Source organism: Hermetia illucens, chromosome 3, assembly GCF_905115235.1.
Source record: "Hermetia illucens chromosome 3, iHerIll2.2.curated.20191125, whole genome shotgun sequence".
Classification (NCBI taxonomy): domain Eukaryota; kingdom Metazoa; phylum Arthropoda; class Insecta; order Diptera; family Stratiomyidae; genus Hermetia; species Hermetia illucens.
Window position 1 is genome coordinate 29386562 of NC_051851.1, and position 237625 is coordinate 29624186.

The 237625-nt window shown below is 41.5% G+C and overlaps 3 protein-coding genes across 5 annotated transcripts; 1 reads left to right on the plus strand and 2 right to left on the minus strand.

Moving 5' to 3' along the window:
• Window positions 1–71625: 71625 nt before the first annotated feature.
• On the plus strand, window positions 71626–232854 carry LOC119652610 (homeotic protein proboscipedia). Of its 3 annotated transcripts, none has more exons than XM_038056845.1 (8): window positions 71626–72707; window positions 90759–91237; window positions 169129–169134; window positions 214373–214530; window positions 214861–214981; window positions 215152–215283; window positions 215983–216149; window positions 231098–232854. In XM_038056845.1, the coding sequence occupies exons 2-8, from the start codon at window positions 90883–90885 to the stop codon at window positions 232100–232102; spliced, it is 1944 nt and encodes a 647-aa protein (XP_037912773.1). In that variant the 5' UTR covers window positions 71626–72707; window positions 90759–90882; the 3' UTR covers window positions 232103–232854. The 3 variants fall into 3 exon arrangements, with proteins under 3 accessions (XP_037912773.1, XP_037912775.1, XP_037912774.1); XM_038056847.1 differs by having other exon boundaries at window positions 214861–214954; XM_038056846.1 differs by having other exon boundaries at window positions 214388–214530.
• Window positions 174901–175544, minus strand: LOC119652611 (pupal cuticle protein Edg-78E-like). Its single transcript, XM_038056848.1, has 2 exons — window positions 175424–175544; window positions 174901–175357 (listed from the first exon to the last, which is right to left on the minus strand). The coding sequence occupies exons 1-2, from the start codon at window positions 175433–175435 to the stop codon at window positions 174989–174991; spliced, it is 381 nt and encodes a 126-aa protein (XP_037912776.1). The 5' UTR covers window positions 175436–175544; the 3' UTR covers window positions 174901–174988.
• Window positions 223722–225318, minus strand: LOC119652612 (aldo-keto reductase family 1 member B1-like). The gene is made up of 6 exons (XM_038056849.1): window positions 225244–225318; window positions 224877–225044; window positions 224647–224819; window positions 224433–224577; window positions 224125–224322; window positions 223722–224005 (listed from the first exon to the last, which is right to left on the minus strand). The coding sequence occupies exons 1-6, from the start codon at window positions 225313–225315 to the stop codon at window positions 223826–223828; spliced, it is 936 nt and encodes a 311-aa protein (XP_037912777.1). The 5' UTR covers window positions 225316–225318; the 3' UTR covers window positions 223722–223825.
• Window positions 232855–237625: the final 4771 nt, after the last annotated feature.

Sequence of the window (237625 nt, forward strand, 5' to 3'; positions counted from 1 at the left end):
GGAAACAGTGAACTGCTACGCTAAAACCATTATATTAAATCTAGGGAATGCTTGGCAAGCTGCTGTCCTTGCAGAAATGTGTAGTTTGATTAGATGAATAACTATACTATCATATGTATTTATATAGTATAATATCATCATCATCAACGGCGCAACAACCGATATCCGGGCTAGGCCTGTCTTAATAAGGAACTCCAGACATCCCGGTTTTGCACCGAGGTCCACCAATTCGATATTCCTAAAAGCTGTCTGGCATCCTGACCTACGCCATCGCTCCATCTTAGGCAGGGTCTGCCTCGTCTTCTTTTTCTACCATAGATATTGCCCTTATAGACTTTCCGGGTGGGATCATCCTCATCCATACGGATTAAGTGACCCGCCCACCGTAACCTATTGGGCGGGATTTTATCCACAACTTGACGGTCATGGTATCGCTCATAGATTTCGTCATTGTGTAGGCTACGGAATCGTCCATCCTCATGTAGGGCGCCAAAAATTCTTCGGAGGATTCTTCTCTCGAACGCGGCCAAGAGTTCGCAATTTTTGTTGCTAAGAACCCAAGATTCCGAGGAATACATGAGGACTGACAAGATCATAGTCTTGTACATTAAGAGCTTTGACCCTATGGACAGACGCTTCGAGCGGAACTTCATTGATGTGCAGCCCAAGATCTCGCGCCAATCACCGCCTGCTCGATCTGGATGAAGGCAGTTTGTACGTCTCAGGTGGTTCTTCCCATGATGTCGATATCATCAGCATAGGCCAGTAGTTGGGTGGACTTAAAGAGGATCGTACCTCTTGCATTTACCTCAGCATCACGGATCACTTTCTCGAGGGCAAGGTTAAAGAGGGCGCATGATAGGGCATCCCCTTGTCGTAGACCGTTGTTGATGTCGAATGGTCTTGAGAGTGATCCTGCTGCTTTTATCTGGCCTCGCACATTTGTCAGGGTCAGCCTATTATTATTATTCTGTTAAGGGAAAGTCGCACCACGTCCTTGAAGAACTATTGTGCCCCTTTTACTGGTTATAGTGTGCCTGTTGGCCTGTTGATCATAGTATCTCAAGCAGGCCTGTAACCGTTAGGAACTTTTGATGTTCCCCACTTCCAGATGTTTCAGCTTTGCATCTGGTATTAAGTGTTCTCCCAGATGTATCGCCCTACTTTGCACAAGTGCCGGACACTGTCCCAGACGTGCATAGAGGTTTCGTCCTCCTCCTCACAAAATCTGCAGGCAGTGTCCGTAGATATCCCTAGCTTCCCTAGGTGATAGTTCCGCCGACAATGACCAGTGAGAATTCCCACTATGATTCGGAGGTTCTTTTTGGTGAGGTTTAAGTAATCCTTTGTACGCATGGGTTCGTATCCCCCAATAAGCACCCTGGACTGCTCCATCCCTGGTAGGCCCGCCCAATATAGTTCCTTCAACCGTTTCTCTTCGTTTCTTAGATTCATAGCGACGAAACCGTTTCCGATTCCACAGAAGGGTTCTGGCCCGGGTAAAGGCATCTCTGCTCCCTTCTTGGCTGGTTCATCCGCTGCCTCATTGCCTTCCAACCCAGCATGGCCTGGAACCCAAAGTATCCTGACCTTGTTGGACGAGCCGAGTGTATTCAGTCTCTCAAGGCATTCCCATACCAGTTTAGAGTTCACCTGGTTGGACCTAAGTGCCTTGATCGCTGCTTGCCTATCGGTGAGAATAGATATGTTCTGCCCCCTGTAGTTCCTTTGCAGATTAAAGGAGGCACATTTGTCAGGGTCAGTCTAGTCAGTCTTATTAATTTCGTCGGGATACCGAATTCTCTCATGGCCGTGTACAGTATAATATGGTCTTGGTCAATCGTAGTATGAACTTAATTTTGGTTCGTAGTTCTGGATAAGCAAGCATTGCAATATTGAAAGAAAATTGTATTTCTGCTCAGTTATAAGAATTTAGCTGGTGATCTTCCTCTCGTTTATCCTTTATTCCGTTTAGAAGCAGGGTCGGCACGTTTGGTTCGAGCGCACTATTTTGCTTCGTCGTGGGCCTGATCTGGACTGAGTCGAGAGGCTCTCAAATAACCATTTAGTGGACCAAGCCATCATTACTTCGGTCGGTGCTTAAGTCGTTTCCCATTATTTTCGATACTTAGATCCATTCTGGCAAGTGAGTTTCCGCCAAGGCAACTTATATGTCCATACCTTCGATGGGCAACCCCATATCCATCGTGGATGTCCCTATTTCGAATGTAACTATGGCGTCATTACCTCCTACTCAGATTATTCCCTTGTCATCCACAAAGGGAGCCAGGCAGCTCAAAACACTAGATTTCATAGCTTCTCCGTGTTTGCTTAGTTGTTTCAATACTTCCTTGAAATCCGAAATTTGCATTTCCTTGACTATTACCATTAATGCATCATCCAGTTCCAGTGGTGTAAGTGATAGTTAAGTTGGACGTGGGTAACCAGGACATTTCGTGTGATTGATGAATCGAAGTGAATAAGCAATTATGCGTTGTAACGTCTTAAAGGAGTTTCCATGATTAACCTTATATGCAAGGCCTTCTGCTTCAAGTCCTGTTACTACTACCGCCACTTGTTGTTTTTCTTCTAAGTTTGCAGTGCCTAGTGTAGAAAGATCCTTCGAAAATGGAGCTGGCTATATACGCTCATTTCCATGCAAGAAAAAAGGTCCAAAAAACCACAAGTTTCATGATGCTAAATTCCTTGGAGACAGCCCTCTAGATACAATATCTGCTGAATTATCGGTTCATCTTACATGCCTCCATTGTTCAGTAAGTGATAACTCCTGAATTTTTGCCACTCTGTTGGCAACAAAGGTTCGAAACGATGATGACGAGGAATTGATCCAGGACAACACTATCTTACTATCAGTCGAGAAGAACATAATTCCAGCCGTGGCGCTGGTTGTTTTTTAAGTGGTGCTACTCGAGATTTTACACAAAGCAATCTAACTATGACCTTCCCGTCAAGCATAATAATAATTATTGTACAAATATTTTCGCTGTCATAACGACGGGAAATAATATCCCTAGAGGATCAAATATTCGCGCCAAGTCCGAATTAACCGTTCTTTTTGTTATTGTTTCAGCAATCTTCACATTGGTCTTGACTCAAAATTGATCAGTCTTTGGCACCCATGTCAACCCTAGAGCCTTTGCTGATTTTGAAAGTTTATTGTTAAGCTCAAGATTTACTTCGTCATCCCCGGCTGGAATACTGTTAAGTAATTGCGAATGGTTCGCACACTACTTCTGCAACTTGAACCCAGCTGATCCTAGAACCGTGGATAATTGGCATTGTATTTCCATAGCCGTTAGTATGAAATTTGATCCCGTCAAGCAGTCGTCTACATCAAAATTGTCTCGAAGATATTTTTCTCTCTATTACCGCGAGGCGCCGTTCGTTGTCTTTGATAGTCGATCAGCATTCAAAACCATAGAGACGTTCCTCACAAAAAACGCTAGTTGTGGAACCTTCATCCAAGCTTCACGTATAAGGTGAAACAGTTTCGTCACGCAGTTCACATTCATAAATTAATCAATAACAGTACGGTACATTAGCGACATGGTGTGCCTTTTTGCTGGTTTAACAAGTTTAAGATTGTTAACCAAGGAATTTTAAGATCTTTGATTACTAACAATCTGAGGTTTATCGCAACATATTTTGATCCGTCAAATCACATCATTTGCTCGGGTCAATACAAAGGTTTAATGCAGCAGTACATGATCAAGTATGAAGAAATCACCAGTTCCTTGCAGACTATGTTGTAGGGAAAGAGGACTATACAGTAAGGGTCCCAACAAGACGAGAGAACTAAAAAGCAAGGAAAATACAGCCAAACTGGAGAGGATCAACATCCCGATATTCAGTGTCTATTACACTCAGTGAGCTATTTTTTACGACTTATTTAAGGACAAGATGACCACCATAAAAAGTTAGGCGGTGTACCAAAGTTACAGTATCTGCATGCATCGGTTACTAGCGAGGCTGAAGAATTAACTGGATATCGCAGCCTCACTGAAACAAAGTATATAGCAGCTTGGGATCCTGACCAGGTATGATAACAAAAGCGCAATTCGAAACGCCAACATGAAGAGCATATCGGATTGGTCAAACTACTGACCAGTGAGTATGGCATGTATCAAAGATGCACTGGACACTATCAATTAATTTCATGCCACAAGCAACTCATTGAGAGCGAACTTAGTTAACTTGATCTTGGTCTACATTATACAGCAGAATTAGATATGGACAGTAACTCTGAGTTGCAGTGATCCACTACGGTATGCAGAATTGGAAACAGTACAAATAACACAGGCGGTCAAAAGGTAGCATAGGCCCCAGGGCAAAATGTGGATTGGTAACCACGATGGAGCATAAGACCTGGGAAACACCTGCTGAACCAACATCTACAGCTCTACTACCAAACCCTATCTCCACCTCCACGTGGTGACCGCTAGAAGCTTTTTCTTCATGAAAAACTGCAGACGGAGAAGGATGAAGGCGAGTCTTCCGCGCCTAAAAACGGGACAAATTGTTCCAACTGGCCCTCCAGGTTGGGGGCTGGGTAGGGCTGACAACCCTACACGGAAAACCGATGTCACGAAGCTACAGAAGGCGCCTAGGACAGGATGGAATTTAAATCGACGAACCCGGTAACGTCAACGGAACGTGCGCTTTCTGTGCAGACCAAATGCTGCTAAGCAGCTAACCAATACCATGCCCCAATATAACGCTGAGGTAACAGCGTTGCAAGAGATGCACTAGACAGGGACCGGTTTCCTAGAGAAGAGTCACTATGCCATATATTATAGCGGCCATCCAATAAACCATGTGTTCGGAGTAAGCTTCTTAGTCAGCCAGAGAATGGAAATTGCTGTTATCGGCTTTGAAAATATATGCGAACGACTAGGCACTCTGCGCTTGCGAGACAAATATAGAAATACAAGTCCCATAAACGTTCAGCCCCTACAGAGGAGGCTGCAGAATCGGAGAAGGATTCCTTCTCGAGGCAGTTGAGCGGATCTTCGAAGCCTATCCCTAGTATGATATCAAAATCGTACTTGGAGATTTCAACGGTCAAGTAGGAACGGAGCCCGTATTCAAGCCATACGTTGGTTCTAATGGTTTACACAGGGATACCAATGATAACGGACTGTCGATTATTCATTTAGCAGTATCACACGAAATGATTGTTGGAAGTACCTGGTTTGTGCGGAACGCGGTCCATGAACATACATGGGCCTCTCCAGACGGGACTACTTTTAACCAAATTGACCATGTAAGAACATATAGGAGGACCAATATAGACTCGCATCGCTATCTCGTTGGCATAGGGCTCCGAGCTCGAATTACAACATCACCTACAATCTTCTCTGAGCACAGTCCTCCGTAACATCTATAAAGGGGAAATGGATGCCGCAATATCCGCAGCTAACAGATGCCTTGCAGATGAACCATCGGCAAATGATTTTCACAACCACCTGAAGGGCGTTATCATTGATACGGCCACAAACATACTTGGCCCAAGCCGCTAGAAAATATGAAACGTAAGCTAGCAACAGAAGAGAAGAATGCTGCATACCGCGTAATGTCGTATTCTGAAAGAACGCGGGCACGCACAGACAGCAAAAACCATAAGTCGCCAGGAGCCGATGGAATTGCAACCAAATTGGGTAAAGATGGGAGTGACCAACTACACCAACCAGTTCATCAACTGATGCTCAAAGTGTGGGACAGCGAATCAATACCTAACGATTGGCAAAGAGGCATTATTTGTCCCATACATAAAAAGGAGGATATCACACAATACTAGGCGGGATAGCCCCATATGCCCAGAACATCACTGGCCCATACCAAAGAGGCTTCACTCCAGGTAAATCAGCAACAGATCAAATTTTCTCTCTGCGGTAAGTGATGGAAAAGCTGAAATATGGACATCACGGACGCAACAACCGGTATCCCGTCTAGGCCTGCCTTAATAAGAAACTCCAGCCACCCCGGTTTTGCGCCAAAGTCCACCAATTCGACACCCTTAAAAGCTATCTGACATCCTGACCGACGCCACCGCACCACCTCAGGCGGTGTCTGCCTCGTATTCTTTCCCTACCATAGATATTTCCCTTATAGACTTTCCGGGCTGGATTATCCTCATCCATACGGATTAGGTAACACGCCCACCGCAACCTGTTGAGCCGGATTTTATCCACTACCAGACGGTTGTGGTATCCCTCATAGGTTCCGTCGTTATGTAAGCTACGAAATCGTCCATCCTCATGTAGAGGGCCAAAAATTCTTCGGAGGATTCTTTTCTCGAATGCGGCCAAGGGTTCGGAGTTTTTTTTTACTAAGAGCCGAGGTCTCCGAGAAATACATAAGGACTGACAATATCATAGTCCTATACAGTAAGAGCTTTGACCCTATGGTGAGACGTTTCGAGCGGAACAGTTTTTTTAAGCTGAAATAGGCTCTGTTGGCAGCCAACAACCGTGCGCGGATTTCATCGTCATTTGTGATTTTCGACCCTAGATGGAAAAAATTTTCAGCGGTCTCAAAGTTGTAGTCTCCTATCTTCATTGTTTTCGTTTGACCAGTGCGATTCGATGTTGTCCATTCTTTGGTTTTTGGTGTTGACGTTGCCACCAAGTACTTCGTCTTGCCTTAATTAATGCGCAGTCCGAAATCTCGCGCCAATCGCTGCCTGCTCGATCTGGATGAAGTTAGACTGTACATATCCGGTTGTTCTTCTCATCATGTCAATATCGTCAGCGTAGCGCAGTAGTTGGGAGGACTTGAAGAAGCTGGTGCCTGTCACATTTATCTATGCATTTCGAATCACTTTCTGCAGGGCCAGTTTAAAGAGGACGCATGATAGGTCATCCCTGTTTGGACAGTTGTTGATGTGGAATGGTATCTAGAGTGATCTTGCTGCTTTTATCTGACAGTAGCAAAATGGCGCACACCGAGAGTTTGTATCCACCACTTCGAAGGCAATGTATTGCTGGTCGCTTGCCGAGAAATCTTGCAGAACTCGCCACGTATCCACCAGCGGCACCAGGGATTTCGACGCGAAGGTTACATCTGGAATGCTTCCGGTGTTTAGAACTACTGGTCACCTTATCGCCGCCATTTCCAGAATTCGTTTCCCTCTGGAGTCTGTGTGAGGCATGCCCCATTCAAGTGCCCTAGCATTGAAGTCACCCCCGCCAAGGATCCGCGTAAGATAGTGGCCTCCAAAGCATCAAGCCTCCGGCGAAATTCCAGCATCGTTTCATTCGGCGTACAATAGCCACTGTAGTTCATATAGGTAAGTCGTAGAGCGCTAGCCCTCGATTCGAGGAGTGTGCGGTTCGAAGCACACTCGTTGCATACGATTGGAATTGTGACGGGCTTCAAGTCGACTCAGCTGTAAATGAGTACCTGGGTGCAAACCTGGGCGATGAATTGGTACACACACACATATTCAGAATCGGCCAGCTGCTTGGCAACTAGCTCCTGAGACCGCACATTCCATGAGAAAATGCGCAAATCGTTAGTCCGTTGTCGTGGTTTTAGAATCCATTCTGTCCGAGACTCCGGTTGTGGCTTCGTAGCTTCGGTTGCCAGCTCTACCCAACCCCCAACTTGGAGGACCAGTTGGTACAATTTGTCCCGTTTTTAGGGGGCGAGAGACTCGCCTTCACCCTTTTCCGTCTGCAGCTTTTCTCTCAGAAAGAGCTCCCAGCGGTCAGTAGTAGCAGTAGTAGAGCTGTTGGTGTTACTTCAGCAGGCGTTTCCCAGGTTTTATGCTTCATCATGGATACCAATCCACGTTTCGCTACTACTTTTTGACCACCACTTCCGATATGTTGGATCGCGATGACACCTATTCCTGGAAGCTAATTGCTCACCACTGGACAATGGCCGGAATATCCCAAATATTATTATGTAGTATTGTTGTATCATACAAATTAAGTTAGGTATTGAAATAGAAAACAGTCCGCTCCACTTGTCCCAGCAATGAGCTGCTCTACGCTTGTCAACGAGTGGCTTTGTCTGCGTGTCTTCCTGTATGTCGTACGGTCTCGACCGACGCCATGCAGGTATTGTTGGGTGTTCCTCCTCTTGATCTGAAGGTAGTCCGGCGTGCCACGGCCTACAGGATTAGGAGGGGCGTACCTTTGCTGCATACTGATTCAGTAGCTGTTGATCAGGTGGAGGGATTAGGACCGCTTGCGGTCAAAAGGTTGTTAGACGAGAGTGTAACATCTAAGTGGCAGTTTAGATGGGATGAATGTGGGAAAAGTCGGGTCACGTATAAGTACGTTAGGAATGTGTCTGCCAGAGCAAGTTCCGTCGTGGACTTTGGGCTTGAGATGGGCTTCCTCCTGACTGGGCATGGTAGCTTGAATGAGTTCCTCTTCAAGCGCAACCTTGCCTCCCGTCAGAGCTGTGTTTTATGTGGGGCTGACTCGGAGGATTGCTTACATGTTCTCTGTGTCTGTCCAGCGTACAGTGACATCCGCAATCTAGACGACATGGGCGTTCACGTATTGAATGTAAACATTTTGGAATGACTAACAACTTGAGGATTGTTATCAACAGTTTAGCATTTATCTAAAAGGGGATATATACATAGCTACCACAGATTCAGTTATAATGGCCAAAGCTCCATACATATTTTTATGAACATGAAAACTTACTCAATTTTTGACCAAAAACCTGATATCCAACAATATTTCACCTGAATGCTTCCCAACGAAATAAACGACTAACGAAGAAAATGCATTTGAAAAGGAAGTGCACATTGCCCTCGCTCAAGTCCTTCAAAGCAAATGAAGCAATCTCAAAAGAGAATGTTCTTTCAAAATGTTCAAAATGTTATCAAAGTTAAGCGTGAATGGTCCCGGAACGTTTTTCATTTTTTATAAGTATTAGCACTCATTGGAAGCGTCATTACCGGTTTTCATAGAGATGATAACCGAAATATTAACAGGTACACCAAACATTTACACGAGTAATGAAAGCGTCTTAGGAGACGATAAAATTGGAATAGCGGTGGGAAGCAGGGGATGAATAATACCTCGGAGGGGGCGAGAGTATGAAATAAAAGTGGATTTTTTCTTAAATATTATTCTTTGGTTTAGAGATACATAAAAATAAATTGCATTCGGAAAAGATAAAATTCAATGAGCAGTCGTCCTTGCTGGTGGTTGGTTGTCCTTCACGTCTATTTGTTTTTTATCGGGTGGAATTTACATTGGAATGGACGTATTAAAATGTGTAATATATCTTTGGAGGGCTTTCACTCCATTTACTTGAAAAGAATTCACTAAATTTATGAAAAGTGTTTTGAGAACTGTTGAGGAAGTAGGAATTGATAAGCTTTATATATATATATTCCCGCTTGTAAATTAGTAGCACATTGAAATTCGCTTGGCTGCTCTAATGTGCCAAATGGATGAGCGGCGAAAATAGACTACACTTTTTAAAGCTAATTTTCATTTTTTGAAGTTAGTTGATATTTGTAGGCCCATCCTTGGTTTTGGGTGACATCTGCGGAAAAACTCGGAAATGTTTATATGCCTATTGTCTAGAATCTAGTTGCGGTTCGAAATTTTGATTATAAAAAAATATCGCTTTTAAAGTTGTTCATTCAAACATTTTAAACATATTAAAGAAAAAGTAGTAGCTTATCTTTTAAATTCACATTATAACATCAAATAAATTCTGGGTTTCTACAAAACTTGGGGAAGCACAATATTTTTCAAATTTCTTGGATTGTTTTCGATGCCAACTATTGCCTATCTGGGACTTCGTGGTTTCCGGGGTTTCCGATCATTTAATTCTCGTGGGCCTACAACGAGCTGACAAGAAAATCCATTTGCTTGTATGCACGATTTTCCCTCCAGTCTGCCTTCCCTCCATCCCTAATTCCCATCCCGACTTCATTTTATATCAAATATTAACGTACCTTCAATCTTAATTCATAAATGATCATTTAAATTTCGTTTTGAAATTTCTATCGCAAAATCTGCTTATTATTCAATTTCTCGGAACCTTACAATCTCATCAGAGTAATAGCTTGGAACCGTTTGACACATTAATTCGGGTTAGCCGTCCTTTTCTCCTGAGCCTGGCCATCTTCCAGCGACAAGGGAAAATGCCCTCCTTCAAGCAAGCATTAAAAGCCCCAAGCAGCAAGTCTGGCCGTTGGCGGAATACCAAATGGCAAACTTCCACTGGAATACCATCAGGACCAGGCGCCTTCTTGTTTTTCATATCGAGAACCGATTCTTCGAGCTCTGACATTGTGAAAACTGGGCAATCATCGACGCTTTCCGCGCTATTGACATCAACCCGTACAGGATGTCTGGTGAATAATGCCCGTACAATGCAGTCAATCTGTCCGATACTTAGTATGCAGCGAGCTTTTATTTATCGTGCTGCGGAGTCTCCTTTTGTCTGATTTATGACGCATGACTCCTCTTTGGAACGGCGGAGCTTATGACACTCCCTCCGTACGTCGGCAATTTCTTCCGTCCACCAGTATATAGAAGGCTTGTCACAGCTCGTGCTCGAAACGACCTCCAGAGTATCAAACCGGCGCCGAAAGTCCAGCATCGTCTCATTCGGCATCAAGTAAACGCGAAAAAACGTTGTCTATAAACATCGAATCAAGACAAACCCATTCCCTTGGCCTTTGGCAAGAACACGAAGTCGAACGTCGTCCCGAACCCAGATGGCAGCGGTGCCCGATAAGTCGAGATGGCATGAAGACGGGTCCCTGTTTAGGTATTGCTCGCTGATTAGCTCTAGATCAGTATCTACCTCCGCAGTGAACTGTGCTAGCAGCTGGTGAGCGGTTGCACTTCGATGCATGTTCATTTGTAAAATGCAGATCATGCTAATCGCGCCCTATGCTAATAGAGCCTGCAGTGTGTGCGACGCTCTCGCCTGACGCGCCACGATCCCTATATTCATTGCAGGCCTTGGCTTGGTGACCTACCTGGTCGATCTCTGGCATGCTGTCCTCCTGTCCGGTTTCTTACAAGTTGCTGACGTGTGTCGATAGTGCAGACACCTATAGCACTTGGTGGGGACTATCCGCATTCCTACTCTGCATACTACCCACCTACTTTTGATTTTCACATTGCTAAGGAGTTTCTTCGCATATAGCTCGAGGACTTCCACCACGGCGAGTTTTTGGCCTCACATTTACATAGGTGATACTTACCCTTTTTCTGTAAGTCAGACAGAATTTCAAGAGAGCACATAGGCTCTAGACTAGAAACAAAAGCGTTTTCTCCCCAATAACGCTAGACCGCTTCGCAGAACGTACTCTTTCTAGTCGCACTCAGGCCCAGTTCGACGAGGACTCCGCCACACCTCGTTGTCTTGCCTTTCGTCGGCCTAATGAGCAGAGCCGATTTGACGGTCTAGTCCTTCTTCGTTTCCTTGTCTTTTCTGCTACTGGCCTTTGGTTTGCAGTCTCCTTGTGTTTGGACAGACGGGTCTCTGGCGGCGTAGTCAGTTGTTTATCCTTTTATCCTTCTTCACTTTCTTTTTTTTGGGCCCTGAAAACTACTTTGGTGAAGTCTCCTTCAAGAACGTAGTCCTCTTTCCGCTTTTTCCCCAGTTCGCTTTGCAGTGGGCTATCTGCGGTCCGTTTGACGTAAGCAGCGTTCTCAGCGGGGATTGCGGCTGTTTCTGCTTTCCAATCGTCTCTAGCTGCTCTCCACGTTTGCCTGTAGAAGAAGATTCGATCCAATAGTTCCTCCAGTTCCATCAGCCCGTTTTTGACGCCTTTGCGGACGTTCCTCTGAAGGAACATTGCACTTCCACTCGGTTCAAGTCCGAGTTCACCTACTCAGGGCTCGCGATTCCCACTGGGCTCTTTTTTCGGAACAGGCACACTACAGGGTATTGGAGTTACCGTCCGCGCACCGTCAGTCACATCACTTGGTAAGTCTTCCTCTTTATTTGGACGTCCCGGTATCACATTGAGTATGCCCGTACTCGCTGCCTCTTTCGCTGAACGCTGCGGTGGAGACGCATTTTTGTGCTGCGCCCAAACACACTCAGCTCTTCCTTCTTCTCTGCTATTTCGTCGATTTTTTTGTTGGTTTAGGTTTATCTTCCATGGAAAATTTACCAGCACATCGTGCGCAAGGAAACGGCCGCAACAGTCAGGAACGGGTGTAACCTCGGAGACACAGCCCCTATCCCAGTTCCCCGAGGCCTGACCTACATTTAGCTGATCCCGGAATTCACGGACGAATCAGTGCCTGCTCGGGGCAACGCGGTGTACTAACACCGGTTCAATGCAAACTACCTGACCAGGGTCCCGAAGGGCTGGCTCCTGATACACGCCACAATCGCCACCTAGGCAGAGTGAGGACGAGGAAGCTTCTTTGAAGTGTGGCTAGGCCAATCCACAGAGGCAGGCCGTCCCATGGAGAGAGCTCTCCATTTCGCACAATGCATTGCGAAGGCGTCACATAGGCGTCCATGTTTATGAGGTGTTCATTCCCCAATAGAAGACCCAGCTACTGGTGGAATAGTGAAATGGCTAGCCTTCGATCAGCCTGCCATCGAGCCAGACAAACGGCTCGGAGAGCGGTGTGTAGGAGTGATCAAGAACAAGGAGCATGTTTACAAGGTAGCCCGCAAAAACCTCAAGCTTGCCATTCAGCGGAGCAAGAGAGAATGCTTTAAGGAGCTCGGCCCGGAAGCGGAGATAAATCCATGGGGAGCGCCTATAGAATTGTGACCAATTGGAACCTTATACGAAAGTACCTGGCCACGATTGGTGTTCCCACCTATTTCACTAAAATAGTGATGATCCCAAGAAGTACGTTGTCTCCGCGGGTGTCCCACAAGGCTCCGTACTGGACCCACAACTGCGAGCATCATGCACAATCATGTACTTAACCTTTCGGTTCAAGAGGAGGTCACGGTGGTGGGTTAAGCCGATGATATAGCATTGGCCTGGTTAAAGAGTGTTGTACTGGCACTCCCGGGGGAAAAAAGGAGCACAATGCACCGGAAGCGAAATTGCGCCCGAATTAGAATCGGCAATCACATCACTATTTCCAAACCGAACATGAAACACTTGCGAGTGGTAAAAGATACGAAGTTAAGTTTTAAACAACTTGTGCAATATGCTTGTGACAAGGGATCTACGGCGAGTATGGTGCTGGCAAGGATAATGCTGAACGTGGGAGGGCCACGGTATACTTGTAGGCTAGTTATTGCCAGGGCGGTGAGCTGAATCTTGCTTTATGCCTTCCCTCCTTCCCCCCAATTTGGACCCTAAGCCAAGGTGTAACAGCATACGCCGAGGGCTGCGTGGCCAATGGGGAGCTTGGTCTTTAGTATGCGAACTCTGAATACCTTGGGCACCTTCAGTTTCAAATAAGACCCTTACCCTGGTGGCCGGGCCAGCCAGGGTGGACATTCTTCCCAGACTACTCGTGGGACCAAGACATGGACTCAATTAATAAAAAAACCAAAACGACGATAGAAGAGGAGGCGATGATGCCAGGCGCATCATCGGAGGACGAGCTGCTGGCCTCCAGCCAGGAGACAGTGGCCGTCGAGAGCAGTACACTCGGTACCAGCCGTAGCACCGTTATGCTGAAACTAACCGCAGGGAGGAAATTGTACAGCAACCGTCAGCCGGCGGGCCACGTACTGCGAAGCCCTTCAGCGATGTGGCCAGGAGTCACTTACGGGTGGCGCTGGCGGATGGCAATTCTGCTAGCGGCAAACTAACGCTGGAGGTGTGGACCAGTGTTGAGGCTAGGCTGTCGGGCATGGTCTATGAACATCTCGTGGAAGCCGGAGGCAAACACCCGGGACTCACTCCCCACTTTGATTCATCTCAGGTGGTCCGTGGGTTCCACGTAATAGCTTGCATGGACCAGTTCTCTAGGACTTTCTCGGCTCGTGCGTCGCTAAGATCAGCGTTAAGCTCAAGATTATCCCTTACGACGAGATTCCCAGGAGACCGGTCGCTCGCATTTGGTTGCCGAAGATCCGCATGGAGAAGGACAAGCTGGTCCATTTCCTGCGCCTTCACAACCCCGGGATTCCCATGGACGACCGGGTTGTTATAAAGGAGGAGGAACCTCAGATAAACAGCCAGCCCGTACTACTCCGCATAAACGAGGAGTGCCTGGAGGCACTGAAAAAGGCCGATTACAAAGTGTGGTTCGGAGTAAGGAATGCCAAAGTAAAAGTGTTCCGCTCTGCAAAACCGGACGACGACCTTAACCCAATCGACGCCGCCAACGAGCTGCTGGAGGAGATGACGATCGACGGTCCGACAGGGGCTGACGAACCCCCCACGCAGGCAGATCATGCTGAGGGTAACGCAGATAAATCTGCAGCACTCGAAGTGTGCCTCGGCTAATCTGCTCGTCTTCCTCTTAGAGGAACACATCGACATCGCATTAATACAGGAGCCCTGGGTCGGAAGCGACCAAACCATCAAAGGGCTCCAAAGCAAATATTTTAATTTATTCCACAGCACAGGAGACGCTGATCAGGCTAAACCTAGAGCATGTATTCTTGCGAGGAAGAGTCTGCACGCTTTCCTGTACCCGGACCTGAGTTCCAGTGACCTAGTTGTGGTCAAGCTGGAGCAGGTGGGGGCAGAGAACGTGTATATTTCCTCGGCGTACATGGCTCACGACTGATCAGCTCCGCCAGAAGAACTTCAACATCTGACGAACACCATAACACCAAAGAAAGCCAACCTGCTGATAGGCTGCGACGCAAATGCAAGGCATACGCTTTGGGGCAGCTCTGAAATCAACGAAAGAGGTGAGTCATTCTTTGATTTTATTATTACTTCAAATCTATCGGTATGTAACAGGGGCAGTACACCAACCTTTCATTTCCCGTGCTCGGAGAACTGTGACGGTTGGGAGGAGGTCCTTGATATCACCCTAATAACCGACAACGGGATTCTTAGAGTGGAGGACTGGAGAGTGTCTGACCAGAGATTCTTCTCTGACCACAGTTGGATACTCTTCAGTCTAGATCTCGCCGCAGAGGTCTCCAAGCCCTTTAGAGACCCCAGGAGGATCGACTGGAGAAAGTTTGGTCAGGTAATTAAGCACAAACTCTCCGGTGCGCAAATTGGTAGGATTGGCACGACAGACGAACTGGAGTCAAAGGTCGGGGCTCTGGAGAAGGCTTTTGATACCGCCTTCAAAGTCTCGTGCCCTGCTAAGTACAGCAAAAAGACCCTGCCACCGTGGTGGAACGAAGATCTCTCTAGTCTCAGGAAGCTGACCAGAGAAATCTTCAACATCTGCTACAGGCAAAAATACTGGCAGCCATACAAGGACTGCCTAAAGAAGTACAAGTCGGCCATCAGGACCGCTAAGAGGCGGTCTTGGCTAGACTATTGTCAGAACATTGAAAGCATTAGTGAATCCGCGAGGCTCAATAAGATTCTGTCCAAGGAACATAAGAGTCCATCCTTCCTTAAAAAGTCGGAAGGCTCCTGGACGGAATCTTCTAGTGAAACCTTGGAGCTGCTGGTGCAAACGCACTTTCCCTCCAGCGAGGAGGACTGTGAGTCAGAACCTCGCTTGGAGGGTTTGCGGCAACCCCAGCTGTGCGATACTATCAAATCGGTAATTACCGGGGATAGGATCGGCTGGGCTATAAACAGCTTCTCCGCATACAAATCTCCAGGCCCAGATGGCATAATGCCAGTCATGCTACAGAAGCAGCAGCAAAAGGTTGTGCCGTGGCTTGTTGAGATTTACCGCAGCTGCATCACTTTAGTATACGTACCGCAGCCCTGGAGGCGCGCACGGTGGTTTTCATACCGAAAGCGGGCAGGCGCGGTCATGAGTCCGCGAAGGACTTTCGGCCAATCAGCCTGACCTCTTTCGTACTGAAGACCCTAGAACGCGTCCTGGACATTCACTTAAGGACGATTATGGAGAGAACGCCTTTCTCTAAGTCCCAGCATGCCTACCTCAAAGGAAAATCCACAGAAACCGCCCTCCACGAGGTAATTGGCACGGTTGAGCGGTACACGCTGCAGTACAAGCAGTATACCCTTGCTGCCTTCTTGGATATAGAAGGAGCTTTCAACAACGTCAGTACCAACGCCATCAAGGAAGCCTTGACCGGTATTGGATTGGAGGGGTATCTCACGCATTGGATTATATCCATGCTGAGTACCAGGATAATCCAGTCCGATCTGGGAGGTAACCACTTGACCAGAGCTGTGAACAGAGGCACGCCCCAGGGTGGTGCTATCTCACCGGTGCTCTGGTTAATAGTAATGGACAAAATTTTACGTACTTTAGACAGCAGCGGGGTGAAGGTGGTGGCGTATGCCGACGACTTGGTGATACTAGTATCTGGGATGTTTCTGTCCATTATGAGCGACATCATGGAAGGAGCGTTGCGAAAGGTGTGCCTGTGGGCCGCAAGATGCGGACTGAGCATAAACCCAACCAAAACGCAACTGATACTATTCACCACCAAGACAAGGATACCTGAATTCCATCTACCACGGCTGAATGAACAAAGATTGGTTCTTTCCTCTAATGTGAAGTATTTGGGTGTAATCCTGGATCCTAAGCTAAATTGGAGGTTGAACATAGAACTGAGGGTTAAGAAGGCCTGTATAGCCTTCTATGCCTGTAAGAGAACCTTTGCCAAGAAATGGGGTCTCCAGCCGAGGATGGTTCTCTGGATGTACACCGCTGTAGTGCGTCCGATCCTGACGTACGGATCTATTGTATGGTGGCAGGCTTTGAAGAAGAAATACAATAGAACGAAGCTTAATAGGATTCAAAGAACCGCGTGTGCAGGTGCTACGGGGGCTCTGCAGTCTTGCCCGGCAGATGCTCTCAATGTACTCCTGCATCTCCTCCCCCTTGACCTCCACATCAAATATGTTGCAGCGTGCAGTGCCGTAAGACTGCGTGAGTCCGGATGCTGGGCAGCGAAGTCCTACGGCCACAGCAACATTCTAGATGAAATACCTCGAGAAATCTGGGCATCCCCCACGGACTATGTCACACGCAAGCTGAACTTCACGAGAAACTTTGCTGTGGACCTTTCAACCAGGGCAAAGTGGAAGACCGGCGGCGTGTTGCAAGACTATGACACGGTATTCTTTACGGACGGATCAAAGATGGCCTATGGAGTCGGCGCGGGGGTTTTCTCGAATACACACGGTGTATCCAAGTCGTATGGTCTCCCAGGTTTCACTAGTGTATTCCAGGCGGAAGTACTGGCGATATTGGAAGTCTGTCGATGGCTGGAGCGTGATTCGAGCCCCAAGCGTAACATAGCCATTCTGACCGACAGCCAAGCGGCCATCAAGGCCTTGTACTCAACGACGACATCTTCCCGGTTGGTGGGGCAGTGCAGAGACACGCTCAACCATCTGGGCGGCACGCTCAAGATCACTCTCCTCTGGGTTCCTGGGCATAGGAACATAGAAGGAAATGAGCGGGCTGACGGATTGGCCAGGCAAGGCTCTGCTCTTGGCAGTCCCTCGGGGAACACAGTCGGTGTTCCGCTGGCGACTGTCGGGGACCGAGTCTACTCGCACTACCTAGCAGCCGCGGGCCTGAGATGGCGAAGGCTTACAAGCTGTGCCAAACCAAGGAGAATTTGGCCCGCTTATAACATAGCCCGATCACGAGAGCTCCTGTGCCAGACGCGTGCAAATGCATTCAAGATTACGGCGGTCTGCACGGGGCACTGGCCCATAGGGGACCATGCCGCTAGGCTCGGCTTACCCTACAACTCGCATTGCCGAAGCTGCGGAGAAGGAAGGGAAACCCTCATGCACTTTCTCTGCGATTGCCCGGCTCTGGCCCGAGTCAGGCTGCGGACACTGGGTAAACCATTCTTTGGGGACCTCAGTGAGATTTCTAGTTACAGGGTCGGAGAGCTGATTTCCTTCGTGAATGCTACGGGCTGGCTCTGAAGATCCGAGCCAGCTGGACTCCGCTTCCCTGTTTCTATAACAACAGTCACGGTCTTAAAAGCGCTAATTGGGCTCCTCGGAGCGGCCACTGATACCTACCTACCCCTACCATGCCTTCCCTCCTTCCCCCCAATTTGGGAAAAGGCATTTCGCATATCATGTAATGCCCATAAACAAAGTGCGGTCTATAGGAGGACAGCCCGAAGGATGCGTTCTGTCTTCAGAATCGCCTCAGATAGGACAGCATTCGTCATCTCTGGAATGATGCCAATTGAGATTTTGCAGATGAGATAACGAGTACATACAATCTGGAGTCCATCTTTCCTTTGTTGCAGACGAAGAACGCCGAAGGGGAGAGATCTGTAAATAGATGGCAGTAGCGTTTGGACCACTCGGGAAAGGGCCAGTGGACACACAGGCTGATTACTACCATCAAGGAGTGGCTGAGGGGACAATATGAGGAGAGTAATTATAAATTCACCCAGTTTCTGGCGGGGCATGGGGGGTATCGTCAGTATCTACAGGTTCAAATAGAACAATTCGCCAAATTATACAAACTGCGAGGGAGCCCCCGAGGAGCCAGAGCACATATTCTTCAACTGTTCGAAATTCAGGGACGAGAGGAGAACCCTAGAGGAATCTTTAGGTAAAGCGCTAATACTGGAAAATGAGGTAAGGAGAATGCTAACATCACAGGAAGATTGGGATGTGATCCACTCAGTGATCGAATCAATCCGGGGCAAACTGCGAAAAGCGAAAAAGGTGATGAAGGCACGATTATGGACATCACGGATGGGAAATAGGAATAATCACCACCTTACGGTGGTTTCACGGGGCAGGAGACAGTCGGGAGTGGTTTTAGTGAGTAAAAACCCTACCTGGACAAGCCTTTAATAAGGTTTTGTTTCACATAAAACCTTAAAAAAGAGTTTAACACCGTGACTCGCGGCAGGTACAAAAATCGGATCGGCGGTCGAAAATTCAAACACGAAAGGGTTCTTCCCTCATCCGTCACTCCCTTTGCTGCGTTCAAGGGCGCTCACTTAATTCCACTAGCTACTTTCAGCTTCCCGCTTCAATCTCCGACATTTGCTCTCCAATCTGGTGATTTCAGCATCAACAATACTTAGTTTCCATTGACATGCAACACAATGATTGTAGGCTGCCGCATACATTCAACTATTTTGTATATGTATAGGAAATAAACATTTCACAAAAGCCTCTACTGATCCGTGAGGCATAAATGCATTCGCTAGCACGTCAGTACGGGCACTCGCATGGCAGGCAATGCAATTTATTGAAAAAAGGGGTTAATGATCATTTTTTGCTCGAATATATATGTAATTGGGTAATTGGAGTTCGTTGGATGTTTAAGTGATTGAGTTTTGCTGTAAACTTTTAAAGAGAAATGAAAATTACGGTCTAGAAGTGACTATTTCAAATACGTCAACGTTTTTGTTCAATGTGCAGTGGAAATGGGATTTAAGAATTTTAAAAGAGAATAATTAAGATGCCAAAGGATGGTAGGTAGTAGAAAGAGAAAAAATGTTGGGTTCAAGCAAAAGGATCTTTCGTTAGTTCGAGATAGAACAATAGCGGGACAAAATGATCTGCATGATGTGGAACCACGGATAATAAAAAGCATATTTCTCACCTCGGGGCTGGTTACTGGAATGATTATATATTTTTTAAGGATAGTGGACTGCATTATAAGAGGAGAACCGCATGTCCTTACTCATGAAATACTACAATAGCTGACGGTTTCGCCCACGATATTTAATTCTCCCCACCCTTCAGATTTACTACCCACCTTTTGATAATTTATGAAAGAATTGACAATAATTTCCATAGAACCGAAACCTATACTCTTCGCTCCCTGTAAGGCGAGCCAACCAATTTCTAGTTACTCCCTTAAGTGACGACAAATTACCTATGTAACCTTAAATAGAAGAAGGATGTTAGAATTTTCCTAGTTAGAACATTTCCTAACTTTTAAAATGATTGGATTTCGTTATTATTCTTTCTTCCCTAATTTCCTAAATTATAAAGGACTGTGAGTCGTGAAAAATCGAAAATCAACCAATTTCCCTTTTATTATATCCACGAAATAGAACTTTTTTTATACTAGCCTAAATGGGGAAATCAGGAAATTTAATTGAGGTGGGTCGAATTGATGAGAGAGATGTTTGGAAACATTTAAATCATTTCAAAATCCCAGCATATAACTCAGGAATTTTACAAAAAGATTTGGATAAATATGTTGAACTGCAATGGTATATAGAAACTTTTCAGAGTTTCAGAGTTGGAGCAAACAACTCTACGCATTTACGAACAAATCACGGGCGATCGCATTCTGTACAAGTAATCGCTCAATTATCAAAGAATCCTGGGCCAAAAGGAAAATTGGCACCAGAGGCAATTCAAGTATGCAGCAGCGACCCAGCTCTGTGAATAAGAAACCAACACTAAGTGCAACTAATGTTCATATTCCTTCTGACGGAACTTCAATATGTGTCCTCTGCGACGTATCCGAATTACGAATCGGTTGTGATACGATATATCTGCTGCCGTCATCTAAGAAACCTGCTATTTGACATCATTAATCATTCTCCGGATGAACAGGATGTTTTTCAAATTTTTGTATTTTCTGTATTGTGAAAGACGCATCATGGGTTGAAATCTGAACAACACATTGCGATTCAGTTTTTTGTGTTTTCCTTATAAGATATACCGTTTCAAAATAAAAGATACTTATATGTATTCTCAAAAAGATGAAAGATGAGTTTAGTCCGTGGTCTCGTTTCAATTTCAAAATATAAAATTATTTCATTTGAAATTGGAAAGGTCAATGGATTGAGTGAAAAATTCCACATATTTTAAGGTCATTGTTTAAAAACTATCTATTATTTGCAAGTAGATATCGTATCAAGAATGTAAGGATTTACGATATAATTCGTGATGCATGGAATGTACGGTTAGGATCGTAAGAAGTAAAAAGCAGGCCCAGGGTGAAAATATGGCGACATCCGAAAATTCGCGTATTTAATTTAGGGAATGCCCTTCCTCCCTTGGTGACAGGCGTCCAAAATATGACACTTTTCTCAGGTTCCAATGCCTTAAGGAGTAACATTTGGAACGCAATTTTTCACTGGAATGTCCCAGTTATTAGATCACCAGTGTTCAATAAATAGTGTTTGCATGTCACAAGTCACCATCAGGTCCCCGTATTCAAACTAGGAAGCTATATTTTACATGCTAACAGTCATCTTCCTTTGAAAGTAACAACCAATACCCATAAATAACAATTGTAAATATTAGAGTCACTTTACAAAAGCTAAAGGATATATTCTTTCAAGTACATTTAAGTGATTCAAAAAATCACACAGATGCAACTAATGGTTGTGAACACCAAAAGAATTAGATGGTCTGCAGTTCTTGAACCGTTCAATCCGGGCTAAATGGTCCCATAACTACAGCGGAATCACCCCAACAGCAGCCAGCATCCTTCTTTCCCAACGATAGGAAGTCGAGGGTAACGTTAGAGGTAAATCGAATCAATTTATTGCCCTACATTTATTCAAGATTGTATACTTGCCACCGAGCTGCGATGGACATAAGAAAGTGCCATAGGAAAACTCCAAGACAAGGGATGGTAACCACGAAATGTTCTCTGAGGCGACAAATGGAAGAGCGCGAGGGAATGTATTGGATATACCTAATTAAGATGCTGCAGCTAAATTGTGCTTTAATTTCAGTGGAATATTTAATTTAATTAAGTCGCGCGATGTCTAGCGTTTATTATGTTCTGTGGTTTTTTGGGATTCTGGTTTAAATATTGGTTTTCGTGTGTACGTATGCGAATAATGGTTAAGTCTTGCTGGAATAAGTAAAGCAGCCATCAGTCATGAGGAGATCAAGAACTGTGTCTTCCAGGTAGAAAGAATTTCTAATTCAGTTTTTAAAATTATCGACGGAGCAGCATTTGAATCTGATGTTATTGATTGGGAAGATCCCCGCCATTAATTCTATAATTTTTTAAATGCAAAATCATGCAGAAGGGAGCTGAAGGACTCTACAATTAAATTGGAGTTTACAAGTTAATAATTAGAAATTTACCAACAGCAGTAAATTAGGGATAATATCGATAATAATTCATAGTCATATAAAGTTATTCTTGGAAAGATCCTTTTTCGATTTTTTGCAGGGTCTTTTTGAGGAGTCAGATGGGGGGATAGGAGGAGCAGGGAGATTAAAAAGTGTACATTCGACTCAATAACCTATTGGCATACATTTGGTGGGGGCTTTGCAGTTGCGAACCCACATGCATGTAATGATTGAAATCGTGTTATGTTGACTGTAAGGGGGGCTCCTTCGACGATTACATACCCTGCCGTGGTAAAGGAGCTGGATAAGGAGAATCCTCTAATGAATCAGAGATGAATCTGAAGTTGTAACTACTATGCCATGGGCTGAACGGTCACAGAGGTTATAATGTGGGCACAAAAGGGGAATTCTGGGTGTCAGCCGACCCTTAAGTTCAAGTAGTCTTGTCTCAGTAAGAAGAGGCTCTGCTGAGATTCACTAACTTTCTCCGGTAAAATGAAGGTCATGTCAGTCGATCAAGAAAACAACTAACTTTAAGTAATCAAAATTAAAATTAAATTTCGATCGTTTAACTCTGAGTGACGGGTCAAACCTGAGCTATTGATAGACAACCTGAATTTAGACTCAAATTCTCTACTTATTATTTTAAGAACCATACCAACTAAGACCCAGTCCTTAATGGACGAGTCGAAGCAGACCCCTTCTGTCAGTATTTCTGGCCTGACTCCAGTGAAAGGTATCTGCTAAGTTCAAGGTCTTACCCAAAGAGAAGCATTGCCTCCGGCCAAATCGACTTCGAGTAAACTGCCCCCGGACAAACCATAACCACCAGGTTATACAAGCGTTGAAGGAAACGGGTCGTCTAAGAGATCTGTGAGTGAGAGCAAGCTTAAGCAGCAGCGGCGTTTTGTGAGACGATACGAATCCATTCGTTTACAATAGTAAGCGGTTCTGTAAAGACTGCAGCCTTGCAAGGCATCAGGCCTTGCTTTGAATTTGTAGGTGTATACCATACCTTTGCCTGCGAAAACACTAACAATTGACTTAGACAGTGTTGTTCCTTACTCAATAATGTTTGGGAATGTCCACGACTGACGCTGAAGAGCGTCTCTTAGCCATTCATTAACAAATGCTTGTGTGTGTTTGTGGTGGTGGAGAAGCTATAGCCCCTAAGTACTCAGGGCGTGGTGGTTCACTAACGGAATATCCTGGATTCGTTAATGTATCGCAGGATTTCTGTTAGTGGATGTGATGTTACCCGCTGCAGTTGTAATTCATCAGAATCAAAAAACTGATGTCTGAAGCGTCCGTGGATTCCGCTTCCTCATTACAGCAGGGACATGTATCATTTTGAATGATTCTTATTCTGAACATAGGTCCAGCTAGTGAATGTCAGAATGCCCACAATACTCGACAGAATAAACTTGGCGGTATGCATGTTTGGTTCTGACAGGAAAAGTTTGGTGTGTTTAGCAGCATTTAGGCTCTATCATTGTGGAAAGCTTCTTCCCAGTTTTTGAAAACAGCCTTAGTCAATGCTACTGATAATCCAATTGCTGATTCCGATCCTAGCATGGAGGAGATTGAATCCTCTTTTGCTAAAGCATCTAAAACTTAATTTACTTGTACACCATAATGACCAGGTAGAGTAGTTCCACCGTATTGAAACTAGAGATAAAATTTCTGCGTTCCTGAACGATTTTCGACTTGATCAAAGGAGTACTTAACGCCCTAAGTGAAATCTGCCTATCACTGCAAATTGCGATGCGCCTGCCCTTCAACCGCTCGTCAATCACCCAGTTTGCCGCCCTTAAGAGCGCATATACTTCGGCTTGAAAAACCGTCGCATATTGTCCCAAAGGTAAAACCCAATTGTAGTTTTTATTCGAGAGGTAAACTCAGGCTCCAGAACCCTGTTTTGTTGTTGAGCCATCAGTGCAGAAGACTGCCGTATACCCCGCGCGTGTTCGACTGGGAATTCCCAGTTCTCTTCACGTTTCAGGATAACTTCATATCTTCTACCCGAGAATCGGAAGGCATATGGGAACTAGATTCAGTGCTCCCAATAACTCTTCCAATGCTCTGTGCTCCCTCCACCCCCCCCCCCCCCCCCCCCGTCCGTTGTTTTCCCATAGATCTAATCGAATTAATCTATGAGCTGCTCTCATTGCAGTGCTTTGAATAAATGTATCTAGGGCCTGCAAATTGAGTAATGCATTTAGAGCTGCCGATGTCGAGCTCACCAGTAATACCCAGACACACAGTCTTTGTAGTGCGGTTAGTTTACGGGGAAAACGTTTTTGTCTCACCTTAACCCACTGTGAGAGCTCGTTTGATCTTTACCAAAGAAGCTTTTCATCTAGAGTGGCTCTCAGATATTTCACTTCTTCAGTGAGTTGAAGGGCTGTACCTTTCATTTCTGGAAGCAAACTCTATCTAGTTTTCTCCTTTTTGTAAATAATACCATTGTGGTTTTATTCGAATCAACTGAAAATCCATGCCTGAGGCACCAGTTGCCTATCAAATCAACGGCACGTTGTATATTTCTTCACACCGTTCCAAGATCCCGATCAACAGCAAACACAGCCACGTCATTAACATATGCTTCATCGTGATTTGGCAAATTCTGCAGTTCGCATAGTAGTGAGTAGATCAGCATACTCTACAGAAGTGGCGGTAGCGCACCACATTGGAGCAACGTTTCGTTGCTTCTGCTGTTAATTAGCGATCGGCACCCAGTTCAACACACAGCAATCTCTGCTTTAGCATAGCATAGGCCCACTTAATCAAAGTATGGCACACAGCTTTTGTAGGGGCGCACAGTCAAACGCCCTTCAATGTCCACGAAAACTCCCATCGTGTACTCACCCTTCAGACTTGCATCCTCTATCTTTGAAACCAAGGAGTGAGTAGCAGACTCACTGTCTGAAATTCTTTGGATTGGAATAGTCCTTTTTCCCAGGCATCGGTATGAAGACTACCGTAACCTTCTGGCAAGAGGTAGACTTATAGCCCAAAGCAAGACATGCTAGAAAAATATTTCTCAGCAATCGCTCTAAGTGCACCATACCCTTCCTTTAGCATTGCTGGATAGATGCCATCCCTGCCAGGTGCATTGAAGTGTTTAAAGGACAGTATGGCAGCTCTCAGCAGAGCAGGAGACAGCCAGGAATAAATTGGCTGCCGGCTCTACTACGGGCTTCGGATCTTCACATTACAAGTGTCGGCTCCTGAAGACAGATAAAGTACAATATTCCCAATTAAACTTGCAGCATTGTAAAGCCGCTAGTGTATAGTGTTATGTACCCCATCCATGAGTTGTTGATAGGAAAATCTGAATCCACAAGTTCCGAAATGCTGACCTGTTGTATGCCAACAGAAGTGCTAGATACCACTCTCGCATGGTGGTCCCAATAGACCTCCAAGCTTTCTTAGTTAATGACCTATGTATGTTTTGCTGCCAGCACAACCGCCGAACTAATTATAAAAAGCCAACAAGGATATGCACGGATTCTCTGGTGCTTTTACGTGGAGAACAAAGTTCCCAGTGGAACATTCATTAGAGCTATCTAATATGTCAAGGGTAAAGGCATGAGGGTAATAGCAGGATATGGGGAAGTTTTAAAATTAGAAGAGGGAAAGAGAGAAGAACATCTGGTAGAAACCGAACTGAACACCCTCAACGCGGATAATTAATACATTTTCTTCAACGCTGTTAGGCGAGAGGTCATCGTCACCACCACGGTATCCCCTGACAAGGCGGTTATTGTTCGGAGAGTGGGGAATATCAAAAGATATCACGTTCTCTGGTCGCAACTACACCAAGTAATTCATGAACTGATGTTCAAAGTGTCAAAGCGAATCAATGGCTGACGACTGGCAACGGGGCTTTATCTGTCTCATACATAAAAAGGGGGATATCATGCAGTGAAGAAATTATAGAGGTATCAAGTTGCTGAGTACAATCTGTAAGATATTTTCCGCTATCTTGCTAGGTCGGATAGTCAGATAGTCCAAAAAGACTTCACTCCAGGCAAATCAGCAACAGATCAAATTTTCTCTGTGCGGCAAGCGATGGAAAAACCGTTGAAGTATGGAGTCGCCTATGATAACATTTTTTTTTTTTTTTGGGGGGTAGGGTAGGTGAATGCATTTACGCACACAGTGTTGGACTCCCGATTCGGTACGTCGTCGGACTACCAACTAAACACCTCCCCATCATCAGAGAGCTAGCCTAGAACCCTTTGTCACATTACTTCGGACTCGTCTTCGAACTCTCCCGCCTTGCGGGGCCTTGAAATCAGGGAATTCCTTTCACCAACGGGAGGGGAGAGGAGGAAGGGAACTGTCAGTTCAAGGAGCCCCCTGCCATCCGGCTCCTCCACCGGTCGAGTTCTATCTTCTTAGCAACGAGAAGGGCCCGAACGTAATGGGCAACACGGTTCCACCTGTCAACAGTCCTCAGCATCTCTTCCACAATGTTGTTTGGAGAGAGATCCCCTGTGTTTAAATAGAGCTGCTGACGAACCCCATCCCACCTTCCACAAGAAAAAAAAGTGTGGTGGGCATCGTCCACAATTCCATTGTAAAACACACAATCCGGAGAACGCGCCTTTCCAATCTTGCGCAGGTAAGACTGAAAACTTCCGTGCCCACTTAAAAATTGGGTAAGGAAATAGTCAGTCTCACCATGCTTCCGATTCAGCCACGCACCTAAGTTGCCGATGAGCCGCGCAGTCCATCTGCCTCTAGTTTCATTTTGCCAACAGAGCTGCCACTCGTCTAGAGTGTGTTGCCGTTCTTCGCGAGCAACCACCTCCCTTGGCTCATCTCCCTTGCGCTTGTACATGGCCTGACGGTCCCTAGCAAGAAGGGCAACGGGGATAACTCCCGCAATCACCATCACGGCCGGTTCAGAGACTGTGCGGTACGCAGACGCCATCCGTAAAGCTCCCCGTCTCTGTACTTGCGCGAGGCGTCTACGATATACCTCCTTATTAAGAACGCCAGCCCATACCTCTGCGCCGAAGAGCAGGACAGACTGCGTTGAGCTCATCAGGAGACGTCGCCTACTAGACGTAGGACCCCCAATGTTTGCCATTAGCTTACTTAACGCCGAAACTCCAGCCGCAGTCTTGTTCGCTGCTGCTTGGATTTGCTCAGAAAAGCTCATCTTTGAGTCAAAAGTCAACCCGAGGTACTTTACCGCTGATTTTGACTCGATTATCGACTCGCCGAACGATATGGGACGCAGGGTCGGAATTCTCTTTTTAGTCAGGATGACTACTTCGGTTTTTTCCAGTGCAAGGTTGAAACCATGAGTAGTCATCCATCCGCTTACCCGTCGCATCAATATGCCGAGTCTGCTTTGCGCCTGTTCGACAGTGCGTCCAGCAACAAGCGCTGCGACATCATCAGCCTATGATAGCATAGCCAGGATAAAACTGTACACGGCCATGAGAAAATTCCGTATCCTAACGAAATTAACAAGACTGACTAGGTTGACTCTGGCCAATGTGTGAACTCCGATGAAAGCAGTAGAATCACTCTCGAGACCATTCAATATCAACAACGGTCTAAGAAAAGGGAATGCCCTATCATGCGTCGTCTTCAACCTGGCTCTGAAGAAAGTTATTCGCGATGCAAACGTAAATGCGAGAGACACCATCCTTTTCAAGTCCACCCAACTACTGGCCTACGTTGACGATGTTGACATTATGGGAAGAACATCCTGAGATGTACAGTCTACCTACGCGCAGTCTTGGGCTACACATTAATGAAACGAAAACAATGAAGGTAGGAGACTACAACTTTGAGACCGTTGAAAATTTCTCCTATCTAGGATCGAACATCACAGCCGATAACAACTATGACAATGAAATCCGCGCATGATTGTTGGCTGCCAACAGAGCCTTTTTCAACTTACGAAAACTGTTTCGCTCGAAATGTCGGAACGTTGCCTACATAACGACGAAATCTATGAGCGATACCATAATCGTCTGGTTGTGGATAAAATCCGGCTCAATAGGTTACGGTGGGCGGCTCACTTAATCCGTATGGATGAGGATGATCCAGCCCGGAAAGCCAATAAGGGCAATATCTATGGTAGAAAAAGAAGACGAGGCAAACCTTGCTTGAGATGGAGCGATAGCGTAGGTCAGGCCGCCAGACAGCTTTTAGGGATATCGAATTGGTGGACCTTGGCGCAAAACCGGGATGCCTGGAGTTCCTTATTAAGGCAGGTCTAGATCGTATACGGGTTCTTGCGCCGTTGATGATGATGATGCGCGGATTTTTGGAGCAGGGTCAATCATCAGCAAGCGGTGATCTCAGAAAGAACCTTGCGCGGATATTGGTTCAAATCCGCACAGGGGTAATACCAAGAAGCTGGGGAAACGATCACCACCATTGTTCGCACCTTGATCTCAACATAGAAAGAGCGCCTCCTGTGGAAAATGATGCGCAATGGGGTTTTCACTCCTATGCCGCGAAGGAATGCCCATGAGATCATTTGTCTGTGGCTGACGTCGTCAAACAACCTGAAAATAAATAAATAAAACGAAGGAAGATGTACTTGAAAAGCTAACGATATGGAAAAACGGCAAGATAAGAGTCGCTGGATGGTTCCTGGACATGGAGACTATTTCCACGTATTGAATGGTATATTTAGCGAAGCATCTGGACTGATTCAGATTCAATGATTCTCGTTTTCGTACTAAATGTGTTTACATGCTTGAAGACTCAAAGTATGCCATGTTCTCCTGCCTGCGATTTTGCTCATAGAGGAGGAGGGTGAAGGATTCTGGAAGTCAGTAGTTGTGTAAACTTCATAATAAGAAAGATTTAGACGTAGTTTGGTGTGGCAAGGTGTGGAAGGGAATTGTGAAGAATGGAAGCATGACTGCTTAAAGCGCGAGGAAGAAGAAAGGAGAGAGTGAATCCCACACACACAACATAAAAAAAGTTTTGACAAAAGTAAACCGCTACTATTTTTAAAGCTTACTGGTAATTTTTTTAAAAAAGATACATCAGTTAATCCTCATGTCCTCTGAGATACAATTTTTTATTCACAACAGAATCCATAGTCAACTTATTACTTAATGACAGATGGCGTATTTTATGTTCGATGTCACTTACTATGCACACAATATAACTAAAGATACAAGATATTTACATACACAGAATGCGAATGCTGAAATACCTATATTTAACATCAAAGGGGGTGATGAGAAGTAGATGGTATCGATTTCATAAAATTTCTGTTTTCTATTTTTGACATCCACTCACAGGATATTGAATGGATTCGTATTGGAAATAATTGAATTATGTTCTGTTCAGGATCATACGAGAAATGAAATCTTAATAAACTTTCCTATTATATTCAATATTCTAATTTAATTTTTTCATGCTAGTTTTCAGGAACGTTGTATTATTTAGAACTGGACCTACAATAGACTTAACAAACTAAAGATACAATAAAAAATCTCCTAACACTTCCTACGCAGTAAAGATCAATTGAAAGTCAATCGAATTAGTTCAGTTCCGTAAAAAAACTAATTTTCAATTGAATTCCTGCCCCAAAATTGTATTAAAGTAGGTCGTGATGAAACAATTCCTTGGGGATTATTCGAATCATTAATGACTTCAAAACAATAAATTCAATTCGGCGCCAACGAACAATTAATATTGGAAGACTTGACCAATTGAAGGAATATACTTCCAGCAATATCAATGAGTCATGGAGCTTATCTAAAGTCGTATTGTGACTCTTATAATCCTTTCATTTGATGTGAGTTGAATAGATGGATATCAGGATAATCAGCCAGCGACAATGATACCGAAAAAGCTACAATGGGAATCTCCCTTTGTTTTCCTTCCTCATGGATAGTAGTAATCTATCATTTCGTGGGTGTATACGTGTGCGCTATATTCACCCACCATAAAAAAATAATAATCCACTATATTGGGCCATTCTTGGAATTATATATTTTACGAATTTGTTGTCAATCGCTGTGATGTCGTTTCAAACATGTTACCGAGCATAGGACAATTTTGCGCACATCAAATGTCGTCATCCATTTCCCCCGACAAAAAATTCATTCAGAAAACGTTTAAAGGACAGCAAGATGGTGAACTATGCTTCTTTCCTGCTTTTGTCCTGGGGTTGATGTGTTCCTTTCGTTCATTGTAAGGGAAATTTAAAATTCAAATCTGAGATTCATATGAGTGGCAAATTTTATACATAAGGGGGTGTTGTGACCTCGACATACGGTACCGCTCAACGGTATGGCTTTTACATGTATTTAAGTTGGAGGAGTAAATACACTGAAGGATATGCAAAAATAGCCCTCTGAAATTTTTGGAAAAATGTGTGGTAAGTTTAGAGGAAGATTATCATTAAAATCTGGTAAAGAACATTTATTACTAAGGATAATATTGCAGCTTCATTTTTTTTCAGGCAAGGTAAATACAAAGACATTACCTTGACAATATTTTATAGAATGCAAATTTAATCAGCCGAGCTGTTTCACATACAGTGATCATCCTTTAAAATAAAGAGGTGGCTTTGCTCCTGCATTCTTTGATTTGGTTCCCAAGCACGAATAAGCATTTTATCTAGCGATAAACTGCTAAGACCGTAAGTGCTCTAAAGAAGTCAAGGGGAGCAGAATCTACCCGGCTCAGATTTTCTGCGACAGCCCCTATCGTTTACGAGGGAGAACAGCTCTTCACCGTACAATCAGAGGCAGCCTGGCTCTAGTTACAGCTGGGCAACCGCAAAGGAGGGTTTCCCCCTTTTCTCTTCTCGGACAATGTGTCATGTAAAAGAACCAGATCCTCCTTAACTTAACGCAAATTGGGAGCCTTCGCCATCTGAAGTCAGGGGCTGTTAATTATTGTGAACAGATTTCACCGTTGACAGCCGTCAGTAGGACGCTGACTACGAACCGATCAGCCCACTCCTCTCTATGTTCCTACGATCAGAAACCCAGAAAGGGGTGACTTTAAGCGTGCCGCCGATACTGTTCAGCGCATACCCGCACCACCCCACCATCCCGGACGATGTTGCCACTGAGTACAAAACTCTGAATACTATGACGTAACCTTATAACACGTCGCCGGTCTCCCACGCTGTCCAGATTGAAAAGCCCACCGAAAAATCCCTCTGAGGAAGCTTCGCTGTCTAACATCAGGACTCATATAATCTGACAGCACTGCACAATACGCGGTACTACATCTAGGTTTCGCTATCCAGCATAATGGCCCACATAGGCTTACAGCACTCCACGATAAAGCGTATTTAGAATGAACGCTTAAAGAAACGAAGTGTAAGAGAACATTCCGGCCATCTGCCGGGTAGGATTACAAAGTCCAAGTAGCACCTGTATGTGGTTCCTTGGATCCTATTAATCTTGGCTCTATTGTATTTCAGCGTCAGTTAACACACGGGAGAACCTTCCGATAAGATGGGACGAACTACGGCTGTGTACATCCAAAGAGACATCTTTGACCGGAATGCGAAGATCTTCCTGCAAACGTTCTTAACCAGAAGTTCTAGAATCACAACAATACTTTACATAGTATGAAAGTGTTTTATCCATTTAGCAGCGAGGGATGGAATGCGGGCTCATCTCCTTAGAGGTCCGCTCCATTTTGGGTGGATTTATACCGAGTTGCTAATGGAGACAATTATCCCAAAAACACCAATAAAAGCAATTCCCACCTTTACCCTGCTCCTGCCCAGTATTCGAAAAATTTCATCCATTACTATTTAACAGCGTTTCTGTACTCACAGCTCTGGTCGCTACACCCTAACTTAAATTGGATTATCGTGGTCTTTAATATAGATACTACCTATACGTATAATACCTCTTCAATCCTATTTTGGTTACATGGCTGTAACTCTATGCCTCATGGCTTTGGTACTCTCATTGTGCTCCCTCTATATCCAGAACGGTAGCCAAGTTATATTTCTGACCCCTCAACCGTGTTAATTACCTGGTGAAGAGTAGTCTTTGTGAGTTGGTCGTGCTGGAAAGGGGAAGAGTGACCTCCACATGATCGCCCTCAAGTGGATGTCTAGGACGCACTCTAAGGTGTTCAATACGAACGAGATGAGATGATTGGTCAAAGTTTCCTGGTACAGACTAGGTGCTGCGAAGCGAAGCGAGCAACGCGTATTATGAGAAGTATTGCGGGATTTAATATTCTGGAAGGAAGAGCAATCTGTCAAGCAATTATTGAGCTTGAATCAAGTAAAATTTGGGTTTGATGTAGGTGAGAACGGTTGGAAGTAAGGAGGTCAGAAGAGTAGCTCACATGTGGAAAGTTTTTTTTAAAGAAGAAGGATCGGGTAAAATTGCGTTGTACAGCATCAAGAGCGAGACAGTTACCATTGCGAGTGGAGGGTCAAATCACAAAGTAATATTAAAAGAACCTCGTAACAAAGATGCTGAAAAGCATCAAGAAGGGGTGTATTGATGTAAAGGTAGAAGTGGAGCTCAGAATAAAGCTAGACATTACAGACATACTATTAAACGACTTAGTGCGAATTGAAACGGAGCTTTTGATCGAAGTTATCCCCCATCATATCTGAACGCAAACATGATAGAGATGTTCACTCAAAAAATAGAGAGAGCACAACCCACTCAAAAAGTAGAGAGAGCACAAGCCACCAAGGTTTCTAAGTTGGATTGCAAAGAAGCGCAGTCCTGGGGAACGAAACAGGGGCGAACAATTTAAGATCATCTGCGCAGAGCGAGCAGATACAGAAAGAGGTAGGACATTAATACCATAACATAGGTGGCTGGGTCGAAAAACTATTATTAAAAGATACTCTCCAAGATTGGTTAGAAAGGCAAGATAACTGATTAGGGAATTGAGTGAAACGAATTTGGAAAGGAGAATCTTGTAGACGGAACGGACGGAAGCATTAAGATATTTAGCGACAAAGTTGGTAAAGTTGAGAGGCAACTCATCAGACGCTGCCTGACCTCTGCCCCGGGAGCAGCGTAACCGTGGCAACAGGTGGGAAACGCTCCTATATGAAATCGCAAAAAACATGACAAAAGTGTGAACTATATCCAAGTTTAAACCGCCAATAGTTTGGCCCTAAGCTAAGCTAAAACTAGATTTTTGTTTGGGATATAAGCGCTTTCCACCTGTTGCCACTTTCGCTCACGTTGTTCCCAGGGTAGAGCGGGCATCCGATGAGTTGCCTCTACCCTGGACGAAACTGTTAATCTTTCTTCATATACTGACGTTAAACTTATAAATGGTGAACTCAACCAAGAAAATAGTAAGGAGAGGGTAAAGAAATAAAGACGATGGGAATTAAGAGCAAAGTAACTCACAGGATAGCTATGAGGAATTGGCAGGCAGCAAAATTGACCCAAGTGAGAGGGAGATTATGAAAATTGTGAGTCTTGCACCAAAATGGTTCGGCGTTCTGGAGAATTTTGGGGAACACTGAACCTTGTAATGAGCCAAATAACTATCATTTCTGGAAGAAGGAAACTTCTTTGGTAATGCATATTTTAGACGAATATTTCTATGTATCCTTATGGTGAGCTAAGCTCGATATAAAAGGAGTGTAATCGCTTAATAGAATGCGGAGTGACCAAAAGACCGAGTTAGCCAGCTATTCCAAAAACCTAATGAATTGGCAGCGAAGGTCCTTCCACCGCCACTGAAAGTTGGCAACAGGCTGGTGCTTTTGACACTTCAGTTCTTTTCACATCATTATCAAAGTTCCTTTATGTCGATGCGTGAAAGCGTACCAGAGCCTGGAATACAAAAAGTGATATGACGCGAAACGAAATATCGGCTGGACATAGTGGATGGAACCGGAAACTCGAGACGCACGCGCCGCGGTTAAGAAGAAAGGTCTATAGCGAATCATATCCTCAGTCCATGTCTCTGTAGCCTTAGATTTTTAGGAGGGGCGGCCTTTAGGGGTTGCGTCCCTCCGTTGGCATCCTCAGTGTATATCTGAGACAGAAAAGACATCTACTGAAGTTGTAACTTGTCGTGGATCTTCCGTCTTGAACCTGGTACTTGGAGCTGGAGTTTCCCGGCTCAACACAGGCAGTTGAGCCTGTATTTTTTTAATTTTCCATTTTCTGTGCTTCGCGTCCGTTGTCGTTTTTGCATTACGCGATATCCTACGATTATATTTTAGATGCTGGTGCGGACTTATGCATCATATTGAAGTACATGCAAAAACAAAGTAACTGACATAAGAGGGACCGAAGTATCAGGAAACCCCCCCCCCCCACCTTGACTCAAGGAATAGTATATGCTAACTTGTAGACAAACAACCATTTTCTTGTGAAGACCACTGGTTCGAGCAGGTGAAATACATGAAGACAAGAGCGGCCTACCACGAAAGCCCTTGTTTCATCAAAAGCGTCCCAATATTAAAGAGTTGGACTGCTAAGCTGCATGTTGCGAACTATTGCTGGTTCTTGGTATACCCCCAGTAGCAAGCTATACAGCCGTAGACGATGCCAGAGGAATCATCTGATGTGAAATTGCTGGAAGTAATTGCTCCTGCTTTGGATGCGTTTGAAGTGAACTTTGTATAGATATTCAAGAAAATGTTACCAACATTTTCCAGAATAACCGTCATTTTTGAAAATATATCACCAAACATTGCAGGTGGGAGAGCCACACTTGAATGGATATAAACGGGGGGCAACGAAAATTGCAGACAAAATAGTAATCAGGGTTAACGTCGAAAATAGCTAGCACACTGACTTCACGATTATTCAAAAGGTCAATAGCAGTAATGAATCCTTATTTACTGATATCAGGTCATAAATGCTCCATTAGGTTTATCTTAAGTATATGCATATGCTTCGCTAGAAATGTCTCATTATAGGATCAAAGCTCCTACTATACTGTACAAGACCATGATATTTTCAGTGCGCATGTATCCTTCGGAGACCTGTTTTTTTAGCAAGAAAAGTTGTAAGCCGCGTTCGAGAAAAGACCACGCCAAAAAATTTTGACTCCTTATAGGAAGGACGATTCTTTGGGTCAGGCCGTGTGTAAAATGCGGCTTAATAAGTTGGTGTGAACAAATTACCTAACTCACATGGGTGGTGATGATCCAGGTTAGAAATCTGTAAGGACGATACCTATGGTAGAAAAAGGAGAAATGGCAGACAATCAAAAATCAACTTTTGTTTGACTTACCTATTTTGTCTCTGCACAAGCATCTATCCTCCAATCGGAAAGTCAGCTTTTTACCCATTAACCTTATGATGTTTGAATTTTATTTGTTATTTCATTTCACGTATCTAGCATAGTCTGCCACTTCCTCCTCAGATTCCAAAGTCATTTTTTTCTAGCTTCCCTGCTGGCATTTTATGATGTTTCTTGTAGTTCCATGGTGCCTTCTCCTTTTACAATCAGACCCTTCGCTTTCAAAAATGAAGTTTGGAACTAAACTCAGCAATTTTACAACTAGATGAAACTTAGCGTACAGGTCACGACTCACGCTGTTACAGTTAAGGGCCAAGAGATATGTAACTGGTGTCAGGGTCCATATTCTCCTTATCAGTAAGTGTCGATTCTGTATGCCACTTTGTATTTGTCTACTGATATCTTGTGTATGACATCTCTTCTTCGGATTGCTTCCGACGGCTACTTTACAACCCCCAAAATGCGGTTTTGCAATATTCTGAATGATACCATCGCCTAACTTTATACTTCCCACCTCTGGCAGTTTTGGAACTTCTTGAATGGTTTTCTTCTACCATTGTAACCTCTGCTGTTGGCTTATTTCTTGGTACATTGCATTTTCATTCTGTCCATTTATAACTTCCTGCATGACCTTTCTCTGCTGCTTTGCATTTTATGCTTGCAATTTCCCATCTTTTCGTAGGGCGTCCCTTCCTTTGACACTTGAACGATTTTTTTGACCGTTTTACAATTTTATCATTGTGTAAAGTATGCTATCAAATTGTGTTCACTTATCACAGTTGCCACTCTCGGTGATTCTTCATAAGTGTCAACAGCCAAGGTACAATCACTCTAGAAGTCCCTGTCTGATTCACTGATCCTTAGTAACTCGAGAAAGGTCACACAGTAAGGAAGTATGACCACTCCGTTTCTAGCTAAGCCATGCATGAGATTCCACTATCCTTAGTAGCCCAAGGAGCACATGGCGCAGAACAGTAGAGTAGACGTGTAGACTTCCCAGGAAACCCCGGAGAGAGCTGAAATAGATTTAGACCAGCCAGTAACGATTGCGTGTAGATATAATGGACGTACTTTTCCCCTTCTGGAGAATATTGCCAACCATATATGGAGATAGTATTCATTCTGCTTCCTATGTTTCCCTGTATGACAATTTGGACTACAGTCTCCTATACATCACTCTCTTACAATAATTTTAATAAACTACACACTACCACGCTCTTTGCAGAAAACGCTGGTGCTTAAAAATGCAGAACTATATCTGACCATTATTTGATCTAGAGGTTGTTCAGTCAAAATCTGGAGAATCACCAATGATGCAATAGACTCTTGGCGTATTCGCTTGTCGTTTATCTTTTGTAAAATAAAACGTTATTAAAATCGTTCAATGTCTGTCTGTCTGTCACACGCACTTGTCTCAAAAATGACTATACCGATTAGCTCGAGATTTAGTGAACAGGAGCAACCCATCATTACAAGATGTGTTGAATTCTTCAGCATTAAGTCTGATAATGGCATAGCCAAATATCGAATGTGACGAAATATCCAACATCGACCTTGCAAAACCAGAGCCCTAGAGAGGAAATCCGAGCCCGAGGTGAAAATTGTGGGAAAAAATCGGCCGCGGGGTGAAAATGATATGGGTCTGGGGTAAAAATTTTGCGGGTCCCATATTATCCCTTTTTTCATAGAAATTTGCATTTCGGATCCCAGGCTCAGGGGGGATCCCCCTCCCCTTCCGCCTCCTTCTCGTCAGACCTGTGCGAAACTAATGTTAATCCCAAAAAATATGAAAGTGAAATCTGTAGACTTTCACTTCTCCCCCAGTGTGTCCCCATAGCACCACCTAAGGAAGCAAGGCAATGCTCAAAGTGAAATCCGGAATTCGTACCCATAAAGAAATGCGTGTGTCAAATTAGATAAATCGGTGCCATCATATCATAAAGTCATTTTTGAATATTGAAACGCTTTTCAGCAAAGTTGGAGCTTTCCAGGACCCAATAAGTATTTATTTCGTTTTTGACGAGGAATATATGTGTGTGTTCCTGTACAGTTTTTGTATTTATTGAGAGTTTCAATGTGATCCTGAGGAGACAACAGACTGTTGGCAGTCGATAGTAAACGGAACGTAGACAGGATATTTGACTAGCATAAATATAATCGTCGACGTTAATCGAATGTCAAGTGGACTCGGAATAGGGTTGATATGTATTTTTAAAAGGGTTAGATTAAATTTCAAATAATGTTTACATTTGACAGGATTATTGAAGAGGATGTGAGTATGTCCGCAATTGAGTTGTTTTTTATAGAATTTACCTTCATCATAAGATTGAATAAAGTAATATGTAATTCAAATGATTTATTATTATTATTCACCATCTTTAAGTATCAGATGTGCTTTTATCTAGCTTTTGAATGTAAATCAACAGAAAAATTAATGGCGGAAATAAATGGTTTCCGAAAATAAAAGGATTGACTGGGTATAATGTCAACCAAAACAAACTTTGGGTCAAGATAATTATGATGTTGTTACTCATTATAATAGCAACTGAGAATCAAAAGGGAGATAAACTGTTAAGAATTGACTCAGAAGTCAAAAAAAATTTGAAGTCTCCAAGAAAGATTGGTGACGTCAGCCTTCAAATCTCGCTGCTCTGGGTTCGCCTTGTATTTGTCTGCGCTGAGCTTATCACTTGCACAGCGTTAAGTGTGATGATAGTGAAACTGAAGCACAATCTGACTATGTGGATGTCCTATAGTCCACCAAAGAGTAACCACGAAACACTAAAGAAAGATTGCAATTCCCATAATATTGCCAGCTCCATGTATTTTGTCGCATCCCTTACAATTATTAAAACACACAAAAGAACGTTATTCTGTATATTTGTATGATGTTGCAGCGATTTCTGGCGACAACCTGCTACCCCCTAAAAGTGATCCAAATGTTTAAAAAAGTGGTTAGTGAAAAGAGTAATTCGTATAATTTTTGGACCGTTATTTTGGATATATGAGGTCACGCGTTGCCATAAAGCAGTATCACTTTATGTCTGTTGAGTAATCTAGACCGTTGAATGCGCACTTTCCCAGCCATTTCACGGCCTCGTGTATTTCAAAAAGAAAGTGGATAGCTTCAGCCATAGACCATGAAGCAGCCACCAGTACCTGCTGTAGGAAGGGAAAAGTGAACAAAATCCAGCTGGCTCAGATCTTCAGTGAAGGAAAGAAATCCCCCACCTGCAACCAGATGACTCTGGCTGGAATTGGACAAGGGTGCCTTCTAGCTCTTCGCAACTTCGACAATGCGAATTACAGTAGATCGTTGTGAATTAATGATGTTGGTTGTCCACGTGGCCCACTTTCAAGGAGCATATTACCTGACTAAAATTTTTCGAATCATATCTGTACATTCCATTCATTTATGGTGTCTACTCCAGATGTTCTGCAAATGTCTAACTTTCTAGCACATAAAATCTATAGATAGCCCCTCAGTGAGGACTAGTATGTCAACAGCGCTTACGTTTTCTGTGGCAATGTGCTTCAACTTTCGCAAGAAGTCTCGGAAAAAGTTCCAATTTTCGGTTATTGTCAACTCCCGAGGATCTAGGACGACCTATTCGTTGGTCCTGTTGGGGATAACGATTACCACTGCATAAGTTAACAAAATGTGATTCATTCACTCCATAAGATCATCCTGGGGCTCTCGCGGAAATATTGACTGTAACCTTGACTGGAAGTCAACAAAGTATTTTTTGCTTGTCGTAAAAGGTCAACGACGCCTCGGATAGGAAGTGGCTTCAATGTGCGCCCATTCCTCGACAACGATACTGACAGACTTACACTTGGAATACTCGCTTTTTCCAGCTTAAGTAAGAATTCCGACAATACAGTATGCTTTTTGTACCTTTGCACTCTAAGAAGCCAAGAAGTAGCAGACACGAATCCGGCAGAATTTGACACAATCTTCACTACATGATTCAGGTTCTAGTTAAGGAGCATCACAACCATACAGTGATATGTACCAACATAGATTTTCGACATAGAGACAAAGGATGCTCTCTATGAGGAATTACAAGCAGTTGAAGAGAATAGCATTGACAACACCCTTTTCGCTCATGTTATGGCGAGGTATGGTCTTAATAACAACAGTGAAAGGTTTGTAGACTTCTACGATTTTTACCGACTCCTTATCGACCTACCGCAATGGCGCATTGTTTGAGCACAGAGGGTGTCAGAGGGTGAGTAAAATTTCAGTTGATCGCAACAAACATCAAATCAAAGTGACGCATATCACGATCAGCAGATTTAGGAGTTGTCTTCTGAATGTGCGTAATAAAAGAAGTGCTGACATCGACCTCGAAAGGGACCATGACCTAGTTGTCGCATATCGTTATTTGGTCTGCTTGCAGGGAGAAAAGAAGGAAATTTTTACTGTCATTAACGCACTCTAATGATGTGAAGCTGCCGGTCTTGGCGCTCTCCCTACGGAACTTTTCAACGATAACTCGTTGATGTGGTGGTATTTACGGCAAACATACATATAATACGTACGATAATATCAGAGTGGTTCATCACACAAATAAATATCCTGAAAAGAATTCATATGTCATGACTTGGACTTGATGTAGGTAAGGAAGATTGACGATATAGAATCCGGAAGAGAAGCCCTGATAACAAAGTTTTTTAAAGCGGAAGTATTGGGTGAATATACGGTGAATAGCTTCAGCGGCAGTCAAAATTGCGAAAGGGACGTCAAGTCATAGAAAAATAATCCACAACATCAAAAATATGAATGAAGGCTTGACGAAGGAAGTGTGAACAGAAGCGCGTATTTTGGTTGCATGATCGACGACCGAATTCGGTATCCCGACGAAATTGATAACACTGACTAAGCTGACCCTGACCAATGTGCGAGGCCAGATAAAAGCAGGAGGATCACTCTCAAGACCATTCGACATCAACAACGGTCTAAGACAAGGGGCAAGAGGCCCTGGAAAATGTGATCCGTGATGCTAAGGTAACTGGGAGGGGCACGATCCTCTTCAAACCCACACAACGGTGACGATAGCGACATTACCGGAAGAACGACCAGAGACGTACAAACTGCATTGATCCAGATCGAGCAGGCGGCGCGAGATTTTGGGCTGCACATCAATGAAGGCAAGACAAAACATATGATGGCAACGTCAACACCAAAAGCCAACCAACCAACAACTTCAAATCGTACTGGTCAAACGGGAAGAAAAAAGAGAGGACACTACAACTTTGTGACCATTGATAGTTTCTCCTATCTAGGGTTGAAAATCACAACCGATAACAGCTATGACGGTGGAATCCGCGGTTTAGTGTACAAGGCAATGATCTTGCCAGTCCTCATGTATTCCTCGGAGACTTGGATTCCTAGCTACAAAAATTGCGAACTCTTGGCTGCGTTCGAGAGAAGAATCCTCCGAAGAATTTTTGGCCCCCTACATGAGGATGAACGATTCCGTAGACTACATAACGACGAAATCTATGAGCGATACCAAGACCGTCAGGTTGTGGATAAAATCCGGCTCAATAGGTTACGGTGGACGGGTTACTTAATTCGTATCGATGAGGATGATCCAACCCGGAAAGTCTATAAGGGCAATATCCATAGTAGAAAAAGAAAACGAGGCAGACCCTGCCTGAGATGGAATGATGGCGTAGGTCAGGACGCCAGACAGATTTTAGGGAATTTTAGGGGATTTTAGGCGCAAAACCGGAATGTCTAGAGTTCCTTATTAAGCAGGACTAGACCGGAAACCGGTTGTTGGGACGATGATGGTGATGATTGACGACAACGGCAAGTTGGGAATCGAAACGGGACGTTGAAAAGTTAAACTCAGGTTTGAAGTGAGCTCAGATATGAAAGAGATGGTCTACCAAAAGATTAGTAGAACGGATAAGTTCTTTAAAGTTGAAGTGGCCAGACGTATCATTACAGTATCCATTGATTGGCTCAAGCCTGCTTACGGAATGGACGACGATATCGAAGAGAACTCCCGAGAGACACTTTCAGACACTTGTCTGGAATTAGAACTTTTAACTGCCTTTCTTTTTTTACCGAAGTGATCTACTCTCTAAAAGTTGGCTAATTGTTAGAGTGTCAAGTAGAGCAGTTACTTGGTAGAAGAGCCAGTCTACAGAAAATTCACACATTGTGAAAACCACAATGAGATGCAGGTCAGATGTACTTATGTAAATAAATATCTTAAACTTATACAAAAGGGCTTTTCATTCAACTGCTGCTATTTTCCTATCCTGGCAATTCCCAAACCAGATTCAGCTTTGAAAAGCCACACTCCATTGTAATCGCCGAAAGAGAAGGCTGGCCGATTAATGGCCACGAGTTTACTCTTAGACATAGTACTCTTCACCGACGAGTCAGTCATCAAAGACGAATCGGGCGCTGAGGTATTCTCGGGAAATCCAAACATGAAACTGGCCCGACCTTTCAGAAAAATGGCGACCAAATTCCAGGCGGAGATATATCTATTTTATTTCTTTGGTAGAGGAGAATAAACAGCAACGACATATCAAACCAGTTGGTGCTGCTGAAACTTGGCCGGCTGAACGAGACACTCCTGATGCGGGTGGCAGATCATTCAAACCTCGCTAGTAATGAGGAAGCTGATAGCCTGGTTCGCCAAGAGTCTGTATTCACAATGGTGTTGCCAGGACCAGCCTTTGGCATCCAACCGTCCACCGTCAAACCGAATTTGAAAGGAGAAATCGCAAGGATTCAAGCAATCGAATGAAGAAAATTGAATATCTGTTGGCAGTTGAAAATCTTTTTGAAAGAACCCGGGGACGCTAGGTGAGCTATTTTTTATTCCTTAAGAGCCCTAGTATTGCATTGACGGGACACGGGTTCTTAAACTACCACATAGAAAAAATTAGAGTGTTGGTCTCGGCTATATGTGGCCAATATGAAGAGGAGGAAGAGACATATGTATCCGCCCGGACCGTTCAGACCTCAGCCGAAGATACTTTCATAACGTTTTCATCAACGAAGAGTTTACGCATTCTCTATCTGTCTGTCTGAAGAATTTTCTCAGGTTTGCGAAAGTCTGCTAGCGCCGTAGGCGAGATTTCCGGGGACACAATAGGCCTGAGTGCTCAGAGCTGCGGCTCCCCCCACTAAATTACTACTGCTGCTGTGAATACTGGAAAATCTCCTGGATCAATTGTATGAACTTGCCAGTCATCTCAGTCCTCTTTTCACAAGTTGCTTTGTGTTGCTGAAAATCATCAAGTCAGCACTGGAAATTGCAATCGTTTGGATAGCCAAATGCATCAGTTTTGAGGGCTGTGAAGCAAGGTCTACTGTGTCCATTGATTCAGAAGCAGTATTAGAAATTTATGTTGGCACAACCTCCCTAAATTTATCACACAAAGGCGAAGGCTACTGGAGAATGAGGCTATAAGCAGTCCACTGTAATGAATGAATTAATAATGCTGAGTAATGATTGTTCAAGGGAAGAATCCTCCGAAGAATTTTTGGCCCCCTACATGAGGATGGACAATTCCGTAGCCTACATAACGACGAAATTTCTGAGCAATACCATGACCGCCCGGTTGTGGATAAAATCCGGCTCAATAGGTTACGGTGGGCGGGTCACTTAATCCGTATGGATGAGGATAATCCCACCCGAAAAGTCTATAAGGGCGATATCTATGGTAGAAAAAGAAGACGAAGCAGACCCTGTCTGAGATGGAGCGGTGGCGTAGGTCAAGACGCCAGACAGCTTTTAGGGATATCGAATTGATGGACCTCGGCGCAAAACCGGGATGTCTGGAGTTCCTTCTTTAGGCAGGCCTAGACCGGATACCGGTTGTTGCGCCGTTGATGATGATGATGAATGATTTTTCGTATTTCTACCATCGAAACAACCGCTGCCCATTATCTCCAGATAAAAAAATACTTCGTTCCTCCATTTCTTCTGACTTCCTTGCTACAATTGAAAAATACGAATTTCACCTTTGCACTAGATACAATTCCACAATTTCTATGCACGGAAGCTCCTTCCATAACTTACATTATTCTAGTTTGTCATGGTTGTGATTTTTTTTCGCCCACCTATTATTTTGCATATTTTTTCAATTTAACTATTCCGAATAACTTATCTGTTGAACTCGTTTCATATGCGCGACATGAATACTTCATACCTCCACAGGTGCTACCAAACGTTGTGACATGTCGTAACGTTTAAACGTGATAAAAATCCAAAAGGTGTTCAAGGAAACACACAAAGTATGTATATACATATGTGCTTATTTTTTCACGCCTATATACATATACACCCTTTTTCGAAACTATATGCTTATAGAAGTGTAAAAATAGTAGCGCAAGTATTATCCATTCTGTGAGTTTACCTTGGCCATTTCCAAGCTTTTGGAATGGGGGAAAACTGCTTTTGAAAAATAACTTCCGGCACCCGAACGATTCCAGGCATACATATCTATGCACAACATATGTGGAGTTTTCTCATTTTATTCCCATCAACATACCTACGTAAATACACTGAGGGTAATGTAAAGTTGGTGGATATTTCGATACACATATGCGTGGAAGCAGCCTGCAGGTCACATGCAGGAGCTATTCAGCAACTGTATTATTATGACCCCAGGAATTATTGGAGTATTTTTGCATGCATTTTTAAGACTTTGTGTGCCACAAACAGGAGCTTAGATACTAAAAGAGGATACTCCGCTAATAAAAATATAAAAAATTCCCATGGTCCCAGGGATCTCGCCTGGGAAAAAATCTAGAGATGCAATTAAACCTGTTAACATTCGATTCAACTTTAGATCGATATGCTGACAAACTCAACTGAAATTTCGAGCCAAAAAGACTAAAACGAAAACTCCACTGGAGTTTTTGCTAGTATCAAAAATTAACAAAGATGATGATGTGAAAGGTTTGACTGCGAAAAAAAAGATTCGGGATTGCTTCCACTAATTCTAGCACCAGATGCTAGATCCAGAATATTTTGTGTGGAATCCCATACGTTAAATATCATAATAACATGAAACATCGCGGCTACATTCGACAGTAAGGCGGTATTTGATTTAATGTTGATTACAGATTACAGAAAACACTTGAGGCCAACCGATACTGTCTTCCCGCTCCTTTGTAATTCGTCAACGTCATTCACACATAAGTGTGTGTTCGAGAAAATCAACTCAACTACACTACGTGCATCTTTAATCGTGCGCGGTCTATCATTAGACCTCATTAAATTTTATTGACTATAATTGGCCCGACAATCGATTTTTTCTCACATCGTCTCTAGAATAATCTGTATAATGCTGCAGAAAATGCACATTCGTAAGCGCAGTTATTACTTTATAATACATTTTCATTACACTGCAAGCAAATGCATTCAGCTGTCAACCGAGTTAATAATTAATTGTGGCCACATACCGGATTTGAAGTGCTGCAAATAGGGGTTTTCCTGGTATTTGTTTGCTGTAAGTGGATAATATGGTACAAAAATAATATCTATTTTAATATTTTTTGTTCCAATTGAAAAACAATGAAGAAAATTTAAGTGCTGAAGATATGTGCACTTGTGCGGCAGAATATAATATGACACATATGGTGAACTTCTAATTTTGACATATATTATAATAATAATAACTTCGCCCTAGCCCGTCCCAAGCCCGGCTGTGAAGGGAGGAGGGATGCATAGCTTCAGTTTGAATGGCTGTACTTCGCCGCAGCGTCTCAGGGGGTAGGAGAAAAAAGTGCAGAATTTTTGCAGTCTTGCAGATTACTCACCTCGGAAGGTATCACCACAGCTGGCAGTTAGGTATAAAATGGAAACCCATTTATGAAAAGAAGAAGAAATTTAAGGTCCGGTATGGTCTGACTTGGTGACTGGGACGGGCTCCCGTGATGGACAGCACGGCGTCGAAACCGCTAGTCGTGGGGCGATTCAACGTCTATGCTCCTCCTGCTGAAACTGTTTGGTCACAATCTGTGGCGACCACTTCCGCAAGTTCGCGTAAGCAGCGGATGAAGTGGACTGAGGAAATGAACCACTTCATCATCCGCTCCTACTACGAAATAACGGTGGGGCGGGTACAACACCTTACCGCTCCTTGTCGCACTAGAGATTCGTCGAGCGTTTCCCTCAAATTCACGCACGTGACTGTGCAGACCAGTACCGCTTTCTAACTCGCAGTGACACAATTCCGGCCATCATCAGGGAGTGTGTTTGACTTGAGGTCATCGGGGAGAGTGGTAACCGAGAGTCGATGGGGGCAGGGGCGGCGGCATCAACAACACCACGCCGCACTGCAGGCAAAAGTTTCAGTACTCGCCAAACAACTCTGCTTAGGTTTCCGCCGTAGTTCGGGACGAATTCTAAAGAGCGTATATAGAATTTTTGGATATGGATCCTTTGCATAGACCAAGTATTACCAAGCTCTATGCATCTCCAGCAACTCCGAGAATTCTATCCCAAATCAACGATGAGCTTGTATCTCGACTGTGTGCTGATATGTCGCTGCTGCAGCTACAATCACTTGTGTATTGTGATGCAATTACGGCTGTTAGATTGCACGGTCAGAAGATTCGCTTTCGCGTTATGGGTTTGAGTGACCGAAGAGATCCGCCATGAGAAATTAGTCCGGAACGTCGGCGGGACTCACTAAGCCAGGATATTGCTAGGTTGACTCAACTCAGCTCTGGCAATGCCAGCAGACGGGTGAAGAATAAAGTACAGAGGGTTTACCGGAACCATACCATCCCCAGTGAAATACCCGTAGTTGAAATTCTGCACACTAAGAAGAAGATTTCTGTTGTATGGAGTCGGTTATGACGGTGTGGCGAATGTCACTGCAGACGTGTCCAAAGTGTAACATACGCGAGAAACCAGCGGGACTTTTTCAGATCTCTCAACGAATCCCAACAGAGTGTCCAGACAGTGCAGTTTTCGGTGACATAAGATAAAGAGTATTGGGGTGGACTTTGGGGGTTACCCGTCCAGCATGCTGAGTAGATCACGGCCATGCCAATACGCCTGGCATGAATTCTGCGGATGTTACCGAAGAGGACGTTCGATGGCCCATAAACAGCTCGAAGAACTGGAGGGGCCCAGGTCTGGATCGGGTGCAGAATTTCTAGTATAAGAAATTTACCAGGGAACACAGTCATCATCATCATCAACGGCGCAATAACCGGTATCCGGTCTAGGCCTGCCTTAATAAGGAACTCCAGACATCCCGGTTGGGTGCCCGGGGATCGTGGAAATTTTCAATTTTCTTCAATTTTCTGCGTGGCTTGCAGGCGGGGTACTAGCTCCCCGGCCTCGTAGGGTTGAAATTCTTGCATTTCCTGAATCTGGGTCGCCTGCCCTTTCGAACAAGGTATTGCCCGCAGAAATCCGGAGATTTTGCATTTTTGGCCATTTTCCCTACTTGGGGGTCGTGGAAATTTTCAACTTTCTTGGGTCTTCTGAGAGCCTTCCAGGCGGGGTGCTATCCACGATATCTCGGCTCCCCGGCCTCGTAGGGTTGAAATTCTTGCATTTCCTGAATCTGGGCCGCCTCCCCTTTCGAACAAGGTATTACCCGCAGAAATCCGAGGATTTTCCGTTTTTGGCCATTTTTCCCACCCGGGGTCGTGGAAATATTCAATTTTCTTGGGTTTCCCGAGAGCCTTCTAGGCGGGGTACTATCCATGATATCTCGGCTCCCCGGCCTTGTAGGGTCGAGATTCTCGCATTTCCTGAATCTGGGCTGCCTCCCCTTTCGAACGAAGTATTGCCCACAGAAATCCGAAGATTTTGCGTTTTTGGTAATTTTTCCTACCCGGGGGTCGTGGAAATTTTCAATTTTCTTGGGTCTTCTGAGCGCCTTGCAAAAGGAGTACTATCCACGATATCTCGTTTCCCCGGCCTTGTAGGCTTGAAATTCTTGCATTTCCTGAATCTGGGCCGCCTCCCCTTTCGAACAAGGTATTGCCCGCAGAAATCCGAAGATTTTGCGTTTTTGGTCACTTTTCCTACCCGGGGGTCGTGGAAATTTTCAATTTTCTTAGGTTTTCTGAGAGCCTTCCAGACAGGGTACTATCGACGATATCTCGGCTCCCCGGCCTCGTAGGCTTGAAATTCTTGCATTACCTGAGTTTGGGTCGCCTCCCCTTTCGAACAAAGTATTACCTGCAGAAATCCGATGATTTTGCATTTTTGGCCATTTTTTCTACCCGGGGGTCGTGGAGATTTTCAATTTTTTAGGGTTTTCTGAGAGATCTTATAGATGGTACTCAGTAACGTGATACCTCTATAATTGCTGCACTGTGTGATATCTCCCTTTTTATGTATGAGACTGGTAATGCCTCTTTGCCTGTCGTCAGGCATTGATTCGCTGTCCCATACCTTCAGCACAAGTTGATGCACCACTTGGTGTAGTTGGTCCATCGACTGCTCGCGACTTATGCCAATGAATTGCACGGACTGTTTCTTCTGTACTTGGTGATAGCAGTATTTGTCCTTCGTCTTCAGTTGGCTGCACCTCCACCTCGCCGATGTTCTGGTTGTTCATCAAAGTACTCAGGCCATTGCTCCAACATGCCCATTCTTTCGGAAATCAGATTTCCCTCTTTGCGCTGATTTTGTTGTAGTTTTTGTAGTCCCTAGTATCCAACACCAAGCCGTCTAGTATCTCCTCAAATTGCGCTTATGTTGCACTGGGAAAAGCTTAAAAGCTGTATATATGGACGCAATTTTGGTAAGGTTCACATATTACCGCGACGTGTACATGGTTTGCGACAGCAAGGCTTGAGCTGCCTCGTAGTGGTTGAGGTTAATTTGTATCAACCTCATTTAACCTTACGATTCAGCTCCCTCCTGTATGTCGGGCACCTGCAACGTGCCGATCGTCCACTACTTTTTTCCCCTTTGCACAACATCCGTAACCGATCTCCAGCGCAGTTTTTAATAAGATGGCCCTCTTCTCCAACCCTCTACTCCCTCTTCTTGCACCTTTTCGTCCTATCGTGCTCACTAGTATATGCTGCTGCAAAGTGACCGAAATCGAGCCATCTGAAGCATCTCTCAAGAGATATTTGTTCCCTATATCGGTACACGACCCAGTCTATTTTACCTTACCCGCGGTAATCAGTTTAATGCCGGCAAGCTGATAATAGCGATCTGTGTACCTCCATACGTCATCTTCATTCTCTTTATCGCGGTTTCTTCTATTCCGGTAGGGTTGAATTGTTCCCTTAGTGCAGCACAGATACCCTCTCGTGAAGTGACTTCATCCAGGTCTTTACACTCGATTACCATTTGTTGTTTTCGAGCTTTTACTTCAGTCTACTCACCTAGCACCCTCTCCACCTAGCCGCGAAAACTATCCGCTAACTATAGCTATCTTCTCGTTGGATTTGTTTAGCTCCAGCATCAGATCGCCCTTGTGTGTACGCCTAATACGTCTCATACTGCCGACCGGCTCTGTCAATTTCAGATGACGGCTTTGACTTTCCCGAAGGATATCGAGGTAAGGCATACTCGTATCTCCTTTCTTGATTTGTATCAATCTAATTTGCTTGTGGGGTTCAGCTCCCTATTATATGCCGAACATCTGCTGCGTCCCGCAACATGCCGGTCATCCAACGCCTCTTTCCCACTCCACAGCATAAACCGCTCCGGTCTGAAGCATCTCTTTAGAGATATTTGCTCCCTGAGCCTGCACACTACCCAACCTATTCTTACCTTGCCCGCGGTAATCAACTTAATAGCTGATTCCGCCGGCAAACTAATAATAGCGGTCTGTGTGCCGCTATATGCCTTCTTCATCCTTTTTATTGCACTCTGGTCTATATCGCTAAGAATTGTTGCTTTAGCGTAGCACAAATGTCCTCCCGTGAGTTGACCTCATCTAGGTCCTTGCATTCAGCCACTATCTCCTGCTTCCGACCTCTTACCTCAGTTTCCTCTCCTAATACCTTTTCCACCTTGCCGCGGAAGTTATCGGCCGACTTGTTGGCGGATCTACTTAGTTCCAGCATCAGATCTCCTCTCTGCATTCGCCTGATACGACTTACACTATCTCGGAAATCCATAAATTCCGGATCTGATTTCACTTTTCGGAGGATGTCGGCATAGGACATATTTCCCTTCTTGGAAATAATTATCATTTCCGGGCGGAGCTTCTTTTTGTCCTTTTTCCTCTTGTTGCTCACCTTTATCCATTGTTTGGACCTCCGAGCGTTGGTTTCTTTCACTTTTGCAGGTGTTGTGGCTGCAATCGTGAAATTACCGACTTTCGCGGGTACTCTCGCCGGCTCCGCCTTCTTTGATGAGGCTTTTTTTCTTCTTCGGGACTTGCTGCGGTCCTAGAAGCTCACTTATACCGTCTCTAGTCCGTTTCCCCGTTTTCCCGCCTGCCTTATCTTGGGGAGGCGCCACCTTTCCCTTGTGACTTCGCCACCTGGCGCTTGGGAATTCTTTTCTTTGAGTGCCTTGATAATTTAATGCCTCTTATCAAGGCTCGAATATTTTGATGGATATTCCGGCACTCTTTGATGAACTCACACAGTTCATTTATTCGCTCTCCGAGTGTAACGAACGCCATGTTCCCGTTTACTCTCGCGCCTTGCACCACAAGGAACGATGTCGATCGGCGAATCTCGACTACCAAAGGGAACCATTATCATCGGTGGTGATCTCCCAAGTTTTGAACTCCTCCTAAAAGGATCCGGTGTGAACCTAATTTCCACCATTATCTCTTGTAGCATTAGATGCCACAGTAGCCAAGTTTCCCACTACTGAGGCACTGCGGTCGTTGAATATCGACGGCCGGGAGCCCGCTTGCTCACTGCCAAAAACCGCTGGATTGGGTTTCCGAAGCCCTGCACCGTACATATGTCTTATTACGTTTAGTTAGGATAAGACTCCGGCAGGCCAAATATAAGCTTCATGCATTAGCCTTGATAAACTTAGTCAGTTTAATCAGTATTGTTGAGACGTTAGCTACCTCATGACCATGTAAAGTTTGTCTTTAACATAGGCCAGTATTGTTCAATGAAGGCTTCCCACTGAGCCAAAATAGGCGAATCATTTTATGATGCTTAAGGATCAAAAAAATTTGCAAACTACCTACAGTTCTGTACGTCAGCTTTCGGACTTGATTCTAATTTTATTCTACAACTGTATTTTGACGTATCAAGTTAACAATAACCGTTAAGTCGGTCTTGTCCTCACTTCTCCAGAACTATCTTGAATATTCTTCAACTGCCCTAAATTTCGCATAATCAATGGTTTTTATTGTTAGATGTTGAATATCTTTCACTTCTGCTAGGAAGACATTACAGCACAGACGTCAGGAACAACCGTCGATGGCAGCACATCTTTGAAATCTGCTTTTTAGATAAGATTCCTACTTAAGATAGAACGGGGATGCGTCGTGTATTAGGTTAGCATGTTGCTGAGAAAAAACACAAATTCTTTTTTGCTTGCAGTCTTATTACGTATCACAAGGCTTTTATACAAAGCTGATACTCCTTCTTCTCTAGGATATTCTGCAGAGTACATCTGAATGGAATACTGTTACATATTTTGAATATCAGAACTCAGTGGCGTTGCGGTCGAGTGTTCTCAAGTCCTCGAAGTTGATCCTGTAAATGGAAAACCCTTCGTATGAAATGCACAGAATCATCTAAAGCGGGAGACGTGGCCCTACAATACCGTCCTCATCCTGCACACGCCACTGAGCTGTCAGTCGGAAAACGGGAGAAGAAGATTGATGACCGCCATGGAAATTACTGTAGGGTGGGATTACCCGTGCTATGTCTGTTTTGTTGTTGTGCATGTCCTGGCAGCAGTGTGTTTTGTCTCCCTTTACATTTCGCAGGGTATTTTTTTCCGTTTATTCTTTCACTTCATATCATATCAGCAGCACTACAGCGCGTTGCTACACCGTCTTTGCTGTTGCTCTCTGAGTAAGTAGGTATGTGTGGGACAACTTCGATATGTAGATATGTTTCTCCACAGCTGTGGATGTGTACATGCCGTATTGAATATATTTTTTTTATTCGTTCTGGGGACTTGCATATTTCAATTTCCATACCGCGGTATCGTCATCACTTCAATTCAGGGCTTCGAGGTCCTGAAAGGAACGTCTGAGTGATAGCTAGACGGGTATGAGTTGGGTGAACTACCGAAAACAAACTTTGTTTCGGCGGAAGTTGGTTTTTCTTTTTCCATGGAAAAGTTTAAAAACTTAAATCGAGTAACACTTAGAGTAAATAAAAATATGGAAAACCTGAATAAGTTTTTGTTATGGGAAATTTATTCAAATAAAACTTTTTATTATCGCAGGTGCAGGATGTATAATATGCCATTGGTTTTGGGCCTACTTTTATTTAACGATACCCATAGATCTTTCATTAGTATTTTAAATTAGGGAAGCAGCAATGCATTTTCAAATGAACCAAAACTTCAAGAGGAAATAAGGTGTTGGGTGAAACAAATTCCTATTAGCTTGCTTACCAGCCACTTACTAGGAAAGATCAAAACCGATTGTCAAAAGATTTGGAGAAGGAGAATGGGGGTGAACCTTTGCCTGTAGTGAGTTGCATAATTTTCCCTTTAAACCTTAAGAAAATTGACACATTCACTGACGTTTTAACTACTGGTGAACTACAGTAATGATTTTGAGAGTGACTTTAAATCTAAATCAAATTTATGATGTCACCGTTTTTCCTTCAAAAAGCATAGAAAACCCCAGCTCCAGTATTGGTGGAGATGTAACGAAGGGGAAAAGAGGAGGACGGGTATGCGGCACGAAAAGGAATCTACCCTTCTTATTGAAGAATTGTAGCTCTCACTCGTTAAAAAAGTATGGGGCTACTAAACTGCGCTATTTCTATATAAATAAGCTGAAGGTCGCCCCCCTAAAAAACTTTTTGCGGGTCAAATAGGAGGACATCTTCATTGTGTATTTCAACTAAATCAATTCCTATGGGGAAGGGTTGGGGAAGTTATGCATAAGGAAGAGGAGGGATAGCCCTCTCTAGCCTTTTGATCATCGACAATATCCTGGACTGAGCTCTCTATAGCAACTCGATGTTAGATGTGCACGCTGAACCCCAGAGCTAAATTCCATGAGTCCATATTGGCATTATGACGGCTTTGTAGAGCAGACGTTGTAGTCGTGGTCTACCTTAGAGTTTTTGTTTAGAACCCAATAATACTTCTCAGGTTCGTATAAATACGGTAGAGTGAGGGATTCCAGGTTGAATGTTGTACTCGCGAAATGTGAAGCTTTTGTATTTCACCCTGAATTTGCACTCCAAAAGAAAACATTTTTTATTTTAAAGATCAGATTTTCGTGCCACACTTTGTGTAAGGCTTGCGCCACGTGCCAAAAGAGCGCTGAACAATACTTTCTATCTTCCAGCCAATTCCTTATCACAGAGACGATCCTGTGGACTTGTTCAATTGTATCATGCTTCTCTCGAAAGCCAAAGTGGTACCGAGAAATTACTTTGTTTTCCACTAGATGTGTTGAGATTTTTTAAATTAGTACTTTTTCGAACACCTTTGAGAGGATGGGTAGCAGACTTATAGGCCTGTAGGATGCAATATGCGTTTGGTCCTTCCCACATTTGGGAGTCTTTATAGCTTCTGAAACCTTTCAAGAGAAACGGGCGAGACGCAGAATGGCCATATATATGTGAGTTACGTGGAAGTTCCTTCAATATTTTTCCCGTGATTTGGTTATCTCCTGGAGCTTTGTTTGGATCCACTTGTCCTTTAAAGACTCGAGCAACTTGTTTGGCTCCAAATGAGGAGTTTTCTTTCGGCTTAGGCATGGATATTTTTGGAAGTTTTAGCCTGGGAGTGATCTTTTTTAGGTAGTTTGCTCCATTTTCGGCATCACTTTTTGCCCAGCTGCCGTCTGCTGCGTCTCAGTGGCGATTAGTGTTAAGCAGCTCCCTTCAGCTTTCTTATAGGTTTCCACAGGGAAAGATCAGTTGATGCAGTAAGCGATAATTCTCCTATGTAATTTTACAACTCCTGTTCCCGTGGATTCCTAAGGGATTTACTTGGACCAGCTGTAGTATACTACACAATTCTTGTGCAAGTCTTCCTGATTTTCGACAGGATAAACTTTACCATATGTTTGTTTGGCTTTGACAGGAAAAGGCAGGCATTAAAGCTCAGTCACCTGTCATCAAAGCAAGGCATCCTCGAAAAATATTTCTTAGAAGTTGTTCTAAGTGGGGATGCCATCCATGCCAGGTGCTTTGGCTCCTTCCATTTCTGAGACCTGTGCTCCCGGGTGGTGTACTTCCAAGAAAGTCAGTATAGATAGCTGAGTTCGTAAAAGTACCATCAGGGTTTCTAGGAGAGCCCAACTTGACCGACTCACCCTTATTAAGGACACTGCACAGCCTGGAAGTCTCCCTTTCACTTTCCAGTTCCTCACAGTATACTCTAAAAGAGTCCCGTTTCGAACGTTTTACAAGCCTCTTATATTCACGCTGTGAGTTCCGAAAGTTCAACCAGTCTCCATTGTTATTGATTTTGCAAACATACTTTAAAAGTCATCTAGCTGATTTTCTGAGTTCGCACTTCTCGGTTCCATCATGAAACCGTTTTACCACGTCGGCCTCGGGAAATAGAACAAGCCTCTTCAAAACACTCTAAATGTGTGTGAGTTCATCGGCAAAGGAGTCTGTGTTCTCCGAGGGAACTCCACATTGCCCCCAAAAAGTTTATTGAACTTTGCCCAATCCGTTTTCCCAGGATTCAGTCTTTGCATTACAGACTGTTGGCGTGCAATAGTCTACTACTAGACTAAATTCTAAGTAACGGTGATCTGACAGTGAGATTTCATCTAATATTCGCCAGTCTCTAATCGACTTTAACAACTCTGAAGTGCAGATTGTTAGGTCACTTCACTTCACTTCTTCTTGGTCCCACACCCTACGTTCGCGGTCATCAGACCAACTGAAGTGATAAAATCAAACAGCTTCTTCTCTCCTCTAGGATTACATTTACTACTGCCGCATCAAATATGCTGATCATTGCCATCACAGTCCATTAAGAGTTCAAGGCCACTTGGTGTTGCGTACACAACCAGATCCTTTAGTTCTTGCGTCGGCGGAGGACACAAGGAATCATAGGGTAAGTAAGCAGAGGCAACTGTGACGTTTCTCCTCTTACCATTAACCTGGTATTGTAAATTGACCGCAACAAGGTAATCGGAAGAAAATTGTCTCAGCATGGTTACCTCTAACAATTTTAACAGAAGAACACAGGCCCTCGGTCTCGAATATCCCCCATCCAGGAAGATCATATTCCCTTTGGCTGATCCAACATCACAGATTTTCTTAAAACAAACCCGCGGCTTATGTCAGAAATATGTAAGGACAGTCCTGCAACTTTGCCAGCCTTACTGCCAGTAGATAAGAAGAGACTTTGGCATGCTGCAGGTTCATTTATGTAACTCTTATGTTTGCTGTGAGTGTAGTCTAATATAAAAACCGCCTCTAAATCAAAAGTATGCTGCATTCAGTGTGGATCTCACCGGGCGTACCAGCTTGTCCTCACCTTTCGCCGAAAGTTCCACTTTATTACGCCCGATTTTTTCGGATATCGCGATATATTCCGCATTGCCTTCCATTGTCATCGGCCGGGAGCCCTCCCACGTTTACGGTGTCTGGACTACATAGATCTGTTTCCACATACCGGAATTAGACTGGTGGTGCCGACATCACCAGCTTCCCTTCCTTCCGCTTTTCCTGATAGAAACGGAGGAGAAAGTTCTGACAGGCAAGCCTGCAGCCCCTTCTTCTTTGCGGCTGAAGTTTCCTTCTGCCGTTCCTTCATTTCTCGTTTTTTAGAAGAGTAAGGCAACAGTATTACCGACATGCCGGCCGTAGTTTGGTTTCCAGTTCCTCTCATTAAGGGAGTTGCTATACAATCCTTTCTGACTGATCACACCGTAGACGGCGGGTACAGGTTTTCCACTGAAGTCGAAGGCCTGTCTTCCACAAATGTCTCCGTGGGGTAACTTGAATTTGGTGAGGACGCCAAAATTCGCGCCACAGCCACGACCTGATTTCTCAAATTCCTTTAAGGTAGGCATGTTGGGACTTAGAGAAAGCCTTAGAGAAAGCCTTCCATAAACGTCCAGGACACGCTCTAGAGTCTTCAACATGAAAGAGGTCAGGCTGGTTGGTCGAAAGTCTTTGGCGGACTGCGCCTGCCAGCTCTCGGTATGAAAACCACACGTGCGCGTCTCCAGAACTGTGGTACGAATCCTAAAGAGATGCAGCTCCGGTAAATCTCAACAAGCCACGCACAATCCTTTCTTGCTTCTTATAGCCCAGCCGATCTTATCATTGGTAATTACCGATTTGATAGTCTCGCGCAGCTGCGGTGGCCGCAAACCCTCCAAGCAAGGTTCTGACTCACAGTCCTCCTCGCTGGCGGATAAGTGCGATTGAACCAGCACATCCAAGGTTTCACTAGAAGATTCCGTCAAGAAGCCTTGCGACATTTTAAGAAAGGATGGGCTCTTATGTTCCTTGGATAGAATCGTACTGAGCCTCGCGGATTCAGTGGTATTTTCGATGTTCTGGCAATAGACCAACCAAGACCGGCTCTTGGAGGTGCTGACGGCTAACTTCTACTTCAGGCAGTCCTTGTATGGCTACAAATATTTATGTCTGTAGCAGATGTTGAAGATTTCTCTGGTCAGTTTCCTAAGGATGGAGAGATCTTCATTCCACCACGGTGGTAATGCCTTTTTGCTAATACGGCACGAAACTTTAAATGCGGTATCGAATGCCTTTTCCAGAGCGCCGACCTTTGACTCCAGTTCGGCTGTCGTGCCAATCTTACCAATTTGCGCACCGGAGAGTTTGTTCTTAATTACTGAAAAGTATCCAACTGTGATCTGAGAAAGATCTCTGATCAGACACTCTCCAGTCCTCCACCCTAAGAATCCCATTTTTGGTTATCAAAGACCTTTTCCCAACCGTTTCAGTTCTCCGGGCAAGGGGAAATGGAAGGTTAGTGTAGTCTGCCCTGTTACACATCGATTGGTTTGAAATAATAATAAAATCTAAGAATGACTCACCTCTCTCGGTGATTTCCAAGCTACCCCAAGGCGTATGTGTGGCATTGGCGTAGCAGCCTATCAACATGTTGGCTTTCTTTGTTGCTATGATCGGTCGTGAGCCATGTAAGTCGTTCCCGTCGGGCCGTCGATCGTCATCTCCTCCAACAGCTCATTGGCGGCGTCGATTAGATCTAGGTCATCGTTCGGTTTTGCAGAGCACTTTAATCTTTGCTTTCCTGACTCCGAACCACCCTTTATAGTCGACCCTTTTCAGTGCCTCCAGGTACTCTTCGTTTATACGGAGGTTCTTGCTCCATGATAACAACCCAGTCGTCCATGGGAACCCTGGGGTTTTAAAGGCGCAGGTATTGGATCAGCTTGGCCTTATCCATGCTATCTTCAGTAACCAGATGCGAGCGACCGGTCTCCTGGGAATCTCGTCATAAGGGATAACCCTCGTTATAAGGGATAAGCACGAACCGAGAAAGTCCCTACAGAATTGGTCCTCGCAAGCTATAACCTGAGAGGAATCAAAGCAGGGATGGATCCCGTATGTTTGCTTTTGGCATCCAAGAGATACTCAATGACTATCTCCGAGAGCGGGGTCTCAGCACTGGTCCGCACCTCCGGCGCTAGTTTGCTGCTGGCGGAATTGCCATCCGCCAACGTCACACATAAGTGGCTCCCGACCACGTCGCCGAAGGGTTTCGCAGTTCGTGGCCCGTCGGCTGTCTATTCCTTCGCACTTTTCTTCGGATCTTGCTTAGCGTCTGAGCGATTGCGATTGCGTATCAGAGCGATGGGCTTCACCTTCTGCTTGTCTGCCAGGCGTTTGCTATTGTATTCCTCAACAATCGGTTGGTATTTAGCGAGGTATTTTTCATCCCGCTCGTCGACAGTACCGGCCTCCTTTGCAATCTTGCTGAGAATATGCATGGCCTTCTGGTACTGGCTCTTGAGCAGGACACCAGTGAACCTTCGCTTCTTAGTCGGTTTCCGGCGACCGACTTTCTTGCCGGTTTTTACTTTCGAGGGATCCCCCGACGTCGAGAGTTTCGGGTTAGGAGTACTATGTCTGGTACTCGCTACACCCAGTTTGACGGCAGTGGATTCCTGGCTGGGAGCCACTAGTCCGTCTGCACCTTGCTCCGGGAGGTCCCTGCGGTTGGTTTCAGCACAGCGGTGCTACGGCTGGCACCGAGTGTACTGCTCTCGACGGCTACTGTCTCCTGGCTGGATACTAACAGCTCATCCTCCGATGATGCGCCTGGCATCACCCCCTTTTCTTCTATTGTCGTTTTTTTTGCTTTCTTTTAAATTGAGTCCATGTCTTGGTTCCGCGAGTAGTCCGGGAAGAATGTTTTTATTTGAAACTGAAGGTGCCCAAGGTATTCAGAGTTCGCATACTAAAGACCAAGCTCCCCATTGGCGACGCAACCCTCGGCATATGCTGTTCCACCTTGGCTTGGGGTCTTAGTACCATCTCCAGTGCAGGGAAGACGATCCCCGAGCTGTTGCTTCGGTCTATCCTCCCGCCAGACCTACTTGCCCCTAACACATGACCAGTGGACAAGCAGATCCTCGTCAGTTGGATAAGCCTACTCCCAGTCCGGCCCTACACACTCTTGGCCCGTCCGAAAACGGTTTCTATGGTGACATTAAAGAATCTGCTTCACACAGTGTTCAAATTATCATAAGGAAACCCGGCAAAAAAATGATCCAGGATGATTTCCGAACGTGTGCGCAAGGGTAGTAAGTGACATGCGATAAGTCTTACAACAGATGAAAACGGAACCTTGAGGACTGTACTGAGAAAAGTACATAGCGCTCATTTCTACAGTGAGAGTACCAGAGAATGACATACTCTCATCCATAAGGGCCGCTTTATCAGATGATAATAAAGTCTGACATTAGAAGAATTGTTGGCATTCTAACTTACTGCTGAGGCCCATACTAGTTTTCCTAATTGTCTGTTTAGAATTTATTGCCAAAAGTGACAACAAATACTTCCAACCAAAAATGGGATAACTTGATATTCGCGTATTTACAGATATACGACTTCCAACCATGAGGGGACTTTTTTACTTAATCACATTTCGAGTGAATCGAACAGCAGCGGCGAAAAAACTTTATTACAAGACCCATCGTGAACTGATTCTTCTTAGCTTGTCCCCTTCAACAACATCCTGATAAATGTTCGTTTCCCAAGAACGCATTTATAATTTCTAAATAACCAATCGCAAATACCCGCAATTACTTAATAAAGTATGCGTGCCGGAATTCCGTTCTTTCATGATTTTTTTATCGAAATCTTTTCCGCTTGGCCCATTCACATTTACTCACAGCCATTTTTCCGGATTTCGATTCGTTACTCGTTCATTTTCTTTCTTTTTCCGAACGCAGAACCAGAGAAAAAACCTCCTGTAATCCACATAATGAACACCAATCACGCAACACGGTCTCGTGTACTAAAACACTTCTTTGCCGAAATAACAATTGGGTCTGCGTATAAACTTAGCCCTTTTGTTTGGAGCCGAAAACTTCGCCGGAGACCTGAAATTTCGTTCAGATTCGAAAATAATGCAACACCGAGACAAACTCACCTCTCCTCGGAAACCAAAGCAATTCCAGCGAAAAGTTTTTAGGCTCCTCCGTGACTGAATCCACTTGAATTTATCGGTAAAATGTATACCTGTTCGTACTACGTTCCGCCTCCAAACTCCAGAGAGACATCCGCTGCACAGGTCATGCAAGGTGGCAAGAGGCAAGAAATCGATTTTCTCCATATTTTTTCTATTGTTTATGGTAGGAAACCTTTTAACTCGTGGTTCCTCTCGTTTTCGAGGCCAATATCTAATTGCCGAGTGTGCACGTTCTTTAGATACTTTCCACACTACTTTTCCAATCATTGACTTACCTACTCATCAGCGATTTGTGCCCCGTTTTCCTAGGAAATTTTTTGACTCAGATAATTATTTTCCAGAACAAGGTTGATTTTCCAGTCTCTAGATAGGTACGGCATTAAGCCAAAGACCAGTCAGTGATTGGGGCCGAAAGATAAAAATGACTCAGTTCTAGGTAACACATATGCCTAGAATTTGAGGTCCGGTTTTAAGCGTCAAATTTATATCACTCATCAACCCATCTCCGAATATCTTTTGAGCATGCAAAAATATGCATTAATGATCATTTGACTTGAGGAATCAGTTTGTCTCTGGAATCTACGAGTGGGTTACTTGGAATTATAACCTCTGTAAGGTGCAGCATGTTTCTTACATACTTGCCCTTATATTTGCGCATTATAGTTCTAATATTGAACCCATTGTGGATTTTTGGGTATCCAACCTAGCACAGAACGATGCAGCGCTTTCAGCAATAATCTATCTTCTATATCATCATCATCAACGGCGCATCCTGTCTAGGGCTGCCTTAATAAGGAACTCCAAACATCCCGGTTTTGCGCCGAGGTCCACCAATTCAATATCCCCAAAAGCTGTCTGGCGTCCTGACCTACGCCATCGCTCCATCTTAGGCAGGGTCTGCTTCGTCTTCTTTTTCTACCATAGATATTGCTCTTATGGACTTTCCGGGCTGAATCATCCTCATCAATACGGATTAAGTGAACCTATTGAGCTGGATTTTATCCACAATTTGACAGTCATGGTATCGCTCATAGATCTCGGCGATATGTAGGCTACGAAATCGTCCATCCTCATGTAGGGGGCCAAAAATTCTTCGGAGGATTCTTCTCTCGAACGCGGCCAAGAGTTCGCAATTCTTCTTGCTAAGAACCCAAGTCTTCGAGGAATACATGAGGACTGGCAAGATCATTGTTTTGTACAGTAAGAGCTTTGACCCTATGGTGTTTTTGTTTTTGTAAGCTGAAATAGGCTCTGTTGACTGACAACAATTGTGTGCGGATTTCACCATCGTAGCTGTTATCGGTTGTGATTTTCGACCCTAGATAAGAGAAATTGTCAACAGTCTCAAAGTGGTATTCTCCTATCCTTATTCTTCCTGTTTGGCCAGTGCGGTTTGATGTTGTTGGCTGGTTGGTTTTCGGTGCTGATGTTGCCATCATATATTTTGTCTTGCCTTCATTGATGTGCAGTCCAAGATCTCGCGCCGCCTGCTCGATCTGGATGAAGGCAGTTTGTACGTCTCGGGTGGTTCTTCCCATGATATCGACATCGTCAGCAGAGGCCAGTAGTTGGGTGGACTTGAAGAGAATCGTACCTCTTGCATTTACCTCAGCATCATGGATCACTCTCGAGGGCCAGGTTAAAGAGGACGCATGATAGAGCATCCCAGTGTCGTAGACCGTTGTTGATGTCGAATGGTCTTGAGAGTGATCCTGCTGCTTTTATTTGGCCTCACACATTGGTCAGGGTCAGCCTAGTCAGTCTTATTAATTTCGTCGGGATACCGAATTCTCTCATGGCCGTGTACAGTTTTACCCTGGCTATGCTATCATAGGCGGCTTTAAAGTCGATGAATAGATGGTGCAACTGTTGTCCATATTCCAACAGTTGTTCCATCGCTTGCCGCAGACAGAAAATCTGATCTTTTGCCGATTTGCGTGGAGTGAAGCCTCTTTGGTATGGGCCAAATGATGTTCTGGGCGTATGGGGCTATCCGGCCTAGCAAGATAGCGGAGAATATCTTATAGATGGTACTCAGCAACGTGATACCTCTATAATTCTCGGACTGTGTGATATCTCCCTTTTTATGTATGAGACAGATAATGCCTCGTTGCCAATCGTCAGGCATTGATTCGCTGTCCCATACCTTGAGCGCAAGTTGATGAACCACTTAGTGTAACTGGTCGCCTCCATATTTAACCAATTCGGCTGTAATTCCATCGGCTCCAGGAAACTTATGATTTTTTAGCCGATGAATTGCACGGACTGTTTCTGCTAAACTTGGTGGTGGCAGTATTTGTCCGTCGTCTTCAGTTGGCGGGACCTCCAACTCACCGAAGTTCTGGTTGTTCAGTAGCTCATCAAAGTACTCAACCCATCGCTCCAATACGCCCATTCTGTCGGAAATCAGATTTCCCTCTTTGTCTCGGCAGGATGAGCATCGAGGTGTGTAAGACTTCATCCTGCTGACTTGTTGGTAAAAGTTCCACGTCTGGTACAGTTGCTCCCTGTACTTTTCTAGTTCACAGACTTGTTGGTTCTCCCAGGCTTCCTTTTCCCGTCTGTGAAGTCGCTTCTCCGCTGAACGGAGTTCGTGATAAGTTTCTGCGTGCCCGCGTTCTTTGAGAATGCAACATTACTCGGTATGCGGCATTCTTCCGTTCCGTTGCTAGCTTACATTGATCGTCAAACCAGCCGTTCCGACTCCTTTTGCGGCTGGGGCCAAGTATGTTTGTGGCCGTATCCATGGTAACGTTCTTCAGGTGGTTGTGAAGATCATTTGTTGATGCTTCATCTCCAGGTGCTCTGTTGACTGCGGTTATTGCGGCATCCATTTCCCTCTTATAGAGGTCGTGGAGGGCTGTGTTATGGATGGCTTCCGTGTCAACTCCCACCTGATTGTCAGAGGGGATTCTAGGTGGTGTTGTTATTCGAGCTCGGAGCACCATGCCGCCGAGATAGTGATCCGAGTCTATATTAGCCCCCTACATGTTCTGGCATTTATCAAGGGTGAGAGGTGGCGACGTTCGATCAACACGTGGTCAATTTGGTTGAAAGTGGTTTCGTCTGGAGAGGCCCACCTATGTTTGTGGACCGCTTTCCACGCAACCAGGAACTTCCAACAACTATTTCGTGTGACCCTGCTAATTGAATAATCCGCAGTCCGTTATCATTTGTATTTTCGTGTAAGCTATGGGAGCCAGCGTTTCGCCTGAGTACGGGCTCCATCCCTATATGGCTGTTAAAATCCCCAAGTATGATTTTGAGATCATATCTGGGACAGGCTTCGAGGGTTCGATCTACTAACTCGTAGAAGGTATCGTTCTTCGACTTATATCCCTAAATTTGCCTCAGAAGGGCAGAGTGCATAGCCATTCGCTTATGTTTTCAAAGCCGATAACAGCAGGTTTCATTGGTTTGGCTGACTAAGTGTCCGGATAGCTGAGTGATTAGAGCACAAGGCTATAGTACGGAAGGTCGCCGTTCAAATCTCACTGGCGGCAGTGGAATTTGTATCGTGATTTGACGTTGGATACCAGTCAACTCAGCTGTGAATGAGTTCTTGAGTCAAATCAGGGTAATAATCTCGGGCGAGCGCAATGCTGACCACATTGCCTCCTACAGTATACTGTAGTGTACCGTTTCGGTCTTGAATGAAGTGCTCTTACACACTTTAAGGCCCTGATCCAACGATTATTATCATAAGAAACCTACTCCGAGCACATGGTTTACTGGATGGCCACTATAATATATGGTGTAGTGGCTCTTCTCCAGGAAACCGGTCCCTGTCCAACGCATCTCCTGTAACGCTGTTACATCAGCCCTATATTGGCAAAAGGTATCGGCTAGCTGCTTATCAGCTTCATCTGTGTACAGGGAGCGCCCCTTCCATGAGAAAATGAGCAAATCGTTATTTCGTTGTCGTTGCCGGGTTCGTCGTTGTATAATCGGTCCAGTCCGAGGCTCCTGTTGTGGCTTCGTAACAAGTTGTTTTCCGTGTAGGGTTGTTAGCCCCACCCAACCCCCAACTTGGAGGACCAGTTGGTACAATTTGTCCCGTTTTTAGGCGCGGGAGACTCGCCTTCATCCTTCTCCGTCTGCAACTTTTCGTTAAGAAAGAGCTCTCAGCGGTCACCACGTGGAGGTGGAGATAGGGTTTGGTAGTAGAGCTGTTAGTGTTGGTTCAGCAGGCATTTCCCAGGTTTTATGCTCCATCGTGGGTACCAATCCACGTTTCGCCCTAGGGCCTATACCCCTATACCCTTTGACCACCCTGTCGGCCAAACCAAAACCAAGTGGCCGAGAAGAATCTCCATAGTGGTGGCACCGGGAAACTCTGTATTCACTTTGAATTGCTATGAAAAAACTGAGCCATACACTCAGTATAGACTGATACCGTTGTACTTGCCTCAGCGGGGCTCTGATTGTGGTCACAAAATCAGTCTGTGTCAAAAGGAAACCGTAAAGTTAAGTCTACGAGACAGGTATTCACGTTAAACCACGGAGGAATAACTGTCAGTGCAACTGAAGTCGTAGTAGTATGAATGAATGAAATCGGAGAAAGCAAGAGGACCTGACGACTTCGCATCTGAACTTTAGAAAGCGGAGTGGTGGGACCCAACACTGTGAGTCAATGCATTCTTCATTCGGGTTATTTAGGAAAGTAGAACAGCATCTGACCGACAAGAAAGTACCACCGTTCCAATATGCGAAAAGAAAGGTAGCCCAGCAGAATGTTCAAATTACTGTCCAATCCGGTGGTTGTCCCATACCATGAACGTTTTTGAACGCATTCTTAACAATCGTATTCGCAAAATCGTCCAAATAACCGTGAATCAAGAAGGGTTTGTCAAGAACTGTGATACTACTAATGTAATACACGCTGCGCTGTTATTCATTGGGAAACACCATGAAGAGCATCGCCCTCTTAATATTGGATTTCTGGATCTAGAAAACTGACTAACGTTTGACACAAGAACACATCTGGCATGCTTTCCGGCAACACCTAGTACCAGAACAATTTGTAAGCTGGGTTAAATTGCTCCACCCCGATCCAAAAAGTTAGAAGTGTGAAGGGTGTATCAAAACCGCTTCTTGCTTTCATCGGCTCTCATTAAGGAAGCGGTCTCTTACCACTCCTGTTTATTCTTATTATGGGCACTGTCACACGGGACATCCAACAAGCAGCGCACTATACACCGGTTTAGACACATGATGTTTTCCTAGCGGCTAATCGCAAAAATGATCATGAGCAACTTGTCCAAAAATAGAATGATTGCCTCATGCAACACGGTTTCAGATTGAATCTGAATAAAACTGAATTTTTGACGACCGATCCACATGAAACAGGCACAATCACTATCAATCAGTAACCAGACGGTCATGGTACCGCTCAGAGATTTCGTCGTTATGTAGGCTACGGAATCGTCCATTCTGATGTAGGGGGCCAAAAATTCCTCGGAGGATTCTTCCCTCGAACGCGATCAAGAATTCGCAATTTTTTTTTGTTAAGAACCTAGGTATCCGAGGAATACATAAGGACTGGCAATATCATTGCCTTTGCGGTCTTGGTATAAGTCCCAGCGCGAAACGTGGAATGGTACCCACGATGGAGCATAACACCTGGGAAACGCCTGCTGAACCAATATCAACAGCTCCGCTACCGAACCGTATCTCCACTTGGTGGTGGCAATATATGTCCGTCACCTTCAGTTGGCAGGACCTCTAACTAGCCGATGTTCTAGTTGTTGAGCAGTTCATCAAAATACTCAACCCATCGGGATGTCGGAAATCAGATTTCCCTCTTTGTCTCGGCAGGACGAGCATCGAGGTGTAGAAAGCTTCATCCTGCTGACCTGTTGGTAAAAATTGCACGCCTGGTGCGGTTGCTCAATGTACTTTTCAAGTTCGCAGAGCTGTTTCTACTCCCAGGCTTCCTTTTTCGGTCTGTGATGTCTTCCCCCCGCGTTCTTTGAGAATGCAGCATTACTCGGTAAGCAGCATTCTTCCATTCCGTAGCTAGCTTACATTCATCGTCGAACCAGTTGTTCCCGCTTTTTTTGCGACTGGGGACATGTATGTTTCTGGCCGTATCAATGATAACGTCCTTTAGGTGGTTGTGAAAGTCATTCGTTGATGTTTCATCTTCAAGATTTCTGTTGACTGCGGTTATTGAGGCATCCATTTCATCCTTGTAAGTGTTACGGAGGGCTGCGCTGTAGATTGCTTCAATGTAAACTCTCCCCTGATTGTCAGAGGAGATTCTAGGTAGTCTTGTTATTGAAGACCGGAGCCCCATCCCAACGAGATAGTGATCCAAGGCATTTCTGATGCATTATGGGAATTGACATCAGCGGATCTGCACCTCAGCTTAATGAATAGCATCCACAAACTCCATGATTACATCCTGAACTTGTTTGCTATAAAATCGAACACTTGGGGATAAGTTCCCAACAGTGCATATCGCTTCCGCAGGTCCACTCCTCATGATCTTTTCGAGCATTTTCCCAACTGCATCAAGCATATAGAATGATCGGCATATAGACGGCAGTTAAGGGTGTTCTTTGCCTTAGCTGGAGGAATATTGCCCACTGCAGTAGGTCACATCGATCGTGAAAGGTGTGTTTGTGCAGCTTTATCGGGGTACTCTCGGGTCCTCGCTACTTACTTTTTATAGAGAGGGCTGTCTCTTGCGGGTGAAAAGCTCGCAATCCTCGGCGCTTTTCACGCTCTTGTTATCAACTTATCAACTGGAAAAGTTTCATTTGTTCGACAGAGCTTAGATCTTTCTGGTAATCAGTTTACATTTGAGTCTCCACGGTTCTTCATTCACCCTGTCGACTAGCTCGTGTCCAGTATTGAGCTTTGCTTTTGTTTATCACGCTACGGAGTCTCCCTTTAGCTGGTCCGTACCTTATCATTGTGGTGCGTGTCACCTCCCACTCGTCTAAATGTTGTGCCAAGTGGCGAAAATAATGACGCTCTTTCTGCAGGTGCTTCAGGGCATAGAGGCTTCGTAGACTACGTTACGAGGTTTATAATTGAGTTTACGATGGGGTCTACTGTAAGGATACCACCTCCATCTCGGTTCTGCCTTTTCTAAGAGATTTTTCTATGTTCATCTTTGCCACGTGCAGGAAGAATGCCGGACTTGTTGAAGTCGGGAGATAGCGTTAATCACTTTAAACACGATGTATTGATGTCATTCGCCCGGAAGTCTTCCAGAACCCGTCACCCTTCCACTGATGACACCACCCAATCAGACGCGAAGTCAGGAAATTTTTCTTGCATAGTCGCTGAAAAGCGTTATCCTTAAACACAAAATCTAGAAGTCAGGTACGGTCCCGAAACTAGCCGTAGCGGTTCGGAATGCAGACCAATACCATCTGGCTGGGTCCGGGGTGTTCCGGTACTATTCGCTGACTAGCATTAGATCCGCTTTTATCTCCGCAGCGAACTGGGCTAGCATTGAAGAAAGTTACATTGCATTTCTGGATCTAAGGAAAGCGTTTGACTGTGTGCCACACGAACTCATCTGGTATGCTTTACGATAACACTTACTGCCAGAAGAACTCCTTCGCTGGGTTCAGTTGCTCTGCCACGATCCGAAAAGTAGAGTTCGAAGTATGGCGGGTGTATCAAAACCGCTTCGTGTCTCTGTTGGTGTTCATCGAGGAAGCGCTCTCTCACCACTCCTCTTTGTTCTTGTTATGGACACCGTCACACGGGATATCCAACGTCCAGCGCCCTACACACTGCTTTATGCAGATTATGTTTTCCTAGCATCTGATAACAAAAATAATCTCAAGCAACTTGTCTAAAAATAGAATGATCGCCTCATGCAACACGGTCTCAGATTGAATCTGAATAAAATTGAATTTTCGAGGACCGATCCCTATGAAGCGGCAGTAACCTGCCTAGAACTGGGTGATTTAAATATCTCGCTTTCACAGCCTTGTGCTCTAACCACTCAGCTATTAGTCCAACGCAACATCTTCGTCTCCACTACCGCAAGACGCCAGTCATTGCCTTTTATATTCGGTTAACATTCAGATGCATAAAAGACGGCAGGGCGAACGACACTGCGGTAAATTTTAGATTTGAATCGCCGATCACAAAGAACACCAGTTCATCCAGGTTGTGTTAATGCATGAAAAAATTTTATAATGCAGTTCTCCCTCGCTCAGTTCTGGGAAGGTCACCGCTACTGACAGTGATTGTCTCTGCTTCATGGGGATCGATCGTCAAAAATTTAATTCTATTCAGATTGAATCTGAGAACATGGTGCATGAGGCGACCCAAATTGCACGAGATCATTTTGCTATTGGCCGTGTATAGGGCGCTGGACTATTGATGTCCCGTGTGGCAGTGTTCATAACAAGAACAAAGAGGAGTGGTGGAAGAGCGCTTCTTTGATGAACACGAAAGTGGACACGAAGTGGTTTTGATACCCCCGCCACCCTTCGAATTTTACTTTTCGGATCGTGCTAGAGCATTTGAATCTAGCCCACGAGTTCTTCTGGCACTAAGTGTTGTTGTATTATAGAACATACCAGATGAGTTCATGTTTGCACACGGTCAAACACTTGCTCCAAGTACAGAAATGCAATGTAAAGAGGGTAATCCTTCTCACAGTGTTCCTCCATGAGTAACCGCGTAGCGTGAATTGCGTCAGTAGTTCCAGACAAATCTGGCCTGATTCACGATTATTTGAACGATTTCACGAATAGGGATGTCTAGAATGCGTTCAAAAATCTTCATGGTTTGGGATAGTAACTGGATCGGACAGTGATTTGGACATTCTGCTGGACAACCTTCCTTTATCCATGTTGGAACTGTGGTACTTTTTTGCCAGTCAGATGGTGTTCTATAATACCTTCCTCAACAGCTAGATTGAAGAATTCACTGACTAACATTGTTGGATTCTAGCTCTTTGCTTACCTTGTTCCTTCTCCCGATTTCATTCATTTTATTGCTTCCTTGATTTCTGTTGCGCTGACAGTTAAGTCCTTGAGGGTTTTACGTGAGCACCTGTCTGGAAGACTTAATCCCACGGTCTTCTTAGGACATGGATTGATTTTGTGACCACAATCAAAGCCCCGCTGAGACAAGCAACAACGGTACCAGTCTATACCAAGTGCATGGCTTAGCATTCATACTGGTGGATGGATGGCATACCTAAATCTCTATCGAACTAAGGAGTACGGCACCCGTGTGGAAACGCAACACCACCTCGAGGCCCGAAGGTCTCTTCTCGCTTGAGCATAACCACAACCCGCACGAAACTCCCACTAGGGGGCCAACCGCAAACAACCGAGCTGTACTCACATACAACAGGAATTCACCCGAAGTATGTGAGTCCAGGGGCTTTCCCGGTTCCCATGATACCAGTATACCCCTGGTAAGGTTTCGTGACTAATTTGCCACTTCAGATGAGTCCGCGTGCAGATTCGGGTCTGATCGCCCTGATTAGTCCTATGGAGCATTCGCCTACTGCATCACGGCTAGCAAGCCAATGCGATACAGCGTCTCCCGGTGCCACCACTATGGAGTTTCTCCTCGGCCACTTGGTTTTGGTTTGGCCGACAGGGTTGCTGCCCCATCTTCCTGACCACCACCTCTAAGCACCTGTTGCGCTGACAGGTGGAACTGCTCCAAATGTTGGGAATGACTGTGAAAGTGGAGGATGAACAAATTTTTCAGTTGAAACCTGCTCGAAATATTCTCGCTATCTATCCGTCGCGGCTGGAGGGTCGGTAAGCAAAGCACGGTTTTTGTCATGAACGCAACGCTTTGTTTCCCGATTGGCATTTTTATAAATTTGCCAATTGGCGAGCGTTTTATTGTCAAGGAATTTGTGGTAGAGTTTTTCTCGGGTTTTTATTTCAACATAGCAAAGCCAAGTATCTCGGTTGATGTACGACTTGCCTAGCTTGGTAATCCCGAGGGTTGCATAGGCCGCTTTGCGGATCGTGTCTTTAATTTGGTTCCACGATTCTTCCACATTCGTAATGGTTGGTAATCGCGTAAGTGAGATCATTTTACGAAATCGTTATCATTTATTTAATGCGCGGCGTCTCAGTGCGTTCCTCACGCTGTTTTATCGGTGGATGGATTCGCAAGATGACAATCAACGGTCGATGTTGATATGCAATGATCTTATAAGGAACGGCTTTGTAATCAGTGTGTCCGGATGGCTCAAGTGGTTAGAGCGCTGGGCTGTCGTAGCGGAAGGTCGCGGTTCAAATCTCGCTGGGGGCAGAGGAATTTGTTATCGTGATTGGATGTCGGACACCAGTCGACTCAGCTGTGAATGAGTACCTGAGTCAAATCAGGGTAATAATCTCGAGCGAGCGCAATGCTGACCACATTGCCTCCCACAGTGTACTGTGGTGTACCGTTACGGTCTTGAATGAAGTGCTCTAACACACTTCAAGGCCCTGATCCAATATGGATTGTTGTGCCAAAGATTATTATTATTATTATTTGTAATCAGTGACGGTGGCAAAATGTCGTCGTATGAGATTATAGTCGATTTGCGTTTTAACGATAAACTATAAAATGTAGGAAGATGAGACGGTTTGATGAACCATGTATTCATACTTATAAGTTCATGGGTGTCCGCAAAATCAATTATACGCTCAGCATCCCCATAGCGCGCTCCAAACCCCTTTCCCCATGGCACGTGTTACCGTCTGCCTTTTCACCCATATGACCATTAAGGTCGCCTGCAATGATGATATCGTTAGCAGGCACGTTGCATTTCTTTTCATCGAGAAGTTGGGAGAAGGCATCTTTCTCGGCATCAGATCGACCTATTTATGTAAATAGTGTGATTAGCTGATATAAAATGGTGAGCTTCATCAACCGGTCATCAAATCGTTCAACTTCTTTAATGGCGTCACAGAAGCTCTCTAAGATGGCAATGCCAGCACTGTATTGAGTGTGTGGACTACCAAAATAGAGAAGTTTGTAGCCATTTTTACTACGTTCGCGTTCTATGTTGCAGCTTTTGGCACCAGACCATCGGGTTTCTTGTAGACCGCAGATATCAATGCGCCTTTTTCGAAGGGCTCTTGCGAGTTCCTCGGTTTTTCCAGTTAGGGTGCCAACATTTAGGGTCAGACACGTATTTGTTTTGTTCGGACTAACTTGCTTACGTCCTGACGCCGTGCATGCGTCAAGAACCCTTGCCATTTCTCGACAGGACCTGGGTCCGTCCTGCCACGTCGACTGAGGTGGACACCTTAGCGTTTCTGCAAGGCTCCCTGTTACTCAATCGGATTATTTTGTTTTTAACGACATTGGATGCATTTTCTTCTTCTTCTTTCTTCTTCGGCAAGGATTTTGGTTCATATGTCAAATGTTAGGGACAAAGTCGTAAGCTTGCCTGCAAAAGCTAGTAAAAGGCAATCTAAAGCAAATAATTTCTTCACTTCCTAATATCATTATTTTACGTTATAAATACATACATATAAACACTTAATTCATTTTATATGGAATTCTTTTCAAAATTTAGTCGCAAATCTTTATTTTTGCCATTATTAAAAACGCTTGGAAATTGGGATTAGCTAAATATTATACTTTTCGGGCGAATCCTGTATTCTTAAATTGTTCTATTTACGCGGTGTTAATATCTTTTTGAACCCCAAGCCTGGCAAGCTGAAATGACCAACAGTTGATCTAGAAAAACAATACAGAATCTGTCTATAACCTACCCTTGAAGGTATTTGTGAATCAAATTAAATTATATCTATGTCTGTGCGTAGATAATTATTCACGTACTTAATTGAAGCGCACACTGGAAAAATATTGCGCCATCCATGACCTTGACGCACCGCCAATCTCGCCCACAAGAATGTGAGTAGAATTGCCCAGCGTGGCGTAAAATCGGTTTTAATCGAATTCGACCGTAAAGCGCAACCGAAGAAGTCAAAAGTTCAAACTTTCGGCCAAATCGCTGAGCACCGCGCATCGGGAGCCGACACCTCCGCGAGACGCCACGCTTTTGCCGCCAAACAAACCTTCTAATGGCAGCGATAATGACGCCGCAATGAGCGAACCGCCGCCACCCGGCAGGCAACCTTGTGTGCAGTGCAACAGAGCGAAGCCAGTGCCCCGTGAAATCGCTGGTCGTTTTGTCTCGCGGATTTTCTGAAATTTTTCACCAAAGTACCGCTAATCTGAAAGTGGCCAAAAGTCACCGTTCCAGCTTTCCGCCATCTGTCCATCAAGAAAAAACGCTCACCTTCTGACTTTCAGCAGGAAATGGAAATGCTGGCAGGAAGTCTTTTTCTTGAAAACTATTCTGCCCTGCATTCGGCAAAAAACAAGTCCAGTGGCCAGCGGACGACCAATGGCGGCTGCGGAATTTGTGGAGAGATTCGTTGGGCTGCGTGAAGGTGCCATGGGAAGGCATTCCCATGCATGAACGATTCGAACAGCTGACGGACGCCCGCTGTGCGGGAACCGAGCCGAAGCCCCGCCTCCTTGACGCGCAAGCCCGGCTCAGAGCCATTTTGTCCCGCCCCCGGAGAGACATGCTCCTGATAGCAGTCGTCGAACTGGTTTCAGTTCGCGCCGCGCCATTGGTCGGACTAGGTTGGAGCAGAAATCGAGCAAGACGAGCAGTTCGAGCGCCACAAGGCCTTGAATGGACGTTTGCGTGTAAACTTTGCATTGCGCCGGACGGACGCCAACGGCGACGCGCTCGCGGGCCGTCGAGCCCCAATGTTCCTTTAGAAAAAGCCGGCACCGTGTGTGTTCCCACACGAGAGGCACGCACACGAGCGCCGCTCAGCGCGCACACCATTGCACCGCGGGGAGGCGTGATGAGTGAAGTGTCCGACTTGAATGCGGCGACACTGGCCAAAAAAAATATTCCGACCAGGAGCGCTTGCAAGGCGACGAGTCCGAGTTGAGGGCGACATCAAAAAACACATGCCAGCGGAGAACAACGCCGCCGTCATCTTGACAACGGTTCCGCTGCACGGCGCAAACAAGAAAGCAGCCGAGCAAAAAGCAAAAAGAACTCGGCCAAGCGCAAAAAGTAGGAAGCATTGGCTGCAGGAAGACAACAAAAAGTTTGTGTTCTTGTTGGAATGTTTCTCGTCGGCGCGGAGCGCGGCCTGGTCGAGGCCCGTCCCCCGCCCCTTCCGTGACGCGGACTTCAAAGCACAGCCAACGATCGCGGGCTCCGCGGACCGGCCGTCAGCGCCACCTTTGATCGTCTTCTTAGTGTGTAGTCTCCAGTGCAAGAAGTGATGACATGATGGCGGCGTCCGAGTCAGACTAGTGTTACTGGGGGATTTCGCTAGAACTCTCAGTCGCCGTCTCGGGGCAATTCCTGGACCAGTGCGTTGGGATTTCGGCACGAAAGACAAACGGTTGGAGTGAAAAGTGACAACAGGAATTCGGTGCAAGTGCTTGGCAGCGCGACAATACTTTGATTGATTCGCCTCGAATCGGTGATGTGACAGTGTCCGAGTGGAACGGTTGCGAGATAATTGCCCGGTGAAAGATAAATTCGGCTGCGAAGTGTGGTGCGTACTGCTGGGTGTGCTCAAGGATGACGCAAAGTGTCAATTATAGTTCTAAGAAGTGGCTCCGGGGATATTTTTAACGGTCAGGCTCAGTGCGCTACAGTTTGCATAGTGTAGAGAGATTCAAGATACTTTCATGATGCTTTGGTGAGTTCCTGGTTGAATGCTAAATTGATGTTCATCACTCGCTTGTAGGATGAACTACTTTTTGTTATCAGCTGCATATATGAGTTGACCGTCCCTTCCTGGACCATTGTTCGCTATTCAGTTTGGTAAGGGTTCATCCCCAACTACCTATGCATTGCGTGCATCAAACGCGCTAGTTCCAATTAACTTACCCAATCCACAGCTGAGACAACACAATTCTACTCAATTCAAAATGAATTCATCCTATCTTGGTGCTTTTATTGTCAAAAGGAACAGGAGACTATGGATTTTTTGGATACTTTTTTTGGACGTACGTGCAGGCTCCCTACTATATTGCTATATTGCTAACAGGAAAAATAATAAAACTGGAACAAATCAACAACAAAAGATAAAAAAAAAAACATTAAGGACAGATACATTTGGATGTTCTTTAGTATAGAAGTATTGATTTAAGGATTTTAGGGTCAAACTGAATTTTACAGAAATATTACAAATTAAACAAGTCGGGAAACCGGAAGCTGGACGCTTCAGGTATGAAAGGTTTTGTGTATTTTTTTTATAAAGACATTTGAGTGTGAACTTGTTCCATTAGTACGTCACACGTAATATACGCATATATTATGTGAGAATATCCACTTTCGGGTGATATTGACATTCAGTCTTGAATTTGCAAAGAAGTGACAAATTTGACCTATTATAACTTTGTTAGTAATAGTGCGAATCCCACTAAACTTGGTAGGATCAAGTTCTATATTATAGCCAACGTTGTTGCTTTCGTGATGTTAGGATGAACTTAAGGGGGGTTCTGCAGCCAATTACTGAAAATTGTAATAATATACTATTATTAACGAGACAAAGGCTGAATAAAAAGATTAACTTTATTTGAAGGGAAGCCCTCATATAGTGGCAGCCACTTAATTTTTTTTCAGATTTTTCGGTTGGGAAGTTTGAGAGAATGGCCCCGTTAAATAAATGATCGCTTTCGCCCCCCGAACTCCCTGCCTTCCAAACAAATGTCAAAACAGCTTCGGAAAGTATTAATCGAAACCTTTCATTTGATACCCTACATGACTATATTTGGTGAAAAAAAATTTACAGCCCCTCTTTGCAATGTATGGGGAACTCCTCTTGAATTCGATCTAATTCCCATCTTTTCAGCAAATTTGGTGTGAATCGCTGCTACAGTCTCCGAGAAAATTGGTGTGACGGACAGGCAGACAGACAGACAGTAAACCGATTTTAATAAGGTTTTCTTTTATACAAATCTTAATCGATCTCAGTGAAGGTTGCTAAAGGCGGACATGTTTTTCTATTCTACATATATCGATGTTTCGGGGACGGGGGTGTTTTGCAATTAGATGATCACATTTATTTCGATTAGATGATCCAATTTTTTTAATAAACTTTCTTAAGGTTTTGTGTAAAACGAAACCTTTTTAAAATCAGTTCATTGTCAGTCCGTCTGTCTTTTTCCTTTCGTTTTTTTTTCATTGTGGGAAAACCTACCGCTGGCCTCTGTCATACATCCTTTTGACAGTTTTACTTAATAAAACCACTCCTTCATCGTTCATTTACCATTCGCGACCGCTATTTCGGTATTACGTCGCAAAGTAGGGTCAGGTATTATGCGCCTGATTTTGTTCTTTATTATCGTCCTTCACAGCTTCTCTTTCCCCAGAATATGTGGATCACTTTCATGAGTTTTTCGTCTGTTTCACAGTTTCAAACGTCATTAATTTGATTTTGTTACCCCAGGATCGAATCCCGGACCGTCATGGATATTTGTGTTCATCTTTGTATTGCTCTGTGTTCTAGGCTTGCACTTACACAGCTAAGTAAGATGATAATGGAACTGAAGTTCAATCTCATTCATCTTTTTCCTCAGTCTTTGTCTCATTCACAAGCGGGATCGGCTCGTCGTGATTGCTTTCGCCATTTGTTGCTGTCAAAATCTTGATCTGGATGCAATCGCGAGCCTTTCAAATCTCCATCCACCGTATCAAGCCACCGTTGTTTCGGCCGACCTTTTGGTCGCTTACCATCGACTTAATGTTCAGACCAATTTTGGCAAGTGAATTCTCGTTACCGCGAATCACGTGACCATACTATCGAAGATGTCTCTCACAATTTTTCCACGATGCAACTCCTTATCGATCGCGGATATCCTCATTTCGGATATGATCAAAAGGTGCTACGCCGCTAATCAAAAATAGAAAAAAATAACAATGTGAAAAAAGCCGTAGATGGTTTATATTCAGGGCCGTGGAGTGACACTTTACCCCTCTAGCTTTACCTATTTGGTTGTGTCCTTCCACTCCGAAACCCTGAAAAAAATTTTGATCCTCCTCTCTCTTATCTCCTCCATTGAAACAATCTGAAATACTAGGTATATTAAAAAGTTCCAGGAATGGAATTGGAAAAGTTCATTGCATAAAAATTACTTTATTTTTCTGTATAATCTCCCCTCCATTAATTTGAGTATGTCATCCCTATTGTGATTTTCTGGGATATCTGCAAAATACCCGTTCACAGCAGCTATTACCTCTTCATTTGATGGAAATTGATATCCACATCCGAATTTTTGGAGGTTTGGGAACAGCTAGAAGTCAAAAGGAACTAAATCTGAGAGTGGATGTTGCAACAAGTCTTATTATAGGACTAAGCTTCGTGTAAATTTCCTGCCTCGTCGAACTTAAATGATTCTGACAACTTTACATTGTTTTATCAAAATGTAAGGAGTCTAAGGACCAAGCTGTCGAATTTCAAGCTGTCTGCCCTAGAATTCCAACATCACGTCATCTGCATTTTTGAAACCTGGTAAGATGACGGGTTTATAGATTCCAAGCTCCAGGAAGGTTACTCTGTCTTTCGTTGTGACAGAAACTGCACTGCGCTTGGCAAGACAACTAACGAAGATTCCCTGATAGCTGTTAAGTCCTGTCTCCGTGCCGAAATCATCAAATCAATCAATCATATCATCCTCTTTCTTCATCTACGATTCTGTCACTATACGAGTCATTCCGCCAAACGTAGGCCCCTTTATGATATCGGGTGCCTGCCTCAGCTCATCTTCTCTATACGAGGATTTCTTCGACAGATTATCAAAGGTCCCAACCGTTGTGTTACACTCACTTCCTTTCATCGTCTGTGACGACTTTAATCTTCCCATGCTCTCCTGGCCCATTACTCCTGGCGTTCTCCCCTTCCTAATAACTCCACCCACCCTTCGTTTCCTCTATCCACTTTCATGTACACCTGTGCCATCCTTCAGTTTAACCTTTCTAGAAACCACTTAGATCGCACTCTTGACCTTGTCCTCGCTAACCTGTTTGTACGTTGCCTTTCCCAATCCCCTCATGCTCCGTCTTTCGTTGCCCCTGACGCCCATCATCCTGCTCTCGAGTTCGATGCTCAGATATCCCGACTCCACTCTCTTGCCGCGCGCAAGCCTATCAAGGTCAACTTTCGTCGGGCTAACTCTGAAGATCTGAAACCAGTCCTGACGGCAATCAACTGGGTTTCCCTCCTCTATCCAACTTGTGAGCAAGCATTCAACACCGTCTATACTATTTTATCGGATCTTCTTCCTTGTTATGTCCCCTCTTCTCCTAAGAGCTTACGCTTTTATCCTGTCTGGTTTACCACTGAAGCCCACAAAAAACTTTGCCAAAAACACACTGCGAGGAAGAAGCTCCTGTTTTCTAGAACCCATGATGACTTAGTTTTTTTTTCAAATCTCTACGTTCCACGATCAAATCTTTAATAAGTAAGTCCAGAAACGAATATTTGTCCAGTGTTGAAGACTCATTAAAACGCGGAAACGTCAAACTTTTCTGGTCGCACATTCGCAACTCCCGCTGTCCTGCCAAGCTATCCCCTCTGGCCATGAAATTCTCTGGTTCCTCAGCTAACTACCTGCAACTATCTTGTGATTTACTCTGCCGCTACTTTTCCTCAGTCTATGTTCCCCCTCCTTCCTCCGAAACCCTCCCGCTAGTGGATGTAGTCTGCCCCGCATCGATTACCATTTTTACCCCTCTCCTTGTCCATGTCCAATGTCGGACCTGGCTACGATGGTCTTCCAAACCTCTTTTCGCTCAAAACTGGTAAGTTTCCCTTCCCCTATCTCTTATTTTCAAGAAAAGCCTCGAAGAGAATCGTTTTTCCGGCTTGTGGAAAGAGGCTCTCATCATCCCCATTCACAAAAGTGGCAATCATACGCTTGCCGAAAATTACCGCCCTATTTCCCTCTTCTCCTTCTTGGAAAATATATCAGGGACTGGTTGTCCGCCCACTTTGTCGACCACATAGTGAAAGAGCAAAACGACTTTCTTAAGCGTAGGTCCACTGCCTCCAAACCTGCTTGACTTTACCAACTTTGTCGCCAAATGTCTAAATTCACGACAAGAAGTACATACCATTTACACTGATTTGGCTAAAGCCTTCGACACTGTAAATCACAAGATACTTCTATCCAAACTCTCGTCTCTAAGCGTTCTCATACCACTTGTTTTATGGCTTGCCGCTTACCTTTCCAACCGATCCTGCCGCATCTTTTTTCACAGCTGCAGTTCCCGCTTCTTCTCCTCCTCCTAGGCGTCCCAAAGAGATCTATTCTGGGTTCTTTGTTATTTTTATTTTTTAACAATGACCTTCTCCTCTCTTTGCTTGTCCTGTTTGCTCGATGTCGACGATCTTAAGCTGTTTCCGTTATATCGTCGCCTATGGACTGTGTTTCCCTTCAATTTAACCTAGACACTCTGGTTCGTTGGTGTTCGATTAATGGTTTAGCGCTAAACGTCAGAAAGTGCCACTTTACGTGCTACTCCATACAATCCTCACCCATTTTTTTCTTCTACCCTCTTAACGGACATTCCTTATCCTCCTTAAATTCTACTCAAGACCTCGGAGTCACTTTCGACAATAAGCTCCGCTTTGACACCCACTGCCTCGAAGTCACCAATCGAACATTTTACAACTCAGTTGCTATTTCCATTCGAATTGTGGCATATGGGTTACTTTTGGCTCCTACTAAGGAACAGCAGCAATTTCATGGTTGACTTATTGTGGTACTTATCGTACACATCACAGATGCCAAGCTTTTTCAATTCAGATTTCAATTTGCAATGGCCTCTTTGGCTTTTTTGTCAGTGCAGATGTAAAATATATTTCTTTCAAGGATACAAGAAGACTGACCGAGGTGAACAAGTGGTCAAAATTCAGATTGTAGTTTTTTAACTTTGGGACATAGGGTCCAAATATAAGACGTTTTTACATCATATGACTTGGATTACATGAGGGGCAAGTTCTGTCATCAAATGACGAAGCTGTCGCGTAAACAGTTTCATTCCCTTTTACAGACATGATTGCTTGAATGGTGGTCTTTCTAAAAATTTTACATGCAGAGCGTCCAGAAACATACCTTTTTAACATCACGAAAACTCGCGTTCTTGTTGATGTAGACTGCTTATCTTTCAGCGTAGATAAAATTGAACGTATTTTGTAGCAGAATTTAGGATAAGATTTTTACGGTCGCTTGGATTTTTCAGAGAAATGGAGAAAATCCTAATTTTTCAAATTTATTGTATCATCATCATCATCAACGGCGCAACAACCGGTATTCGGTCTAGGCCTGCCTTAATAAGGAACTCCAGACATCCCGGTTTTGCGCCGAGGTCCACCAATTCGATATCGCTAAAAGCTGTCTGGCGTCCTGACCTACGCCATCGCTCCATCTTAGGCAGGGTCTGCCTCGTCTTCTTTTTCTACCATAGATATTGCCCTTATAGACTTTCCGGGTGGGATCATCCTCATCCATACGGATTAAGTGACCCGCCCAACGTAACCTATTCAGCCGGATTTTATCCACAAGCGGACGGTCATGGTATCGCTCATTGATTTCGTCATTGTGTAGGCTACGGAATCATCCATCCTCATGTAGGGGGCCAAAAATTCTTCGGAGGATTCTTTTCTCGAACGCGGCCAAGAGTTCGCAATTTTTCTTGCTAAGAACCCAAGTTTCCGAGGAATACATGAGGACTGGCAAGATCATAGTCTTGTACAGTAAGAGCTTTGACCCTATGGTGAGACGTTTCGAGCGGAACAGTGTTTGTAAGCTGAAATAGGCTCTGTTGGCTTACAACAACCGTGCGCGGATTTCATCATCGTAGCTGTTATCGGTTGTGATTTTCGACCTTAGATAGGAGAAATTGTCAACGGTCTCAAAGTTGTATTCTCCTATCCTTATTCTTCTTCGTGTTTGACCAGTGCGGTTTGATGTTGTTGGTTGATTCGTCTTCGTCTTTATTGTATATCAGGGAATTAGGTGTTGTAGTCAACTTTAGCTCTTAGGACCATGTCATTTTGTCATTTAGAAGCTGAATCACACTCAAATATTTTTTTTCTTCAGTCTATTTTTATAGTTATACCCAAATTCTTGAAGTGCATTTAAGTTGGACTCTTTTACAATCAATTGTTCCATTGCAATGTAGGCAATTCCACCCTCTCAGCAAGAAAACGTTCCTCCGAGTCAAACTGCAGAATGGCTTCTATATTCGCTTCACAAAGTACTCTATTTGGTTTGCTCGTGATATTTCGGGAACCATTTGTTCCCTTCACCTAACGCTACGCGTCTGCTCATAATCGGTTTTATTAAAAACATATATACTATTCTAAATCTATAATGCTATTCTAATTAATCTAATTACGTTACCATATTACTTTTTAAGTTTTTGAGTAAGACAAAATTTTATTAAAATCGGCTTACTGTCTGTCTGTCTCAGACTCTTTTTTCAAAAATGGTTGAACCAATTGACCCCAAATTTGATGGGAAAGTAGGAACTGTGAACGCCCATGCATGCAGACATCGTTCTATGTGGGACTTAAGAGGTGTCTCCATACATGCAGAAGGCGGCTGTACATTTTTTCACGACATATAGGCATGTGGGGTACCAAATAAAAGGTTTCAATTAGTACTTTTCAATGCTGTTCTGACATTTAACGCAAAAGGGAGAAGGCGGGGCTGGAAAGTAGTCATTTCTTCCAAGGACCCATTCTCAGAACTTACCCAACCGAAAAATCTAAAAAAATCACGAAGCTGCCACTATAACAATGTTAACTAATTTTACTATAATTTTAATGTAATTAATTGTGAAACTCCTCTTAAGTTTATCCTATAAACACGAAATCAGGACTTAATTTTTTAGATTCCCTCATCCCCTCTCGATTTCCTTGATATATTTCGCCACGAAAGCCATAGTTGAGAACCAATTCCTAGGGAACTTCGTAGGTTCTCCGATAATTGTATAATGATACGTACTAGATATTTAGGAGCGTCTAATTTCAATTGGTTTACTCCATTTCGCAAAATTAATTAATTGTTCTTCTTTGCTGCCTGCACAATTCTTTTACCATAATGATCGCATTGGCAGTATGTAGATCTCGCCCTTCGGAACCCGAATTGCCTGTCTGAGATTGTTACAAGCGTATTTGAAATGATCTGTTCGAACAGTTGCCGATGCTCTTTGAAAGGACAATTCTAGCGCAATTTCCCAAAAATTTACCCAATTGGTTTATTTAAATTAAGGTAAGGCTGGCTGCAGCTTTCTTCTATTTCTGAAGTTACTCAGAAATTGGCTATTCATTTTTTGGATACAATGCGGCGTGGTGTAGAAGCGTGACAAACTCTGTGCATTTTTCAACAATCTGTGATACCTTTTATTCTGCGTTTGTCAGATGCAACTGAATTGGAAAAAGCGTTACTTGGAAAAAGATCACCAGGTGACTATATATTCCTTGCTAACATGCCTTCAAGGACAATGTGTCACAAACAAAGATAAGGCCTGTTACTAAACTCATATCCTGCCTTGGAAATTCGCCTTTGCTCCGCTGGTGTGTGTCAGAACTACATTCAGATGTGAAAATGCCTCAGTCCAAGCGTCAAAAAGGAAACTAGTCTCTCTACCACCGACACAAATTTATGTGGTGCAAGCGTGACAGCTAAAATATGTAGATGTCATCTACCTCAGTTTGCATGAATTCACCCTTTTAGCCACTTCGTATTATCGAAGGCCCGCTTTCCATTGGACAATACTGCAACTTTGCCACTCACTTAAATCAAGAGTCCATTCTTATAATGTTTTTAGCAGCATAATGTTGGCACTGTATTTTGATAATAATAAGAATGCGGTACAACAATCCAGACCGTAACGGTACACTACAGGGTTACAGAACCCTATAGGAGGCAATGTGGTCAGCATTGCGATCGCCCGAAATTATTACCCTGATTTGTCTCAGGTATTCATTGACAGTCGACCGGTATCCGACGTCAAATGATGATATGAATTCCACGGTCACCAGTGAGATTTGCACCGCGACCTTCCGTGTGACAGTCATGTACTCTAACTACTCAGTTATCGGGACACTACTCTATTTTATACTGATATAAATATTCATATGTAAGTTATTTAAAGAAAAATTAAAAAAAAAAAAATATAAACAAATAATAAAAAATTATTTATAAAAGATTAGAGAACCCATTCTCAATGGGTACTTGTGGTAATTGACCTCTCTTGAACCCCCGTGTTCCTCCCCTTAGCAATCAATGTCAAAACTAACATCTGCCTCGAAAGGCAATAAGCGAGACCTTTCGGGACCACACGTGGCTATATTTGGTGAAAGAAAATTTTGAGCCCAACTTTAATGTGTGTTTAACGTGCACTGCACATTCCCCTTCACAGTTCCAACCCTTCTATCAAATATAACCGTTTCTGAGGAAAGCTCGTATGACAGACAGACAAACAGACAGTGAAGCGGTTTTAATAAGGACTTGTTCCCAAATGTTTCAAATGTCAGGGAAAAATTCTTCTTCTTCTTTTTCTTCAGCCTTTGTCCAGTTCAGAATCAGGAGTGGCTCGTCGTGATCGGTTTCGCCATTTTATTTTATCAAATGTCTGATCCGGATGCAATCGCGAAGCATTTAATCACCATCCAGCGTATCAACCCTCCACTGTTTCGGCCGGTCTTTTGGTCGCTTAGCATCGACCATATTAGTGAAAAATTATTATCTGGAAAAACGTTCGCCGTCGAAACGTGTTCGTGTCGAAAGGTTTGGCGTCGAAACGTGCTGTGTGTGGTGTCAGTACAACCTGCTTCGGAAATACTGGAATGAAATATTTCCTTCCTTTAAGAACATTGCTTATTTTTGATACAATCGAGCGAACTGGCTCTATTGTATTATGTTGCTTTCTTCATCCAAATTGGTATGATCTGCCTGCTCTCTGCCAGGATTCGCAATAGTTTCCAAAATAGAAGCTTTTCGAATATTTTCGACATGTGAGCTTAGTAGTCTGTACTATTTCATTTGAATGGCAACCTTTCCCGGTTTTGCAATCGCTGTCACAATTGTATTGTGCCTAAAGTAGAGGAAATATCCGATTCTTAGGATTGCGCTGAAAATATAGGAATTTTAGGTATTTTACTGGTAGATCTAGCAACATGGAAGAAGTGACTATCTTAGGGTTGACTTCGTCCATAAAGAAATTTTAACTTTTGTTTTACAAAGATACTAGCATCTGACTTAAGGTCGTGTTGTTTGCTTATTTGGGTAGTTTGAGTAGCATCTGGGACTCGAATGGTCGAAGCCTGGAATAATCTGGGTTTGTCCTCATTAGTTTTGACCCAATGCTTTGTGATACTTCTTAAGAACTTTATGAATGTCAGATTTGCTTTACAATTGGATATCCAGTAAAATATTATTGTTGCTTCCCTTTTCGTTAGTTCGGCAATTTGTTCGTCATTCTATTTTAGGAAATATAATACTGTGGTTGAATATGTACCGTAATGATTATAGGAAACTCCTTTCAGGATAGTTAGCATACTGTTTGCGCAATTATACATTCACACGGTTTTGAAACACAAAGTCGACGAAATGTGATTTTGATGTAAGTGGGCAGTTAGACTTAATGATATGCTGTCTAAGACTGTTTCATGTAGCTCCTTATCTTTCGGGGAGAATTCATTTGATCTCCAGTGGATATGCTTCCCGGCGCAATGAATTAGTTTTCTAAGTTGTTGACGAACTGGGTAGATTGCTCCCATGTTATCTTACGTCTTGACGGCATCGTTGATATAGTACGTTCACCTCTCTTGAGAAGTCCTTATTCGTCAATCCCAGGGGGTAAGGTTTGAGCCCACATGTAATCCAAGGTGAGGGGCGAATGGCTGACATTCCATCAATTCAATCATTTCGGCGTCAAACCTAGAACCTGATCCAAAATATAGTTATCTATTCCCTGGTTGCAATCATTTAACTCGATTCAACTTACAGTTAGAGTTTGTCTGATTTTGATTGGATAAAGTACTGTAGTTTAAACCAGGTGGTGATGATACTTATACCCCGAATTCGTTAATGGATTTGTACATGTTTTAAATTTGGTTTGTAGACAATATTTATATCCAAATTTAAGTACAAGTTAGCGCTACTAGCGATCCAATTCTTAGTTAATCTCCTACAAATTCTTGGTTCATAGTTCTGGAGAAACTCCAAACATCCAAAAGTTCAGACCTAGAATTTTAGATTTTTTTTTACAAATTAGGGCTTTACCTTTGAGCTTTCTCTTCCCCTCCTCGTTTTTAACTTTGATATGAAGTTTCTGAATAACATTTCCCACTAGATGAAACCTTGGAGACTCCCTGCCATTGTCAGTTCGTGGTCTTTCAGGATTGACTATTGTTTGAGACCATGTTTGTATGTATACAGTAAGTATATCATGAACAATGAGGCTTCACCAAATACCCCGACAGTTTCCCACTCAGAAGTACTTCCATGTTTCGTGTGTACATGCTAATAGGGGGTAGGGATATTAATTTGAAATTGGGGTACACGGCACCGTGCACCAAATACTACATATTGTAATCGAGTTAACAAATTGGACTGAGTTTATTGACACAATGGCGAAGAAATTACAAAGATCAATCGTTATTCACCGACGCCAAATTTTATAGACCCGTGAAAGGCTTTCTCACTTCGGATAAAAAGCTATCTGATCTAAAAAACTATCTTTTGTTTTTGATAGCATTATAAATTAAAGAAATGAACGGTGTTAGTTTTCACGACTAATCGATTTGGTACTGGTTAAACTACAGCCAAATTGATTGCAATAATTTTGTTAATTTGACACGTGTGGAAAAATTGTGTGTCCAATTGATTTCATTTACCTTATTTTATTGTCTTCATAATAAGTGAAATTTCATAATTATTTGTAAAATGCTTGTGAGATAAAAAAATTCTAAAAATTAAATATTTCTTATTTTTCTGAAATGAATTTCTATGCCAGGTTTTCGCTGGATTGAATTAAAGCTTACTAAAGTCGAGGTTCGGATAACTTTCTATTTGAAGGTTTCTTTTGTTATTTTCTCTGTGGTGCAATAGAGCGATGGGAGAGCATATAAATGGTATCCTCTTGGTCAGCATGAACATTGTGCTTGAGATTGGAATTCCATCAAGGTCGAAAAAATGTATTTGTAGCATTGAATTAAAGAGATTTAGGGGTGATTTGTCAGGATAATTGAAGGAATGCGTTAAGGAAATCTGTAATACAATAGATTCTAGATACATAGAATAACTTTAAAATAGGTAGCGTATAGTCCTTCTAGTAACGAATAAGTTGCACGATGCAGATTTGGAAAAACTAGGCCAGTGGGAGTAGAGATCAAGGACAGTGATTTTTCGATTATTGGCCGTTCATGTAAAATTAAAGACTTGTTTTGATTTGATGATATGTTCATGTGCAAACATTTTCGCTTTAGCCACGATCAAACATTTTATTGTCAGTTCTAAATGGACTTAAGGGGTTATTCTAGTGTTAAACGCCTAAAACAGAGTATCATTTTAAAACTGTTATAAAAAGAAAACTATAAAAACAATCGACATTTTATTATGTCCTTAAAATTCAAATTGCATGATAACAAAAAATTAAAAAACAAGATGGCAGCCGCAGAATCCAGACATTGCAGGGTGGAACGCGAGCTCGGGGTAGTACGCAGGTTTTCCAAGTGACCGCTAATCAATTCAATAAAAATATTTCTTCAGTATTTATGAAAATCTGCTGCACGCACTTAAATTTGGTCATACATTTTGAATTTTGGCAATATTTTGAACATAGCATTCTCGATTTTTGTCGTTTTCTTATTGGGAAGAGTGTTCCCGAATTTTCAAAATTTAATAGTTGTGTCTAATTTTAGGTGCGTGTAGTCATTAATTATGCCATCAGTTTGTAAAAAAAATTGAATTAAATGGGCTCATTCGACTTTTTACTGTGCTACTCCGGGCACCAAAAAAAAGTGTTTTGAAGAAAATTTACTTCTGATTTCCACTGTATGGAAACCGTTCGGCGCGCGCTCTGGAATATGCTCATAGAACTAAAACTAAAGTAGATATCAACGTAATATTTGACCCATTCAACGTATTATTTATTAAAATATGCAGCAAGGGAAAACTCGAAAATAGAAATTAATACCAGAATAACCTCTTCTGTAACATATCTTTCCAGGTGGGAATTTCTCCCCAAGAACCAATAAGTCTGTCTACATCGGGAATTAAATCTGTCTTTTTTTTGGAATTTGTCTTTTCTAGCTGAGTTCAACATCGGATATTTATTGATTTGAGCTTTCTTGACTGTATTCTTACTATCCAGTGGTAAGGCTAGCAGTATCATCCATAAATGTCACTATTTTAGCTTCGCCACTGGAAGGTTTATCGATGGGATACAAAAGAAATAGATCGAACTCCAAACACTGCTCTGTGGTGCACTAGCAGCAGTGGTTTTTTTATTCAGAGTATATATTTCGCTTTAAATAGCCAAAAGATTGCATATCCTGATGTAAAACCTCATCGAACCCCTGAGCAATACTGACAAAAGCTAAGCTAAGTTAAGCTAAGCATACTTGCTTATTTTTTATTGTATTTTGGATCAGAACCGTGGTCCGTGATTCACGGTTTGTGATTTGAGATTTTCTCGAAAACCAAGTTTTTGAACTGATCAAAGGGCCTATTATCATTTCGACCACTTTCCATCGTTTAATTTAGTCTAAATGCTACTGTACTACTGATCAGGTCGTTTTCGGACGAATGATTTATGATATTTTCGTCTTCACTTCAAACTGCTTAAGTTTGTTAGAAATTTGTTTGTTTGTTATTTCTATTTCGTCAAGTCTATCTGAAACAGTTTTGAGTATTTGGGTACCCTCGTCATTATTTTTGGTTAGTGTGCATTGTTTTCTTACCTGTCAGTATTCCATTTTGATCCTCCTCCTTAACCGTACAGACAATATTTTTGTCTCGCTTAAGTTGTTTTTTTTCCGGGAACTGTTATTTGCAGCGGCGGCGTTCTTTTTGTCTTAGCTTTATATAATTCCTTTCCTACTGCACGGTATTTGCCAGGTGTTACTTATTATCGTTCATATATTATACTTTAAGGCAAAACTTTCTCGTTGGGCATTTTGATGATTGATGGCCACCAGCTAATTTCACATTACTTGAATTCTGCCAAACTTTCCAAAAAAAACTTTACCATGCAACCAAAATGTCCTTCATGAACGGGGATATGCTCCACACGTTAAAATGACGTTTTTTTTTTAAATAAAGCAGAACCTTATTAAAATTGTTTCAATATCTGTCGGTCTGCCCGTCTGTCTGTTTGTCAAATCCACTTTTCTCAGAGATGTCTATACCAATTGGCAGGCACGGTAATTTGGTGAGTAGCTAGTAACTGTGAACGCCTAAACATGCAGTGAGTAAAATCTTTCTATGTTGAGATTAAGGGGGGAAGCTCTTTATACATGCAAAAGGGGGGTGTCAATTTTTTTTTCATCGAATATAGTCATGTTGAGCATCAAATGAAAGGTTCTGATTAGTACTTTCCGATGCCGGTCTTAGTTTCGAAATTCGTTGGAAAGACGAGGAGTGGGACCCCGGACAAAAATTCTAATATAACTAACAAAGTTACAGTAGCTCTTTACCATGTAACTTTATTGCAATCCAAAATACGAAATATCAATATCATGATAAAGTGAGTAGTCTGACATGCTAAATGCATATACATTCCGGGCTACGTACAAATATAATATTTCTACACTCAAATATGCTTACAGAAGACAAAAACAAAACCTTTCATACCTGAAGCGCCGAGCTTCCGGTTTCCCGACTCGTTTTTTTTTAAGATGAGTAGAGCGACCTCTATGTGGCACCCGAAATACGTTTTTCTTTGGAGATGGGTGGATAACTTCCCGCGTATTTTTGCTCAAGCTATTAATGGATACATGGTGAGAAAATCGCGTTTGTATCTTTATTTAATTCTTCAAAAAAAAAAAATCCCAAAAAAGACCCTCTACACGGGATGACCCCTTAAGTTGTATTATACATTTTATTTGTTTATGCTTACGTCAGACAACAGTGAAGAGTCTGACAGAAGCATAAACAGGAATCATCGCTAGTTGATTACTGCTTCGCCTTTTTCGCTAGAAATGCTTCGCCTTCGATCTTTTTGATACATTAGGTGGAATCCTTTACATATGTACAACCTCGAGGGGTTATACTATGTGTCCGTTGCCGCTTTCTTCATTTATTAGGTCTCTTTTTTGTAAATCATGCTTCGCTTAATCCATTTTTTAAACCCTTATGAGCTACAATGGTTGAGCTGATTTTGTATTCAATGATTCTATCATCGTGACGTTTCTATTTGGTTAAAACCATTGAAAATGATGTCAACTGTTGGTCCAAAATCACTTGGGAAATTGGGTACTATTTGTCACCGCTACACAAATGCAAAAATATTAGTAGTGGCATAGTATCAATAGCATCGGTGGTCACTCCTTAATTGTGTCATTTAAATTAGAAAGTGTTACATCAAGCTATTCATTGAACAGTCGGAATACCGGAAGTTGGACAGTCGGGTATTGTGTTCATCCTGCATGAGAAATTTGATATGCACGTTCTTCTTACTACATTGTTTCTTATCATGGTACTTCTAGGATTAACTTAAGGGTGTTTTCCGGTAAATTTCTAAAATAAGGTAATATGCTATTATTAAATTTATTTGAGCTGATGTCGGAATGGGTATTTTGTATTTTGCGGCTTAGATTTCGTACAGCTGTACCATCCTAATTCTTTTCCAGAGTTTTCGATTAGGTTCTAAGAAGGAGGCCTGTTACCCTTTTCGGCGTACATATTTTGAGTCCTCACTCCTTTAAGGGGGTCATCCCGTGTGTCGGATCCGAGGAATGGATTTTCTTTTTGGTGTCAATTTTATCTAGATATGGTGTAGAATATATAGGCAAAGTGTTTTTTAATATTCGGAGTCTTTCAGAAATTACAGTGTTAAACAGATAAAAAGTCACATGCCAGGTTTATGTCGATCGACGTAATAAAGCGCGCATTTATCGGTCCGAATGACGTTCGAATGACTTCGCTAAAATCATAAGAATTGAAGTCAAGGCTTTACATGTATTTCTTCGAGAAACCTAAGATTTATGGACTAGGTATAGCATATTAATGGTCAGTTAAGATTTTATGATGAAAAATCTCATTCTACTTTTTTAATGCGTTTTTCTTGAAACCGCATGTTGAAAATCTGCTGCCACCATAGCCCAAAATCATTGAAATTTTCAGAACTTATTCAGAACATATATTTATAGTCCTCAAACTGGGATTATTGCCATTCATTCAGTAGTTTTTTTATTCATTATAGAAGCCTTGAAAGAACACCAGAATTTACAAAAAAAAGTTTAACAAGGCACCAACAATTTAGCTTTCAATATTTTTTAAATAATCCTAGTTTGCGGACTGTGGTTAAGTCCGCACGTTAAAATTCCGTTTACATTTTTTCTTTAGAATGATCTCAGCGCACTCAATCGTGGTAGCAGAAAAACACCTATTTTTCGAGATGGTTGTATAAGTTGCTCTGTATTTCACAAATGAACTATGCTATTGGGCTAGAAAAATTACTACGCATGGCCAAGATATTAATAATTATATGGTGGAAAATTCATATTTGTACCTTTATCCAGTTTTTTAAAAAAAAAATTCTAAAAAAACCGAAAAAAAACGGCCTTCACGCGGGATGACCCCTTTAAGTTCCACCCAGTGTATCAGAAAGAACACCAGTTTCGTAAAGTACTAATTGAGCTCTTTCATTTGGTATCAAATATGAACATTTTCTATGGAAACAAATGTACACCCCCCTTTCACTAACAGTGCACAAATTAAGGCTAGCCGCACTTACATTTTCCAAAATTTTGAGAAAAAAACAAAAGATTTTGATGTTTTCTTTGTTTTATAATTTTATTAGAGACTATTTCAATTCATATTACAAAAATATTTGTTCAAAAAAAATTCTAGGCGTTGATTTTTTGCAGGTTTTTTGATTTTTTGCATGCTGCAAGTACGAACTAAAGTTAGCCGCACTTACTGTTTTGGATGAAAAAAATTAATTTTCGTATTGGTTTTCAATCAATACTTGGTCCATTTGCCTCTGGCATCATGTAAAGCGATGATTCGGCGCGGAAGACTGTCATATAGTGATCGGATTTTGTCATGAGGGATGTTTTCCCAGGCCACGTTGATAGCTTCTTTGAGTTTATCTTTATTGCTGTATTGCCGGCCATTTTCATAAATTTTTCGTGCGAAAATTAACCAGCAACCACCTTGCTCAAAATAAGCCAAAGTTGATCTGGCCACATATATTGGTGCATTGTTTTGCTGAGATTGCCAGTTCAGATCAGCACATTCGAAGCCACACGCTGGGAAATGAGGTCCAATCATCTACTGATAATGCACAGTATTCATTCTGGTCGAAATGAATGACAGAGGCATGTTTTTTAAATAGCCAAAAGCACCGCATACCATTACTGAGCCACCGCCGGATTGACGCTTACTAAAAATGTCTTCAGTGCGTAAATCGTGCCAATAATAAGCAAAACCATCTGGGCCATCCAAATTGAACTTGTTTTCGTCCGAAAAAACAATATTCTGCTATTCTTTTGTCCAATAAATGTGATCCTGGGCGAACTTCTTACGGCCTTCAATATTGTTTGAGGTTAACATAGGCTTGCGCATCTTTTTTTTTTGTATTTCAAGTAGCTGCAACCATTTAAAATCTTTTGTGTACGTCGAACACCAATGGGTAAATTATTTTCCAACTTGATATCACGAGCAGACTTGCTGCTGTTGGCTGCAGATCGTATCAAATGTAGTTTTAGTGCTGGAGATATCGTCGATGGCCGGCCTGTCAAGTAATTTTTGTCGTAATTTTCACGATTTACCAGAAAATTTCGAACAACTTTTTCACTCCGATTAATTTCTTTTGCAATTTTCCAGTTTGACATGTTCATGTAGTCTTTAAGTGTCGCAATTTTCGTTTTTTCTAATCACAGCACACAGCATTGTTTATTTTGCTCCAAACAGTGAGTACGGCTAACCTTAGTTCGCACTTACAGCATGTAAAAAATTGCAAAAAATCAACACCTAGAATTTTTTTTGAACAAACCTTTTTGTAATATTAATTGAACTGGTCTCTAACAAAATTTTAAAAAAATAAAACATAAAAATCTTTTGTTTTTTTTCTCAAAATCTTAGAAAATGTAAATGCGGTAAACCTTAGCTCGTGCACTGTATATGGGTAGCCCCCTCCCCCCAGAATCAACACAAAATAGCGCCACTTGTTGTATTTAAAGGGATTCACAGACCACATATTCCCATCAAGTTTTGTGACAATAGCCTTAGCGATTTCGGAATAAATCCGGTATGACAGAATCGATTCAAATAAGGTTTTGTTTCACGAAAAACCTTAAAAGGGAAAATATATATGTGAAAACTTTGCTAAGTCTCGTAAAATGGGAAAATTTTCCCCAAAATAGAAAAAAATTTACATCTTCGGGATTCAAAGGCTTTCCAAATTTGAAATAGTTCCTCTTAGATGCATCTGCTTTTTCACTTCCTTCTTTACACTATATTTCATGAAATCCGACTTCTCACCATTTATCTTTCTTTTTCAGATTTTTGCAAAAGTATCTACCCAAAATTTGGCAGATGTGTAATTAGTCAGTGTTTGCAATTATTTGGGATTTCGCTGAAGCAGATGTAAAACAAACATAAAAAGTGTATCATACAAAAATAATTATGCAAGAAGTGTGTAGTAGTATAGATCCGGCCCAAATGGGCCAACAAATCAAATCAGAATCTCCTCTTAACCCTTTACAAGTGCAATCGAATCAAGCGGTTAATTCGCATCCCGGCAAAATGGGACCCAACTGTGATAAACGTGCAGATACTGCCTACTGGATGACCACTGAGAGTGGCTTCATCAACTCGCAGCCATCGATGGCTGAGTTTCTGAATCACCTAAGTCCGGAAAGTCCGAAAATCGGCACAACACCCGGATATCCGGTTCCAGTGGCAGCAGATGGAATGGATTCGGTGCCAGAGTATCCTTGGATGAAGGAGAAAAAGACATCGCGGAAGAACAGCAATCAAGGTGAGTTTGACGAACCATTTTTTACTTGAAGTAGTTCTGGTGGAGTGAGAAACTTTCAAAATTTTCAAAAAATTCTTGAATCAAATCGAATCGTCTCTGTGTGGACCTCTCGGCGGGATCGATTAATCAACATGTCCTGGCGCCGTTCTTTGATAATATAATTTGCCGCACATTTGTAACATTTGTAACCACACAAGAAAAACACAGGTTTCGCTTTTACTTGCCGGATAGATCTATGACTCCTCGACTCGTTCTGCAGCCAACCGACAACCGAAATACTTAGATCCCATATCCCAGATATATTATTTGCGATCATTTGTAACAATCTTTTCGGATGGTTTCGTACGCGATGTGCGATGGCGTTGATGGACAGCCGTCTGGAATCTCATTTGTATTCATACGAAGGAACATATCTCAAAGTGATGTAACAAATGACGCGGCCAACTATCGCGACCGATGTGGTAAAAGGTAACCTGTTATTTGGATTCATTTGTCAAAAGTGCAGTCGATTTCCGCTGGGCCGCTACGGTATGAGGGTACGTACTCCTGGTTGTGGTAAACAGTGGGCTGGAGGGTGAGCATTCGGGAAACGGATCGATTGCCAGAGGTTTTTGTGCGTTAGTTTGGATATACTTCTTAGTTTCCAAGGTAAACTACACCTCTTCGGAACTTTTTTTTTCCTTTGTTGAGGTCACTTGAAAATACTATGGTTAGGTTGATTATGATGCGGTACTCGAACAATACCTACCAATTTATCCAAATACTAAAGTGCTTCGACGGAGTTGTTGCTCTCGTTTCATGCACGTTGTTTGCAGTAATGCCCAGCTCATTTACTATTACAATAATATGAATACCATGAATTATTTAAATTATGAAATTTTGCCAGGAAAAATGTCGTAGTTTTGAATGTAAACCTGCTAAGATAATCGATGGTTGTATGGCAGAAATTTTCTGAGTTCGAGTGCAATTCATTTATATGGCTGGGCTCAGTATCCATCAAGTGGCAACTCTTCTTGTCCTCCTCAGTTTCTTAGAAGTGTATCTAAACTCCATTCACAATTGCTCAAATTGTGCGGTAAACACTCGTATGATATACGGTTCAAATCGATGCTCAGGTAGGAGTAAATCATATTTGAGCAATTAATCTTTAGCGTTTCGGTGATTAGAATAGACACCACTTCAGCTAGAACTTCTGCATATTCGTATGAGTGTTTATCTTCTGTTCTCTGAACCGCGGGCAATTTTTCGATGGTTTTCTGTTTTTCCTTCATCTGACTATCGCTCCCCGAGTTTATGATGCTCAAATTAGTACAATAGTAAAATAGACGAGAAACCATCAAATTGATTAGATATAATTGGATGTGGCAATTGTCTTTGATTTCTGTGAATAGGTGAAGTTTTCTGTACATAGTTTTTCATCGCGGGCCGTGGCCAACCTCTTCATTAAGATGGAATATACAATTCTTTTCGGTATTATTTATATAATCGTTCAGAGAATTTGATGAGTTAATTTGAATACTTGAGGTGTTGTATGTCGAGACCATTTATCTTGAATGAAAGTGATGATATGTAATTTGTTCATTGAACCTTTGAACTAACGGTTGCTGATTGCTACGGCAACATCATAACACCAGTATTCACTAGCATATATAGAAATGGTAAACGTATCAAATAAAAATACAAGACACTTATGTAGAAGGCGTTCAATCTTTATCAAGTGCGTTTCAATAGACATTAATCTTGAAAGTAATTGTTGGTATTTGTCTTAATATTGCTCTATTGGTTGCACTAACAATTTATATATGCATTTCGGTTATGAGTGGAGTAAGTTCCACAAATTTTAGATGGTTATCTTCATTCATGTGCAACGAAAGTTTACTGTATAAGGCAATAAGTACGCTCCCTGGATTTAGAAAAAACCTGTCAGCTTGGTAAATATGTTATGTAAAGAAACCTAGCATGATGGAAATAGGTAAATAACCTAAGTTCTCGAACGAAATTTTTTTTCTGGTGGCGCCAGATTTTTCCATTAGGTCCCCCATCTATGTACTAACAATCCACAACAGAGCTTAACTTCGGTGATCGGACGAAGGGTGGCTTTTTGTCATTTAGTCACTTTTTGAGTTGAGCTGTTCGGTTGTTTTTCAGTAAGTGTTGAAGTTGTATTATTTCATGTAGCAATACATCCATGTACGTAAGTGATAAAACACTGATAGCTAATGGTAAATGAATTTCACTTGAGCGAGTCTGCAGGGTGATTGCTTAGGACAGATTTACTGCCACCAATCATAAATGCCAATATTATGTAAAAATATCCAGAATATTTTATTGTAAATAGTAGTAAATTCACACGGCGAAACTAACAAGTATTACACATAAAATAAACATGGTAAAACAGGGTCGCTGAAAAATGTTTTCTTCAAAAATTTTGACGGCGTAGAAATACGTAACAGATAACAAATTCGGTATTAGCACTGGTGAAGGAGGCACGTGGTCCCCGAAACAATTGTATGCTAAAAAAAATAAAAAAAATACAGAATAAGGAAAAAATCTAGTTCTTTTTTTAATCCAACAAATTCGCAAAATTAAAAACCAACAAATATACAAAAGGCTCCAGAGACGATGAATTTCATAGCGTTAATAGGAAAAGGGGGTGGTTGTAATATTGCAAAGAAATGGCTTTTCGAAAAAGAAACAACATTTCTGGTATGGAAGACCATTTCTATATTTTGGTAAGTCCTTCAACTATCTCGCAAGGGGAAGATCTTATGGAGTTTCATGGACGCACTGATATTTTTAGAATTCACCTTACCGACATAATCCTTCATTGATATTTTTAGAATTCACCTTACCGACATAATCCTTCATTCAATCTATGCTTACCTCTATTTCAAATGATGTGGAGTCCGGTGGTGTCGCTGTTAGTGACAGTAAACTTGATGTACGCCAGATATACTTTTAATGACTGTCCAAATTCCATCGATATTCGTTAGCGGAATATTAACAAAACATATCGTTTCATCATCAAGGTCTCTCGCAGATCGGTTTTGGGTTTGGTTACGAGATAAAATTTGGAGAAAGCTGAGATTTTAGATATCATAATAATTGAGACCCAGCCTGAAAATTATCAGAAATAGATACCTAGCACTTAAACGCAGTTCCTCCTTAATGTTGTGAGCAACCCCCCACTTGCGCTTAGTCCAACTCAAATTAATAAGGTTAAACAGTAAAATACCATATCCAAACATGAGTAGTCCGTAGAGGCTCTTAAGATGAACATCCGGGTTAGCTATTGTCAACAGTGAAGACAAAAGCGAGGAAACTGACTATTCAAATTCTTCGACGAATAATTATAGGAAAGGTCCTATCATTGATTTTACATCTTTTTGCTATCTAAACAATTATCACGTCAGATACGCGACGATCCTACTGGAAAACGCAAAAGCACACACTATCTGCCTAGAAATTCAACTGCAATCTAAACGAGTCAAGCCTCAATAGCCACTGGCCTTAGAGGTGCTACCTAGCGGCCTATGGTACTCTGCCTTGCGGCTTTCTGCGCTATTCTTAGGTTTCCTGTTCACTCAGGTGAATTATGAGTCACCAACTCGGAAAGTGAAAGAAATTTGGTAACTCAGGAAGGTAGCTGCAATTTCCAAGATATTGTTAGCTACAGGTACTTGTTGTGCCAGATTTGAAGATAGTTTCCCAAGATGTCCTAGGATTCTCGCAGAGTCATACACACCATCAAACCTTCCCTAGTCGACGATAATTTAAAGGCAATTTGAATTGCATTTCCTCCTGAATGGTGAATTATCCGCATTATTACTAACAAAGCCCTTTCGAGGATGAGGCAAATAATTAAACGAAATTACAAAAATATTTCCCTCTTCCACCACATGTGGAAGTAAAGCTGAGATTCCCTTTCAGAAGGTGGATATCAGGAGTCTTTCGCCAAAAATAAAATATGTTTGCTAGGATCCATAAAAACAGCGTTTCATTTAGCGTTTGCGCTACGCCTCGAAGTCGGTTCCATTTAATGACCGGACTTCGTTCAATAGGAAACATGGTTCGTCGTAGTTGTTGCTGTCTTCTCAGTGGAAAATAATCTGCGCTATGTGTTTCTGGAAGAGACAAAATCATAGAGGTGACTGTAATTTTCCAGAATCTCATCACAAAATTTCCTGCTGCAATTAATAGAGTTCGCTAAAAACATGCCATGACAGTTCAGCCCGAAGTGCCAAGTGAATCAAAAAGCCGAAAATCAAAAGGAGCAGCGATCATCGCGCTCGGGGGCGTTTACATCGCGAGTGTTAAATGAAACGTAAAAGAATATAACCTCAAAAAATAGAATTCTTTTGACAGACCTATTGTATATAGTTTGTGTCCTCACTGACATTATAGATAGACTTGACAGTGTTAATAAATTTGATCCGATATTTTGTTTTCAAAGTTTTGTCTGAAGCGGAACTCCATTAAAAATGTCTGATTATCTACCCCTATCTATCGGTTTGCCTTTTTAAGGAAGGGGAAATCCCAAACTTTGCTTGCTTGGGTAAGACAATGTGTGAGATTTGACTAACTAAAACCTCCAACTTTCTCTCTCGGCCTCGTGGAATTAACAAAAGATGTGACATCACGGGGAGGAGCTAAAAACTCTATCTAGATTTCATTTTTTCAATACGGTACATACATATATTGTTTTCGACATAACAAATCATCACATTTCTTCGGTTTTGTGTGTCGTTTTTTCCGCTTATTTTATAATGAAAAAAAGACAAATTTTATTTTTTAAATGAAAAAATGGTGAGTTTTTTTTTTATTTCTCATTTACCGCTATTTCGAGGACCTGCTGTCCTCGGACAACTGGCTTTTAAGACAAAAACTCACTGAGGAAGACGACAACTCGTCCACGAAATACCATAGTTTCTTCTACAAGTTGTCTGTCTCTCTGTCTGCTCGTTTCTCCGTTTATCACTTCATATCAATGTCTGTCTACTTCACGCAATTTGTTTCGAAACAGTTACACCTATCGATAAAAAGATTGGTGGGGACGTGTGTGTGAACTTTAGCGAATTCAGTAAATGGCGTACCTTTAACCCCCTTAAAGGTACGCCATTCATCATGTAGCCGTCATGTATGCATGTATGTTTTTGGAATTTGACTGGTACGCGGTTTTTCCTTGTAATTTTTGAATAATATAGGCATTAAATGTCCGGATAGCTAAGTGGTTAGAGCACAAGGCTGTCACACGGAAGGTCGCGGTTCAAATTTCAGAAGTGGCAGTGGATTTTGTACCGTGATTTGACGTCGGATACCAGACGACTCAGCTGTGAATGAGTACCTGAGTCAAATCAGGGTAATAATCTCGGGCTGACCACATTGCCTTCTACAGGATACTGAAATCCTAGAGTGTACGATTACGGCCTTGAATAATTTTGACGCCTAGATACTCTGTGACTAACTGATCCCTTTCGGAACCCCGCACTCTTTCCTTTTGCAACTAATATCGATTTCGGAAAGTACCAATCGAGACCTTGTATTTGATATCCCTAATGACTATATTCGGTGAAAATTGGATATATAGGATCCTGCCGATTTGTTCTAACAAATACGGAAATGTGTTCGTTTTTAATTAGTCGAAATCTGCTAGATAGTTAGATAGTTTCTTAAAACAATTGCTTATACTATTTTTCAACATGATGTTTTCCATTAATAGCTTTTGGTTATTTGATTCGGGTTCACTTTTATTCGGTCGTCTATGTAAATTATCTGGTATTTAATGAAAAGTTTTTAAAATCGAATGTCCACGCTCGTGCTGTCTATTGCTTCTTCGAGCTTCTGCATGTAACTAAATTCCAATGCGGGGGATTGGGACCAGTTATCCTTTTCTTCATAAAGGGCAAGCTGGACAGGGAGTTAGGGTAAGATTCACTGAGGAAGAGAATAATTGGTGAATTAAATATCGATATTCTATGAATGAAAGAATATATATGTAGTTTCTGCAACAATGCAAAAATTAGTCGTTGTCCTAACTAGTATTTAAATTTGTGAAGTAAAGTGCGTCTGTTAATCGAAGTTGCTTTGAACAAATGTCCCCCCGTTTTATACCTTAAAAGCACCATTAACTGGTCATATTCCCGTTTCTTTAAGTAGAGTAAGTGAAAATGCTTCACTGAGTTTTGGACCTCCACAATCGCAAACAGTCATCCAAATAAATTCCGCTAAACTCCCCGTCATTAAAAAACTAACGTTTGACATATTACTTTGGGTTAGCGTTACCATTCTCCCGACTTAGCATACCTTCAAATCAGAAAATTGTTTGCACTGAAGTACAGGGAGCGGTGGAGTTGAAAAAAACCCTGCCGCTTAGTCCATCTGCTGACTAAAGTCCATCCTCTTTGCGGGAATAAGAACTCGAACGTAATGTGTAAAACGGCTCAATTTGTCAGTGTTCCTATCGTTCTCAAAATGCTCTCCAGAGAGAGCTCCCTTGTATCTGTGCAGAGTTGCTGACGAATCGCATTCCACTTTCCACAAGCAAAAAATTGTCATCGGTGTCGTTCGTCGTTGCAAAACACACAGTCACGGAATCGTGCCTTCGTGTAACACTGAAAATCTCTATGTCCGTTTAGAAACTAGGTAAGGACACAATCTCATCATATTTTCAGAACTGCCACCGACCTGAATTATCGTTAAGCCGTGCAGTCCGTCTGCTTCTTGACTCGTTTTTCCAAGAGAGTTGTTATTTATTTATGTTGTCATATGTTTGTGTTGTCGTTTTTTATGACCAACCTCACTTGAGTCCTCTTGCTCCCTTCTGCTTCTGGATGATCTTGTATTCCTTAGTAGGGAGGGCAATCGGGATCTCTCCAGCGATCAATATCATTGCCGGGGCTAAGACAGCGCAGCAGGCAGACGACACCCATAAGGCTCCAGTTCTTTGTATCTGCACAAGACGCTTACGATAAACACGGGACGTAGGGTCAGCATTCTCTTTTTAATCAACAGTGCTACTTTGTTTTTTTTCCTACGCAAGACTTGAACGCATGAATAGGTCAAGTCTGCTTTGCACTTGTGTAACAGTACGTCCGGCAACAAATGCCGCAACATCATCTGCATAACCGAAAATGCGCGTCTCTTCTGGCATGTCCAATTTTATTAGAATATCGTTAGATGAATTTGATAGGACCGGCCCTAGGATAGCTCCCTGTGACAGTGTAATCTCTATCTTTTTTGGGTCGTCCAGTGCTTCAAAGAGAAGGGAGCGGTCTCTCAGATAATCCTGCCATGTCCGCAAGTTGTATCCAGGCACATGGAATTCATTCTTTAATGTGCCTAGCACATCTGCAGTCTTACACATTCTGGCATGAGCGGTTACGATCAGCACTATTCGTCGAGATCAGTGCTGAGTGTTTCATCTCGATTAACATCATCCACTGTGGATGTCCGTGCTTATAAACCGGACTGTTTTGGGGATAAGTTCCCGGCAGCACGTATCGCTTCGGCAAGTCTACTCTTAATGAGCTTTTTGAACATTTTCATGCATTTGCACGAGCTCCTAGCGACAAGTAAAAATGCCTCCTTTTAGGTAAGCATTGAATGTGCCGAAAAATACGTCCGTCTGATGGTCCAACACCGGGATACCATGAGGTTCTAGCGCCTCATTATTTTTTATTGCGCGGTTTGTCTCTTTTTGCTCTTTTATAGTGAAAAGTGGAAAATACCCAGCGCTTTCAATGCTTTTGTCATCAACCTAAACAGGATCCATAGGGAATAATATCTTCACAGTCTGGCCCATCTGTTCAGCATTAAGGGAACATGATTTCTGCATAGCCTCGGTTTTTCGAACTTATAATAAAGTGTGCACAAATCCTCCCGCCAGTAAAGAAGCGTTGCTTTTTGTTTATCGCACAGGGAAGTTTTCTTTTTGCCTGCATGTTGTGCTAAACGGCGGAGGTTATGGAACTCCACAGGTCGACAATTCTGCTGTCAAGTCAACTTTGCGGAATGGAAGTCGAATAGGTTGTCGTTGTCATGGTTATAACTGAATTAGCGACAGGACCAGTTTCAGTGAAGTGTCGACGACAATGATGGTAACTTTCTCGACATTTACGGCATAGAGAGAGCGCCGCGCTGGGACATGCCACAAGGCAGCATCAATAATTTCGAACACGATGTATTGATGGAAGGTCACCGAGAGGTCTTTCAGAACTGGCAACCCATCAATCACCTCCTTCGCAGTCTGGGCATCTGAACGTTGGTGTGGATCCGATGTTTAAAATTTTGACCCCAGTTTTAGCGGTTTTTTGGTTGGATTTAGGATTGTTTCTGGCGTAGTTTACAAATAATGAAAGGTAAAATATACTCCCATTGCACCTAGAATATGTAAGATATTTAGTCCTTGCAATAATCGATTGCCTTTTTCCGTATCAATGCACACATGCATGAAGCTTAATCACCTAATTCAATAAAACTTAAACTGATATCATTCCAAATCGGATAACCGATCAACTAACAATTGATTACCTCCACAAAGGCCAATCATTTCTACATCAACAGTTGGCTCAAAAGGTGTTCTTATTACTCATTCGAACTATTATCGAAACGCTCAAACATCCATTTCTCAAATAATGCTGCCATTCAAATGTCTATAGGCCGTGGATACAATTTATCCAAAAACCTACAAATTATTCCTTCTTTTGGGGAGGAAACCCTCCAACCCCACATCGTGTATGTCGAGTTGTGTGTGCTTTATTTCATACGTTAGCCTCACATTAGTTACATATGACCGAAATGTTGAATTTCCCATATTAAATATTTACAATTGGAAATCTAAGGGCGGACGTTTGCATTCTCCCCAACGAGGCCAAGGGAGTCGTTCCTCAACACAATACACAAACCTTTCGACGATTAATGCATTGTATCGTACGCAGCGATTTATTGACAAATTTCCTTGACAAATATTGGGGTTGGGGCCATGTTACGCAATGAGTTGAAGCTAAGCCAACTGGGCTTGGTGGATTGCTTGTATGGTTTGCTGAATAAATCTTTTAGCTGGCGAATGAGCCTGTTGATTCCCGCCTCCAGGTTTACAGGCTACACAAAAGATGTAGACTCATACGGGTTCGTGTGTAAACCCTACAGTTCTCGGGTAGCCTCTGCTCTGGGAAAGTATTATCCAAGTCATATAAATAAAAGGCTGTCAGGAGCAATTTGTACACGTTCCTTTTGTTTCACTGCAAAGGCTCTTGTAACTGTATTAAGTGGTACTTTGTAGGAAGTAAGTTGCTTCTTAATGGTGTGCTTAACAGGGGTCGGAATAGCATCATAGAATCTTGTTTCTCATACCCTCGGGAGAAAAATTATGCATGTTCACACGTATCCTTTTTTGTCATACTTGAACTTGAAATTAGAAGTGAGTTTTGACTAGTCCAGACGCATTCGAACTTCAAAACAGACCATGACAGGCTGTAACCTTGTGTATCAGAAAGTATGATGGGTAACGATGTCAGTTTACTGGGGTCGTCTAGCTTCATTGCAGGATTCAAAATCTTACACACTCGAGATATACCTATTACAGCAACTCTTAGTCCTAATTTTCATATTAGATATTACGTCATCTGTCTTTTCAAAATTTTTGAAAAAACTTTCTTCCTTAGCAAATAGAGTGCCTCATGCTTTCCTGACTTTGATGATCCTTATAAAGTTCGACAATTGTGTCTTCAGATCTTCAAAACATTTAGTTAGCCTTCCTTTCTATAATCCATGAATAATCGACCAAATACTTCCCTAGATCTCAGTACCAAAGGTATACTCATCTTGCGGTGAAGAGTGTCCTAGGCGTAGTGTGTATCATTTGTCTTTATCACAATGGGAGGTCGGTAACAAAACGGAAGATATATGAACTCGGCATGATACAGTGAATGTCGTCGAAAAACGGCCTGGTAATAACTGTGGCAGGCTGGCGCTTAAACGCTCTATTAGCCGGGGCAAATCGAGATACAAAAAGCGCATAGACAACATATCCAGGGACTAGGAATCGAGGGTGAAAAATTAGTTCACCTCATTTATCATTGCACTGATAGCGACTTAATCTGGGAAATCTTCAAGCTGAAGGCGATTTGACGGGCAGCGTGAAAAACCTCACATTAAAGGTGAATGCTTTTATTTTCATACATTTATTCGTTGATTCGTTGAACAAGTGGAAACAGAATAGAATGGAAGTCAGTGTGAAGTCTATTAAAAAATTCAATTAGGCTCGGCTTGGTGTAGAAATAATTAAAATTATCACATTTTCTATGGATAAGGTCGAATGTTTGGAAATATTCATTTGTTATAGGGGCTGTGTTATGTTAATGGAGTACACTCTGGAAAATTCATTTCCGTATATAGAATTCCATTAGGTTTATGGCACTTATTGCAATTGAAGCTAATGATATTCTTTTTTAGTTCAATTATTCAATACAATGTAATTACATTTTGTGTATGTATGCAGAAATAAAAGATAACCCATCGAAATCCTTGTAGCCTTTTCGTCTATGAGAGGCTTACGTAGTCGATCATTAAAAGTTACGTCTAATTTCTCTAAAACGAAGAAAAAATAAAGCGGTATCTTGTTGGGTATTTGCAGATTATCTGATCATCATTATTGTCTTAGTTTCCTAGAGCAAATTGAAGTAAAGATTGTGCTCTTCCAGATTTGGAAAAATAAGGGCTTTAGCGAAACATAGGACTTGAAGCAACAATATCGATGGCCGAGTTGGCTAAGCATGACTCTCTCTACCTCGTAGCCTGGGACATAGAAGTCTGCATTTGCCAGTTGCCAGATTTCCCATCAGGCGACTTTTGGGAGTGAGCAAGCGGGCTCCCGGCTGTCGATATCCTTCGACCGCAGTGCCTCGGTGGTGGATAACTTGGCCACCGTGCCATTTAATACTACAAGTGTTTTAGATTTGGAGAAGGAGGTGTTCAAACGAAGCACAACTCTGCCAAGAACACCAATTGCAAAGGCAAATAATGATGGGCTAAAAGCAGATAGCTGGCCAAAAAAGGCGATTTCGACATCCATCGAATTTGATCAAGGGGTGCTCCAGCAGCAGCAAATAGATTCATTCAGGAAAAGCTCATCAATTTTATGATCGCCTCCGACACCAAAGTCGGCAAAAGAGAAAGCTCATGGGAGCCTAGCAATTGAAAAAGGTGAAGGAGTCAGTAAAAGGAGTAATCTGGCCAAGACTGAGCGAGAACAGAGTCCTGACCCAGAAGAACTAACTTTTATGCAGCTTGGGACTAAAATAGTTGCGCTGTCCGAATTCATCCAGGATAAGCACAACGTGCACCAAGCCATTAAGAACATGGTGAGAGCCATCAAGGTGTCTTAGAATAGGTCCCAGGAAGAAGTAAGGAAGCCTAAGCCGGACATCCCAGCCCCAACAGTGTTACAGGCGACCCAAGTGACACCAAAGCACAAGGTCGTCGACGTTCGATCAAGTAAGCGAGTGCGAGGCAAAGAGGGGGAAGCTTGGGGGAATCAACAGGTCCAAAAAAGGAAAAAAGGGGTCTTGACCAGTCCAACAAACGGAACTAAAAGTTCAGAAGGGCCCAAAGTGCCCAAAGTAGAAATGCCGTCTAGCGAAGCGAAACTGAAAGAAAATAAGAATGATGTTTGGACTAAGGTCGTGAATAAAAAAAGAAACAAGAAACCAAAGGTGCGAATTCGCCCAGAGGCCATTTTAATCTCTAGCAGAGGACATCTAACGTATGCGGAGATACTGAAAAAGGTGAAATCTGACCCTGACCAAAAAGAGCTAGGCGGAAATGTCAGCAAAATCTGGAGGACCCAGAAAGGGGATCTTATGCTTGAGCTGAAAAAATCCAGCTTGGGGAAAACTGACGGCTTTCGTAACCAAGTTATAAACTCACTTGGGGAGAATGTCATGGTTTGTTCCTAAAAACATGAGATCTATATCCAGTGCAAGGATCTCGATAAGGTAACATCCAGAGAAGAGATCTGCACTGCCTGGAAGTAAATATTCAAGTTGAAGGAAGTCAGCGAAGAATCTATCGTGGACATAAGAAAAGTTTACGGCCGTACTCAATCGGCCACAATGCGACTGCCAGTGGAGTCAGCGCAGAATTTGTTGGCCGTGGGGAAAGTTCGGATTGGATGGGTTGTTTGCCGACTAAGGGAACAGATCTCTTTAAAGAGGTCCTTCAAATGCCTAATGTTTGAACACTTTGCAAAGGCATACACTAGTGGCTTCGATCGGTGCGATCGATGTCGAAGGTGTGGGAAGAAAGGACATATTACCAAAGGGTGCAATAGAGACCCTAAATGCATGTTGTGCGAAGGAAAGGAGGAACAGGATAACCGACATATTGCCGGAAGTGGTAAATGCCCGGAATTTAGGAAGGCGTTAACTGCAGTGAAAAAATGAGGTTAATACAAATAGATCTCAATCATTGCAGGGTCGCACAAGATTTGCTTGTGCCGACCACTTACGAATTCGCGATGGAGATTGCTATCATTAGTGAACCGTACAGAGATCTTGACGGTGGTGTATGGGTCACAGATTCGATTGGCGCGGCGATATGGGCGTGCGGTCGTCAAATCATACAATATAGCATGGGTCAGGCGGCTAGTGGCTTTGTGTGGGCAAAAATAACCGGTATATTCCTGCACAGCTACTACGCCCTACCGAGCCTCACACTGCTTGAGTTTGAAGACCTCTTAGATGATCTTGTTCACGAAGTAAGGGGACAAGGTCCAAAGGTGATATCCGGTGACTTTAATGAGTGGGCTATCGAGTGGGGCAGTAAAGAGACTAATGCAGGGGGGCGGTGCTTATTAGATGCGTTTACCTAGTTGGATGTAGTTCTGGCCAACGGAGGCCACAAAGCATCTCTAAAGCATGTGACTCGTCGATGCCTAGGAGATGCTCATTCCCCACTAGAAGACCCAATTATTGGTGGAATAGTGAACTTGCCAGCTTTCGATCAATTTGCCATAGAGCCAGACGAACGGCTCAGAGAGCAATAGGTAGAATCGATCAAGGGCAAAAGGAGCATGCCTATAGGGAAGCTCGCAAGACCCTCAAGATCGCCATTCAGCGGAGTAACAGGGAATGTTCTATGGAGCTCTGTTTGGAAGCGGACATAAATTCGTGGGGTAGCGCCTATAAAATCGTGACAGGACGATTCAGAGGCCGATCATCTCCGGAAATCATGTACCTTATGCTCTTGTTGAAAATAATCCAAGGGTTATTTCCTCAGCAAGAGATGGGGTACTAACACCTTTCAGCGACCCCTGAATGTGACGCCGATTCCACCAGCCACCAGGGACGCGCTGCTTGAGATCTGCAGTCGAATAGGCGACAACAAAGCCCCGAGTCTGGACGGCATACCGAATAAGGCCCTCAAACTTGCCGTCAAATGTTCGCGGAGCTGTTCGAAACGTGCATGTCTGAGGGTATCCTTCCTGCACCATGCTGCTGCTGCTGCTGGCAAACCTCCAGGGGAACCGTCCTCTTATAGACCCACATGCCTTCTAGACACTATGGGGAAATGTTGGAGCGGGTTATTTATAATAGGTTACTCCCAGTCGTCGAGAGCCAAGGGGGCCTTTCAGATAGGCAGTATGGGTTCCGTAAAGCCAAATCAACCGTTGATGCCATCAAAGTGGTTACTGGCTTGGCCGAAAATGCAATTCACGGAAGGGGTTGTACCAGTAAATATTGTGTGGTGGTGACCTTAGATGTGAGGAATGCATTCAACTCGGCCAATTGGAACCTTATACGAAAGCCTCTGCTGACGATTCATCGCCGCTATTATCGATAGCTAATTGCAAGACCGGACACTCTGGTATACTACCGATGATGGACCCAAGGAGTACGTTGTCTCCACGGGTGTCCCACCAGTAAATATTGTATTTTGAACTTGACTACCCTCAGTTTTGCAAAGGTCTTCGAGGTCCTTTTGCCACGAAATAATGCTTTAAATAGTGCGTTAAAGTCGGTTTTTCAACTGACTGACTTGTAATTCGATTAAATTCCTTAACAATTTTGTAATATGTACAGTCCAAAATTACGACACTGAGGTGCCAACATTAAGTTTCTTTAATCTTTTGTTTTAATGTAAACGTTGAAGGCCGCCAGAAAATCGCTTGCTGGTATGGGACGGCTTACGTCTAAGATGAAGAACTTCCTCTATACTGCACGGTTAGTTCCTATAGAAACCTTTAAAGGCTTCGTGGGGTACGTATTTACCGTTCTGTAGTAGCTGGTAGTATGGTATTTGAACGATAAAGGCTTCTTCCAGCTTGGTCCGCACTTTGAAGGGAATTACGCAGCCAACGGCTCTTGCGTCCATCAAAGAATGTTGCGCAGTGGACTCTCATAAATTTGCAGACGATTTGTATGAATGGCATAAGGTTCCTGCGCACCGTTTTCTGACGACTAACGATAAAAACGGGGTGAGAGGAAATGTTTTGCTGTGTGCCAAATGTTTTGGAGTAAACATAGATCTTTTCGATCTTCCGAAGCGTTAATTTTGGGGTGACATTTGGTATTTGGATTTCTACCAGCTATAATTCGTGAATTAGTTTGCCAGTTTCTTGAACGTCAAAAGGAGGCGAGTTTTAAGTGCCATCTGGCGAGATGACCGAGATGTCCAACTAGGCAACGACTCTTTCGAATTGCATATGCATGCAGTGAGATCGGAATTCGACCCCGTGGGGAACTATCCACAGAGTTCTCAGTTCTTTCGGTTTATTGATCCTTTTCCACGTTTCCGCAGTCAGAAAGATTGTCCTTTTTGGACTTGGGCAAGAATTTCCGCATCAGAGGCAAAGGCATTTTTAATGGCGGTCTAGCGTTCATCAATAATTTCGTGCGAGTTGGAAAGGGTTTGTGCAGCGAGAATGTGAGATTGCTCGTATTGAGTTTGAAAGACTGGCGCTATGTTCTCATTGGAGCAGATAGAGTAGGGATATGCAAGATAAGGAAAGTGACCATCAGATGATAGACCGTTTGAAGACCGATGTCAGCACCTATTTGGTTATTTGGATTCGGAAGACAGCTCCTAAATGCATTGCTAATTGCGATATGGTCAATCTGATAAGATGTTCTCTGCGGTAAGTCGAAATAAAACTGATTTTGTGACAGGCCCTGCAGTCGAATAGTATGCTGCGGACGACGGGGTATTAAAAATTGCAAAGGTTTCCCAACATTTTACCGTTGTTGCTTTAATCGTGAACACCATGTATTCCCGTCACATGTGCGAGGAAGGAGTTTTCATAGCCCACCATGACACTCATCACCATCACTTCTCTCCTGAACTGCGTGTATTTGAGCATTGAAAGCATCTTTCTCAACTATAAAGGAAACCTCCTTTTGGCGCTTTTCGCCAGTTGTGATGCTCCTAACCTAAACTGGAATCCCAGGGTGAAAATTCTGTCAGAAACCGGCTCCCAAGTTAACAGAGTGCTTTGTCCGGTAGATATCAGCAACAGTCCGACACTGGAAAAAGTATTACAAGAGAGATAGGAATACTCTTTAGATCTTCAGCATCTCACTTCGCTTAGTCCTAGAATGTACAGACTATATATCTCCAAAACTCTCAATAAAGGTAGAAGAAGCAAGCATTCTGGAGTGCCTCGATATCGTTATTGAGGAGTATTCGCACATTTTAGAAATACATCATAAACCATTTTCGATTGTCAAAGCCCATAGCTGTCAGGTTAGTCGCCGAAGTCAGTTTCATCATTGCATGACAGCAATGAGTTGAGAGTCTGGGTCCCTTCTTTTTGTCTGCCTCTGAAGTTTTTGACTGAGCAGATATGTAATAATCCTTCATTTAGTAAGATCCCCAATACCAATACCATGGTCATTTGGGATGTCTGGCAGTGTGATATTGTTTGTTTTTTCCTTCCATTGCACATATCGTCTTGCTCAAAATGTCCTTACTTTCACTTGACAAAATATCCCTTAAATATTTCTCATAACAAGTGCGTTATGACATGGACCGCAGCTTCCCTTAAAAAATTAGTAATCCATTGCTGTTTTGCCAAACTGGTCCATTCCTTCGTTATTGCCTCTCTGGATCACCCACTGCCACAAGCAGGCCTATTATTTTTCCCTTTGCTGAGTCCTTACGTCTCCCTAAATCGGTTAAACTCTCGAATTTAAAGAAAAATGTTATGCACTTTGTACGCGTTTGTCTGCTTCCACCGAATTAAGTCTGCTAACATTTGGTTTTCAGATAAAAATAAAGACTAGAGGGATATGGTCGTTTCGTTGTGTTTGCACAGAGCCAAGTTAAAGACCCCATTAATTATTCAATACCTTAAAGAGCAATTTACTCATAAATGCTTGGGAATTAAAGCTGAATACCCTCTTGTGACCCACAATAAGGAACCATTTCTCATATGAACCACCCTCAAACTACGCAAAAACACAACGTATCATTCGTTCACATTCAAACACCACAAAGTTTCAACACATCGACTTATAATTACCTAAAAACATAAGGCCTAGCATACCGTACGCAGTGTAAAAAGTATCACGACACCCTTTCCAGGACAGCATTGTATCTATTTCCCAAAACCCGGCTGTAGACCTCAATATTAAATCGAATCATTATCTGAAGGATGTTCCGGATAGCAGTGAACACATGACGCCCGTGGAGAACACTATACACGTAATGGTCCGTCCTCCCCAAAAAACATTTTGTTAGTGTGCTGCTCCGATTGTCCACACCTCCTGTCAATCAACGTTCTTTCACAGAGGGGTATATTTTGCTATTCCTGAACGCTGTTGGGCTGAATGAACGCCTTCATAGTGGCATTTTTCTATTGTTCGTAAAAGGAGGGCAGTTTAGGAGTATCGGATCAATATTCCGGAGGACCTCATTTTTTAAAATTTCTTTTACCAATCTAGAAAATTCACTTCCTTCCGGAGACATTTTGAAGGGATGATAGGAGCGGTCGTAGAAGCAAAAACAACTTCCGCCCTTCGTGAAACATGACCAAAAATACTTTAAAGTTTCAAGTCATGTCGAGATGGTTATGAAGTTCCAGGAATGTTATGAAAGTTGTGTAGTTCTTAAGATACTCAGTGGAGGTTTCAGGATAATGTTCAGAGTGGACACACGAGTGGATTCACTTCTGAATTTTCTAAAGTTTCTTCTGCCAAGTGTGGTTTCATTAACCAAAGTTTGGACATAAAGGGTGGACTTTAGTGGAGAATGTTTAGTTTTAGGAGCAAAAACAAGGCCAGTTTTTGCGAATGAGGAATCTATTCAAGGAGTGGAATTCATACATGTAGTATACATGCGACTAGTGCTAGAGAAGCCTTAAAAGATGGACGATTTATTGATATATGGACACACAAAAAGCATGGAAACCACATATCTCCTTAAACATTTCTATTAGGGATAACCGCAAACGCTTTTCGATTGTAATATCAGCAAAAATATCAACAATCATGCCGGAGAATCGAATTGCTGAAATACCGCCAGCCCGAATGATATGGCAACATGCAGAGCACATGAAAGCATCACGTCATCATTGAATAATGTATTTTGATGATTCGAAAATGACTTTCAATTTTTCGGCAACCAAAACAAATCAATATTATATTACAGACGGGGTCGATGGGGAATAGACTATGGTTTTTGCTTCCGGCTCCGTACCTTGCAAGTTTCAAATAGACAGAAGCTTTCCAAACCATATCGTGATGAGCCCCAAGTTATAGTCCTTCTTTACAACTCGTTTCAGAACACCTCTAGGTGAAACTTAAAGTCACCTGACCAACGCTGAGCAGTATCTGCGGTTGAGAAACGTACTTAATCTCCTAATTAGCCGCAATTTATAACAAGATCCAAGGATAATAAACCAACTTGTGAGCACATTTTCTTTAAGTCTGAAAAAAATATCGCCCTATGGACGACATTCCACCGAAAAAAGTATGTTTTCAATAAGATAAGAACTTTTTACGGCGATTAAATGGTCTTAGGAACTTTTTTCCGCGAACAGATTGAGGGCTACCCATATATCCTTAGGGTAAACGCGAAGTTTTTTTTCGTCCCCCTGCAAACTAAAGGAAATCTCAAAAAGAGGCTGAGTATTTCACCTCGCTCTCGCAAAAGATACAGTCTAACGAACTGTAAATCTTGTGAAACCCTCGGCTTGCATGAGAGAGGGTGGCATTTAAAATCCGTTTTTATGAGTTCCGCTACAGAGTGTAACATCGCGTCGCCAAAATACGCCAACACATGGCTTGATGTCAAGCCAACGGTGAATCCTATTCCGCTGCGGATTTACATATGTATGTGAAGACTAAAAGGTATCCTTTTAACCTCAAAATGTTCGTTTCTCATTCCCCACATAGTCATGTATCATTCCAGAACGGAAACAATATTTGGAGGGTGAATCGCGTGGTTGACACGTGATTCCACCATCATAAATTATCTTGTAAATACTAACAGTTACACGGTGAATACGCACGCGGGTGGATGAAGACATAAACTTAAAGTTACCAATCCTTGTCCTGAGTGCTTTTGCTGGCTGAGTTACCCGTGACAGGTTCCGAAAGGATGGATTTAGGAACATGCATGCAAATATGGCTAGGAACATGCCATTCATTCATTCATTGTGCTTGCGGTACTCAAAATCAGATTGTGAATCTCAACTTGTTATCACTTTGTTGAAATGTAACGCTTGAACGTGTGTATGATTCAGCGATTTTGGGCTGTTGAAATTTAGATGTCTATTCAAAAATGATATGCTGATAAAATTCAGGGTGGGGGTAAGATGTTTGTTATTCTAAATTAGATTTATGGGTTGGCTGATTTGTATAGTCTTATGAAAATGTTAAACGACTTTATGGGAGTAACAAAGAAGGGTAGGTATGTTATTTGCAAATATTTATCTTGAATAGAGTTAACGGTTGCATAGCTTGAGTTAGTTCACTTTTTAACTTTTGCGCTCCATTGTCAGCACCGTCAAGGACTCAAAAACAGCTTTTACAGACACAGATTCCGTTCCTGTCATTGCTTTCCGAGTCAACGGACCGGTTAGCGAGTGGAATCAGATTTGGTAGCTTGGTCGTCTAATCTAATCGCACTATTCCCAGCCAAAAGGTTGGTCCAGGTGGAGTAACTTAGATAAAGAGGCCAATATTAGCGTTATTATCAGCGATATGACATGATCACACAAAGGGTTCTTCGACTATGGTTGCAACGCTATATCGATCGCCAACATCCCGATTTCGATAGGAATTGTAGAAAGTTACACTATTAATCCAGTGGGAGATCTTGGTTTCCATAGCCGCAAGGTGCCGTTTGTTGCCTTCGTTGGCTGCCTAGCACTTGAAACCGCAGAGCAATTTAGGGCGTTCGTTGATGAATCGGTCGCAAAGGATGCCAGTTATAAAGCGTTACTTCATTTAATTAGCGTTGCTAAGTGAAGAAATTTCTAAGTGAAATTTACTAATGGCTGAGACCATCGAACAGAGATAATCGAATCGATCAGTTCTGCTCGAGCCACTGCCACTGTCAGTAATCGTGATGATCGCTAGAAACTCCCTTAAGTTTTAGTCGGAGACTTACTGCAGAAGGTGATCATTCTAAGTTTGGACGAGTTGACACACTTTGGAAAATATCGTAGCGTTGGATGTCCTGCGTGGTAATGACCATAACAATAACGAAGCGAATTAGCAAGGGAATTTTCTTGATAAACATCATCATAGACATGGAGTGGTTTTCATATATGCATGTATCTACAATATTTAGCATTGCTGATATTCTGGTTAGAACATTTAAACCACACTGGTTTCTCTCTCTCTCTCATCTACTAAAACCACCCCCACTTCTCTGCTCATATCCTCGCGGGCCCACCGTCAAATAATACTTCGGGAAGAGGGCTCTGGTTTATACCTACAAAAATAAGTCACGTGTCTGTCGCGCTCTTCGGGCTCGTTCTAGTTCCTGCAGCTTTTCGTATACCGCATAGCTATTGTTGCGTTTATCATACTCCAATTTGTTGCGAACCCTTGGCATCTCCTCCACGAAATTATGGGGCCCGATAAGTGCGTTGAGTGCATTGTTTAACCTCCCTTTTTGGAAAATAACGTGCTTCGGGACCTCGAATGTAGCGGCGCATTCGGGACGGTCTGGAGACTTATCCAATCTGAAGCGATGCAAGTACTTCCGGTATCCACCGAGGAACTGCGTTAGGTGGTAATTTAATTTTCCCTGTTCGCGTTCGACCCATCTCTCAATACACGGGTTCAGTGTATGGGTCCAGCGCCTTTTTCGGAATTATCCCACCGTTGCTGCCATCCCCTATACAGTTCCTTCCTAGTGGCTTTTTAGGAGGTCCGCAGTCACTTCGGCCGGATTAACTCTCCTTCTCCGGTAGAGACAGTGTGCCTCATTCGCCAGAAGATCTAAGGGAATCATTCCCGCGATGACATGCACTGCCTCACTTGATACCGTATTATATACACTGCATACCCTCAGCGCGATTAGCCGGTATGCCGAACTTACCCTTCCCTGGTTCACTGTGTTATCCATTGTGTACACCCCTGCGATAAGCAGCCGGTGACTAGATTTTGGCCCTTCAATATTTGGTATCAACCTTGCTAGAGATGAATTAGCCTGCCTTTTCGTGCGCATAGTCCATAGTTGTACTTTGCTTTAGTCAGATAGGTTTCACTGGTGTATCCTTTTAGGAATTTATAAGTGGCTAGAAAAGTACAGCCTCTACTATTGAAGTATTCGATTAAGGAAACATTTCAAGTGCTTTCCGGCCAAAGGGACTCAGTATCGTGACAGTGATTAGATTGACTGACATCTAGAATAACACTCCATTAATAATTTCACCCCTAGGACTAGGACACTTACAAATACCTATTTCGTGTGATTCGTCTTTATTAGATACCGACAGATGTATCTAATAAGCCTATAGCATCCAGGATAGATACTCTTGTCCGGTAAATTCTAAGGGGCATGTATATTTTAAGGCCTGTTATCGATTCTATGCTGAGCACGATGAACACAGCTCCTGTGGGAGAATCTCGGCGACATCGTAGTGACATTTCCCCCTTTGTATTAATGCTGTTATTAAGGTCTAGTGCTTAGTATTGCAGAAGCCTTATAGAAACCTTATCTTACTCTTTTCTCCTTATTTTACTTCGTAGGTTAACAAAAATGACTCCTAGAACTTTTACAGGAAACTCAAGGTGGCACTTATTATATAAAAACGAAAGTTGTTTTTATCTACAAGAGTTTGTGATCGACAGATTCCGAAACCATTCAACCGATCCCCATGAAAATTGGCACAGATATGTATTCTTTTAATGGAAAAGGTTTATACGCTATCTACGTTGTTGTCATTCCTCCCTAGATGGCGCTGGAAAGGATCAACTTTTGGTGTATATATGTATTTTTCCACAGAGAATGTTTTGGTCTGGTCCACATTGTTGTACCCGATTGCTATAAAACTTGGCAGAGGTTAAATTTTCCCTCTATTCTCGTAGGGGTTTATGCCGGGGAGAGGGGCGGCTCTTTTTCATTTATATGTGTTTCTTCCATATCTTTTTTGAATTTTAACTTTCTAGCTCTGATTTGAGTTCTATGTTATATATCCTGTGCACAATTAAAATCTCGCCGTTTGGAGCCATCTAATAGACTCCAGCGGCAAGTGCTGGTCTACTTTGAGATATCTAAAAGTCATGATCCCAGCCGGATATGTGGCAAATAAGCAGCGTTGACACATTGATGATTTTATTATGGCGTCATATATTTCTGGTTGTATAAAAATCTCTGATTTTGCAGGAACAGCTTGGTTCGGTATTAGGAGTGACCCGTCAAACCATTTCTAAGCGACTTCAAGCGTTAGCAATGATTAGAAAGCAAGGATCTTGGGTTCTTTATGATTTGAAGCCAAGGAACGTTGAGTGTCATTTGAATGTGACAAGTGATGAAAAATAAATTCATTACGGTAGCCCAAAAAAAAAAGAAAGTCATCGGGGTTGCCCGGTCAGGTTTCTACGTCGTCGAAGCTGAATATAGACTTATTACTGGGGAAGGCTATTAACTACAATTAATGCGACTGAACCAAGCACTGCGCGAAGAACGGCCACAATACTAGCAGAGGCATGAAGAAGTGATTGTACTGCATGACAATGCTCGGCTTCATGTTGCCAAACCAATTAAAACCTACATAGAAACGCTTAAATAGGCCTACCCCACACGCTACACTTCCCACACATTGCGTCGATCGGTTACTACTTGTTCCGTTTGATGGCATATGGTCTGGCTGATCAGTAGTTCATATGGAGATATAGAAAAATAGTTTGATTCCTAGATAGCCTCAAGCGGTGAACACTTTTATCATGACAAACAGATATCAGTATGGGGAGTATTTTGAGCCCTAGATACCGTATAGTGGCAGCTTTTTTCTGAATTGTTGGTCGGGTAGTTTCTGAGAATGGTTTAAATAAATGCTCACTTTTCAAACCCCTACCCCACCCACCCGGTCTTTCACAACTAATGTCAAAGCTAACGCCGGCTTTGGGAATTACTAATCGAGACCCTTCATTCGATAACTTACATGACTATATTCGGTGAAAAATTTGCACCCCCCTTTTGCATATATGGGGACCCCCCCCCCCCTCAAATTTAATGTAATGGTACTTACTGCATGTGTGAGCGTTCACCGTTTCCATCTCCTCACCAAATTTCGTGTCAATTGGTACAACTGTTTCTGAAAAAAAATTGCGCAGAACAGGCAATCAGATGGACCGATGAATAAGGTTTTGTCCTGCACAAGAAGTATGAAGACCCGTTGTGGGAGTTATAATCAAACCCTATCTTTTTTAACTGAAAGTATCTTAATTGGATTAAAAAGCTATTATATGAATTTATTACCTTTACATATGTGAGGAAAAATTAATAATAGAATTGAAACGGAAGACCATCTCCCCCGATTTTCCGGGAACCACTTGTTCCCTTCTTCAGTGTCGGGGGTCTTTCTAGGTAGATGGTGCTATGTTTTAATTCATTAACGTGAACACACATTGACTAAATATTAGGTTGTTGCACATGGAATGGGCGATTTGGCAATCAAGTGAAATTAGTTACGATTTTGCTGTATCAAACCACCACCAGTTAGCGCTATTGGTGTCGGATAATGAAGTATAAATACTCCTACATTTAATCAAGGAGTCATTTCAGTTTTGATCATTGTGGTGGTAACAGTGAATGAAAAGGAGAAAAGGATGGAAAAAAACCAAGAACATATACTTTTTCTGCATGAGTTCAAACTCGGTCATAAAGCAGCGGAGGTGACCAGGACCATTAATAACGCATTTGGAGCTGATACGGTAAGTGAACGAACCCCACGGCGGTGGTTCGAAAAATTCCGGTCAGGCGACGTATACCACCAATGTGATCCACGTTGACATCCAGGACCATCGATTGACAACGACGAGTTACGTTTGCTAGTCGAATCCGACATACGTCAGTCTGTGAGAGACATTGCAGAGAAACTTGGCGTACACTATTTGACAGTTTCCCGGCACTTGCAACAACTTGGAGAGGTGAAAAAGCTGGACAAATGGGTTCCGCATGCCCTTACGGAGCAAAACATAGCGCTTCGCATGGAAATTTGCAGTTCTTTACTCTCCCGTAACAGAAGCAATCCCTTTTTGCACAGGATAGTGACATGAGATGAAAAGTGGATATTATACGACAACCGTCGCCGATCAGCACAATGGCTAGATGCTGATGAGCCACCGAAGCATATGCCGAAACCGAGTCTCCATCCGAAAGAGGTAATGGTGACCGTTTGGTGATGTACAGCTGAAGTTATCCACTATTATTTTTTGGCACCAGGAAAAACGACAAATGCGCAGAAATACTGTGCCTAAATCGAGGAAATGCATCAAAAATTGAGTATTCAACGGCCGAGATTAGTCAAAAGAGATGGTGTGATACTCCTTTACGACAATACAGGACCCCATATATCCAGAACAACGGTTCAAAAGTTGAACGAATTGCAGTATGAGACTCTGCTTCATCGCCCATATTCACCGGACCTTTCGCCAATCGATTACCAGTTTTTTAAGCATTTGGAGGATTTTTTGGCGGAAAAACAATTTAGGAACTAAAAGGCTGTCAAAATTACCTTCGACGAATTTATCAACATCCGACAGCTGGACTTCTACGAAACTGGCATACATGCTCTTGAATCTCGCTGGGAGAAGTGTTTTGAATCGACTGGAACCTATTTTGATTAAATAAATAAATTTTTGGAAGCTTTACAGTCATTTCAAATTTTAGTACCGAAACGGCTATTTCATTTGCAACGACCTAATAGTTATTCTTTCATATCATACATTCCCATCTATCTCTCTGTCTGTCCGTCCATCTGTCTGCCACACGCAATTTTCTCGTAGACGGTTATAGCGATTAACACCAAATTTGGTGGAAAGGTGGGAACTGTGAACACTCACGCATACGCTGAGTTACATAATGCTACGTCGAATTTAAGGGGAGGTCCATCCAAAAGGGGGTGTATGTTTTTTTTCGCCAAATATAATCATGTAGGGTGCATGATCCTACCAAGTTTGATGAAAATCGTACTATTACTAACAAATGATGATAGGTCAAAGCTGTCGTTTCTGTACAAATTTAAGACTTTTAATGTCAGCATCACGCGAAAGTGTTATTTTCACATAATATATGCATATATTACGTGCTAGGTACTAATGGGACAAATTTCCACTGAAATGTTTTTATTAATATGTACACAAATCCTTTCATACCTGAAGCGTCCAGCTTCCGGTTTACCGATTTGTTCGTTTCTTTGTTTGTTATTATTATTTACTCTTGTCGTAAGTTTTCTTACTAGATCAACAAATGAAAGCCGGTATTTGAGTTCCCGCTTGCGGTTTCCTACATGCTACCTATCTTCTCGAGTATTTATTTTTTACTACATTTATGTATATACCATTAGGTAAAAATAGAATGCATTTAATGTATTAATTTGAACTTTGATTTGACAACTCTTCCGTCTTCCCTTCACTTGAACTCCTAGTGTCAGTGTATTATAAAGGAGATGCCAAGTTTCAAGGATGAAACCGGGCGATAGAGCGTGCCTCGGTTCTATCGGAAGTAGGAGCTATTGGGTTTGGATGCAATCCCTAGTGGGTTTCCATTTCTTCGGTGGCGGCTTCCGAGTAAGGAAGTAGTTGCCTGGTTCGCCGCATTAAGTCCTGGATTTGGTCAATATTCATTGTTTTTGATAAAAGAAGCCCAAGCTGATTAACTACCAGGATTTACTGGTTTTCAAAATTGTATCTGCACTTAACCCCTTTTATTGGACGCCAACTAGCTGGGTTTGTCAAAGTATGCTCCCTTCTTGGCGATAAAACAATATGTATTGCCTGAAGGATTGCCTCTTTTTCTCAAAATGAGCGACTTTTCTTCTGTTCCTCATTGCCCAAAGTAGTACCCAGGCTGAATTTTACAGGTAAAACCTTTCTTCCTTTTGCTTTTCATGAGTGGTCTTCATTTCTGTTACTTTTCTCGAAACTAATCTTGTTGGGCTCTTTATTCTACTTCATCCAAGTCTGGGGTTTAGAATGAACCAGCGAACCTTTAGTTAGTGCATTGAGTTGATTTATCAAACTTATTTCATTCCTATCTATTATTAAAACCTCTTATTTTTAACTGAAAGTATTGTATCTTGATCCGATAAGAATTTACCACTTTTCAAGATGTGGGAAAAAAGTATGGCTGGGTGGTGTCTAAATTATTATACTTTCAAGAAATTACATATCTTTAAATCTAACTATCCTGAAGAAACTTAAAGTCATCAGATTAGTAGATAACAGAGTTTGGACGAACATTGCTGACATGTTCGTCCAGTAGTTTGAATGCCCTTCAAGAGCTATCTCTTGGCGGCAAATGAAAGCAAGTTCCTGTTTTTCTTTCTCAATTGCTGAACAGAATCATGTAAATAGTTTAAAATATAATATTTCCTGCTTGTAAGGCGCAAAAAAGTACTTCGTAAATTCTGCCATTATATAACAATCTGAAGAATTAATTGAAACCATTTTCTTGCTTTAGTTAGAACGGGTTTGAATGTGCACAATGAGATGGAAATATTAAAGCTCCAGTACTGACTTAATCGCTTCAAAGGAATTAAAAGTAAATATTTTCAGCTTAATTCAGATAAAAACAATTTATCTATAATAAAAATCATTGTGCTTCAGGAGGTGACAGATACTTATCTACGCCTACGGCACAAAGACTCAAATATTGATAAATTCAACCTTGAGCGAAAAAAAAATTTAAATAAATTTTCATAAAATGACGGAAGAATGTTCCCATCCATCAACGTTAAAGTCAAGTAGAAGGTAGCTCCGTAAATATAATATATTTGGTCGTTGCATACCCTTCCTATTCCTCTCGATTGACGTCGCAGAAAAACAGCGAAACCTGACTATGTAAGAAGTCACCCGAAAAATATCCGCAACCAAGACATGAAAACCATTTTTAAGACTTCACAATAGCGTTGAAAGGCGGTGATGTGCTAAAGATCATCTCATCCTCGTATCTGCGTTGCAGAAGATACTGAACACCGCACTGTTCGGAGGGAAACTAGGAAGAACTAAAGAGCTCTCGAAGATTCCGCAAGGAGATGGTGACTACGACAACACCAATCGCTCTCCCTTTTTATGGAAACTAATAGGACGTCATTTGTATGTGCTGAAAATACAATTTGAAATATGTGCAAAATATTAATTTAAATTTGCAAAGAAATGGAATAAGGAATCAGAAGAAATCGCGCTAAGTTGTTAAGTATTTGGTGGACGTTTCAGTTGAGTTGAATTTTATGGAAAATTATTCATTGTGGATTATTTAGTGGCGGTTTGTCATTGTATCAAATGTCCTCATAGCTGTTCCTAAAATTCTTTCTACAATGTCGTTGAATTTCGAGTGAGTAAAAAGGACTAGGCTACACAAATGCTGGACTAGGCTACACAAATGATGCAAATGGTGTTAAATTAAGAACGACGTATGTTGTCATCAATGATTGTGCATTTTTTGTTAAACTCTATCTAAAGTAAAGGCAAAAAGTTGACTGACGGTTTCGTTCAGGGCAGAGGGAACTCATCAGACGCTGCCTCACCTCTGCCCTGGGAGTAGTGGAGCATTTTCCATCTATCGTCACTTTCAGTCACGCTGCTCCCAGGGCGGAGGTGAGGCAGCGTCTGATGAATTGCCTCTGCCCTGGACGAAACCGTCAGTCAACTTTTTTCCTTTTTTTTTAAACTTGGGTTTAACTCAAAAAAAGAGGGGTCCGGGAACTATAAAAGAGATAGTAAGTTGCTCCCCAAGTGGTTTGGTCCGTCACTAAGTGGGTGCGAACTTAGGACTCCCAGCATCCTCAACAAAAAAATATTATTTATCTAAAGTAGTTGCTAGGTAAAAAATAATTGCAGATTGACAAAACGGATCCCTTTCAAGCTTCAACTTAAAAATCAATATTCTCACTTTCCTGAAATACTAATAAAAAAATCCTTAAAGCATAATATCTTCTATTGATTATTCACCCCATCCCAAATTTAAATTTCCATTCCCCCAAAGGAAAACCGTTCTCATTCGCCACGAAGCTGAACAATACTCCCTCTAATCTCTTGTTTTAAACCACAACGGAAAAAAGGAACTTCGTTTATCCGCCATTAAACCCATTAAAATCATCCACTTAGAAACCTCACTGTCGTTTCCATCCCTTTAAGATGTACTTCTGCAAATTTTTATAATCTCTTTAAGGCTCGATACTGAGAATGAAAATTTTTACTTACGCTTATAATCTTCCGGATAGATTGTGATGGGTTTGAAAGGAAACCCTTTCTGGTGAAAAGATGGTTTTGTAGCAAAAGAGGTATGACCACTATTCCAGCAGACAATGGGAGAAGGATATCTGGCTGAATTGAAATCGCGGGGACGACAATTAACCGCATCTTTTCCACCGCTGAATTAGCATATTGTCTATGATGCCATGGAGCGACGATAGAATCTGGAAGTTGGTAAAACCACCATTAAAACTAATTAGACAACTCTTATTTTCGTTACGACTGAATGAAGAAGTTTATATTCTTTGGACTGTATCATTTTTGATTGATAACTGTGTCACCGATTGGGCGCAATGCAAATCTGAAAATAAAAAGAATTTTCCGTTGATTTCCCCAACTGCTACGTACATCAATTAAAGGAGTTATGCGACAAAATCGTAAAATTTCTCCATAAAACTTTTTTCCCATTTACTTTTTTACGGTCATACTTGAGCGATAGAACAGATGTAAATCATTAATCCTGCTATTAACCCACAAGTAACTGGTCGTAAAAAAAATACAAACAGGGATCAGGATGATTTCTTTTCAACACAATCTAAACAATCTCAGCAGGAATGTTTTCACTTGCCATAATTCAATTATGGCCACGTCCGTTGTGCCGTGTCGTGTGCGGTTTTTGCTGCATCATCGCCAATGACTAGCACAAACTCACCATTAAACAGTAGGTGGGAAAAAATTCAAATGATTTGACGACGGGCATTGTTTTCAGGGGTCTGCCAGGATACACACCATCACCATCCAACTGATGAAATTTTAGAGATGACTAGACTGGAAAAGTTTTAAAAAAAACTCGCGCAAGGGTCGCGTATCATCGGCATATGGTTCAGGCTCGTGCCACAAGTATAGTTCAAGCTTCAAGGTATATTGAAAAGGATTCGGCAATTTTCCACATATGACTTATTCTTCTGTGGTTTTTAGGAGCAAAGGGGCAGAGAAAGTAGGACTGGGTTCAAAAGATATGAAACGGGTTCCTATCCCATATGACCACCGTTTTAGAATGGGATCATAATTATCTTGATTATTTATTGTTGGATCCTTCAACAGGCATTTTGCCATAAATTTTATGACTTTTGTTGGGGAATATCCTGTTTTTTCTTTCTTCCTTTCTTCTAATTTATTACATTGTTTCTACATGGACTTCGGTTTAATGGTTTGTTTCGCGGCCAACAGGCCTTTTTCATAATTTACACGTCATCCACAGAAGTTAAACGACTTCGCCATGAAATAGACGCAAATTTGGACATGTTCATTTGGAAGCTGTTCCTGTTTGTTATACTTTGATATGTGCTAATTTTCACATTTTATAGATATTTTATGTAAAGTAAAATCTTTTATTCGTTGTTATAGAGAAAGTTTAAGATTGTGATTATTATTAGGTTTATACGTTAAATTCCGCGTGTTTTGGCCCCTTTATTTTGTAGAAATAAAAGGATTTTTTATTTACTGAATTTCGTCCTACTATTTTCTCTGCATTAACAGCTTTCTTTTCACATATAACTTCCCGCAGATCACCTTATAGAAAATTTAATTTTTAGCTTTGTAAATGTCAAATTTTGTGGCGGAAAGACGTCACTTGTGAAAAGCTTTGCTTTTTCTTCTCCACCTCAAGAAAAAATCACCAACGCTCATTAAATGCTCGAAGATACTTACAGTGATAATGATCCTTTAATAGGAACTTGTCAAGAGTAATTTTAGCGTAACAAGTCGAATATGATAAAGATTGACCAGGATAGATTAAGAACCTCAGGCCCTTCTGGATAAAGATCCGGCTCAAACTCAAGAACAGCTCGCGAGTGCAAGCTATGGGGAAAATTCGGAAGGGAGGATTGTCAGGGTGCAACAACGAGCAAAAAGAAAACAACTACCCAAATGCTACTGTATATGTTCTGAAAGAAGATATCTCCTCACTGTATCATCACTGTTGACGAAAAGTGTGTATACTATGACAATCTGAAGCGTAAGAAATCAAGGGTAAGTCGTGGACAGCCGGCAACTTCGATCGTAAAACCCAATATACACGGGATGAAGGTGTTATTCTGCTAGGAGTTATAAGAGCTTTTCTAGCCCTGCGAAACAGCCACTGCCGATCGCTACCAACATTAACTATGTAGTAGAGTTGCGCAATCAACTCGCAGTAGAGAGATAACAATGGGTGAGCCCACACAAAAGATTAATTCTCCACCGTGACAACGCAAGCCTGCATGTCGGTAAACGGGTCAAATACACACTAGAAGAGTTGGAGTGCAAGATCTTACCCCACCCGCTCTACTATGCACATATCGCTCCGATGGATTATCACCTCTTCCGGTCAATGACTTACGGTGAGGCGGAGCAGCACTTTTGAAATTGTCAAGCCTCTAAACCGCCTAGTGTCTCTGGGAAAGCATTGTTATTAACGATGGAAACTACTTTTAATGGAAGTAGGTAGCTCCGAGGAGCTCAATTAGCGTTGTGGTGTGCCGTTTCGATTCCACAAACTCCTAAGACCGTGAGTGCTGTTTTGAGAGCAGGGAGGCAAAGTCCAGCCGGTTCGGATCTTCAGAGCTAGCCCGTAGCATTCACGAAGGAAAGCAGCTCTTATATCCTGTAGCTAGAAATCTCTCTGAGGTCCCCAGAGAATGGTTTACCTAGCGTCCATAGCCTGACTCTAGCTAGAGAGAGAAAGTGCATGAGGGTTACTCTTTCTTCTCCACAGCTTCGTCAATGCGAATTGTCGGGTATGCCGAGCCTGGCGGCATGGTCCCTTATGGACCAGTGCCCGGTACAGACTGCGGTAATTTTGAATGCATTTGCACGCGTCTAGCACAGGAGCTTTCGGGATCGGGCTATATTATAAGCGGGCCAAATCGTCCTTGACTTGGCATATCCGATAAGCCTTCGCCATCTAAGGCCCGCGGTTGTTAAGTAGTGTGAGTAGACTCCGTCCTTGACAGCCGCCAGGGAGACACCGCCTGTATCCGCCGAAGGGCTGCCGAGAGCAGAGCCCCATTTGGCCAATCCGTCAGCCGCTAATACCCCTCTATGTTCCTACGCCCGGGAACCCAGAGGAGGGTGACCTTGAGCGTGTCGCCCAGACTGTTCAGCGTGTCTCTGCACTGTCTCACCGGCCTGGATGATGTCGTTAACGATCTTGAAGCTGCTTGGCTGTCGGTCATAATGGCTATGTTACGCTTGGGGTTCGGATCTCGCTCCAGCCATCGACAGAATATCGCCAGTACTTCCGCTTGGAATACATTGGCGAAACTTGGGAGACCATACGACTCGGATACACTGTGTGTATTCGACTCTACAGACCATCATCTCTGACTCATCGGTAAAGAATGCTGTGTCATAACCTTGCAACACGGCGCCGGTCTTCCACTTTGCCGTGGTTGGAAATTCCACAGCACAGTTTCTCGCGAAGTTCAGTTTGCGTGTGGCATAGTCCGTGATTTCCTGAGATTCGCCTAGGATGTTACTGTGGCCGTAGGACTTGGCTGCTCAGCATCCGGACTCACGTAGTCTGACGACACTGTATGTTACAACGTATTTAATGTGGAAATCCAGGGGGAGGAAATGCAGGAGTACATTGGGGGCATCTGCCGGGCAGGACTGCAGATCCCCAGTACCACCTGCACATTCGCTTATTTGAAGCCTATTAAGCTTCATCCTATTATATTTTTTGCTCAAAGCGTACCACCATACAATAGAGCCGTACGTTAGGATTGGACGCACCACAGCGGTGGACATTCCAGAGGACCAACCTCGGCCGGAGACCCCATTTCTTTGCGAAGGCTTGCTTGCAGGCATAGAAGGCTTTCATCTCCTCCAACAGCTAGTTGGCTGCGTCGATTGGATCTAGGTCGTCATCCGGTTTTGCAGAGTGGAACAATTTTACCTTTGTGTTCCACTTTTCGCAGCGTTGGAGAGCTGCAAATATACTGAGTAATCCGCCTGAGAATATCGATGGGCATTGGGGCACCATGGAAAATATTTTTCCTCGAGTGCTGCGCAAATCGTCGGCCGCATCCCGAAAGGGGCGTCATAAGATCTAGTTGACTACCAAGTCATGGTAGCCGATCGATGAACGGAAGGGATTGAAGGGTCTATTGCCCACTGCGAGTAATGGCGTGTTCGACGCGTTTGAACTCCAATACTGTGGGAAATCCCGAGAAGTTTAGCGTAGTGTGCGCAGTGGCGAAAGGAAATTAGTTATTGCGCTAGTCAGAGAAGGGGAGGATGCTGCAGAATGCAACGATTTCAGAAGTGTACGAAAGTACTTGCATCTGGTCGGGAATCTTTCGATGGTCCTGTGAAGGATGTTAACGGTCGACTGCTCGCCTACGATGACGAGTAGCTGAAAAGAACCGTATCACATCCGATAAGGTTTGACCTATTTTGGATGAAATGGCCAATCACCGTAACATGCCAAATACGGACTGTTCTTCCAAGCAGAAGAGAAATCATCTCGGCCAGCAATGCCCTCAAAAAGCTTCATGGTCTCCGCGTCGAGTTGATAGATTTGATACTTCCACTCATACGGAAATCTTGGGAATTCGGGACGGTTCAAAGAGAGCGGAAGAAAGGGATGATCGTTCAGTTTCCAGAGAGTTTTGAGTGTGACAATTGCAGGGTATTTGTGTGCTTCCTAACGTTGCAGAGATAATAGATAATAGAATAATCCTGAAACCTCTCAAAGGACTCTTGAAAGATTGGTCGACAGAAATCAGGCTGCTTTTCACTCCGGATCCTTCTGCGTTAATCATATTAATACCTTTGTGATTATTTTGAAACAACGTGCGGAGTTAGATCTCCTTTACACTTGCTCTTCATTGATTTTGAGAAACCTTTCGATAGTACCAGAGAAAAGAGAGAGTGCATCTGGTGGTCTCTATACAGGAGTGCCTTCCGGGGAAATTAATAGCTATTATCATCAACATATGTTGGCACGAAATGTCACGTTCTGTACCGAGGTAAAATCTTAGAGGAATTGGAGGTCTAAAGCGAGGTACCTCAGGATTGCATCTTGTTAACTTCATGCTGTCCAGTCGGGAGAACCTGGAGGAGTTCAATGGAAGGTGCCATCTTTTCTCAAACACATCGACTACGCCGATTATATCTTTTTGCTCTCCCACTGGGTTATCGACTTTGACCAAATGGCTCTGGATTTGAAAGGAGAGGCAAGTAGAGTTAGACTGAAGCTAACAACAAAACGCTAAGGTTTTTGGTATATAAACTCAACAATGATTTCAGAGTTTGATCGACTGGTGCGATGTGAATAAGGTTATCAATTTAGCTGTGCTTTGTGAGATGATTTATATCTAGGAAGCGTGGTTTCTCCTGACAGTGACACCGAACTGGATGTTAAAAGAACTAGATCCGCTTTCGCTGCCTTGTCTAAAATCGAGAACACCAAGATAAAGTTGGGACTGTTCTATGCTAGTGTTCTTTCTGTGTTGTTATATGGGGGTAGCATATGGAAAGGGATCCTCAATGTTACTCAGAAGCTTTAGCCTTTGCCAACGCCTGTTTGCGTCGTATCATCGGATAACACCTTCCTGATACTATTTCAAACGAAGAACTTGGTTGACTCACAGTCCTGGCACTTGTATGTACTGTGATTGAAGACGGATGTGGCAATGGATAGGTCACACATCAAGGAGGAGCGAAAATTACATTGTTGGCTACGCTATGTAGTAGAATCCACTCTCCCAAGACGGCCGACTGGTGGGTTGTTTCAATGGCCCTTGGTTCCGAACAGTGAAGAAAGAGTGCAGGTATCCCCAGAAATCGTGGGGAGAACTGAAAAACCTTTCACCGCGAACGATACCTCATAGGTGTCGTGCTTAACTCTCTGGTAGGATGGGAAATAGCCTGCTTGATTCCTTGGTCTAAACAAAGTGCAAATCTTGAAATGCTCCTGGGAAGAGCCACGGAAAAGTCAAGAACGAAAATATTATAATACTTTACTGTTCCGGGATATTAACATGAAGTCTCCTGACACGGAGGTGTAGGTGTGTAGGATTTTCACCGACTAAAAGCTACCCTATTCTCTCACGCTGCCACACAGGACCACCATTTAATTATTTCTTCCTAGGATTGTTTTGCTGTTAGTGATAATGAGATTATGCTCCTATTTGTCAATACATTTAATGCCGTACAGAAGACAAGTGATAAGGCACATAAACATCCATGACCAGAGCCAGGGTTCGAAGGGACAACGGTAATCGAAATTCTGGCCTTACAAATCGGCTTTCTAAAGTTTATCGTCAATTTTTAAAATTGAGGAAATAATTAAAAACCAGTTTTCCTCTGTCTTCAGTTCTTCCTGTCTGGGATTTTTTGGAGAATTATCTGCTCGTACGTTACAACTGATTATAAAATTGTATCTAGACCTACGCTACTTTCTTTCAGGTAAATCTCGAAGTATTCGCGAGCATGCCGGTAGTCATGTTAGTTAATCCGCTCGATATTGTTGGATTTGGATATTATTTGCAAAATGAACGTGAACCTTAGGGGAAGAATAAATATCTTTTTATTTTCGGATAGTTAAATAATTAGAGTCACTGCCGTACGCGTCCAAACCTTGGTTACAATTGAACTGCAGCCCCATCAATTATTATTCAGCAATAGGCTCTTTCCATTTGTCATTTGTTGAAAAGTTATGTTTCAAAATGACAACAACTCTCAACCGTCAACATGCTAGTTCCTACGACCATTATTTCTTACTCTTTTATTTTTATTGTATTTTCTCTAATAACTCTCATACATATTGCCCCATACTACCAAATTGCGATTGTAAATTTCTTCTTCTTTCAAATCGGTTGATTTTTCATCAATTTTGTCCAATTTGGGTCGAATTACCCCTTCTTCGTCTATTAAAAGTCAGTAAAACAAAACCGACCTTTTTACTATTTGATATTTCTATTAAGGATTATCATCCCCTTGGATAATCGTGCAAACATTACGTCAAACAACGTGAAATTTCACCCTAGTGACTTGATGTGTCACTTCATTCCCCAATGTCATCTATCACTCCGTGGAAGATTGACCTTTTTTACGTACGTAGGTAAAAGGTGCAGATTCTATTCTGCGAATAAGATTCATTCAGTCTGGAGCCCACGAAGGGTGAGAGTATGAATGTCACGCGTATATATAGTAGACTTAAAAAAGGACATCGAAATATTCAGAAAGATAACACAGGATCATTCTGAAAATAAAGAGCCGTTTGTAATTTTTTGAATCCGCTCTCATCTCCTCATGTCTTCGGATAAGTATCTTCAAATCCCAAGATTCCTGCAGTATGAGAACACGTTAATCCTCCCTTAATGGATGGACAACAGTTCAGCAATGGAACTACGCTGATTTGTCAACGAAATCGTTTCCAGTGTCACTTTCGTCCGCAATGTTTATGTGACATATTGAGGGTCTGGGCACAAAATACTCATACGGTGGTCGCCCCATAAAGTCAACGGAGGCAAAGAGGATGTGTAGGTCACATATGCGTCCTTCATGATGTATGTATTTGCATCAAGGATTTTTATTGTTTAACATGATTGAGCTTTGATTTTTTTGATGTCGTAATCGATCATTGGAAGATAAAATTTATTGAGTTGATAAGAAAATGATTACAGGAATGGAAGAGTGATTTGTATGAATCAACCCTCTTAGTTTAGATTCGCCGCTGAGCACGAAAGTAAAAAACGAAGAGGATGTGCAATAATCCATCATCTTTTGGCACGTATTGGAAGCTTATTGAGAAATTTTGAAACGAGGAAGAGACCCAATTTTTGTGACAGTATTAAACATTAGTCTAACTTCCAGAGAATCAAAGGAATTTTGTTGGTATTTTCCGCTGGGAAAAATTGAATTTCCTATTTTAAATTGCAGGCCATTGGCATCATTGACTTGAATCTTACTACATCAACATAATTCGAACGTAACTTTTGCTGGATTGGAGTTCTCTATTCGCCAAGGAATGCCAAGCTAGTCCATCTTATCATTTTCCCGGGTGCCTATTCTGGACTCCCGAGAAAACTTCGATTGCAGGTAGATTCGCCCTCATTTCTTTCCTCTTCTTGAAACTTATCTAAAAATTTATACTTAAGGTCAATAAGAGAAAATACCGTCCCGGGGTGAAAATTATGCGGGCCTTTCTATTATCCCCTTAGCTTTGACAATTTCGTTGTATAACTCGATTCCGAACTTCCTACAAAATTCCAAGCATGAGTAGAATCATCTCCTCAAGCCTTACCAACATAGAAGTTCCTTCGTTCCGTATCATACTTGCTTGGGCCACACTAATACCGAATATACTCAAGCTGTTTAAAATTTAACGCTGCACCTATCGTGGCTTCCACATATTGGCTAATTTACAAGTGGATGAGTGGGCCTCTCCAGACGGGACTACTTTCGACCAAATTGACCACGTGCTGATTGAACGCCTCCACCTCTCAGCCTTGATGAATGTCAGAACTTACAGTGAGGCCAATATAGACCATTATCTCGTTGGCATGGTGCTCCGAGCTGGAATTACGACACCTCCTATAATCCCGCCTGACAATCAGGTGAGAGTGAATACTGAGGCCATTCACAACACAGCCCTCCGCAACACCTATAAGGGCAAAATCGATGTCGCAATAACCGCAGTCAACAGAGATCCTGGATATGAAGCATCAAGAAATGATCTTCACAACCACCTGGAGAACGTTATCATTGATACGGCCACAAAGATACTTGGCCCCAGCCGCAAGAAAAGTCGGAACGGCTGGTTTTACGATGAATTTAAGCTAGCAACGGAACGGAAGAATGCTGCATACCAAGTAATGTTGCATTCTCAAAGAACGCGGGCACGTGCTATCTGTCTCTCTCTTAAAAGGGGGATATCACGCAATGCTGCAATTACAGAGGTATCACGTTGCTGAGTACCATCTATAAGATATTCTCTTCTATTTTGCTAGGCCGGATAGCCCCATACGCCCAGAACACCATTGGCCCATACCAAAGAGGCTTCACTCCAAGCAAATCAGTGAAACAGCAACAGATCAGATTTTCTCTAGGCAGCAAGCGATGGAAAAACTGTTGGAATATGGACATCAGTTGCGCCATCTGTTCATCGACTTTAAAGCCGCCTATGGCAGCATAGCCAGGGTAAAACTGTACACGGTCATGAGAGAATTCGGTATCTTGACGAAATTAATAAAACTGACTAGGCTGACCCTGACCAATGTGCGAGGCCAGATAAAAGTAGTAGGATCACTATTGAGACCATTCAACATCAACAACGGTTTAAGACTAGGGGATGCCCTATCATGTGTCCTCTTCAACCTGGGCTTGAAGAAAGTGATCCGTGATGCCGATGTAAATGCGAGAGGCATCATCCTTTTCAAATCCACCCAAATACTGGCTTATGCTGACGATATCGACATCATGGGAAGAACAATCCGAGATGTACATTCTACCTTCATCCAGATCGAGCAGGCGGCGCGAGATCTTGAGCTGCACATCAATGAATGCAAGACAATATATATGGTGGCAACGTCAGCGCCAAAACCAAAAGAACGACCAACATCGAATCGCACTGGTCAAACGAAAACAATGAAAATGGCAGACTACAACTTTGAACCGTTGAAAATTTCTCCTATCTAGGGTCGAAAATCACAATCGATTACAGCTATGACGATGAAATCCGCGCACGGTTGTTGACTGCCAACAGAGCCTATTTCAGTTTACCAAAACTGTTTCGCTCGAAACGTCTCAGGGGGTCAAAGCTCTTTCTGTACAAGACAATGATCTTGCCAGTCCTTATGTATTCTTCGGAGACTTGGGTTCTTACCAAGAAAAAAAACTGTGAACTCTTGGCCGCGTTCGAGAAAAGAATCCTCCAAAGGATTTTTGGCCCCCTACATGAGGATGGATGATTCCGTGGCCAAAACGGCGAAATTTATGAGGATTACCATGACCGTGAGGTTGTTGATAAAATCCGACTCAACAGGTTGCGGTGGGCGGTTCACTTAATCCGTATGGATTAGGATGATCCAGCCCGGAAAGTCTATAAGGGCAATATCTGTAGTAGAAACAGAAGACGAGACAGACTCTACCTGAGATTGAGCATGGCTTATGGCTTATTAAGGCAGGCCTAGACCGGATGCCGGTTGTCGCGCCGTTGATGATGATGAATGCTGCTTGTAATCACGTACTGCTTCCCTGCCGAATACAAGTTTAGTGCGTGATACATGATTGCAAAGATTCTTTTAGAGCTTCCTTCAGAAATGATCACGAATGCATGTTCAAAAATTGAGGCCGAATTAATTTTTTCCCTTTTAGTTATTATGTAAACTCTCGACAAATGGTTGTAGGGCATTCCTTGGCAACGAGCCTTTTATCACTAAAATTTTAATACCTTTTTGAATAATTCCACAAAGATTTCATACATGAGCGAGCCCACAGAAAGAAAATTCGGACACAGGACTGAAACCCCCTCCTGTAGTCTCCAAATGTATATCTAATTTTGTTAAAGTTCCTATTCTGGAGCCAGGAAAAATTTCGGGTGTAGGAGGAATCATCCCCTTCCCTCATCCATCTCGTCAGGCCAGCTTATACTCGCAAGTGTGAAAAATACTTAGAAATAAAGTTAATCCACCGCACATATTTCGCTTCAGGAAAAGCCATTTGTCAGTTGAGTAAGGTTATTGCTTGATTAAAAAATATGTCGAGCTTTTGAGGAAAGGGAATACTGCTCGCAAATTTTTCTAAATGTTCCAGATGCACTCGGCAAGCTGGCACAATGGTCTCATATCAAATTTGAAGGATTTGAATGAAGTGTGCTCGGCCCTCTGCTGTATGCTCTTACCAACGAGAACCTACCTTACCTTTAACTCTGTTGATGACACAAACATACTCGGCCTACTCTGAAACCTTCATGACCATCTGAAAGGCGCCTTCAACGCCATCTGGCAAGTGTTGAACAATGACTGGCACGTCGGAGGATTAAAGTCAACGATGTGAAGTCTTTGTAATAACTGAGGGTTGAGCTGTTACCTCCACGCGAAAAAGAAGCTGGTTCATTGAGCAGGATGTCGGTGTGCCATCACAAATCAAATTCCAGTAGACAAATCTGCTGAAATCGAATTAAGTGTCGTCAGATTTTCAAAATGCCACCTCAATGCCAAAATTTGGTTACATCCGTTTGCTAGGAAACTCCCGCACACCGTCCACTGTCAAATGGGGCACATCAATCAAATTGCTCGTCGTTTCGGAGTATAAGGTAACCAAAGTAAATCCAAAGGCAATTCTGAGAATTCAATCTTTGTCGTTTGGAATTGAAATCGAAGTAAAAAGAACATCATCTTTTTGAAAATAATTAAACAAAAATATTGTCGCTTTACACAAAGGTTTGGAAAGACAATCCTCAGACGTTTGGATGGCGATACCCTTCAGGGTATAGCTGAAAGGGTTCGCATATTTCTGGGTGGCAATAACCTACAAGACGATAAGTTTTAAGGCGAATAGAAAAAATGGTAAACTCTTAGCATATGCTACTGAAGGAATGGGAAGCAAAACTCTATCCTACAGAGCTGAATGCAAAAGTTAAGTTTAGGAATACTTGCTCCTGGGGAAAACGTATGTAACCCAAATCCGAAGAAGGGAAATCGAATGCAATTGGAGACTAGCCGGAAATAAAGTTGAGAAGCTATTGCCTTTCTAACCGACAAACCAAAACAATAAGTTGGAAGTCGGAAAAGCCTATCTGCCAGAAATTCACTTAGGTGGAACCAAACGAAAATTTAACCTGAGCCACGATGACTGGAAATAGGAGAAGCAAACAATGTGTCTAAGGGACATGAAATGTCATTGCGTTCCTGTGGAGTAGGGACGAGATAGCTAACTGGCCTGTGGCCCTTGCGGTTAATGTATTGGTGTGTTCGTATGCTGATGGCACCTAGATAGTGTTCTTGCCTGTGTTTCCCCATCCCATGTGGCAAGTTATAAACAGCTGTGCAATATCACAAGCTCGTAGGCTTTTGCTCGCAACGACGTTGAGCGATATTTTCCGCGCGGATTTACCGTCGACGGGCGAACAGGCGCAATGATTTTTCTCTATCATGCAATTTCGAACATTGCGCTGGAAGCTGAACGTGCTGTGTTTAGTCTTCCTGTCCTGAGCCTACGTCCTGACAAGTTGAGTTCCATTTGCAATAACTTGAAGAATTGTGCGCTGGCCAAAAGACCATCCTTGTTGCTTGAAGTCTATCAAGAGGGCAGAGCTATTCCAACAACCGAAAAAGATGGAAAAAGTAACCGTGAATGTCCGCAAGCAAATAGTAAAGCTTCACTAAAGTGTCCAATCGATATGCACTTGCATGCATTTGCGCTAGCCAGGCGCGGGGAAAGGGGGTGGAGGGGTTGGGCGCAGTTATTTTGAACACTTCACTGTCACCGCGATGAATAGAGAGTCCGGTGCGGTGCTTACGAGACATTTTAGTAACATCGTACCAAAATGGCAGTTGGATTAGGTAACTATCTAATCAATTACAGAATTTTGCAAAAACTGTACAATTCCACACATGTAAGTCATACATTTGGGGACAAAAAATACACCCAAGAATAGAAACAATGTCGAAACGTTTCATTATTTTTGCAAACTAAGCTCCAATTCTACAGATTAATACGAAGGGGGTCGAGCTATTTGAATTACTACTTGGGTGGCTCCGTATTTTTCCTACAGGTATTACGTATCTAAAATCATTCTAGCAGTCGTATTTTAAATTAGATAGGAAGGAAGAGCGGTTTAGCTCTATCTTAAGCATCTGGCAGGCGGGCAAGATGGATTGCGTAATTTTTGCATTGAACAGAATAAAATTCGCATAAAAAGATGTAGCGGAAAGATCTTTGGTCGTGCATCGTTTTCTGTAGGTGGTTGCTGTTGCTCTTGTGCATATTGAAGCAGATTTCTTATGGTAGTCATTCTGCTGCATTTTATGTCTTTTAAATGCAAAGTAATAGTAAAAAGCGACTGATGGAAATTATTGCTCCTTTTCTCTATTATTTTGTTGACAATATTTGAGTTGATTGGAAAGTTCAAAAGACTGAAAAAGGTTCATTTTTAAACAATGACTTGGATGGAAGCGTTTCAAAATTTGTTATTTTCGGCAGACCTTGATTTTGTTAATACTCGATTTATTTTTTTCGAATTTCCGCTTCCATTACAAAAATATGGGAAATCATAGATTTCAAATTCATACATCTTCGGACAGAAATTATCTATAAAACTGACCAATTTCAGGAGATAAATAGAAAAACTTTTTGCTCGTGTAATTCAACTTATAATTTAAATTCGGATTCCATTGAATGTGAATACAGCATTGTAGTATGTAGATACTCATGCTCTATGAAAATACAAATGAAATTCAGTAGACCATAAAATTCCAAAAGATCTTGTCGAAATAATGGTTGTATCGAAAAACAGTAATCTGTGATTGATAACAGCAAATCTGTATTCAGAATAGAATAACAAAGCAAAACTTCATGCTATGATTATCATCTTATATAATAATTGGGAACTGTTGTCTGCTTTAAATAATTTCACCTTACGATAAACCTAGAATTTGCATTGCGGCCGACTGTAATTCTACACCTCAATTGCAATCATCTCACGCGTGTCCCCGTCGATCCGAGACGAAAAGATTCATAAATTATTTCAACAACTCTGTTATCTCCATTGAAAATACTCCTTGTCCTATAAAACGTTTATTTATAGACGCTTATATCTTAACAACCATAAAATAGTCCGGAGTCATTTTAGAGTGGTGTTGAAAAATTTTATAGGAGGGTGGTTTGCCTGCACGTCTTACACCGGGTGGTTGGTAGGTTAACGACGATGGGTAGATCACATAAATTTCGCTTCGATTTAAATTATCTCCACTCCACGAGTGAATTGGTATGAGCAGGCGGTGTTGTAGCAACATGAATGCTGCGAACCACAAACAGGGAGCTCTTACCTTTCACAACTTTCCTTGGGTATCCTTTTTAGTTTACATGGAGACGACATCAGTCCTCACCAAGCAAGTTCACCTTTCCTTTCGGCATATAGCCGGAAATTTTCTTTTAGCGATATGGTAACGAAAAGATGGGGATGACAGGAAGTGAAATGATGAGGGAGCGAACGCCTTACATAATGGTTGATACTAACCGTGCAACAATATAATATGGAGAACTCACATGCTTTTTGTGACATCCTGGAACATGCTAAAATTCAAGTGTGATTTTGATGACTTGAGAGTTTCTAAGTTATCTGCAGGAAATGAACGTTCAAAAGAAAGTTATTGGTTTTCACGCCTTAAGGTTGGATATATGATGTGAAAGTTTTAGGTGGAATGAGATTAATATGTGTCGCTGGTCAATGAAAAAGAGTTTTCGAAGATTCCTTGGAAATTGACATAATATTTTTCAATATAGATGTCATCAATTGCACGGACAATTCGTCGAAAGTTTTATCAAACTAGGATAAACGGGAGGAGGATTTGCGATACGACCCATTCCTGGAGCTCTTGAAACTATTTGCGCCTCTATTTTCATTAGCACCTCTGCACTTGACCATACAATTTCGAGGACACTTCTTCCCTTTGAATTCCTCCTAAATTGGGCTAATGTGGTGTGACAATCTCGACCGAATCAAATCACGGATATTGCCTCGTCTGACGTCGTACTCAATGAGAACTTGTTTGTCCTGTAAATGTAACGTTTCCATTCATGTGACTGACATACACAGCTTATCGATTTGATCACTCCGAAATGGACAATCTCTGACTGCATGTCTGCCGATATATTGGGAAGTATTCTTTCAAGTAGTGTGATAATATAATATTTAGGGATCGACGGCAGGTCTTCTTCTCGCGGTAAGTGAAGCTTTGTTAAAAATGCTAGGATTTCCACGAAACTTTCTCATTCCTACCTAGATTTTTGAGTTCTTTCTGCTGGGTAGTTTCTGAGAATGGCTCTTGATTTTGTGTGCACCTCTACTAATCGAGACCTTTCATTTCATTCAATATGGTTATATTCGATGGAAAAATCTTTTCTCTTCCTCTTTGCAGGAACGGTAAATAGTATAAGTAAATAAGAAGTTATTTGGTCTGACTTCTCTTCTCCTCCTTCATTTTCTTGCTAGTTAGGCAAAATAATATTTTATCTCCCCATTGCTATCTATTTAAAGCTTTTTTCCATTCGTCGTTCTTCGTCCGTAAGACAGAAGATATGGCATTACAGTATACATTTTTGCCTGTCCCGAAATAACGTGTCATCTAAGATGTCCTAAAGGTCGAACATACGCTTAAGTCCATTTTTTGGTATATCGCACGCAGCTTATTTACGCCGCGTATGATATATAGCCCTTTGTGTATATATGGAGTTCCCGCCCTGACAATAAGCACCCTACGAGTATACCGTGAGACTCCTATGTGGGGCATTATTCTCGCCAAAGCATGGGCATATGCATCTACAATTCCAATAATTGTCGTCTAGTGCCCACTGTGAGTTTAGTCCTCGCTAACATTTCAGGACATGTTACTCACCTATGCAGCACTGATATAGGTTAGACCTAAAACTGAGCTAGAAGAACTTTTTTTCTGATATCATCACGTTTAGGCAAGCTTCTAATAAGTTGTGTCCTTGTGTCAAGAAAAAGTGTTTCATGCATATCCTCAAATTCAGATAATGTGAGACGTGTTCGGTGTAACAGTTGTATGTATATAAATTGTTTAGATTCGCCCACATAAAGCCACTAGTAAAGTTATTCATAGTTCGATGCGTGGCTTCATGGCCGCACTATTAGCTGAATCTGTGACTCAACAACTCTGACCAACTTCTATCTCCAATTCCTAAGTAATCTATACAAATAAATCTTAAGCGACCTTGTAATGATTAAGGTTTATTTCAGTTAATTAGACTTAGGAATTAGGCCCGGGCATTAGATTGTCTTCGTACAGCATGCATCATACTGGAGCACCTGCTAAGTGAGATCTATTCTCTTAGTCGGCAGGTAAATCATCCAATGTCTCTTTTAGCCGTGACTGATAATTGTGGAAATCTTTTTTTTTCGCTTTGACATTATCAAGTCAATTGTGACTTATTTGACATCTTTATACTGTATTTAGACCTCATATTTTTGGACACGCTTGGTCGCTAATCCGTCAACTTTGGACCCTCTGGATCCTTTCAGCTCGAGACCCCTTTTCGTGCTCTATTGAAATAAAGTTAACAAAATGGTATTACTTTATGCTGGACATTAAGCAGAGAACTGTAATAAGGAGCACGATTGTGGAAAGTTTGGTGGAAATCCCACCATCTTTTCTTCTTATGAATCTAATGCTACTCCCCCATTAATTTAGTTCTTCTTTGTCTTTTGAAACTACTTCCATTTCGTCTCGAAATTTTTTCAGTTATGGTTGGACTCTGGAAAATATTTTTCCCCTACTTTGGAAAGCCTAGTGGTAGTAGACGCGAATCCAGTGTCGTACTGTTGCTGACAACTATGGTAAGGAGCAGCGATAGGATCCTCACTGTAAGATTTCGGCCCTGTTAGGAAGCATCAGAATTATACTGTACATTAACCGAAATTTTCAATATAGAAGAGAAGGGGCAGACTACGCGCAATTACACGTTTCCTAAAGTGACATTGTGATTATTATGGATCAAGGCGGAGACATGGTGTCGTTGACAGTAAGAAGAACGGTGACAGATATATAGATTGCTGGAAATTTCGCCGAAAGTGCACTGCTCGAGCAGTTAATGAGTTGCCTTTTGCATATACGCAACGAAAGAGCTGCTAAAATCGACCACGAAAGGGACCATCATCAGATGTTTGCTTACCTTTGCCATTTATTCCACTACGGTCTTCGGTACTTCATGATTTAGTTGTGATCTAGCGGTGATAAAAATTTACTCTCAGCAAGAACGAATCAAAATTCTTGATAATCCGATTCAGTTGTGATCTAGCGGTGAGCAAACTTACTCACTGTACAAACGACGCAAACTCTAGATAATCCGCCCGGACTGTTTCCGCAAACAAAAGCCAAATTAATTTAACCATCAAGCATGTATCACACCATCAGCAAAGTAAAATCACCGGCTTTGACTATACAGTTGTCATTTCCATTCATTTAAAGTTATTGGAAATCTGGGGTCCTCACAGTAAGCGGAAGTAAGGAATATTCGTTAATATCCGAAAGAAAGGCAACCGTGTTGAATGCAACAACTGAAGGGTTTTTTTCGTGTTTCCTGCTGTCAACATAAGCTTACGCCATCCTAAAAGGCAACAAATAAACCCTAGATTGGTTGGTCGACAAAGAACAGGATGATTATCGCGCTGGAGCCTCCTGTGAACCAAAATTGTCTATGGAAACCTCAGTACTATAGTCGATTTCCGGAGAAACTAATAGCTATTCCCAGCGCGCTAATCTGGTTAAAAAATGAGACTTCCTTGTTATCTTTCCCGAACGACTACCCTTACGTTTGGTCATGTAGTCATAAATTTTGGTCAAATGGCTCTAGTTTTCGAAAAGGAGGCAAGCAGGGTCGGTCTGAAAATACACGCCACTGAACCCAAGTTCGGAGTCTAACTGTTCACTATACTCGTGCTATTTACAATAATGGGCAGAACAAAGCAACCGTCGAACAATTTATATATGTTGACGAAAAAGCAAGTTCTATATTTCTTACAACCTTGGGTTAGCACCCAGCTTAAAATGAACGACCAGAAACAGTGACAGAAAGTTTCTCTCCAATCGGTCCGGTGCGCCATCAATAGGATGGTGAATTCAGGACTCTTCATATATGTGGGTGCCAATTACCCCTTGATGGGGTATAGCGCGTCAACCGCACCTACGCACCATTATTCGCTTCAGCTCTCCCAACGATTTCTTTATTCGATTCTTTACTGTTCTGCGCCCTGATGCCCTTGGGGCCACCAATCAGTCGGCTATCTTTGCGGAGTGGACTCCACTGTAGCAGCAATGGTCGCCACTCCTTAATGTGTGGCCTATCCACTACTTATTCCGCCTTCCGATCACGAGTGCCAGGCCTGTGCGCCGACCAAATTCTTGGTTTGTAATAGTAACAGGTTAGCATACTTCGATGAATCGACGCAAACAGGTGTTGATTTGGAGCCTGCTAAAAACAGTGGGGGTCACTTTCGATATACCACTTCCATATAGCAACCCAGAAAGAAGAGCCTCAACTTAATTTTGGTATTGAGATAACTGCATTTCCAGATTTTAGAGAAGACAGGATCTAGCACTGTTAATGCGTTGGGAAAAATCCAGTGCAACCGTGCTCAGAAACCGCGCTTCCTAGATATGCAAATTAGTCGACTGCTTCGATGCTCTGCCCATTAATGCAGAGAGTAGGATGACCCGGCAGACTGAGAACCTTGACTTTGTTGGTGTTTATCTTCATTCCTCATATCCTAAACAAAAATGTAGGTATCGTTGTTTCTGTTAACGGCGGCAGCAAATGTGATGTCGTTCAACAAATTAAGAGTACTAGATCCGCTTTCGCTCCTTCGTCCAAAATATCAGATATTGCTCTTATAGACTTTTCGGGCGGGATCATCCTCATTCATACCTTCATTCATGATTAGGTGACCCGCCTACCGCAACTTATTGACCCGGATTTTATCCACAACCAGACGGTCATGCTATCGCTCATAGATTTCGTCATTATGTAGGCTAAGCAGTCGTCCATTCTCATGTAGGGGGCCAAAAATTCTTCGGAGGATTCTTCTCTCGAACGCGGCCAAGAGTTCGCAATTTTTCTTGCTAAGAACCCAAGTTTCCGAGGAATACATGAGGACTGGCAAGATCATAGTCTTGTACAGTAAGAGCTTTGACCCTATGGTGAGACGTTTCGAGCGGAACAGTCTTTGTAAGCTGAAGTAGGCTCTGTTGGCTGACAACAACCGTGCGCGGATTTCATCATCGTAGTTGTTATCGGTTGTGATTTTCGACCCTAGATAGGAGAAATTGTCAACGGTCTCAAAGTTGTATTCCCCTATCCTTATTCTTGTTCGTGTTTGACCAGTGCGGTTTGATGTTGTTGGTTGATTCGTCTTCGGTGCTGACGTTGCCACCATGTATTTTGTCTTGCCTTCATTGATGTGCAGCCCAAGATCTCGCGCCAATCGCCGCCTGCTCGATCTGGATGAAGGCAGTTTGAACGTCTCGGGTGGTTCTTCCCATGATGTCGATATCGTCAGCATAGGCCAGTAGTTGGGTGGACTTGAAGAGGATCGTACCTCTTGCATTCACTTCAGCATCACGGATCACCTTCTCGAGGGCCAGGTTAAAGAGGACGCATGATAGCGCATCCCCTTGTCGTAGACCGTTGTTGATGTCGAATGGTCTTGAGAGTGATCCTGCTGCTTTTATCTGGCCTCGCACATTGGTCAGGGTCAGCCTAGTCAGTCTTATTAATTTCGTCGGGATACCGAATTCCCTCATGGCCGTGTACAGTTTTACCCTGGCTATGCTATCATAGGCGGCTTTAAAGTCGATGAACAGATGGTGCAACTGTTGTCCATATTCCAACAGTTTTTCCATCGCCTGCCGCAGAGAGAAAATCTGATCTGTTGCTGATTTGCCTGGAGTGAAGCCTCCAGATTATGCCTCGCTGCCAATCGTCAGGCATTGATTCGCTGTCCCATACCTTGAGCACAAGTTGATGAACCACTTGGTGTAACTGGTCGCCTCCATATTTAACCAATTCGGCTGTAATTCCATCGGCTCCTGGCGACTTATGATTTTTTAGCCGATGAATTGCACGGACTGTTTCTCCTAAACTTGGTGGTGGCAGTATTTGTCCGTCGTCTTCAGTTGGCGGGACCTCCAACTCGCCGATGTTCTGGTTGTTCAGTAGCTCATCAAAGTACTCAACCCATCGCTCTAATATCCCCATTCTGTCGGAAATCAGATTTCCCTCTTTGTCTCGGCAGGATGAGCATCGAGGTGTATAAGGCTTCATCCTGCTGACTTGTTGGTAAAACTTCCGCGCCTGGTGCGGTTGCTCCCTGTACTTTTCTAGTTCACAGACTTGTTGGTTCTCCCAGGCTTCCTTTTTCCGTCTGTGAAGTCGCTTCTCCGCTCGACGGAGTTCGTGATAAGTTTCTGCGCGTGCCCGCGTTCTTTGAGAATGCAACATTACTCGGTATGCGGCATTCTTCCGTTCCGTTGCTAGCTTACATTCATCGTCAAACCAGCCGTTCCGACTCCTTTTGCGGCTGGGGCCAAGTATATTTGTGGCCGTATCCATGATAACGTTCTTCAGGTGGTTGTGAAGATCATTAGTTGATGCTTCTTCTCCAGGTCCTCTATTGACTGCGGTTATTGCGGCATCCATTTCCCTCTTATAGGTGTCGCGGAGGGTTGTGTTGTGGATGGCTTCAGTGTTCACTCTCACCTGATTGTCAGAGGGGATTCTAGGTGGTATTGTTATTCGAGCTCGGAGCACCATGCCAACGAGATAGTGATCCGAGTCTATATTGGCCCCCCTATATGTTCTGACATTCATCAAGGCTGAGAGGTGGCGGCGTTCGATCAACACGTGGTCAATTTGGTTGAAAGTGGTCCCGTCTGGAGAGGCCCACGTATGTTTGTGGACCGCTTTCCGCGCAAACCAGGTACTTCCAACAACCATTTCGTGTGACCCTGCATTTTATGCATTGATGCCATAAATTGGTTCATGCTTTGAATGAGTGGTACCATTATAGATTCTAGATTAGTTGCTGATTAGGTACAGTGTGCTGATTCGTGACGATTGAATTTCACAATATCAGCATAATACTTGGTTTTATTAGGCACATTTCTATTCGAAGCGTAGGAAGCAGTGTTTGTATTTAGGTCGCCTTTCAAGGGTCTTTTGGTTGGTGGTCGAGATTTTTGGTTCACTTCAACGTACACCGGACATCCCCTGTAATTCGCAGTGTAGTTGTTCCTGCAATTACCTCAGTTTTCGGCAGAGGGATCTTCCTTGTATAGGGTGCGGCAGCATAACTTCCTTTTTTCAAAACTCAATAAAAACTATTGTATGCATCGGAAAATATTTATTTATTTTTTATAATGTAGGTACATGTCTAAAGTTTTTATTTACATTGTTTTGAAGATCAAATCTATTAGGTGACGTCCCCCATTCTCCATACATTGCGTAAACCGATTTCTGGCGTTTGCCATGACTCTTGTTAGCATAGCAGGTGTTATTTTGGCAATTTCTTCTTGGATGTTGGTCTTCAAATCCTGTAGGGTTCTTGGACGGTTCACATAAACACGGGATTTCAAAAAACCCCATAGAAAAAAATCACAAGGGGACAGATCGGGAGAGCGTGCCGGCCATTCCAAATCGCCTCTAATTGAGATAAGGCGCTCTGGAAAGTGTTCCCTCAAAACAGCCATCAATGCTCTTGAAGTGTGTGCTGTTGCACCGTCTTGTTGGAACCAAGTGTCCCCCAAATCCAAATTTTCTAGCCGTGGGAAAAAAAATTCTGTAGCATGTTTACATACCGGTCCGAATTCACTGTCACTGTAACCTCATTTTCCTCAAAAAACCAAGGACCCATAATTCCAGCTGAGGAAATTGCACACCACACTGTGACTTTGGGTGAATGCAAAGGCTTTTGATGCAATTATCGAGGGTTGGTGTCAGCCCAGTAGCGCATGTTTTGTTTGTTAACCGACCCACACAAATGAAAATGGGCTTCATCGCTAGAAAAACAATAGCACCCTCGGGAAAGACATCAAGAAGAAGCTCACACGCGTTCATCCGAGAATTGAAGTCTCGTTCTGAAAGTTCCTGCACTATCGCCATCTTATAGGGATGAAAATGAAGATCATCACGAAGAATTCTTCTCACAGAACGATCGGATAGTCCAAGGGCAGATGCGTGTTTGCGCGCAGAACGCCGTGGCGATCGCAACATTGACGCTCTCACTGCTTGAATGTTCTCAGGTGATCTAACGGGCCGAGGGACTCCAGTTCTTCCTTTTGTCGCACTTGCAGTTTGTCTGAATGTAGTGACCCATGTAACAATTGATTTGCGGTCTGGGACGGGAGCCAACGGGGCTAAATTAAAGCGATTCCGAAATGCACGCTGTGTTGCAATAACCGAACATCCGCTTGAAAAGTAAACCTCAACGGCAAAGGCACGCTCCTCACTATTCCAACGCATGATGGCGACTGAATCGTGTCGGGACAAAACTTTACAGTATCCCTTCTTGAACGAGACCACTAGCGCTCCGCTATGACATCAACTAACTGAGTGGCGCGCATTTTAAAAAAGGAAGTTATGCTGCCGCACCCTGTATAATAGGTATTTAGCTGTAGGATGGAGGTCATCGCATATATGATGGTGTATGGGAAGTGTATAGTATGATTTGGTGTGTCCGAACTCCTGACAATTAAGGCATTGCATAGATCCCTTTCGTTTTATCGATTCCTCAACTGTTATCCTCCGATGTACAAGGTAACGCCAGCTATATCCTGCACCTTTCTTGCTCTTATATAATAAATACTAATCATATGGAAAATTGAAGGAATAATTATTTTATAAGATGTCGGCGAAAGTAGCAACAGATAGACTACGGGGGTTTCTTTAAGCTTTATGTGCTACTCAGCTATCTTCGTGCAGTTATTTCCATAGTGTCGTCGATTCTAACCTGTTATAGTACTCATTCTGGCATATTAAAAATCAATATATCCTTCATCGTTCGACTGCAATATTACAGTTTATTATCGAGGGTGTAGGTTTGGATGATATGTCGATGCATACAAATGTATGCCCTGAAACTGGTGGTACATGGTATAGTTCAAACTACAGGAAATCGAACATGGTAAGTAACAGGTTAAAGAACAGTACCTGGCTAATTCCAGTTTCTCAAATGAAGTGTATGTTATTACTTGGACTCCCACATTAAACTCTACAATTAACATTTAGAAGCATAAGTGCATGTGTTCGGAGCAAATACAAATCCAACCCCGTTCAAACATAATTATATGTTATTGGTAGCGACAAACGTACGGATACGAAGAATACGACCATGCACGTAAGTGCTATTTTCAATTATTTAAATTCTCCTGTTGTCTCTCGTCTGAGCTCCATTCTTTTTTGTCTAACTTTCCAAGAACACGCTTGAAGCGATCTCTCCCTTTCAATATCGGGCATTGCCGCCATTGCTTGGCTTCCACCATTTCGACTGTTGTATGCATAACATAATAAAAGAAGTAGAAATCGGACGAGCAACAGTGACGTTGTACCTCAATCATGTAATTATTTCCCGGAGGGAATACAAACAACAAAGCCAGAAGACTTGAATGAAAAAAGAACATGAAATGCTGAACATACTTTCATACATATGCGTAAGTCCGATAAAAAGAAAATAGCGGACATGTTCGTGTTCGGTCTGATTACAATTGCTAAGGTTTTAGAGCTGTTAGGCCCCGGAGGTCGGACGCTAAAATGGTCACCCGGCTTGTAGCTTGTACATGTTACATTCCAGGCGGGCAAACCTGTCAATCCGTCGTCCATGGAGTTTGTCAGTTCGTGTACATAAAATGGAAATTATAGGTTACAAATTTTTTAAGTGCTAGGGGAGAAAATGCAAGAAATGGCGGTCGTCACGAAGCCCGTTTTCATACATATTTAACTACCCCAATAATCGACGTTGCTTGCATTGGACACTGTAGAATAAACAGATACTATTGGATGGGAATTTGGCTTCAATTGGTTTCTGTAAAGTAACTTTTAGATGAATCTTATGGAAATATTATTTTATAGTTTAGCTGAGTCAACATTTGGTAAAAAATATTTAAACCCAAATTGAGCAAAACTTCTTAATAGTGATACTGCCTGTAATCAACATCTAATATGTTGATTAAGGTTTCTGCTTTAAAATTGGATACTTCAGCATTATTTTATTTGTCGCTAAGAACCACTTCCATTACACTAAATCAGATTAGTAGTTTTAGGACCATATTTCCCTTATCCCGCTCTTGACATAGTCAGTCCAAACTGGAAAATATTGCAACTAAGCTTGTCCTGTCTTCGCTCAATTACAGAAGCGGATAAAGCGACCTTCCAGGTTGACTAATATCAACCAATAGGCAATAGGACTGTGCTACTAAAATCTAAACGTAACTAGCTAAGTTGACCATGCCAGAATTATAACTCTATTGAAGTGTTTCGTCGAGGGAAAATCCACGACGAAGGGCATTCTTAATCGATGTCTCTCCTGCTTCGGATCGGAATGAGGTCTGGCCAATGGCGTTCCCTCCAATCTTTGCATCTTGCGGCGTTAATTTATAGCGAAAATAATAAGTTAGCGCATTGAATGGGTTGGCCATTCAATCGCATATGCATTCGCAATATTAAAATATGTGAGGACCGATCCAGAAAACGTTCAGCGGCGGACATGGACTACTATGTCCATGGAGCGGATGAATCTGTCTCATGACAGCAGAGGCTGGGGTGCGGTTCATGTTGTGGTGCATGAAGGTCCTGGGGGTTTAATGTGAGTATCCGCCGTGTAAGAATAATCCCACGGTTCTCTGCAAAGACGAATGGATTTGGATTTTAGATAGCATAACGGTACTGGTGTGTACTGAGTGTAGGCTCAGCATTCATTCCAGTGGACGCGAGGTCCATCTAATACCTCGGTTGCTACTAAGGGGTAAGACAGCCGAGTTGTACAGCACAATGCCACGCAACGACGTCCGCAAGGCCCTCTGCCAGCGATATGGGGACAACCACAACCACCATGAAACTTTCACCCGCCACCCGCAAGAACTAAGCTGAAAGCACATCCTCCATGAATTCTGCTGGAGCATATGCTACCCCCCCGATAAACTCCGATAAGGTAAGAGCCACTTCAGATTAGTCGCTTGCAGACTCAGGTCTGATCTCCCTCATCGAGTACGTGGGGGCGGCATTCCCAGGTTAGCGGAAATCAGCTCGGTGCGGAGAACAGCAACTCACTGGCTAAAATTAAAGATACAGTAAGCTGGATGGACAAAGAGAACATGAAAACAGGCCTCTGAGTCTGAACCACAAAGACCGCAACCCTGTCTGGAGGGAAGGTTCTTTGAGAAGAGAAACTCGTTCAAGTTACTATGCCCCGTCAGAAGGAAACCCTTCTCAAGCCCAAAGTCTACGATGAAACTTCCTCTAGCAGACACACATTTCACGTACTGATAGGTGACCTATTTGTTCCCACTTTCGTTCCATTTTAAGTGTTAGGGTATCCCTGAGGAAGAAGGCGAAATATGCAAGTGTTAGGGTAGTCCTTAGGAAACAGGCGAAATATGCATATTTGCAAAGAACAACGTTTTCAGTAAAACAGAAGGAAAAACGCCAACAAAGAGATTTTAATTTGCATCTCTAATGCTCTACCTATTGATGCAGATAGAAAATGTGCAAAGACCTGTCTTCGTTTTGTTGCTATTCAGTCAGACTTTCAAATCAGAGCTATTTAGCCAAGGTGCATGACTCCATGTGAGGGCAAACATATAATCATCAGTGTATTTGAAGTGTGTGACAAAAGATGTTATGGTCTATTGACGACTTCAAGTTTTCCAGCCAAAGCATCGTGAAAAACGTCACTGATAACAAGAAGAAATATAACCGTTGACGGAATTGTAGAATTCGTTTTGGAATATAAATTCCTTGATTTTGGTCCGTAATATATCGCTCTGATATAGCTGTTAGTTTCTCCTGTGTAATGCTTCCCAGAATCCCATCATCTTAGTTCACTTAATCTCAAAATGTCTAACCTATGCCGCTGGAGTCCTCGTTAAAGTTAGAGTATGGATAGTTGAGAAGTGTTCCTATGTACATACTATTATAGAATTCAACCGTATAAAAAGCTGGTAGCCGAATCACTCTGCTTCCAAAGAGATTTGGAGATTTGCTGATTTCGAGCTCACAAGCCTCTTTCTCTTTTAGCCACCTTTTTACAATAAGAGCGACGATACTTTGAGTTTCCAATCTTCATTTCCCAGGGGAATTACTACCCCGGCGGGGCATCAGATTACTGATTTACCACTAAATACTATGGGCCCAGGTGAGGTTTGCCTCATTTAATACTGACCGTGGAGTTACTTTACGGCAAAACAAAAAGTTGAAGTTAGTTGCGCTGATATTGACAGATTTCCTGCTGCTTTCAGTACAAGGTTCTAGATTTTCTTTTGGAATATAAACTGCTATTTCCATTGGTTGTACATGTGATAAAAAAATACAATAGCGATATGTTTGTTCAGTTTGTTCACTAACAAGAGTATTGAAAACTCAAGTGACACTTAAGATGAAACAAAATTTTCTAACACATATATGCCGTAAAATATATACGTTGCTTGCATTATAGTAATTTTTAGGATTCAGTGAATTAAATAATATGGTACAAACATGAATGCGGATCATTCGGTGTCATATGAACATTTATGGATATTTTACTAGTAGGGACGGAATCACCAATCATTTATTTTGAAAAATGGCAATTTTGTTCAAAATAAGAGGTACATGGACCACAATAAGTTTGAGATAATTTTTCCCCAATCGATCAAGTCCATTGGCAAATGATATGGATGTGGATCGAATCCTTAAACAAAATGTTTAAAATGAAACCAATTGCAAGGTTTATTTCCATTCTCTGTGGGAATAGATTTTCTAGTTAAAATATCTATTTTATTTTTAGCGACTTCAATGGATAATCTAGGATTTACGAAATTGTTTGCGTGTTTGTAATTTGCAGTACCCATTTTGTGAGTCATTTCTTTTTTGACAAAAACAAGGAAGTTTCTTATGTTTTTCTGTTCATGTCGTTTCCATGTTTTTGCCTTGTACATTCATAGATACAAGTACATAGTACGTATATTTTTGCTACTCCCTATGCCAGGTATTACTATCCCTTATAGTTCTTGCCGTTCGCCTTAGTCCTCCTTCTACCTTTTACTCACGGTTTAGTGTACTCATATATCCGAAACCATTGCTATTGGTATCATGTACTTCGTGTACTCCCCAAGATGTACATACCTTAATTCTCAATGTACGTACATATGTATGTGCCTGACATGCCAAGCAGTTCGTATCTGATTGTTAACGTAAAAAAGGTGTGACATATTTGCTACCCTAAAACACGAACCTTTCACAATTCGCGTGTTAAATTTTCAAATGAAATGAAAATTTTTCATTAATTTGATTGTGACGGGTATACTCATATTTGTATGTATGGCTCGAAGTATTATATAAGATCATAAAAATAACATTATTGGAAGAGAACTCTGCCATTCTAATAATTGTGGAAAATTAAATAAAATCACTTTCTTCCATCTTTCGGTTTTACTAATAAAAACAACAGTTTTATCATCTCATTTACTTTGTAAGTCGATGTCTCTTAACATTCATCAGGGTTAGAGTCCTTAAAATTTTAGTGAACTGCTAAATTTAGGAATGTTCAGCCTATTTTCCTGAATTACCAACTTAGGTCTTTTAAGGGAAATGTTGAGAAAAACTCTGCAGTAATGCTTATGTATATGTATGTTTATGTTTAAAAATATTTACATATACAGCGATGTTGATGAAAAGCAAATTCAGTACATAATTCCTTTGTTTCGCTGAATAGTTACTGGATTTTCGGCAGCGTCCATATTCAATAAATAATTCGCAATGCTAAATTAAGAAGTGAAAAATTTTTCCTTCTTGTAGTGGGGACATTGGGGGTGTATCTAATCTATTTAAAGTTTGTAGTGTCTGCAGCTTGGCAACATCGGCATTATTTCGTTCGCTTTGTTGTGTGACGTGTTGATGAGAGATTTATTATTTTTCTTCTTTTTTCACTCCCTTCAACACCTCTATTACTCTTAATTTCCTATTTTCCATTCCGGCATTCATTCATTCTCCTACTACGCTATATTTAAATAGTTAGTAAATACGTATTTCGAGAGCTACTTACTCTCTTCCTCAGTACTTAAGCTACCGAGGAAGGTACTGGCTTAAGTACTGAGGAAGAGAGTAAGTAGCTCTCAGAATACGTATTTACTAACTATTAAAATATATTATAGTAGGAGAAAGCTACCTAGTTTTATTTTTATTTAGAAGAACTGCAAGCATCGGAACGATAACTATTTTAATTCATTCATTTTAAAATGAAAATTCAAAAATGATCAAACTCCCGCCCCCCATAATTTAACTTATACAAAATCTTATAATTTATTTAAATATGGAAAATTTCCATAATTTGAAATTACATGCATATTACAAAATGTATTTCTAACGCTTGTTTCTTGCTAAGGCGAAAATTTGTGCATATAAATTCGAATGCTGGGATATAGCGAGGTGGGAAGGGTCCGGCTCGATGAAGAGTAGCTGAGTGGATACTTTGTTGCATGAGCGAAGGAGAATGTAATTGAAAGCAACAGTGGTCGTTTGATTGTTGGTGCGAATAAGTTTATATTATCTTGTTGTTAGAAGTATGCTCAAAAAAGCTTGTGTTCATGTGAACTGACTTCTAGTTTAGACTGATGTGAGTTCTTGAATAATAGTAACGCGACCCTAGGATGTCCCTTGGTGGACATAGACAACAGTTGGTTTGAATTTTTTTGAAAGCATTTTTACCCGACCGCGCCTGTATTTGCCTATTGCCAAAATTGTGTAAACAGTGAAAAATTGTCTATTTGGACTCTTCTATTTGAAGAAGGAGTCGCCTGGTGAAGGCAAACTTACTCTACTAATCTTAGCTCGAACTGTCATACAATAAATTCAGCGGGGAAGAAGAAGAATAACTTATTGGCACTACGTCTCCCTGCGCAAAATTTTCGTCTTCGAGGGTAAAGTAATTGAATCACGAAATAACAATTTTTTTATCGCCCCATTATTTTCTTTTTCCCTCCTCTTCTCTAGCCGGTAAAACCCCCAATAACAAGAGCGGTATTTCCAATATTATGGAGGAGCCATGACAGGGGGAAAGGTCATCTGAGGCAGGAGAAACATCAATTGATATGATCCATCGTAGGGATTCCATCTTATCGCGGTACTTGGGCTGGGAGTTTTAGAGCTCCGCGCGCCATGGCTAAGCATCGCCAATTCATTTACGTAAACAATTTTACACCCTTTAGTGTGTGTGTATAGAGACCCTCGCCCCCTTCTCTTACATTGAACATAAAATAATCAAATTTTCAAGTAAATTGCGTGTAATAGGCAGACAAGCGAATTGTTAGATCTACAAGTATCTGCGGGCCAGATATTCCAGACTGACAGACACTCACTCACTGCTCCCCACTCACGCGGGCCTTATAAGGACCCTTGTATAGTGGCTTGCGAATGGCATTAGTCTTCGCCAGAATGTGGGTGCAGACTTTAGGCTCCCTAGAGTTGTGGACTGTTGGCCGCGCCTGACGAGATGGGGGAGGCGGTTTCACTTTGAGAGCCGCCTCCGGTATTAGGCCCAACGATCTGGCTTCTACAAGCCCGCCGCTCTTGGTAAGGACTAGGTCACCGGATAGTCGCAGGTTCTTGCCGTACACAAGACTAGCAGGGCTGGCAGGAAGCCCTTCGCGGACGATTATACGGAGATCAAGCAGAACCAAGGGCAAGATCTGCCACCTGGCCTGTTCCTTGCTGGCATTTGAATCCAAGAAACTTTTCCAGCTCTGAGAAAAGAGTGGACTCCAATTTAATTGTATTGTATGTGCTGATTAGGGTAGAATCATCAAAGCGTGGAATTCAATCTCGACAAAGGGACAATTTCCTTTAGAGGCAATGCCTCAGTTCTGAATAAGAAACAAGCGAAGGAAGACATTTTGAATCCCCGAAGCCGATAAATCCTGCCGTGCCGATATGTAATCCACCGCGGTTGTTGAATATCGGTGGAGCGATTAGTGGGCTTTAGCAGCTAAGGGATTCACTGAATGCCGTTTTTGTTTGACAATACCTTGATTAAAACTGGCGCCGATATTAGTTTTAGTCGGATGGTCACAATCGGCCTCCAGAGGGGATTTCGGGTTCCGTGCCTCTTCTGTGTTTCTTTCACTACATAGCGCCATATGGGTAAGAAAGGGGAACGCAAGATTCTAGTTTTCAATTAATTAATGCCGTGGAGTCAAGAAGCTTTAAGTATTGATAATCGTTGCCCGGCATCATAGACTAGATTGTTAGCTCAAAACGGATTGAAGCTCTTTTCTTGCATCAGCATTGCAAGCTGTAATATTGATTGTTTATTTTGTTAAAAAAGGATACGATGTGCTTTCGTTTTTCTTTCAAAGTCAAATTAATGTAGTTTGAATAGTATTAATCATGTTTTCTAAGAAGTCTTTGTTGGAATCATCTGAATATAACTTCTAATGCAGACCCATGCACCTAGTGACAATACACTCATGAATGTTGCAATTCACTAATGATAATCGAGGTTTTTGTTGTTTCTCTCTTTAAAAATAATTAGTTAATCAAAAACAATTAACTCACAAATTCGGGCGAACCGCTTCAATTGTTGTCATCCTGATCTTGACTTGAAATCTGTGTAAGTGGCTCGGTGAGATTATGGTTCTGACAGATCGTGATTTTTTCTTCTCTGATTCCAGGCATTTGATATTTTTCTGTCTTATGTAGTGCAAGACGAAGTACGTGGTGGCAATGTCAGTGCCAAAAACCAGAGAATCAACAACATAGAATCGCATTGGTCAAAGGAAAGTAATAAAGATAGGAGACTACAACTTTGAGACCGTACAAAATTTCTCCTGTCTAAGGTTGTTGGTGGCTGCCAACAGAGCCTATTTCAACTTACAAAAACTGTTTCGCTCGGGACGTCTCACCATAGGGTCAAAACTCTTACTGCACAAGGCAATTATCTTGCCAGTCCTCATGAATTCCTCGGAGACTGGAATTCTTAGCAAGAAAAATTGCGAACCCTTGGCCGCGTTCGAAAGAGAAGCTCCCAAGAATTGTTGGCCCCCCACATGAGGATGGACGATTCCGTAGTCTACATAACGACGAAGTCTATGAGCGACAACTCGTTCGTCTGGTTGTGGATAAGATCCGACTCAATAGATTACGGTGGGCGGATCAGTTAATCCGTATGGATGAGGATGATCCAGCCCGGAAAGTCTATGAGATCAATATCTATGGTAGGAAAAGAAGACGTGACAGGCCCTGCCTGAGGTGGAACGATGGCGTAGGTCAGGACGCCAGACAGCTTTTAGGGATATCGAATTGGTGGACCTCGGCGTAAAGCCGGCGTGTCTGAAGATCGGATACCGATTGTTGCGCCGTTGGTAATGATGATGATTCTCAAATCTATGAGTAGAAGCTTGAAAATGAGACTGCGAACATCAATGAAATCTGGAAAGGAACGAAATAACAATAACATGAAATATTAGCTCTGATAATATACTACAGCTAAAGTATCTTTTGGCTTAGAGGAGCGTTTATCTCTCTATTTTTTCTCAATTTTCCTAGTAACTCGACAGTGATCCATGGAGTGGCTTAGTATAAGTAGAGCATGAGATACTAAGGTAGGGATGGGACTCAAGAGAAACTGAGACTAAAAGATGTATTATAGTAAGATGCAATCTGCCTTTTGCCTCTTTGAATCCCGTCAGTTAACAAGGTACTTAGCTGGACGTTGGTCAATAAGTATTTTATTTTGAATATCAATCCGTCTTCGTTCTGCAATTCAACATTTTTAACACAACATCGGTTGAAAATTGGAATTTAGGGTCCTCTCGATTTCATCTTGTTAAATGTTAGGTAACGCAGTATCGGGGACCTGGTCTATTTCCGAACTGTTTGCAAAACGGGTTACGGGTGCTATTCTTGAACCTGAAAATATATTCTTATGTAAAATGAAAATAATAATTTCGAAATCAGACCTTCAGGACAAACTTGATTATTTCCACTCATCGACAGCCCTTCTTCAACTCTTGGAGTAGGAACGAAAACCTGTGCACAGCGCTGAATATGGCAAGGAAATCTTCTAAATTTTCCACAATTTAAAAGCAAATTTCCGTTCCCACATTCAATAAAGCCAAAATCAATAAATTCTTTTCAATCAAAACTTTGTCTCCTTCTAAAATTAATATTCACTCCAGACACCATTTTGAAAAAGCTGTTTCGATTTTAATAGAAAGAGGAAAGGGAGGGTAGTTGTCAATCAAAAAACTTTTCCATAATGGGGTGGCTGAAAATAAATGTAAATTTAAAGAGCAGATTCCTACAAGGGTGAAAGAAGACTGAGCAGTTGAAAGTAGGTAGTTCGTTGCCTTTTTTAAAAAATAAATATGGAAGTTGGGAGGCTTTTCAATTTTAGAAAAGCTGAAGTGCCTTAATATTGGTTGACACTGTTAAAAAGTGAATTTTCATTGATAGTACGATTTTTCCTATAAGGTAATTAAGAATGAAAAAGATCAGCCCAGATATTGCATTATGGATTTAACTTACAAAAATTTATCATTTTCTTTCATTTCACTTCAGAGAAAAATATCACATTCTCTAAAACTGAGATCATTTACTTCAATTTTTCTTTCACATATTGAAATTTCTGTCTTTCCACATAGCACTCCGAAATGTTTCAATATCAAAATAAATCGCTTCAAGTGTATCATCTTGTCGTCCCCATAAGCAAATTTGATTGTAAGACATAAATCATATAAATCACTTTAGCATGCATTCAGACATTAAATAAATCGCGGTACCAAATGTTTTCAGTATGTTTTATTCACCTAAGTTTTGTGAATAATTTTACCATTCCACAGAGTCAAATGTTTCAAATCGGAAAAAATTCATTGTATTTGGATGTAGAATCGGGAAGGAGTTCCCTAACCCATAAAATATATATAACCACCTTACAAACTGGTGGAACAACTGGGAAAGTATCTCCAATAACAATATCTTAAGAAAATCGAAAGTTCAGAAAGAAATATCATAAAAAACAATATATCCAACATTAGATATAGAATGGTTGGTAATGTTCTTCTCCCACCCTATTCTGTTGATTTCCTCCATGCCTTGTGGTGCAGGATAATATGTGCCTGAATTCAGGCTAACATTTGGTGTGTTTTGAGAACTTCAATAATACGCCGGAGAAAGTTCGACAAATATGAATCTATGGACGAATGATGAGCGAATGTTTTCACGTGAATAAAACATTGGCGACATGTTCATCTGGTTGGTGAGGGGGAAACTCGTTGAGGATGATCACGGACAAGGTGCTACCGGGCTTGATAGGGAAATATGTATGTTATGTGCGAGATTTTCGTATATGAAAGTTTCCGTTTCCACCCTAACTTGATCGCTAGACTTAGGAAACGAAAACATCTGCCACTGAATAATGAATTGGTGAATGCGGAAAATCGGTTGAAGATATTATGTAATAACGGATCTTATAGGAGGATTTAAGGGAACACCCTTCGAAGATAGGATAAACTTCCGGGAAATCTGCTAGCTGGCTATGTGTATAGTTAACAAAGTTGATTTTATTATAAACTTCGATGAATAATTGCCTAAAGTTTCAAGCAATCAATCTTTTAGGTTTAGTATAGTGAAATATGTAGTTGAATTCCTCACTGAAGGGTTAAAAATGCAATGTCCCTCAGTAAGCTGGAAAACGCATGTTTATTCGAACGTATTGGTGCATTGTACCTTTAGGTTCTTATCTTACCCGAAATGTAAATGAGTGGTGAGCTTTTGGAGCGAAGTGCGCTATAAATACGAGTTGGCCTACGACAATCTGGATTATAATACCTTATAGTGGGGACCGGATATTATCCCCAAGTACTATCCCATCTCTTTCCTTATAGACCCGTAAGCCGCAATTCCACGCCTAGATAGTGTAACATTTCGTGTTTAAATAAACGGTTACCATTAATAAATTTGAAATGTGGTGTGGGGAATCCGAGTAAAATTTTGCAGGAATTTGAAAACAAAGACGGAGTGCGCCAATGCTACACTATTTCTTCTCATCATTGGTGACGTCTGCCATGCTGCTTTTGTTCCAAGGGCGTGGGAGGTTCCAGCGGACTATGACATCTTTGATTTGAGGTTAAGGTTGTTCCGTGCTAATGTTCTTGCTGTGCTGTTTTATGGGAATAGCACCTGGAAAGTGACCTTCATTGCTTCCAAGCCTTCGTCAACATTTGCCTGGCTTGAGTCGTCGATCTGTTCCGTTGCTGCTGGATGTTAAGGTACCAGAAGTATTGTCGTCTACATCCTCACCATATTTGATCAAAATCACTCTTCCTTTTGCCCTACCCTATACTGTAAAATATGACATTATAACCAGTACATAGAGCATGGAGCTCCAATATGAACAGTTTGAATCGAAAAACAAATAATGGAGTTGTCGACCGATTTTATTGAAGTTAGGGGAGATTTTACGTACGGTCTCCTCCATCATGAACATCATTTTTAGCTTATTAGATATTTCACTCTGCTATAGACTGGAACAAGGATCATCTCGGTATACTTAACTACTGATTCTCTTGACCCACCTGGAAGTGGGGATCAGCTCGTCTTTGCAACTTCGCGGTCCTAAGCTTGAACTATTTGAAATCGAGTTCAATGGGCATTTCGGTTGGTTTTTTACCCATCGCCTAGGATGTTCTGTACCCTAGGATCAACTGTATCCACAAGTTGTTATCAGGGCAGACGACATGATCATATTATCGAAGACCGCCTTCCTTCCTAAAGCATTATATCTTCGTCTCCATAACCACCATGTGTCGTTCGTTGCTTTTGGTGACTGCTCAACATTCGGCCTTATGTAGACTGATAGCAATGGGCGCTACGGTAGATTTCGTATAGGACTTCAGTAATAGGACACCAATTCATTTAGGTTATACTGAAACGCTACATGATTTCATGGTGTTGAAGATTATTCATAGGAGATTCAACTCGCAGGACATTCTTAGAAATTTCATGGAGACGGAAAAGTCTTGCCGGGGGATGCGTGAGACAAATTTCGCGCATAAGGGCTATCCTTTAGTGCCGTCTGTATGATGCAGTGGAATTGAATGTGACTATCTATATTGAATGTACGTCGTGAAATGTTCCCCTTCGAGAATTTCATTAAACTTCCGTTAAGCACAGAAAATTCGGTAACAACCGAATGAAGCATGGAAAGAATTGTCAAACAGATGTTAAGAAGTTATGTAAGCAAGTGAGAAGAGAGATGATCAAAACATAAACTCGAAATGTCAAATATTCAAACGAATCAATCCTATTATGGCCGAGAATGAGTTTCGACAGATCTCTAATTTTCTAATTCATTAGATGAACGAAGAGAAAGAAGAAAATCCACTTCCTTCCGACGAAGGTGTAGAGCGATTTGACCATCCCTGCCATATTTTGAATACTGCTCTTCGGATCTTAGTAGAGTAATGGATGAATCTGTGAATCGTGGTTAAACACCCCCTCTAGATTGAGAGAATATAATGAATGGTGAGAAGACAATGGTTTTGCTTGAATAAATGTGAGACCTGTATAACATCGATAATGCGACTGTTCTTACTAAAACTTACGGTTATTTCAACAATGTCGGTCATTTGACTGTCAAGTATGCGTTCGAGGTTTTCAGGGTTTAGGATAAAAGCTGGGTCGGATGATAGTTTAAACATTTCCTTGTACTACATTTTTTTTCAAATTGGAACGGTGATTGATGATGAATGTTGACTGACAGTTTCGTCCATTTATATATAATCGGGAGCTCCATTTATATATGGGAGCCCTGAGCCCGCATCCACTTGATGACGAATCAGACCATGAGGGTTTGTTTGTATCAATAATTAATCTCTCCGCTTTCCATACGTCAGTTGCTATGTAAGGTCCTGTTACCTTTTCTCGTCTTCTTTTCCTTGATTGCCTCTTCAACGTCTGCGGCGCCGGATGGTGAAACGCCTCAATTGCCGGTAATGCTCGTGAAAATAGTGGATAAGATTGATTGAACCATAACCGCAATCTGTTCGTCACAGCTTAACGGTTGGTAAATAACGTACGGTCCAAAAAGTGTTCCTGTTAGTCGACGCAGGTATTTCTCAACGTCCCGAGTGTTCGTTTATTGTGAAGTTCTTCTTAATGTAATGCTAGAGTAATAAGCTCGGCTTGGAAGGGATATTCAATTTAAAATGAGGACTCCATCGTCAGTGGATTTACGAGTTGCAGCTCAGTTCCTCAGTGGAGCTATAATCATGCCAAGACAAATAAAATACTCCCAGGTTGATCAGCAATCTTAATTTCACAATTTCTTAATATCCTACGTTCACTGTTAGAATACTTTTTGAACCGGCAATGAAATTGTAAAAATGAATGCTAAAAAAATTAATAATCTGTAGCTCCTCTTTTAGATGCAAGGGTTTCAATTGGCCACATATCAATTGAGCCAAACATTTCATTAAATGAATTGGGGCGGTCTCTTTCAGCTACAATAGCAATATTCAATTCGTAAACACCCCAAAAAATGGTGCTTATTTTTAAGAAATAATTTCTCAGACAGAATTAGCAAGCGAATCAGCGCCCTTTTAATCAAAAAAGATTATGAATTCGAGGAAGTCGTCATAGTCAATCCTGTTCCGCTGCGGCGGCTTTCATTAAAACGGCAAATAGTAAGCGGATTCTTATAATCTCCGTATAAGATCATCATCATCAACGGCGCAACAACCGGTATCCGGTCTAGGCCTGCCTTAATAAGGAACTCCAGACATCCCGGTTTTGCGCCGAGGTCCATCAATTCGATATCCCTAAAAGCTGTCTGGCGTCCTGACCTACGCCATCGCTCCATCTTAGGCAGGGTCTGCCTCGTCTTCTTTTTCTACCATAGATATTGCCCTTATAGACTTTGCGGGCTGGATCATCCTCATCCATACGGATCAAGTGACCCGCCCACCGTAACCTATTGAGCCGGATTTTATTCACAACCGGACGGTCATGGTATCGCTCACAGATTTCGTCGTTATGTAGACTACGGAATCGTTCATCCTCATGTAGGGGGCCAAAAATTCTTCGGAGGATTCTTCTCTCAAACGCGGCCAAGAGTTCGCGATTCTTCTTGCTAAGAACCCAAGTTTTCGAGGAATACATGAGGACTGGCAAGATCATTGTCTTGTACAGTAAGAGCTCTGACCCTATGGTGAGACGTTTCGAGCGGAACAGTTTTTGTAAGCTGAAATAGGCTCTATTGGGTGACAACAACCATGCGCGGACTTCATCATCGTAGCTGTTATCGGTTGTGATTTTCAATCCTAGATAGGAAAAATTATCAACGGTCTTAACAAATGAGAAAGTCTCGAGCCACCTCCAGTTGAACTCTAAATATCTTGTTTTTAGAGGCGACTTCAACTCCAGGCACACTCACTGGAGCGATATGGCCATTAACTCTAATTGGAAAATCCTGCTCAAATGGATTCATGATCCGTTCTCTCCAACCAATCTCGAAATGGTCTTGCCGGATTCTCCATCAAGACCCAGTAGTCAATCTATAACAGACTACTTCCTTCAGTCTATGGAAATGAAACAAAGCTTTTAAGTAATCTCATGTAATATCTTACCATTTCGCGGTCAACCTTAAACTCCCCTTCTTCTCTAAAGAAGCGAGTATTGACCACAATTAGGTCTTTCGCCCACACTAACTGGGATAAATTCAAGGCTGAGTTAATGCCTAAATTCAACTTGTAAAGGCTCACAACTAAGCGTAATTTGTCGGGGAAAGAAATCGACGAGGCTATTTGTTGGCGTCTGCTATAGTTTGAGTACAATTTTCTTCCACATAAGATCATGTTTCACCTGAAAGCAAGACAGATTTGGAGGCGCAATCTAAAGCTCAAATTCCACGAAAATGAGAATAAAATCAATGCAGAATATAAAGCATTGCTCTTCCGGATTAACTGTCTCAGTAGGTTAATTCGTGGTATGATGGCGGCAATCCGTAGTAAAGAATTTACCCGCAAACTTGCAGACGTCAAGCCTGGCGCTGATAAGTTTCAATATATCAACAGGCTAACGAGAAAACACAAATCTCGCAACTTTGTTCTGACGCAGAACAAGGTGCAAGTCTGTAGTGACGCTGCGAAAGTGGACACACTTGCGGAGTTTTTTGAGTGACAGCTCAATGCAACACCTCTTAGTAATAGAACGGCTCTCACTTCGACTGTTGATTCAACAATCATTGAATTAACTTTCAGGAACTGCTAAATTACGCCATTTTCAGCCAAGAATCCTTCCAACAAGCGTACTACTCATAGCTCTTACCCATAACCATAACGGTAAAAAGTCGGCAGGGGGGGATTTAGGGATTTACCTTCCGGTAGCTTCCATTAAGTTCCTACTCGCAGTTTTCAACAACTGCATTAGTACCGTCCCCCATCCACCTGGAAAATAGCCAAAATTATAGCCATTCGAAAAACAGGTGCCTCCAGCGAACCTGGTATGTTTAGACCCATTTCACTTTTATCAAACTTTTTGAGAGTATGGACAGTCGGCCTAGTCCAGCACTATAATCTTAAAACATGTTTCCAGACCACCAGTTCGGATTCCGTGCCAAACACGGAACACAGCACGCGCTGAGCTACCTTCAGTGTTGGAAATGAGATTTCCATTCTCTTACCGGTAACTTCTTGCCGCAAGGATCCACTTCTGTTCATACTCTGTTCAACATTTTCATAGCTGATGTCCCCTCCGCTGAGGTCAGAACAGAGCTAATACACTCATCTACTCCTCAAACTTTTGACCCGAAAAGACAGTTACCGAAATAGCGGAATACTTAGTACTCTGCTACTGCTACCATATCTGGAGTATTAAAATTAATTCAGCCAAGACACAAGTCTGCATTTTCAGGAGGAAATTTATATACTTGGGTTCTAGATCTATCCACAGGGAGGTTAGACGCCTGAAACTAGAAATCAAGGATGCTATAGTGAATTTCAATCAATTTCAATAAATTCCTAGGATTTAATAACCATCTGAAGCTCACTATTGGCAAGGCAAATGGTGCATTGTTGTTGTTGAAATTTATTAAAAGTAAGACACTATTTGGAAAATAAATGAAATGAAATGAAAATACCCACTGGAAGTGACAATTGAGGCTTCATTCAAGGAACGTCAAGTGAACTTGCTATGTCATCAATCTATAACTCAGTAGCAGCTCTTTCAGTTCTTTAAAATTGGAGGGAGAACAGAAAGTGGACCAAGATTAATGAAAGAACACTTGCAGCTCACTTGGAAAATGTAGGCCAACCGAGCCCCAAACGTGACTTGAACTTTCTGGATGGCCAATTAGCTTAAAGTTTCATTAGGAAAGAAATCAATCTTAAAGTGACTCCTCTTTCATGTTGAAAGGCAGTAGCAGCTCTTAAACTGCTATATTTTCAATGCAATCCTGAGAATCGAATATTTTCCAAACAAGATTTCAAGGCCTGGAAAGAGTGTCACTCAAACGAATCATACGGATCGCACCTTCTTCCTGCCTCTTTCATATCAAAAGTATTCGAGGAATACCTAGTTCAGTAAATATGACGAATTCTAGCTGACAGCAACACAATAAAATAGAGGAAGGTCATCGCACTGTATGAGAAATATGCAACGCTCTCGAAGGAAGAACATATTGCATAGCAGTGTGTCTAGATGTGGCGCGACTACTCAGCAAGGGATGGTACATGGGTTTTATTAATCAAACACCAACTTCCTGGTTGTTTCCATAAAATACAAAAGTGAGCCCACACACAGACCTAAAACATGCGCCTTACATCTAAATGAAGTAGGCAACTGACTTCAATTATAGAGGCAGAAGGTAAATGAATCAAAGCGCGTGCAATAATATTCACTTTACGAAAAAGAAAATTGTCTTCAAGTGAAAATCAATAACAGCGCTAATACCATTCATATGAAATCTAAGTATATATAATACCTCGATGGTAGGCCTAGTTAGAGCAGTAGTAAGACAAAATTCAGTTCAAAAACTTGTTGAGAAAACTTCATGAAAATCATCACTCTCTCTGAACTATGAGTTGTTAATCCACAAAGCAAACCTTGTCGTAAGCTTATATGGACATATGGGATTCAAATAGGGAACTCTGTCAAACCATCCAATATTACTACGCTTCAGCGGCTTCACTCCAAAGTTGATGAGATTTTTTCCTGTGCTTCAGAGATGTCCTCCATAAAGAGTTGGACACTAAAACAACTGTGGAGAAAATTAAGTGATTAGCTAGTATCGTAAACATTTAACCAGACTCTCGATAGACAATGACTAAAAGAATTTGGTCACGCTGGGAATCCAAAAGCTTCAAAAGAATTGGCCCGTGGACCTAATAAAAGTGTCTGCACAAACAGCAAACTGAAAACTTTTTTGCACTGAATTTAATATGACCATGGCCTAATTTCTTTTAAAAATTCGGTTTTCTAATTAAATTTAAATTAAATTAAAAAATATCGTAAAAAAAAGAAAAAAAAATGTCAATGCTAGCACGGAAAATCTTCATCAATGATGTGAGATTATGTGCATATATATGTCATTTTAACAATTCAAATCTATTTTAAATATCTGCATATATACATAATATATGCAGTTGAAATCAAATAAAAAATGCCTTTTTAAAAAGTGTGGTTCAAAAATTTCGAAAATCTGAAAAAACTTATATGAATTTGAGTTTATTTGAAGCAGTGTATATCTGGTATTAAAGGCAATGCATCCTTAAGATCGTGCTTATGATGATTTGTAAAATCTCTAATATTACTCCGCTTCAAAAAGCCAACTCTTTTTGGCGAGCACTATCCCAATAGTTATCATATTGATCGCTCTAATAACTCATCCTTGAAATTCGCGAAATATTCCTATTAAAATGAGAAATAGCCTCATAATGAAACGATTATGTATCTATTTATCTCAAACTCACCGAAATATCAAACTTAATCTATGTTTGACCGCAATACCTTTTGCTGGCAAAAGTTACGAAAGTCAAGCGTTACGACTAAAGTGCGAACACGGACTCTTGAAAACCCTACAAAACTGAAATCTCAATTAATTTGAATGAATGTCAAAATTTTAATCTAAGAAAATATTTCTGCCATTAATATCACCTGCCGCATGTCACACAACGGTATCCCCTTCGGATTTTTTGAAAGTGAAGAGCAACCGGTATCTATTGCATTATGCTGCGTAGCTGAGGCGCAAAATCCTAATTTCAGAATGGATGCTGGAGGATATTAGATAGTAGAATCATTCAGAAATTAAAATTGAATTTACAGAAAATGGGAAAAGGAGTCGTCGACTTTTGCAAAAATTATTAAACGAATACATTTTTAGTACAAGAGAAGCTTTTTGAGAAGTTCGTTTGGAGTGGCAAAAATATCTGATTCAATAACAAGCATCGATATTTGCTCTTGCACATCTATCCCCATTGCAGACTAGATAGATACTCAGCGCCAAGTAAAACATATTTACTCAGATACTCGTAGGTGTGTTTTCGTCGGGCGGTCGAAAATTAATGAAGAAGCGACAGCCAAGCTGTGATGGTGATTGATGCATTCTGGGCTGACCTTGATGGGGAACGTATCGATTTTTTCGGATATTTGTCGGGTATTCATATGCAATTAGGTCGAGAGCGGTCAACGGTCGACAGAGAATGGGTTTGTCTCGGCATTTTTTCAAATGAAGACGCCGGCATAGAAAATTGAAATTATTTTGTAAATTGTTCAGAACTAATCTAAAAATTTCTAGAGCAAATCTTTGTATGCATTTTTACACCACTAGTGCATTTTTTCCTGATCTAATTGCGACGCGATGGGTTAATCAACCGAAAATTTGAAAAAGTTTTCGTTTCGCGTTGTTTTCTATTATAAATACAAATAAAAGATATATAGGAAGCAGATAAGCACAGCGGAGTGCAGAGGCTCCTATTATGGGTTTTGGGTTTTGCGGTGCTTGTATCTTTGATAATTTTTTTTAAGTTTTCTCAGTTTTACCAAGTACAGAATTATGATTTTTTGAAATATTCATTTATTTCCACTATTTTCTTGCTTGAGTGAAACCTTCCCCCTCGCTATTTTCAAAAAAACTAGATACATATGTATTTGCTTCGACCTTGCGTTTGGTCTGGACAACACGGTAACATGGAAAACAACTTTGTACCAATAATTGCTAGCAAGATCGGACAGATCAAAGACGTTTCATGACTACCTATTATGAGTAGAGTTACACGGTCAAGCTAAAATCTTGGTTATCAAAATTTTTACCGACATAAATAACTGAGAAACCAAACTCTCTATACAACACGGTTACACCATGCCCATTTAGAGTAATTTGTCTTTTGTTTGGACGCGATCTTTAAGATCAGTCTTGGTCGCTTGTGAGTTTGTACTAATCCAAAAATGTACAAAAAACGTGACGAAAATAATTATAGAACGGGTTATTTAGATATAATCGCTGACTTCTCCTTGTTACGCTTTTTCAGGATATTTGTGTTTTGAAAGGGGGAAATTTAGCTATTGTTTTAAGATGAAGAAAAGTAAACGGTTTGATAGAATTCATGAATTGATGTGAACCAAGAAATTGTTGAGAACTTCTACGGAGCTAGGTTTAAACAATTATGGTTTTGATGTCCATTGTTTCTTCAATTTTAGGTTCACCCTATTTTCTGGAATTTTTTTATATGATGGAATTATAATTGTTAGAAAGTACTACAGATTGATTAAATGGAGTCGTGATACTGGTTCGTGTTATATAATGCAAGATAAATGGATTTATCAAAAACATTAATGCTCGTTGTGACTCGGTATCACCGCCTTGTGTACATATTTGTTAGGATTTGCACCTATTGTATATAGATATGGATATGGTTGATATCTTTAACTGTTTGTATGTGTATATTAAACCCATTGTCGTCGATTCCTTTATTTTTTCATGCCTTAATTTAAACTTAATTAATCTATATATCTAAATACTGGGGGAAACATATTCCATCAAATTAATTTTAGATCCTGAATCAGAAAAAACAGAAATTTAATTTAAAAATAAAAAATTTAAAAACCGTGTTTTTTTTAATAAATCTTTTTTTACAGCAAATAAGTATACTCTGTTGACTGCTTGTCGCTTTCTTCAGTGTTTGAGTTTGAAACTGTATGCCGTTAGTTAATTATGTACATATGTAATCGTTATTCCGTTCCATAACATTTGCAACTAAAATGACTTTTTTATTAAAGCAAACCATACTGATAGCAATCTATTTAAGTAAAGTGAAAAATGCGATGTTATTTGTCATATTTATCTATCTTCAATTCAATTCAGTTTTATTATCTATAATGTATACAACTTTGCATTGTTGAAAATTGGCTTAATAGTTAAATCTATCAACTTTGCGTTTATAATATTATTCATTTAACAAAATCAAAATAGTGATTGTATTAAGGAGATACATACTGAGAAATGACTTATAGAGGTAAAAGTTAGACTTTTTTGTGGTTTGACGTTAGAATTTTTATTAGTTAGAAAGTTAATTTCATTTTACCTAATTTCATTTAAATATTCAAAGCTGCCATCGGTTATAATTTTCGACCCTACACAGTGGATATTTTCAATAGTTAAATTCATTATTTTCACTTTGACAATGCTGTTTGTTGTTGTTGCTGGTTTTGTTTTTGTTGTTACCGTTGTCGTATGTACTGGGCACAACGCTGAAATTAGGACAATTTCGGTCTAAAGCTCACAGAAGCTTGGTTAACATGTGCAGTCCTTATCGGGTAATGCCTCTGCAATAGCCGCTCTCAATTATGCGGCGTTTGCATGTCTGAATTTGCTGGTGACTCTTTTAACTACGCTCTATACATAACAGCCCAGAGGATTTGAATCTGGACAGCTAGGTGGCCAGAATTATTTTGTCCAAAATATGCCTATGTCGCCCGACCGCCAGTTTTGAACCAAATGACTTGTGTGAGCTAGTGCATTATCCTGCTGAAAAATGTGTGGATTTCCAGATGACACAAATGTCCCGCCCCTTTTGTCCCTTTGCTAGGGAGATGTGTTGGTATCACATCACCTTCACTGGACACGATACCTAGCACGTGAACATTCGCCGAAAATTTAATTTTGGTAACAATGATGATCGTTGTCGAACCTTCAATTATCCTTTCGATTGATTTTTGCATGATGACGAGCATTCTGGTAATGCGCTCCTTTGAGTGTGTCTTCCTTGCTGGTTTTGCAAAATCTTCACCTGATTTCTCTGGAACCATTTGTCCAATTACTTCGGACTAGCCCTCCTGTTTTCCTGCTGTGAAGAGCTTTCAAGTGAGAGAATTCATTTCACCAGCGGGAGGGAAGAGGGGGAATAGGAACTGTTTGAAAAACTCCCTACCATCCGGCCGCCTCGAGCTCTATCTTTTTCCCAATGAGGAGAACCTGGACGTAATTTCCAACACGGTTCCTCACGTCTGCACTCCTTAGCATCCACAATAGCAACTCCCCTGTATTTAAGTAAACTTGTTGACGAAACTCCAGTTGTAGCCTTGGATTGGAGCGTCAATTCGAGATACTGAATCATTGATTTTGACTCGATTATCAACTTGCCGATCGATATGGGGCGCTCTGTTCGGATTCTCTTTTTAAGCCGGTTGACTATTTTGGTTTTTTCCAGCGCAAGGTTGAAACCATGAGCAGACATATATTCGCTTACCCTTTGCATCAATATGCCAAGTCTGCTTTGCGCCTATTTAGCAATGCGTTCAGCAACAAGTACCGTAACGTCATCTGCATAACCGAGCAAACGTGACTGTTCTGATATGTCGAGTCGTAGTAGACTATTGTAAGAAGAGTTCCAGAGGTCCAGTCTTAAGATAGATCCTTGCGTTACCCCCGACCTTCATCCTCCTTTGACTCTCTAGAGTTTCAAAGAGCAACGAGCGGTTTCTCAGATTATCCTCCAATATCCGTAAAAGATAACTCGGCACGTATAATATATTGTCTAGTGTGCCTGGAATGTCTTTTCATCTTACAGAATTAAAGCAGCACCGCTCCTTGAGCTCGGCGGCTGTATGTCTTTGTTTGATGAGCTGCGTCCACGGCTTGTATGGTATAAGTGGGTCTCCATACTCTGAAACCGAAATATATTAGTGATAAATTTTCGGCAGCACGCAGCGCTTAAGCGAATCTACTCCTAATGAGTTTTTCGGACAATTTCGGCCAATGCCCTGCTGAGCATGGGAACTCTGCGAATGCCATTATCAGGTTCATAGCTAACAGCTACGATAGTATTATCCACAACGCTACCACCCCCAGGAGTCCCCTCCAGCGCGGCTCCACCTGCTCCAAGAGCTTCAACAAACCTCGGTTTTTTTATTGAGGATGCTAAAAGTCCTGATTCCGCACCCACTTGGGAAGCAACTTACTTTCTCTTTTCTCTTCTTTTTTCGGTTAAACACCCAAGTTTTCAAAAAAGAACGGTAAAGTTGACTGACGGTTTCATCCTCTGCCCTAGGAGCAGCGTGACCGAAAGTAATGACGGTTTTGCTGGAGGAACGTTGTAGACCGTATGCGCTTCATAACTGCCGCGCATTTTCTAATCAAACTTTTTTCTTCAGCTTCAGCTTTTTGCAGTTCAGCTTATTTTCGAAGCCATTTGCCCATTTCTGCAGTTTTCTCTGTGGCTCAATCCGGAACAGCATTCCTGCATGGGTTTGGGTTGCTGTCCCCGCACCTGGTGCCGCATTATTTTGCAAGTCTCTTTTATTTGGTTATACACATCCTGCTATTTCGTCAGGTATATCAACCGTTGCAGCTAGCGGCGTATTTTTGAGTTCCGTACAAATGCAATCAATTTCTTCTCCATACCTGTCTCCTCAATTTGATATTTTTTTTCCATAAAGGCTTTGCCATATCTTGTGCAAAGGTAACGAGTGGAATAGCCAGGGATGGCAGTATAAAGCCCCTACCCCGGTTCCCTAAGGCCCGACCTGTGCTTAGCTGATCCCGGAACCCGACGAATAAGTGTTCGCTCGGGGTAACGCAATCTGCTAATACCGGTTCAGTGAAGACTACCTGACCAGGGTCCCGGAAAGGCTGACTTCTGATGCACGTTGGAATAATCATCTTGGTAGAACTAGGCTCACATCACCCCACGGCTAATGGCTCCGACGACTTCAAGTGCGCGCGTGTACCGGTCATTGGCAGTTCACTCTTCATCGAGAAACTTACTCGACGGTACTACCTAGGGCGCAGGTATAATTTCGGGGCTCAGAACCACCTGCCCAAGCAACTCGGGGACGCCACTCATCACATCCTAAGCTACTCGTTAAGCATCACTTACGGCCCCTGAGGGATGGTAGGTTAAAAATAATGCAAGCGCATCCTCTCATCTTAAACCGCAACCGATGTTCATCTTGAAAGGTCTGGAGAATTATTCCGCTGCTTTTGTCTGGCCTCATATATTAAAATATTTGCTGCTCTCATCTGGCCGACCATAACTTTTTTCAGGGCCAATTTATAAAGGATGCATAGGTCTCTGTTACACTGTTAGCAATGTCGGCTGTGATCTTGCTGCATTTATCTGACCTCAAACATTTGTCAAGGTCATTTTAGTCAAGTCTCAGTCAATAAGAAGAGAGAGAGAGAATTTTAGGCCTCGTGAGGGCGGACGACTTGTGGCCAACAAGAAACCATAATGTGTTGCATTTCTGGCAATACCGAGAGAAAGTGTTTCCGTGATAAAAATCGTTCGTGACTGATATCACAATATCAAAGATGATGTTCTAATTGCATTAGTTGTAGAGCGTCAGTAGATTTTTCCGCACTTTTGAATATAATGCTCTTGTAGTGGCTGTGCCTCGAGCGTATATCAATTTTCAGGTGGATTCTGTTGGTACCAATTTCACTTTCTTTACTAATAAAATTTGGTTTACCGTCACTTTTCTCTAGAATTACGGAATCAAAACTTTCAGTGCCACAATCTTCAAAAATTCTCCTTTCTCTCCTCTTCAATCTCGATCACGGATTGAGCTCTTCCCTTGAGACTGGAGGCGTATGTAAAGTAAGGGCATAAGGGCATAGATATCAATCCTTATGAAAATGGATGATTGACCGTTTCAGGGCAGAGGCTGAGCTGTGAGCAGTGTAACCAAAAGCGGTTGCAGATGGTAATCGCTCCTTTATATATACCATTTGCATTGACATATCAAATTAACGGTTTAGCAAATCGAATCCACGCTTTGGCATATCAAATTAAAGTTTTGACATACCAAAATTAACGTTTTAACAAACGAAATTAGAAGAAGAAATGGAAATAACAATTTCTTAAGACAAATTGACTATTTTTCAAGACAAGTTAACGATCCTAATTTCTAACTAATGAAAAAATAAACTAAATATTAATAATGCGATATATAATAAGGTAAATGATACAGTCCAGAGCCTCAGCAACGCTCAACTTCATCAGATCTTGATGGAATATTGGACAAAGAAGTAGGTACTGTGATCCTTATACATTGTATAGCATTCAGCAAAAAGACCTCCTGATAATACGAGGATATAATAGTTCTCAAGGAAGTAGAAACTCCCGCCAACATTAATTACGTGACAGCCACATATATCTTACGACAATATAAATAAAACCATGTCCTTTGGTGAAACAGAAACGAGCTAGTTGTCGGCTGAAAAAACTGACAAGTGAAATGTTAACCTAACTTGAAACGTGCATGGAAGTAACTCGTTAATTTCCGGTAAGGAAATCATACGCCAACTTTCTTCACAACAATGGATTCGGAAAACTTGGCATCACCTTAAAGCTTCCGTACTTTAAGTTGGATGATGAGTCACCTCTGCGCCGGACGAAACAGTCAGTCATCCTTTTTGAAAATTCTAGTAGTTGGCTTAAAAAGAGGGGTCTATGAACCACAGAAGTGGAAGAAAGTTTCTTTCAAATTGGTCCGGTCCAACATCAACTGAATGCCGAGAACTCCGTCAATCCTGAGAGAAAATAATCCTGCCCAATGCAACGGTGCCCATATAAATAAATTGTTTGACAACTTTGACATTCTTCATTTAAATCCTTAGGAAGTGTAAGTGGTATTTATTTTGAAGGTTTGCGAGAGTAAGCTGTCTTGTTAAAAGCATAAATAGATAACAGAAATTTAAGTTGTTTTGCGAGACTTATTCGACCAAACTAACTTTTTAGGTCTTTTTCATGGATCTGAAAGTTAGAGATTTCAAAACTATCATTTAGTTTGTAAATTGATTTCAAGAATATTATACACAGGAGGGGGGCCTAGGCAGTTTCACCTAGGCAAGCCTTCAAGTTTTGAAGGATAAAAAAAAAAGCGTCCAGTGGTCGGACTTTTTAGTCAGGATTGCAGTTGCATTCTGCGTATCATCATTGAAATTGGTACCCATTTGTGTGATGGAGTTAGTGCATCTGTCTGCGTTTAATATAGAAAGTTTTCGCTTTGGTGCCAAAACCAATCGTAGAAGGCGGTGATCCTAATAATATTGCAATGACACTTTATCAATTTCCTACTGTATTTATGTATGTATGTATTGGCTGTTTATAACTCGTTGCTTGGTTACCTGGATTCACACATAACTGCTATAGCAACACAGCACACAATACATTAATATTTGCTGCGATTTTGATTGGGCCTGAAACCGGATGATTCATTTTTTGTCGAATGCTTTTTTGACTAGTTTCACCTTCTGTGTCTAGTCTTCAATATGTGGATGACTCTCATCTAAATTGTTATTGTTCCTCCCGTGGATAACCTTAAACTTATCTTTGGCGAAACACTCTAAATTTTGTAGAAATACTTATCCAGTTTCTTCTTAAAGATATACATCTACAAACCAAAATTTAACGCTTCCAAAAAAAAACTAAAATAAAATCGAAAATGGATTTAATGTGTAGTCAAACTTATCATTCCCATCCGCTTGTCACTTTGACGTCGTTGATGTCAGCGAAAAACATGATTGAAGATATTGCTAAATCCTGTCTTAATTATCTCAAGGACATAGACATTAACCAATATAATGCTCCGAAATCCCTTCGCTTTTCCCAAATCCCTTCCAACTCGTATAGTTGTAAAGTTGTTCCCACTGTTTCTCACTTTATCCTCATTCTCCATCCACAGCAGAGTGCCAACTGAAAAAGGGTTACTTGAAGGAGCAAAACCTAAAGCCACAAATTGAATAGATTATCCTGTTTACCCTTCTGTTTTCTGAGAATGTAGTTGATGAAATTGTGAGGGAGTTGATCCGGCAGTACTCGTATGCCGCCTTGAACATTCCAGCTTCGGTATCAGCCAACGAGGACTGAGCGATAAATTTCGGATAAGAGCAAAAGTTGCTGCAAAAATGAATTAATTCTATAGTGCATATATACACACCTCATTCTTGTGCTGTCGTGTTAAAAACTGTTGGGAAGATAAATTGAGGTCATATCTTATCATGCGGTCAAAGTGGTGGTCGAGACCGTTTTGACACTATATTTATGGGATGTAAAGTGGTTTATCTCGGTCATAAGGGACAGAAATATGTGTGGACAGAGGTAAGTCGTTGCATACTGGACATTACTTGAGAAAGTAGCCTTGGCGTTTTGGGTGGGTTTGAAAAAATTAGGAGGGTCGGTTTTTGCAAATGTTGCACATTTTCCGGGGAGTGGAACGAACTGCATTACGATAGGTCTAATCAAGGGAGAGGACGAAAACTTGTTTATAGAGTGAGCATATTATTGACCCCCTTCTAATTGAAAGGTCTTCAACTGCAACGTTATATTTAAGTTACATATAGTAAGTGCATCTACTTATGAGTAACCAGCTAAAAGAAGGGTCACCCAGACTTTCCAAATGCTATAATTTCGTCAACAGACTAAGCTACTCATATTCCTAGAATATGTTCACTTGCGGGCGCAAAGCTAATTAATCAGATTACAAGGCAATAAATTTAAGCCGCTCCGGCTTTAGGCTGACTATTTACTAGCAGGTTTTTTAGCGATGTATTAGCTCCAGGTGATATTTATATGCGCAATTTTTAGATTTATACATGGCAATATGCGCTTTAATAATGCTTTTATCGTGAATGGTTGAATGGAGGCACGATTATACCTATAAACATTTATAAATATGCAATATTAGTAACAGCATTGAACCCATTCATAGGCAATGTAGAATAATTTACGTAATAACATCTTTAATCGGACGCTCGCCCCAAGCACAATGCAATCGCGTGCATACAGCAAAGTAGCGGAATATGCTCAAAGACGCTCCTACCAGGTCGAGATAATAATTACTACCTGCAGTTATAATATCACGGAATGGGAATTGTTGCAAAAACATTCCAGAAAGAGAAGTACATAAGCTTAAATTACAGCTGGGAGCGAGCAGCGTTCTGTGGTAGCTATTGGAGCGCTTTTAATGGGCGTACCTTTCAACCTGCTCAGAATTGGAGAGAAAAACTTCGCCAGGAAATTAATTCCAGTTTTTCTCAATTCCAAGCCGTTCCCTTCAACCATTACTGACCGTCCCTTTGGAGAAAATGTACTAAATATTGTCTCGAAATCGTAAAGATGATAAAGTACTTTTACCGAGAGGAGAGCAAAAAAAAATTAAATGGTTTTTAAGGTCCTATTCAGCGGTCATGGTGTATACAGGGGAGATCAGAATCGACTGCATGAGTTGTGAAAAAGATGTATTCTGTGGCCACCAACACCGGTTTGTTCTGCAATGTAATGACTCTGTATCTTTTACCGCCCATTTATTTTGCTTTCTTGCAACTACGCAACGTCTCAGTTTTATTTCACTCCCGGACATGATTCATTTGTGGTATCTTCTCATTTCATCGCTAGTTGAAACACGTGATTTCTACTTTCCCGACCGCAACTTATCCTTTAGAAATGTTATGTGGTGTTTAAAGAGGGTGAATGGTTTTATGCTTGTATATTCTGGGGGTGGTGGACTGAATTGACAATATTTCTGAAATTTGTCTGTGCGTTTGCATAGAGGAAGAGAAAACTGACGACCTGCTTTCGGTCTTACGATAATATGCACAAACCATAAACAAACCTACAATTTATGTATATATTGTATGTTTTGTGTAAACATAAAACCTTATTAAAATCAGTTTACTGTGTGTCTGTCTGTCTGTCCGTCACACGAATTTTTTTCGGAGGCGGTTGTAGCGATTGACACCAAGTTTGGTAGAAAGGTGGGAACTGTGAACGCTCACGCGTATAGTAAGTTACATCCTTTTACGTAGAATTTAAGGAGGGTTCCCATACATGTAAAAGCGGGGTGCACATTTTTTTTTCATCAAATACAGTCATGTGGGGTGTCAAATTAAAGGCCTCGGTGAGTACTTTTCGACACCGGTTTTAGTTTTGACATTTGTTGGAAAGGTGGGGAGTGCTGGGGTTGAAAGTGATTATTTCTTTAATGGACCCATTCTCAGAAACTACTTAACCGAAAAATCTGAAAAAAGTCAAGAGGCTGCCACTGTATGGTGCCTAGGGTCCAAAATACCCTCCATACCGATACCTATCCAAATAAAGTTAATAATAGTACATTACTATAATTTTTAGTAATTGGCTGTAGAGCCTACCAAATTTGGTGAAAATCGCACTATTAATAACAAATTTATAATAGGTCAAAAACTGTCGCCTCTGTGCAAATGCAAGACTTTGAATGTTAATATCATTTGAAAGTGGTATTCTCACATAATATATGCTACATACTAATGGGACAAATGGACACTAAAATGTCTTTATAAAAGAAATACACAAAACCTTTCATATCTGAAGCATCTAGTTTCCGGTTTCTCGACTTGTTTTATATTGCACGTTTTTATGAATATTATGGAAAATTACTCAGAAAATAAGCACTCACTTATAAAATAGAGTTCGGAAATGAAAAGTGATTTAAAGTATTTCTAAAATCATCCAAATTCTTAAAGGGGGTAAAAGGTACAATTTTGTGATCTTTTGTAGGCAGCACCTCATGAAAAGCTGAAATATCTTCGGGGTTCTCTATCGATGGCGACATCCGGTTTAAAGAATTGTAGTTGCCAATATATTAATATCTCGTCTCCTAGTATTTGCATACATTTCATATCATATTAAATGTAACCTATGTAGTAATTCGAAAATATTTTTGCTGTGTTTCAATTTTGTTACTTCAGCATCAGACGTCAACAGAAATAGACAATTTTGATCTATTAAGATTTTGTTAATAGAAGAAAGGTTTCCACCAAACTTTCCGCTCCATATTATGGCCTATTTTATTGTGGGTATACTCATAGGAGATGCTATTTTTGTTGCTGTTAAACATTAATAATAATAATAATCATTGTCGTAACAATCCAATTGGATCAGGGCCTTGAAGTGTGTTAGCGCACTTCATTCAAGACCGTAACGGTATACTACAGGATTATAGTACCATATGAGAGACAATGTAGTTAGCATTGCGCTCGTCCGAGATTATTACCCTGATTTGATTCAGGTATTCATTCACAGCTGAGTCGACTGGTATCCGACGTCAAATCACTCTACAACCAGTGAAATTTGAACCGCGACCTTCCGTATGATAGTCTTACGCTCTAATCACTCAACTATTTGGACGTTAAACATTCCTATTGTTTATATCACCTCCTTGAGCACCCGTCTTTATGAGCCGCATTTCTTCTTGGAACCGTATCCTGTGTTCCTTCCGTGTTTACGTCCGCCTTCCCTAATGAAAGAAGTTTTTGATTACCAGCACAAACTTTTCACTGGCTTTCTAGAAAACCTGCGCTTTAAGTTGTATGTGTACCCAGGTTAGCTCACAATAAAATTTCGTGCGCCAAACATTGGTTTTGGCTAAAACCTCGTCGTTGATAAAGCCAATTTGAAAGCCCTACATTCATAAAAAAAAACCTTATTCAGGAACGTGTATTTGGATGGCTATCAAATATGGAAGGCATTCCTGCGCGATGGAAATTTGATACTCCCTTGTTCATGTTGAAATTTCTCGGTCTAAGACAGTTTTACCGGTTGTCAACATAGAATTTGATAATTGCCTTTTATGTTTCCCTAATTTTGCATATGAGCTTTTCTGAAATTATTTCTTGCCTGCTTGCTTTTGCATCTATGTTTAGAAAAGTATGTTAAGGGCTGCTTTTTTCGGACATTTCATTGCGAGGGAATAGCAGAAATCGAGAGTCAATGAATACGGCTTACAGTTTCATACCAGGGAAGAGAAATATATCAGATTCTGCCTCACCTCGGTCCTGGGAGCAGCGTGACCGAGCGTGATCCGCCTATGTTTTGGACGAGAGATTAACTGGAGCTAGAAGTTTTTTTGTTTAGGGATGGAGAGGTCCTAAGTTCGCATCCACTTTTTGGCGTACGAACGTCTCTTTTCGGACTTAGCACCCAATTATCAAGCTTTGGTCCGAAATGTGGGCGGATTTACGTTAAATATAATTCGCCCTCACATCGTGTTTTGCGAATTATATAAAGGTCTTGCTATCTGTCAAACACTGCCTCACCTCTACCCAGGTACGAAGCTGTTAGTCCTCTTCGTCGCCTCTAGATAACGGATGCTTGGGTGCTAAGCCGGAAACCAGTTGTCCATAGAACAAAAAATTGGGAACAAATTCCTATCTATTTGGTTCGGTCCGCCATCAAGTGGATGCGATCTTAGGACCCCTCAAACTTTAAACAAACATTATTGGAGTTTACCAACTTCTTTTAGTCATCGTTAAGTTAGATTCTACTAATTCCGTTACTAAATTCCTGAATGAAGGGAAGGACATGTACACCATCCACAGTAATTTCTCCAAAGATTTTTACTCCGTTGACTATACTTAAGTTCCCCAGGATCCCATCTTTGAATATTCGTAGGCTTTTGCTTCATTAATCATCTTTCTTTCTTAGTGACGTGTCCGTGCCTTCCCTAAACAGATGATTTCAAACTAGGTTTTACTGCGGACTGGCCTATAGAACATAATTACCTAAAATGAGCCGAACTTCCAGGATGTCTGGCTTCGTTCTTCGCTAATCTTGCTAATTTAAAAATTGTCACTCGTCCGTTATTCTCTATCATTCCTCAGACCGAAATATTCTTGAGTATGCTTCAGCGGATGATGCCTTTACTATTATTAGGTTCGTCATGCAATTGAATCGCTACGCATATTACCTCGATCCCCTTACTTTTCTTAACATATTATCCCTTCAACACTGTAGATCTTTAAATAATGCATGAGCCTTCTACAAACTATGCCTGGTGGATACCTGCTCAGCCTCTGGGATCCCCCTCCAAGATTTCATCTAATATATGTATTGCTAAGGTTTTCGAAATGCCTTTCGCGGATTTCTTATGCTGCTTTCACCCCGCGCCAAAAATGTTACGAGAGTGCAATTGCTTGTAACTTGGTTCTTTATCCATAACCCTTTACATATTTTTAACGAAAAAGTGGCCTCCGCCATCTAAGTTTGTCTGTATTTTTAAGGTTTTGTGTGATACAAAACCTTATTAGAATCGAGTCGTTATCTGTGTGCCCGTCCGTTTATTATACCCGATTTATTCGAAAACTTAGGGGAGTGAAGGTTCAAAATATGACCCTCGAAAAATGTAACAGGTCTCGTTCTCAGAACGTATCAAACCGAAAAACCACAGTGCTGTATCTAAACGAAATCTAGGCCTCAAAATACATCCCGTCCTGATATTTCTATAAAAAAAGTTAACAATAGTATGTTAGCATATTTTAGAAATTTTGCCGGAATCCCGCCTTAAGTTCATACTGGATCCAAAACAACTATTTAGCACTTCTGAGTGAAATTACGCGGTATTTCCACGGATTGAATTATTTGAAATAATAAAAACTTTCTTTTTCTATTCGTTAGTGTTATTTATTTGTGTTGCAAAAACCAATATTTCGGGAACCATTTGTTGCCTTCATCAGTGCTAACAAGTCTTGTTAGCATGACATTACGAATTTACGTTTGACGAGCCATAACTCTGCCCATATTGTACCCAGTCTTGATCTTTGCAGCACCAGTTTGGAGAAAGGCTTTGCAGACCTCAAATAACGCCTACCTTCAGGACTATTTCAAATGACATAAGGTTCATTATCTCAAGAATTATGCCGATTGACATCTTGTCAGATGAGATGACGAGCGTACACAATGTAGAGTCCGTCTTTTCGTCATCGGTGGGGAAGAACGAGGAAAGGAAGAGATATATAAATAGATGGCAATAACGTTGGCAATGGTGAAGGAGGAACCTAGTGGATACTCTAGGATAGATACTAGTACCGGAAAATGTGGTGCGGAGAAGTAGTGTAGTATGTCAGGACGATCGTGTTGCTATTAATTCCATGATCGGATCTACGGCACTGCATATGTAGTTTAAAGAAGTAGACGTGAATCTACGACCTTCAGTGTTCTGTTGTTACATAATTAGATAAAATCCTAACTCGTAAAATTCCCTTGCAATTTTTCTCTTCCAGTTTGAGAAAGGATCTTATTGTATATTGGTTTCAGAGCATCTTGTTAGGCCACAGGCTTATGACACTAGCAGTCATAATTGTTTAAAGAAAGGATCGACTGTGCAGACACTATCACATTTTCAGTCGACACATTTGTAGTTATTATTTCCAGTCATGGTTTCAATGTTAACGATAGCAACCCACAAACGTCCTTTCAAACTTCCTGCCTGTCATGTCCACTTTGCTATTTAAACTACGTATTATCATTTTAAACGTTTGGTTTAGATACTAACAGCACAAAACCACCCTTTCAATAAAATGAAAACAAATACATATATTTTATCACAGTTTCTATAACTCACATTCACAACACTACACACTTATCTACATTACACTACTTAACTAATGCTTGGACTTTCGTTGATATTCCGCTTTCGCATGAGCTGCATTCCATTCCAAAGATCTTAAAATCGCTTCAGGAATTGGGGGTGGTTTTGGTAAATGATCTCCTTGCGGATGAAATCCAAACTCATCGGCTGTATAAAGGAGTTGAATTGGAGTCCCATCAGGAGCAACATATAATGATTGTCCGGAAGCTTGAAACCCAGCCACCCCTTGTTCCTGAATAATTATTCCATTGGTTGTTTCGACCGTTAATTGATGCGATCCATCGGGACTGATTTCACTTTCATATGTGTTAATTTTCGCGTCGGCTTCGGGACCAGGTTGGTATTCTGCCAGCTTACAGCCGATAAACATTAGAGAGATAATCTAAGAGAAAAGAACATTGAAATTATCCACTTTTTTATGGAAATTTGGAAGAGTTTGGACACTCACTATTTTAAGCATAATGGCGTCTAAAATGGATCGTAAACAATGAGTTCGCGCGGAAAACTAACCATATTTTCGGTGATTTGGTCTTTTATATAAACATTTGGATTTGAAAATGTTGCATCAGAAGTGACGCGAAATTACACATCATAAGGTCTCTTCATAACAATCTGCAGCTTTGATTTTTTTAGCAAAGGTCATTGATTTTGGATACATTAATATGACTGGAGTGGACTTTCAAAGATACGGGAGTATGTTGTATATAAGCTAAATTAATGATTTGGCACTGATAATGAAAATGATGAATACTTCCTATTTTTTTTTAAAAAATAATTTTTTTTTTAATGTTGACTCATAAGTCTCATAAGATTATAGTCGCCAATTAACTTAAACACGGATTAGTTGGGGAGTGCTCATTCATAATAGTATTTAATTGCTTTTTAGGAAAACCAGTTATGCTACTCAGAACGACACTAGGCCGTTCAGACTTAACAAATTTCGCCAAAATATAGTATATCTCATTTACTTACATTATTTCACTATCAAGATGATTTCCTATTAGACTGTGGATTCTCTATGTATGCTCTGAGTTACTCAAAACAGGGCGGCAGCTGGAAGCTAGTTTTTGATTTTATGCAAAAATAAGTCAGTTTGGCAAAAAGCAATTTTAAACTTTCGTTGACCGGATGATTGACGGCATAGCGAAGTTAATAAATTTAAGCAGCGTTGCTTCTAGTAGCACACTCTGAAATGCATGATTGACTTCACACATGTTCTCAGAGGTGTTATCTTACGGGTTGAAATTTTGAGTCTTATCAATGAAGAAGAAGAGTTTCACGTTTCAATTATAATATCTGATTATAAAAAGTAATGATGTTTATAAAAACCAAAAAAAAAAAAAAATAGCTTCGGATTGTTTAAATTGGTTTCTCTTTAAACCTTACGTTTAAATAGATTGCAATAATTAAAAGCATTAACATGATATTCGAGGACTCTAAAATTCTCTTGTTTTATAATAATCTGTTCATGTAATGAACGACAAAAAAGGGCTTTGCTATTGGAATGCATTTTTACTTACATATATATCCAATTTTTTCCTAGATTAAAATCAACAATAATATAAAATCTTCATGGTGCATTTTTTTGTGATTTCCGCATTCAATCAAGATTTGAAAGTGTATTATGTTGACATATGAATCATTCAAGATACATAGGAAATTAATTTGATATTACCGCTGAATATTCATTGTTATCACTAAACTAGGAGATTTAACCGATAATAATACGATTTGAAATGTATAAATAAGCTGAAATGATGTATTCAGATTTTGTGGATGACTTTTATATTGACTTCCATAAAATCTAAATAATGGTATTCGGTAGCAATCAATAGTGCAATATGGATTGCAAAAAAGTATAATAACTTAATGTTAAAATCTTTGAGGGTCATGCAAACTCAGTATTGTTATGTCCTCATTTTTTGATTGATCTTTACATTTGAGGAATTGATAGTTTTGTAAAACAATCTTTCAACAGAACAAAAGTAAATGTCTATTCAGTATTTGATTCACTGTCACTGTCATAATTCAAAATTACATGACAAAACTTTGAATATATAATATATAAAGATGGCGTAAAACCTTACTTAAAACTTTTTGATAAAACTAAATTAATTGCAGTGGGTGGGTGCAATCAAATAATAATGACGTCTTTTGAAATGTGCGTTGTTGTTGTTTGAGGGAAAAGAACGATCCTCCAGACTTGGCTGCTGGTAACCACAACGGCAGAGATATGTCTCATTTTGAAGAAGAATGTCGACTGGTAACCATTCAGGCTTGCCCACATAAGTGCAGATACACAGATGTGCGTGTTGACACACCCTTGTACGTCATTATGTGGGCTTATTGAGTAATGTGGGCAAGGTCCTCGGTGGTCATTTTTCAAAATATTACGTATTAAACATCAATCGAAAACCAGATAAAAACGGTAACGACTAGGCTAGACTAATGAAAAAAGGTAAAATAAACTAAGCAATTTAACGGGAAAAAGTATAATTCGAAAATAAATATGGTAATAATATTAGAGTTAGATAAACTTAACAAAAAATAGAAGAGAAAACGACAAAGAAATATCACCAGTAGATATCAAACTAAAATAAGTCGAAACCAGAAGGTTGGTGCTTCAGATATGGAAGGTTTTCTGTATTTGTTATTTATTTTGTGTAAAACAAAACCTTATTCAAATCGATTCAGTGTCTGTCTGTCTGTTACACGAACTTTTCTCCAAAACGGCTAAACCTAAGTCCCACGCATGCAGCGAGTGACATAAATTTAGGTGGAGTTTAAAGGGGTAATATGGAAAAGAGGGATTTAAAAAAAATTCTCCGGATATAGTGGTGTAGGGTATCAAATGAAAGTTCTCGATTAGTACTTTCCGAAACTGAGTTAGTTTTGCCGTGAATTGAATAGTGCACGAGTAAGGAGTCAAAGTGTACGCACTAAAAGTGAGACAGGATTCATTTTCGAAAACTGCCCAACTAAAAAATCCGAAAAAATCAGAAGGGGGAAATCTAGACCCCAAAATATGTCCCATTCCGATGCGGTCGTGATCGGTTTTGCCATTTTATTTTATTAAACGCTTGATCTGGATGTAATCGTGAGGTTTTTAAATCCCCATCCAGCGTATCAAGCCATCGTTGTTTCGGCCGGCCTTTTGGTCGCTTACCGTTGGTTTCGATGTTCAGACCAAGATTGGCAAGTGAATTTTCATTAGCGTGAATTACGTGATCATCCCATCGAAGACGCCTATCTCGCAATTTTTCCACGATCGGTGTATCCCCATATCGACCGCGGATCTTCTCATTTCGGATGTGATCAAAACGTGTCACGTCACTGGTCCAGCGCAACATCATTGCCTCCATTACCGCAAGACGCCGTTCATTGTCTTTTATAGTCGATATATACCTAGGTAGCGTTGCTTTTTCAGCAAAGTTAAGGGGGTCATCCCGTGTGTCAGGTTGGAGAAATCGATTTTTTTTTTGCATGAATTGTATCTATATATAGTGGAGAATATGTGGGCAAAGGGATTTTCCGATATTCCGAGTCCTTCAGAAATTACAGGGTTAAATAGGTAAGGAGTTTGCAGCCGCGGCTAGAGTACTCGATGAGAAAGACCATCGAATCTTTTTTTACCTGTTAGTTTTTTACCTGAGCCTTATAAATTTGAACACAGGTATAAATATAAAAAGATGAAAAACCAATCAATCGTCTAAACTTATTTGCTGTTTAGAATAAAAAGGATAATTCAGTCTAGAGTGAGCACTGAAAGGCGTTCAAGTTATACTCAGTTATATTTGTTGTAAGTATTGTGCTGTTTGTGTGTTTAGTGATTTTTTTAAATGGATCGTACGAAGGGAGATCGCTTTAACGTTCAACGTCATGCTCGCACTAAAAAACGAGTATTTCATGGGAATCGATACTTATCAGAGAAGAAAAAGGACTTGGCATCAACATCAGCAAAGAAACTTTTAGCAAGCATGAACATGGATGTTCCAATTGCGACAAGTTTTGTATATTGTATATTGGATTTTGCTGGAGTTTTCTCCGGTATTTCTGCAAATTTCTGCAAATAATAAAATATACGTAGTAGTAAAAAAGGAATGCGTAGAATATGTCGAGAAAAGAATGAGAACGCGGCTTAGAAATGCAAAGAAGAATCACAAAGGCATTGGTGGAAAAGGGGCTGGAAAACTTACTGATAAGGACTACATTTTCTGGGCTAGCTATTCGTCGACATGCAAATAGAAGATAGAAGGAATGAAGCAAGAAATTTGGGCAACTTTCTTTCATAAATGTTCTACGGACGAAAATCCTTAGCATCAAAATTGTCCAGCAGGCGAGGACAGTTGGTGCAAATGGCGCAAAGCGGAAGCTAAAGGAGAACTGGATAGCTTTCACCACGAGAAGGCACCTTTGACTGAAGAAGTTCAAACAGTCATCAAACCAATCTACGAAGATTTGTCACGAGATGATTTGTTGAACAGATGTTTAGGAGCAGAGACCCAGAATAACAATGAGTCATTAAATGCATTGATCTGAACTTTCGCTCCTAAACACCTTCATTCTGGGGCCAAGGTCGTAGAAATAGCCACTTTTCTGGCTGTAATTATTTTCAATGAAGGATTCAATGGCATTCTCAAAATTCTAGTGACAATGGGATGTCAAGTTGGTCACATATGTCAGGTTTATGCCGACCGCCTAAATGAAGCGCGAATTTGGCGGTCCGAACGACGATCGACTGATCTCGCTAAAAGAGCCACAATTGACACCAGAGAGCAACAATCGGCCTTACAAGACTTTTTTGGAGACACGGAGAGTGCTCTCTATGGACCAGGTACAGCAGATTAATGGTGAGCTAAAATTTTACTGTTGATAATCACATTTAAATTTTCAAATGCGTTTTTCTCGAAACTGCATCTTGAAAATCTGAATCTTGAAATCTGCCACCATAGCTCAAAATCTATCCAACCAAATTCTTTGAAATTTTCACGACTTCTTTAGTACATATTTCTACGGTCCGCAAACTAGGATAATTGCAATCGGACGGGTAGTTTTTTTTTTATTCATAAAAAAAGCCGTAAAAAAACTCCAAAATCCAAAAAATTAAGTTTAAAAGCCCACCAAAAATTTACCTTTTAATATTTTCTAATTATCCTAGTTTGCGGACCGTGGAATATTGTCCACATTAAAATGCCGTTTAGTTTTTTTCCCTCTAATGAACACAGCGCCCTCCAGCGTGGCAGCAGAAAAACACCTTTTTCTGGAGATGGATGCATAAATTAACACCTATTCCGAAAATTAGCTATAAAATGAAGCTGAAAAATTTATCACATATACTAGAGATATCAATAAATATATGGTGAAAAAATCATGTTTCTGTCTTTATCCAGTCCTTCAAAATAATTTTTCAAAAAAAGGCAAAAAAACGGCCTTCACACGGGATGACCCCCTTAATATCGTTCGACTCTTTAACAGCGAAAAATCTGCCCTCGTTGTTTTATTCAAAATCTGAAAATGCATTTGCCTCAAAACCATATCAAGTTGAGACTGTTCTGTGTCGATATTCTCTCTTTGCTACTATATGAGAATAGTGCATGGAAAGTCACAATCACTGTTGCTCAAAAGCTTCAAACTTTCATCAATTTATGTCTGCATCGTGATTACATGACCATACCATCGAAAACGCCTCACACGCAGGTTTTCCACGATCGGTGCAACCCCATATCGATCACGGATATCCTCATTTCGGATGTAATCAAAACGTGTCACGCCACCAGTGCAATGCAACATCTTCGTCTCCACTACCGCAAGACGACTTTCATTGTTTTTATAGTCGGACAACACTCAGAATTATAGCGAGGGGCAGGCGGACGACATTGCGGCAAATTTTAGATTTGCGACGTTCGCTGATACGTCCATCACAAAGAACACCAGTTGTGGAACGCCACTTCATCCAGGTCGCATGAATGCATGGAGCAATTTCAAAACGCAGTTCTTCATTGGCTGATAACATTGACCCGAGATATTTAGTTCAACAATTCAGTTGGATGAGAAATCGAGAATTTGAATTGCTCCCTTATCATTATCATTTTGAAGACTGACCCCACGACGCCAATGAGGCAGTTTTTACTTGATGGCCTCGCTTAGTCATTGTTGCATTTGCTAACTGCAAAACTTTGCATTCACTGCATGTAGTACGCTCCCAAGGCCATTTTTTTCTTTTTTAAGATTTTGTGTAAAACAAAATTAAATTAAAATAGGTTTACTGTCTGTCTGTCTGTCACACGCATTTTTCTCGGAGATGGTTATAGCGCAAATTTTGTGGAAAGGTGGGAACTGTGAACGCTTACGCATACAGTGAATTACATCCTTTTACGTCGAATTTGGGGGGGGGGGCATACATGTAAAAGGGGGGTGTACATTTTTTTCACCAAATACAGTCATATGGGGTATCAAGTGAAAGATCTTGGTTGGTACTTTCCGAAGCTGGTCTTAGTTTTGACATTTGTTGGAAAGATGGGGAGTTCGGGGCTTTGAAAGTGATGATCTCTATAAAGTACCCATTCTCAGAAACCACCCAACCCAAAAATCTGAAAAAAATCGACAGGCTGCCACTATATGGTGGATATTTTTACATAATGTATGCATATATAACTTGCTTCGTACTAGTGGGACAAATGTATTTATAAAAGGAATACACAAAACCTTTCATATCTGAACTGTCCAGGTTCCGGTTTCCCGACTTGTTTAAGATTTTGTGTGAAAAAAATGATTCGTTGTCTGTCTGTCTTCTGTTTGACGAACTATCTGGTTATTTGACTGTCTGTGTATCTGTCTCACCTGCGTGGTGACAAGGATCAATCTTTTCTCAAAGACAGTTGCCAGCGCTCAGTAAAAATATGGGATCTTACTTGTAATTGAGTTAAAATCGAGACCGAGCGAGTTGTTATTATCTCGCTAAAGTAAATTCTGGAGGCCATTTGGATGAATTTTTATCGGAAGCTCGTTGACCCATTTACAAAGCACGAAAATTAGAATGTAAAAATGACTAAGGAAATGAAAATTCGCCATTTTGTGAAGCCTTTAGGTTTACCAGTAAGTAAGTGTGATCTAGTGGGACACTTGGTTTGAGATTTCCGAATGGCCTTCAAGAGATCTACATCACCGGAGGGAGAAACTACTAGCACACTTCCACAAACGTTTAGCTTACTCTTGGGGACCAACCGCGCTAGCAGGCAAACAAAATACCTCTGGTTTGTGTCAAAAAAGCGGCTCTCGATCCGATCCGCTGTAAGCGCTTGCGAACCTACACACAACAAGCCAAACACATTAAATTTACAATGGTTTGTCGAGGTTTGGCAGGCGTCTGGATCCAACATTAGACGATTGCCAAACTGAACCATCGAAAAACTAGCGGAAGTCTCAAAGGAAACTGCTCCTAGCTCCAGTCCCCAAAGTACACAAAAAGTTAACAGTCTAACAATGGATGGTGTTTTAAACTGACGAACTAAGAGGCTGTGCGTATATTAATTTGGAAACGAACATTCGAGTAATTTTATAGCCAATTGGGTTATCACGAGTGCATAGTTTCAAAGTTGAATGCCAAAATCGCCACAGGTCACAGAGTCCAACATTGTAAGGAACGCCCTAAAAAGCGTAGCCTGCCAGATAGGGCGAAATCATAGGAAACGACCTCAACAACGAGGACTATGGAAAAAGGAAACTAGTAGGTGGCCAACGGTGACATAGAATGAAACACTGACATTCCTCTGGTGAAACTCGCATCAGGGGATAAGTCAACATTGAAGCAAATGATGCAAAACTAGAGAATAATCGAAAGGAGCAAAATAGACATAACGGAAGGAACACATATATATCGAAAGATTACTAGTCAAAATGGCAATATCTGTTATTGGAGAATGCATACTTATACAGAGATTGAAAGGGTGAAAATGGAACTGGCATCTTCCGAGCGATAGGAAAATCCGAGACCAGTCCGATTTGAACTTCAACCTTCCGTTGCGACAGCCTAGCGCTCTAATCATTTAACTATCGGGACACACTAATGTCACCAATCAAGTTGAACAAATTGGGCGAAAGTAGGTGAAATTGCAATTAGAATATTTGGGGAGACAATCACTCTTTGATCATCAGGCAGATACGTTACGCAATCCAGTGATACAGATCCACAGAAATAGGTTGGTTGGAAGAGTTGGACACAAGTTGTCCGAGTTGTTAGGAAGTCTCTTGGTTTTGCCTAAAAAGGGGTTTCGCGAAAGTATAACCAGTCTGAGTATCGAGGTCTCGGCATTCACGGCATTTTATATTTTGATCCATGATAATGAATCTAGACCATTTAAAACTACTTTAGTAGTAAAATAAATTCCGCGCCCGTCGTAATGGGCAACACGGTTCCACCTGTCAGCAGTCCTCAGCATCTCTTCGACAATGTTGTCTGGAGAGAGATCCCCTGTGTTTAAATAGAGCTGCTGACGAACCCCATCCCACCTTCCACAAGAAAAAAAAAGTGTGTTGGGTGTCGTCCACAACTCCATTGCAAAACACACAATCCGAAGAACGCGCCTTTCCAATCTTGTGCAGATAAGACTGAAAACTTCCATGCCCACTTAAAAATTGGGTAAGGAAATAGTCAGTCTCACCTTAACGACCTAAATACACGACGGAGCTCTGTTATTTAACTTTACAGATTTATTTGTGCATACCTTTCAGAGATTTTCTGGATGAAATGGTCAAGTTGCAGAGTCTAGTACGTACTTACGCCTTTACTTTAGGTTGCTCAAGCCCTAAGCCAGTTGACCTCACTAGCGAACCGGACAAACGTTAAAAGAGAAGAAGTGCTATTCCCGTTAATATACACCAGCTGTTCTTGAATGAAAACGACAAGAAGCACTGTCTATCTACTTGACTTCCCAGTCTTAAAACACTTTTGGTGAAGGGTAAAGGGTAAATAGGGTAAAGGGGACAAATTTAAAGAGCAAAAGGATTTATTAGTGGAATCTACCGAAGCCGAAAGCTTGTTGCCATGTTGTTGCCTGCAGTTCGATAAAGTAGTGATCTAAAATTTCAAAAAAAATATTGAAATATTTTAAACTAGAATCACTATTTGATGATATAGGGCACCATACAGAAAAGTTTAGTGAACATTGTAATATAATTAACGCAGATAATGTGCATCAATTTTATCATATTCTTGTAAACTATCGGGTAGCCCAATCAACAAAATGAATTTCGAAAAAATCGGTTTCTGACTCCGAAAGTAACTATTCTTCTTGAAAATAATGAAACCAGTACAATATCTTTATATAAGTGTTCACATTTGTAACATTTAACATTACTAATTCTTTGCATAGAAATACAAGAAATTTTCTTCATTTCAGCTCCAGGTACGGATTATCCATAATTTTAAACGTCGTAAAGTAAGTATACGTATTTTAGCTCCTATAATCTATAAAAAGGAAACAGTTGCCACTGTTACTTTTCTGATTAGTTTATATAAACAACTCCTCTAATTGAACTTTTTCCTTTATCATTACACTTTTTTTCGTTTACCAGTCTACTGTCATCGGTTGCAGGCGACAGAGTTCATTTCATACTCTTCAAGTAATGAAATTCAATTCCCATTCACTCTAAGCACTCTAATCTTATGATGGCTCTCAAAAAATATAGTTTTTTACTCATACCTCCCCCACCCCATGTTATTCGATTACTTGAAGGAAAATATTGAAACGCGTGCATTCCATTGAGGAGCAGGAAGCCTAGTGAAATTTCACTTTCTCTTTGCCCGAAAAAAACTTCCCTAAAGTATCTTTTAATTAAATTAATTGAAATTCGCTTAAAAAGCTTCAAACATATAGAGGCGTGGAGTTGATCGCTTAAATTTCCTAAATGGCATGAATTGAAGTGGTTCTGGTGACTTCATTTCATACTTTCAGATGAGATTTTTTGGGGGTCGGCGGAATGAAGAGATAAAGTTTCCTGTTCGATGGGTTGTGTTTGTTTTTTTTCTCTCCGCGTTTTTAACAAACGCCATGATACTATATTCTAAGGTTTCTACCTCAGTGGAAGGGGAATATCCGGGAGTGAGCACTGGTAGCGTATGTATTGCACGGATGCCGGGGCCAATGCATGAATAAACGAAAAATATGCTAATGTCCTAATCAAATTCGCATTTCGAAGTAACTTGTTATCCAATCTAGCGGAGGGACTCCGCTTTGGGGGATGTTTTGTGGTTACTTGTTCTTTCGGATTCACTTGGAAGATACTATATGTGTGCGTTTAAAAACAGATTGTTCTATGTATTTTGGGAGCGGTTCATTGTCAGCGAATCAAAACCTTTGCTGTTTCGTGTACAAGAAGGTATTGTGTACGAGGTTTTTCAGTAAAAAGTTACAGATAAATTCTGTTCCAGATTAGATTCAAATAAATACCAACACCGATCAGTGTCAACACCCGTTGTTCACCTATTCTCTCATTGATATTAGTAGTTTCCGATTGAAACATATCTATGGAATATATTGCCCAGTAGTACATTTACCTTCTTATAGGACCCTCCGTTCACCGTTCCTGGTGAATCTAACATCTATTCTCATTGGTGATAGCATGTTGAATATATTCAGCTTGGGAAATTGTTGGAGACTCAAAAGAAAAGCGGGAGGTACAACCAGGAACGTAGCACAAAGTCGTCTGAATTTTCTGGAATAAATTATATTGAGTTGGTGGTTTAATATTGAACGTGTAGAGCGAGGTAGAACGCAGTGCCGTTTTAATCAGGACGGTATTAAAACTTAAATCTGCATGTCGAAAGCGATTAGACGGCACTCCTGTGTCTCCTATGTCCTTCTGTGTTCGACACTGACATTTGTTTTCGCCTATGTTCTTCGCAGAGTCGTGCTGGACGGTTTTTAATCAGAAGTTCTACATGACGTGGCAGCGTGTTTCGAGCACATTGCATTTTAATTTGATTAATGGCTTTTTGAATGATTCCAAATTTAATAACATAAAAAGTAACCGTTTCGTTTTGGGAATTCATTGTTTTCAAATTGTAATGCTGTGATTATCCTTTTTCTAAGCCGTATCGAAACGTGTTCACCTGGACTTGAATGTATTAGAATGAGGAGGAATATTGACTAATGTTTGGGTGATTTCAAGATGTGGTTCACTTTTAGATAGATTTGATCGACCAGAAAAGATTTACGTCGCGTGTTAATATTTACTTATCATGTTAGTACAAGACAAAATTATGAGAAAACGCGTTTTTAGCGTTTTTTTCTCTTATGAAATTTTTTGTCACTGAGTGATGATTCTTGGAGTACAGAATATTTAGTCGCATCTTTGTTTGTTTTTATCCCATTGAACGAAGATTAGTTTCATCACTATGTATTGTAAAGAAAACAATAATCAGAACGAATAAGTGGGTCCTAAAAGTGCAAAATAGGTGATGCCTTTTTCTCCCAGTGACCTCCTTGATTATTTCCGGGATGCTCTGAACAGAAACACGTAAATATTTTAGGCGGCACACATTCTCTCACCTCCAGACTCATACATAAGGCCGAGAAGTTTGCCGATCACACCCCCTTCCTTTCAATAGGGCCCTGGATAGCGATTTCAATTAAGTAATAAACAGAGATAATCAATAAGATACCAATTTCAATTACCAACACTTTCTTCGCGTCACAGGTTTTTAGTCAAGAAACTACACGCGTCTGAAATTGTCAACCGTCGTAAGTATCGCGAACCAGAATTCCTTCTATCTACAGGATTGAATTCTAGGGATCTGGCCGGCAGCCTCCGCAGGTTAATATTGCGTTTTTAAGGTTTTTTGTGAAATAAAACTTTATTAGATTCAATGTCTGGCTCCGTCTGTCTGTCCGTCCGTCACGCTCGATTTATTCGGAAACGGCTAACGTTATTGTCATGAAACTTTGGGAGAATATGGGGTCTGTGAAACCCTTTACATACAATAAGTGGCGCCATTTGCGAATGAAGAGATTCATGTGAAAAGGGGTATTCAATTTTGTTCACAGAATATCAAATGGAAGGGACCAATTATTACTTTTCGAAAATGATGCTATTTCTGATACTGGGTAAAATATAGGGGGGGTGAGGGTTCAAAATGTATTCCCCGAAAAGTGTAATATGTCTTGTTTTCAGAACCTAATCAGTCAAAAAATTTGTAAAAATCGCAATAGTGTATCTATTTCGAATCTAGGCATCAAAATACATTTCATTTCAATGTCTGCTCATAAAGTTAGTAATGGTATATTACCATGCTTTAGAAATTTACAGGAAAACCTCTTTAAGCTCATCCTAGAAGTACAAAATTTGGCATCATTATAGGCGATAACATAAGGCATATTTCTGGGAAGTTTGAAGAAAATCAAACTATTATTAACAAAGTTATAGAGGATCAACATTTTGTATTTTATATGAATTGATTGGAGTCTAAGGCGTGTATGACGTCATCATCATATAAAATAAATTCATCTGCACGGCAGGAAGCATTAGAATATCTTATTTTCAAATTTACAATTTACAGTATGTGGTAATAGGAAATGTTTGTTTGTTTAGGATGAGAATTACATTTATGGCTTTAGTATGTACATGCATGTCAAACACTTTGGACATACAGTGACTCACAAAATTGATCACGTTCGAGTTAATTAGGTTTTTTATTTAATATGTTGTGCTTCTCTGTGGACAAATCTACAAAAAGCATATCACATTTGAGTTGTTTAGTGATTTAACTTCCATTATCAACATATTTCTGAGTTAAGCCAGAACTAGCGGTATAAATAAGATTGGTGATAAGCCTGAACCTTGGGGAATGCATGCTGAACATAAGTTTGGGAATGAAAGATGTTGAATGGCGACTTGGCATTTCCGCACATTTAGGAAGCTAAGGATTTCCTTACAGATATGCAGATTTAAGTTGAGGTTCTTAGAAAACTGAAAAGCGAACCCATATTTCCGAAAGCGTTTTTATGTCTAGGAGGCATGCTATAGTAAGGATCCTCTGGTCATTACCGGCAATAAGAACAAGAAGCCCGTGCTCAACCGAGTAATTAGGTCGGTGGGCTAACTGTAACCCGAGGATTCTGTGATTGGAGTCAAAATGCCCGTCGATAATAGATTTGACGGTCCGTTTGAGGATCTTGGCGGAAGAAAAAAAGATGGAGATAGGGGTGTAGCTATCAGGATTAAAAGGGTTGTCATTTTTTGGATAGGAGTTATATAAGCATTCTTCCAATTAGTTATGAAATGGACATTTAGAAAGTAGCGGTTGATAATTGAGGGAAGGAAGATGGAAATGTTTGATGGGGTTTTGTTGGTACCTATCGATTTCTTGTTTTTAGACGCCACGATTTTATCGTGACGATGCTCTCAGCGATTCGGGTGACTGAGGGGAAGAAAAGACGTTTTGTGTGAATTGACTGCAGCCGAAAGATAGAATCGATTGGAGTCGGGAAAGTTTTTTTGATTGATCTGAACGTGCCTGGGTTTGATTCGATGTTAGAGAGGGTTGTGTGGAAGTAGTCAGCATATAGGGTTGAAATTCGTTGACGATCAGAGGACTGCGGAGAGTATTTACTTTTAACTATTCTCCTGAATTTGATATCCTCGAGGATATCATTGGGAAGAAAATTGACATCACGGTAGTTGAGGAGATGAGCTGGAGTTCGTTGCATACTTGCTCAATTAGCTCAGTGTACTGGCGAATTACTCGGTCGAAGGTTTTGTTGGATACCATGCTGTTGGAGTTGATCAAGTCTGGACTGGAACCTGATTAATGAATTCCAGTTCGACTTCTGGTAATCCCGGAACTGAGGGTGGTTTAGGAGGAATGGATACTGTTCAGGTTAACTCTACCCACGCAGCGGGTATCGCTACCTAAAGCTTGAATTCTAGAGATTTAACTATATCCTTCAACTTGACTGTCTGTTCGCTACCTGATTTGCTCTCGTCAAGCTTCATTCTCGCTCAAGAGGTCAGAGTCCTCGTTAGTCACAGACATGGACGGTATGGTCAGCTTCTCTAGTATGCCTTCCTCTAGATTATTATCGGAAACCGGGATTTTGCCTTCGCTGCTTGTTTTGAGGTTTTTAAGTCAGAATTTTCGCCTAAATTACCGGTTCGTCGAAAAGTACTTGCCTTTCCTTATTCTTTCTGTCTTTCGCTACATATGTTGCCAAATGGCATTTGGGTGTCACAATCAGCACTGAACCAAGTTGTTTACGCTATCATCGAAGGTCAATGGGCCTCCAACATACTGATGTCCGCCTATTTGAAGGAGTAAATTGCGACTTTGATCCCACTAGGTCACATCAATAAACCGATGTCGCATGTCAAAAGCATTTGAGACTAGAAATCAACTTCTTAGAAATTTTAATAGCATGTCTTTCCTGACAAGTCGGGAGACCGGAAGCTGCACGTTCCAGTTACGAAAGGTTTTGTGTATTTCTTAGTACGTAGCACGTAATATATGCATATGCATATTGACATTCATAGTCTTCAATTTTCAAAGAAGCAATAACTTTGACGTATTATAACTTTGTTAGTAATAGTGCGATTTCCACCAAACTTGGTAAAATTGCTCTACATTATAATCTACATCACTGCAAAATTTTGTGGTGCTAGGATGAACTTAAGAGGGGGTGGGGTTCCAGCCAATTATAAAAAAATATAGTAATATAATATTATTAACTTCATTTGATGGGATATCGGTATGGAAGGTATTTTGGAGCTCAGGCACATATGGTGCCTGGCGCCTCCTGATTTTTTCAGATTTTTCGATTGGGTAGTTTCTGAGAATGGCCCCCTTAAGGAAATGATCACTTTCAACCCCCCGCACTCCCCACAAAACCTTAAAAGTAAGCTGGGATTCAATGGAGCAACGATTGGGTATGCAAATCGGCACAAACGAGACGATTGGTTTCATGACGAATGTCAGAATTCATTAGGCAACCAACTCCGGTGAGTAACAATTAAAGTTATACATATAAAAATCGTAAATATTATGAGAAGCTATTAAGAAAGATTGACTAAAGCTTAGCGAGCAATACAAGAAGTAGAAGAAAGGTTTAAGATGCGGGTGTCAACCCAAAACTTCATTCTGTAGGCAAAAAATTGGAAAATGTTGGGCTTCTTGTCTCAAACAGGTCCATAATTTGTCACATAGTTCAAAAATGTCAGAGCCAATGGGTTCTTCAGATGCTTAGGTATAGCCTCCATTGGTAACTCAAATCCAAGAATAAATGAAAGATGCTATCGGCGTTAAACAAAAGAACAATGGGATTTATGAGATTTCAGACGAGTTTATTAAATATGAGGTAATGGTATATAGAAGGCCATTCTTACAATGATCTAGTAGTGGGATAAGGACCAAGTGGTACCAATATACTATATTTTTTATCAAAAAATTAAGAGTCAAACGAAGATGAGAAATTACAGAAGCATATCTATATTGACAAAAATCTGAGCAGAATGAATTGGAAGATGCCCTAACAAAATATATGGCAATAATGATATCATATCAAATTGACAAAAGATGTCCATGAAACTGCCAAAATAAGATGAAGAACACAGTTCGCTTAAAACACTTTTTACCTAGTTCTTACAATCCTAAAAGCTAACTGGATATACAATGAAAATCCAACTCCCTTTACGGAAGTAAATGAGACCTGCATTATGTTGTGGAGGTGAGTCATGAACTCTCATTCCAATGTTTTCAAAAGTACTGTATTTTATGTCTTCCCTAGCCCATTTGTTGCGGCAAAGAAAAACGGAAATCATTGACGTGATCTGTTCAAATTATTTGACGAACTAGAGTTTCTATGATTGGAAGCTATGTGGAAGGTCTAATTGACAGGGTACGTCAAAGGGATATCTAAAAGATATCCATTCCAAAAACTAAAGGAAAGGAAAGGAACTGGTCAGTAGAAAAACCAACAGATATCTGGAGACATTGCCTGCGGGAAGTCAAGGCTTCGCAGAAGCTGTAGTGCTACAAAAACGATGACTGAAGTTTGGTCTTGCAGACTTCGTTATATTCGTTGTTATTAGTATCTTGTAAAGTGTCCCTATGAAAGTGAACAGTTAGAAGACTTAAATATGTTGGACCACATTTTAATTAGGATATACCAGGCTGAAAATTTGCAAAAATCTTTTGAAAGAGAAGTGTCAATTAGGCAGGCAATATAAAATTGCTTTTTCTTACAAGTAAAAGCAGTCTCTAGTTTATATTTATGTTGATTTACTAATTTATCTTCCTGCTCATATATATATTCTTATCAAATTTAGCAGGTTGCGTCAATTAACATCCAGCTAAAAGTCTTAATTTGGTCAATGTGAACATAAATGCCCATAAATAATCCATTGCTTCTTTATTCCTCCGCAAACATTCAATTCATTGCGTAATTTCCAGTAACCATTATGTAGATATTCACAATACAATGTTATGATCCTTTAACCCTTAAAGTAATAAATTATGCATTCAGATTCTTTTTTCCACTTGCTGCGCTTTAGTCCTACATCATGGAGTCAACAAAAAGATCTGCTGTCGACACATTCCGAAACATTTGTCAAATATATGAAGGAAATGTCTTCTAGCGAAGCGATTTAAATAAAAATAAAATAAATAGACGAGGAAGGCATTTTTATATAAATCTACAAAACAAACAAAATATCTGAGCCGAGGAAGCACTGGGAGCGGTAGTAGCAGCAGTAGCATTGTCATTGAACGCAGTGAAAACTGTGGGAAAACATCATTAATCATCCTATGAAGTACAAAGTCAAAGTCTTAAAGACATTTTCATTTTTTATTCCGTTTTCAACTTGAGGGAAAATTTAACATTCTTTTTGTTGCTCTTGTATCCGATCAAAACATTACCATGGAATACTGAAGCAGGTTTCAAACAAATCCCTTTAAGGCCGTTGGATTTAATCGTTTCAAATCGAAAATAGAGACAATTTGAAAAGAAAGCCTTTCGTTCTGAATGGAGATTGTCTAAGGATAGAAAAACTAAAATAGAATTGTAAGCTTAAAAAGTACATTTGTCAATTGTGGGAGCGAGGGATCATTTTAAATTCATATCCATGAAAAAATTCCTGGAGGTCAACAATCATTTTTATTACTAATGAGCCTGTCTACGGGTAAATTTTGTGTAAAAATGATTTCAGTATTGCTTGTGTATAGTGACCTGGAAAAAATGATATAAATCAAAATCCTTGTGATTAATGTTTTCTCCTAGAGATCCTTTTTGCTGACCAAAACACTTCTAGGCGAGCAGTTAGCAGTTTAAGTACAATGACAGTAGCACTGGTGCGGTAGACAAATTACTTTTTGACATGTAGTAGAAGCAAATAAAATGGTCATTCCAAGATTTTATTTTTTCTGAACTGCGCTGCGTTTAGTTGACTGGAAGCTCTTTCAATTTGTGCATCTGATCTTTGGTAGTTTATTGTGTTGACACCGTTGTTTCTGAGAATATTTCTATTTGGCCTCACATGATGGTGGTTTGAGACGGTGCACAGAAGATATTAATATACTTAATATACTAAATATACTTCTTACTAAAGAGTTTCGCTAGTTTATCTAACTTATTGAGACACAAGATCTATATTTAAGATTTCCAAATTTTCAATTAAGTGAAATACTAAGATTCTGTAATACAGGTGTCTTCGAGGAGTCTCAACCATTCGTACGAATAGTGTTATTATCGACAAATAATTTTGTTGGGGAGCATAGCGCAAACCCCGTGTAATAGCTAGTATATTTTTTTTCGCCCCAAGTGGGTCCTAGGCCGGATCGTTGGCATGGACAGTGGTATTGCCTCTTTTATTGGGGTCGGTCGCAAGAAACTTTGATTTATTCAGATTTAGTTGGACACTGTGCTGTATGAGGCGATCATTCCATATCGGACAAGTTGCACGAAATCAACTTGACTATAAGACATTCATGGTATGGCATAATTGGACGAATTGGACGGCAATTTTAATATAATACTTATGGGACTGCCTTTCTTACCAATCAGATCCTCAATGACGCGATTTATTAGACTCATTATGCTAGAGTATTGGGGACCAGCTCTTCGCTTTCCAGCGTTCCGCTGCGATGTCAACAGGCCATACTCTGGGGCACTGACAGGTTAAATTGCTGTAGATTTTGCCTGAGCTTGCGAAAGTGAGAGATGAGTAAATTTTTTTCGTTGGAATCTACTCGAATTGCTCCTGTCCTCTGCCCACCACGTTTCGATAGTTGGTAAGGAAAGTACCGTTTCTATCAATAACATGTTCGATGTTCTGTATGGCCTGGTATCAGGTTTTAATACGTGGTCATAGATATTTTTCATCATTCCGAGTGTCCAGTTTATCGTAAAGATGTTTGCAGTAGATTGCTCGAGTACAAGCGATCGCTTTCTATACTTTACGGTTTCCATTTTGATGAATTTGGCAATTGGCCATCGCTTTATTGACGGAAAGCCTACGAAAGAGGACATTTGGACATCATCATTGTCAAACAATATATCTCAGTTGAAGAATCTCGATCGAGTCGATCTGCCTTCCATTGTTTCTATTATTAGTAGCAGCTCGGCAAAATCGGCGATACCCTCTCCCAAATTCGCCGTGTATTCCAATGTCTTCGCCTCTATGGCGCAATTGTCATTTGTTTTTTGAAGTGAATGGTGCGATCAACTGAGATAATAGTGAGATTCGTCAGGTAGTTAGCTAATAGCTCAACATCTTTAATGGCATCAGGGAAAGTTTCAGAGGTAAGAATGCCGAGACCATATTGATTTCTTAGACTAGCAAAGTAGAATAGTTAACAACCATTTTTATTTGCCTTCTATTTGCTATGCGCTGCTCCCAGGGCAGAGGTGAGGCAGCGTCTGATGAGTTGCCTCTGCCCTGGACGAAACCGTCAGTCAAATTTTTGATTTTTTCAATTCTATTTGCAGCTCTCTCCACCATGCCATCAAGTTTCTTAAAAAGCTCAGATACTGATGCATCCCTTGCAAAGGGTTCTTGCAAGGTCCTCCGCCTTACAAGTGAGGGCACCAATACTTAGCATGGTGAAAATAATTTGTGGGATTTGGAGTAGTGTGTTTCCATTCTGACGTTAGCATCAAAGATTTTTGCTTATTTCCCGGATCTACTCTATCGCGCCGACTGAGATGGACACTTGATATTGAAACAAAACCTTATTAGATCTATTTGATGTCCGTCTGTCCGTTTGCTTGTCTGTCTGTCACACCCGATTCATTCGGAAACGGCTCCACTTATTGTCGCAAAATTTGGTGAAAACATGCGGCCTGTGAATCCATTTACATATAGCAGATGGCGCGCGTTTCTGTTGAGTTTAAGGGGAAGCTCTCAATATATGCGAAAGGGAGGTGCAAGTTTGCACAGGATATAATCGCGTGGGGTATCGTATGAAAGGGATTGATTAGTACTTTTCAAAAATGATCTTATTTCTGGTCTTATGTGAAATATAGAGGAATGAGGGCTCAAAATCGATGCCCCGAAAAGTATAATAAGTTTCGTTCATAGAACCTATCCAACCGAAAAAGCTACGAAAAATCAGACCTGTACTAAATCTAGGCCTGAAAATACAATTAAATGGTTCTCGAAATATGTATGATATAAAAATTAATAAACCTAACCTAAAAGGGGAAAAAATACAATTTTTTAATTTATCAGCAGTGTTGTCGGAAGCGGAAAAATGATGGTGTCAAAAAATATGAAAAATGGTACTTTTTTGTGAGCCTAGATTCAAGTAAAAAGAAAAAAATGTCATCTCTGCTGTTGTTATATTTTGCGTGATGTCCATGTATATTAGACCACCGAACTAAATACCAAAAGCTTAAGATTTATACAGCGCGTTCTTTCACAAAGTCGGCTATTTTTCTCGTTATTTTCGAAGATGAACACTTTTGTTCTGGGCGGCCGATAATGAAGCTTTGCTAGCTGAACCTGTCTGCCTGTGGATGTCGCGACATTTTTCTTTCCTTCCTCCAATGTCGGAGCGCTTTTGAACGAACTTTGCTGTGACTTGAAAATGACGTCGCGTCGTTTTTGAACTGCCAGCAGGGGCTCGTTCAACTTTATGTCCAACTTAGTGTGTGATTTTCACCTTCTATAACGTAGCGGATTCACCGAAATCGCTTAATTGTTTTTCCGAATTTTACAAAATTTTGCCTTATTTCACGAAGTGACGACAGGGGCGGCAGTTTAACTTTTCGGTCCTTTTTCTCATTCAACAAAACATAGCATTGCAAAATATTGACTTCATTTCGCTTTCTATTGAAAAGTTCTTAAAAGTGATTATTTAACTAACAAGTCGGGAAACCGGAAGCTAGACGCTTCAGGTATGAAAGGTTTTGTGTATTTCTTTTATAAAGAGATTTGGGTGTGCATTTCTCCCATTAGCATGTAGCACGTAAAATATGCATATATTATGTGAAAACAGCCACTTTCAAGTGATATTGACATTCATAGTCTTGAATTTGGAGGGGAGCGACAGATTTGACCTATGATAGTATAACTTTGTTAGTAATAGTGCGATTTTCACCAAATTTGGCAGGTTCAAGTAGCCTGCAGCCTATATTGCTACAAAATTTTGTGATTCTAGGGTGAACTTAAGGGGGGCTTTCCTGTCAATTACTAAAAATTATAATAATATACTATTATTAACTTTATTTGAACAGGTATCGCTATGGAGGGTATTCCGGAGCCTAGGCACCATATAGTAGCCGCCTCCTGATTTTTTCCAGATTTTTCAGTTTGGTAGTTCCTGAGAATGGGTTCGTTAAAAAATGATCACTTTCAACCCCCCGCACTCCCCACCTTTTCAACAAAAGTCAAAACTAACTTCATGGTAAAAGGATGTAACTCACTATATGCGTAAGCGTTCACAGTTCCCATCTTTCTGCCAAATTTGGTGTCAATCGCTATAATCGTCTCCGAGAAAAATGCGTGTGACGGACAGGCAGACAGACGGACAGACAGACAAACAGTAAACCGATTTTAATAAGGTTTTGTGTTTATACAAAACCTTAAAAACGTACTAAAAAAATAAGAAAAGTTCTGATGAACTTCAAGAGATACTGTAGTTAGTACCTTTGGTACTGAAAAGACATCACTATTTAGCAGTTTTTTTTAATTGTTCCTAGTTCCTAGTTTGATAAGATTATTAGCTGCTGTGATGATATAATTCAGCCACGAATGGAAGCAGAATAATCTTTTTTAGAAGAAGGTGTGACGAACCTTTCGTTTTTTAAATGGCAACTTGTCATGAAGAGTGGGTTTGCTTCACTAAACTTATCTAGCAAAATCAGCGATTAGATCCGAGGAAACTGGTAGCAAGGCAAAATTGGTTTATCGGTTATTTGGGATAGGATATGCCGTAAGTTAACATCTACTTGATGTCCGAACGGAGACCAACTTACTCTCACTTTTTTTATCTACGGACCTCTCGTTTTGGGCTTAACAAGTATTCAAAACAGACGGCCAACGAATATTTAGCCGGAAAGCCTAAATGAGAGTAAGCTCTCCATTTGGTTCGGTCCAACATCAAGGATCGCTCATATCTCAAGGAATAATTCAGCTTTGGGCTATTTTCTTCTGACGCCGCTTTCGGTCACGCTGCTGCTAAGACAGAGATGAGGCAGCATCTGACGAGTTGATTCTATCCTAGATGAAACAGTTAGTCGTCTGCTTTTTATGGATCTGGTTAATTTTTCAGGGTATAACTCAGTTCCAGGTCGCCTCCCCAATACTCTGCGTTCATCACTAGGAAGGGGTTTTTTATGACAAGACAATGCAAAGTCGCATTTCGTGTTAAAAACAAATTGCGACAAAAATCTAAAAACTCAACTCAATCAAACTTCTACAGCAACCAGGGTACAGAGTGGTTTATACTTTTTTGATCGACGATGGCCTTCTTCATTCCATGTTTCTAAAGGTTGCTTGACAAGTTTTTGGCCTGGTAGCACACCTTAGCAAAATTTGAAGTACTCACGAAAATTCAGCCATTTTGGGGGCACAGTTGTTGTTTGACAATAATTTGAATAAGTCAGTGTGGATATTTTGCGAAAATGAATAAAATCCAGATTGAGCCGTTATTTAATACCTTTTTTGCGAATTGGATGCTGTGCACGGAAATTTTGCAACATTAGTTATCATGGTGAAATTTGCTTAGCTGAAATCAAACGTTCGTACCTGATTGGGTGACGAAGAGCATTCGAAACACCTGAAAGTTTCAACCACCGACGATAACTGTGGAAACCAGAGGAAAGCTGATGGGTTGTTAGGCGCTGCCTTTTCAGACCAAAAACAATGAACATTTCTAATGTTCCTCTGCCTCTGTCCTTTCAAACTTAACGTTATTATACAATATTTTGTAAAATTTATATTAAGATAAGCTAAGCTGACATGTCATTCAAGTGAATTCTAAATATTTTAGACTTATTTGGAAGCTTGCTCCAACATTACTTGTCATTTTACCTGCTAACATACTTGAAAATTACAATGGATTGAAGGAATCAGATTATAGACACTCGTTACAGAAAAGCCAAAATCTCCCAGCGTATCATAAAATAACCCCCATAAAATATTGTTCAAATTAAAAAATTACATATTAAAATTTTTAGGGTGACATTTAGCATCAACTGAATTTAACAATTTACGATTGTATTTTCATTGTGTCAGTTCCATCTGCAACCTTATGTTCATCAAGCGTTTTGTAAAGAACGCTAACCAAATACTAACAAGAACTTGTTCGCACTGATGAAGGGAACAAATGATTCCCGAAATATCGGTATTTGCTAGATTAATAAATATCACTAGGGAATAAAAAAAAGCAAGTCTTAATTATTTCAAAAATATAGTGTCTTTGAGTTGGACCCAAAAAATTGATTTACCTGAAAGTGGAACCCATGCTCCGGTTGATGATTTAAAGGATACTCCGCTTTCCGAAATTCCCTCAATATCTGAAGCTGGTGCTGAAATCGCATCTCTCGGGGAAGAACAAATTAAGCACACTGAATCTGTGCGCCTTCGTGGGCATATGTATTTGGAACATTTTTCGGACAAAAACCTATTCGGAAACGCCCAGCGGTAGATACGCACTACTATGCCTAAATTTCGAATGCATCATTCAAACTCTGTCGTGGAGTGGATGAACCTGTCCCTGTCCCATGGTTGACGTTGGGGAACAACATTACAGCATAATGCACCCGATGTACGCTTATTTTTATGATTCTCCAATCTTCTAAACGGCATGAGGGGGATGGATGTCGAAAGCAATGCACGGTAAACACGTGTCTCTGGCAGCCGTTGGATAATCTCCATTTTTGAAACAGATGGCTGTATGCTGCTGAACTTTTTGCTGAAAGAGAGGGGTTTATGGGCGCCATTCAGGTTGGTGTGCTTATGAAAAGCTCACAATGGAAAATTGGGTGGAGGTCGACCAATATAGAATGTGTGGATTGGTGTAAGGCAGGATGATTGTAATTCCAATAATATTATCACCTACAGATTCGGTATTGAAATCCCTCACGGCTTCCCCAGATGTCTTATCACTTAGTGGAAGTTTTAAGTTAACATCTGGCATCTACCGAGATTCTAACTGATCGGAAGGAAAAGTAAATAATACATTAGGTATTATTAATAAAAAAATATTCTTTTTGTATATTTAAACTGCGCAACTGGAATGTGCACACCCAAAATGTTTTTTTTTTCGAAAAGCAAAAAGAGCACCGCGTTCTCTTTTCTACTTTATCCAGTGGTTTTTCGCAGAGGATCTTCTAAATGGGGCTCTAGCAAACTGAGAACAAATCCTTTGAAGAAAGCATGATTATTAAGCGGTTGGTTGGCTTCTCTCAATTTATATAAAATAGCGCATAATACCGCTTGTTACATATATCAACATTAGAATACTTACAGATCTGACGTTGTAACAATGTAAAAAGCCATGACTTCTAGTTTGCTGACATACTATAGACTTAATGTTCCATGCTGCCAGTTGGTTATGTAAAAGTTGCTACTGTGTTCCGCAATATACGATTGTTAAAAAATAAATATCCTTTATTTGTTGAGCAATTCTCCCTTTCGTAACAGCCACGAAATTCTCGAAGTTGCTCGTCAATCGTGTCGTTAGTGAAAGTTCTATGGGAGTCTTCTCGTCTAACTTTATCGCTGCATGTATACAATGGGACCTTAAATGGACATACGCAGGGTTAAAATTGGATGTGGACATAATTACCCTGATATATGTGCAATCAAGGAATTGGGTCCAATCGATATTTTGCGAGGTATGTTGCTTTAGACTCTGCAAAAGGGAAAGAATTTGCCATTTAATTAATAAAATTATTTTTTATTTCCCTAAATATCTTAGATATAAACTAAATACAATACATAACTGATAAAGCCACAATATACGTACATAAATGTATTAAAGAATCAACATCCCATTGCGGAAACTGGTTGCTTCTTACTTAGTCTAAAGATGCACTTTTTAGCATAGCATGTCTTATAATTTTATGCTTAACTAACTTCCAACAACTAATAAAGTTTCTCAGCATACGACAAATATAATTTTCTTACTCCACGTGGTAAAAAGCAAGACTTTCCTGCTTCTCTAGTTCCCATGCAACCCCTTGCGCATTCTCCAAGAAGCAAAGTAATTAACAAAATTCTAATCAATCAATCAAATTGTGAAGATGTCACTCATTCACTTGATACAACGTACCTAAACCCAAGAGAATCGCACTTTACGTCTAAACTATGTAACGGTTGCTGTGCACACCCAACTTGAAGACAAGAAAAGACATTTCCTTCGTCTGGAGATGAAACAAGCAAGGATTGTGCCTGTGTATCTTTTCTAAGCATCAAGATGTTGACACCTCTAATCATTTACGTTCTATGCCAGAGTAATAGATATGGAGCGCAGTGCTGCCGAATTCGCAGCGCCGGATATCTTTGACTTTTTTGTTTATATACATTTTATAAATAAGGACTTTGTATTCAGATACGATATATAGATGATGTAGGTAAGGTTAAACTTTTATGAAATTTTTAGACAAAACGCACTGAATTAGTGGTTCTGAAAATTCCATGAAAAATTAGGGGTCCTTTACGCATTTGATAACTCTGTTCTAACACGTCTCCATAGTTGCATCCATTACCATTCCATCCAAGTACATAAATTTTCGACCAGAACAAGCACATGTCTCCCGATACGCAAACACACCATAAATTCTTCTTGAGCTGAATCCGCTGGAAGAACATCCAGTTGGGGAATTAATATCTCGTTTGCTATACATGTGCATGCTGACTATCATTACCCAGTTTCTGAAATTTATCACAGCTCCTCGAGTGCACAGAAATATGATGCATTCTCATACATATCCGAAAGAGAGTTGTCGACACTTTCAGGACCACAATCTGGAAGTGTTGTGGTTCTATCTGGTGTCGTTCCTCTCTCCATTTTGGTTACATGGTACACAGCCGAACTTTAGAACGACGCGTACAATGCCTGCAACTTATAACTATAATAGAATAACCCTGGAGGGTGTCTAAATGCTCCGGAACATCACAAAACTTATCTTCGTAAGTGAGAGAATTCGCCTATCAACGGACGTTGCTTTTCCGTACCTGACATAAATTGACTTCGGTTTTGAGTTTTGCGCTTAAATGCGCTGGGGAGCTATCTTTCCATGCCCAATAACGAAAAGGGGCACATTTTCATTTGATACTGGAATCTTGATAGGATGTTTGCCGTTCACAAAACCATTTCTGATCAAAAAGCTTCCGATTGGAACATGATAACTTCGAACCAACTGTGAGCTGTGTTCATTCTATTTATTAGGGAAATATCGTATTCTGAAAAGACGAAATCAGGGATGTGGTGACGTGAGAACTTTGGTTTCCTCAATAAATATGTAGTTTGCGTATAGCAGCAGGAATGAGATTTGAGATTTAGGTTGACAGTGGAAGGTTTTGCATGAATTTGGGTATCTACACCTCCTGATGGGAAATAGAATTCCGAGAACATTCCAAACTACCATTTTAAGATAGTTTAACTAATATATGCATATGTTTATGTGAGTTCCAGTTGTTTCATTAGGAAGTTGAATGCTTGACCCTCTTCTAAGAAAAATATGAAATATTGGTAGGATGAAATGGGAAAAGTCTATTTAAGTTCTCCGTAAATTTAATATTTCCAACTTATTGTGAGAAGAGGAGATATTCTTCTCCCCATGTTCTCGGAGGGCCATCGTGCACTATTATTTCGTGGAGGTCTAGACTCACACTCGGTATGGATGAGGATGATCCAGCCCGGAACTCCAGCCCGAAGCGATGCAAATATTTTCTAAGTCATTGTGTCTTGGATGAAACAATTAAATGGTTACTTTATTATTCGTACTTTTGAGCGAACGACTTCTCAATACATGGGGAACTATTCTCAGTCACCACTTCCGCAATGCGACTGCGCCATAAAAACTGAAGGAGCAACGGAAACGGAAAGCGACAGAATGTTGCCAAATTTGCTGCTAACCTCTGGAAAGCGAAGAATTGAGATCCAACACTCTCCGCCAACGAGTTTTTTAATCGCGTTATTGAGGAGAATAGAACACAAATTGAATGCTAAAAAAGCATAACCATTCCAATATGGATGCGAGTCCAGCATGTGGAGCAACACTGGGTGTTATCCCATATCATAAAGTCTTTGTAACACATTTCTGATAACTGGCTTCGCGTTACCGTTCAAACTACCATAAAGTAAACCGTGTTTACCAAAGAAGCATCTTCTCGCTGCTTCATTTTTATCTGAGTGAAATTATGCAGTGTTTCCAACGATTAATTATTTGAAATAATAAAAACTTGTTGTTTCTTTTTCGTTGGTGTGAATATTTATTCTTGCAAATACCGATATTTCGGGAACCACTTGTTCCCTTCATCAGTGGTGGCTCGCTGTCTTCGCTGGGACAGCGACAATGTCCAGTTTTTCTCCTCTGGAATTGACAGACGTGACACCCACTCCTAGGTTGCTCACATCTGCGTAATCTCGTTTTGTCGCTCCTCCACCTCTTCCATGTTAATGAGACAATCCAAGTCGGTCCAATACCGGTCTTCTACCCAAGCTCGTCAAGTATATTGCCCCAGCGTCTTCTGGTTCCACGTTGTTGTGGATTTCTCGAAGAACTTCCGTGAACGATCCCTTCGTTTTTTTTTTTATGAGAATGCCCTCTGACCGTGATTTGCCTTCTCTTTTTCTTTGATACTGATGTTGTCGTCGTAGCCGACCTCGACTTTGCTGGAGTGAAGTTACTGCCGTTGCTATTCAACTTGGGTTGTTGTTGTTGAATTTTCTGTCTTCTTCGACGCTGTTTGGTCTGTTTGGTTACCATCTCGTGAAATTTTCCTTGCTGCGTCCTCATCGCCTGATCCACGCTATTTTCCCATAGTCTCTTTTTGTCAATGATTTGATCGCATTCTGGCGGGCTGAGAGCACTGCTTTTTGTGTAACTAAGGGCTGCACTAGCGGTTTGCTTTTTCCTCAGTTTCTCTTCGATTATCTTCTAGGAGTATAGTTGGTGTGCAATAAGGTCCAGTAGTTCTTCCATCTCTATAATGCTATCTTCGATATCCATGAAGATGTTCCAATGGTAGCAGCCTTAATTTTGCCCTGCTAAGATTATTATCGGGACGGAGGCAGCTATAACATTAACCTGAAAGCCGGTTGCACGAAATATCACTATTGTGTACTAAGGTAGCGGAATGTTGTTAGCTCACGTGCAACGCAATCTTTTGCCTTAAGAATGGATTTAACTGAGGATGAGTTAATGGCAAAGCCAGCACTGTTTCAACCACTGTTTAGTGGGGGTAAGATAATTTGTCAACCTTTTTGTCCAACTTTTGCATATTGATAACCTTCATGAATGTCCGTTACGGAACCTGGTCCTCATAATAGGGAAAATAATCAGTACAAGAAAGAGTCTTTTTCCCCCCCTTTTATGTTTAGTTTGATTACTGTGGTATCAGCGTAATACAGTTCGTCAATTAGGAATGACTGAAGGTTTTTCAAAACCTTCATATAGGATCGGTATATAGCACTTTAACTGCCATAGAATAAGTCATCACGTCGCCGTAATTTCGCCCGAGACAGATGCTTATTGGGGGTTGTAAGACTTTGGCCTTAACGGATAACACTGATTCCAAACGTGTCAGCAGTACTATTAAAAACAAGGTCCCAGTGCCCTAAGTGGAGTTGTTTCTTGATTATCATTTTGAAGTAAATCATATCATCATCATCGTGGCACTACAACCCCTCAATTATCTCGGTCACGTCAGTTGCTAGGCGTCCGTATATATTGTGCTCTCTCACCCTGCTCTCGGTCTCCTCCGTAATCTCGCGTCTCTTGCCGACATGTCACCCGTTCATAACTTTTTAGGTATGCGATCGTCGCTCATTCGTTGGACATGCCCTGCCCACTGAAGGCGTTGTAGTTTAACGAATTTGGAGACTTCTAACTCATCGTATAGTACATACAACTCATGGTTGTACCAGGTGCGCTATCCATCACGGCCGTGAACTGCTGCGCAAATTCGCGAAGGACTTTCCTTTCGAATGTGTCTAGGAAATTTTTCGGGACTTGAGTAAGGGTCCAGGTTTCGCATCCATAGGATAGCACTGGTCGTATGATGATTTTTTATATGCGGAACTTCGTGTTTCTGCGCAAATGCTTCGATTTCATTATGGGAAAGACCAAGAAGAGAACCTTATTCGCTAGTTGTATCTCTCGTTTGACCTGCTCAGTCCCATTGGCGTCTTTGACAGGCTGTTACACAGATATACATATAAAGCTGTCTATAAATTCGATGTTGAGGTCCCCTATGTTGATGCTTGAATGAGCTGACGTGCTACTTCTTGATTGCAATGCCATTCGGGACATGACGTTGATGTTACTTGCGTAGGTTGTGTTGACTTAATGAATAGCGTCCCATTGGTTTTGGTATCCATTGCTCGGATAGCGTATTCAAGTGCTAGGTTGAAGAGTGTCAGCACCAGTCCGTCGCCCTGCTTCCAACTAGTGCGTGTATCAAAAGGATCAGTCAACCTGTTCTGGATCCTGACAAGTGAGATGGAATTGGTCATCATCATCTTCGTCAGACGCTGCGAGTATATCAAATTGCCGCATTATGTTGTACAGTACTCCACGATCTATACTATCGTATACGCCAATCGTCTGGGATCTTCTCCTCCTCCTGGATTCGCAGCAGTAACTGGTGTATCGCAATTAGTAGATCCGTTCCACCGGATTTTAACAATTCGGCTGGAATTTCGTCTGCGCCCGGCGCTTTGTTTGATTTCAGTGACCGCACGGCGAAATCAACTGTCGAAGGGTGTGTAGAATGGGGGCGCCAGATTTTAGATTCAGAAGCTCTTCAAAGTAGGACGTCCAGCGTCTGTTGATGTGGTCAGCATCGCTGATGATGTTTCCATCTTTTTCGTTGTAGAGGCTAGTCGTGGGTTGATAACCGTTCTTAATTGTATTCACTAGTCTATATACTTGTTTGGTATATCTATTAGCTAGGTTTTCATTAATGTTCAGCATCTGCTCGACAAAATATTTCCATTTCGTATGTCTAATTATTCTGTTCGAAATTCGCCGTAGTTCGTCATACTTGTCCGTCGGGCTTCGTATCCCACAACCTCCTCTGCGACTTCTTTGATGGTGTCTTTAAGTTCTCCGCAGAACTCGTGCACATCTGTGTTGCTAATGTCGTGTAGTATCGATGATAGTTTTTCTTCCAGGGCGGCTGTATATGCCTGCGGCGTAGCATCGTTCAGGAGTTTATCAGCAGCGAAGATTTTGGTTGGCTGATTCCCGATTGGTACACTGAGGAAATTCTCCACCGATATGTTGCCTACACTGTTGTACACTGGACGCCCAAGGAGTGCCTTGGCGGTCCCCGGTTTGTTCAAGGAGCGTACATTCCAGGTTCCGAAAGAATAGTCCGTTAGAAGTTTGCTTGGGCGTCGTCGTCGTTTATCTGTTCAATCCGAGACAAATGTTCTAGGGTTTTTAAGATGGAGTAGCTTTTATATGGATGGGTTGTCGGCTCATCCCAAAACCCTATCCAGGGGTGACCTCTGGGATACCCGTTTCAGGTGATTCAAAACGTGCCAGGGTTCACACAACTGTATTGCAGATCTGGCTACATAGTTCGTGACTATCTACTCATCTGCGACGCTTAGGTGTAACTCAGCCATTCAGGCTACAGCTATCCCTTCCTACTCCTTTGTCAACCATGGGACAGGATATGCCGCGGCACAATAGAGAATAGAGGTACGAAAATATGTATTCAAGTGGTAGAAAGTAAGAACTGAGACAGCTCTGACAAGGGTGGGGTGAAAGGGATGAGGAGAGATTCTGCTCATGGCTCGCAGTTTTCGCTGGAGTCTGGAATAAAAATTTCAATGAAAAAAAGGATAGTGGGGGCGGCTCAGGGGCAGTTTTTCCGCACAATTTTCATTCTGGGCTCAAAACTGCTTCACTTTTCGGTTATTTTCTGAAAATAACGTTTTAAGACAGACAGAATTGAAGTCAGAAAAAGGACGTCCGACAGAAAATTCAAATCTTAATATTTCAAGGAAAGCATCTTCATCTTATTTAGTTATCCGATTTTCGACGGCTGTTTATTGTGAACTACAACCCTGTGTTTCGATCGATTTGAAAAATTGAATTTATTTTATTATTGAGATTGCAGGATTGCACTCTGACTTAAATAATTTAATTTTGTTTTCCGCGAGAATATCTCCATATATGACACACTATATCATACTCAAAAGAACAGTCGGTAGCTGCCACCGCTTGGAATTAAAAGTCAACAATGTGCCTTCGATTGTTCTATCTATAATAATACCAGTGGCTCTCTAAATAAAGATGGGAATCTAAGCCTTAGGGTGAAAGATTGAATCGAATTCAGTGAGCGAGTATGTGTACATGAAAAACTTTAACGGAAGAATAGAAGAAATCAATCATCCGGTTGTCGTCTTCATCGAGCTGGGTGAAGTGATGCCTTCAAGTCTGTCCATTGTGACAGGAAATCGAGAGAAGAGAATGTGGAGGAGATAGACGTTGTGCAGACATGAACATGACTATGTAATAGCTGCAAGAAGGATACGTATTTTTAAAATATCTCAATGAAAACCTAGAAATATTGCTTCCTTGCAAACAATTTGTAGAAATTCTTTGAATTGTTACATTTTAGATTGTAGCAACGATTCAGCCCAAATTTCAAAACATTTTTCTTTGAAAAAATTTAAATTGCTCCTTTTGACTACGACGACTTCTATGTATAAATTTTCGTCAACTGTTAATATTCACAAATATATTTCGGTGATCCAAATCTGACCTCTAAAAAGTGATAGAATTAGTCAAGGCCGTCTTAGATGACCATTATTAATTATCTTGAAGACTTGGTTTGTCTGAAGCTCACAGAAAAACATTTCACCGTCTTTGAGCGTTCCCGGTTGAAGACTATAAAGTTTCGAAATGGACCGCAGAATGCTTCTATATGACCGTAGCCATTCAAGACCAAAAGTCGATGAGAAGCAAAGGCAAAACGATCATTTTTCATCGAAGAAAATGTCAGATTTTAATACAAAGCTCATGCTTGGTTCGTCTATTGATCAAGCGTTACAGCCAGATCAAGCTCTTTGTGGAGGTATTCATTCACGGTTGAACTACTTCTGAAATAGTTTTTATTTGTATTGAAAAATGGGATTGGCTTTTATGTTGCACGGGGCTCAACTTTGAACTGTGCCCAAATCTCCTTGCAACCCATTTCGTAGCCGGAATTAGCTGAGTTTGCTCGGTGAAAAATTTCATTTGCTATTCAATCGAACAAGAGACCAAGATTAATTGGAAAATGATATTGTCTTGTTCAACACGAGGTCGAATTGGAATAACTTGTGGTTTTCGTCTTCATTGTTGGCAAAGGTGCGAACGTAGGAAATGAATAGGCTCATTGCGCTCAGGTGAGCATTTCCTTGGAATGACCATATTGTTAATGGACAATGGTAATGTGGTCAACTACTAATGGGCCCGAAAAGGAATACTCGTCTTTGTAAGTGAAGCAAATCTGAAATAATACAGAAGACTAAACTCGACTTTGAAACTTTCGATTATGGTTCCCTGAAAGGCAGCTGGTTGATCGATTACAATGTAGTCTCACTAGAGTCTAGTTAAGCCCATTGTGCTGGGTGATAATAGGAACCACCCTGATTGTGCAAGTGTAAAGGATTTCAGTTAACTTTTCTATGCTGCTTTTATTCGATGTTTAGTTTAGCAAAGTTCCCAAAGTGTTCAAAGTATCTTTGTGTCTTCAATTTGCTAATTCCAAATTGAATCATCCGAAGCAAACGACTATGAACCTTAGCCAAGTATCCATCAACTTTTGTAATTAACAAAATCCAGAACTACCTTAATTGAGTCAATGGCTTGATTTCAATCACACGAAATTAGCATCACTACTGATATGAACAATGAAATGAAAAAGCTTATTCAAAACAACCATGTTTATGGTTTGATTTTAATCAATTGAGACATAGCGCAAAAGCGGGACATTTAAAGTGAACAAATCCGGTGAAAGCCTGAAAAATCGTTTTTTGTTGGCGGAATATACGGAAGGTGTAAACCTTAAATTGGTGCAGTTACTGTCCGCTCTTGGAAAGGGGATTCAGATGCCTTCACGAGTTTCCGAAAAGCTTGTACCCTTCCTCGACTGTTTCAGAGCATCTCATTTGTCGGCCAGATTGAGTTCCATTGTATGGCATAACCCGCAACACAGTTGTCATTATTCCTTCATGTGCGACCTACCCACTGCTTCTTCCGCTTTCAAATCAGGACGCCCACGAGTCTCTAGTCCATACACCGAAGAAATTCATCATTTGTATTTGTCTTAGATCAGAGAACCTCCATGTTATGATGCAGACTTGGACTGATGAAATTAATTCTGTCCATTAATACAAATACGAAGAGTCAGATTTAGAACCTTTGGTTTTGTTGGCGTTTGTTTTCATTCTGACACTACTTGCCGCCTCCAAATTCAAAACCATTTAGTTAAGGTCTACGACACGGCGAGAGAGCAACCAGATGTCACCAGCATAGTCGAGGTGTGTGAGGAAAAATGACATAGTCTATTGAACCCCTTCACTCATCAAGGATAATGAGAAGAAAAGATACCGAAAACAAGATGTTTCCAATGGGTTTACAATGCAGAAAGGAGAGTTTTACTTTGCTTATATACGCTGATGGCAAAGATATTACGATGACTTGTCATATTGTCCTCAAAAGGCAGATCTTCGCCGGATGTTATCCAATCGTGGTGAAGTGCCTTTTTCTCCTCTTCGGCTGCTCACTGTTAACATCCTTCACATGGCTATCAAAAGGCTTACGATCACCGACAAGCTTTTTTCTAATGCGGCATACAATAGCTAATGCGTTGCTATTTGCGGTAGCTTCTGCTTTTCCCGCTTACATAATAGTGGAATTCCTTTTGTCACGGCTAGCGTACACTACGTTCCACTTTTCATACTTTTTCACAATAAGGAAACTCGAGTACGTCACGCTTTCCCTCGCTCGCGTCCATCAACAGAGCTTTAGATCCTTATGTCCATCGATCCGCTGCCACGTTTACGTCCTTTTCGAACAACTGTTCACCAATGTGCTGCTTCGATGAAGTGCTGAAAGTTGTAGAAATCCACATACTTTTCATCAATGTTATTACAGTCCCCAAAACCTACTCCTTAGGGTTCCATCATCATCATTCTAGGGCCCTCCATATCGTTGTAGAGGAGCACGCGCAAATTCCAGAAACCAATCATAAGTCGTTATCAATAACTAAAAGTCGTATCCGTGAGATCAGTCCATATCCGAGGCGTTGTTGACGTTGGTGGTATGGTATTTTCGAAATTTATGAGTATATAGTTAATCCAGAAAAATTTACCCATTTTAACCTAACACAACACATATCAGTCTATTAAATAAGATTACAAAACGCGCCAGCTTACTCTGCAATTCGTCATGTGATTTAAAATTAACCTGTTCTCTCATTTTTGATCGTTTATACTTTTTTCATTCATATCTGCATCCACAGGCTCGCGTCCTTGCAGATACCTATCATAAAATAAATTAATCTAGTCTTTTGGAGAGCCAACATATCCAACTACCATCTACTTTTAGTTTAATGGGTTCCTTTATTGAGCACATTTTGTAATCCTGCACTGTATTTTTCCGGGGCAACATTTATAGATGATTCTAGTTTATGCTATATGGACAGCCGTTCTTAAGAGGGGAGAGCTAACCCAAAAACCTAAAAAGATAGCGAAATTGACCGCGAAGGTCCGCCCGCAAACATTGAAGCTCCACCGAAGCGCTCCATCGACATGTGCTTGCACGTCAAGCTCGGGAATGTGGGGAGAGTCCTCCAAGCACTTCGATCCCTCACGCGTCATCACACAAAATTTGCGTATCTCTTCCTTTGCATGGGTCCGCACCAGATCCTGGAAAATAAACTAATCACGGGGATTCGCGCACACCTATCCAAATAAACAACATGCGAGTTAAACCTGGAAAAAATGAAAAAGACCATTCGGCCGCCCATCTGGAGTCATGAAACTCCGGACCCGAGTACCGCGATCAGAATCACCTCCTCGGTCCTTGCTCAGATGTATGGTGGAGTGAGGCCTTTGAGGCTCCCAACGAACCTTGACATCCTCTGGCCATGATTTTCAGTGGTGTCTTTTTCTGTAAGAGTTTTGCGGGTCTGGAGAGGACTAGGAGAAAAGGAGGTCATCGAATAAAAAGAAAATTAGTTGAAATTCATTTCCATGCGTAATTCATTAATGACAAAAAAACGATATGAATTCAAAGTAAAAAGGAATGAAATAGAAAAGATAAGGAAATATAAAAAAAAAACTAAAAGAACTAAGAGAATATAAATGAAACAAAACAAAAAAAAACATAAAAAACAAGATATAAAAAAATAAGAAATTAGAAAATATTGATCAAACCACAAGAAATATAAGATACAGACTCCTTCCATCGAGAGCTCTTCAGGGGAGTTCACATGAATAGAGAAATGAATCGACTTTCAACGAAATTTATCAAGGACCAAAACGGTTCTACCAATACTTCTGTGATAAACACTTTCTTTACAAAGAAATTGTACTTATGGGAAAATTCTTCTTTTGTATTGTTGCGGCACTCTTTCAGGTCAATAAATTTTATTTCATTTCAATAAATCAGTCTGTCTTTCCGCCTCAAAACTTCCATGAAAATTCCCTCGCTTCTCTTTTTTTCCCTTCTTGCACCCTTCATTTCACCGTTAAATATGACCTGATATCCCAAATCAACTTTACATTGTGCCATTTTACGACTTTTATTGCGTCTATCGGTCAGTCGTGCAGCCGCAGCAAAAAACATCAGAAAATCTCATACAAAGCGTCAATTTGAGGTTACCGTTTAAAAATGTTCGACTATTGCCCATTTATTGCACTTATTCGTGTACACCCGTCCGAAACTCCCATGCCGACCAAACTCCTATCAATTCAATCCTCCCTATGAGAAGAAGTGTGCCTATCAGACTTCTAATGGGACTAAAGACTTGGGGGTGAATTTCCCCGGCCAATGGGTCTCCAATTATTGTTATTCAACAAATTACTTCACTATCACTTCTTTTTGACTGCAACTCAATACAACTTTTCACTTCACTCTGAAATCATGTTGCCTGCACCGCGGCTTCTAATTGACTGCAGATCCAACCGTTCCATTGTCAATCGATTAGCCGGTCTCGGTTCCGCTAGTTTCTATGGAGAAAAATGCAATTCCATTCGCCTCAACCAGACCAATCGCTAGGCCTGTATTGCAAAATATATGAACCGGTCAAGTTTAAATGCAAGGTCAATGTTCCCTTTTGACCGGTCATCATATTGGAACATACAAATTGACCATTTATATATAAATATATAAATGAGTTTTAGAATTTTAGGGAAAGGTTTTGGTGGTTTTGGTGGTTGGTAGGTTTTGTTAAATAAAATGAAATGGTTGACTTTTCTTCTAAAATTTTAAATGGATGATGTGAATAAACGGAGCAGGAAAATTAGGAGAAGGATGTATATTGTGAAAATAAGGAGTGTTAAATTTGGAAGAAAAGGGGGAAATATTAAGTATTAGAAGATGCTTTCCCTTTTCAGCTTGTTTCTGGCAAAGACGAAGCACCTGCCGCAAAGTCGTGGACACTACTGCCCCCTCATGCTTTCCTAACCTTTTCATGATATAATATATCAATATATCAATTCTTGGTTGAAGTTTGAAGTCCTACTTCGGGTTGCTTGGATTCCAAATATTAATTTGAATGCCGATTTCCACGTGCTTCGAGTCATGGTTTCGTTTAGGCAATTAGCGTTGCTAGTTGATATTGTCCCACTGGATTAAGTATTATTAATTTGGTGAGAAGACGGATGCTAACATGGTGCATTTCTTTAACACGATCATAGAATTTGGAACTCCCTTCTCAAAATATGTTTAATTTTTGTTTACTCGCTTTCCCTCCTTGAAAGCCCTTGAAGCAAATATGGTACCTCTATCGTATGTGATTCTCTGCAGATTTCCAAACACCATAACTGATTCTGAAAGTGATATAAAATTTCGATAGCCTCATTTGATTTCGCGGGAGATTGCCAAACAGATTTGGGAAAGGCATCTATAGTGACTAACATTCAATAGTATGTTTTCTTAGTGGCTGTTAAAACTTACAATCTGCTTCGTAAGGGTCATATCAGAGGCAGAGAGTAGAAATTATGATTCAATTATACATATGGATGCGGCTTGCATCTAGCCCTTAGTGAAATCGCCTGGCTTTCGCTATTAGAATCTGAATCTGTGTTCACTTCTTAGTGGAGTATAGGACATCCATACAGTCGCTTTGTTGTTACTTTTTACTTTCCATTTGTTACTGACATTGTGCTTGACTTCCATTATCATCACACTTAACTGTGTGCATGAGGCATAAGATAAACATAAGAAGAACACAGACATCCATCCAGACATGCATCAGAGCAACGAAATTGAGAGGCTGATGTTCTACCTCCTCAACCATCGCGCCATGTGTGTTGGCAAGGAATGCGTGTAATGCCACTTTATGCTAGCTAATGCCATTTAGGCTCCAATGTTAAATTGTAGTAAAACTCACTTTTTTCGAGAGAAAGGTTTGGAGAATGCTAATCTGGTCCACAATCTTATTTTGCATTGATGACGGTCTGGACCATTTTGATTTCCGAGACGTTATGCTGGCCCTTTTCTTTGCAATACTTACGACTCCTTTTGCATTTGGAGGTGACTAAAGTATATATATTAACTCAGATTGAACTATAGATAGATCTCGTAGCTAAAAAAGTTAGTAGAAGTGATAAATTCATTCTAACTTGATAAGTATTAACCTGAAGTAGTCTATACAACGACGAAATTTATCAGCGATACCACGGCCACGATACTATGATAAAATTCGGCTGAATAGGTTGCGCTGGGCACGTCACGTAATTCGGTCTGCAAGAGCCTATAAGGGGAGAAAAAGAAGACGTGCCAGACCTGGCCTCCGATGAAGCGCTTGCGTCGACAGCTTTTAGGAATATTGAATTGATGGACATCGGCGCAATCCCGAAATAACTGGAGTTCCTTAGTAAAGCAGCGCTTGACCGGATATCGGCTGTTGGGCCACTGATCATGACTTACCAGAAGTAAGAGATGCAATCAAATAAAATATTTGTGACAAGTAAAATAATGAATAAATTTTTCATAGTCTTAGCATAAACTTTGAACTTATAATTACCCCTCGAATCCAAAACTCAGACTGTCCTCATTAGTTTTATATAAACCACGCATTGGACAACCCGCCTCATCGAAGGATAGATAGGAGTCGAAGTCTTTATAATAATGACATTTAGTTTGAAGATATGCCAAAATGGTGGTCTTACCAGCATCTTCAAATTCTAGATGACATGAAAAACCTGCCTTGATTCTTTCTACAACAATGGGCAGTGAACATGGCATTGCTGAAAGCATCCATGCTGGAGGGATATGTATGGTTGGTGACAATGATCCTCACATATAATAGAATCCTCATAAAAAAAGGAAAGACTTAAATTAAAATGATAACTTCGTATCAAGATCTAATCTACGGAAATAACTGCAATCGATATTTTCTTAGAAACATTTCTATCTTTTTTCAACACTTTTTCTTACAGTAAGGTCTTCTTCAGAGTACTTTTTTGAATCAATCTACTTTATCATATTGATGTCCCATTATCAGTATTCAGAATTAAGGGCATACCACATTCTGTATCTTTGGCACGTCCAACCGTCGTAAAGCATTTCACAGTTTTTTATTTTTGCCCACTCTCTGCCTCTTTTCACATCTGTCTTTCTTTTCACTGTACCCATTGCAGACAAAAACCATTGCCAGTTATTTTTATTAGTTGTAAGTTTGGTCCAGGTGGAGTCGAGAAGTTCTGAAATGACCATCCACCGTATAAATCCATGCGTTATTGTCAGCGCAGATTACTTGACCCTGACATCGAAAAGCTTTTTCACAACTTTTCCATGATGGATACAACCTGTTGTCGATCACAAATGTCCTCATTACGAGCTATGCCACTGACCCAGCGTGACATCTTCGTCTCCATAACCCCTAGGTGACGTTTACTGTATTTAGGGATTGCCTCACATTCCGAATCATAGATAGCCACATGGTGAATGACACTGCAGTTTATTTTGGAATTGAGGTATTCGTTGTTGAGCTCATTGTAAAGGACGCCATGAATGTAATTTCATGGCGCAGTTAGATAAAAGAAGATATACTTTAACGTAAGGATTACCCCAACTCTCGAAAGTCTATTGTCAAAATGTTTAGTGCTAGCAGACTTGAATGTATCCATAGTTCCACTGAATAAAATATGCCAGAAGCGTTTTCACTCTTAAAATATTCTATTATTAACTTATGTATCATACATTTGATAACAGTTACATGCAAAATTTAAAACAAGGCTTCCATTTGTGTCAGTTTTTATAGGTACCCATCCCCATCTTATTCGCTGCTAGACTTAATTCCTTGAGTTCTGCAAAAGCTGTAGTTTCTTCTTGTGCCAACCTTTCTTTTAATTGAAATATTTCATTCCAATCTGCAATGGGAAGAACTATTTACAGTTTATTTATGCAGCGGCCCTATCTTTATCCTTCATCTTGTAGCTCAGCTCATATCCAATTCCTTTTTCTAGTATTTCAATTTACGTACGACATATTTTCAATTGCAGCTGAATTTGTTCCAGAAAACGGTCTGCCCCGGCGCTTACGAACGGCATACACAAATACCCAATTGCTGGAGCTAGAAAAGGAATTTCATTTCAATAAATATTTATGTCGCCCGCGAAGGATCGAAATTGCAGCCAGCTTAGACTTAACGGAGAGACAGGTAATTGAGAATGGAATTGAATATTTTTTTCCGGGTTTGCCATTCTAGTTATTTCCTCGTATTTTAATTTAGTCGATTCTTTCTTGAGTTTCCGCAATTGTGCTTTAAGAATATATCTTTTATGTGGAATTTAAAGAATAGTTTCAGTTTGGTAAAATATGCCACGATACAATAAAGAGGAAGATTTTTATGGAACTCAGGATATATTAATCAAGATTTTATGAATAGACTCTGCCTTTTTGAAATATCATATTATAAGTTATATTATATTATAATCCTGTTCCAATTTTCCCCTTGTCGGTTTTAATCAGACCCTGCCTATAATTTCAGGTAAAAGTATGGTTCCAAAATCGCCGAATGAAACATAAACGGCAGACATTATCGAAAAATGATGAGGACGGCGATGGGAAGGATAGTTTAAAAGGTGATGATGACAATCAATCTGACAGTAGTAAGTCGAATATGTGAAGTTAAAGTTTTCAAAACTAATGAAAAAATTCATTTTGCACTTACATTTTGTAAATAAACCATTCATTTTGTTGGTGGTAATACCACAAATCACTGTGCGCTACATTGGTGGTTTTCAGATATTTTTATGAGAAATTAAATTTTTTTTTGTAGACTCAAAATCGAAGAAATCATGTCAAGGATGCGAATTGCCGTCTGATGATATTCCGGATTCAACGTCAAATTCTAGAGGTCATAATAACAATACCCCTAGTGCAACAAATAATAATCAAAGTACAGGGAATTGTAAGTATTAATAGAAGATATAATCTTGTAAATGTTAATTTAATGCCCAATAAGAATAGGGGTGGCAATTAAATAATTGCGGATTTCTCTGATGTTGTTGATGTTATTAGTGCGCGGATAAATTCGAAATATCACAAGTCTATCGTATCGAAACGGCAATTGTTCCAAATTAATGCAGAGCTCTACATAAGGTCCTCAAGATTTTTGATATAATGTAAATGTACTTTGATATTATGCAGATGAGTTAGGAAACAGATAGAGACTGTCTTCATCAGTGCAAGTGGTTTCCGAAATATCGGTACTTGCAAGAATAAATATCTACACCAGCGAAAAAGAAAAAAACGAGTTTTTTTTGTTATTAGTTCAAATAATTAATCGCTGGAAACATCGCGTAATTACACTCACTAGATCTTTATTATTTGGTTCGTCTTCAAGGAAAACTTGTCCTGTCTAAAAATTTCAAAATAAAGATTTTTTGTATTGGAAAAACGAAGATTTTATAAATATGCAATAGTTACGAGCAAGAAAAGATCTTTCACTTAAAAAAAATCCGTAATTAACTTATTGTCAATTCAGAAATTCAATGGATAGTGGTTATTTAAGGTAATACATATCAGAGAAAAGGGTATTCGTTTTTCTCATGTATTGTAATGAACACCGAATAATCGAGTAATAACTAAATGTATATTTCTTTTTTAGCTACGCCTAATTCTACATTAGAATCTGGTATTTCAACAAATAATCCTGGCAGCAGTAGCGTTTCAGGATCAAATGTGATTAGTGCTGATTCCAGTGTAGCGTCCAGTGTTAGTATCGAAGACGATGAAGAAAGTCCGGCCAAAGTGAAGAAAAAGGATGAAAATCATGTAAGTATCTAGAATGAAATATATTTTTGAAATAAATGAATGCCCAAAAATGATCTATGTCCAAAACATAGATATGTTTTATATTTGTCACACCATAGGGATAAGCCTGTCACTGCACAAGACAATGGTTTTGCCATTCTTCATTTATTCATGGGAAGCTTGGGTTCTCAGCAAGAAAAATTGCGAACTTTTGGCTGCATTCAATAGAATAAGAACAATTTTTTGCCCCCTACATACATGAGGATGGACGTTTGGTTGTGGATAAAATCCGGATCAATAGGTTGCAGTGGGTGGGTCATTTAATCCGAATGGGTGAGGATAATACCGCCCGGAAATTCTATAACGGAATCGGAATAGCGGAATATCTATCTAAGAAGATGAGGCAGACCCTGTCTGAGATGGAACGATGACGTAGGCCACGACGCAAGACACTTTTTAGGGATATTGAATTGGTGGACCTCGGCGCAAAACCAGGGTGTTTGGAAATCCTTACTAAGGTAGGCGAAAATCGGATACCGGTTACACTTGAAGGAAAGATTATAAACAATCTCCAGTAGGCAGAGAGATTGAGGGGTCAGGATTTGGAATGGGAAGGGAAGCTGATTAGAAATGCCTTGGCTGTTTTATTTGGGTGAAGGGACGTATAAGGAATGTAATAGCGGCCAGTGTGAAGACCAACTGCCTTTTTGCCAATGTTGATGTGAATGACCAGGCACTCGGCAACTAGAGATTTGACGTGCGACTGGCAGCTTTCCTGGAATTTCACCGTATGTCTGCTAATAATGGTATCAATGTGCGGGGTTTTGAAAATTTTGAAAAGGGTTGTTTATGTGCTTCGTACCATCGTCGTTTCTAAATATGCCGACTCAATGAGGCAGAATCTCTCCAAATGTCGTCATCAACTAGAAGATGAGCCCAAAAATGATCATTGATCTAATTTCCTACTTGAATCAGAAAATTCGTATTTTCTCTAGTTTAAGTTGGTTGAAGTGAAGAAAGGGATACAACGATTTAATGGCACCGTTTACAAGGCTAAATGCCTTCCTTATTAGGTTGCAACTTGCGTGTCGGGAGCACGCAAGTGCGAATCGCGGTGGCCATGACATCGAAAAACAAATTTTGACAGCTACTTCCAACATGCTGACCTATTGTATGCCAATGGAAGCGATCGGTAGTCTCGAAAGACATCCCGGCTAACCTGGTTAACGACCTATGTGATGGCGACACCACATCGGCTAAGCTAACCATAAAAAGTCAACAGGGAGATAAAGAGATACTATGGTGCTCTGCATATTTCCCCCGCGACGCAGAAGACGTTCCCAGTGGAACGTTCATCAGAGCTATCCAATATGCCAAAAGTAGAGGCATGGGGGTAATAGTAGGATGTGATGTCAACGCTCACCACATATGCTGGGGAAGTTCGAACATCAATGCAAGAGGATCGAGACTACTGGAGTATCTAGTAGGAATCGATTTGCAGATCCTAAATGTGGGTAATGAACCCACTTTCTTCAACGTGGTCAGGCGAGAGGTCATCGACATCACAGTGGCATCTCCTGATATAGCGGCTCTGATCGGAGAGTGGAGAGTATCTAACGATATCACACTCTCGGATCACAGACGCATTGATTTTGTTATGGACATGGATCCACCTCCACCCACTCTATTTCGGAATCCGAGGAAGACAGATTGGGTAATGTATCAAACAGAATTGAGCGCCCGAGTCACGATCCCTGGGAAGCGCATCAAATCCATTACTGGAATTGAGAAGACAACCCAAATGATCACAACTAGCATGAGAGAAGCTTTCGAAGAAAGCTGTCCACTCAAGATGCCAAAGAAGGGTAAAACACCATGGTGGAACTCGAATTTGGCAAAACAGAGGAGAACAATAAGGATGCTCTTTAATTGTGCTCTGAAGGGTGAATCAGGAACTAGCTGGAATCGCTATAAAGAGGCACAGAAGGCTCTAAAGAAGAGCATAAGATCGGCTAAACGATCATCTTGGAGACGCTTTTGCGAAGAGACTAACTTTCTTGAGGCAACCTCAAAGCTGAAGCGGATTCTGGTCAAAGAACGTAGCCAGAAACTGAGTTATTTACGTTTACAGAATGGGAAGTACACAGAAAGCGATGAAGAAACGGCAAATCATTTGCTTGAAGTACACTTCCCAGGCAGCATCCAAAATCTAATCTCGGGGCCAACAGGTGCATACAGCCCTCAACCGAGAGACTGGAATCTGGCATGCAAAGTAGTATCACTGGAGCGAGTGAAATGGGCATTTAAATCGTTCCATAGATACAAGTTTGCAGGTCCGGATGGCATCCTCCCTACGCTAGTAATAGAAGGAATAGATGCCCTGGGTCTACACATTCGGAATATATACCGTGCATGCCTAGCACACGCTTATATTTCAATTAAATGGCGGGATGTGAAGGTGTTGTTCATTCCCAAACCAGGAAAACCCACCTACACAGATGCAAAAATCTTTCGACCGATCAGCCTAACGTCCTTTCTACTAAAAGGACTAGAAAGACTAGTAGATCGGTTCATAAGGGAAACACACATTCCTAAATGGCCACTTCACCATAGGCAACACGCCCACCAGAAAGGCAAATCCACGGAGACAGCACTCCATGAACTTACGGCAAAAATTGGAAAGGCGATGTCCGAAAAAGAATACGCCTTAGGCGCATTCATGGACATCGAAGGTGCCTTCAATTATGCCTCATTCGCGGCAATTTGTGATGCGGCAAGACAGCATGGAATCGAACCGCTGCTAATCAATTGGATCCTTCACATGCTAGAGTGGAGAAAAATCCACATATCGGTCGGCCAGAAGTCTATTGAAGCAGGATGTGTCAGGGGCTGCCCACAGTGAGGGGTTCTCTCTCCACTGTTATGGCTCTTGGTGATGGATACCCTGCTGTAGCTCTTGGAGGACAAAAAAGTCTTCGCGCAAGCATTTGCGGACGGCCTAGCCCTAATAATTACCGGCAAGTTTGCGGACACAGTATGTGACCGCATGAATGCAACTCTGCATGTAGTCCACAGCTGGTGCCTCGGCAATGGACTCATGGTGAACGCTAGGAAGACTGGACTAGTTATGTTCACTAGGAATGTCAGGGGGGGCAGCTATACGCTACCCACCTTAGCAGGGGCGGAAATCCAGCTGGAACAAACAGTCAAGTACTTAGGAGTACATTTCGACTCCAAGTTAACGTGGAAGCATCATATCCAGGAACAATATCAGAAATCCTGCAGATTGCTCTGGTGCTGTAGGAATGCGATAGGTAAGACCTGGGGACTTTCACCTAAACGGATATATTGGATGTATACATCCATAATAAAACCCATTTTGATGTATGCATGCATCATCTGGTGGCCAAGACTGAACTTTGCTAACAACAGGAAGCTGCTAACACAGATTCAGAGACTTGGTTGCCTAAGTATTACTGGAGCAATGAGTACTACGTCGACTGCGGCACTTGAAGCTATCCTAAATTTATCCCCCATTCACTTGGAGGTGAAACGGAAAGCGGCCAATGACGCATATACGCTCGGTACCATTGGGGCGTGGAAAGGCGGCCAATCCAACGGGCATGGGTCTATCTAGAAATTTCTTGAAAAACATCCGGTAGCCCTGATGCCGACCGATCATATGGTTTCCAGATTCGTCTTTGAAAAGACATACACTGTCGTAATCACCGAAGAGAAGAATGGTCGATAAGTGGCCTTGAGTCTTTTCAGATTACAGACCCAATAATCTTCACCGACGGGTCAGTCACGGAGGATGGATTGGGTGCAGGTGGGTTCTCGGAGAATCCGATTATAGAACTGGCCCAACCCCTCGGAAAAATGACGACCATATTCCAGGCGGAGATATATGCCATTTCATTGGCAGCAGAAGAATGTCTGCGACAAAAATGGAGGGGTCGCACCATTCGAATCTGTTCCGACAGCCGGGCGGCATTATCAGCGCTAAATGGCAACAACATATCAAGCCAGTTGGTGTGGAGTTGTCATCAGGTGCTGCTGAAACTTGGCCGACTGAATGAAACATTCCTGATGTGGATGCCGGGGCACTCTAACATCGCCGGTAATGAGGAGGCTGATAGACTGGCTCGCCGAGGGTCTGGATCCACTATGGTGGGGCCAGAACTAGCTCTTGGAATCCGACCATCTACTGTCAAGTCTACTCTGAAGGGTGAAATTGCAAGAATTCACGCAACCGAGTGGAGAAATTTGGACTCTTGTCGGCGAGCGAAAATCCTTGTGAAGGAGCCTAGGGCCACTAGAGCGGAATTTTTATTGTCCCTTAAGAAATGGGACATGAAAACCCTAGTAGGGCTTTTGACGGGACACTGCCCCTAAAACTACCATATGGAAAAGATTGGGGTAGTGGTTTCGGCTGTGTGCAGCCAATGCGAGGAGGAGGAGGAGACATCCCTGCACTTTTTATGCAGCTGCCCGGCATCCTCAGATCTCAGACGAAGACACCTTGTCAAGGTTTTCTTCAATGAAGAATCTGCACACTCTCTGCCTCTTGAGAATGTTCTCAGATTCGCTAAAGCCTGCGAACAACGTAGGCGGGAAGCCATTGAATAGGCAACTTACGGGGATAGTACAATGGGCCTAATAATGGCCTGAGTGCTCGGAGCTGCGGTTCCCCCAGTTAACTAAACTAACTAGTAGAGATTCAGTAGGGAAGCGGGCAGTTGAGTCTGCGGACTAATATTAGGAAAAATAAATATGTTTAAATAATTTAATAAATTTAAATATTATAATATATATACAAGTAATTTTAATTACTTGTGATTCTCTTTCTATTCCCGCGAAAGAGAATCGTTTGACATTTTTGAGGAATGATGCTAATTTCCAGTTGACATATAAGTATACGATAAAACTTGTCCGTGGATCATACCCCTCATCGAGATGTAAACATTGAGCCGCTGGTATATTGGAGGATTTTGTTTGGGTTGTGGTTGAAAGGTTGGGTTGGGTTGGTGCCCCCTGTGAAGAGCAGGAGAAGGGCTAAGGAAAAGGTGAAGAATTGTTAGGTTCCAGTAGGAGTGGTATATGAATAGAATAGCTGATGTTGAAATTTGAGTTAGGCTTACCATTCATCTTGAAAGCGAAGGGTAAGCTTGAAGTAGCGCGAGAGGAAGTGTGGGATACTATTCAGCTGATGAAAAAATGCCCATTGTCAAGCGACAACTTTCCTTATATTGGAAAGGTAGGTCAATGTACGTGCCCATCGATTGATCCTGAGAAATAATTAAAAGGGTGTGTCCAATTATGTAACCAGTTTGGTTAACCAACCTATACGAAGATAGTATTGTATTACAGTATTATAGTATTACAGTGTTCTTTGAGGATTAATTTGATGGTCCACTAGAAGGGGCCTGGGAGAGACAGAGGATAGAGATTGTTCTTTAGCTATTAAGAAGCAAAAGGTTTTCTTTGTATTCTCCATCTCTTTAGACATCTTTAGAGAGGAGATGTGATTCAAGTACCACTACAGCGAGCGTTTAGGTGGGATTAGTCAGAAGGGATAAGTTGTTTGGGGTTTTGTCAAGCGCGGTTATTTTGTTTTGCCCTCACTCTATTTGATACGAAACGGTCTCAAACGTTTTAGGCTTGTCGAAATTAATGGGTAAGATCTAGCTTGTGAGTGGAGTTGCGAGAAGTAGGTGCAAGGAAACCAACTTACACTCTAACTGGAAAGCAAGCATGTTAATGATGTTTTTTTCCTATAGGTCTCTTATTTTCTAACCCCAAACTATCTTTCCGTTGGACTCAATCAAGCTGCTTTTCAGAGCTTTGTTTTCTTATTTTCTTCATTCCTATTCTGGAATTTACCAAACGTGAAAACTTTAGCCCCGAGTCCTTGAACGAGAGATATAAAATAGATATATAGATTTAAAAAAATGGCTCTGCGGAATCCTTTTTCTCAATACTTGGCCTCCCCATTCTGTTTTCCATATCCGTATCGCAACCGTGTCACTTCGAGGTTTGTTCATATCATAATTGTTTCTCCCTATTGATGATTGTGTAAATCTGCTTCGAGGAGCACATATTTACCTTATTCTCTCTCAATGTTCGAAGTTTTCATTTCGTCACTCTATCCTGCTTTTCATGCAGGTGACAGCGAATCCGATATTTCTCCCAGACCTCGTCGCTACAATGTATTTCATTACCTAGGTAGTGGTGGCTTATATTAAATCCACCAAACGGGTGCTTTTGTTAGTATGCACTTTGACTACAAAGGAATCCTTGGTGTCTGGATAACCTTTTTTTCGTCGTTTTGGTGTATTTGTTCCTCTTTTGCTTTCTTTTGAAATAAACAGTCTACCTAGAAATGACACAGTTTATGACATCACTAAAATATCCGGGGTTCTTTGTGGCATTACTGGGACCAATTTTGTCGTTACACATTTTGTTATGAAGTCTCTTATTACCTAAGGATTTAAGCGGCACTTCCAAACCAAGGCGTTTGCCTCATTGTTAGGCTGGTTTATGTCCTGCGTTGGTACGATACTTGACAACATCGTGACTGGCCCAGTGAGTTGGGGCCTAAGAATACACTCAAAGTTTCCCCCGCTTGTCACAAGAGACGACTAAAAGGGATAGAAATTTGTGGGTTAATAGCCTACAAATTATGAAGCTTTACTGCTACCGAAAAGTCAGTAATGTCTTGAATAGGAACTGACCTTACGGCAACGACCTTTGGCGATGAACAACGGACTATGATTGCTTTCTGAAATATCCGCACGCTTCTCGACAACGCTATCAAGGACCCTCAAAATGCTCCCTATTGTACTCTGGAAAGTCAAGCGGTATCAAATGTGAATCCGGTGTCGGGTTGTTTCTGACGGGTACTGCAATGCGTGCTCTTTTGACCTGGGAGCCTGTTCTGACGGTCGATATTAAGAAGCATCAGGATTGTACAGTGCTATGCATCAACAGAGTCTCCGAAAATCAACAACGCAGGTAGTCGGCCACAACCTGAAAGGACCCCCTAAGACTTGGTTGACTTCGGAATCATGGAAGCGGATCGATCGGCAGGGGTTGAAGGCTCTGTTGACCGCAGCGAGTCATAGCGGGCGTGATGCACTAAAACTCTAATACCGAGCGAAACCCCAATAAGTTCAGAGTAGTGTCCGCCGTGACAAAACGGAGTGATGCCGCTAGGGTGGACTGTCTCCCCGCAGAGTTGCTTATCGCTGCGCTTGCAATTACTACATTTTGGAACCGTGCGTTTCGCCTGCTTTTTATCGATGTCGAGGAAGTTTAAAAAGCGTGAACAGGGAGTCTATGTGGCATGTTCTACGCAGGAGGGGCATTCCGGAGAAACTAATAGCTATTATCAAAGCGTCATATTATGAAGCAAAAAGCCACCACTAGAAGAAGAAAACATCCCTATATTTATAGAAAGTATCCCTACATAGAAAGCATAGAAAGCATCCCTAGATTTTTAATAGAAAATGTGATCTGATTTTATCTCCGAAATTAAGGATTCGTTCTTTGATTTATCTGCATTGAAAAACTTTATTCGTATGGAATAACTTTATTAAAGAAATTGTGTTTAATAAAACAAAATTCCATGATTTCTCTCTTTCATTCAGTTCCTTTTCAGTTAGTGATATACAACTGCGCAAACTAACCTTTACCATTTAAAAAGGATAATATTGGCTCTTGCTTGCGTGGCTCATCGGGAATACTCGCTGGTTTATATTAAGTGCAGCCAGAGCTTTGTGGTCCTCTTCATCCAACTGAAAGTCGAATATTGAGATATTTTCCAGAAGCCGATGCTTTTTTGAAGATTTGGGTATTGGTACCACATTGCTTTCCACCTACAAAAATTTCATTGAAAAAGCCTTTCCTTTACTCAACTGCTACGAAATAGTTTATGTAGATATCGCGTATAGCAAACAGTAAGATAAGTCAAAAAATGTATCTTTGTGGACCTTACCAAATATCGTAAAATGACCTGCGCGGAACTTTTGTTATACTTTGCGCCAATGGCTTTCACATTTGCGTTGGTTATAAAATTAGGCACATCCCTTGAAGGGTCGGGACAGCCCAATGGTGAATATCCTGTAACCGCAATGCCCTTATTGACGCAATGTTGTACCAATTGAGTTTGCTGTAGTCCAGGATGGTATTCAATCTTTTGAGAAGAGTAATATTTTGTAAAATTTGCTTTGATTAATATGTTGGATCTAAATTTGCATCCCTCTTAACTTGGGGAAGCACAGAAGCAGAATTATAATAACCTACCTGGTTACAGACTGGTTTAATTTTTGCTGCACTCAGCAAACGATCGATTTGTTTTTCATTGAAATTCGAAACTCCAATGCTTTTAACGAGCCCGAGTGACACCAGATTTTCCATAGCCTTCCACGTGTCAAGGTAGTCGACATTGCTGGTGTAAGAATTACGATTAAAGCATCAGTTATGTACGGAAGAATAATTATTTGATTGATTTCTATACCTCAGTCGAATTTCTCCATTAGCATTGGTTGGAAACATAATTTTGTCACCTTCATATTCGTATCCATACGGCCAATGCATTAAATACAGATCGATGTAGTCTAGACCAAGATTGCCTAGCGATAAGCGACAAGCGTGCTCCACTTTATCAGGATCATGAAAATGGCTCCACAACTATAAAGAAATTATTTCATATTTCGAATGGAAACATAGAATTTAACTAATATGTACCTTTGTAACCACAAATGCGTCTTCACGTTTTATAACACCTTCAGCGATTTTTTCTTTAATAGCCTGTCCTACCTCATCTTCATTTTCGTAGAAAAACGCAGTGTCGAATTGTCTGTAGCCCAAATCAATTGCATCCTTGATAGCTTGTCTGCCATCACCTCCTACGCTCTGTAATAATTTGGGATGTATATAATTCTGCCACTGAGTTGAGATAAAAATTTATTTTTTTGCACAAGACTGAGCTACTCTCCGCGCCCTATTTCACCCTTCACTTTCAAAATTTTTAATAACAAATTTTATGTATTATAATATTTAGACCTTTCATCAGATTTAGTTTATACGATTACAAAATAAACTCAAAACTTACCTTGTAAGTGCCCAATCCAAACCCCGGCATTAGCTCGCCATTATTCAACTTAATTTGTGGAACTTTACTCATTTTCGGCGTTGGAAGCGTGGACGATGTTATCAGTTACAACGAATTAAGTGAACTGTGTGGAGTTTCTTCAGAGTTTGTAGCATCTCATTGTCGAGTTATCAATTGGTTTCATAACAGTTAACAGAGTACTCTTAAGAGTACTTCTTATCTGAGATAACTGAGAATATGAACTCGAATAATTACAAACATTTTATTTTAAAAATGGGTGTTCAGGGTGTATGTCATGCTATCTGTCACGATTGAAGCTCTTATGTGGAACAATAGCTCTGTCCATAGTGGACCTTTATAGAATAGCGGAAGAAATATTGTTGCAGCTCATAAGCAGAAACAGCTATTTGCCTAAGACCCATAATTCTGCTTGAAAGCAAGCAAATGTCATCTGAATAATTGAAGTTTGTGACTCTTGGTCTTCAACCTCCAGAATATTCAGGAATATGGTGCAAGCAGAATCTTAGACTTCAAATTTTCTAAAAAAAATGCTCGATGGAGCACACTACAGATAAACGTTAGTCACTCCTGCCTGGTCAAAATATATATCCTGCATATCCTTGGAATGTTAATGTGATCAATGCAGAAGGTGGATGGACATTAGTTTAATGGTTATGGATTAAATTGTCAAGAGATCCCTGACATAGATGAATTAGTATTTTTTTCGACGACAGGAAGGGAAATACTCCTCCAATTATTGTATTTCATATTGAAGCCTTCTTCCAGGGCGCAACCAGACCTATTTCAAAACGATAGAAGCAGATCTTCTGGCGGAGCTGTAGAAGCCATGCGAAGCATTTCAGCGAATATAGCTGTTTTTCTTTGCTCGTCATCATGGTCAATTTTGCCTTTTTTTGAAGTTTTTGGGGATAGCTCCCTCTTCTTGGTCGTCTCCGGCCACATAGGATAATTTTCTGGCCATCTCAAATCACATTCAGGCATTACAACTGTTCTGCTCCAAGTGCTCTTGGGCGATCCACTCGCCGACCATCTTGGGAGAGTGGATTGCACTGTATGGTGTGGTCAGCAATGCAATTGTTGTCCTTCCTTAATATGTGACTTATCCTCCGCTATTTTCGCCCTTCGATCACATCGCGTACGGATGCCAGCCCTTTGCGCATACCAACTTTGTTTAAAATAGTATCAGGTCGACCAAGTGTTGACGAAGGCTTGGAGCCTTCGAGTGATAGCAGTACAGAAAGAACACCACCACAGAACAGTTTCAACTTGTTCATGGTGTTTAGATAATTGCATTTCCAGATTTTAGATAAAGCAGCGAAAGCGCTGTTAATGTCTGGAGCGGCATCCAGTTCTGTGCCATTGTTGGCAGAAATGACGCTTCTTGGTTATATAAATTGATCGCTGCTCTGCTCATTAACATAAATACGAGAAAAGGTGTCACAGTCTATTGAACTCCTTCATGTCCTCCGCTCTCCTATACCAGCTCTAATTCAAAACTCCGCTATATCGAAAGACTTCGTGCTTGGGGAACAGGTTATTATTGTCACATGTCTCAGTTTCAACTGTCACTTTACAGTCAGTGTCTTATCTGTTATTTGTCATTAATCCAAGGCAACATCCGATATTGTTTATGAGAGGATTATTAAAATAGGGAAGTACAATTCCGCATAGGGGAATCGAATATTTTCTGCAGTTCTACCATTTACTTTCGCTTGGGCCCGGAATGTCTAATGGATATCGCTTGAAGTTTCGTTTAATTTGGAGAACATGAGCACACAAGAGATTCTTCAACTGTTATCCAGAGTCTAAATAATTTAATTTCAAAAAAACAATCCTACACGACAGCTGTAGATCGAATACGAAAAATATATCCTTTTTGAGGTAAATTTAACATTCATTATTGTAAATATGTTGCTTTACAATATAAGATGCTAACTGATTAAGTATACGAGAGCTAATAAAAAAAAATTTCGTGCTTGGCGATTTCGTGGTTTTGTTCGTGATGGAAATGAAAGATTTGGTGAGATTGATCGCGATTGCATTCGACGCCAGGGTCATGCTCATAATTTTCTTTGATTGAATAAGCCTTGTGCGAGAAAGTCAATCGTTAGCGTTACGTTGGAATCTTGCGACATTTCCGTAAAGCTGTGCGAAGGAGGAGGCCAGAGATGCGGGCAAGCAAGAGGGTGCTGCCCCATGACAACATCCCTGTTCATTCCTCCTCAGTACGATGACAGTCGTCCGTCAACCTCCCAATTTACTAGATCTATTTCCAGAGCCATGGATCATGAAAGGGGAAAGGTTTAAAGATGTTGAGGCCATTAATAAAAAATAGCCAGAGAAGCTGAAAAGCATTTCTGAAAAAGATTTCTGGAGGATCTTCATGCAGTAGAAACAGATTCTGTATATTATACATTTCTTTAAAGATTTTGTACAAACCTTTGTTTCTTTGCTTGAGAACAAAATTGGGATACTCAAAAGAAATACGTCCTTTATCAAAATCATCATCATCAACAGTGCAACAACCGGTATCCGGTCCAGACCTGTCTTCATAAGGAACTAAAGACATCCTGGTTTTGCGCCGAGGTTCACCAATTCCATAGCCCTAAAATTTGTCTGGCGTCCTGGCCTACGACATCGTTCCCTCTCAGGTAGGATCTGCATTGTCTTCTTTTTCTGCCATAGATATTGGCCTTATAGACTTCTCGAATCATCCTCATCCATACAGATTAAGTGACCCGACCACCGCAACCTATTGAGCCAGATTTTATCCACAATCAGACGGCTATGATATCGCTCAGAGATTTCGTCGTAATGTCGTTATTGTCCATCCTCCTGTAGGGAGCCAAAAATTCTTCGGAGGATTCTTCTCACTATATGGTGGCAATATCACCATCGAAAAGAATGAGAGAATGAGTTTTCTAATGTGCCTAGCATATTTGTCCATCTTACGGAATTGAAGGCATTCCTGATATCAAGCGTTATGTGGATCACTATCCGTCGAATCGGCGCCTGTGTGCGTCGGTTCGATAAACAGCATATACGATCTCCATAATAGCATCCACTGTGGATCTCCCTGTTCTGAACCCGAACTGCCTTGAGGATAAGTCCCCGGCAACGCGGATCCTTTCAGCGAGTACTTTCCCGGCGGTGTCAAGCATACACAACGGTCGGTATGTAAACCAGGTCTCTTTTACCTTGCTGATCAGCGCGAGTCTGGCAAATCACTGGAAGGTGACTAGGAAAAATGCCTCTCCTTCAAGCAAGCGTTAAACGCCTCAAGCAGCAAATCTGGCTGTTGACAGATCACCAGTTTGTAAACTTCCGTGGCGATGCCATTAGGACCTGAGCCTTCTTGTTTTTCATGGGAAGAATCGCTTCTTCGAGCTCTCTCATTTTGAAAATGGGACAATCCTCGACGCTTTCCACGCTATTGATATCAAATCGTACAGGTTCTGCCAGCCGCGAGCTTTGCTTCTATTTGTCGTCCTGCGGAGTCTCCTTTTTGCTGATATATACTGTGGCTTTTTGACGCATGCCTCCTTGTTGGCATATAAATGTTGTTCCAAACGGCGGAGCTTATGGCACTCCCTCCGTAGATTGGCAATCTCTGCCGTTTAGCAGTACATAAAAGGCTTGTTGCGGCTGGGGCCCCTCCGGGGCATGGAAGCCTCATACGCCGTCGTTATCAGGTTTATCACTGAATTTATGACGGTGTCAGCTGTGACGCTACCACCCTCCGGGGCGCTCTTCAGCGCGGCTCTGCCTGCTCCAAGAGCTTCGAAGAACTTCCTGACGTTCACCCTTGCGACATGGCTGGCATCGAAGGAGATTTGCCACCAGTGAGATTTGAACCGCGACCTTCCGTAGAACAACCTTGTGCTCTAACCACTCAGCATCTGGACCCGGATGCCAGAGATTCCGACGAAAAACTGATATCAGGGATGCTTCCTTCACAGCCTAGGCGCCGAAACGTGGCCGTGGATCCAGTGTTTAAAACTAGGAACCTGGTTCTCCCCGCCGTTTCCAGAATCCGTTTTCCTCTGGAGTCTGGCTGAGGCATGCCCCATGCCCCATGCCCCTCATCATTAAAATCACCGCCTACCAGAATTCGTCCTTCCGTGCCCGAAACGGCGTCCTCCTGATCATCAAGCCGATACCGAAAGTCCTTCATTGCCCCATTCGGCGTCCGGTAAACGCTAAACACCGAATCCAGGCAAACCCATTCCCTGGCTATTGTTCACTGATTAGCACTGGATCAGCATTTACCTCCGCAGCAAACTGTGTTAGCAACTGGTGAGCGAATGCGCTCCGGTGCATGTTAGTTTGTAAAATGCGGTTCGTACCATTCGCCCCTTAGCCCTTTTCCGTACCGCCTTAAAAATTGAACACCGTCCTGAGCCCGCACTTCCACCGTGGCGAGTTTTTGACCTCGAGCATTTACAAAGGTGATACCTACCCGGGCATTGCTTACCTCTGGACATGCACGCTTTATCGCCTCCTCCACTTCGACCTTTTCTAAGAGGCAGTCAAGATCCCGGATTTCTGAAGAGCACAAGGGTTCTAGGCTAGAAGCAAGAGCCTTCTCCCCCAATAACCTCTTGATCCCTCAGAACGTACTCTTATTTTTTTATTTGTTTATTTTATTTAACGGACAACAAACAGATTAAACTCCAATTAATTATTGTCCTCAGGAGGAGGAGAAAGCAAAAATCTTATCTTACGTTTAAAACTACTTAAAGTAGAGAACTTAAAAGGACCAAGCTGTTGTGCGTTGTAATTTCGGCAAAGCCTAGGAATCGGGGAATGAAAGTAGACTTCGAGCTCTGCGAAGGGCACGTTGAAAATGTCTGCGCTACGTGTGTTATTAGATGCAGGACGGCAGGTGAACTCGTTAGCGGCGGAGCAGTCCATCAGACCCGAGGAAAGTTTAAAAAATGTGCGTAGATCCAGATAGGATCCATCCGATGAATCCTATCTACCACTCCTTGAGTCGTTCGTCCGATGCGGTGGCAAGGTGATCTAAGGGTTCTCTGCATGCTCTGCCTGAATAGCAGCTCTTTGGGCCTTAGAGGAGAATAGACTGGGTCGCTCTTATAAAAAGATGTCTCCTGCTAAAGGTAGGCTTACCATTAGTCAAATGAAGGCCGAAACTGTTGTTGCAGCCTTGTCCGTTACTGTTATGATTTGCCCGAAAAAAGCCTATAATCTTGTTGCCGATCGACACTAGAGGCAGGGTGGAAATCATACTTTTAGTCAAAACGAATATTTTTTTTCAGTGCAAGACCATGAGACCATGACTATCCATCCGTTTACCCGTCGTATGAGTATGTCCAATCTGCTTTGGTTCTGTGCAACAATATGTCCGGCAACAACTGTCGCAACATCATGACCATAATAGGCCAGACGTGACACTTCAGGGATTCGAGTCTTTACAGACTATTGTAAGAAGCGTGACAGAGATCTGGCGCTAGGGTATGTCCCTGTGGCACCCCAGCGTGATTTCTATCCTCCTCCGACTCTTCAGCGTCCCATTGAGTACGAAGCGGCCTCTTAGAGAGATATGCTAATTGAAAGGGGGCTTACTCTCACTATTTGTGGTCCACGGAACCCTCTGTTTTGGACTAGACCTCATTCTTTAAAAGGAGACGACGTGCGGCTTCGTTCAGGTCATAGGGAACTCATCAGACGCTGTGAACATTTAAAAAGTCGTACAATCTTGCAAAAGCCTAACAGCCACAGCTGTAGGACAGTTACAGAATATTTTAATTTACGATTTATTGTCCTTTAGAATAACAAAAAGTATTTATACATCCTTCGTCTTCTATTCCAGGTGATTAAGAAAGAAGCCGTGTCAACTTCATCGAAACAGCCAGTTTTCAACAACTACGAGATCTACAGACGCGACTCAGAGCCTTCGCACGTCATTCCCACAGCAGCGCCTGGCGCATTAGGTGCAAATCCCCACCCTGCTCAGTTTCCAGTGCCGTTGCAACCGTCACAACCACCGATTAAATCTAACTCGCATAATATGACGAAAAATCGTTTTCAATCAGCGGCAAATAGTGTCCAAGAAGGATATTTTCCCAGCTATTACCAGCAGCAAAAGCAACAACAGGACTTCTACGGCAGCAAGTACGACGGGGAATTTGGCTCGCACCAACAGAAAATTATTCCACCCCCGCAGCCCCATGTGGCGAACGAATTTATTCCGCAAAAGCCGGATTTCCCGCACCAGAGTCACATGAGGCCAGACTTCAATTCAAAATCACACGATTTCCATATGAAATCGCACCAAGGCTACCACCAGAATTCCGCTACGTACTATAATCACATGCAGGAGTCCAGTTGTGGACCTATTCAGTACCCGAACCAATTCTACCACAACGAGTATGAACCGGGTCACATTAACTCCTCCACGGGCTCATCGACCGGAAGTTACTACGACCCAAAGTCGCAAACCAGCTACTACGATGGGTTGAGTTACCACCAGGCTGCGCCGGGACCGAACGCTGGTGGTGGTCCGGAATATACCGATTCGTACATGGCGCCATCTGCGAACGTGCCTGTGGACAGTTGTGAGTCGTACTTCAATCCATACTATGATAGCCAGCACGCAAACCAGATTCCGGTTCACGGCCCACATCCGGGTGTGCATCAACAGCAAATACACAATCCCGGATTCGTTAATGGGGCTGGTGCTGGTCAAAACTACAGTGGAAGCTTGAACCCGAACGGAAACATGAATGGAATGGAGAATTCGAACAGTTCGTCGGATTTCAACTTTTTGAGTAATTTAGCGAATGACTTTGCACCTGAGTATTATCAGTTGAGTTAGTTACAGTTTTAAGGGTGACGCATTGTGTCCTGTTGTTGAAGCACGTGTTGGAGTAATTGATACGATATTGTAATACAGTAATAGTAATAATTCCCTCTACCGAATAGACGTCCTGTAAATGTTACAAATATCGACTTGTATGTAGGTGCGCGCACTTTTCAGCGATTCTTTTGTTTGTTTTTTTGTTGGAAAATCCAGCTTACATATTTAAAAGTACTAAATAATGTGCTCTCATTGTCCCATCTATCAGGTCCATTCAATCTTTGTTGATCAAATTATAAAAGCTTCTGTAGGCTGGTATCTATCTACGCTAACCGGAAAGATATTCTCAAATTAAAACTAAATTGCAATAGAAAGTGCATTATGGTTTCCAGCCCCTTTTGGTATTTCGACTTCCGTTTTCTTAGTTTTTAGCACATGAAATTTCGCAGCAAGAATGGAGCCTTGAATACTTTGCCATAGTAAAGAGCAGGTTGATATGAGAAGATTTCACTGTAAAGCAAAAAAGATATTCCTTAAGCCCTCGGTGGGATCACTGTCTTATTAAGTGTAAGCGAAATGTAAAAAATTAATTACTTAAGAGCAATTAACAGCTAAAGTATTTGCTAGGACGTAGTAGACTTAAGAACTAGAAATACGGAAACATTTGATGAAAGTAGGAGGTTCGTGTAGGACGTATGAAATAGGAATTAATTATGACGATAATGTTTAATCACAAGAATTACTTGGAATATTGTAAATACTTTAATAAAAACTTCTAAGCTAATGAAACTTGCGCTTTACGATTTCTCTTTTATTTCGGGAAAATGCATATCACATGTTTACTAACTTGTGTTTAATGTCGATCATGGCTGACAAAGGTAACTGTCTGAAGCTCCCCTCGGGCATAATTTTACCGTTGTGGGGTTGCCCGTATTAGTATGTTACTACATTAAGTGATTGCTCCCTAGTAGACAACTCGACTACTTTGCGCATCTCATGTTTCCGAGCAAGGAGGCTCAGTAGAAAACCCGGTGGCGATTGTCAAGGGGAGGAACAGAGGCAACTGCGTGGCCGAATAAAAGAAGCCATTCGGAGGAGCAAAAAGAACTGCTACAAACCGCTGTGCGACCATGCTGACATAAACCCTTGGGGCGAGGCCCGCAGGATAATCAAAAGGCTGCGGAAATCACCCCAGGTGACCTGTCCGTGCCTCCTGGAACAAATTGTTACAACTCTGTTCCCCCACCACGAAAATAAGGGAAGGCAAACGGTTGTCTAGCTAAATGGAGGCATAATGCCTCCAATAATTGTAGAGTAGCTGCGGGAAATATGTGGTAGGATGGGTGATAATAAGGTCCCAGTTTTGGTTGGCATCCCAAACCGATTTTTGAAATTCGCAGTGAAGGTCCGACATTTTCGTTAACACCTTCGAGGCGTGCCTAAAAAAGGAATATTTCCTGTTCAGTAGAAAAAGCAAAAGTTGGTGTTGCTTCCGAAACCTGGCAGCCATCTGGAAACCCAACATCGTATTGTCCTGTCTGCCTGCTGAATACAATTGGGAAGATGATGGAGAGAATTATCTACAACAGATTCCTACCTATCGTCGAAGTCAGCAATGGTTTGTCGGAACGCCAGTTTGGTTTCCGACGTGTCCATTCTACAGTGTACGCAATTAGCATGGTAGCAAAACTGGCAACTCGCCCAATTGGAACAGGTTTAAAGGGCGTTGGCTGACTTCAGTGTCCCCAGGTATTTAGCGAGTTTGGTGGAAAACTACCTCTCAGAGAGGATTCTCTGTTAAGAGGAGGATGAGGGCCCCAAAGAGTACATTGTTACAGCCGGGGTACCACAGGGATCGGTACTTGGTCTCCTATTGTGAAATATCATGTATAATGGGGTGCTTGCTCTTCCCGTCGCAGAGAGGATTACGATTGTCGGCTTTGCTGATGATCTAGCTCTGTGTTACAGCAAAATACCCAGATGTTGAGGTCTACGCTACGGAAACCGTAAGGGAAATGAATTCCTGACTAGAAAGAGCTGGGCTGACCTTGGCAAATGCCAAAACGGAAGCGGTCTTAATAACCAACCGCAGGAGAAATGACACTGAAAGTGCAAGTCGGTGGACATACAGTTGTATCAAAGCCGGCTATAAAATTAAATGGAGGTGATAACTGATACCAAATTGGGCTGTAGGGGACACTTGCCAAAAGGCATCCAGTGCTACCGGGGCACTTGTAAAAATGTGGCCGAATATTGGTGGGCCGAAACATTGCCGGAGGTTGCTTCTAGCTGGAGTGTGGTGCGATCCATCCTGCTTTACTCGTCATCTGTGTGGGCAGAGGCGTTTGCAAACTCTCAGAGACGGAAGCAAGTGAACGCGGTTTACCGGCTGATGGCTTTGAGGGTTTACACTGCTTTTAGAACCACATCAGATAAGGCAGTATTTGTGGTGGCAGGCATGATTCCTGTCGACATTCTGGCGAAATGAGTGTGCTGTACCATGCAAGACGTATGGAAGGGCACACAAAGCATAGAAATGGGGCAAGGTCAGAGTCGCATGATTTCTGGCAACGCCGATAGGACGAGTCTACGAAGGGACGCAAGGCTTATTCTCAATATTAGAATGTGGCTTGAGGGGAAACATGGGGAGATCAACTACCACATTACCCAGTTCTTCACGGAACACGGTGGTTGCTACAAGTAGTATCTGCACCGCTTTAGGTTGGATGATTCTCCGAATTTTCCTAGATGCGGTGGCATCCCGGAGGATCCAGAGCATGTGATGTTTCACTGGCCAAGATTTGCAATGGAGACGAGGAACTTAAACCAAGTGTTGGGCAGGAACGTGCCCGGAGAACTTAGTTATTGAGATGCTGAGGTCCGAAGAGAACTGACTTACGGTTGGGTCCACAATCGTGTAAATACAGGAGGAGCTGCTGAAGGAGGAAAGCCGAAAGGAAGAGTAGGACGAGTTAATAATGGCAAATCTACCCCACGAAGTAATAGAAGTAATACCTAAATGGTGGCTCCGCAGGGCTGGAGAGACCGGAGGTGCTTTGTTTAGTGGGTGTGCATCCCACATGCGCCCGCTGTAGCTCCGGCGTTTGCGCGACGGAGTTGGGCCGGTCTTCCTAAAATTTACCATCTCCGTGAACAAATAAAAAAAACATTAAGAGTGTCCAAACGGAATCTTAGGATATTAACTCTTCAAGTGGTAAGGTGTTATGGAGTTTGAATCCAGTCGTGACTGGGAGCAATCTGGTCACGGCCGAAGCTTACATTTTCGAAGTCTCACCAAATTCAAGGTTCACAATAGACAAATCTATGCTGGGCCTGGTCTCTACTTCAATGCAGTACCAAGTATATAAAAGTCCAGAGAAATTAGACGCAAGAAAATGGTACTGGCACGATTGAGAATAAAATTTAAAAATTTGAAAAAAAAATAATGAATGAAAACTCTTATGAGGTGCCGAAGTAGCGAGAGAGACGAAACGCGCTCGTGTCGAAATATGCGGCTTCAAAAAGTGGCACGTTGAAACGACATGAACGCCTGTTCGGAGGTGAACGTGAACCTGTGGAGGAGCACTTATAGAATTGTGATGGGACGACTAACAGGCACACAAATCACGTGCCCTACTCTCTTGTTGAAACTTATCAGGCGCTATTCCGTCATCTTTCTTGCTGGGGCTCTGGTATCGTTGGGAGATTTCGAAATATGATGGCAATTCCTATAGCAACTAGAGACGATCCCAGTAGTACGGAGATCCAACAGGGCTTATGCACAGCAAGGTACTCTTTCTTCCAGTTTCGGAGGAGAACTCCCGTGGTCTCCTCCGTTGCGCCGATGACATAGCATTGGTTGCAGTTGCAAAACGTTTAGAAGGTGCTGAGTCATAGTCATGTGTGGAACAATCAGCGCTGTCAAGGGTTGACTAGAAAGTTCTGGACTGACAATATCGGAGGCAAATACCGGAGGAATTCTCAATAACCAAACGCCGTTAAAGAAGTTACGCCTGCATTAAAATTCGGAATAATACCATCATTTCGAAGCCGACCATCAAATATTTGGGAGTGATAATAGATACGAAGCTGAGGTATAAGCACAAAGTCCTCTTGGCTTTCGGCAAAGTATCCACGGAAAGTAGGGCTCTGTCAAAGATGGCTTTGCTCCGTTCAGCCCCAGTTTGAGGAAAGTCATTGTGGATCTCATTTGATGCTTTTAAACTGAGTGCAGTCTACAGAAGGCCATCCCAAAGGGTGTGCTCTGTCTTCTGCACTCTCTCTGATGATGCAGCATTTGTAATTTTGGGAGTTTTGCCATTTTACTAGATGATATGCCCAACATATTGAATATGAAGTCTATATCTCCTTCATTGCAGGCAAAGAACGCCGATAGGAAGACTAGTAAACAGATGCCAGAAGCATTTGGAAAGCAGCTTGGGAGAGAGTCGGTGGATATAGGAACTGATCCCTTCCAAAAAAGAGTGACGAGTCAGACCAATTATAATCTCACCAAGTTTCTCACAGGGCATGTAGGATATCGCCGCCTCACTTCATTGTCCAAGCCGATGGAGTCTCAGAAGACCCAGAGCACGTGTACTCCCACTATCAAAAATTTGTAGAAGGAAGGAGGAACTTAGAGGGAACTCTAGGAGAGGTGCTAGTATCAGAAAATCTGGCGCGGAGAATGCTAGCAAGTCAGAAAGATTGGGATGCGATTAACTCCATGATTGGATCAATCCAGAGTTAACTGTCAAAGTCAGAGAATACCAAGAAATCGCACTTGTGGACGCCGCGTAGAGACGCAAAGATACAAAGCTAGTGTGAGTTAACCCACCCTTTGATTTAATACTTTATTTCCCGACATAATTTCGATTTGTTTTCATTATCCATGGTTTAAGGGTTTGCATTTAATGTCTGCCAGTCGGTCTGCCTGTCACACGCACTTTGCTAAGAAGTCTCTTGACTTGAAATTTTGTAGAAAGGTTGAAACTGTGAACCTGCAAGCATGCAGTGAATGTCATGTGTGTGTGTATTTTTGAGGTGGGAGAGGTACAGCCTCCGATCGGTCAGAACCTACTAGCCCCTGGTACTCGATTCCCCCGTCTAATAGAATATCCCGGATACATTTATGTATCCCAGGATGTTTGTCAAGAAATTTATGTATGATTGGCCATATTCAGAGTTGCATTCGAGCGGTCGCATACTGTGTCCGCAAACTTGCCAGTAATTATTACGGCTAGATCGTCTCCAAATTTTTGCGCGAAGACTTTTTTGTCCTCCAGGAGTCATAGCGGGGTATCCATTACCAGAAGTCGTAACAGAGGAGAGAACCCCTCCTTGTGGGCAGCCGTAAGACGTCCTGCGTCAATAGACTTCCGGCCGACTAATATGTGAAGCATGGTTCTTGTCGTATTACAAATTGCCGCGAATGAGCCATAATTGGGGGCACCTTCGATGTCCATAAATGCGCCTAAGGCTTTGCCGTGAGTTGATGGAGTGCTATCTCCGTGGATTTGTTTTTCTGGTAGGCGTGTTGCC

Coding starts and splice junctions, on each gene's coding strand:
- LOC119652610 (XM_038056845.1), top strand. CDS start 90,883: ATGCAAGAAGTGTGTAGTAGTATAGATCCGGCCCAAATGGGCCAACAA. Junction 214,531..214,860: donor TAGACTTAACGGAGAGACAG/GTAATTGAGAAT, acceptor CTATAATTTCAG/GTAAAAGTATGGTTCCAAAA. Junction 215,284..215,982: donor TAATCAAAGTACAGGGAATT/GTAAGTATTAAT, acceptor TTTCTTTTTTAG/CTACGCCTAATTCTACATTA.
- LOC119652612 (XM_038056849.1), bottom strand. CDS start 225,315: ATGAGTAAAGTTCCACAAATTAAGTTGAATAATGGCGAGCTAATGCCG. Junction 225,045..225,243: donor TTGGATTGGGCACTTACAAG/GTAAGTTTTGAG, acceptor AAATTATTACAG/AGCGTAGGAGGTGATGGCAG. Junction 224,578..224,646: donor AATGGAGAAATTCGACTGAG/GTATAGAAATCA, acceptor TTCTTACACCAG/CAATGTCGACTACCTTGACA.